This window comes from Dromiciops gliroides, chromosome 5 (assembly GCF_019393635.1).
Source record: "Dromiciops gliroides isolate mDroGli1 chromosome 5, mDroGli1.pri, whole genome shotgun sequence".
Taxonomy (NCBI): domain Eukaryota; kingdom Metazoa; phylum Chordata; class Mammalia; order Microbiotheria; family Microbiotheriidae; genus Dromiciops; species Dromiciops gliroides.
In genome coordinates this window covers 45,805,245-46,093,602 of record NC_057865.1, presented here as the reverse complement: position 1 = coordinate 46,093,602, position 288,358 = coordinate 45,805,245, and the positions used below count along the sequence as shown (strand labels likewise).

The 288,358-nt window shown below is 39.3% G+C and overlaps 15 protein-coding genes and 5 pseudogenes across 17 annotated transcripts in view; 1 reads left to right on the top strand and 19 right to left on the bottom strand.

Moving 5' to 3' along the window:
* The window catches only part of LOC122728701 (RNA-binding region-containing protein 3-like), a 3,674-nt gene extending 180 nt beyond the window's left edge, over positions 1-3,494 (bottom strand). Inside the window, 5 exon segments of the mRNA XM_043967502.1 lie at positions 1-149; positions 152-816; positions 818-1,068; positions 2,892-2,946; positions 3,361-3,494. The exon segment at positions 1-149 is cut by the window's left edge and continues 180 nt beyond it. Coding sequence (XP_043823437.1) covers positions 1-149; positions 152-816; positions 818-1,068; positions 2,892-2,946; positions 3,361-3,494 — 1,254 coding nt within the window.
* Positions 3,495-9,823: 6,329 nt separating this feature from the next.
* LOC122729459 lies at positions 9,824-10,748 on the bottom strand (annotated as a pseudogene).
* Positions 10,749-20,555: 9,807 nt separating this feature from the next.
* LOC122728700 (transcription initiation factor TFIID subunit 11-like) lies at positions 20,556-21,293 on the bottom strand. Its single transcript, XM_043967501.1, has 2 exons — positions 21,277-21,293; positions 20,556-21,165 (listed from the first exon to the last, which is right to left on the bottom strand). The coding sequence occupies exons 1-2, from the start codon at positions 21,291-21,293 to the stop codon at positions 20,556-20,558; spliced, it is 627 nt and encodes a 208-aa protein (XP_043823436.1).
* Positions 21,294-26,804: 5,511 nt separating this feature from the next.
* Positions 26,805-27,473, bottom strand: LOC122728699 (annotated as a pseudogene).
* Positions 27,474-31,400: 3,927 nt separating this feature from the next.
* Positions 31,401-31,925, bottom strand: LOC122729922 (RNA-binding protein 8A-like). Its single transcript, XM_043969064.1, has one exon. It carries the CDS (start codon positions 31,923-31,925, stop codon positions 31,401-31,403), a length of 525 nt encoding a protein of 174 aa, XP_043824999.1.
* Positions 31,926-36,969: 5,044 nt separating this feature from the next.
* LOC122730096 (survival of motor neuron-related-splicing factor 30-like) lies at positions 36,970-37,686 on the bottom strand. The gene has a single exon (XM_043969318.1). It carries the CDS (start codon positions 37,684-37,686, stop codon positions 36,970-36,972), a length of 717 nt encoding a protein of 238 aa, XP_043825253.1.
* A 20,133-nt stretch (positions 37,687-57,819) lies between these two features.
* LOC122728698 (transcription initiation factor TFIID subunit 11-like) lies at positions 57,820-58,458 on the bottom strand. The gene has a single exon (XM_043967500.1). It carries the CDS (start codon positions 58,456-58,458, stop codon positions 57,820-57,822), a length of 639 nt encoding a protein of 212 aa, XP_043823435.1.
* A 5,621-nt stretch (positions 58,459-64,079) lies between these two features.
* LOC122727558 lies at positions 64,080-64,747 on the bottom strand (annotated as a pseudogene).
* Positions 64,748-68,666: 3,919 nt separating this feature from the next.
* LOC122729912 (RNA-binding protein 8A-like) lies at positions 68,667-69,191 on the bottom strand. Its single transcript, XM_043969048.1, has one exon. It carries the CDS (start codon positions 69,189-69,191, stop codon positions 68,667-68,669), a length of 525 nt encoding a protein of 174 aa, XP_043824983.1.
* Positions 69,192-72,166: 2,975 nt separating this feature from the next.
* Positions 72,167-72,867, bottom strand: LOC122729968 (spliceosome-associated protein CWC15 homolog). The gene has a single exon (XM_043969128.1). The coding sequence runs from the start codon at positions 72,848-72,850 to the stop codon at positions 72,167-72,169; it is 684 nt and encodes a 227-aa protein (XP_043825063.1). The 5' UTR covers positions 72,851-72,867.
* A 1,765-nt stretch (positions 72,868-74,632) lies between these two features.
* LOC122729879 lies at positions 74,633-75,677 on the top strand (annotated as a pseudogene).
* Positions 75,678-79,971: 4,294 nt separating this feature from the next.
* On the bottom strand, positions 79,972-81,027 carry LOC122729945 (protein FAM50A-like). Of its 2 annotated transcripts, XM_043969095.1 has the most exons (2): positions 80,614-81,027; positions 79,972-80,535 (listed from the first exon to the last, which is right to left on the bottom strand). In XM_043969095.1, exons 1-2 carry the CDS (start codon positions 81,025-81,027, stop codon positions 79,972-79,974), a joined length of 978 nt encoding a protein of 325 aa, XP_043825030.1. The 2 variants fall into 2 exon arrangements, with proteins under 2 accessions (XP_043825030.1, XP_043825029.1); XM_043969094.1 differs by having other exon boundaries at positions 79,972-81,027.
* Positions 81,028-94,622: 13,595 nt separating this feature from the next.
* Positions 94,623-95,291, bottom strand: LOC122730088 (STING ER exit protein-like). Its single transcript, XM_043969307.1, has one exon. The coding sequence runs from the start codon at positions 95,289-95,291 to the stop codon at positions 94,623-94,625; it is 669 nt and encodes a 222-aa protein (XP_043825242.1).
* A 5,989-nt stretch (positions 95,292-101,280) lies between these two features.
* Positions 101,281-103,364, bottom strand: LOC122729973 (annotated as a pseudogene).
* Positions 103,365-106,047: 2,683 nt separating this feature from the next.
* On the bottom strand, positions 106,048-106,572 carry LOC122729908 (RNA-binding protein 8A-like). Its single transcript, XM_043969044.1, has one exon. The coding sequence runs from the start codon at positions 106,570-106,572 to the stop codon at positions 106,048-106,050; it is 525 nt and encodes a 174-aa protein (XP_043824979.1).
* A 9,224-nt stretch (positions 106,573-115,796) lies between these two features.
* LOC122727465 (SAP30-binding protein-like) lies at positions 115,797-116,723 on the bottom strand. The gene has a single exon (XM_043965013.1). It carries the CDS (start codon positions 116,721-116,723, stop codon positions 115,797-115,799), a length of 927 nt encoding a protein of 308 aa, XP_043820948.1.
* Positions 116,724-123,093: 6,370 nt separating this feature from the next.
* LOC122729946 (protein FAM50A-like) lies at positions 123,094-124,149 on the bottom strand. Of its 2 annotated transcripts, XM_043969098.1 has the most exons (2): positions 123,736-124,149; positions 123,094-123,657 (listed from the first exon to the last, which is right to left on the bottom strand). In XM_043969098.1, exons 1-2 carry the CDS (start codon positions 124,147-124,149, stop codon positions 123,094-123,096), a joined length of 978 nt encoding a protein of 325 aa, XP_043825033.1. The 2 variants fall into 2 exon arrangements, with proteins under 2 accessions (XP_043825033.1, XP_043825032.1); XM_043969097.1 differs by having other exon boundaries at positions 123,094-124,149.
* Positions 124,150-126,100: 1,951 nt separating this feature from the next.
* LOC122730099 (RNA-binding region-containing protein 3-like) lies at positions 126,101-127,618 on the bottom strand. The gene has a single exon (XM_043969321.1). The coding sequence runs from the start codon at positions 127,616-127,618 to the stop codon at positions 126,101-126,103; it is 1,518 nt and encodes a 505-aa protein (XP_043825256.1).
* Positions 127,619-145,898: 18,280 nt separating this feature from the next.
* On the bottom strand, positions 145,899-146,596 carry LOC122729342 (spliceosome-associated protein CWC15 homolog). The gene has a single exon (XM_043968182.1). The coding sequence runs from the start codon at positions 146,577-146,579 to the stop codon at positions 145,899-145,901; it is 681 nt and encodes a 226-aa protein (XP_043824117.1). The 5' UTR covers positions 146,580-146,596.
* Positions 146,597-148,820: 2,224 nt separating this feature from the next.
* On the bottom strand, positions 148,821-287,108 carry LOC122728697 (pre-mRNA-splicing factor CWC22 homolog). The gene is given in 6 exon segments (XM_043967498.1): positions 148,821-149,087; positions 149,089-149,598; positions 149,600-150,047; positions 228,806-228,976; positions 230,863-230,942; positions 286,914-287,108. Coding segments are annotated over 6 exon segments (1,671 nt in total).
* Positions 287,109-288,358: the final 1,250 nt, after the last annotated feature.

The following is a 288,358-nucleotide window of genomic DNA, read 5'->3' as shown; positions in this document are numbered from 1 at the left end:
TTTCATCAGCCGGATGTCAAACATGATTCGTTCTGTTTGTGATGAAAAGTCAACATATCTTCCAAAAACAAACTTAAGATCATTCTCTTCAACTTGCTTTGCTAAGTTCTTTACATAAATCCTACATTTTGGATCTCCTGGTTTATAATTTTGAAAACTGAAAGTGTTTCCATTTCTTCTTTAGAAATCCTGCCTTTTTCCAACTCTTTTCTAGAGACAATTTCTGCTGGTATCTCATCTGAGTCTTCTTGAATCTGCTCTTTGCCATTCAGAATGGGAGCTGGAAAAATCTTTCCAAATCCTTCATTAGCAGATAGGTCACTCTTTTGTTCTCCCTCTAAATCTTTTCCAAACACAGCAGGCATCCCAGAAGATATGTTGAATCCTATTTTTCTATGTGCTACAGGTTGAGGCTGATCAAACACATCTGAAGGCAATAGCACAGGGTATGAATTGCCATGGGAAATAGATACAGGCATATTCAACGTGTCCTTTATCTTTTGCCTTTTACCAACAACTGCAAAGCAATTCCTTCTAAGGAAATTAGCTAACTCCATCAGTTTTGTCATCCTCTCTCGGGCTTCATCATCACTGCTTTCATATTCAGATTCTTCTCCACTAGATCCTTCACCTTCTGGCACAGGAGGCTCTTCAGGTGTCAAAGGAGGTACAGGAGGAGGAGGCACATATGCTGGCAAGTCCTCTTCATACATGGGTGGTCGGGCAGTCATTGGTCCAAAGGGTGGGGGTAAGTTCATTTTCTTCATGAGATGAAGAACCTGCACATAGAACTTAGGCACACTTGCCAAGGCTTGCTATGTTGGCTAGCATTGTGCTGGAAGGTGGTGGATACAGGTATTTGAGGCAGGGATTTAATGGAAAAGTTAGCCCATGATTTGAGATTCCATTTTCTATGGTCAAACAACTTGGTTCCCATTTTTCTTTATCTTCATCCACAGGTTCATCAGACCTTTTATTTTTCTCTGAATACCAAGTCTGGCCGAGGGAGGAAGCTTGGTCTTGTTCTTTTGCAAATTCAACAACTAAAATGTGATTTAAAACCTTTAGCTGATGTCTTTTTTTTTTAAATGTGTTTTATTATTTTCTAGTTACATGTAAAGATAACTTTCAACATTCGTTTTCATAAGATTTTTAGTTCCAAATTTTTTTCCCTCCCTCCCTTCTCCCTCCCCAAGACAGAAAGCAATCTGATATAGGTTATATATGTACAGTCACATTAAACACATTTCTGTACTAGTCATGTTGTGAAAAAAGAATCATAACACAAGGCAAAAACCTCAAAAAAAAAAAACAGCATCCAAAAAGTAGGAACGGTATGGTTCCATATGCATTCAGAATCCACAGTTCTTTTTTCTGGTTATGGAGACCATTTTCCATTGAGTCCTCTGGAGTTGTCTTGGATCATTGCATTGCTTAGAATAGTTAAGTCTATCACAGTTGATCATTGCACAATGTTTCTGTTACTGTGTACAATGCTCTTCTGGTTCTGATCACTTCACTCAGCATCAGTCCACTTAAGTCTTTTATTTTTTACAGTGTACATGCTGATATCTAATAAATGACACTAATATGCTGTGCAGCTAGCATGAGCACATTTCATAAACATAATACATTGCATATAATCAATAGCTTATGACAACATTGTATATATTAAACTAAGGACACAGTATAAAGCACAAGGTATCACATAACAGAATTATGTCCAGTGACCACATACAAAGATCATGTCTGTACCACAGCAATAATGCATTCATAACATTGCATACCAGCATATACTGCAATGATGCTAAATATAACAAAATCATATTGCATAAGAAACACAGAAGTCATAAGCTACTCATAATAGCATTCTCCAATTATGTACAAAGCATCCTGTACTACAGTAATTGGCATCATTGGTTCCATGGACAACCACTTCTCTCATTTCTACTACAGCATGGTATAGGAGCTGGGTCACTGATCTAATAAACCTGGCTCTTTTGTCATAATCTCTTTTTTAATTTTAAAAAATTTATTTATTTAGATTTCCCCCCAAGGTACACGTAAAAAAACCTAATTTTTTTCACATTGATTTTCTAAAACTTTGTGTTCCAAATTTTCTTTTCTCTCTCCTCATCCCTCCCTAAGAAATCAAGCAATTCAATATAAGTTTTACATGTGAAGTCATGTAAAACATCTTCACATTAGTAAGGTTGTGAAAGAAAATGGACAAAATAACTGTAGAAAGAGAAACTTACAAAAAATTATACTTCAATCTGTATTCAGATACCATCAGTTCTTTCTCTGTTGATGGTTTGCATTTTTCATATGTCCTTCTGATAGCAATAGTAATTGTGAAAGAAATGATGAGCAGGATGCTAACTGTATTACCCTCCATCCTATTCCCTCCCCTTGATATTTACTCTATTTTTTATCTTCTTTCACCCTATCTCTAACAATGCTTTAATGGTATTATTTAAAAAACTTAAAGCCTTAAATTCATATGCCAATTTTATTATTCCAAAATAAATTTTTGATTTTCCTAAGTGCATAAATGTCAAAGTCAAACAACAGTATAAATGCAAGGATTTGTCAGAAAAATAGATTTATTCCATTTCACTTGCAGCCTGACATTGTAAATTGTTGTCAATTGACAGTTGTTTTTGAGTTCCTTATTAGGTACTGATTTGAATAAAAATTTCAAAACTGCTATGTTGAAGACATTAGATTAATATGCATATATTCAGGAAACACTACTAGTAATTGCCCTGAACCTTGGAAGAGAAATCCAACAAACCTCAACCTACAGAGTACAAGGTGTACCCTGTATCTTCATTATCACTGCCTCCATGGCTTAAGTCTTCCTGTCTTCAGTTTTTTCCATCACTCACTTGCTCTTCTGTCTCCCCTTCTGGTGGGAACTGTTTCCCTGCTGCCAGGGCCACACTTCCAGAAGCAGAATTGGGATCTGATGAATGGGTTTCTTTCTGGACATTGGATGATCTGAAAAAAGACTCCCGGCCTTTCAGTCTTCTCTCACTCTTGATGTCTCCTCAACCTGATAATCTGTCAAACCATCCCAAGCCTCCACATTTAACTGATGGCTGCCAAACCACCTCCCATTTTGGGATTGTATACAGAAATCAACTTCTAATGGTTCCTTATGACACAGAAGCCACACCATCAAAGAGAAGGACATTCTTTCCTTGGCCAAACTTTTCACATTCTAAAGAGGATCCATTAGTGCCAAATGAGATCAGAGAAGACCTCCAAACAAAGTTCTTAGGATGGAACACATTCCTGATAATGACAACATGCTCCTGTGGCATTTGAGTTGTGCCAGTGTTGTTCTCAGGCTACCAATCCAGTTGTTTCTGTTGCAGAGACATCTTTTTCTTGTAGACTTTGCATTTCTTCTTTTTACTGGTATCATTCACCTTTGAGATGAAATGTTGCCATTTCCACATGCAGTCTATGGCCTTGAATGACAACATTGTCTAGAAGCGGTAATGCTAGATCAACAGATTCTTCAAATAACAGCAAAGCCCATCTCCTTTTAGATTTCCTTGTTTATCTTTATAAAGCTTGATTTCATATTCTTCTGTTTGGGGGTGTGTTTAAAATCTACATGTGTGTTCTAATCTGTCACCCCCAATTTTTGGGGGAAACTGACTACAATCACTGAAATTCACCAAGAGTTTAGGCTTTTAAGGGTTTATTAAAAGATATGAGATAGTAAAGATAGAGATTGAGAACAGATTCCTTATAGCATGGAAATCCTAGCCTTCCTAACAGCCCTTGTGAAGTCCTGCCACCAAGTTGATGTCTCAAACTAAGAGAAAGATCCTGTCCACCAACCTCCACTTCCTACTTCCTGTCCTCCTCCCAGAAATGGGAGGTTCTTCAAGTTGATTGGCTGAGAGTAGTCTCCTGTTCATGTTGCAGTCCATAGCCTCTGAGAACACTCCTTCTCAGGGTTGGCTAAATTTAAATTCAAGATCCAATCACCTTTAAGTGGGTACTTAGTAGTGTTTGAATTGGGTGTGAATGAGGAACTACTAAGTCAATCAAGTCGGACTCCTGGGCAGCTACCAAATTCTAATATTTTAACACATTCCCCCCCCCCCCCCGTTTGTTTCTTGGAGGAAGACCGTGTTTCCTTGATGAAACAGTAAAAAATAACAATATAATACCCTATGCTAACAAACAATATGTAAATAGCAATATAGGAAAAGGAGAAAGGGGAAATTTTGTCCAGAGTGGTGGTCCTTCATGAACTGGCGCTTTGACACTGTCTACAGAGGGAGGGCCTCTGCAGAGAATACATATTACAGATGGTGTATATGATAACAGAAGGGAACCCCAAAACAAATGTTCACTTAAAGTCTTTGAAATCTTGTTTTCTTTTTAGTATTGGGATGTCATCAGGGAAACTGGATTCCGGTCCGGATTCTGGTCATCTCTGGACTCTTACTTCTTTCACTGTTGAACTGCTGGATTTTCCCTAATCCTTAGTATAGCATTGTCAATGATTAAATTAAACGGTGAGAGTTCTTCAAAATATAACTTATTTAAACTTGATATATTTATAGCATATTACATTCTCTCCCCCCCCACTTTTGGAGAATTTATACCCATATAATACAGAGTTGAGGCAGTTATGTAATCTATAACACTTTTTACCACCATGTGTCTGGATCAAGACCAAATTTAGTAGTGTGTCTGTGATGACACCTAGAAATGTTATGGAAAGGTTACCATACCACATCTTGTCATTCTGAGACATCCAGTAATTGTGCTAGGCCCTAGTTGGATGGATTCTGACTATGCCACCAGACCAGAAGAAAAAAAACACAAGTTAATTTAAACCAGGTGCATGTGTTAGTCCAGTTTCTTCCCCTCTCCCTCCAAAAATGGTCTGGCATCATGAAAGCTCTATGTCCAGCAATTGTGGTCCACATAGTCACCATTATAAGCAAACTATGGACTTCTTGAATGTATTTGGCTGTTCTCTCTGCCTTCATCAGGGCATCTTACATGTACCTGTCTCTCCTCCTGTTGTACATATATTCTCTCCAGGGACTACATCAAGCTCATTGTAAGAGCAATCAGTCTCTGAAATGATAAGTTTCCATAATTCATAAATCTCATTAATTTCACCAAAGACAATATGATAGTAAAAATGTGTGTTATGCTGCATAACTGAGGATATACTTGTAATATACACAATAATTCCAAACCATACCCAGAGTATACATAGTCACAATGACATATAAATATAAATGAATGTAAATGGCTGATAATATTAAACATTACACAATATTCTTTTAGCAAGCAAACCACATCATCTTGTACATGAATTCTCTATTATGATAATAACAGATACTTGAGGTGATAACCAATATATCAAAAAGAAATAAAACCTCAATCAGCAAGACTCAATATGTTCATTGATTGCCTTGCAAACCAAGCAATAGAGTTCAATAACCCTTTGGGTTTTTTTTTTGTTTTGTTTTTAAAACATAAGCCCATAAACGCTCATTAAACTCATGGTTCTTTCAAAAAAAATTGTGATAGCCTCAGTTTCTGAGGCCCGATGACCCCCCCCCCCATATCCTTAGTTGTAATGATTGCAATATCCTTAGTCCAGTCAAGGTAATAGATTCTTGAAGTCATAAGAGTTGAATGGTATATACTATAAATGTCTTTGAAATTCATTCAGTTTACAAAATTGAGTTAAAAACAAAGCAAAAGAAACAAAAGTCAAAACCAAAACCAAAAAAGCAAAAGGTTTGCTAAGTGTGCCCCCTCTAGTTTTTTCTTCTTGTGATGTCCACCTACTAATAGGGGAATGGCCCCTTTAGCCTTTGTCAATGTGTTGCTCAATTTCTTTTTCTCTTTTCATTCCCTTTACTTAGTCATAAACATCTGTAATGTTATTGCTTCACGTGAGGAAACCATGTTTCTTCACTTGAAGCACAGGGGGGACTGTAACAATTGGAGTGATGCCACCTGCTGGAGAGTCACTGTAGGAAAGCTTCACCATGAGAAGGCATCTGAGGGAAAGCCATGTGACTTGGGAAGTCAATTCCTTGGCATCAGGAAGTGACGTTTGATGTTTCCAGTTCAGACAAGAGGCTTCTGGGAGGAAGAAGGAAGCATTGGGTCCTTTTTGTTCCTGACCTCACCATGGCAGGTCAGATGATGGGATCTCTTAGAAATAGTTTGATTTTTACCTTTCTCTCTGATCATTAGATCCTAATGCTCTTTAATAAATACTTAAAAGTCTAAGTTCTTGCTAAAGCTTCTAATTTATTGGTGACCACTCATTAAAATTTTAGACAGTATAGCTAGATAGCAATTTTTCAGGGGTCTTTCATGATAATGTCAAATTTGGACATAAGCTGTACAAATTCTTCCTCTGTAATGTTTAGAGGTAAGGCAGTAACATACATTTGTATTTTTGTCCTGCCCAATCTGAAACCATCCTGGTTCAGGCTTCCGCTCTTTTTCCTTTCTGCTTTTTTTCAATATTTTGTGTCTCTTCTCACTTGGTTTCTCTTCAGATTTTACATTCCCATAAGCCTTATCTTTTTTTGGTATTGGAAGAAGAGGGACTATCATCAGAGAACCCATGACTGGCTTGATATGTAGCAAGGAAATCTTCAGTTATCTTGGGAAAGCAAGCCTTCTTGTCCCAGTTCCACTTGTAAGCAGTTCCAGGAAAGGCAGTAAGCTCTCAGAACTCATGACATGGTCACTCCAAAAAACTTCCAAATAATGCCAAAGGACAATTCTTGGAGAAGCAGAACCCACAAAAGTATTGGTTGAGATTATTTTTCGGTCAAAGACAGCTTAGAAGATCAGCAAGAAAGGGCTGCTGTGCTGGGCAGGAGTGGAACCCAACCCCAAGATCATGCTGACACAGATTCAGTCCCAGGCAGGTCTTCCCAGAGAAAGAGACCCACCCCCTCCAGAAGCCTCTGAATCAGCTACAGTGCCAGTGTCATTTGGAACTAAGCTCACGGTCTAGTGAGAGGGCTGAGCAGTTGGCCAAGGGGGAGATTACAGGGGTCTTTGCAGGTGCTGATGTAAAACTTGGGGTTTTCACCCCTGCTGGGAACCAGAAAGTAGCCTTGAGTGGAGGTGGCCCAGGGGGTGAGGGAACAGGCTCATCAGAGCTAACAACCACAGCACACAACATTTTGCTGCCTGGTTAAGTAGCAAGTTGGCCGGGGGTTTAACTACAGACCAGAGCACAGGCCAGGTGAGTGAAGAACCTGCCTTTCCATAAACACCACCTTAAACTCCCTGAAGCTTGAGACAGTACTTCCTGGAAGTAGTGCCCCACTTTAAGAAGGAGCAAAAAGTCAAGTAAAAGGCTGTCAAGATGAACAGACAGAGAAACATGAGGACCATATAAAGTTTCTTTAGTGACAAGGAAGATCGAGACACCCTCAGAAGAGGATAGCAATGTCAGGGTTCCTACATCTGAAGCTTCCAAAAAAAAAATGAATTGGTCTCAGGCCATAGAAGCACTCAAAAAGGACTTTGAAGATAAGGTAGGAGAGGTAGAAGAAAAAATGAAAAGAGAAATGAGAGTAATTAAGGAGGGTCATAAAAAAAGTCAACAGCTTGAAAAGCTAAATTGGCCAAATGGAAAAGGAAGTACAAAAGCTCTCTGAAGAAAGTCATTGCTTAAAAATGAGGATTGAGCAAATAGAAGCTAATGACTTTATGAGAAATTAAGACAGAATAAAGCAAATCCAAATGAATAAAAAAAAATAGAGGGCAACGTGAAATATCTCCTTGGAAAAACAGCTGACCTGGAAAATAGATCCAGGAGAGAGAATTTGAAAATCATTGGACTACCTGAAAACCATGATCAAGGAAAGAGCTTAGACATCATCTTCCAGGAAATTCTCAGGGAAAATTGCCCTAATAGTCTTGAAGTAGAAGGTAAAATAGAAATTGAAATAATCCATCAATCACCTCCTGAAAGAAATCCTAAAATGAAAACTCCCAGGAATATCATAGCCAAGTTCCAGAGCTCCCCAGTCAAGGAGAAAATATTACATTGCCCTTAATAAAACCCAAACAAACTATTTGGGGAAACTCTCTGAGCCAAGATTCTTAGACTGCAGTATGACAGCAGGCAGGGCTTAAGTAATAATCTACAAGAACTAGTTATCCACAATTGCTCAGATAAATTTGTCCTATATACTTTTGGGAAAGACATTCTTTTCTCCTAACTTTCTGGTGCCATGCACGTGCTCTTTCTTATTCTTTGTTGGGGGCTCATCCTGAGCAGAGGAGCTCTGAGTTGATCTTTCTAAAATCCTTCTGCCTGGTGAAAGAGGTTTTTCTGTATATTCTCTGATCAGCAGCTCTTTCTCTTTCTTGCTCCCTTCATTTTCCTCTATCCCTCCCTCAGAATTCCATGGTACTCATTGGAATGTCCTCATCCTGAATGTTTTTGTTTTTGTTTGTTTTTGGGTCTTGGTTTTTGGGTCTTGGTCTTGGTCTTATTGGTGGGGCAATGAGGATTAAGTGACTTGCCTAGGGTCATACAGCTAGTAAGTGTCAAGTGTCTGAGGCCAGATTTGAACTTGGGTCCTCCTGATTCCAGGGCCGATGCTTTATCCGCTGAGCCACCTAGCTGCCCCTCATTCTGAATATTCTTGATCTGGCTTTCTGTAATCTGATTGGGGAATTGTTCATGTTCTTCATATCTATCTTCCTCTGAGAAAGCTCTCTTCTTTCATGACCAGGATTGTGTTTTATATGGTCCACACTATTTTTCATCTTCTGTTGTTTTCTTCTGTCTGTGGTGGTATGCAGCAGTCCGCTAAGAACTCCAAACTGACATAAATAAATAGTATGAATTCCTTGGTAGTCAATTCTCCCCCTCCTGATTGGAGAAATTTCATGTGGAGGTCCACCTTGCTGTCATAATGCTGGGGGGTAGGAAACCTGTAAAGTGATTTTTACAGAATGCAAATTTGCCCTTACTGAGGTGAAGGGAATGTGTTGGCGACAGAGTTTCAGGGTGATTAATCATCAACTTATCAACCTAGCCAATGATTAATAAGTTGAAGTCACTTGTTTCTACTGGTAAACAAAGATCCCCAATGGAGGTTTCTGTTTCAATACCTTTGGAAAAGTGGCGAGGATACGGATGGGTAAAAATCAAGTCTGATTGGTTAATGAAAGAATGAATATTGAGTTAGCTTTTTATATTTTTTTGTAATTTGAAAACATGCAATACTATGTCATAACTACAGTGCAGAACAGAATAAGAGTCTTACACATATACAAAAAGGTATTTGAACTTAGGGAAAAGAAAGAACTGAAATGTTGAGATGGAATAGAGATCTAATCCTATTTCATACATTTATTAATTGTGCAAACCTAGGCAAGTCACTTAACTTCTGTCTGCTTCAGATTTCTCATCAGTAAAGTGAAGATAATAACAGAACCCACCTCCCAGGGTTGTTGAGAATAAAAAGAGATTTGTAAAGTATTCTGAAAACCATAAAGCACCACATAATGCTCTTACGTTTTATTAGTATTATATGCAACTGCTTCATTTTACTAGACTGACAAGCAACAAAGGGTCTTTCTGGATGATAGGGCAGTAGACTATCACTAGGACTAGAAAGAGAATATTTTTCAGGGTGAGGATGCTCTCGGGTAAGACTTAGTCCCATGCATGGTGTACCATATCCAAGGGGGAATTCCACATCTAGGGTTCAGTCTTGGCAAGATCCTGGGGGTAAATGTCCCTCCATAAGAAGTATGTCCAAGCCTGTCCCAGCATCTGTTACTGCTTGGCTTTCTTCACAATAGTGCCTACTGCTGAGATGACTGTGGTCTTGGAGCCAGTAGCACTAGTTGTCACCGTGAAAACAGCTGGCAAGGCAGCTGTTGTGGTAAGGATGGTAGGCTGGGCTATTGTTGTCACTGGCAGAGCAGAATCCCACTTACTCTTTCTCTTCTGAGCATCTGTAGTTGCAGTTCTGACTGTTGTCCTGGCTATGGTGGTCATGGTGACTGGGGCATTAATTGTTGTCTCCTTCTTAAACTCAATTTTTGTTTTCCCCTTTTTGGTTTTTTCCAATTTGTCCATTTCAATCTTCTGTGCATTTGCTAGTGCCTCATAGTAGGAGTCCTCAGACCATCCATGGGGGTCAAACATATCCTTGGGATAATTGGTGCCAATTTCATCAATGGAACAGTACTAGGTAAGCTTCTCATAGATGCTGGGATTTCAAAATCCCTTGTTCCTCTGGATAATGTAGTTCATATCCATCCCTTCTTTTATCTTCAACTCATAGAGTTTCTGTATCTTGTCCTGGAGGTGATTTGAGCATATGCCAGGTGGCTCTGGGGGGATTTTAATCTCATCAGGAGACATATTTCTGACTGTCTCAGAGAAGGAGTCACCCAGCTCTTGGGTATCCTTTTCCAGTTTGGAAAACTGCTTTAGGTCATCAGCCTCAGGTTTTTCAGTCTCTGAATCATCATCTTCTGATTCTGTTTTCCTCCTTCCTTTCTTCCAATCCATTATGATCTCCTTCAAGTCCTAAAAAATCATCATCTCCATAGGCTTCAGACACTAAGCCACCCTTTTTCTCTGCTGCTGTCACAGTCCCAGCCGCTTCCACTCCAGCCTCACTGTCTGATTCAGGCTCTGAATCTTCCCTGTAAACTGCCAATAAGGACAAAATGTTTCTCTTGGCAGCCATCTTCCTTGCTCCCTTCCAGTGAGGCTCTCACAAAGGGAGGCAGCTTTTTCTTTTTCTTTTCTTTTTTTTTTTTTAGAAAAGAAAACTAAACTGTTTATTCACAATGCAAAAGAAACATGTAACGAGGCGGGATAGACGAAATCCCAGTCCCATCCCAGCCCCTTCCCTCCAAGGCAAACTGATCCTCTGGAGAGGATGACATTAGAGCAGTGTTGTCAGCGACTTCTCCAGTCCGGACTCCTGCTCCGTCTTCGGCCACCTCCCCTTTTACCTTTGGGTGGCCCCCGAACAAAACACCAGACTTTGTAGGGCTGGACCTGGGACTTGTTGGTTCCAAGTGTTGACTATATATGCCAGGCAAGGCTAAAACTGCTCATAGCTTAGAACTTTTCTTAAGGTTTTGGGAGAGCTTAGAGTGAAAAGATAAGTGTAGACATTCGCAACCCTATTCTGATTAGAGGGTCTGTGTTCAGAAGTGGAGAACGATTCTACAGCAGGCATGCAGGAATAACTATTCCCTTAAAGTTTTGCATGTCCTCCTGAAAAAAGAGAGCAGTAATGGTACCTCTCATGCCTAGCTTCTCTTTCCCTGAGAATTCCATGGTACTCTTCTTGGGCACCACATTTTTCCCATCCCATCATCAGATGGCCTTGACAATAGCTTGGTGTTGTTTAAAAACACTTTGGGAAAAAATTGCAAATAGCAACATTTAGGTGAATGAGTGAGTTGCCCTCATACTCTGAAGGAAGTCAGCTGTACATGACTGAATAGTTAATCAAGTGATGAGCCCATGTTCTTCTAGGCTCTTTCGAGCATATGTCTGTGGGGCTTGTGTAGCTCTGGCACAGAAAAGTGTGCCTGGCCTCAGTGTCCGGGTTCTGGTTTTCTTTTGCCAACCAGAGCACCCTCCTCATTTTAGCTATAATCTGCTTGGGCAGTGTCGGGATGATGCCTCCAGCCCACTTCCTTGAGACAGCTTCTGCTGAAACTTCCTCCGGTTAGAAGAAATGTGAAAAAAGAAAAGAAAAAAAAAAGAATAAATATGAAGCTAAATGGATAGGATAAACAAGGGGGTGCTAATGGAGGATTTCATTTCAATGAATTAACTGTAAGTAGCTACTAAACTTGTTAAGATGGCTGCATTGATGTTCAGTAGTGGGTCTGTAATGAAATAGCTTTGCTAAAAGCATAGGAAGAAGTGGCCAAGCCTTGAAAGTTCAGTGCAATTGCCTTGTCATCAAGGCTTAGACTAAAGCTAGGGAAGTGTGACCAGGGCAGGACAAGTAAAGTACATTCTATGTCTCCTCATCATATTGAAGATAAACTAAGGTATGGAGAGCAAGATGGGCTATCTAATGTGGAAATCTTTTTTTTGTTCTTTGTATGTTGAAATGTTTGTTAGATTAATTAGCAATTCTGTGCTAGCATTGGAAGTACAAAATAAATTTAATAAGGCAGCCAAGCTATGCTGAAAATATCCTAGAGATGTCTTTTTCTACATACCTTAAAAGTGGGGATAATGACATCTAATCATATTTACTAGTCTTTAGGCAATGCTTTTGTGGTTCCATTTAAAAACTTATCATGTGACTTCTCAACTAGCAAATTGATCTTCCATTACCTTCTGGGTCTTGTAAGTTAGGAGGGATCATTGTGTATGGTGAATGTTGAGCACCAACTTTACCACCCTGAACTATGTAACCTTGGTCAGAATGATTGCTTCACCAACAATGAAGTCATTTTGCCCAAAGGTCAGGGCTTCCCAGATAGTCAATGTATACTCAGGGCAACAAGAATTTAGCATCTGATATGTCCTAGGTGGTTCAGTCATAGACACATTGACAGATAGACTCATTTAGCTGAAATTTCCCTAATGGCATTCAGTGATCAGTGTCCTCTGAGGACAACTCTAGAGACTTCTTCTCAGGATAACTGCTATTCTCTAAGTCACCATGGGCTCTATGATCTTAGCTTAACATTCATCTAAATAAACTAATGTTATTTTCCAATGAAGTCAGCTGCTGGACTCTTTCTTGGGAAAGGGAATAGCATCTTTATACTAAACTTACATGGAGTTTCCATGCAAGAGAAAAGTTCCTCAATTTCAAAGGAGTTCTATTGTTGGTCTCCTTAATGAGCAACTCATAGGAGTTTATGATGGTTTGTGGCCATGAGAAATGGGAAATTCAGACATAAGGTCATAGTTACTTAGACATTTAATGTTTCTAGTAGAATCACATGACTTTAGTAAAACCATGTCCTTATGGTCCAAACAGTCAAGGAGAATATATGCAATTCTCTATCCACTGTGCCACTGAGCTGCCCCCATATACTACTGTTATAAGGATTAAAATACCAGCCCTGGATTCAGTAGGACCTGAGATTAAATATGTCCTCAGACACTTGACACTTACTAGCTGTGTGACCCTGGGCAAGTCGCTTAACCCTCATTGCCCTGCAAAAATTAAAAAAAATTAAAAAAACCAAACAAACCAGTAATATAGAACAAATAAAGGACTGTTTGGGATGGAAGGGAAGTAAAATGATTGGAAACTATATCTGAGAAGAGAAGAATAAAGCCAACTCTATCTATTCTTCTTTGTTTTTCACATCCACAGAATGGATTCCCCATGGCAGGTTTTGTAAAAATCTATCAAAATTGGTGACTTTTTCCATAGTTGGCCTCTTTTCTAGGACTGGATCTTTGAATGACATTAGGAACATCAAGTCTCTGTGAGACTCTTGCCCTGAAGAGCTGATTTCAGTCCTGTTTCCTCTCAAAGGCCTCATCAGTACTCTGGCTTTCTTCCTTTTTTGTTTTTAAACTTGCATCTCCAGTGCTGCTTGCAACCTTGTATTGCTTTGAAGGCTTTCTGATTTCTCCTGGGGTTTTGTTTTATATCAAAGTTAAAGCAAACAGAAAAATCCCTTTGTATTTAGTTTTGGACTGAGCTTTTTCCCTCATTTAGGGAGAGGCCCAGGTCGTTATGTGTTACTACCTGGTAAATAGAGGACTAGGAAGGACCCCTAAGTTGCTGTCATTTATGGCCTGCATAAATGAGAAGACAAAAATTCCCAAGGGTGGTCAACAGATATCTCCGGGTTGTATGTGGGATTCGTATCTTATTGGTTTTCAGATTTTACTTGTGCTCTAAATACCCAGACAGTAGGTAGAAGGTTTTTCCATGGAAGACTGAGACCCCTCCCCACCTTTTTACCCTTTTGTCCCTCAGAATACTATTGAACAAATAGTGGCAAGTCCATGGTGCCCACATACTATACCCATCTACCCAGATGAGATTAAGAATAAGTTTTAGTACCTTAGTAGGATAGTTGTAATGTTAAATTAGCATAACTAGTTCCATTTTGTTTTAAGCCTCCATTTTGCGTTGCAAACATTATAATGGGCTTTTCACTTGCTAAATTATGGCTTCAAAGATTTCCCAGGATATCTGGGAATCATTCCAGTTGTCTATGGATAACTGGTACCCTAGAGGGAACTAATTTCCCCCGTGAAAGGAGCTTTGGTAACCTACGAGGATTTCACTTCTTGAACACTCAACCACTTTAAATATAGAGCTCTTGAAGTCTTGGTGTGGTTGCTGTATCTTCTATTGTAGAAAAGCAAATAAAACTGTTGATTCAGCAGTCTGTGGTCTCTTTGTCATCCAACCTCCATCTAGAAGGAAGAAATATGCAGAAATAACTTTAAAAACAAGCTATGTTATCTCTCATGATCTAGTGGATGTCACAAATGGTTGGAATGCAACAGTCACACAAAACCTGCTATTAATGCATTTAGGGAGAAACGCTGTTATAATATATATATATATATATAATATGTATATATATGTATATGTATATATATATATATATATATATATATATATATAAAACTCTCATATTTTGTTTTTATCAAATGCACCTTTACATGTAATTGTGTTGGAACTTGGGGGAAAGAGGTTTTTGGTCACCCTTACATTCTGGTGGTAAAAAGGAAGGGAGGTGGTGATGATGAGATGATTAAGGGGTGAATAATTTACCCAGGCTTTTAGTACCTTACTCTTTCTTCCTCTGTCTTTAGGCTCCTCATAATGGTGTTTGCTTCTTTTTTCATTTCTCAGATTTATTTGTCTTTTCTGCATAATGAAGGCCTTTGACTATACCACCTCCCTATGGACTCTGAATCTTTGGAATAGATTAGGAAAGAGGCCACCGAGCATACAGAATAGGTCCCAAATGGCCAATTCTTATGACTTCTGGTTTGGTGGATGATAGATAAGTGGAGTCTTCATCCTGTTTTTGGAAGTTCATAGAGCCTGGTTCAGAATAATCAGTTAAGTGATTAACTTTGGAAATGCGTCCTTGGCCCCTGTGGCTCAAGAGGATGATCTGGGTCTATGTTTTCAACTTCCAGGAAGTTGTACTTGGGGTGTATGTATAGGTTCTAGACTTCCCTTCCCTGCTAGACCTTCGATGTAGCCTCCCAATCTCCTTTGGGAATGTCCAAAGGATTTCTCAAGTGGCTTTTCCAAAATGGTTTATACTGACCCTACTCTTGCTAGAAGAAGTTAATGCGGAAACAGATGAGACAAGTCTGGAGCTGCTGCTACTTAGTGACACTCAGTTACTGGGAGCTAAGGAGGAAGGGATCCAGTCTTGGAGTTCTAGGGGTGTTGACAAAGGATGTCCAGTCTTGGAGGTCTAAGGCTGGCTGCTTCAGTAAGATCTAATAAAATTGGGGAGGTGTCTAAAATGGGGAAAAGGTCAGGACAATAGTGGGCATAGGTTTGAGGTGAACACACCTTTATGATGGAGAATAAGAAGGCAGTACTGCAATCTCATGAGCTTAGCTGGAAGAGAGATGGGACAATGTTATGCTAAAGTCAGAAGTAAAAAGTGACCTCAAATGAGTGAGCTGTGCCAACAGTATCCTACTTAAAAGCCAGGTTTTTCCCCATTAAAAAACCACCCTAGGTTTTGTGAGGCCTGTTTCTTTTAGATTGGCACAACTAGTGTTGCTTCTGGATAATGTCAAATCAAGCTCTGCCTAAGACCCCTTCACTTTTCTCCCAGACCTTTTAGTTTCAAAGTATTGTCAGTATTGGCCCACATCTGAAGGGATGCTGTGATTTCTCTTGCTTTCACCATCTCATGAAATCACCCTCCGGATGCACATCCTCCCAATATCTGGAATCTCAACAGACACTTTTCATTTGCAATGACTAGTCTTCTGCATTACCTTAAGAATATGTTCTTAATCCTCAGGGCAGCAGGTTCTACCTGAATACCCCTACTGCTCTCCTTATCACAAAGACCTTGTTGATGTTATGGCTTATCTCTTGTCTAACTTGTTATCTTTAGTGCTGTTTTCAAAAATGGATTTTCCTCTCCTGCTTTCTGACTTTTACTTGTGTAATTTAAAATTCTAAATTTGGGTTCTAATCTGTACCCCCAGTTTTTGGGGAAAACTGGCTAAAATCACTGATAAATGAGTTTAGGTTTTTTTGGGTTTATTAAAAGATATAAGATACTAAAGAGAGAGAGATTGAGAACAGATTTTGTATAGCATGGAAATCCTAGCCTTCCTAATTCTCCTACTTCATGTCCTGCCACCAAGCCACTGTTTCCAACCAAAAGAGAAGCACTCCTCACCAGCATCAACTTCCTCCTTTATGTTCTCTTCCCAGAAATGGGAGGTTCTTCAAGCTGATTGGCTACCCTCATTCAAATTCATTGGTTCACTGGACCCAAAGGTGGGCTCGATGTAAAGTTCAAAGTTTTTAGCTTCTGAGAACAATAGCTTCTTAAGGACCAGCCAGATGTGCTTACAATCTAGTTAACTGGAGGTAAGTTAGTCAGCAGCCAGTCACTCTCACTTTTAATTCAATTAGTTTAGATTAATCTCCAGGTGGGCCTTGGAGTATCTGCTAAATCCCCTTATCTACCACATTCCATTATCTTGACACATCCTGAAGCTTTAATTTTACTTAGAAAATTTTTCTTAAATTTTCACTTGACCAGAATACTGAACATCCAGAAAAAATATAGATCACCTAGAAATGAATGTAAGCTTTATGGCAATCTATAGGACTATGGTATAAACAAGGGCATGTTGATAGGAAGGGGATCAAGAAAGGCCTCTGAAGACTGCTCTTAGGAAACTAAAGCACTGATTTGAAAAGGGGTAGTTTGAGATGACAATGCCTTAAGTTAAAGCCTCAAAGCAATAAGATAGAAAAGACCAGAGCCATATTGCTTTATTGTAGCACAAGATGAAATCTAGCTGCATAACATGGGTAAGAATCCAACTTGTAATGGGCCTGGCATATATCCTGGTATATTTTTCCATTAAGTAAAGCTACTCTATCTTCTTCAAGTAGTCCTGGCTGCTGCCCAAAAAAGTCAGCTATTCCAGGGACAATAATTAAAGGCAAAGTTTCAAATACTGTTGATAGTTTGTTTAACCAAATTCTCTCTTCCCTTGAATTCGTGCCAGCATGACACCTTAGGGTGGACCAAAAACTTTTGAATTATTGTTTGGTCAGACTTTAAAAATGTTTGTATCAATACCTTGGAAAGTTTAGTCTTGGGCTATCCTAAGATAAGATGGTTGGATTCTAGGAACCCACGTACTAAGAAAGTTTTTAGATTCTAGAGATCTGTGTAATGAATTAGCTATGGAATGGGGGAGAAGAGATTTCTTTAGTTTATAGCTGTTTGGGCCAGAAGGAAACTAAGAAGTGATAATGGACTAAAGTGTCAGTGAGAATTGTATTTGGGCTCACTGCAGTCAAAGTTTCTTCTCCTTGTTGACAAGGGCCTCATGAAATCCCCCTCCCCCCCCCAAAAAGGAAAAAGACTGCTTTTGCTGTTCCTACATTTTACAAGATCTACAAAATTCTAAAATCAGTGTTTCTAGAAACACAATAAAATGTGTATTAGGAGAAAATCTTTGTACCATGAGGAAATACTGACAGGATTACAAATCCTCAGGATTAAATGCAAAGTCCACCAACAGTGTGCATTTGACATTAGCTTCCCCCACCCCTTCCCCCAAAACAAGTTCAAATCTACTTCAACTAGATTAGGACACACTTCTGTTTTCTCATAAAATTATCGACTATAGCTTTTCTCTTTTCTTTTTTTTTTTTTTAAGCTGACAACTCCAGTGCTCCCTAGACATTCTGAATATGCCAGGGTTTGTCTTCTCCTGTTTAGATTTGTCTGCCAGGACATCTTTGTTCTGGTTTGTGTCCTGGGTTAATAGATGGGATTGGCTTATGGAAAATGAGACCTCATGAATTTGTTGCATCCTGCTGAAGGCTTGCTAAATAGAGAAATAGTTGAAAGAATGGCTGTAACATGGTGACATACAATTTGACTAGGAGATTCTTCTAGCATCTCACTTCTGGGCAGGCACGGGATCATTTATGTCAGGGTGGACAGGCACAGTGGGTAGAACATCAGGCCTGGAGTAAAATACACCTAAATCCTAATCCAGCCTCCAACACTTAGTAGTTGTGGGACTCTGGGAAAGTCAATTAATCTGTTTCCTTATTTGCAAAATGGAGATGAAAATAGCATCTACTTTATATAGGTGTTGTGAAGATCACATGTTAGCTATTGTTATTATCAGTATTAATTTTGTGTGCACACCTTTTTGGATACCTTGTAGAGGTATAGCTATAAGTAATGCAACCTCTACCAGGTCTTGCTCTCAAGACCAGGGGACAAAGTGCTATTGATATGGAGGAAGGGGTCCCTCCACATGATTATATAGGTTCTGGCCTTCACCTTTAAGAGTGGGTGGGTCTGTCTTTCTACTACTCTCTTTTGATTAGGAACTAAATGGTCATTGTGGTCCTTCAACAGCAACAAGTAAAATCCATGCCACTGAAATGAGAGTGAGAAATGGGGACTATGAGGCAGGTCTATAGTAACTGCTCATGTCAGTTCAATGTGGCCTTGGTGGAATGGAGTGTGGTCACATTTGACCTTTCAAGTTCTACTTGGTTCTTGTCTTATTGACAGTCTGGAGAGAGTGAGAGGAAGAATTCAAGAAACTGAATAGGTTGTGGGAGCAGATCAGGGATGGGTTGGGAAGTCAAGTCAGGAAATTGATAAGCCTATGTGAGGATTTTTGAGGAAGGTGAGTAGTCACCCAGGCCTGCTCAGAAGACAGGTCATCTGGAATTCTTTTTTCACTCCATAGCTCTGGAAAGTATGATGTCTCTCTTGAAAAGGTCAAGATCCATTTTTCTTCATGATGCAAGAGAACTAAGCAGTATGGTTTCAAGCCCATTGGTCAGCAATGCTGGAACATATGTCTTTCCTAGATTGGGTGACCTAGGCAAAGAATTCTGCTGAATGATAACTGTAGTTATGGAAGTACATGCCAGTAGATGGCTAATTATCTTTTCTTCCATTGCTGCCCAGGATTTCTGATTCAATTAAGGCAGAAATGGCTTGGTCATAATTGATATAAATATAAAGACATGAATAAAAACATTAGGTGTTTACTCTGTGCCAAGTATTGTGTTTAGTGTGAGGGATGCCAATAGAAAAATCAAGATAATCTTTGCTGTTAAGAATTCACACTCTAATTGGGGAAGACTTGGCTGTAAAATTGATGCAAAATTGTATTCCATCCATGTTGGCTGCAAGGACTTGGGGACCTTAAGTTATATGAGTAGGTCAGATTCTTTGGGTCTGAAGGACTTAAGTGGAAGGGCAGATGGTATTGCCTGGTGGTCTTCCAGCTTGCCAGAAGAAATAGAATAGAAAATTCCTATATCATCCAAGCTGTGTGAGCAGTCAGGCTTCCTGACTGAGTTCTAAGAAAGCTGGGGCAATAGGAGGAAGTAGAGGTATCAAGAAAGGGTTGTCCTGAGATGGTGTTGGGTCTGCAGACTACAGGGCCAATTTGACATGATTCCTTCTCACTGTCACCATTTTCTCTTGTTCACTTTCACTGAAGGGACTTAAAATGAACTGAGATCAGAGAAGCCAAATTATTCATATATCTTAAGGATTAGGTTCTAAAGGTCAACACATTTCATGTCTTAAATCTCTGAATCTGAGGCTATTTATAGGAGAGCTGCACCAAAGATATTGCATCACGTAGTTTTCATATTTCATAGCAGCCCTTCTTGGAAGAGGATTTCAAGAATGAAAGGCAAATGCCAAACTTACCTTGAGAAGGTTGGACCCCACAACTTCCAGGAAAAAAAGTATGAGTCAGGGACTAAAATTGCCTCAGAGAGGGCACCAAAATGAAATATTAGCTGTAGCAGTGATGGATTTAATTGGTCTATCAAAGTCTTGAGGCAACCCCAGTATTTCCTATGTTTTATTTTTTTTAGATTGCAAAAACACTTTAAGTTAAACATACAACACTGAAATCAACACATCTGTCATAAAAATTACCATATTCCATTGATAAGTTACTCTTGAGATTAATCAAGAAGATTGATCCTTAGATGAATTTTGCCCATTTGAAAGTGGCACTCTTGCTTTGTACAGGGGGTCTATATTATAAGCACAGTTCCCCTTTTCAGTTAGCCAAGTAAGAGTTATCACCTATCACAACCTGAACCAGAAGGTCCTACATGGATAGGAACCATCAAAGTGGCTGCACTGCTCTACCAGGTAACTTTGAGTTTGAAGATTTGGGGGCAGATGTTGAATCATGGATTCCCTAAAGGACTGGGACATCTGAGCAACAGTGCACAGTGCCTCAGTCGGAGGAGATGTGGAAGTCGTTCCTTCCATTTTCAGTAGTACAGCTTAGGAAGCTCCTAGACCTAGTGAAAGATGATCTTTTTATGCTTGGAGTGAGGAATCTGTCCCCTTGACTCTAGCCTTCGAATAGCTTCCCGCAAGTGTTTAGGCTGTAGTGGTGGCAACTCTCCCCATTTCTCACATATGTCCAAAGCTGCTTCTACCACTTCCCCGACGAATACCTTAGAAATGCCTGACATAGCAATGACGACATTCTGAGATACTGAGGTGCCAGAAATAGACTGGATCAGCCGTTTAATAGCAGCTTTAGGGAATGCTGATCGACGGTACATTTCATAACGGTTTAGCTGTTCTGAAAAGGAAGAAACCAGGATTTGCATCTTCTGAATTTCATTTTCAGCTACTTTTTGCATGTACTCTTTGCTCTCTTTATTTTCTATCTTCATCTTCTTGGCTGCAGGAAGAAGTAATGATGAGTCGTCCCTTCCAGTTCCTGTTAAATCTGATGCTTCCTTGAGCTCAGGGTCTTTGGTCATAGCCTCCGTGAAGTCCCCGTCCCTATCCTCCGGGGTCGAGTCGCGGGGATGGAGAGCTCCCGAGACGGGCTCAGGGGTGGCTACAGCAGCAACAAGGACCTCGTCTGACTCGAAGCCCTCTCCCGCCTTCTCCGGACTTGTCCATCATGGCCCCTCGGAAATGGAGGAAATCATGAAGCCCTTCCACCTGTCCAGGAGAAAGCCGCCGGAGCCGAGCCGGCAGAACAAGCAATTATTGTGTACCTACTACTTATCCTGCAGCATGCTAAGCATTTTACAAATCATTTCAGTTCTTAACTACTACACTGGTACGTGAATGTTGTTGTCCTTATTTAGTAGTTGAGGAGACTCGATGGCATCCCTGGTGTAGGTCACCACCTTTTCTGAAACTTAGTCTTTATTTTTATTTTTTTTGGGGGGGAGAGGGGGGGGCAATGAGGGTTAAATGACTTGACCAGAGTCACACAGCTAGTGTCAAGTGTCTGAGGCCAAATTTGAACTTGGGTCCTCCTGAATCCAGGGCTGGTGCTTTGACCACTGTGCCACCTAGTTGCCCCCTGGTGCAGTTCTTAAAGACAACATTGTCATCCCACCCACCTTCTCTTTACTTTGAAGTTGGCCTGAGGCTGAGAGGTACCAGTGAGATTAAGGAGAGGTTTTCCACTGAGGTTATTTTCTATGCAAATTCTATCCTTCAGCCTTCCCCCCCCCCCCTTGTTTCTTTCTGGCTTGTTCTTTCTGCTCTTCCTTTTAAAAGTTTTTTTTTTCTAGTTCTGTCAGTAGAACTGCAGTGTCATCACCCTCACTTTCTTCCTCAAAATTCTCATATTCATCATCTTCATCTGTTAGGCATCATCTTCATCAAGAATGGCTGCAGGAATCTGATCCAATCAAGGTTTCTTAGACACAGAAGATGAAGTTGTGTGCTCTCCAGTTGGACAGTCTGGGTTTTTTTCTTTCTCTTGCAGTAACTCTCTCTCCTACTTTTCACTTGAAATCATGGTTTCTAACTTTTTCAATATTCAGTAATTAGGGTCCCACAGCCCTCCAATGGTTTGCCAGCACCTTTACTTTGCCACCTTCCCACAATACTCCTTTTCAGAACAAGAGACCAAATGGAAGTCTCTGCTTAAATACTTTTGGAAAAGGGAGCAGCTGGTCCCTGATTGGTGAAAATCAACTCTGATTGATTAATGAAAGAATGAATATTATAATGAGGAGCTAGGGGAAGTAACTGATCTTGTTAGCACTCCCAGATCATTGTGCCTCCAACAATTTATACAAAAGAATCTCTTCTCCACCCAGTAAGGTAGACCTAGAGGAGATGGTCTGGGTGGAAACTCTTACCCAAAGATCCTCTCCTTTTTCCTAATGGACTGAAGGAGATTTTTTAAAGTGACTTGACTTTACAGCTTTCACCTTGATTGACTTGACTTTACACCTTACACCAGGATTAACTTTTCTGGGTGAGGGTGTTCCCTGGAAACATCTCCAAACTTTGAGAAATGGTTGAGGGAGAGGACATCATTGAAAAGGGACAACAATTCCTAGAATGATGAAAAATAGAGTTGGAGCTTTTTCTAACACAGGAAGAATTAAAAGAATACTGCAGGGCTTCCCAGAAAGCCAACTATATGATTAGGTTCTTTTCTAACCACAACAGGAAACACACAGAATCTACTATCACATCACATTTTATAATTTGGCATATGGACACATTTTTTTTTTCAGGGCAATTAGGGCTAAGTGTCTTGACCCCCTGGATCACACAGCTAGTAAGTGCCAAGTGTCTGATCCTGGATTTGAACTCAGGTCCTCCTGAATCCAGGGCTGGGGCTTTATCCACTGTGCCAACTAGCTGCCCCAATAGAAACATTTTTATATATTCTTAAGACATTTATTTAGTTCTCTGCTGATATTCCACATTAGCTCATCCATTGTGTGAATTGTCCTAACTTTTCTCCATTCAGAATTTTCATTTTCAGTATGTTACATAAAAATAAGTTTTTCAGATATCAGTATGTATACCAGCAACAAAATTGTATTTTTGTTTTGTTTTTTGAGAACCCCAATGTGGTGAACAAAGAAGCATGTGCTCAGGCATAAAAATTTTAAAAAGTCCCAGTTAGAGAATAAACAATGCTTTGGGGAGAGCCTGGGTGATGAAGTATATAAGCATGATCCTTCAGTATTATAAGTAGTAACTAAAGCAGCTCCCTTGCACTAGAAATAGAGTTCCAGATTTTCTCTTAAAATCAGTAACCAATTTTGTAACTACCCTTCTACTTCAGTTTTAGGGCACAAGAGGAAGATGGACAGTGACAAGGACACTGGATTCAGATGGGAATGGGAGCTGTGTAGAAGGGACTTGACCCCCCCCTGCCCCCCCACACACACTCAGAAGAGACAGCAGCCAACATAACTAAAGACAACATAAATAGGAGGGAGGGAAGGGGCAAGTTCTCTTCCTTGCAGGGGTTTAGCCTAATCTTCCTAGTCAGTTCGTTGGTAGTAATTTCTATTTTTTTGTAAAAACTTTGTTTCAAATAATGAAGTAGGTTATATGTGCTGTAATTTTAGTCAGTTAGCAGGCTGCCCTAAATGATATCAAAGGGGATAACCCTTGGAGGGGAGAGAACAAAGTTTAAGGGGTTAATTAAACATTCACAACCTGAAAAAGATTTAATTTAGTCTATAAGCCAAAATTACACTGTGAATAGGTATGACCTATACAAAGTGAGCTCTTTAGGTATGCCTCTTTGTTCCCTAAGTGACCCAGCTAAGATGTTAATATTGTTCTGCTACAACATAAAAGCTCCTAACTCAAACCCATTGGAAAAAGAGTGAAACATCCACAAAGTGCACTTTAAGAAGAGTTACTTTTTGCTCTTGATAAAACCAGTGAGCAAGTCCTGTAAAAATAATAAAAGGGGGGGGCAGCTGGGAGGCACACTGGATAAAGCACTGGCCCTGGATTCAGGAGGACATGAGTTCAAATCCATCCTCAGACACTTGGCACTAGCTGTGTGACCCTGGGCAAGTCATTTAACTCCCATTGCCCCACAAAAAAAAATAATAAAAGGGAGTATTTTACAGGTAAGCGCATGATTTGGGGTGAAGAGTTTGGATATTGCTGCTCTATTGGTACAACACATGGGTTACCAATACTCTTCTTGTTCCTCTTGTGGACAAATCATTTCAGTTCTTAACAACTACCCTGGTATGTGAGTGTTGTTGTCCTCATTTAATAGTTGAGGAAACTAGATGACTTTCCTGGCATAGGGAACCACCCATGTGGGGAAACTCCCTTTTCAGGTGTAGGTCAGCACCTTTTCTGAAACTGTCTTTCCTTTTTTTTGTGTGTGGGGGGTCAATGAGGGTTAAGTGACTTGTTCAGGGTCACACAGCTTATAAGTGTCACATGTCTGAGGCCTGATTTGAACTCTGGTCCCCCTGAATCCAGGGTCCCTGCTTCATCCACTATGCCACCTAGCTGTCCCCTGCAACTTAGTTTTGGAGTTGCCTTGAGACTTGACTGGGGTCACACAGTATGTGTCGGGGACAAGCTTTGGAGCCAGGCCATCCTGTCTTTGAGGCCAGCTCCCTCTCTACACTGCTTCTCACCGATGGTAAGCATGATATTTATAAAATAAAAACTTGCATATGACACTACCAGAACATTTTGAATTGGAAGAGAACTTGACCAAAGTCACTGTACTTATTGAAGAGTAACTGTTCACCCAAGTCTACAATGCTCTTGGAGTCTTCCCAATGTTATCATTTGCTATATTGATCTTCTGCACCTGGGAAGAATACTCTGCTGTCAGCAAAAAACCCCAAAAACCAAACCAAACAACCCCCACCCCAAACCTAGCAACTATTGATACAGAGGATAGAATGCTCAGCTTGGCATCAGTAAGATCTGTTCAAGTCCCATGTGCATCACAAAAGTTTGTGTGTGACCTCCTAGATAGAAGTGCTAAATTTTGTGCTCACCATGGTTCTGAGAGTAAGCAACTAACCTGCTTCTCTATGGGGATGTTGCAGACTCATTGTCAACAGTGCAAATATGAATTTGCCCAATCAGAAATTGGGTCTGAGAGCTCACCTGCTGGGCAAACTCAATTTTCTTTATTTTTTAGTAAAAATTATTATTTTCCAGATACATGTAAAGATAGTTTTCAACATTTGGGTTTTTTTTATAACATTTTGAGTTCCAAATTTTTTTCCTCTCCCTTCCCCCCTTTCTAAAAGACAGAAAGCAATCTGACATAACTTATACATATTTATGCTTTAGGCATGTTGTGAAAGAAGAATCAGAAGAAAAGGGGAAAACCTCAAAAAAGGAAAAAATCAAAATAGTATGGTTCAGTCTGAACACAGATTCCACAGTTCTTTTTTTTTTTTTTTCTGGATATGGAGATCATTTTCCATCAAGAGTCCTCTGGAATTGTCTTAGATCATTGTATTGCTGAGAAGAGCTAAGTCTGTCACAGTTATCATCACAAAATGTTGTACAATGTTCTCCTACTTCACTTCACTCAGCATCAGTCTACCTAAGTCCAGGTTTTTCTGAAATCTGCCTGCTCGTCATTTCTTTTTCTTTTTTCTTTTTTTTTCTTTTTGAGGCAATTGGAGTTAAGTGACTTGCCCAGGGTCACACAGCCAGTAAGTATTAAGTGTCTGAGGCCGGATTTGAACTCAAGTACTCCCGACTCCAGGGCTATGCTCTATCTACTGTGCCACCTAGCTGCCCCTGCTCATCATTTCTTCTAGCACAATAGCATTCCATTACATTCATATAACAACTTGTTCAGCCATTCCCCAATTGATGGGAATTTCAAGAGAACTGCTACAAATATTTTTCTACATGTGGGTCCCCTTCCCTTTTTTATAATCTATTTGAGGTACAGACCTAGCGGTGGTATTACTGGGTCAAAGGGTATGCTCAACCACATAGCCATTTGGGCATACTTCCAAATTGCTCTCCAGGATGGTTGGATCAGTTCACAACTGCATTAACAATGCATTAGTGTTCCAATTTTTCCTCAGCTTCTTCAACATTTATTATTATGCTTTTTTTGGTCATATTAGCCAATCTGATAGGTGTGAGGTGGTACTCACAGTTGTTTTAATTTGCATTTCTCTAATCAGTAGTGATTTAGAGCATTTTTTTCATATGGCAGTAGATAGCTTTGGTTTCTTCATCTGAACTGCCTATTCATATCCTCAATTTTCTTCTTGAAATGCTCTTTTATAGTAAGCTTTAGTTGCCCTCACTTCAGTACAATGATAGGCAGGGACAAATGTGCTTGGATATTAACACTGTTGAATAGAATTTTTACTCTTAACATAGCAATAGCAAACATAATATATAAGAACAATTTATGTGACATCAAGGGGCAAGATATCTGCCACTCTTCCAGAAAGTTCAGAGGCTTTTACAATCCCAGGACTTTTATGGAAGTACACAGGAGTTTGCTTAGCCCTCCTGAGCTGGTTCCTTTTTTTACTAGGAGCAGCAAAAAGAGTACCCAAATCAACACTATCAACCAATACTTACTTATTAAGAGGGGTTAAACCAATTCCCAGATCTAGGATGCCATCATCAAATAAAGTATCCTTGACCCAAAAATAAAGTTACTTTATATGGCCTATACATTTCCTGCATTTAAAATTCTAAACATGGGAAGAAAATTCTGCCCAAACTATAGACAGAATGACCCTCAAAGATTGAATGAGGCCCTTTTTAATAATTAAGCACACAAAACTGTACTAGTTGATATATTGCTCCCTGAACTTTTTGTGAAATTCTGATCGAAGCGTATCATTTACAAATTCTTTGTTCTTTTTCAACTCCTCTACTCTTTTTGACCAGTTCTTAAAGACAACATTGGCATCCCACCTTTTCTTTACTTTGAAGTTGGCCTGAGGCTAAGAGGGACCAGTGAGCTTAAGGAGAGGGTTTCCACTAAGGATATTTCCCATCGGAATTCTCCCTTCAGCCTTTTGTTCTTGTTACTTCCTGGCTTGTTCTTTCTGCTCTTTCTTTTAATTTTTTTTTCTAATTCTGCCAGTAGAGCCGAAGTGTCATTTTCATTTTCTTCTTCCTCATCCTCATCTGTTAGAGGATCATCTGCTTCAAGGTTGGCTGCAGGAATTTGATCTGAGGTTTCCTAGACAAAGAAGATGAAGTCGTATGCTCTCTAGTTGGATGATCTGTTTTTTTCCCCTCTTGCAGCAACTCTCTCTCTTCTAGTTCTTGCCTGAAATCACAGTTGTCAACTTCTTCAGGAGCATCTTGGGTAGTTTCTCTGTATTTAATCTTTGTGTGAGAAGGTAGATCTCTGCTTGAATATTGCTTGAAAAGCTGACTCAAATCACCTTCCCCTTTCCTCTTCCACCTCTGGCGGGTTCAAATGTCAGCCTGGCTGCTATTCTCATCTTCAATATTCAGGACAGTTAGGGTCCCACAGCCCTCTGATATTATGCCCCCACCTTTATTCAGGCGTCTTCCAACATCTCTCCTCCCTGGACCTGAAGAGTTTGCTCTGCAGACCTTTATGTAAAGCAGGTTTTTTCCATGAAAGTTTGACAATTTTATTCACAAAATATAAGCAAGCGTTATGTTCTTCTCATAAGTGAAAACATTCTCGTCAAATAAGTAACGAGGTGGGGAAAGGATTTTTTTGTGGAGGGGGGCAGGGAGAACTGATTATAAAACAACTTTCACTGAAAACATCTTTAAAATGTATAATACGAACCAGTACTTTATACAAAAGTTATTTATTGAAATAAAATCCAGCAATAAATGTAAAAAAATCCGGTTAGACTGAATATAAGGCATTCCAGAATTCTTTTTGCATTGTTGGAGAGTGTTGTCTTTGTGGGTCATGATTCCTCCTTGACTCTCACAACTGCTTGGAACATCTGCTGTGTTCATCAGATTTCTTTTCTGCCCCATTCCAACCTGGATCTTCCTCATCTTTGGGGTGTGGATTATTTCTGTTCTTTTCTCTTAACTTTGATCTTTCCTCCTCTGTTTCTCACTGTATGTTTAGGTGTTTTTCTCTGTCATTTTCAGAAAAAAAAAGAATTTCTTCTTTCTCCTCCTCTTCTTGGTATCATCATATTTGTTTTCTGGATCTATGTACTTAACATGATCTCTGTCCTTTAAAACCCTGTAACTGATTCATTCTGTAGTAGTATCTCTGTCAGGAGCATGTTCTGATGAGTTCTCCCACCAATTTCTTTGTCCTAAAATTCTGTGTAGACATTTTAAATGTGATGAGTTTTGCTCTATGTACACTGTTATGACTAGTCAAATGTGAGAAATACTACATCAATCATCCTTTTGGTAGTATGCTCATGATAGTCACCAGTTCAGGGTGATGGAGGCAGAATCCTCATCAGCATTAATGTTGGTACCTTACATTTTCTTGGCCATATGTGTAATTAATCTCTTATTCCCTGACTTTTATGGCTTTTTATTAAGTCAAACTCTTGAGGTTTCTAACTTATCCTCACTTTTCTGTCTCACTTCTTTCCTTATACCATCCTGTATTGTCTGGGACTGACAACAGGTGGTGTTACCTCAATGTGCTATATAGAGTGGTCATAGGACAACGGACCATAAAGGTATGAAGACAACTTGGATCATTGGGAGAAATAAGAAGAAAATAATATTCAGAACAAAAACATGCCAAGTTGGAGTTCACACCTTGTAGTGATCCTGGAAATGGATCTCTAGACTTGATAGAGATTTTTAATCTTCAGGAAGAGATTTTCTTACACTGCTCTACATGTCAGTTTAAATGGATATCTTACAGAGCATTATAGTTTTAGTTGTGATTCTCCAGTGTGTTAAAAATTGAGGACTACACAGGACGTAGGTGGAAATGGGGAGTAGGAGGCAAGAAGGTCTCTGACTGAATATAATTAGCATGCAAAAAAGATAAGAATCGAGGAGTTGGTTATAAAGAAACATGTCAGATGGTGGCTGTTTTTGGTTTTCTTAGGATATATACTTTGTCTTTTTTTTTCTGTTTGACCTTTGTGATTTTATTTTCTCACTTATATTTTAAGGATCTTGAGTAGATTTTTAACCTGACCACTGTCTTATGTTTCTAGTGGTTTGGCTTTGCATGTGCAACAAAGGGTGTCTGGGATCCCACTGACATCTGTGGTTGTGACCAAAAAAGTTGTCCAAAAGGAAAAGGTGAAGAGCAGAGTCCCCAACCTGATCTAAGCTTGACTTGTATTTAAAGACACATACTAGATTTCTGAGAATCTGGGTTGGGGGTGGGGAAGCTGAAGGCAAGAGTTCTGCTTTCCCATGGGCAGGACTGGCTATCTTTTACACATGTACAACACTGTTAGGTAGCTCCTATGCGGGAAGTACTTAAAATACTCTTTGGGGTCCTTCATTGGGTCTGAAAGGTCATTCAAAGCTCTTGTAGTCTGCACCCTTCCTTTTTTTTTTTTTTGTGGGCCAATGGGGGTTAAGTGACTTGCCCAGGGTCCACACAGCTAGCAAGTGTCAAGTGTCTGAGGCCGGATCTGAACCCAGGTACTCCTGAATCCAGGGCCGGTGCTCCATCCACTGTGCCATCTATCTGCCCCCTGCACCATTCCTTTTGCATGTTAGGAAACCAAGGCCCAAAAAAGCATTTGAAGGAACTAGATGTCTTCTTAGCGTGCCAGATATGGAGTCAGACCTTAACTGTGTGAACTCAAGTAGGTCAACCTTCCTGTCTTGAGTTTCTCATTTTACTGATTGAAAAAACTGACAGCTAAAGACCCTTCCGGCTCCTGGGCAGTATAATCTTAATGGGTATCCCATACTTTTGTCCTAAAAAAGGTATTCCCAACAACTTCTTAGGAATTTTCTTTTTCGAGTTCCCCACGATAAGAAGGACTCCAAAGGCTGATTGGATCTTGCAGGATGAGATTTTTACAGTAATGAGCTTCCTGAGAGCAGGGAAATGTTCTGAGCTGAGCTCCTTCTTGAAATGGAATTACTCAATTTCAGAACTGGTCCCTAGAACCTCAAAAATGTTCTTTACAGAAAAAAATATTTTAAGTTTCTTATTATTTTAGAACCTTACATTCATATGCTAACATCAATATTCCAAAATTAATTTTTTATTTTCCTAAGATCATCAACATCAAAGTCAAACAGCAGTATACGTGCAAGGATTTGTCAGAAAAATAGATTTAGTCCAGTTCACTTGCACCCTGACATGGTCAACTCACAGCAATTAACAAATTTTGAGTTTTTTATTAGTTAACGAATCGAATGAAAATTTCAAAACTGCTAAGTTGAAGACATTTTATTAATATGCATATATTCAGGGAACACTACTAGTAGTTGATTGCCCTGAAACTTGGAAGAGAAATTCAACAAACCTCAACCTACAGGGTCCATGTAAAGGGTTAAAAGTGCCCCTGTATCTTCATTATCACTACCTCTAAGGCTTGTGTCTGTAGACTGGGGTCCCATCTTCAGTTTTCTCCATCTCACTTGCTCTTCCGTCTGCCCTTTTGGTGGGGACTGGTCCCCTGCTGCCAGGGCCACACTTCCAGAAGCAGAATTGGGATCATGATAATTTGGCCAAGCCCATCCAGGAATCTGCACGTGGTGATAATGTGAGCTACAGCCAGTGGGTGGAGCACCGTGCTCTCATGGGAGGCAGCTGAGCTGGCTGCAGCCTGACTCAGGTCTTCCAATTTTAGCCAAAGATGGGGTCAGAGAAGCCAGGTGGCTCTGGGGGGATTTTAATCTCATCAGGAGACATATTCCTGACTGTCTCAGAGAAGGAGTCAGCCAGCTCTGGGGTATCCCTCTTTTCCAGTTCTGAAACCTGCTTTAGGTCATCAGCCTCATGCTTTTCAGTCTCTGAATCATCATCTTCTGATTCTCTGTTTTCCTCCTCCCCTTCTTCCATCCATCATGATCTCCCTCAAGTCCTGAAAAATCATCATCTCCATAGGCTTCAGACACTAAGCCATCCTTTACCTCTGCTGCTGTCACACTCCCAGCCACTTCCGCTCCAGCCTCACTGTCTGATTCAGGCTCTGAATCTTCCTTGTAAACCGCCAGCAAGGACAAAATGTTTGTTTTAGCAGCCATCTTCCTTGCTCCCTCCCAGTGAGGCTCTCACAAAGGGAGGTAGCTTTTTTTTTCTTTTTTTTTCTTTCCTTCTTTCTTTCTTTCTTTTTATTTTTTTTAGAAAAGAAAACTATCCATGTTTCTTTTGCATTGTGAATAAACAGTTAAGAGACAGGAGATATGAAATCCCAGTCCCATCCCAGCCCCTTCCCTCCAAGGCAAACTGATCCTCTGGAGAGGATGACATTAGAGCAGTGTTGTCAGCGACCTCTCCAGTCCGGACTCCTGCTCCGTCTTCGACCACCTCCCCTTTTACCTTTGGGTGGCCCCCGAACAAAACACCAGTCCACACTTATGGGCTGTCCCATCAAATCCTGGCCATTGAGCCCTTCCATTGCAGCCTGAGCCTCCCTGTATGTTTCATATTCTACTAGTGTATATCCTTTGAGGTACCCTGTGCGCCGGTCCAGGTTGAGATGGAGACTCTTGATTTCCCCATACTCTGCAAGCTTGTCGTGTATGTCTTCTTCTGTGGCCTCCTCATGGACCCCGGTCACAAAGAGAATCCATCCCTCCACAGAGCGCTGCGGCCCGGGGTCATCTCCATCCTGCTCCAGGCTGTCATAGTCCTCTCGCATTCGGGCCCGGGACCCTTCCTTTGAGCCCAAGCCACGACCCTTGTGTTTCTTGGCCTTCTCCTTCAGTTTGTGAATACTCTGGTCCCCATCCTCGTCCATGGTGAAGTCTTCGCCTCCAGCCTCATGAAGGTCCAGTATGTCTGCCATCTTGAACAGCTCACAGGCTCCTCCAGGCACCTTTTTATAATGAGGAACCAGGGGAATATAACTTTGATCAAGTTAGCACTTATACAAAAGAATCTAGTCTCCACCCAGTCCTATTTAAGTCGAACAATGGTGGGGTCATGTAAGAATTCTCACCTAGATTAGATGAGGTCATGTAAGAGTTCTCACCTAGACCAGATGGTCTGGGTGGAGTGATTTTTCTGGGGGTTGGGGGAGGCAGGTCAGAAATCTCATTGAGAGACTTTTTTTGTTTGTTGGGGGGGGGGCGGCAATGAGGGTTAAGTGACTTGCCCAAGATCACACAGCTAGTAAGTGTCAAGTGTATGAGGCCGGATTTGAACTCGGGTCCTCCTGAATCCAGGGCTGGTGCTTTATCTACTGTGCCACCTGGCTGCCCCCTTGACTCTAACTTAACATGAAATCTGGCTGCATAACATGGATAAGAATCCAACTTGGAATGTACTTGGTATATATCCTGGTATATTTTTCGATTAAGTAAAGCTACTCTATCCTCTTCAAGTAGTCCTGGCTGCTGCCCAAGAAATTCAGCTATTCCAGGGACAATTCCTAAAGGAAAAGTTTCAAATACTTTTGATAGTTTATTTAACCATACCCTCTTTTCCTTTGAATTCTTGCCATCCTGACACCTTAGAAGCAATACCTTGGAATGTGAGTTCAGTCTTGGGCTATGCTTTGATAAGATGGCTGGATTCTAGGAACCCTCATACTAAGAAAGTTTTTTAGATTCTGGAGATCTGTGTAACGAATTAGCTTTGGAATGGGGGAAGAAAAGAAATTTCTTTGGTCCATTATCACTTCTTATTTTCCTTCTGGCCCAAACAGCTATAAACCAAAGTGTCACAGTGAGCATCACATTTTGGCTCACTGCAGTCAAGGTTGCTTCACATTGATAAGGGTCTCATGAAATCAAAACAAAAAAAAAAAAAGAGGAAAAAAAGGCTGCTTTTGCTGTTCCTACATTTTACAAAGTCTACAAAATCCTAAAATCAGTGTTGCTAGAATCACAATAAAATGTGTATTAGGAGAAGATCTTTCCATTTAATCCTGAGGATTTGTAATCCTGTCAGTATTTCCTCATGGTACAAAGTCCACCAACATTGTCCATTTGACATTAGCTTCTCCCACAGGACAAGTTCCAATCTACTTTAACTAGATTAGGGCACGCTTCTGTTTTCTCACAATTATCAAAACTATGGCTTCTCGCTCTCTCGCTCTCTCGCTCTCTCGCTCTCTCGCTCTCTCGCTCTCTCGCTCTCTCGCTCTCTCGCTCTCTCGCTCTCTCGCTCTCTCGCTCTCTCGCTCTCTCGCTCTCTCGCTCTCTCGCTCTCTCGCTCTCTCGCTCTCTCGCTCTCTCGCTCTCTCGCTCTCTCGCTCTCTCGCTCTCTCGCTCTCTCGCTCTCTCGCTCTCTCGCTCTCTCGCTCTCTCGCTCTCTCGCTCTCTCGCTCTCTCGCCTCCAGTGCTCCCTAGACATTCTGAATATGCTAGGGTTTGTCTTCTCCTGTTTAGATTTGTCAGCCAGGACATCTTTGTTCTCGTTTGTGTCCTGGGTTAATAGTTGGGATTCGTTTATGGAAAAAGATAGAGACCTCATGAATTTGTTGCTTCCTGGTGATGGCTTGCTAAATGGAGAAATAATTGAAAGAATGGTTGTAACATGGTGACATACAATTTGACCAGGAGATTCTTCTAGCATCTCACTTCTGGGCAGGCACGGGATCATTTATGTCAGGGCAGCTGGGTGGACAGGCACAGAGCATCAGGCCTCTGGCATAAAATACACCTAAATCCAAATCCAACCTCCAACACTTTGAGATTAATTGACTTCCCCAGGGTCACACAACTACTGTTTCCTTATTTGCAAAATGGAGATGACAATAGCATCTACTTCACATGGCTGTTGGGAAAATCATATGTTAGCTATTGTTAATATCAGTATTAATTTTGTGTGCACACCTTTTTGGATACCTTGTAGGGGTATAGCTATAAGTAATGCAACCTCTACCAGGTCCTGCTCTCAAGACCAGGGGACAAAGTGCTATTGATATGGAGGAAGGGGGGTCCCTCCACATGAGTATATAGGTTCTGGCCTTCACCTTTAAGAGTGGGTGGGTTCTCGGGGCAGCTAGGTGGTGCAGTGGATAGAGTACCGGCCCTGGAGTCAGGAGTACCTGGGTTCAAATCCGGCCTCAGACACTTAGCACTTACTAGCTGTGTGACCCTGGGCAGGTCACTTAACCCCAATTGCCTCACTAAAAAATAAACAAATACATAAATAAATAAATTCACTTTAAAAAAATTAAAAAAAAAGAGTGGGTGGGTCTGTCTTTCTACTATTCTTTTTTGATTAGCAACTAAATGGTCATTGTGGGCCTTCAACAGCAACAAGTAAAATCCATGCCACTGAAATGAGAGTGATAAAGGGGAACTATGAGGCAGGTCTGTAGTAACTGCTCATGTCAGTTCAATGTGGCCTTGGTGGAATGAAGTGTGGTCACATTTGACCTTTCAAGTTCTACTTGATTCTTGTCTTACTGACAGTCTGGAGAGAGTGAGGGGAGGAATTCAAGAAATCAAATAGGTTGTGGGATCAGATCATGGAAGGGTTGGGAAGTCAAGTCAGGAAATTGATAAGCCTATGTCAGAATTTTTGAGGAAGGTGAGTAGTCACCCAGGCCTACTCAAAAAACAGGTCATCTGGAATTCTTTTTTCACCCCATAGCTCTGGAAAGTATGATGTCTCTTGAAAAGGTCAAGATCCATTTTTCTTCATGATGCAAGAGAACTAAGCAGTATGGTTTCAAGCCCATTGGTCAGCAATGCTGGAACATATGTCTTTCCTAGATTGGGTGCCCTAGGCTTAATGAAAACTGTGTAGTTATGGAAGTGCTTGCCAATAGATAAGTAATTATATTTTCTTCCATTGCTGCCCAGGATTTCTGATTCAATTAAGGCAGAAATGGTTTGGTCATAATTGATATAAACATAAAGACATGAGTAAAAATATTAGGTGTTTACTCTGTGCCAAGTATTGTGTTTAGTGTGGGGGATACCAATAGAAAAATCAAGATATTCTTTGCTGTTAAGAATCCCCACTCTAATTGGGGAAGACTCTGCTATAAAATGGATAGAAAATTGTATTCCATCCATCTTGGCTGCAAGGGCTTGGGGTTCTTGGGTTATATGAGTAGGTCAGATTCTTTGGGTCTGAAGGACTTAAGTGGAAGGGCAGATGGTAATGCCTGGTGATCTTCCAGCTTGCCAGAAAAAATAGAATAGACAATTCCTATATCATCCAAGCTGCCAACCTTCCTGACTGAGTTCTAAGCAAGCTGGGGCAATAGGAGGAAGTAGAGGTATTAAGAAAGGGTTGTCCTGATGGTGTTGGGTCTGCAGACTACAGGGCCAATTTGGCATGATTCCTTCTCACTGTAACCATTTTCTCTTGTTCATTTTCACTGAGGGGACTTAAAATGAATTGAGATAAGAGAAGCCAAATTATTCATATATCCTAAGGATCAGGTTCTAAAGATCAACACATTTCATGTCTTAAATCTCTGAATCTGAGGCTATTTGATGAAGCTGTAACACATTTATAGGAGAGCTGCCCCAAAGATATTGCATCTCGCAGCTTTCATATTTCATAGTAGCCCTTCTTGGAAGAGGATTTCAAGAGTGAAAGGCAAATTCCAAACTTACCTTGGAAAAAAAAAAAAGTGTGAGTCAGGGACTACAATTGCCTCAGAGAGGGCACCAAAATGAAGTAGCTATAACAGAGATGGATTTAACTGATCAAACAAAGTTTTGAGACAATCCAAGGAATTACAATACTCGGTGAATTAATTTCCTATGTTTTATTTTTTAGATTGAGAAAACACTTTAGTAACAGTTAAACATACAACACTGAAATGAACACATTTGTCATAAAAATTCCATCTTCCATTAATAGGAAGTACCTTTTACTATGCATGTCATTCTAAACTATCAGTTGCATATATTAGCTTGAAAGGAATACAACTCGGGTAATTGTTGATGGTCACTTGCATCAATGAATGCTGACAACCTGATCTAGTTGACAAAAATTACAAACTGAGCTACATGAACATAATATACAAGGAATTTATGATCAGATTAATGCACAAGAAATACAGTAGAATTTAATGGTGAAAACATTGAGTAGCCTTGTTCATTAATTCAGCTTTAGTCTTTACAAAAATAATATCTACATGGTATAGAGGGAAATACATTAGCCTTTTTTGGTCTCATATAAACATTACATATCCAAAGATGTGGCACCACTACCAGAAGTGAATGAAAGTCATGGAGGAGAAAAGTAAACAGGTACAAAACTTATAAAAGGTGTAGTTGGTCTCCAACATGGTTTCTCACACAAGAAATTCACAACAAAAAAATGTAAGAGAACTGAAGTAATTCCAGAGAAGGGTAGGGACTCAAGAAGTTATTGGGGGATGGGAGGGTTGGCACTTCACAACCAACTTTGCCATCCACAAATGGACCTGTATCTAGGCATAATTTGATGGCAACAATTAGGGCATAAACTGAAATTAGAAGTGGGAAAGAACAAATCTACTCAGCAGAATGTGATTTACCACGAAGCTCCAAAGGGGCTGGAATACATGGCAAATTCAAAGCATCTGAAAGTTGCAAGGTATGAGTTGGAAAGGGTACAACTCTTACATATGTGGCAAAGTCTGACATGTTGAAGGTAAACCCTTAATCTAAGTGCTGAATTTATGCAGCATCTGTTTACAAAAGTTGCCTTACAGGATAAATTGGGGGGGGGGAGGGAAGGTAGTGATGAAGAAAGTCAACTGAAAAGCAGTTATCAAATGCAATTTCTTAAAGTCTCATTCTATTGTCTGAAGTCAGATGTGATGACGACGATGGTTTCTTTCTTACTATGTAACAAATAATTACCTTTTTATCCTACTTTTCTAAAAGTAAAGTGGAAAGCCCTGCAGAGATGCAATCCACTAGTTTCTCTGATTACTGAGGCATCCAATACCTGACATTGTATTTCGAGGTATCTTGATACTGGGTCATGGGTTTATCAGCAATTCCACAAGTTCCTACTCCAACTTTGCCAGTTACACTCTCAGGTGAGGCAAAAATGCTCTTTTTTACCTGACCTTTTTTGTTTTTAGAAGAGGCTCTATTGTTGAACTGTTGCCATTTCACCTTCTGGTCCTCTCTTTCCTGTTCAAGTTCTTTTATTCTCTGAGCTTTTTTCAATGCCTTCTTCTTCTTATATTCTCGTTGCTTGGCAATCATTTCTTTTTTTGACATGGGCTTATTTCCACTGTCCTCCTCTGCCTTCCTTTCTTCTTCTAGCAGCTTCAAATTGAGTAGAGGTGTGACTTCAGCATGACCATAACCAACAAATGTGATGGCAGTGGTCCCATTTTCTTCATCTATCTTCTTGATCTCTGCTTCATACCACTCTCCATCTCCACTCCAGACTGCCATACATTTGTCCCCTACTTTCCAGGAGTGAATGGGCTTCCCAGAAGCAAAACTGTCAGAACTTGTAAGGGTTTCTGAAGGTTGGGTTGAAAGAAGATCTTTGGTTACTTCTATAACTTCTTGCAAATCTTTTTTCAATTTTAGCAAGTCTTCATTTTCTCCATCCCCAGATAATGCTGCCTCAACTTGTTGAAGCTGAGCCTTGTAGATATCCAGCTGATTTGCTAGATCTTCAGACATCTTTTATAGGCCAGGTCTGGATCCGGGATGGTGGTGGCAGGAACAGATGAGACACCTAAACCAGACAACGAGGGGGTGGGAGGAGGGCAGCACCAGCTCTCTTCCTCCACAGCAGCAACTGCAATAACTCCCCTATGTTTTATTGAAACACTGTGAGACCACAGGGAGAATACCAGGGGAAAAGAAAGTTGGTTGTATTTACAGTAGATTTTCACCTCCAGATCCTAATCTCCTTTAAGTACAGGGGAGGGTTTAGCCTAATCGTCTATAATCCCTTTCAACTGTTATTGATTAGAGCTCAGGTCTTAGAGCTTAAGTATCTGTGGATCCTTTTTAGCCTCTTCCCTTACTAGGATCTAGTCTATGTACACACCCAGTACATTCTTCAGCCCTCTACTGTTATGCCAGCACCAGTACTCTGCCACCTTCCCACAACTCCCCAAGCCAGAACAAGACCAAGACCCTGAATGGAGTTTTCTGCTTAAATAACTTTGGGAAAAGGGGGAGGTCCCTGAAGAGTGAAAATCAAGTCTGGTTAATCAAAGAATGAATATTGTAATGAGAAGCAGCTTTTTCTAAAGAGGAGCTAGGGGAATGGAACTTTGTTGCTTAGCACTCCCAGATCTCTCTGGCTCCAGCAATTTATACAAAAGAATCTAGTCTCCACCCAGTCAGTCCTATTAAATTGAACAATGAAAGAATTCTCACCTAGATGAGATGAGGTCATGTAAGAGTTCTCACCAAACCAGATGGTCTGGGTGGAGTGATTTTTCTGGGGGTTGGGGGAGGCAGGTCAGAAATGTCATTGAGAGACTTTTTTTTGTTTTTTTGGAGGGGGGCAATGAGGGTTAAGTGACTTGCCCAAGATCACACAACTAGTAAGTGTCAAGCATCTGAGGTAAGATTTGAACTCATGTCCTCCTCAATCCCGGGCTGGTGTTTTATTCACTGTGCCACCTAGCTGCCCTGAGAGATGGGGTTTTGAATGAGAAGGCAACAAGAGGATCTTTGTGGTCCCATATATAAAATTGATTACTTTTCTCATGACCCACTATATACAACAATGTCATATATGAAACAAAACCTTTATACAAGTCATGAAATGTACTAAAATGGAGACATTAAATACTGTACCATGACTATAAACAGAATTATGGGGTAAAGTTAATGGCAAAGTATGCACAATACTGTACACTAAAGTAACATAGATGTGCAGTATGTTTCAGAATTCTTTATGTAAAGTTGACTTTTCATAGTATCAATTTATGTGAAGTGACAGCTGTCTGTATAGGGCTTCTGCCAAGTAGAAGGGGGGAGGAAAGGGTCTTTTATAGATAGAGATAGAGATAGCTTTAGGTGGCTAAGAAAAAGCCCATTAACACCTCCTTGTGGCCAAATGTAGGTAGTTATTGGTCAGTTTCAAATTCTGATAAAGTTGGTCTGGTTATGTCATCTTTCTGATCTGTAAGACTCATTAACACACATCATGAAGGTGGAATAATAACAGGCCACATGCTTTTGGCATGGTTTCTGCAAATTTACCAACCCCACAATGAATCGATAGGATTTTATAATGGTAATGACTTGGCAAAACATAATTCATCAATAGAATATAAATTATTAGAGTAGAATGATAACTTAACTTTGAATGACTTCTTTTGAAGTAAGATAAAACCAGTTTTATTGGTGGGGGAAAAAGGCCTTCACAATGACTTCTGAAGTAGATTTGGAAAAGCTTTGTAGAATGTATGATCCCGAAGGAGAGACTTTTCAAAGGTTTTTAAATTTTATTTTGCTAATAGTATTCTTCTGGAGGCCTGAAAAGGGCGTGGACGAGGTAAATATTATGTCCTTACATGATTTTGCCAAAAGGGAGCCACCTCTGAATATTCTGAGCAGAACCACATTACTTTGGATGACTTTCTTTAGATGCCATAGTGCTTCCCACTAGCCACAGGTGATCAGACTTCGCAATTTATAGATAGGGACAGTCCGTATATATTGTTCCTCCTCTGACTTGGCATCTCTTCTACTTATTAAGTAATTCTGGGGTGTCTTATCAGCTTGTGTGAGTCAAAGCTCCTCATGTTGACGAAGTAGACAGATTATAGAATTCTGATGAGGTGTGGGGGAGACCAATTAGTATGGTTGGTAAGCCAGCACACAAGCAAGTAATAGAATTGTGCTATTGGGAGTATTATGCTAAATTTAGTAAGGATGGTTCCCATAATATCAACAAGCACTGCATTCTGCCATTAGGATCAATCTCTGACCAGATTTGGTGTTCTAGGTCGCCAGAAATACTTGCATGGGACTTCTTGGAGAATCTCATGTAGCAGGGAAGCCACGTCTGGATATACAGTCCATGGTTTTAGGGCATGGAGTTTCATGAATTAGCAAAGAGTTCCTCAACAGCACGGTTGTTGGAAGAAGGATAGCTACAAACCCACACCTGTAGAACTAAAGTTAAAGGAATGCAGTTGGTAGCATCTTCAATGATCAAAATGCATTTTGGGGTATTTGAATTTCAGGAGAATGGGCATAGAAATCTTAGCTCCATAAGAGCAGAAATAGCCTTAATAAATGGGCTATTACTAGCGACATTAGCAAGATTTACAAACACAACTATAATAGACATCATTAGAGCTCCATTTGGAAGTAGAAGTAGTACTTTGTGAAATCTGGTAAAATATGCTTTTGTTAGGCTGGAAAAAGGGGAAATCCCAAGAAGGTAATTGGCCTCACTTCTAAGACAAACACATGTTTTAGTTTTTCTTTGATCTGGTTCATCTATTCTGAGGATAGTTAAGATTTTATGAAGACATTAAAAAAACCCTGGGTTTTTCCTATTGACTCTATTTACAAGAACAAATTTATTCTTCCCTTAAGAATATGATATCTGCAAGAAACTTGTTTCCCAATAGTCTGTCCTGGTTTTGGCTATATTCTCAGGGGACCTTGGCACACCTTATTTTTCTGGGCCTGTTTCTGAATTGATGTTTCTGGTAAGTGCTTACGTAGATGAGGTACTCTCAAGAGATTGTCTCTGAAGTAGGGTCTGTGAAACAATCAGGAAAACAGTATATGATCCTTCATTTTAGCTTTCCTGTTTGCTAGTAATTTTATTTGGAACAATCCCGTTATTTTCCAACTCTTCAGTAATAATGCAAAGTCCAGTTCATAATTTAATCAAGGTCAGATGGCCAAGAATGGTCTTTTTGTTTTTACTTTTCTGGCATTTGTAGTTTGGTCTTTGAGATCATAACCTATAGATATGAAGAAATTTAGTGAGCCAGGGTGTTCAGAACAAGGAAGATGGCATAGGTACCATTCTTTAGCAAATATAACAGGATAATGTTCTCTTTGGTCTGTTTCTGTTCCTACTTAGAGATGTAATGGACCATATAGGTCATCTGTTTGGTTTCATTCATATGTAACCCACATCCCTGGGTTCCTGTAGACCAGGTTCACTGTTTTGGTTGATTGGCCTTCTTTCTGCCACTTGGAGTTGCTCCAGGGAAACCTGGTGTCCTCAGGACACTTGCATTGGGGAGTGGGGAGGGGCATTCTAGATACATTTTGAGGAGAATTGTTGCAAGGTAACTTTATCTTCTCTTCTTATGCTCTCTTCAGCCTATAGTTCATTCTTGCAGAACACACAGACCTTACAGACACAGGAAGGCTTATATGGACTAAACTTTATCCTTTGGTCCCTAACCCCACCTCCCCACCCCCCATGCACTTCCCACTTGGACTGAGTTCAAATCCAGCCTCAGACACTTAACTAGCTGTGTGACCCGATCAAGTCCCTTCATCTCTCTTTGCCTCTGTTTCTCCACTAAATAAATGGGGATAATAACATTACTTACTTCCCAGGGTTGTTGTGAGAATCAAATGAAATAATTGTAAAGTGCTATCACAATGCCTGGCACATAGTGAGCCCTATAGAAATGTTAGTGGTTATTATGAACCTATATAAGCCGTTGTCAAAGGATAACTTTATCTTTGGTCTGTTTCTTGCTATGCTCTTCCTGTAGCTCCTGCTTACAGACCTATTACGAACTCTATAGGTCATTTAATTTAGACTAATAATGTATAACCCACAGCCCTGGGATCATGCAGACCAGGTGTAATTCTTGGGCTGGTTGCCCCTCTGTTCTTCCCCTGGGAGTTGTTTCAGGGAAATATCCTAGTATGCTTATGTTATCACCCTTGTCACCCTAATGAAGGCAAAAACCCCCCATGCTTCTACATGAGAACTCAAGATAAAATATGAATGTGGTTGTCTTGACTCCACAGAAAGTCCAGAAAGTGTGCAAGACTCGGGATCCCATGAACAGAAACAGACAGGCCAGCAGCCCAATAGCTCATCCACTTTTCTCTGCAAAGGAAGTGAATTGGAAGTCTCTATTGGGACAACACTAGTATCCTGGCAAAATCTCCAGGGTCATATAGTATCCTAATACTTCCTCAGAAAGTCTTCCATACTTGGAGAGGGGCTCTGATTAAAAAGTAATTCCTTTCCCTTTGGACATGCACTGTCTTGTAACTCATTCATTGTTTTTGTTCTCCTCCAGTAAGGAAGCTGCCCAAAATCTGGGTCTTGCCAATGTACTACAAGGTGACTAACCAAGCTACATTCTATACTGCAGGCATTTCTGAACCTAGATGGGCATTTCAGCCACAGTTGTTGTGGTTGTTGAGTTGTGTCTGACACTTTTTAACCCCATTTTGGGTTTTCTTGGCAGAGATATTGGAGTGGTTTCTCATTTCCTCCTCCAGTTGCTTAAAAATAAATGAGGAAATGTAGAAATATATTTAATGTGATTGTGCATATACAACCTATATCGGACTGCTTTCCATCTTGGGGAGGAAGGAGGGAAGGGAGGGTGGGAGAAAAATTTGGAACTAAAAATCCCGTGAAAACAAATGTTGAAAATTATCCTTATGTGTAACTGGAAAATAATAAAATACTTAAAAAAAATAAAATTAAAAAAAGAGGAGCTGAGGCAAACAGGGTTAAGTGACTTGCCCAGGGTCACACAGCTAGTAAGTGTCTAAGGCCAGATTTAAACTCAAGAAGGTGAATCTTCCTGATTCCATACCAGGGACACCATCCTCTGCATCACCTAGCTTTCCCTTCAGCTACAACATCCTGATTTTCAGAGGAGACTTCAGAGACTTTGAGATGTTCAGATCTTCATTAAGATTTCAAGCCTAGGGGCAGCTAGGTGGCACAGTAGATAAACCGCAGTCCCTGGATTCAGGAGGACACTTGACACTTACTAGCTGTGTGACTCTGGGCAAGTCACTTAACCCTCATTATCCAGCACCCCGCCCCCCCCAAAAAAAAGATTTCAAGCCTAACTGAATCTAATATATGTATATATTTTTCCTTATTATGCTTCCACAATCCTCTCTTCCCCCATCTCCATGTGTAACCCCACCCCCCTATACAATATGGACGTCATCAAGATATTTATGTATCGTATCACTTGGTGCTTACAATCCTATGAGGTAGGTGATATAACTCTCCTCATTTTGTAAATGCGAAAACAGGTTCAAAGGTTGTGACATCTTCTGTGGCTCAAGCATTAGTGTTAGAATTCAAACCCAGGTTTCTCCTGACTCCAAATATGATGTTCTTTCCACCATTTTTTTCTTTTCAGTTACCTTCATTGGACTGTCCACGATTCATCCCCATGCATGAGTATATCCTGGACTATATGCTAGTTACTCTAATCAGCTTCCATCAGTTGAATTGTCTTTATGTTGAGTCCCAAATCTTTGCAGCCAACTTTAGCATCATGGACCTTAGAGGCTATTTACTCCAATTTCCTCCTTATACATATGAGGAAACAGGGACCTAGAGGTAACCTGGTCAAGGTCACACAAACGTCTTGGATAAATTCGGAACCCAGAACATCTGACTATAAATGACTCTTACATTCTGCAACATTGCTAAAATCATGGTTTCAATGGACTTTCCCCCCATGATGGATTGAGACTTACCTATGAGATGTTTTGTGCACAAATTTTAATCTCTATTTCTAATTTTAATTTCTATCTCCTCCCAGGCTTACTGGAATCACTAACATTTTTAATGTGATGTCAAAAATAAGACCTCCTTTTTTGATGGAATACTAATGTTTCTTCATTTTGTCTTATTGAATCTTTCTGCTTCTAAAGTCTGAAAAAAACAAGAAGCACTGGTTACTGCACAGGTCACTAGGTGAATATAAGATTAACTTCTGTGGTAGTCTTACCTTATGTCCTGGCTTCTCAGTGTCTATAATTTTCTGGTTTTTCCAAATCTGAAGGACAAAAATCCTGACTGCTTCCCACCAACTCTGTAAACATGCAGTCTTTGTGAAATTCTTGGGCAAAATGTGGGAGAATTGCATTTACCCTAAAGATAGTTGTCAGTTTATGGAAGTTCTTAAAGAATAATGATTGGTAATTTTAGGCTACAAATCCTTTAAAGTATAGTGTTCAGTACAATCCTACAAGCATTTATTAAGTACTTATAGTTAGAATCCTATATTGGACCCGGGAGAGAGAGGGATGGGACTGGACACTGGACCTGTGATTTCACTTGTTTCAAGAAACTATTAATATGTTGTTAGTGCCCTAAGGCAACTCTAAGACATAGTTGTAGAAAGTATTAAGAGCATCACAGATTCAAAGGGTATTGGGGCTAACCCCCTAATTTTATAGATGAGGAAACTGAGGCTGAAAGGTTAAGTGATACATCCAGTATCAATACTATCAGTATGTGTTAGAGGTGGGTCTTTGAACCTTGTCTTCTTGGTTTGGAAGCCAGCTCTCTCTCCACTGCATTCCCAATGCCCAAGAAGCACTGAGGAGTAAAGACAAAATGAAACATTTCCTGCCTTCAAGGGACCACCGTCCTACTGGGGAGATAGTGACTTTAAAAAAAAAAGTAAATAGTAAAACACATGGAGATCTTCAAAGGGGAAAAGAGTGCATGCTCATAAGTGCTTGAAGAGCAAAGCAACATGGGAAGACATGCATTCTAGAGAGATGATTTTGACAGTTATGTGGAGGATGGATATGGCCAAGTATGGGTTTCATTTTTGGTAGCTTTGATCCTTGATCTCCAAAGTGCTGCCTTAAGTGGACTATGGCATAACACCAAGAAGGCGATGATCAACCAGTTTGAGGGAAGATGATGAGTTGTATTCCTCTCTTTCAGTGAAAGCTGATCCTGGGCTTGTCTCCAACAAAATTTCTCTGCTCTCTCCTACTGATGGCCTCCAGAGATTATGCAGCATATAGGTCTGCCCAGAAGTCATCCCTGCATAGTTTACCAGTCAACCACAAAAACTGTAAAATTTCCTTCACTAAATATTACCCTCAATGGACAAACACTTTAGCTGGAGAATCAAAGCTTGCTCCCTTTTGCTTTTGATTGGTGGAGGGAATCACTCAGGAAAAGCAGGAATGGATGTATCTGTATCACAGAACTCATTACACTGTCTTTCCATCCCACTACCAAATTTCATAATAGGTTAAAGGCAATGCCATTTTCTGGTTTACTAAATCAGTGTCATCCTCAACTCCTGAAGTCTTGCTCCATATTTTCAACTAGTTACCAACTCTTGTTTTCACCTCTGTCTCCTGTCTGTTCTTTCTCTTCACTTACACGGCTACCACACTAGCTCAGTCCTTGTCTCTTGCCCAGATTATTGTAATGTATTCCAAACTGTTTTTCCTGCTTCCCCAGTATATCCTCCACTTACTTGCCAATGTGCCTTTCCTAAAGGTCGTGTCTACCCATGCCATTCCCCTATGCAGTAAATTCTATTGATTCCCTATTGCCCCAGAATCAAATGTTATTTCATCTTTGTCTCATTTTTCTGATTACTATTTGATCTCAGTGTATACAACCTAGAGATATAACATAATATTGCATTAAGTAAAGGCACACGTTAGGGATGTGTGGTCACATTTTAAAAATCAATTGTGCACTTAAAGCTTGGAGACGGTACAATCACTCCTTTAAATGGTAGAAAATGCTTTTATGAGGCTGTTAATTAGATTGATAGTTTTGGATTGCCTCACAACTTGGTTCCTGTAAAAACGCTGCTTTGAAGAGAAAAAATCTTTCCAAATTCCACAAAACCCCAGAATAACCAAACCACTAAGAATTAATAAATATACTTGCTCAATTTCAAGTAATAAAAGCCAATATTTCAAATCTTGTCTCATACCAGTCACAACCGAAGCACCTTAACAACTTACAAACTTGGGAATAAGAGCTTTTGTCCCCAGGGCAATGATTCCTAAATTATTTCCCAAATTTGCAAAATGTTAAACTTGTCCTTTTCAGACAAGGATCCAGGGTATGTGTGTACAGGTGTGTGTGTGTGTGTGTGTGTGTGTGTGTGTGTGTGTGTGTACATGTGAACGTGCTCATGCATCTATTTTGTAGGAGAAAATAGACAGAATGGCAAACTGTGCCATGTCTTTTTTTTTTTTTTACATATAAGGTATTTTATTTTTTCCGTTACATGTAAAGATAGTTCTCAACTTTTGTTTATACAAGCTATGTCTTTTTCAATGCTAATGAAAGATGATTGAATTATGATGATCATGGAGAAAACTTTGGCTGTAGAACCAGAGAACCTAGATTAAAATACCAGTTCTGCTATTTATTTGGGACTTGGGGAAAGATAATACCTTTCTATGGCTTCCATTATTTTGGAAGCTGAGGTGGCTATGTAAATGAACTATATACCTTTGACCATTATCATCCTATACTCCCAATCCTAGACTGCATATACCATTGAGCTCCTGTCTACAACATTAAAAGCAACTAATTGGCCAAAGGTCTGTACTCCAATGAAGCAAGTGCTCAGGTCGTGCTCAAAGATGACTACAGAATGATAGTGAAACAAATGGTAGCGATCCCATCAACTCTTTTTAGTGTGTGTTTTTTTTTTAATAGCCTGAGCCATGGTCAGCATTGGAAGAATGAAGGATTTAACAAGCCTTAATGAAGATGGGAATGTAAGGAGAAACAATCCTGAAGGGACTTAGTTATGCTTTTTCACTCAGGAGATGAAGGTTGGATGTGGTCTAGAGACCCTGTGGTTAAACATCATTGAAGAATTTCCTGAGTCTATTCATGCACTACTTTCACAAATAATTGAGGTTCCTAGTATGTATGTAATTGAATAGCCACTAGGATTTTGTTTTAGAGGAATCCTTTTTGAAGCCATGTTTTTGAGGGAATTGGGAATAACGCCACAATCTACTATTTCAGGGACTAGGAATTTGGATGTGGTGAGCAGGAAGTATGGCTAGAGACAAACATGTATCCTCCAGAAATCTCTCTTTGTCTAGAAAAGGTATTAATAAAAATGACTAGTATGGACCCCAGGTGGTGAGTAAACATATGAACCCTGCTCTTTTGAATTAGCTGAACTGGAAGCAAGTTTAGGGATTGTATAGACTTGGGTTAGAATTAGGAGGATTATCAGTATTTCTTTTTCCCTGTTCTCTTGGCTTTGATTTTATTAATTTCACCTTTGCTGTTTATTTCATTCCCATTAATAAAACCTGATTTTTTTGTGTGTGGAAAAGAGGCTCTCAGGCTCCTTTCTAATTGGCCTGGGAGAAATATCTAAAAAGGCAGTTCAGAAGGGAGGGAGCTTTGGACCTAGAGGTCCCTCATTATTTCTGGGACCCTAATATTATGGTGAGTCACTCAGTTAACTTTCCATATATTAAATTTAGCCCTCACATCTCCAAAGACTGTCAGTGGCAATATAGTTTATAAATGATAAATAATATATAAATAATAGCATAAATATTCTAAATTACTATTACTATTATAACATCTTATCTGAGAGATTGCAACCAGAGATCTTTCTAACCAAGAGTCTACTCAGAATTATCTTTCTGTTTAGGATAAAAAAGGAAACAATTTATTTAATAATGAAGGCATCTCCATTTCTTCTTACTTATTTCCACTCGTAAGAAAACAATCTCTTCAACCTGACAAACTATCATTTCTTCAATATTTCAAGCGTCTTTCACAGATACAGTAATTATTGTTGTTGGTCCTTCATATTTGGAGAACCATGGCATCAGGGTGATGTCATGACTTGCACTGAAGTGGATTTAAGTAAAGGCAAAACTTGAATTCTGGTCTTCCTGAGTCCAAGTCCAGGACCCTATTCTCTAGGACTCAAACTTGCCAAGGTAGCATTACTCTGAAGATTCTCTCCTCCCTCCAAAAGAAGTCCCAGAGCAAAATAAAATAACAAATTGCCTCAGAATGTTCACAATAGCCCTATGGCACCAAGGAGCAGGGCTCTGAGACTTCTTGTTGATCTGTTTCTAGGTGTTGAGGAGGGATCTCAGGCTTGACTTGCCTTAGAATGGGTTAATCTCTTCCTCTGCTGTTTTGGCTGTTGTATTCTTGGATTATCTGGTCAGACAGTGCAATCCAGGAACTGGGTTCCAGATAGGAAGTTTATGGAAAAAGCAAATCGGTTTCCAACTCTTCAAGAGCATTTTCCCCATCAAACTCCTGCTGAAAATAAGAGGAATTTTGACTTCTTAAGCCCCTTTCCTGCCAGGGACCAGGAGCATAGAGTGGTAGCTACTTGGCAACTATATACAATCATCTCATTGTATAGACTTTGTAGGGCTGGACCTGGGACTTGTTGGTTCCAAGTGTTGACTATATATGCCAGGCAAGGCTAAAACTGCTCATAGCTTAGAACTTTTCTTAAGGTTATGGGAGAGCTTAGAGTGAAAAGATAAGTGTAGACATTCGCAACCCTATTCTGATTAGAGGGTCTGTATTCAGAAGTGGAGAACGATTCTACAGCAGGCATGCAGGAATAACTATTCCCTTAAAGTTTTGCATGTCCTCCTGAAAAAAGAGAGCAGTAATGGTACCTCTCATGCCTAGCTTCTCTTTCCCTGAGAATTCCATGGTACTCTTCTTGGGCACCACATTTTTCCCATCCCATCATCAGATGGCATTGACAATAACTTGGTGTTGTTTAAAAACACTTTGGGAAAAAATTGCAAATAGCAACATTTAGGTGAATGAGTGAGTTGCCCTCATACTCTGAAGGAAGTCAGCTGTACATGACTCTGAATAGTTAATCAAGTGATGAGCCCATGTTCTTCTAGGCTCTTTCGAGCATATGTCTGTGGGGCTTGTGTAGCTCTGGCACAGAAAAGTGTGCCTGGCCTCAGTGTCCGGGTTCTGGTTTTCTTTTGCCAACCAGAGCACCCTCCTCATTTTAGCTATAATCTGCTTGGGCAGTGTCGGGATGATGCCTCCAGCCCACTTCCTTGAGACGGCTTCTGCTGAAACTTCCTCCGGTTAGAAGAAATGTGAAAAAAGAAAAGAAAAAAAAAAGAATAAATATGAAGCTAAATGGATAGGATAAACAAGGGGGTGCTAATGGAGGATTTCATTTCAATGAATTAACTGTAAGTAGCTACTAAACTTGTTAAGATGGCTGCATTGATGTTCAGTAGTGGGTCTGTAATGAAATAGCTTTGCTAAAAGCATAGGAAGAAGTGGCCAAGCCTTGAAAGTTCAGTGCAATTGCCTTGTCATCAAGGCTTAGACTAAAGCTAGGGAAGTGTGACCAGGGCAGGACAAGTAAAGTACATTCTATGTCTCCTCATCATATTGAAGATAAACTAAGGTATGGAGAGCAAGATGGGCTATCTAATGTGGAAATCTTTTTTTTGTTCTTTGTATGTTGAAATGTTTGTTAGATTAATTAGCAATTCTGTGCTAGCATTGGAAGTACAAAATAAATTTAATAAGGCAGCCAAGCTATGCTGAAAATATCCTAGAGATGTCTTTTTCTACATACCTTAAAAGTGGGGATAATGACATCTAATCATATTTACTAGTCTTTAGGCAATGCTTTTGTGGTTCCATTTAAAAACTTATCATGTGACTTCTCAACTAGCAAATTGATCTTCCATTATCTTCTGGGTCTTGTAAGTTAGGAGGGATCATTGTGTATGGTGAATGTTGAGCACCAACTTTACCACCCTGAACTATGTAACCTTGGTCAGAATGATTGCTTCACCAACAATGAAGTCATTTTGCCCAAAGGTCAGGGCTTCCCAGATAGTCAATGTATACTCAGGGCAACAAGAATTTAGCATCTGATATGTCCTAGGTGGTTCAGTCATAGACACATTGACAGGTGAAACTCATTTAGCTGAAATTTCCCTAATGGCATTCAGTGATCAGTGTCCTCTGAGGACAACTCTAGAGACTTCTTCTCAGGATAACTGTTATTCTCTAAGTCACCATGGGCTCTATGATCTTAGCTTAACATTCATCTAAATAAACTAATGTTATTTTCCAATGAAGTCAGCTGCTGGACTCTTTCTTGGGAAAGGGAATAGCATCTTTATACTAAACTTACATGGAGTTTCCATGCAAGAGAAAAGTTCCTCAATTTCAAAGGAGTTCTATTGTTGGTCTCCTTAATGAGCAACTCATAGGAGTTTATGATGGTTTGTGGCCATGAGAAATGGGAAATTCAGACATAAGGTCATAGTTACTTAGACATTTAATGTTTCTAGTAGAATCACATGACTTTAGTAAAACCATGTCCTTATGGTCCAAACAGTCAAGGAGAATATATGCAATTCTCTATCCACTGTGCCACTGAGCTGCCCCCATATACTACTGTTATAAGGATTAAAATACCAGCCCTGGATTCAGTAGGACCTGAGATTAAATATGTCCTCAGACACTTGATACTTACTAGCTGTGTGACCCTGGGCAAGTTGCTTAACCCTCATTGCCCTGCAAAAATAAAAAAAAATGAAAAAAACCAAACAAACCAGTAATATAGAACAAATAAAGGACTGTTTGGGATGGAAGGGAAGTAAAATGATTGGAAACTATATCTGAGAAGAGAAGAATAAAGCCAACTCTATCTATTCTTCTTTGTTTTTCACATCCACAGGATGGATTCCCCATGGCAGGTTTTGTAAAAATCTATCAAAATTGGTGACTTTTTCCATAGTTGGCCTCTTTTCTAGGACTGGATCTTTGAATGCCATTAGGAACGTCAAGTCTCTGTGAGACTCTTGCCCTGAAGAGCTGATTTAAGTCCTGTTTCCTCTCAAAGGCCTCATCAGTACTCTGGCTTTCTTCCTTTTTTGTTTTTAAACTTGCATCTCCAGTGCTGCTTGCAACCTTGTATTGCTTTGAAGGCTTTCTGATTTCTCCTGGGGTTTTGTTTTATATCAAAGTTAAAGCAAACAGAAAAATCCCTTTGTATTTAGTTTTGGACTGAGCTTTTTCCCTCATTTAGGGAGAGGCCCAGGTCGTTATGTGTTACTACCTGGTAAATAGAGGACTAGGAAGGACCCCTAAGTTGCTGTCATTTATGGCCTGCATAAATGAGAAGACAAAAATTCCCAAGGGTGGTCAACAGATATCTCTGGGTTGTATGTGGGATTCGTATCTTATTGGTTTTCAGATTTTACTTGTGCTCTAAATACCCAGACAGTAGGCAGAAGGTTTTTCCATGGAAGACTGAGACCCCTCCCCACCTTTTTACCCTTTTGTCCCTCAGAATACTATTGAACAAATAGTGGCAAGTCCATGGTGCCCACATACTATACCCATCTACCCAGATGAGATTAAGAATAAGTTTTAGTACCTTAGTAGGATAGTTGTAATGTTAAATTAGCATAACTAGTTCCATTTTGTTTTAAGCCTCCATTTTGCGTTGCAAACATTATAATGGGCTTTTCACTTGCTAAATTATGGCTTCAAAGATTTCCCAGGATATCTGGGAATCATTCCAGTTGTCTATGGATAACTGGTACCCTAGAGGGAACTAATTTCCCCCGTGAAAGGAGCTTTGGTAACCTACGAGGATTTCACTTCTTGAACACTCAACCACTTTAAATATAGAGCTCTTGAAGTCTTGGTGTGATTGCTGTATCTTCTATTGTAGAAAAGCAAATAAAACTGTTGATTCAGCAGTCTGTGGTCTCTTTGTCATCCAACCTCCATCTAGAAGGAAGAAATATGCAGAAATAACTTTAAAAACAAGCTATGTTATCTCTCATGATCTAGTGGATGTCACAAATGGTTGGAATGCAACAGTCACACAAAACCTGCTATTAATGCATTTAGGGAGAAACGCTGTTATAATATATATATATATATTATAACTCTCATATTTTGTTTTTATCAAATGCACCTTTACATGTAATTGTGTTGGAACTTGGGGGAAAGAGGTTTTTGGTCACCCTTACATTCTGGTGGTAAAAAGGAAGGGAGGTGGTGATGATGAGATGATTAAGGGGTGAATAATTTACCCAGGCTTTTAGTACTTTACTCTTTCTTCCTCTGTCTTTAGGCTCCTCATAATGGTGTTTGCTTCTTTTTTCATTTCTCAGATTTATTTGTCTTTTCTGCATAATGAAGGCCTTTGACTATACCACCTCCCTATGGACTCTGAATCTTTGGAATAGATTAGGAAAGAGGCCACTGAGCATACAGAATAGGTCCCAAATGGCCAATTCTTATGACTTCTGGTTTGGTGGGTGATAGATAAGTGGAGTCTTCATCCTGTTTTTGGAAGTTCATAGAGCCTGGTTCAGAATAATCAGTTAAGTGATTAACTTTGGAAATGAAATGCGTCCTTGGCCCCTGTGGCTCAAGAGGATGATCTGGGTCTATGTTTTCAACTTCCAGGAAGTTGTACTTGGGGTGTATGTATAGGTTCTAGACTTCCCTTCCCTGCTAGACCTTCGATGTAGCCTCCCAATCTCCTTTGGGAATGTCCAAAGGATTTCTCAAGTGGCTTTTCCAAAATGGTTTATACTGACCCTACTCTTGCTAGAAGAAGTTAATGCGGAAACAGATGAGACAAGTCTGGAGCTGCTGCTACTTAGTGACACTCAGTTACTGGGAGCTAAGGAGGAAGGGATCCAGTCTTGGAGTTCTAGGGGTGTTGACAAAGGATGTCCAGTCTTGGAGGTCTAAGGCTGGCTGCTTCAGTAAGATCTAATAAAATTGGGGAGGTGTCTAAAATGGGGAAAAGGTCAGGACAATAGTGGGCATAGGTTTGAGGTGAACACACCTTTATGATGGAGAATAAGAAGGCAGTACTGCAATCTCATGAGCTTAGCTGGAAGAGAGATGGGACAATGTTATGCTAAAGTCAGAAGTAAAAAGTGACCTCAAATGAGTGAGCTGTGCCAACAGTATCCTACTTAAAAGCCAGGTTTTTCCCCATTAAAAAACCACCCTAGGTTTTGTGAGGCCTGTTTCTTTTAGATTGGCACAACTAGTGTTGCTTCTGGATAATGTCAAATCAAGCTCTGCCTAAGACCCCTTCACTTTTCTCCCAGACCTTTTAGTTTCAAAGTATTGTCAGTATTGGCCCACATCTGAAGGGATGCTGTGATTTCTCTTGCTTTCACCATCTCATGAAATCACCCTCCGGATGCACATCCTCCCAATATCTGGAATCTCAACAGACACTTTTCATTTGCAATGACTAGTCTTCTGCATTACCTTAAGAATATGTTCTTAATCCTCAGGGCAGCAGGTTCTACCTGAATACCCCTACTGCTCTCCTTATCACAAAGACCTTGTTGATGTTATGGCTTATCTCTTGTCTAACTTGTTATCTTTAGTGCTGTTTTCAAAAATGGATTTTCCTCTCCTGCTTTCTGACTTTTACTTGTGTAATTTAAAATTCTAAATTTGGGTTCTAATCTGTACCCCCAGTTTTTGGGGAAAACTGGCTAAAATCACTGATAAATGAGTTTAGGTTTTTTTGGGTTTATTAAAAGATATAAGATACTAAAGAGAGAGAGATTGAGAACAGATTTTGTATAGCATGGAAATCCTAGCCTTCCTAATTCTCCTACTTCATGTCCTGCCACCAAGCCACTGTTTCCAACCAAAAGAGAAGCACTCCTCACCAGCATCAACTTCCTCCTTTATGTTCTCTTCCCAGAAATGGGAGGTTCTTCAAGCTGATTGGCTACCCTCATTCAAATTCATTGGTTCACTGGACCCAAAGGTGGGCTCGATGTAAAGTTCAAAGTTTTTAGCTTCTGAGAACAATAGCTTCTTAAGGACCAGCCAGATGTGCTTACAATCTAGTTAACTGGAGGTAAGTTAGTCAGCAGCCAGTCACTCTCACTTTTAATTCAATTAGTTTAGATTAATCTCCAGGTGGGCCTTGGAGTATCTGCTAAATCCCCTTATCTACCACATTCCATTATCTTGACACATCCTGAAGCTTTAATTTTACTTAGAAAATTTTTCTTAAATTTTCACTTGACCAGAATACTGAACATCCAGAAAAAATATAGATCACCTAGAAATGAATGTAAGCTTTATGGCAATCTATAGGACTATGGTATAAACAAGGGCATGTTGATAGGAAGGGGATCAAGAAAGGCCTCTGAAGACTGCTCTTAGGAAACTAAAGCACTGATTTGAAAACGGGTAGTTTGAGATGACAATGCCTTAAGTTAAAGCCTCAAAGCAATAAGATAGAAAAGACCAGAGCCATATTGCTTTATTGTAGCACAAGATGAAATCTAGCTGCATAACATGGGTAAGAATCCAACTTGTAATGGGCCTGGCATATATCCTGGTATATTTTTCCATTAAGTAAAGCTACTCTATCTTCTTCAAGTAGTCCTGGCTGCTGCCCAAAAAAGTCAGCTATTCCAGGGACAATAATTAAAGGCAAAGTTTCAAATACTGTTGATAGTTTGTTTAACCAAATTCTCTCTTCCCTTGAATTCGTGCCAGCATGACACCTTAGGGTGGACCAAAAACTTTTGAATTATTGTTTGGTCAGACTTTAAAAATGTTTGTATCAATACCTTGGAAAGTTTAGTCTTGGGCTATCCTAAGATAAGATGGTTGGATTCTAGGAACCCACGTACTAAGAAAGTTTTTAGATTCTAGAGATCTGTGTAATGAATTAGCTATGGAATGGGGGAGAAGAGATTTCTTTAGTTTATAGCTGTTTGGGCCAGAAGAAAACTAAGAAGTGATAATGGACTAAAGTGTCAGTGAGAATTGTATTTGGGCTCACTGCAGTCAAAGTTTCTTCTCCTTGTTGACAAGGGCCTCATGAAATCCCCCTCCCCCCCCCAAAAAAGGAAAAAGACTGCTTTTGCTGTTCCTACATTTTACAAGATCTACAAAATTCTAAAATCAGTGTTTCTAGAAACACAATAAAATGTGTATTAGGAGAAAATCTTTGTACCATGAGGAAATACTGACAGGATTACAAATCCTCAGGATTAAATGCAAAGTCCACCAACAGTGTGCATTTGACATTAGCTTCCCCCACCCCTTCCCCCAAAACAAGTTCAAATCTACTTCAACTAGATTAGGACACACTTCTGTTTTCTCATAAAATTATCGACTATAGCTTTTCTCTTTTCTTTTTTTTTTTTTTTAAGCTGACAACTCCAGTGCTCCCTAGACATTCTGAATATGCCAGGGTTTGTCTTCTCCTGTTTAGATTTGTCTGCCAGGACATCTTTGTTCTGGTTTGTGTCCTGGGTTAATAGATGGGATTGGCTTATGGAAAATGAGACCTCATGAATTTGTTGCATCCTGCTGAAGGCTTGCTAAATAGAGAAATAGTTGAAAGAATGGCTGTAACATGGTGACATACAATTTGACTAGGAGATTCTTCTAGCATCTCACTTCTGGGCAGGCACGGGATCATTTATGTCAGGGTGGACAGGCACAGTGGGTAGAACATCAGGCCTGGAGTAAAATACACCTAAATCCTAATCCAGCCTCCAACACTTAGTAGTTGTGGGACTCTGGGAAAGTCAATTAATCTGTTTCCTTATTTGCAAAATGGAGATGAAAATAGCATCTACTTTATATAGGTGCTGTGAAGATCATATGTTAGCTATTGTTATTATCAGTATTAATTTTGTGTGCACACCTTTTTGGATACCTTGTAGAGGTATAGCTATAAGTAATGCAACCTCTACCAGGTCTTGCTCTCAAGACCAGGGGACAAAGTGCTATTGATATGGAGGAAGGGGTCCCTCCACATGATTATATAGGTTCTGGCCTTCACCTTTAAGAGTGGGTGGGTCTGTCTTTCTACTACTCTCTTTTGATTAGGAACTAAATGGTCATTGTGGTCCTTCAACAGCAACAAGTAAAATCCATGCCACTGAAATGAGAGTGAGAAATGGGGACTATGAGGCAGGTCTGTAGTAACTGCTCATGTCAGTTCAATGTGGCCTTGGTGGAATGGAGTGTGGTCACATTTGACCTTTCAAGTTCTACTTGATTCTTGTCTTACTGACAGTCTGGAGAGAGTGAGGGGAGGAATTCAAGAAATCAAATAGGTTGTGGGATCAGATCATGGAAGGGTTGGGAAGTCAAGTCAGGAAATTGATAAGCCTATGTGAGGATTTTTGAGGAAGGTGAGTAGTCACCCAGGCCTGCTCAGAAGACAGGTCATCTGGAATTCTTTTTTCACTCCATAGCTCTGGAAAGTATGATGTCTCTCTTGAAAAGGTCAAGATCCATTTTTCTTCATGATGCAAGAGAACTAAGCAGTATGGTTTCAAGCCCATTGGTCAGCAATGCTGGAACATATGTCTTTCCTAGATTGGGTGACCTAGGCAAAGAATTCTGCTGAATGATAACTGTAGTTATGGAAGTACATGCCAGTTGATGGCTAATTATCTTTTCTTCCATTGCTGCCCAGGATTTCTGATTCAATTAAGGCAGAAATGGCTTGGTCATAATTGATATAAATATAAAGACATGAATAAAAACATTAGGTGTTTACTCTGTGCCAAGTATTGTGTTTAGTGTGAGGGATGCCAATAGAAAAATCAAGATAATCTTTGCTGTTAAGAATTCACACTCTAATTGGGGAAGACTTGGCTGTAAAATTGATGCAAAATTGTATTCCATCCATGTTGGCTGCAAGGACTTGGGGACCTTAAGTTATAGGAGTAGGTCAGATTCTTTGGGTCTGAAGGACTTAAGTGGAAGGGCAGATGGTATTGCCTGGTGGTCTTCCAGCTTGCCAGAAGAAATAGAATAGAAAATTCCTATATCATCCAAGCTGTGTGAGCAGTCAGGCTTCCTGACTGAGTTCTAAGAAAGCTGGGGCAATAGGAGGAAGTAGAGGTATCAAGAAAGGGTTGTCCTGAGATGGTGTTGGGTCTGCAGACTACAGGGCCAATTTGACATGATTCCTTCTCACTGTCACCATTTTCTCTTGTTCACTTTCACTGAAGGGACTTAAAATGAACTGAGATCGGAGAAGCCAAATTATTCATATATCTTAAGGATTAGGTTCTAAAGGTCAACACATTTCATGTCTTAAATCTCTGAATCTGAGGCTATTTATAGGAGAGCTGCACCAAAGATATTGCATCACGTAGTTTTCATATTTCATAGCAGCCCTTCTTGGAAGAGGATTTCAAGAATGAAAGGCAAATGCCAAACTTACCTTGAGAAGGTTGGACCCCACAACTTCCAGGAAAAAAAGTATGAGTCAGGGACTAAAATTGCCTCAGAGAGGGCACCAAAATGAAATATTAGCTGTAGCAGTGATGGATTTAATTGGTCTATCAAAGTCTTGAGGCAACCCCAGTATTTCCTATGTTTTATTTTTTTTTAGATTGCAAAAACACTTCAAGTTAAACATACAACACTGAAATCAACACATCTGTCATAAAATTACCATATTCCATTGATAAGTTACTCTTGAGATTAATCAAGAAGATTGATCCTTAGATGAATTTTGCCCATTTGAAAGTGGCACTCTTGCTTTGTACAGGGGGTCTATATTATAAGCACAGTTCCCCTTTTCAGTTAGCCAAGTAAGAGTTATCACCGATCACAACCTGAACCAGAAGGTCCTACATGGATAGGAACCATCAGAAAGTGGCTGCACTGCTCTACCAGGTAACTTTGAGTTTGAAGATTTGGGGGCAGATGTTGAATCATGGATTCCCTAAAGGACTGGGACATCTGAGCAACAGTGCACAGTGCCTCAGTCGGAGGAGATGTGGAAGTCGTTCCTTCCATTTTCAGTAGTACAGCTTAGGAAGCTCCTAGACCTAGTGAAAGATGATCTTTTTATGCTTGGAGTGAGGAATCTGTCCCCTTGACTCTAGCCTTCGAATAGCTTCCCGCAAGTGTTTAGGCTGTAGTGGTGGCAACTCTCCCCATTTCTCACATATGTCCAAAGCTGCTTCTACCACTTCCCCGACGAATACCTTAGAAATGCCTGACATAGCAATGACGACATTCTGAGATACTGAGGTGCCAGAAATAGACTGGATCAGCCGTTTAATAGCAGCTTTAGGGAATGCTGATCGACGGTACATTTCATAACGGTTTAGCTGTTCTGAAAAGGAAGAAACCAGGATTTGCATCTTCTGAATTTCATTTTCAGCTACTTTTTGCATGTACTCTTTGCTCTCTTTATTTTCTATCTTCATCTTCTTGGCTGCAGGAAGAAGTAATGATGAGTCGTCCCTTCCAGTTCCTGTTAAATCTGATGCTTCCTTGAGCTCAGGGTCTTTGGTCATAGCCTCCGTGAAGTCCCCGTCCCTATCCTCCGGGGTCGAGTCGCGGGGATGGAGAGCTCCCGAGACGGGCTCAGGGGTGGCTGCAGCAGCAACAAGGACCTCGTCTGACTCGAAGCCCTCTCCGGCCTTCTCCAGAGGCGGCCCTTCATCGGACTTGTCCTTCATGGCCCCTCGGAAATGGAGGAAATCATGAAGCCCTTCCACCTGTCCAGGAGAAAGCCGCCGGAGCCGAGCCGGCAGAACAAGCAATTATTGTGTACCTACTACTTATCCTGCAGCATGCTAAGCATTTTACAAATCATTTCAGTTCTTAACTACTACACTGGTACGTGAGTGTTGTTGTCCTTATTTAGTAGTTGAGGAGACTCGATGACATCCCTGGTGTAGGTCACCACCTTTTCTGAAACTTAGTCTTTATTTTTATTTTTTTGGGGGGGGAGAGGGGGGGCAATGAGGGTTAAATGACTTGACCAGAGTCACACAGCTAGTGTCAAGTGTCTGAGGCCAAATTTGAACTTGGGTCCTCCTGAATCCAGGGCTGGTGCTTTGACCACTGTGCCACCTAGTTGCCCCCTGGTGCAGTTCTTAAAGACAACATTGTCACCCACCCACCTTCTCTTTACTTTGAAGTTGGCCTGAGGCTGAGAGGTACCAGTGAGATTAAGGAGAGGTTTTCCACTGAGGTTATTTTCTATGCAAATTCTCTCCTTCAGCCTCCCCCCCCCCTTGTTTCTTTCTGGCTTGTTCTTTCTGCTCTTCCTTTTAAAAGTTTTTTTTTTCCTAGTTCTGTCAGTAGAACTGCAGTGTCATCACCCTCACTTTCTTCCTCAAAATTCTCATATTCATCATCTTCATCTGTTAGGCATCATCTTCATCAAGAATGGCTGCAGGAATCTGATCCAATCAAGGTTTCTTAGACACAGAAGATGAAGTTGTGTGCTCTCCAGTTGGACAGTCTGGGTTTTTTTCTTTCTCTTGCAGTAACTCTCTCTCCTACTTTTCACTTGAAATCATGGTTTCTAACTTTTTCAATATTCAGTAATTAGGGTCCCACAGCCCTCCAATGGTTTGCCAGCACCTTTACTTTGCCACCTTCCCACAATACTCCTTTTCAGAACAAGAGACCAAATGGAAGTCTCTGCTTAAATACTTTTGGAAAAGGGAGCAGCTGGTCCCTGATTGGTGAAAATCAACTCTGATTGATTAATGAAAGAATGAATATTATAATGAGGAGCTAGGGGAAGTAACTGATCTTGTTAGCACTCCCAGATCATTGTGCCTCCAACAATTTATACAAAAGAATCTCTTCTCCACCCAGTAAGGGAAACCTAGAGGAGATGGTCTGGGTGGAAACTCTTACCCAAAGATCCTCTCCTTTTTCCTAATGGACTGAAGGAGATTTTTTAAAGTGACTTGACTTTACACCTTTCACCTTGATTGACTTGACTTTACACCTTACACCAGGATTAACTTTTCTGGGTGAGGGTGTTCCCTGGAAACATCTCCAAACTTTGAGAAATGGTTGAGGGAGAGGACATCATTGAAAAGGGACAACAATTCCTAGAATGATGAAAAATAGAGTTGGAGCTTTTTCTAACACAGGAAGAATTAAAAGAATACTGCAGGGCTTCCCAGAAAGCCAACTATATGATTAGGTTCTCTTCTAACCACAACAGGAAACACACAGAATCTACTATCACATCACATTTTATAATTTGGCATATGGACACATTTTTTTTTCAGGGCAATTAGGGCTAAGTGTCTTGACCCCCTGGATCACACAGCTAGTAAGTGCCAAGTGTCTGATCCTGGATTTGAACTCAGGTCCTCCTGAATCCAGGGCTGGGGCTTTATCCACTGTGCCAACTAGCTGCCCCAATAGAAACATTTTTATATATTCTTAAGACATTTATTTAGTTCTCTGCTGATATTCCACATTAGCTCATCCATTGTGTGAATTGTCCTAACTTTTCTCCATTCAGAATTTTCATTTTCAGTATGTTACATAAAAATAAGTTTTTCAGATTTCAGTATGTATACCAGCAACAAAATTGTATTTTTGTTTTGTTTTTTGAGAACCCCAATGTGGTGAACAAAGAAGCATGTGCTCAGGCATAAAAATTTTAAAAAGTCCCAGTTAGAGAATAAACAATGCTTTGGGGAGAGCCTGGGTGATGAAGTATATAAGCATGATCCTTCAGTATTATAAGTAGTAACTAAAGCAGCTCCCTTGCACTAGAAATAGAGTTCCAGATTTTCTCTTAAAATCAGTAACCAATTTTGTAACTACCCTTCTACTTCAGTTTTAGGGCACAAGAGGAAGATGGACAGTGACAAGGACACTGGATTCAGATGGGAATGGGAGCTGTGTAGAAGGGACTTGACCCCCCCCTGCCCCCCCCCACACACTCAGAAGAGACAGCAGCCAACATAACTAAAGACAACATAAATAGGAGGGAGGGAAGGGGCAAGTTCTCTTCCTTGCAGGGGTTTAGCCTAATCTTCCTAGTCAGTTCGTTGGTAGTAATTTCTATTTTTTTGTAAAAACTTTGTTTCAAATAATGAAGTAGGTTATATGTGCTGTAATTTTAGTCAGTTAGCAGGCTGCCCTAAATGATATCAAAGGGGATAACCCTTGGAGGGGAGAGAACAAAGTTTAAGGGGTTAATTAAACATTCACAACCTGAAAAAGATTTAATTTAGTCTATAAGCCAAAATTACACTGTGAATAGGTATGACCTATACAAAGTGAGCTCTTTAGGTATGCCTCTTTGTTCCCTAAGTGACCCAGCTAAGATGTTAATATTGTTCTGCTACAACATAAAAGCTCCTAACTCAAACCCATTGGAAAAAGAGTGAAACATCTACAAAGTGCACTTTAAGAAGAGTTACTTTTTGCTCTTGATAAAACCAGTGAGCAAGTCCTGTAAAAATAATAAAAGGGGGGGCAGCTGGGAGGCACACTGGATAAAGCACTGGCCCTGGATTCAGGAGGACATGAGTTCAAATCCATCCTCAGACACTTGGCACTAGCTGTGTGACCCTGGGCAAGTCATTTAACTCCCATTGCCCCACAAAAAAAAATAATAAAAGGGAGTATTTTACAGGTAAGCGCATGATTTGGGGTGAAGAGTTTGGATATTGCTGCTCTATTGGTACAACACATGGGTTACCAATACTCTTCTTGTTCCTCTTGTGGACAAATCATTTCAGTTCTTAACAACTACCCTGGTATGTGAGTGTTGTTGTCCTCATTTAATAGTTGAGGAAACTAGATGACTTTCCTGGCATAGGGAACCACCCATGTGGGGAAACTCCCTTTTCAGGTGTAGATCAGCACCTTTTCTGAAACTGTCTTTCCTTTTTTTTGTGTGTGGGGGGTCAATGAGGGTTAAGTGACTTGTTCAGGGTCACACAGCTTATAAGTGTCACATGTCTGAGGCCTGATTTGAACTCTGGTCCCCCTGAATCCAGGGTCCCTGCTTCATCCACTATGCCACCACCTAGCTGTCCCCTGCAACTTAGTTTTGGAGTTGCCTTGAGACTTGACTGGGGTCACACAGTATGTGTCGGGGACAAGCTTTGGAGCCAGGCCATCCTGTCTTTGAGGCCAGCTCCCTCTCTACACTGCTTCTCACTGATGGTAAGCATGATATTTATAAAATAAAAACTTGCATATGACACTACCAGAACATTTTGAATTGGAAGAGAACTTGACCAAAGTCACTGAACTTATTGAAGAGTAACTGTTCACCCAAGTCTACAATGCTCTTGGAGTCTTCCCAATGTTATCATTTGCTATATTGATCTTCTGCACCTGGGAAGAATACTCTGCTGTCAGCAAAAAACCCCAAAAACCAAACCAAACAACCCCCACCCCAAACCTAGCAACTATTGATACAGAGGATAGAATGCTCAGCTTGGCATCAGTAAGATCTGTTCAAGTCCCATGTGCATCACAAAAGTTTGTGTGTGACCTCCTAGATAGAAGTGCTAAATTTTGTGCTCACCATGGTTCTGAGAGTAAGCAACTAACCTGCTTCTCTATGGGGATGTTGCAGACTCATTGTCAACAGTGCAAATATGAATTTGCCCAATCAGAAATTGGGTCTGAGAGCTCACCTGCTGGGCAAACTCAATTTTCTTTTTATTTTTTAGTAAAAATTATTATTTTCCAGATACATGTAAAGATAGTTTTCAACATTTGGTTTTTTTTATAACATTTTGAGTTCCAATTTTTTTTCCTCTCCCTTCCCCCCTTTCTAAAAGACAGAAAGCAATCTGACATAACTTATACATATTTATGCTTTAGGCATGTTGTGAAAGAAGAATCAGAAGAAAAGGGGAAAACCTCAAAAAAGGAAAAAATCAAAATAGTGTGGTTCAGTCTGAATACAGATTCCACAGTTCTTTTTTTTTTTCTGGATATGGAGATCATTTTCCATCAAGAGTCCTTTGGAATTGTCTTAGATCATTGTATTGCTGAGAAGAGCTAAGTCTGTCACAGTTATCATCACAAAATGTTGTACAATGTTCTCCTACTTCACTTCACTCAGCATCAGTCTACCTAAGTCCAGGTTTTTCTGAAATCTGCCTGCTCGTCATTTCTTTTTCTTTTTTCTTTTTTTTCTTTTTGAGGCAATTGGAGTTAAGTGACTTGCCCAGGGTCACACAGCCAGTAAGTATTAAGTGTCTGAGGCCGGATTTGAACTCAAGTACTCCCGACTCCAGGGCTATGCTCTATCTACTGTGCCACCTAGCTGCCCCTGCTCATCATTTCTTATAGCACAATAGCATTCCATTACATTCATATAACAACTTGTTCAGCCATTCCCCAATTGATGGGAATTTCAAGAGAACTGCTATAAATATTTTTCTACATCTGGGTCCCCTTCCCTTTTTTATAATCTGTTTGAGGTACAGACCTAGCGGTGGTATTACTGGGTCAAAGGGTATGCTCAGCCACATAGCCATTTGGGCATACTTCCAAATTGCTCTCCAGGATGGCTGGATCAGTTCACAACTGCATTAACAATGCATTAGTGTTCCAATTTTTCCTCAGCTTCTTCAACATTTATTATTATGCTTTTTTTGGTCATATTAGCCAATCTGATAGGTGTGAGGTGGTACTCACAGTTGTTTTAATTTGCATTTCTCTCATCAGTAGTGATTTAGAGCATTTTTTTCATATGGCAGTAGATAGCTTTGGTTTCTTCATCTGAACTGCCTATTCATATCCTCAATTTTCTTCTTGAAATGCTCTTTTATAGTAAGCTTTAGTTGCCCTCACTTCAGTACAATGATAGGCAGGGACAAATGTGCTTGGATATTAACACTGTTGAATAGAATTTTTACTCTTAACATAGCAATAGCAAACATAATATATAAGAACAATTTATATGACATCAAGGGGCAAGATATCTGCCACTCTTCCAGAAAGTTCAGAGGCTTTTACAATCCCAGGACTTTTATGGAAGTACACAGGAGTTTGCTTAGCCCTCCTGAGCTGGTTCCTTTTTTTTACTAGGAGCAGCAAAAAGAGTACCCAAATCAACACTATCAACCAATACTTACTTATTAAGAGGGGTTAAACCAATTCCCAGATCTAGGATGCCATCATCAAATAAAGTATCGTTGACCCAAAAATAAAGTTACTTTATATGGCCTATACATTTCCTGCATTTAAAATTCTAAACATGGGAAGAAAATTCTGCCCAAACTATAGACAGAATGACCCTCAAAGATTGAATGAGGCCCTTTTTAATAATTAAGCACACAAAACTGTACTACTTGATATATTTCTCCCTGAACTTTTTGTGAAATTCTGATCGAAGCGTATCATTTACAAATTCTTTGTTCTTTTTCAGCTCATCTACTCTTTTTGACCAGTTCTTAAAGACAACATTGGCATCCCACCTTTTCTTTACTTTGAAGTTGGCCTGAGGCTAAGAGGGACCAGTGAGCTTAAGGAGAGGGTTTCCACTAAGGATATTTCCCATCGGAATTCTCCCTTCAGCCTTTTGTTCTTGTTACTTCCTGGCTTGTTCTTTCTGCTCTTTCTTTTAATTTTTTTTCTAATTCTGCCAGTAGAGCCGAAGTGTCATTTTCATTTTCTTCTTCCTCATCCTCATCTGTTAGAGGATCATCTGCTTCAAGGTTGGCTGCAGGAATTTGATCTGAGGTTTCCTAGACAAAGAAGATGAAGTCGTATGCTCTCTAGTTGGATGATCTGTTTTTTTCCCCTCTTGCAGCAACTCTCTCTCTTCTAGTTCTTGCCTGAAATCACAGTTGTCAACTTCTTCAGGAGCATCTTGGGTAGTTTCTCTGTATTTAATCTTTGTGTGAGAAGGTAGATCTCTGCTTGAATATTGCTTGAAAAGCTGACTCAAATCACCTTCCCCTTTCCTCTTCCACCTCTGGCGGGTTCAAATGTCAGCCTGGCTGCTATTCTCATCTTCAATATTCAGGACAGTTAGGGTCCCACAGCCCTCTGATATTATGCCCCCACCTTTATTCAGGCGTCTTCCAACATCTCTCCTCCCTGGACCTGAAGAGTTTGCTCTGCAGACCTTTATGTAAAGCAGGTTTTTTCCATGAAAGTTTGACAATTTTATTCACAAAATATAAGCAAGCGTTATGTTCTTCTCATAAGTGAAAACATTCTCGTCAAATAAGTAACGAAGTGGGGAAAGGATTTTTTTGTGGAGGGGGGCAGGGAGAACTGATTATAAAACAACTTTCACTGAAAACATCTTTAAAATGTATAATACGAACCAGTACTTTATACAAAAGTTATTTATTGAAATAAAATCCAGCAATAAATGTAAAAAAAAATCCGGTTAGACTGAATATAAGGCATTCCAGAATTCTTTTTGCATTGTTGGAGAGTGTTGTCTTTGTGGGTCATGATTCCTCCTTGACTCTCACAACTGCTTGGAACATCTGCTGTGTTCATCAGATTTCTTTTCTGCCCCATTCCAACCTGGATCTTCCTCATCTTTGGGGTGTGGATTATTTCTGTTCTTTTCTCTTAACTTTGATCTTTCCTCCTCTGTTTCTCACTGTATGTTTAGGTGTTTTTCTCTGTCATTTTCAGAAAAAAAAAGAATTTCTTCTTTCTCCTCTCCTCTTCTTGGTATCATCAGATTTGTTTTCTGGATCTATGTACTTAACATGATCTCTGTCCTTTAAAACCCTGTAACTGATTCATTCTATAGTAGTATCTCTGTCAGGAGCATGTTCTGATGAGTTCTCCCACCAATTTCTTTGTCCTAAAATTCTGTGTAGACATTTTAAATGTGATGAGTTTTGCTCTATGTACACTGTTATGACTAGTCAAATGTGAGAAATACTACATCAATCATCCTTTTGGTAGTATGCTCATGATAGTCACCAGTTCAGGGTGATGGAGGCAGAATCCTCATCAGCATTAATGTTGGTACCTTACATTTTCTTGGCCATATGTGTAATTAATCTCTTATTCCCTGACTTTTATGGCTTTTCATTAAGTCAAACTCTTGAGGTTTCTAACTTATCCTCACTTTTCTGTCTCACTTCTTTCCTTATACCATCCTGTATTGTCTGGGACTGACAACAGGTGGTGTTACCTCAATGTGCTATATAGAGTGGTCATAGGACAACGGACCATAAAGGTATGAAGACAACTTGGATCATTGGGAGAAATAAGAAGAAAATAATATTCAGAACAAAAACATGCCAAGTTGGAGTTCACACCTTGTAGTGATCCTGGAAATGGATCTCTAGACTTGATAGAGATTTTTAATCTTCAGGAAGAGATTTTCTTACACTGCTCTACATGTCAGTTTAAATGGATATCTTACAGAGCATTATAGTTTGTTGTGATTCTCCAGTGTGTTAAAAATTGAGGACTACACAGGACGTAGGTGGAAACGGGGAGTAGGAGGCAAGAAGGTCTCTGACTGAATATAATTAGCATGCAAAAAAGATAAGAATGGAGGAGTTGGTTATAAAGAAACATGTCAGATGGTGGCTGTTTTTGGTTTTCTTAGGATATATACTTTGTCTTTTTTTTTTTTCTGTTTGACCTTTGTGATTTTATTTTCTCACTTATATTTTAAGGATCTTGAGTAGATTTTTAACCTGACCACTGTCTTATGTTTCTAGTGGTTTGGCTTCGCATGTGCAACAAAGGGTGTCTGGGATCCCACTGACATCTGTGGTTGTGACCAAAAAAGTTGTCCAAAAGGAAAAGGTGAAGAGCAGAGTCCCCAACCTGATCTAAGCTTGACTTGTATTTAAAGACACATACTAGGTTTCTGAGAATCTGGGTTGGGGGTGGGGAAGCTGAAGGCAAGAGTTCTGCTTTCCCATGGGCAGGACTGGCTATCTTTTACACATGTACAACACTGTTAGGTAGCTCCTATGCGGGAAGTACTTAAAATACTCTTTGGGGTCCTTCATTGGGTCTGAAAGGTCATTCAAAGCTCTTGTAGTCTGCACCCTTCCTTTTTTTTTTTGTGGGCCAATGGGGGTTAAGTGACTTGCCCAGGGTCCACACAGCTAGCAAGTGTCAAGTGTCTGAGGCCGGATCTGAACCCAGGTACTCCTGAATCCAGGGCCGGTGCTCCATCCACTGTGCCATCTATCTGCCCCCTGCACCCTTCCTTTTGCATGTTAGGAAACCAAGGCCCAAAAAAGCATTTGAAGGAACTAGATGTCTTCTTAGCGTGCCAGATATGGAGTCAGACCTTAACTGTGTGAACTCAAGTAGGTCAACCTTCCTGTCTTGAGTTTCTCATTTTACTGATTGAAAAAACTGACAGCTAAAGACCCTTCCGGCTCCTGGGCAGTATAATCTTAATGGGTATCCCATACTTTTGTCCTAAAAAAGGTATTCCCAACAACTTCTTAGGAATTTTCTTTTTTGAGTTCCCCATGATAAGAAGGACTCCAAAGGCTGATTGGATCTTGCAGGATGAGATTTTTACAGTAATGAGCTTCCTGAGAGCAGGGAAATGTTCTGAGCTGAGCTCCTTCTTGAAATGGAATTACTCAATTTCAGAACTGGTCCCTAGAACCTCAAAAATGTTCTTTACAGAAAAAAATATTTTAAGTTTCTTATTATTTTAGAACCTTACATTCATACGCTAACATCAATATTCCAAAATTAATTTTTAATTTTCCTAAGATCATCAACATCAAAGTCAAACAGCAGTATACATGCAAGGATTTGTCAGAAAAATAGATTTAGTCCAGTTCACTTGCACCCTGACATGGTCAACTGACAACAATTAACAAATTTTGAGTTTTTTATTAGTTAACGAATCGAATGAAAATTTCAAAACTGCTAAGTTGAAGACATTTTATTAATATGCATATATTCAGGGAACACTACTAGTAGTTGATTGCCCTGAAACTTGGAAGAGAAATTCAACAAACCTCAACCTACAGGGTCCATGTAAAGGGTTAAAAGTGCCCCTGTATCTTCATTATCACTACCTCTAAGGCTTGTATCTGTAGACTGGGGTCCCATTTTCAGTTTTCTCCATCTCACTTGCTCTTCCGTCTGCCCTTTTGGTGGGGACTGGTCCCCTGCTGCCAGGGCCACACTTCCAGAAGCAGAATTGGGATCATGATAATTTGGCCAAGCCCATCCAGGAATCTGCACGTGGTGATAATGTGAGCTACAGCCAGTGGGTGGAGCACCGTGCTCTCATGGGAGGCAGCTGAGCTGGCTGCAGCCTGACTCAGGTCTTCCAATTTTAGCCAAAGATGGGGTCAGAGAAGCCAGGTGGCTCTGGGGGGATTTTAATCTCATCAGGAGACATATTCCTGACTGTCTCAGAGAAGGAGTCAGCCAGCTCTGGGGTATCCCTCTTTTCCAGTTCTGAAACCTGCTTTAGGTCATCAGCCTCATGCTTTTCAGTCTCTGAATCATCATCTTCTGATTCTCTGTTTTCCTCCTCCCCTTCTTCCATCCATCATGATCTCCCTCAAGTCCTGAAAAATCATCATCTCCATAGGCTTCAGACACTAAGCCATCCTTTACCTCTGCTGCTGTCACACTCCCAGCCACTTCCGCTCCAGCCTCACTGTCTGATTCAGGCTCTGAATCTTCCTTGTAAACCGCCAGCAAGGACAAAATGTTTGTTTTAGCAGCCATCTTCCTTGCTCCCTCCCAGTGAGGCTCTCACAAAGGGAGGTAGCTTTTTTTTTCTTTCCTTCTTTCTTTCTTTCTTTTTATTTTTTTTAGAAAAGAAAACTATCCATGTTTCTTTTGCATTGTGAATAAACAGTTAAGAGACAGGAGATATGAAATCCCAGTCCCATCCCAGCCCCTTCCCTCCAAGGCAAACTGATCCTCTGGAGAGGATGACATTGGAGCAGTGTTGTCAGCGACCTCTCCAGTCCGGACTCCTGCTCCGTCTTCGACCACCTCCCCTTTTACCTTTGGGTGGCCCCCGAACAAAACACCAGTCCACACTTATGGGCTGTCCCATCAAATCCTGGCCATTGAGCCCTTCCATTGCAGCCTGAGCCTCCCTGTATGTTTCATATTCTACTAGTGTATATCCTTTGAGGTACCCTGTGCGCCGGTCCAGGTTGAGATGGAGACTCTTGATTTCCCCATACTCTGCAAGCTTGTCGTGTATGTCTTCTTCTGTGGCCTCCTCATGGACCCCGGTCACAAAGAGAATCCATCCCTCCACAGAGCGCTGCGGCCCGGGGTCATCTCCATCCTGCTCCAGGCTGTCATAGTCCTCTCGCATTCGGGCCCGGGACCCTTCCTTTGAGCCCAAGCCGCGACCCTTGTGTTTCTTGGCCTTCTCCTTCAGTTTGTGAATACTCTGGTCCCCATCCTCGTCCATGGTGAAGTCTTCGCCTCCAGCCTCATGAAGGTCCAGTATGTGTGCCATCTTGAACAGCTCAGGGGCTCCTCCAGGCACCTTTTTATAATGAGGAACCAGGGGAATATAACTTTGATCAAGTTAGCACTTATACAAAAGAATCTAGTCTCCACCCAGTCCTATTTAAGTTGAACAATGGTGGGGTCATGTAAGAATTCTCACCTAGATGAGATGAGGTCATGTAAGAGTTCTCACCTAGACCAGATGGTCTGGGTGGATTGATTTTTCTGGGGGTTGGGGGAGGAAGGTCAGAAATGTCATTGGGAGACATTTTTTGTTTGTTGGTGGGGGGGGGGGGAGCAGGCAATGAGGGTTAAGTGATTTGCCCAGGGTCACACAGCTAGTAAGTGTCAAGCATCTGAGGTAAGATTTGAACTCGGGTCCTCCTGAATCCAGGGCTGGTGCTTTATCCACTGTGCCACCTAGCTGCCCTGAGAGATGGGGTTTTGAATGAGAAGGCAACAAGAGGGTCTTTTTGGTCCCATATATAAAATTGATTATTTTTCTCATGACCCACTATATACAACATTGTCATATACAAAATAAAACCTTTATACAAGTCATGAAATGTACTATAGTAGAGCCATTAAACACTGTACCATGACTATAAACAGAATTATGGGGTAAAGTTAATGATAAAGTATGCACAATACTGTACACTAAAGTAACAAATGTGCAGTATGTTTCAGAATTCTTTATGTAAAGTTGACTTTTTATAGTATGAATTTATATGAAGTGAGAACTGTCTGTAGAGGGCTTCAGCCAAGTAGATCCCAGATCTGGGATGTGTGACATCTAAAATTTAATGTGTGGTCACCTTTTTCCTTTCCTAAGTTTGGGGAAAATTAGCTGGGGTTCTTAATATATTTGTTACTTATAAATTAGAAGCTCTCCCACCAGTTTGGGGGCATTAAGCATTTTTTAAAGCATACAAAGTGTTAGTTAAGTTTCTGACCCAGGTGTTTTTTTTTTGTTTGTTTTTTTTTGTTTTTTTGAAGAAAAGGCCTATCTAGCCTAGAGCTCCAGCCTGGCCTAATTCTTCCTCCATGTCCTCCATAAGCAAAGGAGCCTGTTGAGACAAACTGGGAGTGGAAGATTTCTCTGTGTCTGGAGGATAGGCTGTTCTTACACACTGCTTCAAGCTAATTGGCTATCATCACCCAAATCCATTGGGTCACTGACCTTGAGGGTGATCCCCTGTTGAGGTCAGAGTTCACACCCTCTTGAGAGCCAGGCAGGTATGGTTTTAATTGAATTAACATGAAGTGAGTTAATCAGTGAAGTCAGTCAATCCAATTCCCTGGAGCTGGGGTCTTTGGGCATTCTAAACCCCATTATTTTCTCAGAAACCCCACTGTGCTTTATAAGTATCTTTAATGTTATTACTTCATTTAAGGAAACTGTTTTACAAAGTGTTCCATGATGACTAACAATTGTAAAGAGAATGAAAATAGAGAAAAGAAATTGACCTATGAATTGACAAAAACTAAAGGGGGCAGTCCCCTTTAGAAGGTGAATATTACAAATAGTGCATGCAATGGGAAAAGGGAAACAGACAAAGGTCCGTTTAAGTCTTTGAAAGTCTTATCTCAGATGGTTATTGGGATGTCATCTGTGTATAGCTCTGGATTCTGGCTCTGGATTCTGGGCATGGTCTCAGGTGTGGTTGTAGTGTTTGTCTTTCGTGTGTGTTTGCTGCTGATCAGCTAGAAAATCTCCTCAGCTAGAAAATTTCCTACAAAATTGATCTTAACACAACTTTAAATAGCTTCGCCAATAACCAAATCAAACAATGAGAATTCTCAAAAACATGTCTAAGGAGATTCAGAATCTTTTTATTAGTGGTATTCCGATTATGTATTGCCCAGTTGTTACACATGAAACATGTAATAAAGAGAAAAATTGAAAAATTTTTTAAACTTAGTATTACTGTAACCCCCCCCCCACCCCCCCCCCCCCCCCGTGGAGAATAAATTGAGAAGATGTAACAGAAAAGTTGTCAGATTCATTTTAATTGTAATAACTTCTAACAAAAGTGGATGTCTCAAGTTACTTGCAAGAGAGTCCATAAGTTACACTGCCATACCCTTCTTTAATACAAGGCTAAGACAATTGTGATATTCATTAAGAAAATAATTTTTATCTTTCATCACTTTTTGCCATCCTGTGCCTAATTATCCTCATGCCATTACAAGAAAGTAAAGAATCTAACATAACTGGTAACAGATGCCAAGGCCATATTAAACATTGTGTTTATTGTGACACCTGATATAATTATGGGGTTACCATAAAAGAACAGAGAAGTAAAGGAAATAAGCATTGCCAAACTTTGTGTTTCTGCAGAGACCCAGTGCAATATGTGGAGGGGAAACTGAGTCAGGCTTAATCAGATGCATGGGATCGAGACTTCCATGGCATCAGGCATATAGAAGGGGGAATTGCAGCCATGCATAGAATGAGATGGCATAGCCTGGCCATCCAGGTGCTATGTGGGAGGCGAATTTAAACCAAGAGAATCCAACCTCAGATATTGCCAATGGCTATTCTCTCAGCCTTTCCCAAGGCAGTATAATACCTGGACTTCCTGCATGTCACCATCCTGTGACAGTTCAATGCCTGCTCTTACATGTATTCCCCTCATGAATGGATGGCATCTTGGCTATTCTGATCTGATAACACAGAGTGAAGGCAATTAATGTCTCAAATGGCAAGTTCCCATAATCCAAGGCTCATGTGGACTCAACAACTGAGGATGATGATGGCAGCAAAAAAATGTGAATTGGCTTTATGACTCAAGATATATTTTCTCAGAGATGTCATTATCAAATTAAGTATTATTCACCAAAAAATGCTTTAGAATTTTAAATGCAGGAAATCTATAAACCATATAAGCATGGGAAGAAAATCCTGACCAAACTAAGGCTAGAATGACCCTCAAAGTTTGAATGAGGCCCTTTTTAAATAATTAAGCACAGAAAATGGTACTACTTGATATATTTCTCCATGAACTTTTTGTGAAATTCTGATCGAAGGGTATCATTTACAAATCTTTGGTCCCTTTTCAGCTCCTGGACTCCTTTGGCACAGTTCTTAAAGACAACATCCTCATCCCACCTTCTCTTTACTTTGAAGTTGGCCTGAGGCTGAGAGGGACCAGTGAGCTTAAGGAGAGGGTTTCCACTGAGGATATTTTCCATCCGAATTCTCTCTTCTTCAGCCTTTTGTTCTTGTTCCTTCCTGGCTTGCTCTTCTGCTCTTTGTTTTCTCATTTTTTCAAGTTCTGCCAGTAGAGCTGCTGTGTCATCATCCTCACTTTCTTCCTCAACATCATCTTCATCTGTTAGGGGGTCATCGGCATCAAGGTTGGCTGCAGGAATCTGATCGAGCGGAGGCTTCTTAGACACAGAAGATGAAGTTGTGCGCTCTCTAGTTGGACGATTTCTGTTTTTTTCTCTTGCAGCAATTCTCTCTCTGTCTTCTAGTTCTTGCTTGAAATCACGGTTATGAAGTTCTTCAGGAGCATCCTGAGTAGTTTGTCTGTATTTAATCTTTGTGTGAGAAGGTAGGTCTCTGCTTGAATATTGCTTGGAAAGCTGACTCAAATCACCTTCCCCTTTTCCTCTTCCACCTCTTGCAGGTTCAAGTGTAGGCCTGACTGCTGTTGTCATCTTCAATATTCAGGAGAGTTAGGCTCCAACAGCCCTCTGATGTTTTGCCAGCACCAGTACCCTGCCACCCTTTCCACAACTCTCCAAGCCAGAACAAGACCAAGACCCCTAATGGAGTTCTCTGCTTAAATACCTTTGGGAAAAGGGGGAGGTCCCTGATGGGTGAAAAATCTGTCTGGTTAATCAAAGAATGAATATTATAATGAGAGGTAGCTTTTTCTAAAGAGGAGCTAGGGGAATGGAACGTTGTTCCTTAGCACTCCCAGTTCCTTCTGGCTCCAGCAGTTTATACAAAAGAATCTATTCTTCACCCAGTCCTACTTAAGTAGAACAATGGTGGGGTCCTGTAAGAATTCCACCTAGATGAGATGGTCTGGGCTGAAACTCTTACCCAAAGATCCTTTCCTTCTTCCTAATGGACTTTTAAAAGGTGACTTGAGGGGGCAGCTAGGTGGCACAGTGGATAAAGCACTGGCCTTTGATTCAGGAGGACCTGAGTTCAAATCCAGCCTCAGACACTTGACACTTAACTAGCTGTGTGACCCTGGGCAAGTCACTTAACCCTCATTGCTCTTAAAAAAAAACAAAAAAACCCCCCAAAAAAACCCAAACAAAAGGTGACTTGACTTTACACCTTAGCCTCCTCCTCTCCTCTCCCAATTAACTTAACGTTACACCTTACTCTCTGACTTTTCTGGGTGAGGGGGTTCTCTGGAACCATCTCCAAGCTTTGAGAAATGGTTGAGGGAGAGAACACCATGGAAAAAGTTCCAACTGGATTTTTCATCATTCTAGGAATTCTTGTCCCTTTTCTGAAAACCAAACACTAGAAGAATTAGTACAATACTGCTGGGCTTCCCAGACAGCCATGGACAACAATAGGAAACACAGAATCTCCTATCACATCACATTTTATAATTTGGCATATGGAAACATTTTTAAATACTCTTAAGGCAATTATTTAGTTCTCTGCTGATATTTTACATTAGCTATTTCATTCTGTGAATTGTCCTTACTTTTCTCTATTTGGAATTTCCATTTGCAGTATGTTACATAAAAACAACTTTTTGAGGTATCAATATGTTTACCAGCAACAAGGTCGTCTTTTTAAAAATTTGTTTTGTTTTTTGAGAATCATTTAATGTAATGAACATAACAGCATGTGCTCAGGCATAAAAATTTTTTAAAAGACCCAGTTAGGGAATAAACAGTGCTTTGGGGAGAGCCAGACTGAAAGTACAAAAGCATGATCCCTCAGTATTATGAGTAGTTACCAAAGCAGCTCCCTTGCACTAGAAATAGAGTTCCAGATTTTGTCTTAAAATCAGTAAACAACTTTGTAGCTGCTCTTCAACTTCAGTCTTCGGGCACAAGAGGAATATGGACATGGACAATGACACTGGATTCAGACAAGAATGTAGAAGGGACTTGACCACACACTCTCAGAAGAGACAACAACCAACATAACTAAAGACAACACAAACAGGAGGGAGGGAAGGGGCAAGTTCTCTTGCTTGCAGGGGTTTAGCCTAATCTTCCCAGTCAGTTCTTTGGTAATAATTTCTGTTATCTTTATAAACTATTTCAGTTTTAAATTAAGAAGCAGATGATCTATACGGTAATTTTAGTCAGCTGGCAGGCTGTCCTACGTGACATCCAAGGGGATAACCCTTTGAGGGGAGAGAACAAAGCTAAAATAAGGGGTTAATTAAAAATTCATGTCGTGGAGAAGGCTGAACTAAGGCCGAGGCTGAAGCCGAGGTCGAGTACAGACCTTCTGACATGGCCCAGAGCGGGAATAGTGGAAACCAGTTCGCTGAACCTAGTGAATTTGACAACCCCTTCCAGGACCCAGCAGTCACCCAGCACCGACCCACTCGGGTGGGTGCCACACTTGATGTCTACAACCCCACTGAGAACCGTGAGTCACCACTTTCCTATGAGCCACCTGCCCCACCACCTCCACCAACAACCCAGCCCCACCAGCAGCCTTCCAGAAAACTCAACCCCACAGAATCCAAGAATTATGGCTCCTATAACACTCAGGCTTCAGCTGCAGCAGCCACCGCAGAATTTCCGAAAAGGCAGGAAGAGCTCAATCAAAAGGCCGAGGAGCTAGACAGTCGGGGAGAGGGAGTTGTGGCATGCAGCCTTGGGGGGTTCTGCCACCGGACAGAACAACTGGCCCCCACTGCCCTCATTTTGCCCTGTCCAGCCCTGCTTCTTGCAAGACATCTCCATGGAAATCCCCCAGGAATTTCAGAAGACAGTGTCTACTATGTACTACCTCTGGATGTGCAGTACCTTGGCCCTCCTTCTGAATTTCCTCGCCTACCTGGCCTCTTTCTGTGTGACCCCTCTATCCAGTGGCTCTAGTTTTGGGCTCTCCATCCTCTGGGCCCTACTCTTCACACCTTGCTCCTTTGAATGAACTGTCACTCCTGAAAGCCTTGTACATAGGGCAGTACCAGTAGACAATTTCTTCGTTTTCTTCTTCATTTTCTTCATCCAGGATGTGATATATGTGCTGGTGGCTATTGGCATCCCATCATCAGGATTCAGTGGCTACGTCTCAGCCCCGATGGTGCTGGAGGTCAACACAGTTGTGGCCATCCTCATGCTACTAGTTGCCTTGTTCTTCACTGGCATTTCTGTGCTGGGCATTGTGATGCTGAAGCGGATCCACTCCCTGTACTGCCACACAGGTGCCAGTTTCCAGAAGGCCCAGCAGGAGTTTGCCGCTGGTGTCTTCTCCAACTCTGCAGTCCAAACAGCTGCAGCTAATGCAGCTGCGGGCACTGCCAACAATGCTTTCTGGGCCCCATAATGTTCTCCCTCTCACTCATTCATCCCCCACCCCGGCTGGTGCACCCCAACTTTGGCTCTGGATGAAGCTGGCTCTACTTCCCTTTCATCTCTCCCTAGGATTTATTTTAGAGAGAGATGGGCATTTTTATTCGTTATCTCTCCTTAATCTTTGTGGCAGTGAGAATTGGTCAGCTCAAGAAGGTGAGGGGAACCCAGGGGTCCTGAAACCAGTCCCAACCACTGCCCAACTGCCCCCCCTCCCCGGGCCTCACTGTGCTGCTGTTCCCTCAACCCCCCCCCCCACCCTTGGGAGCCCTTGCTTCCCTCTGCTGTGCCAAGGCTAACGCTTCAGTTATTTAAATAAAGAAAAGTAGAACTTGGAAAAAAAAATTCACAACCTGAAAAAAGTTTTAATTTAGTGTACAAGCCAAAATTACACTGTGAAAAGGTATACCCATACAAAGTGAGCTCTTGAGGTCTGCCTCTTTGTTCCCTAAGTGAACCAACTAGACGTTAATACTGCTCTCCTACAAGATAAAAGTTCCTAACTCAAAATCCATTGGAAAAAGAGTGAAACATCTGCAAAGTGCACTTTAAGAAGAGGTACTTTTTGCTCTTGATAAAACCAGTGAGCAAGTCCTATAAAAGTAATAAAAGGGAGCATTTCAGTTAGGCACATGATTTGGGGTGAAGAATTTGCATTTGCTTGTCTACTGGTACTGGGTTACTAATATTCTTCTGGTATCACAAAGCCTTCATCTGTGGCATACAGGATAGTCACAATCTGCTATAACACTGGATCACTTTCCCTTTCATTTTCCTAATAGATCAATTCTACTTTGGAAATCCAAAGTATAGTCTCTTTCTCCAAGTCTTCAACAATGAGCTGCAATTCGTTGATTTGCTGGATTAATTCTGCTGGCTCATCTTCAATTGCCATACCTGGATTCATTCTGAGTGTGCCAGGGCCTGACTTCTAAGGTGCCATAATTTGGGGAGGGAGAAAGGCAATTAGTGGAAATTAGCATTTTAATGGCAACTACTCATCTCAATACCTAAGGAGCACCATGGTACATAGTGTCCTGGACCTGGAAACAGGAGGAAAATGTTGCCCCAGACACTTCTTAACTGTGTGACCCTGAACAAGTCATTTTACCTTATTTGCCTCAATTTCCTCATTTATAAAATGAGTTGCAGAAGGATATGGCAAACCACTCCAGTATCTCTGCCAAGAAAACACCAAGTGGGGTCACAGAGTTGCAGATGCCACATAGAAGCAGTTTCTATACTTTTTTTTTTGTTGGTGGTACTAGGGTTGAATATGAGGTCTCAGCCTTTCCTGGGTGGGCTCAGTCTTCTCTTTGAAGTCAGAGGACCTGGGTGGAAATTCTGACTGATACCACCTGTGTGACCCTTGGGAAAATCCCCTTAATGGGCCTCAGTTTCCTCATCTATGAAACTAGGGGGCTGAACTTAGGTGGCTTCAAAGAATCTTTGTAGCTCCATTCCATGGTCTGGTGACCTCAGTTCAGTCAGTAGCTTTCTCAACCCTCAGGTGGAGTTGCTCTGGGTATTCAGTGGTGGTAAAATGGGATTGAGCCCCTGTTCCCTAAGTGGCTTCTCTGATGCACAGACCTTGGGAAAACAAAGCCATTCCTCTTAGGCAGAGGGAGAAATGGTTTATGCTTCTAGAATAGGGGTTGACAAGCCATGGCTTTTATGAAAATCCATCCTTAGCTCTCTGGTCATGCAAAAACAGTTGGGCCAGATTTACCCCCATGAATCTGTTTGAAAGCTTCTGTTCTAGGACATAATTCCCTTCATGCTGGGGGTAGTCCAGAGGGTGTGTCCAGCACTTTGTATGGTGCTGTGATTATTCAAGGGCCTTTCTTCATTAGCTTTGTTCAATTGGATAGAGGATGGATATAAAACTCATATAAGCTCTTAGCTATACCATGTACAAGTGAAATTGTCATTTCCTACCTGGATACTCTCCTAGACTCAATCATTGTCTCAATATTCCTGCAAGATCACATCAGTTCTGAAATGAGGTACCTCCTCAGTACCCCTAATGCCTGGGGGTCAATCTGTCTGGAGACAGGAAGGTAGACATTGGAAAGCTCCTCCCTGATTCTGCATTTAAGGAGGTTGACTAGGGCAGCCATCTCATCATTTTGCATCCAGCCACAGAACAATCTCTCATTCCCTCTGCTTCCTACTCCCACCCCCTTTCAGCTACCACTAATCTATTTTCTTTCTCTATGAGACTATGAGCTCTCTGAGGGCAGGGACTACCTTTCTTTCTATCCTCACAGTTTAACATAGTGCTTGGCACAGGAAGCACTTAACTATCTACTGAATTTTCCCTCTTCTCAGCAGATTGTTTTCCTTTTTTTCCCCTTTTTGTTTTCTTTCTTTCTTTCTTTCTTTTTTTGGCGAGGCAATTGGGGTTAAGTGACTTGCCCAGGGTCACACAGCTAGTAAGTGTTAAGTGTCTGAGGCCTTATCTGAACTCAGGTCCTCTTGAATCTAGGGCGGGTGCTCCATCCACCACCTACCTGCCCTGGAGATTGTTTTTTCAGTCCCTGGTAATCTAGGTAGAGATGAAATATTGTATCACTGTTCCAGAGCATTGAGTCTTCAGAATAAATCTCAGATGAGAATTCTAATAATTGTGCTGTAGCCTTCATTACCCATCACGAATGAAACTCTTTCAATGTCAGTTAAACCTCAGATGATCGTAATGGTTGAATTCTTACTGCCACCATGTTCCCACAGGTAAATGTCTACAAATTCCCTCCATGTTTAAGGTGTCCAACACCTTAAACGATAACTAGGAAACCAGCTGTTGTAGGAACCCATTAATATGTGCTCTCAGGGAAGCAGACTGCTTACTGTGTGCCTGTCCAATCCTAGAACTGTTTTGGATTTGCCCCCTCTGGGAGTTTCTAAAGTCCCCAAATCTCATTTGTCTAAGGTCTTGTGCTATATTCCTGTAAAATATGCCCTTGCCTATAGCAGTAGTAGCAAATTAGTGAAGGCTGAATTAGTGAATTAGTGAAGTCTCAGCTACTGGAACCAGATTTCTAGAGATTTCCTTTAGGGGAGCTAAAATACATTGGTTTGTGTGTATTTCCTCAGGGTTCATGGTGTTTAGCACCTGTTCCTTCCTTTGCACCTTTTTATTGATCTTAAGTTTCTCCTGTTGTCCTCTCACTTATCTCTTCCATCTTTCTCTTTTACTTGAGTATGTCTCTCTTGTACTTCCTTCTCTACTTCCTCTCCTCTCTGGCTTCCCTCTCATTCCTTGAGGGCAAAGGCAATGTCTGGTACCTAAGTGTTTTTTCTTTTTTTTTTGTTGTTCTTGCTTTGTGGGGGGCAATGGGGCTTTGTTAAAGGACTTGCCCATGGTCACACAGCCAGTAAGTGCCAAGTGTCTGAGGCTGGATTTGAACTCCTGAATCCAGGGCTGGTGCTTTATCCACTGTGCCATCTAGCTGCCCATCTAGGTGTGTTTTAATCCCATCAGCTCCCTTGGGCTTGTCCCAAACAAGATTTTCTGGAACTGAACTTTCTGTGGAGAGGGAGAAAGGATTGAAACTGATCTCTAGGTTGCCACTAGAAATGCATTCTTATTATTTTTCTCTCACAGGAGGATAGGTTTTAGGCATGTGTTCTCTACAAGCAAGAACAATCCTTGTCCAGGAGATGAGCATTCAACCTTTGCTCTCTATCATACCTGGTGGTGGTGGTGCTTACTCTAGTCTTGACCACAGGATGATAAATCAAAGTAGTTTGCCTTGATCCTTCTTGCTTGGTTTGGGGGGGGGGGTATGTGAGAGCATAAACCAAGAGCAGGTGCACATTCAGGAAGTCCTTGTACTTTGGAACAAGTATTGATGTCATAACTTTCTGGAAGGAAAGGATTCTGGCAATCTTTTTTCTTAAGGGGCTCTAGTTCCCACACAAAAGTTTATTTTATTGTAAATTAAGAAACATGTAAATAACAGAGTAGGGAGTAGAAATCCAGGGACCAATTCTTCCACAGCCCCACCTAGTCTGTGCCAGTCCCAGGGTCTGCTTCCCAGTTGGATGTGTGGACCTAGGGGCCCCAGATACACCTAGAAATGGAAGGATGAAGGCCCGTGATGGGAAAAGGGAAGCAGGGTTAGGAGAAGCAAGGAGGAAGGAAGGGTGTCTAGAGGCTGGTGCTACTCTTGTGTCAGGCCTAACCAAAGAGAGAGTGGATGGGTGAGTAGGTGGGGATGGAGGAGAGGTCAGGTGACAAAATGAGATGTTGTCTTTACAGTGGCTCATCTGATCGTGTACTTGTCCCACTTTTTCTCTGGGTCATAGGGCTCCCAGCGGCTGGCTGGGAAAATATGCTTGTTCTTCTCATACCAACTTCTTAGCACCACCTTTCCTGCGTGTGACTCATCCTTCTCGACTGTGGCATCATTGAGCAGGCGAACATCATCATGCACGTCAAAGTTAAAGAGTGGGCCACTCTTCCCTCTGGCTTTGGTGACGATGAAGTCATAGAAGCTGTGGTGATGAGGTATAATCAGATCCTCCTTGATGTACATCAGCTGCTCCACTCCTGCTGACCTCAGCTCACTGAAGTCTTTCCTCAGGATCTCCAGGGCCTTCTGCAGGAACTGTTGCATTGTGTTCCCCTTCTTCATCTGTACTGTCCTTCTGTGCCCAGAGCCATCCCAGTAGCTGAAGGTGATTTCAATTTCCTCACTCTTGATCTTCTCCTGCTTGGCCTCCCATTCCTGCCGAAGTTCCTCTCTGAGCCTATTTTCCTCTTCCTCTCGTTCACGGTCAGGAAGAAAGCTTGTGTCCACATCCGGGTTCTTGCCTAATTTTCTCTTCTTTGAAGGGACCTCTTCTCCATTTAGACTATCGCCTCTCTGAAGGGAGGAACCGTGTCTGTTCCTGTTGAGGTCTACATTGCCTTCCCCTTCTTGATCTTCCTCATCTTCTTCCTCATCCAAGGTGAAGGAGAGGCTGGAGATCTTTCGCTTCTCTTCCTTCCTGCGTTGCTTTTCTCGAAGTTTCTCTAGCTTCAGCTGCAGTTCTTTGGATTGTTCCTTCTTAGCCAGCTGCTTTTCACGCTCCTTCACCAGCGCTTCCTGCTTGGCCTTCATGTCATTCAGGGTCACAAGACCCACAGTGCTGGACTTGAGCTCGGCCTCTACTGCATCATAATGAGCTGAGAATTTCTTGTCAATGTTTGACTTCATAATGTTCTCCTCAGTGATCCTCTGCTTCATCTGCTCCATCTTCTCCCTCTGCTTTTCCCGCTTCTTCATGAGATGCATGGCACGGCCAGCCTCACTGGCAGCCCCCTTGTACTGAGCCATGGCAGTGGCGGATGGCAGCAGCTGGGCCCTGGGGAGGCCTGTTGAGGTAGAAGTCTGGTCTCCACAGGCTGTAGCTGAGGAAGGAGTCTGATCTCCACAGGCTGTGGCTGTGAAGTAAACTTGGTCTCCAGGGGCGTTGGCCTCTGATGTCACAAGGTGGGCGTGGCCTTCAGCCCAGTCAAGAGAGAGTGAACAGGGAGCAGCAGAGGCACCTGGATTCTTCTGGGCCTCTCCGTTAGGCTTAGTTAGGCTTTGTTACAGTACAGGTGCTGGTTATTTCATTGGTATTTTTAGTATATTAATCTGGTTGCCAACCTGCCTTTAGGAAAGATACAAAGGAAACTGTAGCAAAGAATTTAAACTTCTTTAATAGCTTACAGCCATAGTGTAATCAAGATTCCTTTCTTTGGTACCTACTTTGTATCACTCATAGTGCCTGGCTGCAAACTCTAGCCAAAGCTCAGATAGGAGACCACCACCTCTGCTTTCATGGAGTTTTCCAGAATATAGGGAGAAAAATCCCAGAGGTCCCTGCAAACTTAGCTATATCTTCTTCACCACTTAGCACCTATTTTGTGAGAGAAGATTTACTTTGAGACATTATTGTTTTTATCAAGTTCCAGGCAAATCGAGAGAGAGAGAGAGAGAGAGAGAGAGAGAGAGAGAGAGAGTGTGTGTGTGTGTGTGTGTGTGTGTGTGTATGTGTGTGTGTGTGTGTGTGTGTGTGTGTGTGTGTGTGTGTGTGTGTGTGTGAGTGAGTGAGTGAGTGAGTCCTGGCTCTGTTAAACTGCATTTTTCCTCTTTACCATGTGTAGCTTTGAGTGAGTCACTCACCTCCCTGACTTTCAGTTTCCTCATCTATATGAGGTTTAAAAAGTTTGCCCTTAAGATTCCTTCCAACTCTTAAATCTCTGATTCCAGTGGTTGAACAAGAGTCTGATCTTGTGTAGAAAGAAATTGGCTCTATGGATGTCTGGTTATGGTCATGTGGGTGGGACATAATTCGGTCTCCTGCTATCCTTCCCCTCATGGAGTTGACTGAGGCTTATGCCCTCTCAACTTCTGTGTTGTATGGAGTACTGGAAAGTAAGTATGGCATATGCTTCTACATTGGGAGTTCTTAAACATAATTTTAAATTTTCTTCTATCAAAGATAGGAACACTTTTCAGTGCTGTGTCTTGAATCTACACACTGAAGACATCTTCAGGAGCAGAGGTACACTTAACTGTTTTTAATACTGAGGGATGCATGTTCAAAGCACAAGTAATACTTTCTGAAGCCCTGGGTTTTAGAATCCACTAGATATAGTGGTCTTGGTAAGGTTGGCCTTGCACAGTTGACAGTAAAGAGAGCTCTACTTCAGCATGGAATTTCCAAAAACAAGTGGATTAACTTTCCCAGGGCAATGGTGTCTAGAGAACTGGCCTTATTCAAAGGGTGAGATGGTACCAAGTAGGCAGAAGTAGAAGAGCTCCAGTGCTCTTCTCTACCAAGCCTTTCTTTGATCACTCTTATTACTTGGATTATCTTGTATTTACCGATTTGGATCGCTATCCCTGGGACTTATCTCTCTAGTGTTCAAAGTCTCATGGCAGCAGTGATGGTCGCAACTATTCCTTTAAGGTCTTCATAATGCTTAGAGTAAATGTCTTGGTAAGAAATTTAAGTCATAAATTCTTCCTGGCCACATCACTCCTCCTTATGTGCATCTCTAAGACTGTGAAGTGCTTGTCATGGTTTTCAAGTCTTTGTGTTATTCAGAACACCCTAGTCATGTGACTTGAAAATAGACCTACTTGATATTTGTTGAGGATTCAGGTAAGGGACATAGGAAATGACTCCCAGCTGATGGGTTCTATCACTGGGTCTCTTCTTCCTCTGATCATTATTAGTGGAGCTCCCCTCCCCTTTCTGGATAATTCTTATGGACCTGTAGGTTTGGAAACAAAACAACTACATACTGAAAGGGTCTAAGCTCCCTGGAATTTCAGTACCCATGGAACAGTCTGGTTGTCAGTCTGTCATTCCTTGATCTTGACAAGATACTATCCCATATTATCTTGGGTCACACAATGACTTGATAACATTTTTTTCTCAATAAACATTTGTATTTATAGTTGTGAGTTCCAAATTCTATCAACTTCCACCTTCCTGAGGAGGTGAGCCGACAGATATAGGTCATACATGAGCAATTCTTATAATTTAGTTTTAAAGATCTATTCCTACCCATCATGCATGTCTCTCTACTAAATAATATAATAGTCACTTTTAGTTCTTTGTAGGCAAGGTGTTTCATATCTCAGTGCCATATGGAGATTCCCCCGATATTTCCCTGAATATATGAAAAATCCCAGAGGCTGTATCCTCTTTTCCACCTAGCCCCCTAGTTTGTGAGAGAATACTTCATAAGACATTATCTTTGAGTGTTTTCTATGGTGGATGGATAGGCCAGACTCTTTTGATTGATTGTAATGTCTTCAAGGAAACTGCAATTTTCTGTGTCATAGACCCCTTCTTAGAATAACTCTTAAATGAATAAAATAAAATAAATAGAATTAGAAAGGAAATCAATCACAACGAAATAAAAATATTCCCCCTTCCCCATACGAGGTCAAGAACTTCCAGGTTAAGAATTCTTGTTCCATATTGTGGAAATTTATTTTGATTTGGGAACCCTACCTTTGGGCTGAGATTAGAAAGCCTTAGGCCCTCAAGGTTTTTTTCTGTGTGAAGGGCTGGTGCCCCTCCCCCTCAGCTCCAGCTGAGCAAAATAAAGCCCCATGGGCTATACAAGACTCCAGGTAAGACAGCTGGGGGGAAAAGCCCCAGTTCCCTTCGCCCCCAGTGTATCTATCCAAGAGATCCCGGGCTTGTCTAGGCCGTTCTCTGGTATAGCCTGTGCAGAGGTCCCTGGGCGCACATCAGGGGGCACAGGCCCCTGGAGCCCTGGGTATGGTACGAATGAGACACTCAAGCATCCCATTCCATCCCATCTCCCCCCCCCCCCAGCTAAAGTGCCATCGGATTAGCTTGGTGGGGGGGGGGCGGGCGCAAAAAGCCCTGAGGTTTGAGTGGAGAGAAGGAAGATCTCTCTCTCTCTCTCTCTCTCTCTCTCTCTCTCTCTCTCTCTCTCTCTCTAATATATATATATATATATATATATATATATATATAATCAGGGAGTTAGACAGCAAAGGGGGCAGGCTGACAAGATTAAGGGAATGGAGAGGGACATCGGAGGCTAAAGGACTAGAGCAAGAGGCAGATGTATGGAGCTTGGGAGGGGCCAGAAGATTAAGAGAACTAAAGGACACTGGAGCACTAGGAGAATGGAAGGAGAGGTCAGTGAGAGAAACACAGGGGCAGTACGGAGAGGAAAGTTAGACGCAAGTGAAAGGGGCTTGGAGTTAGAAGAAAGGAGCTGAGCAGTGAAAGTGAAAGTTGGAGTGGAGGAGAAAGTTGGAGAAAGCTGGAGCATACCCTAAGGCAAGAGGCAGCAATGGCCCTTATTCTATTAAAAGCAGACAGGTTGTATAATTTGCATTTCTTTACCCTTATTGTTTACATTTGATTTTTATAAATAAATTCTGCCTTGATTATTTAGTTAAGAGGCTTCTTAATCTTTTGCTTATTTGGGAGCAGTGTGGAGAAATTTTTAAACAGCCCATATTAAATTAATAGCAGTGAGATAGCCAGCTGGTCAAAAGGCCCCAGATTAGCCCCCCCCCCCCAGCCAAATTAGGCCCCAGTAAGTTAAAATATTTTCACATTTGAATGGCGAACATGAAGGTATTTACAACCCGATTATAATTTTTCTAAAGTTATAATTTTTCATATAGATATAATTTTCCATATAATTCCAGTTCTATAATTTTTCAGATTAGATATAGTTAAATTACTTTTTTTCAGGAGGGACTTTTTGCAACAATGCAATGCCTCCATACATATACAGGATTTTTAGCAGAGGCCACTGACCTGAAGGTCCCTATACCTTTAAAATGGAAAACAGACAAACATGTATGTCCCATAAAAAATGACAGACTAGTCCACCTTCACCTTCTAGTACAAGAACAGTTACGGACAAAACATATAGAGGAATCTTTTAGCCCCTGGAACACCCCCATATTTGTTATTCCTAAAAAATCTGGGAAATGCAGGTGACCTACATGACCTCAGGGCTATCAATAAGGTGATGCAACCTATGGGGACATTCCACCTTGGACTAGCCAATCCAAATCTCCTATCCAAGGACAAGCCCTTATTAATAATTGATCTAAAGGATTGCTTTTTTTACAATTCCTCTCCATCCAAGAGATAGAGAGGTTTGCTTTTTCAATGCCCACAGAGAATAACAGTGAGCCTCAACAATGATTCCCATGGACAGCACTCCCTCAAGGAATGATGACTTGTCCTACCATATGACAGTATTTCATCGAAGAGGCTCTCACTAATTGGCTTTACTGTGGGTGCCCCATTCTCATGAGAATGCAATAAAGACTTTTGTCAACCTTAAGCTGCCTCTGAAAGAACTTATTATGATTGTGGGGGGTCTCAGGGCCACCCTGGAGCCCTTGCCTGATCAGCAGGACATCCCACTGAAACTTTCTCAGTGGCTGATCAGTCAGTGGCAAGGGAATTGGTCCCATCTCCAAAGGCCAAAGAGGAGCAGAATTGGTGTCACAAAAGCTGGAAAAATGAAAATGTGGTCTGGACTGAAGGGAGTAGATGAGAAAGTGAGCTCATTGACCACATAAGTTTGTGCACAAATCCCAGATAGGAAAAGTAGCTATGAAGTACTATTATGGGTGATTGGTTAGTTGTAGGTCTTAAGGATTTTAGTTAGTTGTAGGTTCTTTTTTTTTTTTTTTTGGTGAGGCAAATTGGGGTTAAGTGACTTGCCCTGGGTCACACAGCCAGTAAGTGTTAAGTGTCTGAGGCCAGATTTGAACTCAGGTCCTCCTGACTCCAGGGCTGGTGCTCTATCCACTGCGCCACCTAGCTGCCCCTAGTTGTAGGTTCTAAGGGATAAGACCAGTGGGCCAATCTCTACTACAGATTCCTGAGGATAGTCCTATGGGATCTCAGTTACAGAACTGGGATTTAGAACAATATAGAAGTAAAAGTAAAAAGAAAATGATTAAGATTGATGTATGTTTTATGTGCATCCTGTATCAGTTGTGTTTGTCAAATGTTGTACTTGTGTGTCTGGACGGAAAGTTTTGGTTTTTTACCTTTTAACTGTTAAAGCTAATCCCAAGATCTTCTTTCATTCCTATGCTCTGGCCAAGCTGGGGAGGTCAGAATCTGACTGCAGGTTATTTTTACTTTGTGATTTACTCAACGTTTGAATTAGGTACTGGGATATAACTTCTCTGCTATGCATTCATAGCCTGAGATGAACATTGTAAAAATAGGTTGTTTAACCATTTCTTGGTTCACAAAGTGAGAAAAGGTCTATGTGAGTCTAATATAATAATAATAAATGATAAATAATATAATAATGATAATGATAATTCAAGAAGAGAGATAAAGATATTTGAATTCTTATGTGATTTTTTTGGTGAGATAAATAGCAAAAACAAATAAAGGAAGCAGGGGATTGAGAATTTATCCAGCTCAGTAAGGAAGTAGAAAACAAGGTTATAGAAAGCTGGGAATTGTCACCTTGTGATGTTGAGAGAAAGAAAAGGAAAGGAAATATATTAATTTATAAATAATAAGAATGATTAAAGCTAAAATCTGTCCTGAAGCAGAGGAGATTAAACAAGTAATCCAGGCCCTCAATAATAAAAGATCTACTGAATAGGTCCTCAGAAACCCCTTTGGTTGTTTATATTCCCCACTAGAGATTCTCTCACCTGTTTATTGGGACAGTTAACCCCTCACCTAATTTTGATAAAATGGATCTTCTTGAATAATACACAAAAACATACTATTAACACTTATGTATCCCTTATATCTCAAATCATCATAAAAGGTAGAACTATAATGCTCACAGGATATGACCCTCAAAACATACACCTTCCTTATACTTCTTCCCGAATTGAAGATTTATTACAGTTATTTGAAGATCTTCCAGTTGTTTTAGCTGGGTTTATAGGGGAACTCCTTTCTTCAATCCCAGCTGATAATTACAAAATATTCTTTACAGGGATTGGCTAGTTTTAACTGGAACCCATTTCTCTATTTGATTAATATGTTCGTTAATAAGTATCCTGGCTACAGCCTTGGAGTCATGTTGCAGGTCTTCCAGCTGGTGACCCTGTGGTCATTGCTCAGGTACAATAATCATGCTATATTTTGGTAACCCATTCCAATCCATTCCCTACAGATGGGGCCAAGATTTTGTCATAGATTTTAAGATGCAACTATGTTGTATGTCTCCACATTGTCAGTCTGTGGAGTATGTTAGTTCTCATTCAGGTTTGTGGTTCCTTGGTTCTGGGGTACACTCAGGTCAACTCTTAGCATGGGGTTGAATGGCTCCATGCTAAGTGGCTTGTTTGAGCTTGTGTTTGTGGAAGGAGTGCATATGTGGTTAGGTGCTACCCTGAGGAACAGTTGAAACCTTATTCTTGTGGTAGAGTTGAAAGAGCATTAGCTCTATAGTCAAGAGGAGCTGGGTTCAAATGTCACCTCTGACTCTACCTGTGTGAGCTTAGATAATTTGTTGAACTCTCCTGGACCTCAGTTTCCTTATCAATGATGAGGGAGATAGGACTAAGTCCTCTGAGGCCTCTTCCGGGCAAGTAGGGGAACAGAAGATAGGGCACTGGAATTGGAAGGCAGAATTGTAATTCTTCTCTTCCTAACTCCACTAGCTATGTGACCTGGAGTATATGGAGTACTCAGGGAGGACAAAACAACCACTACAATCCTGGGAAAATCACCTACCTCAGTTCCCTCACCTATAAAAAGGGGATCATGGCACCTGTATTACAGGGTTGTGGAAACAGGTTTGTTGGCTTTGCTCTTGAAACCCTCTTCTACCCATCCCCCCTAAGACCCTAGGTCCTAAAAGTGTTTTGCCCCAGAGCCACAGATAACCCTTCCTAGTCCTGACAAAGTGGAGAGCAAGGTGAAGTCGGCAGCCTGATGCATGGATCATCTTGTTGTGATTTTATAGCTGACCAAAGGGTTGTTCACTGGCACTGAGCTGTTGATGGTGAAGGTACAATGGTGGGATTGGTAAATTGGTTTAGCTAAACTGTAAAAATGGGATTAAGTGTTCCCTCCCTATTCCCACTTATAGTGGGAGCTGATCTTATTAGACTGTAGGATGTTTTGAATGTTCACTTTTGTGAGTTCACAGTCTTGTTAACTCTAATTTTGCTTTGTGGTTTCTTGGCCTTAGGATGCAGATGAAAGAATACATCAAGTTCTCCTGGACACAGTGATAACCTTTGTTTCTACAGAGGATTTGTGTCCCACCTGACTGGCTATCTTTATTGCAGGAACAAAGTGGTTAGGTTGCTCCTGTTCTGGAAGTACTTAAAGTACTCTGAGGGGTGGGGTGAGGAGGGGGGGGCAGGGCTTCAATGAGTCTGCAAGGTTATTCAGAGCTCCTGTAGTCTGCACCCTGCCTTTTGCATGCTGAGAAACCAAGGCTCAAAAAGGCATCTGAGGGAACTAGATGTTGTTAGCGTGCCAGACATGGAGTCAGACATGGAGTCAGACCTTAACTGTGTGAACTCAACTCGGTCAACCTCCTGTGTCTTAGTTTTTTCATCAGTAAAATGAGAAACTCAATGACATCTAAAGACCCTTCCAGCTCCTGAGAAGTGTAATCATAATGGGTACCCAATACACTTGTCCTATGAAGGTATTCTCAACAACTTCTTAGGAATTTTCTTTTTTCAGCTCCAGGGGATGAGAGGGACTCCCAAGGTTGATTGCACCTTGCAGGATGAGATTTTTACAGTAATGAACTTCCTGAGGGCATGGTGTAGAAGTCAGGTGCATGCCAGTTGAGCAGGGAAATGTTCTGAGCTGAGTTCCTTCTTGAAATGGAATCACTCAATTTCAGCACTAGTCCCTAGAACCTCAAAACTCTTATTTTCAGAGAACAATACTTTAAAGGTCTTCTTATTTAAAAAAACTTCAGCCTTAAATTCATATACTATTTCAATATTCCAAAATTAATTTTGAATTTTCCTAAGATCATCAACATCAAAGTCAAACTGCAGTATACATGCAAGGATTTGTCAGAAAAATAGATTTAGTCCAGTTCACTTGCACCCTGACATGGTCAATGGACAACAATTAACAAATATTTTTGAGTGTTTTTATTAGGTAATGAATCGAATGAAAATTTCAAAACTGCTAAGTTGAAAACATTTGATTAATATGCACATATTCAGGGAACACTACTAGTAATTAATTGCCCTGAAATTTGGAAGAGAAATCCAACAAACCTCAACCTACAGGGTACATATAAAGGGTTAAAAGTGCCCTGTATCTTCATTATCACTGCCTCTAAGGCTTGTGTCTGTAGACTGGGTCCCATCTTCAGTTTTCTCCATCACTTACTTGCTCTTCAGTCTGCCCTTTTGGTGGGGACTGGTTCCCTGCTGCAAGGTCCATACTTCCAGAAGCAAAATTGGGATCTGATGAATGGGTTTCTTTTTGGACATTAGGATGATCTAGAAAAGACTCCCAGCCCTTCAGTCTTTCTTCTCTCACTCTTGATGTCTCCTCAACCTGATAATCTGTCATACCATCCCAAGTCTCCACGTTTAACTGATGGCTGCCAAACCACCTCTCTTGAGGTCTTGTATATAGAGATCAGCTTCTTCTGGTTCCTTATATGCCACAGAAGCCACACCTTCTGGGTGTCTATCAAAGAGAAGAACCTTCTTTACTTGGCTAGGGAATGAACTGCTTTCTGCTCCCCCACATTTGCTTGACCTTGATCACTTCTAGATTAGGTAATTGGATTCAGCCCTTTCCTCAAGAATGTGGATTCCTGAAAGATAAGGTGGAAATGACAAACTCACCTACTTTGACCTTTGTACACAAACTGAGAAATGTAAGGATTTCTCCTTAAGTTGGTCACCAATGAGATCAACTGAGTATCTCATACCTTCCATTAGGAAAGCCTCATTAGAATCTAGATTCTGGTTGATGTGGGGTCTGAAATTGTCCAATCTGCAAGGAAAACCATGGAGGCAGAGCTCCAAGTCAATAGAACTTTATTAAAGGGTCCATGGCCTCCTATGATGAAGTGGACTCCAGATTTTCCTCATGATCTGAGATGCCCCTGGTCCCTAGCACCTTGTTTTAGAGGGTTTGATGCCAGATTTGCTACCTATATACTCTGGATAGGCAATACAAAATAGAAAATCCCATTGGTTGAAAGACCTTGTTTTTGAGGGCCCAAAATTTTGTTATTAGTAAAAAAAATGATATATCAGTGGCATGGAACGAGAGGGTCATGGGTTGGGAAAAACATGGGACATCTTTGGTCACCTGCTCATGTTGGACAAGAGAGGTCCAGAGGTACAATAATAAGTTGGACTTTCCAAAGCATCAAGGCATCCCACTCATGTGAGGCTGGGGCATGGAATTTGAGTAAAATAGAATGGAGATATCTTTTTGGCAATCTTGTAGTTGTGCAAGTGAATTTTATAACTGGTAAATAAGTAGGGAACATTACACCTTTATAGTGAGCCTCAAACTTTAATGTAACATCAGAACCTATCTTAGATAATTATTTCTGTATTTTTATATTATTTATGTAAATTAACAAACTGATACGGAATTGGAATAGAGTGAAGGTCCTAATGAATCATACCTTGCAGTCAGTAGTTAGAACTAACTTATATGGCCCAGGAGAGATCCATGACCTTGTTGTATCCCTTAATTCTGTTGATGAAGGAAGGGCCTTCTGAAAGGAGAAGCTGCCAGATTCCATTTGGATCTTTATATCATGTTGGCTGAGATGGAAACTAATTTTGAGCAGCAAAAAGAAGACATACTGCTTATTTCACCTTTTTATATCTTAGAAAATGTTTTAAGGTTTATTAAAGAAGTCATTAAGTTGAAATATTTTACTTTGCCCTGTTTTGCACTCCAGAATAAACCATAGCAGAGTTACCAAATCTGCTGACAAAATCCCGTTAAAAAAAACCCTTGAGGTCAGTGATTTAGTGTCACAATATTGGAACCACTTGAGCACATAGGGAGTATTTCAATGGAATAAGCCCTGTGATGAATTGGCTGATCAGCAATCTCATACCTTCTATTGGAATTAGGTGTGGTTTCTTTTATTTTTGCTCTTGATACCAGCCAAATTCTTGGTTAATGTAATTGCCTGCTCCCCTAAACCAGTGTCATTTTAGCATCCTATACAACAAAGGGACCGTGGAGGCAATTCTGGACTTGGGTATGGAGGTTATGATTTTTCCTAATTAGCTGGGAAAAGATTTTTATTTTATTTAAATCATAAAAATATTTTATTTTCCAATTGCATATAAAGATAGTATTCAATATTTGTTTTCATATGATTTTTAGTTCGAAATTTTTCTCCTTTCTTCCCCCTCCCCAAGATAGAAAGCAATCTGATATAGGTTGTATATGTACGATCACATTAAATATATTTCTACATTAGTAATGTTGTGAAAGAAGAATCGAACCACAAGGGAAAAACCTCAAAAAAGGAAAAAAAAAACAACCAAAAAGTTAGAAACAGTATGGTTCAATATGCATTTAGAATCCACATTTCTTTTTTCTGGATGTGGAGAACATTTTCCATCTCGAGTACTTTGGAATTGTCTTGGATCGCTGCACTGTTGCCAGGAGCCAAGTCTATCATAGTTGATCACTACACAATGTTCTTACTGTGTACAATGTTCTCCTCGTTCTGCTCACTTCACTCAGCATTAGTCCACTTAAGTCCAGGTTTTTCTGAACTCTGCCTGCTCATCATTTCTTATAGCACAATAGTATTCAATTACATTCATATATCACAACTTGTTCATCCGTTCCCTAACTGATGGGCATTCCTTCTATTTCTAATTCTTTGCCACCACAAAGAGAGCTGATAGAAAAGGAAAAAGGACCCACAAGTACAAAAATATTTATATGATCTCTTTGAGATACAGACTTAGTAGTGGTATTATTAGGTCAAAGGGTATGTACAGTCCTATAGCCCTTTGGGCATAGTATGAAATTGCTCTCCAGAATGGTTGGATCAGTTCACAACTCCACCAGCAATGCATAAGTGTTCCTATTTTCCACAGCTTTTCCAGCATTTTTTATTTTCCTTTTTTTGTCATATTAGTCAATCTGATAGTTGTGCTGTGGTATGTTAGAGTTGTTTTAATTTGCATTTCTCTAATCAATAGTAATTTAGAGAATTTTTTCATATGGCATTAGATAGATTTGATTTCTTCATCTGAAAATGGTCAAAGGATATGAACAGGCAATTTCTCAATTGGAAAATGACTTACATCCTTATACATTGATTTAGTTGTTTATATATTTTGTAAATGAGGCCTTTATCAGAAACACTGGCTGTAAAAAATGTTTCCCATAACTGGGAAAATATTACAGCCTGGAAGGAAAGCAATGTATCATGCCTTTCTTAGTCATTGATTTGGGCCTGATGGTCCACCTAAGAGTGAGCCAAGAATGTGGAAAGTGCCCTCAAACCTAGAGTACTCTCTGAAAATCCACTTTTTCCAAGCTTTCTGATGGGAACAAGGAGTATTTGGAAAGGTCTAGTAAGAAAAGGTATATATAAACACCCTCTCTTCTTTCTATTCCAAATCAAGGTGGAATAGGAATCCCTTCTCACCCAGCCCACTGAAAACTGTGGGAAGACTTCCTGGTCCAGAAATCTAGCTTTTACAGAAAGTCCCTTGCAGAGTACAGTCCTGGAATGAGACATCAGCTGCTTGGGGAAAAAGGAGGATGGGGACAGACTGCTCTTCTGAAGGTCCATGATACCTAAAAGGAGTAAGGATCCAAGCTTGGGGCTCTAACTCTTCTTAGGTTGACAACATTGCTGTGGAGCTGGGATGCAGTGGGAGAAGACCTCTCTTTGACTAGGGAGGGAACTTTCTCACTGCTTCTCATCACAAGGAAAACAGAAGTATACCTTCCTGCTGCACCATGCTGACTGCAAGAACTCCTGCACTTTCTTGAAATCTGCATGGTGGTCATTTTAGATGACAATTTGGCTCCATTGCAAGTGAATTTCTGCATTTTGGGCATTTGAGATCTTGGTATCTCATTTCTTTCACATTCCCATGAATTAGAAGGGATTTCTGTAAGATCTTACTCAGGAAGTAGATCAGCTGGTAGGTCTTCCAGGTGGAGATATCCACACCACCAGTAGCTCCTACATCCAGCTTCTCAGCAGCCCAAAGTTGGGCCAGCTCCTCAGCAAGCTTTGTAAATGAGTCACCGGAGGAGAGGTCAGGTAGGTAAGGGAGCCATCCTGGTGTGTTCAGCCATCTATCAAATTCAAAGCCTGATAAAGAATTTACTCACTTCTTCAATTCAGTAAAATATTCCAAGTAAATTCCAGAAAACCATCAGCTAAGATGCTTTGGAATTTAAATCCATTGACACATGCCTTGAGGAAGTTGTTAGACTTGTCCTGGTCTCCTACCAGGTGAGTCAAGTAAGAGACAAAGCATAACCCTTTCTCACATGGGGTTTTGTTGTAGATATCATCAGGATCAAGAACTGGCTCGATCTTCACTCAGTTTGTTCAGTGGGTGGTCCTTTCCAGTGCTGTCCATGTGTTGACAGAGCACCACCATGTGGTGACCAGATTTCCAAACCAACTGTGAGAGATCTTATGGATGATAAGATCTGCCAAGGAATGGTCCCCAACCAACAGACAGGGAATCACAAAAGTTAGGCGGGGTTCTCTATGGCCCCAAAGGGAAATGATGGTGGCATGAAGCGAATGTCATATCTTCTCCAAACATAGGATTCAAAAAGTTTTTCTCTTGTTGCCAGAAATTCTTCTATCCCACCATTGTACTCTTATATATGTTCTTGTGTAAAGGCACATACAGACCTCACTTTATGTAAGTGGAGTATTCTTCAGACTTTTATTTTTATTTTTTGTCACAGAACACCAACTGGTTTGTTAAATGATAAATCAACAGTGTAGGAAGAGGAGTTAAACCAGTTCCTAGATCTAGGATGCCATTATCAAAGAAAATATTATTGAGCAAAAACGGTACTTTAGGTTGTTTTTTTTTCCAGTTTTTCCAAAGACTTTTATTTTGTACTACTTTCAAAGGAAGAAAGTAAAAACAATTATGTTCAAAGACAAAGGAATTCAAATGTTGTTCTCTGTTTCTATAATTTCCACAGAGAAATGTAAGTAAAACAAAAAGAAACAAAGAAAGAGAAAAAACACAAAAGAGTCTAGAAAAGAACGAGCAGAGCACGATGTTGGGAATCCTTCTGTAGGTTAGGATTAATGCTGTTAGCCTATGAAAGTATAGGCTGGAAGGCCAGGAGAATTCTTTAGATTGTGGAAAACAGGATCCATTGCTGTTGAGTGCTGTGGTGATGACCAGCACGCCCATGTCAAGGAAGTTTGCCACTGGCTCCAAGCAAGGTTCTCTTGTCATTTGAACCGGTTGTCAATCAAGGTTCCTTTCATTTTGGCTTTCTTGGCTTCAGGACATGGCTGAGCTAGAAGCAATCTCTTGCTCATGCCCTTCCGCTCCAGTCGTTTTTCAATCACTTTGGCATTCTGTGCATATGAGTCAGCAATTTCTCTAGCCTCGATCTCTTCCTCTTCTTCATCCATGGTGGAGATCGTGACAGAGCTGAATTTGCCCATATCCTTCATACACTTAGTCATCATTACCTTCTTAGGAGGCTCTTGTTTTTGACTGTTTATGTTGGTTTTCCCAAAGCCATGCCCAAACTTGACAAGTGCTCCATCCACAATAAAGGTCGCTCGAGCGTTTTTCAGCTGGTGCTGGTAAAAAAGCAGCAAGCCACACTTTCCACACTTCTTCCTGAATTGCTGTTCTATGCCTTCAGGCCTCTGGAGATGGACACTCTCCTCTTCTTCTGTGTTACAGAACTTGTGAGCATGTTTGGCTGCATCGATCACCCGGGCTTGGTCCCAAGGCCTCATGGGTAATTTCTCTAACTGGCAATCCAGGACTAGCACCATCTGGCCACACAGACAGTAGTAGACATGAAGAGGCTTCTCGCCATCATCATACTCCTCCCGGTCTCTAGCGTCTGAGCACACCACCGATCGGGAGACCACCTTTGGCATCACTCTAGTATTACTGCTGCTCAACCTTAGCTCTACACAAATCTTTTGTCCTTTTTCAGTTTATCTACTCCTTTAGTGCAGATTTTTTAAATTTTTGTGGAGCAATGAGGGTTAAGTGACTTACCCAGAGTCACACAGCTAGTGTCAAGTGTCTGAGGCCAAATTTGAACTTGGGTCCTCCTGAATCCAGGGCTGGTGCTTTGACCACTGTGCCACCTAGTTGCCCCCTGGTGCAGTTCTTAAAGACAACATTGTCATCCCACCTTCTCTTTACTTTGAAGTTGGCCTGAGGCTGAGAGGAACCAGTGAAATTGAGAAGAGGTTTTCCACTGAGGTTATTTTCTATGCAAATTCTCTCCTTCAGCCTTTTTCCCCCCTTATTTCTTCCTGGCTTGTTCTTTCTGCTATTTTTAATTTTTTTCTAGTTCTGTCAGTAGAGCTGCAGTGTCATCCTCCTCACTTTCTTCCTCAAAATTCTCATATTCATCATCATCTGTTAGGCATCATCTTCATCAAGAATGGCTGCAGGAATCTGATCCAATCAAGGTTTCTTAGACACAGAAGATGAAGTTGTGTGCTCTCCAGTTGGACAGTCAGTTTTTTTTTTCTTCCTCTTGCAGTAACTCTCTCTCCTGCTTTTCACCTGAAATTGTGGTTTCTAACTTCTTCAATATTCAGTAATTAGGGTCCCACAGCCCTCCAATGGTTTGCCAGCACCTTTACTTTGCCACCTTCCCACAATACTCCTTTTCAGAACAAGAGACCAAATGGAGGTCTCTGTTTAAATACCTTTGGAAAAGAGGGCAGCTGGTCCCTGATAGGTGAAAATCAACTCTGATTGAATAATGAAAGAATGCATATTATAATGAGGAGCTAGGGGAAGTAACTGATCTTGTTAGCACTCCTATATCATTCTGCCTCCAGCAATTTATACAAAAGAATCTCTTCTCCACCCAGTAAGGGAAACCTAGAGGAGATGGTCTGGGTGGAAACTCTTACCCAAAGATCCTTTCCTTCTTCCTAATAGACTGAAGGAGATTTTTTAAAGTGACTTGACTTGACACCTTCCAGGCTGATTGACTTGACTTGACTTGACACCTTCCAGGCTGATTGACTTGACTTGACTTGACTTGACACCTCCCAGGCTGATTGACTTGACTTGACTTGACACCTCCCAGGCTGATTGACTTGACCTGACACTTTACACCATGATTAACTTTTCTGGGTGAGGGTGTACCCTGGAAACATCTCCAAACTTTGAGAAATGGTTGAGGGAGGGAACATCATAGAAAAAGTTCCAACTGGATTTTTCATCATTTTAGGAATTGTTGTCCCTCTTCAAACACTGGAAGAATTAAAAGAATACTGGGGGCTTCCCAGACAGCCAATTATATGATTTTCTAACCACAACAAGAAGCACACAGAATCTATCACATCACATTTTATAATTTGGCAAATGGAAACATTTTTATATACATTCATTTAGTTCTCTGCTGATATTCCACATTAGCTCATCCATTCTATGAATTGTCCTCACTTTTCTCTATTCAGAATTTTCATTTTCAGTATGTTATGTAATAAGTTTTTCAGATATCAGTATGTATACCAGCAACAAAGTTGTATTTTTGTTTTGTTTTTTGAGAACCACTTAATGTGATGAACAGAGAAGCATGTGTTCAGGCATAAAATTTTTTTAAAGTACCAGTTAGAGAATAAACAATGCTCTGGGGAGAGCCTGAGTGACAAGGTATATGTAACGATTAGAATGATGCCACCTGCTCGAGAGCTCCTGTAGGAAAGCTCTGCCATGAGGAGAAGGTGTCTGAGGGCAAGCCATGTGGTCAAGGTCCTTGGCATCAGGAAGTGATGGTTGCCGGTGGGTACTATCTATCAAGGCTACCAGCCAATCAACTTGAGGAGCCTCCCATTTCTGGGAGGAGGACACAAAGTAGGGAGTGGATGCTGGCAGAGGGCTTTTTCCTCTTTTGGTTCCAGACCTCAAAATGGCAGGTCAGATGATGGGTTCTCTTAGAAATAGTTAGATTTTTACCTTTCTTTCTGATCCTAATGCTCTTTAATAAATACTTAAACACTTAAATACTCTTGCTAAAGCTTATAATTTATTGGCGACCACTCATTAGATTTTAGATAGTATAGCTAGAATTTTAGCCCTTACATATATAAGCATGATCCTTCAGTATTATGAGTAGTAACCAAAGCAGCTCCCTTGCACTAGAAATAGAGTTCCAGATTTTCTCTTAAAATCAGTAACCAGCGGCAGTTAGGTGGCACAGTGGATAGAGCACTGGCCCTGGAGTCAGGAGGACCTGAGTTCAAATCTGGCCTCAGACACTTGATACTTACCAGTTCTGTGACCCTGGGCAAGTCACTTAACCCCCATAGCCCTGCAAAAAAAAATCAGTAACCAATTTTGTAACTACCCTTCTACTTCAGTTTTAGGACACAAAAGGAAGATGGACAGGGGCAAGGACACTGGATTCAGATGGGAATGAGAGCTGTGTAGAAGGGACTTGAACACACACACACACACACACACACTCAGAAGAGACAACAACCAACATAATTAAAGACAACATAAATAGAAGGGAGGGACGGGGCAAGTTCTCTTCCTTGCAGGGGTTTAGCCTAATCTTCCTAGTCAGTTCTTTGGTAGTAATTTCTATTTTTTTTTAAACTTTCAGTTTCACATAGTAAAGCGTGTTATATGTGCTGTAATTTTAGACAGTTGGCAGGCTGTCCTAAGTGATATCAAAGGGGATAACCCTTTGAGGGGAGAGAACAAAGCTAAAGTAAGGGGTTAATTAAAAATTCACATCCTGAAAAAAGATTTTAGTCTATAAGCCAAAATTACACTGTGAAAAGGTATACGAAGTGAGCTCTTGAGGTCTGCCTCTTTGTTCCCTAAGTGACCCAGCTAAGATGCTAATATTGCTCTGCTACAACATAAAAGCTCCTAACTCGAGCCCATTGGAAAAAGAGTGAAATATGTGCAAAGTGCACTTTAAGAAGAGGTACTTTTTGCTCTTGATAAAACCAGTGAGAAAGTCCTGTAAAAATAATAAAAGGGAGTATTTTACAATTAAACTCATGATTTGGAGTGAAGAATTTGGATGTTGCTGCTCCATTGGTACAACACATGGGTTACTAATACTCTTCTTGTTCCTCTTGTGGACAAATCCTTTCAGTTCTTAACAACTACCCTGGTATGTGAGTGTTGTTGTCCTCATTTAATAGTTGAGGAAACTAGATGACTTTCCTGGCATAGGGAACCACCCATGTGGGGAAACTCCCTTTTCAGGTGTAGGTCAGCACCTTTTCTGAAACTTAGTCTTTACTTTTTTTGGGGGGGGGGATCAATGAGGGTTAAGTGACTTGTTCAGGGTCACACAGCTTATAAGTGTCACATGTCTGAGGCCTGATTTGAACTCTGGTCCCCCTGAATCCAGAGTCCCTGCTTCATCCACTATGCCACCTAGCTGTCCCCTGCAACTAAGTTTTGGAGTTGCCTTGAGACTTGACTGGGGTCACACAGCCAGTATGTGTCAGGGGCAAGCTTTGGAGCCAGGCCATCCTGTCTTTGAGGCTAGCTCCCTCTCTACACTGCTTCTCACCGATGGTAAGCATGATATTTATAAAATAAAAACTTGCATATGACACTACCAGAACATTTTGAATTGGAAGAGAACTTGACCCAAGTCACTGAACTTATTGAAGAGTAACTGTTCACCCAAGTCTACAATGCTCTTGGAGTCTTCCCAATGTTATCATTTGCTATATTGATCTTCTGCACCTGGGAAGAATACTCTGCTGTCAGCAAAAAACCCCCAAAACCAAACCAAACAACCCCCACCCCAAACCTAGCAACTATTGATACAGAGGATAGAATGCTCAGCTTGGCATCAGTAAGATCTGTTCAAGTCCCATGTGCATCACAAAAGTTTGTGTGTGACCTCCTAGATAGAAGTGCTAAATTTTGTGCTCTCCATGGTTCTGAGAGTAAGCAACTAACCCTTGGCTCTGCTTCTCTATGGGGATGTTGCAGACTCATTGTCAAGGGTGTAAATATGAATTTGCCCAATCAGAAATTGGGTCTGAGAGCTCACCTGCTGGGCAAACTCAATTTTCTTCTTCTTCTTTTTTTTTTTTTAGTAAAAATTATTATTTTCGGGGTGGCTAGGTGGCGCAGTGGATAAAGCACCGGCCCTGGATTCAGGAGTACCTGAGTTCAAATCCGGCCTCAGACACTTAACACTTACTAGCTGTGTGACCCTGGGCAAGTAACTTAACCCCAATTGCCTCACTTAAAAAAATTATTATTTTCCAGATACATGTAAAGATAGTTTTCAAGATTTGGTTTTTTTATAACATTTTGAGTTCCAATTTTTTTTTCCTCTCCTTTCCCCCCTTTCTAAAAGACAGAAAGCAATCTGACATAACTTATACATATTTATGCTTTAGGCATGTTGTGAAAGAAGAATCAGAAGAAAAGGGGAAAACCTCAAAAAAGGGAAAAATCAAAATAGTATGGTTCAGTCTGAATACAGATTCCACAGTTCTTTTTTTTTCTGGATATGGAGATCATTTTCCATCAAGAGTCCTTTGGAATTGTCTTAGATCATTGTATTGCTGAGAAGAGCTAAGTCTGTCACAGTTATCATCACAAAATGTTGTTGATACTGTGTACAATGTTCTCCTACTTCACTTCACTCAGCATCAGTCTACCTAAGTCCAGGTTTTTCTGAAATCTGCCTGCTCGTCATTTCTTTTTCTTTTTTCTTTTTTTTTTCTTTTTGAGGCAATTGGAGTTAAGTGACTTGCCCAGGGTCACACAGCCAGTAAGTATTAAGTGTCTGAGGCCGGATTTGAACTCAAGTACTCCCGACTCCAGGGCTATGCTCTATCTACTGTGCCACCTAGCTGCCCCTGCTCATCATTTCTTATATGAATGTAATGGAAGGCTATTGTGCTATAACAACTTGTTCAGCCATTCCCCAATTGATGGTCATTTCCTTGATTTCCAATTCTTTGCTACTACAAAGAGAACTGCTATAAATATTTTTGTACGTGTGGGTCCCCTTCCCTTTTTTATAATCTGTTTGAGGTACAGACCTAGCGGTGGTATTACTGGGTCAAAGGGTATGCTCAGCCACATAGCCATTTGGGCATACTTCCAAATTGCTCTCCAGGATGGTTGGATCAGTTCACAACTGCATTAACAATGCATTAGTGTTCCAATTTTTCCTCAGCTTCTTCAACATTTATTATTATGCTTTTTTTGGTCATATTAGCCAATCTGATAGGTGTGAGGTGGTACTCAGAGTTGTTTTAATTTGCATTTCTCTCATCAGTAGTGATTTAGAGCATTTTTTCATATGGGAATAGATAGCTTTGGTTTCTTCATCTGAACTGCCTATTCATATCCTCAGTTTTCTTCTCGAAATGCTCTTTTATAGTAAGCTTTAGTTGCCCTCACTTCGGTACAATGATAGGCAGGGACAAATGTGCTTGGATATTAACACTGTTGAATATAATTTTTACCCTTATGTTTTCTATTGCTATGTTAACATATAAGAACAATTTATATGACATCAAGGGGCAAGATATCTGCCACTCTTCCAGAAAGTTCAGAGGCTTTTACAATCCCAGGACTTTTATGGAAGTACATAGGAGTTTGCTTAGCCCTCCTGAGCTGGTTCCTTTTTTTACTAGGAGCAGCAAAAGGAGTACCCAAATCAACACTATCAACCAATACTTACTTATTAAGAGGGGTTAAACCAATTCCTAGATCTAGGATGCCATCATCAAATAAAGTATCATTGACCCCAAAATAAAGTTACTTTAGAATTTTAAATGCAGGAAATGTATAGGCCATATAAGCATGGGAAGAAAATCCTGCCCAAACCACAGACAGAATGACCCTCAAAGATTGAATGAGGCCCTTTTTAATAATTAAGCACACAAAACTATACTACTTAATATATTTCTCCATGAACTTTGTGTGAAATTCTGATCGAAGTGTATCATTTACAAATCCTTTGTCCTTTTTCAACTCATCTACTCTTTTGGCCCAGCTCTTAAAGACAACATTGTCTCAGACCCTAATTAACTTATTTTTCTATTTCCTTAACTACTGTAATTTCCACTTTTTGTAATAATTTTGATTTAAAGGGGGAATTTATTTATTAATTTTTTAAACTAACAACTAGAAATCCTTGCTGTTCCAGTCTGTAGTCCTTAAAGCAGTTATGTTGCTTTTAGGACTAATCAAAAAAAATGAAGTACTCCAAAATTCAAGATGAAATTTTTGTGTGCAGCATGATAGGTGATTTTACTAAGAAACAAAATCCTGCAGCATTTGTGATGAAGACAAGAGTTTTTCTAAATGAAAACATCTTTGTTGTTGCCTGCCTAATGGGTGCATGTGCTTAGACATTTGTATTTCTTCTGACTGAAAACTGGTTTCCTTGGAATTATACATAAATCAAGCAGATTTTCCCCCTCTTTTGTTTGTATGTGGTAGTTTCATTCCTATAAGCAAATGTAAAGAATTAATTGTTATGTGAGGTTTTTATGCCTCGGAGCACACTGGCCTGGGTCTCCGCAAACCACACAGTGCCCCACCCACTGGTTGTAGCCATTGCCATGGCGCTGGCACTTCATATCATCATCACTCACTGATGCCTACATGGGCCTGCCAAAATTATAATGATTGGAAGCCTAGTGAGTGTAGTCAAGTGACTGTCAGAGTGGCCATCCAATTGGCTGGGGGCTGTGTGGAGTGTGTGGGGAGGAAGTAAGTTTTTTTTCTTTCTGGCATTCTGGCTGGAAGCTGGAAGGTGACAGGAGCTCTGCTGTATATTTTCAGCTGATTCCTGGGCAGTGGTATGTTTTTAGGTTGTATAATTTTCCTTTCCTCATTTTATTTCCTTTCCCTTGATCCTACTGATCCTGTTTGTGTGTGTGTGTTTTTTTTAAGTTCGTTCTTGTTAAAATAAATCCTGTTCTGTTTTGAGGGAGGCTGCCGGTTTCCTTCCTTGCCCCAATATTGTGGTGAGTAGCTTAGCTAACACTCCCCAATTAAAAATTGTTCCCCACATTAAGTATGATGGGTATTGGTGCTGAGCATTGCTGTGTAACAGTGCAATTGTAACTAGCATGTAGCTCAAAATATAATTACCTTTTTATATCTTAATAATTTTTTAATTTCTAATTTTAAACCTTTTGCCAAGTTTACCAAGAATTACATAAAAATTTTTTAAAAGGAACTGCTATTTGGTTCTGCTACAGTAGGTCGGTGGAACAGAACATTTACTCTTTGTAAATGAACATTTTCTATCTCTAATAGGACCCTGATACAATACTATTTCAATCTGCTGTATCCCCTTTGGGTGGATTTTATTTTTATGTTCCTCTCAATTGTCTTGTTAAAATGGTTTAGAAGAAAAACTCAGTGAAATAAAATAATTTTTTTTTTAAAAAGACAACATTATCATCCCACCTTCTCTTTACTTTGAAGTTGGCCTGAGTCTAAGAGGGACCAGTGAGTTTAAGGAGAGGGTTTCCACTAAGGATATTTTCCATCAGAATTCTCCCTTAAGCCTTTTGTTCTTGTTCCTTCCTGACTTGTTCTTTCTGCTCTTTCTTTTAAAATTTTTTTCTAGTTCTGCCAGTAGAGCCGAAGTGTTATCTTCATTATCTAACTCATCTTCAACTTCATCGTTTTCATCTGTTGGGGGATCATCTGCATCAAGGTTGGGTGCAGGAATTTTGATCTAACTGAGGGTTCCTAGACAAAGAAGATGAAGTCGTGTGCTCTCTAGTTGGATGATCTGATTTTTTCCTCTTGCAGCAACTCTCTCTCTTCTAGTTCTTGCCTGAAATCACAGTTGTCAACTTCTTCAGGAGCATCCTGAGTAGTTTCTCTGTATTTAATCTTTGTGTGAGAAGGTAGATCTCTGCTTGAACATTGCTTGAAAAGCTGACTCAAATCACCCTCCCCTTTCATCTTCCACCTCTTGCAGGTTCAAATATCAGCTTCGCTGCTATTGTCATCTTCAATGTTCAGGACAGGTTAGGGTCCTACAGCCCTCTGATGTTATGCCACCAACTTTATTCAGGCACTTTCCCACATCTCTTCTCCATAGACCTGAAGAGCATAGAGTTTGCTCTGCAGACCTTTATGTAAAGCAGTTTTTCAATGAAAGTTTGACAATTTTATTCACAAAATATAAGCAAGTGTTATGTTCTTCTCATAAGTGAAAACATTCTCTTCAAATAAGTAACGAAGTGGGGAAAGGATTTTTTGTGGAGGGGGCAGGGAGAACTGATTATAAAACAACTTTCACTGAAAACATCTTTAAAATGTATAATACGAACCAGTACTTTATACAAAAGTTATTTATTGAAATAAAATTCAGCAATAAATGTAAAAAAAAAAATCCGTTTAGACTGAATATAAGGCATTCCAGAATTCTTTTTGCATTGTTGGAGAGTGTTGTCTTTGTGGGTCATGATTCCTCCTTGACTCTTTTTTTTTTTTTTTTGGTAAGGCAATTGGGATTAAGTGACTTGCCCAGGGTCACACAACTAGTAAGTGTTAAGTGTCTGAGGCTGGATTTGAACTCGGGTCCTCCTGAATCCAGGGCCGGTGCTTTATCCACTGCGCCACCTAGCTGCCCCCTCCTTGACTCTTAGAATTGCTTGGAACATCTGCTGTGTTCATCAGATTTCTTTTCTGCCCCATTCCAACTGGGATCTTCCTCATCTTTGGGGTATGGATTATTTCTATGATTTTCTCTTGATTTGATCTCTCCTCCTATGATTCTCACTGTCTTTGTTTAGGTGTTTTTCTTTGTCATTTTCATGAAAAGAAAGAATTTCTTTCTCCTCTCTTCTTCTAGGTATCACCAGATTTGTTTTCTGGAACTATGTACTTATCATGATCTCTGTCTTTTAAAACCCTGTAACTATTTCATCCTGTAGTAGTATCTCTGTCAGGGGCATGTTTTGATGACTTCTCCCACCAATTTGGTGTTCTTTGCCCTAAAATTCTGTATAGACATTTCAAATGTAATCAATCTCGGGACTAGGAGTTACTGCCACTAGAAGACAGCTTTCTCAGTTGTGAAGTGAGGGGACTGAATTAGAGGGCCCAGGAAATCCCTTCTAGATAAGGGAAGTGACTCACCCAAGGTCACACAAGGGCAAAATAATATCCAGAACTTGAATCCAAGCTCTCTTCCTCCAAATACAGCATTCTTCCTACTGAATCCCATGACCTCCCTCTCTTGAAGACAGAGCTCAAAGCTAGTCACCTGAATCAGTGGAAAAGGCTAGAAGAAGTTCAAGGCAGAACAAAGTGGGGGGCAGGTCCCAGCTTGTAATCTTTGATAGAAAGGACACAAACCAAAGTCATGGTCAGCTAAGCCTGAGGGAAATAGTGAGACCTTTTGAAGACAGTTGAATTAGACCAACAGCAGGATAGTTTGGCTTTTATACCATTGTCATTAATAAAACCCAAACAAACTATTAGGGGAAGCTCTCTGAGCCAAGATACTTAGACTGTAGTATGACAGGAGGCAGGGCTAAGTAAGACCCTGCAAGAATCAATTATCTACAATTGCTCAGATCAGTTTGTCCTCTCTGCTTTTGGGAAAGACATTCTTTTCTCCCAATTTTCTGGTGCTATGCTTGTCATCTTTTTTATTCTTCTTTATCAGGGGCTCATCCTGAGCAGAAGAGCTCTGAGTTGGTAATCTTTCTAAACTCGTTCTGCCTGGTAAAGGAGATCCTCTGTACCTTCTCTGATCGGCATCTCTTTCTCTTTTTCTTGCTCCCTTCATTTTCCTCTATCCCTCCCTTGGAATTCCATGGTCCTATCATTGGAATGTCCTCATCCTGAATATTCTTGATTCGACCTGTTATAATCTCTGTCTGGGGGATCGTTCATGTTCCTCATATCTATCTTCTGGAGAAGAACTCCTCTTCTTTCATGACCAGGACTGTGTTTTATATGGGCCACACTATTTTTCATCTTCTGTTGTTTTCTTCTGTCTGTGGTGATATGCAGCGGTCCACTAAGAACTCCAAATTGGCATAAAGAATTCAATAGTATGAATTCCTTGGTTGTCAGTTCTCCCCCTCCTGATTGAAGAAATTTCATGTGGAGGTCCACCTTGCCGCCATAATGCTGGGGGCAGGGTAGGAAACCTGTATAGTGATTTTTACAGAATGCACTGAGGTGAACAGAATGTGTTGGAGACAGAGTTTCAGGGTGATTAATCATCAACTTATCAACCTAGCCAATGATTAATAAATTGAAGTCACTGGTTTCTCTTGGTAAACAAAGATCCAAAATGGAGGTTCCCGTTTCAATACCTTTGGAAAAGTGGGGAGGCCCCTGATGGGTGAAAATCAACTCTGATTGGTTAATGAAAGAATGAATATTGAGGTACCTTTTTCTTTTTTTTATTTGAAAACATGAAATACTATTTCATAACTACAGTGCAGAACAGAATAAGAGGGTTACACATATACAAAAAGGTATTTGAAATTAGGGAAAAGAAAGAACTGAAATGTTGAGATGGAATAGAGTTCTAATCCTACTTCATACATTTATTAATTGTGCAAACCAGGGCAAGTCACTTAACTTCTGTCTGCTTCAGATTTCTCATCCCAGCCACTTTCCTTCAAGGCAAACTGATCCTCTGGAGAGGATGACATTGGAGCAGTGTTGTCAGCGACCTCTCCAGTCCGGACTCCTGCTCCGTCTTCGACCACCTCCCCTTTTACCTTTGGGTGGCCCCCGAACAAAACACCAGTCCACACTTATGGGCTGTCCCATCAAATCCTGGCCATTGAGCCCTTCCATTGCAGCCTGAGCCTCCCTGTATGTTTCATATTCTACTAGTGTATATCCTTTGAGGTACCCTGTGCGCCGGTCCAGGTTGAGATGGAGACTCTTGATTTCCCCATACTCTGCAAGCTTGTCGTGTATGTCTTCTTCTGTGGCCTCCTCATGGACCCCGGTCACAAAGAGAATCCATCCCTCCACAGAGCGCTGCGGCCCGGGGTCATCTCCATCCTGCTCCAGGCTGTCATAGTCCTCTCGCATTCGGGCCCGGGACCCTTCCTTTGAGCCCAAGCCGCGACCCTTGTGTTTCTTGGCCTTCTCCTTCAGTTTGTGAATACTCTGGTCCCCATCCTCGTCCATGGTGAAGTCTTCGCCTCCAGCCTCATGAAGGTCCAGTACGTCTGCCATCTTGAACAGCTCAGGGGCTCCTCCAGGCACCTTTTTATAATGAGGAACCAGGGGAATATAACTTTGATCAAGTTAGCACTTATACAAAAGAATCTAGTCTCCACCCAGTCCTATTTAAGTTGAACAATGGTGGGGTCATGTAAGAATTCTCACCTAGATGAGATGAGGTCATGTAAGAGTTCTCATCTAGACCAGATGGTCTGGGTGGAGTGACTTTCTGGGGGTTGGGAGAGGCAGGTCAGAAATGTCATTGGGAGACATTTTTTGTTTGTTTGGGGTGGGGGGCAATGAAGGTTAAGTGATTTGCCCAGGGTCACACAACTAGTAAGTGTCAAGCATCTGAGGTAAGATTTGAACTCAGGTCCTTCTGAATCCAGGACTGGTGCTTTATCCACTGTGCCACCTAGCTTCTCTGAGAGATGGGGTTTTGAATGAGAAGGCAACAAGAGGGTCTTTTTGGTACCCTATATAAAATTGATTTTTCTCATGACTCACTATATACAGCAATGTCATATACAAAATAGCCTTTACACAGGTCATGAAATGTACTAAAATGGAGATATTAAATACTGTACCATGACTATAATCAGAATTATGGGGAAAAGTTAATGATAAAGTAAGGAAAGAGAGTGAGACTGCACGCCAGTCTCTTCCTTCCTCCTCCCACTAGCCCGCGTCACTTCCTGACGCCAAAGAAAAGACTCCTGGTCTTGCCCTCAATGACCTTCGCTTCATGGGCAGAACTCTTCTACAGTAAGTCTCCAGCAGGTGGCGTTATTCCAATCGTTACAGTTCCCCGCTTTGTTTCCTCAAGAAACGGTACGTTTCCTTGATGAAACAGTCAAAAATAACAGAATATAATAACCTATGCTAACTAACAATATGTGAACAACAATATAGAAAAGGAAGAGAGGAAAGTTTTGTCCAGAGGGGCGATTTTTTTTTTTTTGTCCTCATGAACCGACGCTTTGACATTGGTCTTGCAAAGGGAGGGCCTCTGCAGAGAGTACATGTTACAGATGGTGTATATAATAACAGAAAGAGAAAAAGGAAAAAAACAACAAAAACAAAACTTTTCATTTAAAGTCTCTGAAAGTCTTTTTTCAGATGTCCTCTAGGTGTAGTCGTGGAATGGAAGTCTTTTCAGGGGTTGATGTGTGGATGCTGGTAATAAGCCAGGAAAATTTCCTACAAAATTGAGCTTAACACAACTTTAAAATAGCTTTGTCAATAATCAAATCAAACAATGAAAGTTCTCAAAAACATGTCTAAGGGAATTCAGAATCTTGGTTGTTACACATGAAGCATATAATAAAACAATTGAAACATTCTTTAAAATTATAATATTACTATAGTCCCCCCTTATGGAGGGTAATTGAGAAGACAATTGCTGCAATATTAATTAATAAAAATATCTTTGTTTCATCACTTTTTGCATCATCTGCCTAATTATCCTCATGCCATTATGAGAAATTAGAAAATCTAATATAATTGGTAACAGGTGTCAAGGCCAAATTCAACACTGTATTTATCATGACACCTGAGATAATTATGGGGGTTACCATAAAAGAACAGAGAAATGATGGGATATGAGCATTCCCACACTTGAGCAATATATACTGCCCATGCAGTATGCCAGGTTTAAAATAGGTGGATGGAATATATGTCCATGCCACCGAACATATTGGAGGAAACTGAGTCAGACTTAATCAGATGCATGGGATTGAGATGTCCATGGCATCAGGCATATAGGAGGGAGCATAGAAGCCAGGTGTAGGAGTGAGATGGGTGGGATGAATACTTCCAGCCATCTGTACAATATTGTGGGGAAAAATAAAATAAAATATTAAACCAAGAGAATCCAACCTCAACATTAGTCAAAAGCCGTTCCCTCGGCCATACCTTGACTTCATGCATGTCTCCCCTCATGTGACAGTTCAGTGTCTGCTCTTGCATGTATTCCTCTTGTGATTGATGGCATCTTGGCCAACTGGCATCTGGTAACTCAGAATAAAGGCAATTAATGTCTTAAATGATAAGTTCCCATAATCCAAGTCTCATATGGATTTAAAAATTGAGGATAATAAATGATTGCAAAAAATGTGAATACATCTTGACTCAGAACACAATATATAATTATGCAACAATTTCAAATAATACCCCTTTTTTTAACTTAGTATACAATTACTTTTTTGAAAAATCAGAACATATTTAAATACAAGTTAAAGCACAACACAATCTCAAAGACAACTTTTACAAATGTTCCCCTCTTTTTTTTTTTTGGAATATGCTTATCAAAAATAATACTTCTAGAATCAATTTACACTTGCCATGGCAAACAATTTGCCAGGGAAATGCTTTAAAGAGTTTGATCAAATAATCAGTTGAGAAAAAACAACAAAAACAAACAACTCAGAAAATGGAAGAACAATACTCCTAGAATTAACATTGTATTATGAAATCAAAACCATGTCTCAATTTTTAAAAATTAGATAAATGAATAGAAGAAAATACACATGGAACAATAAAAAACAGTGAAATTCAAACTAAGGAAATCTAAATGAGCATGAACTTAATATTAATAAGAGTATTATAAAACATAAACTTGATCACATGACTATAAAAAGCTTTTACAAATATTCTCCTTGTTTTAAAAACTAAGTATAAAATACAATCTCAAAAGCATGAAAATCTCTATAAAAATAAACCCATACCATTAATTTCAAAATGTAGGTGTAATAGCATAGAAATCCTATGTAACCTCTGAACTGACATTAATACTCTGAGTGAATTCAGAACACTTTTGATTCCGATATCTAAAATCCCCAATACTCATATCAATACCTTGCTTCTTACTTCTACATTTCTGTACAATATATACCCTTCCATGGCAAAAGAAGCAGAGTCTTGAACTATGTTGATGATTGTTATTCTTATTCCCCTTAAGTTTTTCTTCTTTAACCCCTCTATATTGTCTGTCAGTCTTTTCACCATACAAATGCTTTATAAGATTACTAATGAAAGACAAAAGCAGGTTAGCAAAATTATGAACAAAACGAGCATATCTGGAATTTAAAGGGCTTTTTAAGGTTGTCTCAGAAGCACAGCCAGGCTGGGGAAGGGCTGAGCCTGAAGCTGCAAATGTAGTTAGAGAAAGCTGCGCATGAGCATTAGATCTCTGGACTTCCCAGGCAGGGGAAGCAATGGGCTTGGCCATGGGAGGAGTAAAGGGTGGGGTCTGGAGAGGAGGGGAGGGACCAGCACAATTTGAATCAGACTTGATTTTGAACTCGGGCCCTACCCCCACTCCTAGGGGATAAAAAGCTTCTAGAGGTTGGGTCATTGCCTCTAGGCATGCAAAATTAGAGAATCTCTCAGCATTAGAATTTGAAAAAAATACCAGAGTGCAAGGGTTCTCTGAAAAAGCATGGCTGGGAGAGGGGGCAATATTTATATTCCCTTGTGTAAGTACCTTGCTGGCTCCTCCAACAAAAATAAAAAGAAAAATAGAAAATCCACAAAAACAAAGCATTAACATGATCTTATCCCCCATTTGTCTGGTTAAACAGACTAAAATAAAAAATAGGGTAATTAAGGAGTTTAAAAGGTCCATTTGAAATAATTTAAAGGGAAAACACTGGGCAATTCAGCAGTACTTCGGATTTAAAGGGTTAGGGTAGGGGAAATTTCTTACCCAACTGAAAGCTCAGAAGTGAGGTTCAGCTTTCCTCTTCGTGGTCAGCCATCTGTTAAGGGCTAAAATTCTAGCTAGTCTGTCTAAAATATCTAATGAGTGGTCACCAATAAATTATAAGCTTTAGCAAGAGTTAGACTTTTATGCATTTATTAAGGAGAATAAGAATTTGGTAAAGAGAGAGAGAAAGGCCTAGATTCCTATCTATTAAAGGGAGAGCACATTTGTAGCTCCCTTCTCCGCCAGAGTCCAGAGGAAAGAGAGTGAGACTGCGCGCCAGTCTCTTCCTTCCTCCTCCCACTAGCCCACGTCACTTCCTGACGCCAAAGAAAAGACTCCTGGTCTTGCCCTCAAAGACCTTCGCTTCATGGGCAGAACTCTTCTACAGTAAGTCTCCAGCAGGTGGCGTTATACCAAATCGTTACAATAGATAGAGATAGAGATAGAGATAGTTTTAGATGGCTAAGAAAAAGCCAATTAACACCTCCTTGTGGCCAAATGTAGGATAGTTATTGGTCAGTTTCAAGTTCTGATAAAGTTGGATTGGTCACGTCATCTTTTTCATCTGTAAGACTCATTAATACAAGTCATTAAGGTGGAATAATAACAGGCCACATGCTTTTGGCATGGTTTCTGCAAATTCACCAACCCCACAATGAATCAATGTGATTTCATAATGGTAATGAATTGGCAAAACATTATTCATTAAAGAATATAAATTATTAGAGTAGAATTATACATACATATATATATATATATATATATATATATATATATATATATATATTAGAGTAGAATGATAACTTAACTTTGAATGACTTCTTTTGAAGTAAGAGAGAATAAGTTTTATTGGTGGGAGAAAAAGGCCTTCATCCTGTCTTCTGAAATAGATTTTGAAAAGCTTTGTAGAATATATGATACTGAAGGAGAGACTTATTTCAAAGGTTTTAAAATTTTATTTTGCTAATAGAAGTCATCTGGAGGCCTGAAAAGGGCTTGGACAAGGTAAATATTATGTCCTTACGTGATTTTGCCAAAAGGGGGGAGCCACCTCTGAATATTCTGAGCAGAACCACATTACTTTGGATGACTTTCTTTTTGTCATAATGCTTCCCACAAGCCACAGGTGCTCAGACTTAGCAATTTATAGACAGGGACAGTCTATATATATTGTTCCCCTTCTGAGTGGGCATCTCTTCTACTCATTAAGTAATTCTGGGTAGTATTATCAGCTTGTGTGAGTAACAGCCCCTATCTTGATGAACTAGACAGATGATAGAATTCTGATAAGGTGGGGGAGACCAACCAGTATGGTTGGTAAGCCAGATAGGAAGGGGATCAAGAAAGGTCTCCATCTTGAAGACTGCTCTTAGGAAACCAAAGCACTGATCTGAAAACAGGTAGCGTGAGACAACACCTTGGGCTACAATAAAGCAACGTGACTCTGGTCTTTTCTGTCTTGTTGCATTGCCTCAAACTTTTTGTTTTTGGCAAGGCAATGAGGGTTAAGTGACTTGCCCAGTGTCACACAGCTAGTAAGTGTCAAGTGTCTGAGGCCAGATTTGAACTTGAGTCCTCCTGAATCCAAGGCTGGTGCTTTATCCACTGTGCCACCTAGCTGCCCCCTTGACTCTAACTTAACATGAAATCTGGCTGCATAACATGGGTAAGAATCCAACTTGGAATGTGCTTGGTATATATCCTGGTATATTTTTCCATTAAGTAAAAATACTCTATCCTCTTCAAGTAGTCCTGCCTGCTGCCCAAGAAAGTCAGCTATTCCAGGGACAATTCCTAAAGGCAAAGTATCAAATACTTTTGATAGTTTATTTAACCAAACCCTCTCTTCCTTTGAATTCTTGCCATTATGACACCTTAGGGTGTATCAATACCTTGGAATGTGAGTTCATTCTTGGGATGTGCTAAGATAAGATGGTTGAATTCTAGGTACTCTCATACTAAGAAAGTTTTTTAGGTTCTGGAGTTCTGTGTAATGAATTAGCTTTGGAATGGGGGAAAAGAGATTTCTTTGGTTCATTATCGATTTTCCTTCTGGCCCAAACAGCTATAAACCAAAGTGTCACAGTGAGTATTGTATTTGGGCTCACTGCAGTCAAGGTTGCTTCTCCTTGTTGACAAGGGCCTCATGAAATCCAAAAAAAAAAAAAAATTAAAAAGGATGCTTTTCCTGTTCCTACATTTTACAAGATCTACCAAATCCTAAGATCAGTGTTGCTAGAATCACAATAAAATGTGTATTATGGGAAGATCTTTGTACTATGAGGAAATACTGACAGGATTACAAATACTCAGGATTAATATGAAGTCCACCAACAGCGTGCCTTTGACATAAGCTTTTCCCCCACAAGAAGTTCCAATCTACTTCAACTAGATCAGGACACACTTCTATTTTCTCACAAAAGTATCAAGACTGGGGCAGCTACGTGGCACAGTGGATAAAGCCCCGGCCCTGGATTCAGAAGTACCTGAGTTCAAATCTGGCCTCAAACACTTGATACTAGCTGTGTGACCCTGGGCAAGTCACTTAACCCTCATTGCCCTGTGCAAAAAAAAAAAAAAAGTATCAAGACTATGGCTTTTCTCTCTCTCTTTGTTTTAAGCTGACAAGTCCAATGCTCCCTAGACATTCTGAATATTCTGGGGTTTGTCTACTCCTATTTAGATTTGTCTGCCAGGACATCTTTGTTCTGGTTTGTGTCCTGGGTTAATAGTTGGGATTGGTTTATGGAAAATGAGAGACCTCATGAATTTGTTGCATCCTGCTGAAGGCTTGCTAAATAGAGAAATAATTGAAAGAATGGCTGTAACTTGGTGACATACAGTCTAAATAGGAGATTCTTCTAGCATCTCCCTTCTGGGCAGGCACATCATCATTTATGTCAGGCAGCTGGGTGGACAGGCACAGTAGGTAGAGCATCAGGCTCAGAGTAAAATACACCTGAATTCAATTCCAGCCTCCAACACTTAGTAGTTGTGGGACTCTGGGAAAGTTAATTAATCTCTGTTTCCTTATTTGCAAAATGGAGATGAAAATAGCATCTACTTCATATGGGTGTTGTGAAGATCATATGTTAGCTATTGTTATTATCACTATTAATTTTGTGTGCACACCTTTTTGGATACCTTGTAGGGGGTATAGCAATAAGTAATGCAACCTCTACCAGGTCTTGCTCTCGAGACCAGGGAACAAAGTGCTATTGATATGGAAGAAGGGGTCCCTCCACATGAGTATATAGGTTCTGGCCTTCACCTTTAAGAGTGGGTGGGTCTGTCTTTTTACTACTCTCTTTTGATTAGCAACTAAATGATCATTGTGGGCCTTCAACAGCAACAAGTAAAATCCATGTCACTTCAATGTGGCCTTGGTGGAATGAAGCATGGTCACATTTGACCTTTCAAGTTCTACTTGGTTCTTGTCTTACTGACAGTCTGGAGAAAGTGAGAGGAAGAATTCAAGAAATCAAATAGGTTGTGGCATCAGTTAAGGGAAGGGTTGGGAAGTCAAGTCAGGAAATGGATAAGCCTATGTCAGAATTTTTGAGGAAGGTGAGGCCTACTCAGAAGACAGGTCATCTGGAATTCTTTTTTTACCCCATAGCTCTGGAAAGTATGATGTCTCTCTTGAAAAGGTCAAGATCCATTTTTCTTCATGATGCAAGAGAACTAAACAGTATGGTTTCAAGCCCATTGGTCAGCAATGCTGGAACATGTCTTTCCTAGATTGGGTGCCCTAGGCTTAATGAAAACTGTGTAGTTATGGAAGTGCTTGCCAATAGATAACTAATTATCTTTTCTTCCCTTGCTGTCCAGGATTTCTGATTCAATTAAGGCAGAAATGGCTTGATATTGATATTGATATAAATATAAAGACATGAATAAAAACATTAGGTGTTTACTCTGTGCCAAGTATTGTGCTCAGTGTGGGGTATACCAATAGAAAAATCAAGATAATCTTTGCTGTTAAGAACTCACACTCTAATTGGGGAAGACTCATCTGTAAAATGGATGCAAAATTGTATTCCATCCATGTTGCCTGCAAGGGCTTGGCATCTTTAGGTTATTATCAGTAGGTCAGATTCTTTGGGTCTGAAGGACTTAAGTGGAAGGGCAGATGGTATTTCCTGGTGGTCTTCAAGCTTGCCAGAAGAAATAGAATAGACAATTCCTATATCATCCAAGCTGTGTGAGCAGCCAAGCTTCCTGACTGAGTTCTAAGCAAGCTGGACCAACAGGAGGAAGTAGAGGTCAAGAAAGGGTTTTCTTGATGGTGTTGGGTCTGCAGACTACAGGGCCAATTTGACATGATTCCTTCTCACTGTCACCATTTTCTCTTGTTCACGTTCACTGAGGGGACTTTAAATGAATTGAGATCAGAGAAGTCAAATTATTCATATATCTTAAGGATCAGGTTCTAAAGATCAGCACATTTCATGTCTTAAATCTGAATCTGAGGCTATTTGATGAAGCTGCAACACATTTATAGGAGAGCTGCCCCAAAGATATTGCATCTCGCAGCTTTCATATTTCACAATAGCCCTTCTTGGAAGAAGATTTCAAGAGTGAAAGGCAAATTCCAAACTTACCTTGACAAAGTCTGACCCCACAGCTTCCAGAACAAAAGAGTATGAGTCAGGGACTACAATTGCCTCAGAGAAGGCACCAAAATGAAGTAGTCGCTATAACAGTGATGGATTTAATTGATCAAACAAAATCTTGAGGCATCCCAAGGAATTGCAAGACTCAGTGACAATATTTCCTATGTTTTATTTTTTTAGATTGAAAAAACACTAATAAAAGTTAAACATACAACACTGAAATCAATACATCTGTCATAAAAATTACCATCTTCCATTAATAGGAAATACCTTTTACCATTCATGTCATTGTTTTTTCTTTGGTGGGGCAATGGGGGGTTAAGTGTGTTGCCCATGGTCACACAGCTAGTAAGTGTCAAATGTCTGAGGCTGGATTTGAACTCGGGTCCTCCTGAATTCAGGGCCAGTGCTTTATCCACTGTTGCATATATTAGCTTGAACCGAATGCAACTCAGGTAATTGTTGATGGTCACTTGAATCAGTGAATGCTGACAACCTGATCTAGTTGACAAAAATTACAAACTGAGCTACATGAACATAATATAGAGATTAATGTCAAGAAATGGTCATATTAATATACAAGAAATACAGTAGAATTTAATGGTGAACACATTGAGAGTACTCTTTTTCATGAATTCAGCCTTAGTCTTTACAAAAATAATATCTACATTGTATAGAGGGAAATACATTAGCCCTTTTTTGGTCTCATATAAACATTACACATCAAAGATGTGGCACCACTACCACAAAGAGAATATTTTTCAGGGATAGGATGTTCTTAGGAAAGACTTAGTCTTGTGCATGGTGTACCATATCCAAGGGGGAATTCCACAGCTAGGGTTCACAGTCTTGGCAAGGTCCTGGGGGTAAATGTCCCTCCACAAGAAGTATGTCCAAGCCTGTCCCAACATCTGTTACTGCTTGGCTTTCTTCACAATGGTGCCTACTGCTGAGATGACTGTGGTCTTGGAGCCAGTAGCACTAGTTGTCACTGTGAAAACAGCTGGCAAGGCAGCTGTTGTGGTAAGGATGGTAGGCTGGGCTATTGTTGTCACTGGCAGAGCAGAATCCCACTTACTCTTTCTCTTCTGAGCATCTGTAGCTGCAGTTCTGACTGTTGTCCTGGCTGTGGTGGTCATGGTGACTGGGGCATTAATTGTTGTGCCCTTCTTACACTCAATGTTTGTTTTTTCCTTTTTGGCTTTTTCCAATTTGGCCATTTCAATCTTCTGTGCATTTGCTAGTGCCTCATAGTAGGAGTCCTCAGACCATCCATGGGGGTCAAACATATCCTTGGGATAATTGGTGCCAATTTCATCAATGGAACAGTACTGGATGAGCTTCTCATAGATGCTGGGATTTTGAAATCCCTTGTTCCTCTGGATAATGTAGTTCATATCCATCCCTTCTTTTATCTTCAACTCATAGAGTTTCTGTATCTTGTCCTGGAGGTGATTTGAACATATCCCAGGTGGCTCTGGGGGGATTTTAATCTCATCAGGAGACATATTTCTGACTCTCTCAGAGAAGGAGTCAGTCAGCTCTTGGGTATCCCTCTTTTCCAGTTCTGAAAACTCCTTTAGGTCATCAGCCTCAGGCTTTTCAGTCTCTGAATCATCTTCTGATTCTCTATTTTCCTCCTCCCCTTCCTCCAATCCATCATGATCTTCCTCAAGTCCTGAAAAATCATCATTTCCATAGGCTTCAGACACTAAGCCACCCTTTTTCTCTGCTGCTGTCACAGTCCCAACCACTTCCACTCCAGCCTCACTGTCTGATTCAGGCTCTGAATCTTCCCTGTAAACTGCCAACAAGGACAAAATGTTTCTCTTGGCAGCCATCTTCCTTGCTCCCTCCCAGTGAGGCTCTCACAAAGGGAGGCAGATTTTTCTTTTTTCTTTCTTTTTTTTTTTTTTTAAGAAAAGAAAACTAAACTGTTTATTCACAATGCAAAAGAAACATGTAACGAGGCGGGATAGACGAAATCCCAGTCCCATCCCAGCCCCTTTCATCCAAGGCAAACTGATCCTCTGGAAAGGATGACATCTGAGCAGTGCAACTGCAATGACTCCCCTATGTTTTATTGAAACACTATGAGAGCACAGGGAGAATCCCAGGGAAAAAGAAAAGGTAACTAACTCTCTTAGGGGAAGAAAGTTGGTTGTATTTATTGTAGGTTCTCTCCACTTTATCCTAATCTCTTTAAGTACAGGGGAGGGTTTATCCTAATCATCTATAATCCCTTTCAACTGTTGTTAATTAGAGCTCAAGTATCTGTGGATACTTTTTAGCCTCTTCCCTTACTGGGATGTAGTCTATATACATAGCCAGTAGATTCTTCAGCCCTCTGCTGTTATGCCAGCACCAGTACTCTGCCACCTTCTCACAACTCCCCAAGTCAGAACAAGACCAAGACCCTGACCCTGAATGGAGTTCTCTGCTTAAATACCTTTGGGAAAAGGGGGAGGTTCCTGAAGGGTGAAAATCAAGTCTGGTTGATCAAAGAGTGAATATTGTAATGAGAAGCAGCTTTTTCTCAAAAGGAGCTAGAGGAATGGAATTTTGTTGCCTAGCACGCCCAGATCTTTCTGGCTCCAGTAATTTATACAAAAATCTATTCTCCCCCCAGTCCTACTTAAGTAGAAGAATTCCACCTAGAGGAGATGGTCCGGGTAGAAACTCTTACCCAAAGATCCTTTCTGACTTCTAATGGACTGAAGAGGATTTTAAAAGGTGACTTGACTTTACACCTTCCAGGCTGATTGACTTGACTTTACACCTTAAGCCCCCTCCCCTCATTGACTTGACTTTACACCTTACCCTGTGATTGACTTGACTTTACACCTTACCCTGTGATTGACTTGACTTTACACCTTACCCTGTGATTGACTTGACTTTACACCTTACCCTGTGATTGACTTGACTTTACACCTTACCCTGTGATTGACCTGACTTTACACCTTAACCGTCCTTCTCCCCTTTCCCAATTAACTTAACTTTACACCTTACTCTCTGATTGACTTTTCTGGGTGAGGGGGTTCTCTTGGAGATGGTTATCTCCAAGCTTTGAGAAATGGTTGAGGGAGAGGACACCATGGAAAAAGCTCCAACTGGATTTTTCATCATTCTAGGAATTCTTGTCCCTTTTCTGAAAACCAAACAATAGAAGAATTAATACAATACTGCTGGGCTTGCCAGACAGCCACGGACAACAATAGGAAACACAGAATCTCCTATCACATCACATTTTATAATTTGGCATATGGAAACGTTTTTAAATACTCTTAAGGCAATTATTTAGTTCTCTGCTGATATTTTACATTAGCTATTTCATTCTGTGAATTGTCCTTACTTTTCTCTATTTGGAATTTCCATTTTCAGTATGTTACATAAAAACAACTTTTTCAGGTATCAATATGTTTACCAGCAACAAAGTTGCCTTTTAAAAAAATTGTTTTCTTTTTTGAGAGTCATTTAATGTAATGAACATAACAGCATGTGCTTAGGCATAAAATTTTTTTAAAAGACCCAGTTAGGGAATAAACAGTGCTTTGGGGAGAGCCAGACTGAAAGTACAAAAGCATGATCCCTCAGTAATATGAGTAGTTACCAAAGCAGCTCCCTTGCACTAGAAATAGAGTTCCAGATTTTGTCTTAAAATCAGTAAACAACTTTGTAACTGCCCTTCAACTTCAGTCTTCGGGCACAAGAGGAATATGGACATGGACAATGACACTGGATTCAGACAAGAATGTAGAAAGGACTTGACCACATACTCTCAGAAGAGCCAACAACCAACATAACTAAAGACAACACAAACAGGAGGGAGGGAAGGGGCAAGTTCTCTTGCTTGCAGGGGTTTAGCCTAATCTTCCCAGTCAGTTCTTTGGTAATAATTTCTGTTATCTTTATAAACTATTTCAGTTTTAAATTAAGAAGCAGATGATCTATACGGTAATTTTAGTCAGCTGGCAGGCTGTCCTACGTGATATCCAAGGGGATAACCCTTTGAGGGGAGAGAACAAAGCTAAAATAAGGAGTTAATTAAAAATTCACAACCTGAAAAAGTTTTAATTTAGTGTATGAGCCAAAATTACACTGTGAAAAGGTATGACCCATACAAAGTGAGCTCTTGAGGTCTGCCTCTTTGTTCCCTATGTGAACCAGCTAGAAGTTAATACTGCTCTGCAACAAGATAAAAGTTCCTAACTCAAAACCCATTGGAAAAAGAGTGAAACATCTGCAAAGTGCACTTTAAGAAGAGGTACTTCTTGCTCTTGATAAATCCAGTGAGCAAGTCCTATGAAAGTAATAAAAGGGAGCATTTCACAGTTAAGCACATGATTTGGGGTGAAGAATTTACATGCTGTTTCTCTACTGGTACTGGGTTACTAATATTCTTCTGGTATCACAAAGCCTTCATCAGTGGCATACAGGATAGCCACAATCTGCTGTAACACTGGGTCACTTTCCCTTTCATTTTTCTAATAGATCAATTCTACTTTGGAAATCCAAGGTATAGTCTCTTTCTCCTGGTCTTCAACAGTGAGTTTCAATTCATTGATTTGCTTGATTAATTCTGCTGGCTCATCTTCATTTGCCATAACTGGATTCATTCTGATTGTGCCAGGGCCTGTCTTCTAAGGTGCCATAGGTTTTTTTTTTTTGGGGGGGGGGGAGCAATTAGTGGCAATTAGCATTTTAATGACAACTACTCATCTTAATACCTAGGGAGCACCATAGTACATAGTGGCCTGGACCTGGAAACAGGAGGACTCACCTTCCTCAGTTAAGAAGTATCTGGGGCAACATTTTAACTGCGTCACCCTGGGCAAGTTATTTTATCCTATCTGCCTCACTTTCCTCATTTATAAAATGAGTTGCAGAAGGATATGGCAAACCACTCCAGTATCTCTGCCAAGAAAACACCAAGTGGGGTCACAGAGTCGCAGATGCCGCATAGAAGCAGTTTCTATACCTTTTTTTTGTTGGTGGTGCTAGGGTTGAATATGAGGTCTCAGCCTTCCTTGGTGGGCTCAGTCCTCTCTGAAGTCAGAGGACCTGGGTGGAAATTCTGACTGATACTACCTGTGTGACCCTTGGGAAACTCCCCTTGATGGGCCTCAGTTTCCTCATCTATGAAACTAGGGGGCTGAACTTAGGTGGCTTCAAAGAATCTTTGTAGCTCCATTCCATGGTCTGGTGACCTCAGTTCAGTCAGTAGCTTTCTGAACTCTCAGGTGGAGTTGCTCTGGGTATTCAGTGGTAAAATGGGATTGAGCCCCTGTTCCCTAAGTGGCTTCTCTGATGCAGAGACCTTGGGAAAACAAAGCCATTCCTCTTAGGCAGAGAGAGAAATGGTTTATGCTTCTAGAACAGGGGTTGACAAGCCATGGCTTTTATGAAAAATCAGCCTGAGCTCTCTGGTCATGCAAAAACAGTTGGGCCAGATTTACCCCCATGAGCCTGTTTGAAAGCTTCTGTTCTAAGGCATAATTTCCTTCATGCTGGGGGTAGTCCAGAGGGTGTGTCCAGCACTTTGTATGGTGCTGTGATTATTCAAGGGCTTTTTTTCATTAGTTTTGCTCAATTGGTTAGAGGATGGATATAAAACTCATACAAGCTCTTAGCTATACCCTGAACAAGTGCAATTGTCATTTCCTACCTGGATACTCTCCTAGACTTGATCATTGTCTCAATCTTCCTGCAAGATCACATCAGTTCTGAAATGAGGTACCTCCTCAGTACCCCTAATGCCTGGGGGCCAATCTGTCTGGAGACGGTGGGAAGGTAGACATTGGAAAGCTCCTCCCTGATTCTGCATTTAAGGAGGTTGACTAGGGCAGCCATCTCATCATTTTGCATCCAGCCACAGAACAATCTCTCATTCCCTCTGCTTCCTACTCTCACCCCCTTTCAGCTACTACTAATCTATTTTCTTTCTCCATGAGACTATGAGCTCTCTGAGGGCAGGGACTACCTTTCTTTCTATCCTCACAGTTTAACATAGTGCACACAGGAAGCACTTAACTATCTACTGAATTTTCCCTCTTCCCAGATAGCAGATTGTTTTTCTTTTTTTTTTTTCCTTTTTTTGTTTTCTTTCTTTCCTTCTTTCCTTCTTTCTTTCTTTCTTTTTTTTTGGTGAGGCAATTGGGGTTAAGTGACTTGCCCAGGGTCACACAGCTAGTAAGTGTTAAGTGTCTGAGGCTGGATTTGAACTCAGGTCCTCCTGAATCCAGGGCTGGTGCTCTAACCACTGTGCCAGCTAGCTGCCCTGCAGGATTGTTTTTCAGTCTCTTGTAATCTAGATAGAGATGAAATATTGTATCATGGTTCCAGAGCATTGAGTCTTCAGGATTAACCTTGGACTAGAATTCCATTAATTGTTATGTAGCCTTCTGTACCCATCATGAATGAAATGGAGTGTCAGCAGTTATACCTCACCTGATCCTAATGGTTGAACTATTACTGCTACCATGTTCCCACAGGCAAATGTCTACAAATTCCCCACATGTCTATGTCCAACACTTCAAATATTAACTGGGAAACCAGCTATTGTAGGAACCTATTAATAATATGTGCTCTCAGCTAAGTGGGCTGCTTACTGACAGTGTACCTGACCTATCCTAGAACTGTTTTGGTTTTGTTCCCTCTGGGAGCTTCTAAAGTCCCTAAATCTCATTTGTCTAAAGTGTTGTGCTATACTCCTGCAAAATATGCCCTTGCCTATGGCAGTAGTAGCAAATTAGTGAAAGCTGATGGTGAGTCTCAGCCACTTAAACCAGATTTCTAGAGATTTCCTTTAGGGGAGCTAAAATACATTGGATTGTGTGTATTTCCTCAGGGTTCATGGTGTTTAGCACCTGTTCCTTCCTTTGCACCTTTTTATTGAGCTTAAGTTTCTCCTGTTGTCCTCTCACTTATCTCTTCCATCTTTCTCTTTTACTTGCGTATATCTTGTACTTCCTTCTCTACTTCCTCTCCTCTCTGGCTTCCCTCTTATTCTTTGAGGGCAAAGGCAAAATCTGGTACCTAGGTGTGTTTTAATCCCATAGACTCACTGAACTAGACAAAAGAATCCATCTATATTCCTTTTGTTCCCTTGGGCTTGTACCAAACAAGATTTCCTGGAGCTGAACTTTCTGGGGTGAGGGAGAGAAAGGATTGAAACTTATCCCTGGGTCTCCCCTAGAAATACATTATTATTATTTTCTCACACAGTAGGATAGGTTTTAGGCATGTGTTCTCTACAACCAAGAACAATCCTTGTTCAGGGGATAAGCATTCAAGCTTTGCTCTCTATCATGCCTGGGCGTGGTGGTGCTTACTCTATTCTTGACTACAGGACACTAAATCAAAGTAGTTTGTGTTGATCCTTCTTGCTTGGTTTTGGGGGGGGGGCGGTATGTGAGAGCATAAACCAAGAGCAGGTGCACATTCAGGAAGTCCTTGTACTTTGGAACAAGTATTGATGTCATAACTTTCTGGAAGGAAAGGATTCTGGCAATCTTTTTTTTTTTTTAAGGGGATCTAGTTCCCACACAAAAGTTTATTTTATTGTAAATTAAGAAACATGTAAGAAAAAATGAATACTGCCTGGAGGCTAATTCAAATGTTGCATTAAATTAATAAAAACTCATTGAATTGTTAATTAATCCAGAAACCACTGACTCTTTAGATGTTAAGAAAAGCAGCATGGAGCCACAAGAATACTACATAACAAAGAAAAACAATTAATTAAAACCAATAGTCTAACATCTTTAAGCCAGTAAATGTTTTTTTAATGTTCATTGATAAAACTAGATGATATTACATAGAATCTCTGTCTATACATGCAGATTGGGGATAATAACACCAATAAAAGCAACATGAATCAACAACAACAAAGAAACATGTAAATAATAAAGTAGTGAGTACAAATCCAGGGACCAATTCTTCCACAGCCCCACCCAGTCTGTGCCAGTCCCAGGGTCTGCTTCCCAGTTGGATGTGTGGACCTAGGGGCCCCAGATACACCTAGAAATGGAAGGATGAAGGCCCGTGATGGGAAAAGGGAAGCAGGGTTAGGAGAAGCAAGGAGGAAGGAAGGGTGTCTAGAGGCTGGTGCTACTCTTGTGTCAGGCCTAACCAAAGAGAGAGTGGATGGGTGAGTAGGTGGGGATGGAGGAGAGGTCAGGTGACAAAATGAGATGTTGTCTTTACAGTGGCTCATCTGATCGTGTACTTGTCCCACTTTTTCTCTGGGTCATAGGGCTCCCAGCGGCTGGCTGGGAAAATATGCTTGTTCTTCTCATACCAACTTCTTAGCACCACCTTTCCTGCGTGTGACTCATCCTTCTCGACTGTGGCATCATTGAGCAGGCGAACATCATCATGCACGTCAAAGTTAAAGAGTGGGCCACTCTTCCCTCTGGCTTTGGTGACGATGAAGTCATAGAAGCTGTGGTGATGAGGTATAATCAGATCCTCCTTGATGTACATCAGCTGCTCCACTCCTGCTGACCTCAGCTCACTGAAGTCTTTCCTCAGGATCTCCAGGGCCTTCTGCAGGAACTGTTGCATTGTGTTCCCCTTCTTCATCTGTACTGTCCTTCTGTGCCCAGAGCCATCCCAGTAGCTGAAGGTGATTTCAATTTCCTCACTCTTGATCTTCTCCTGCTTGGCCTCCCATTCCTGCCGAAGTTCCTCTCTGAGCCTATTTTCCTCTTCCTCTCGTTCACGGTCAGGAAGAAAGCTTGTGTCCACATCCGGGTTCTTGCCTAATTTTCTCTTCTTTGAAGGGACCTCTTCTCCATTTAGACTATCGCCTCTCTGAAGGGAGGAACCGTGTCTGTTCCTGTTGAGGTCTACATTGCCTTCCCCTTCTTGATCTTCCTCATCTTCTTCCTCATCCAAGGTGAAGGAGAGGCTGGAGATCTTTCGCTTCTCTTCCTTCCTGCGTTGCTTTTCTCGAAGTTTCTCTAGCTTCAGCTGCAGTTCTTTGGATTGTTCCTTCTTAGCCAGCTGCTTTTCACGCTCCTTCACCAGCGCTTCCTGCTTGGCCTTCATGTCATTCAGGGTCACAAGACCCACAGTGCTGGACTTGAGCTCGGCCTCTACTGCATCATAATGAGCTGAGAATTTCTTGTCAATGTTTGACTTCATAATGTTCTCCTCAGTGATCCTCTGCTTCATCTGCTCCATCTTCTCCCTCTGCTTTTCCCGCTTCTTCATGAGATGCATGGCACGGCCAGCCTCACTGGCAGCCCCCTTGTACTGAGCCATGGCAGTGGCGGATGGCAGCAGCTGGGCCCTGGGGAGGCCTGTTGAGGTAGAAGTCTGGTCTCCACAGGCTGTAGCTGAGGAAGGAGTCTGATCTCCACAGGCTGTGGCTGTGAAGTAAACTTGGTCTCCAGGGCGTTGGCTGACAGCCTGTGATGACGTCACTTCGCTGTCTCGTCATCACAATGTGGGCGTGGCGTGAGCGTGGGCGTGGCCTGCTGCCCAGTTAAGGGAGCATGAGCAAGGAGCAGCAGCAGTAGCTGCAGTAATAGAGGCGGCCACAAGGGGGAGCAGTAGCAGCACCTGGATTCTTCTGGGCCCTTCCCTTAGGCTTAATTAGGATTTGACATACTAAAAATACCGCTGAAATAACCAGCACCTGTACTGTAACAATCTGTTTGGGTTTAGGAAGGATACAAGGGAAACTGTAGCAAAGAATTTAGGATTCTTTAATAGCTTACAGGCACAGTGTAATCAAGATTACTTTATTTGGTACCTACTAAGTAGCACTTACAATGCCTGGCTGCAAATTCTGGCCAAAGCTCAGACCACCTCTGCTTTCGTGGAATTTTCCAGAATATAGGGTGAAAAATTCCAGAGGCCTCTGTGAGTTTAGCTATATCTTCTTCACCACTTAGCACCTACTTTGTGAGAGAAGACTTAACTTGAGACGTTATTGTCTTTATCGAGTTCCAAGAAAATGCCAAGAGATAGAGTCCTGACTCTGCTAAACTGCATTATTTCTCTTTCCCATGTGTAGCTTTGAGTCACTCACCTTCCTGACTTTGTTTCCTCATCTGTATGAGCTTTAAAAAGTTTATCCTTAAAATTCCTTCTAATTCTTTTTGTTGTTGTTGTTGTTTTTGTGAGGCAATTGGGGTTAAGTGACTTGCCCAAGGTCACACAGCTAGTAAGTGTTAAGTGTCTGAGGTCGCATTTGAACTCAGGTACTCCTGACTCCAGGGCCGGTGCTCTATCTACTGCCCCACCTAGCCGCCCTCTTCTAACTCTTAAATCTATGATTCCAATGGTTGAGCAAGAGTCTGATATTGAGCAGAAAGAAATTGGCCCTATAGATATTCATGTGGGTGGGATATCAATCTCCTGCTAACCTTGCTCTCATGGAGTTGACTGAGGCTTATGCCCCCTAAAACTCTGTCATATGGAGCACTGGAGAGTAAGTGGGACATATGCTTCCACATTGGGAGTTCTTGACCTGGGTTCATAATTTATAATTTTCTTCTATCAATTAAACATAGGAACACTCTTTTCAGTGTTGTGTCTTGAATCCACACACTGAAGAGTTGAACTGTGCTTAAGAGTTTAACACTGAGGGATAAATGTCCAAAGCATGAATAACAGATATTCTGAAACCCTGGATCTTAGAATTCACCAGATATAGTGGTCTAGGTAAGGTTGACCTTGCACAGTTGACAGTAAAGAGAGCTCTACTTCAGCATGGAATTTCCAAAAAATGAGTGGATTAACTTTCCCAGGGCAATGGTGTCTAGAGAACTGGCCTGATTCAAAGGGTGAGATGGTACCTTATAGGCAGAAGTAGAAGAGCTCCAGTGCTCTTCTCTACCAAGCCTTTCTTTCATCACTCTTATTACTTGGATTGTCTTGTATTTACTGATTTGGATAGCTATCCCTGGGACTTATCTCTCTGGTCTAGGTGCTGAAGAATCTAGTAATGGTTCCCTACCTATGGCCAGTGTAATCTTGTTTTTTTTTAAAGATAGAAAATAATAATTTATTGGAGGGTGTATCAAGTTGTCCAAAATATTTACCGCACATCTTTCAATAAGATTTAAATGTATTTCATTTAATTTAAAAATATATTATAAAAACTATTATGAACAATTCAAGTGTCCAGATGGTCTAATTTCTTCTTCTCAAAGTTGAAGGATGGTTTTGAAAGATAGGGGATTCAAGAGAAACCTTTAGCAATTATCTATCTTTTCCTTTTTCCATCGTTAGGATCTTGTTTTGGTCTAGCAGATCGAGCAAATTGTACCACCATGGGTTTTCCAAAAAGTACATATCCATTAGTTTCTTTTAAAGCTTTAGTTGCAGCCTTTTCATCTGGAAATCCAATGAAAGCTTGGCCTTTCATTCGCCCTTCTTTCATCAGCCGGATGTCAAACATGATTCGTTCTGTTTGTGATGAAAAGTCAACATATCTTCCAAAAATAAACTTAAGATCATTCTCTTCAACTTGCTTTGCTAAGTTCTTTACATAAATCCTACAGTTTGGATCTCCTGGTTCATAATTTTTGAAAACTGAAAGTGTTTCCATTTCTTCTTTAGAAATCCTGCCTTTTTCCAACTCTTTTCTAGAGATAATTTTTGCTGGTATCTCATCTGAGTCTTCTTGAATCTGCTCTTTGTCATTCAAAATGGGAGCTGGAAACATCTTTCCAAATCCTTCATTAGCAGGTAGGTCACTCTTTTGTTCTCCCTCTAAATCTTTTCCAAATACAGCAGGCATCCCAGAAGATATGTTGAATCCTATTTTTCTATGTGCTACAGGTTGAGGCTGATCAAACACATCTGAAGGCAATAGCACAGGGTGTGAATTACCATGGGAAGTAGATGCAGGCATATTTAGCATGTCCTTTATCTTTTGCCTTTTCCTTGGAGGGTGTTGCTTTGCAGTTGCTGGTCTCTGGGGTTGAAAATTAGCTAACTCCATCAATTTTGTCATCCTCTCTCGGGCTTCATCATCACTGCTTTCATATTCAGATTCTTCTCCACTAGATCCTTTACCTTCTTCTGGAAAAGAAGGCTCTTCAGGTGGCAAAGGAGTTTCAGGAGGAAGAGGCACATACGCTGGCAAGTCCTCTTCATACATGGGTGGTAGGGCAGCCATTGGTCCAAAGGGTGGGGGTAAGTTCATTTTATTCATAAGATGAAGCACTTGCACATAGAACTTAGGCACACTTGCCAAGGCACTTGCTATGTTGGCTAGTATTGTGCTGGAAGGTGGTGGATACAGGTATTTGAGGCAGGGATTTAAAGGAAAAGTTAGCCCATGACTTGGTGCGATTCCGTTTTCTATGGTCCAACAACTTGGCTCTCGTTTTTCTTTATCTTCCTTCACAGGTTCATCAGACCGTTTCTCTCTCTCTGAATACCAAGTCTGGCAGAGGGAGGAAGCTTGGTCTTGTTCTTTTGCAAATTCAACAACTAAAGTGTGATTTAAAACCTTTAGTTGATGAAGTCTTGACAGTGCCTTTATCGCTGCTTTTTCACTTGGGAAAGTTGCGAAAGCAGTGTGTTTCAAGCGGCCCTTGTCTGACAGGACCCGAATGGCCTGGGCTCCAAAGTGCTTCAGGAGGTGCTCCTTCTCCTCCACTGTCAGCTCAGCGGGCAAGTGCCGGACCAGAAGGGTCCTGTTGGCCTGGGGCAGGGGTAGCATTGAGGAGCCCTGGCAACTCCTTGGCAGTGGGACCTGCTCCAGCGCCGCCATCTCCCTCCAGGGCGCCCCTACTTTGGCGGAGGGTGGAAATGGAGGGAAATGGACCACCGGAAGTGCCGCTTCAACAAAGAGGACTGGAGAACTGAGGCATCAGGTCGCTAGATCCTCTGGAACTAGCTGCGCATGTGCGATAAAGGTTGTCTGGGGTCCAGCTGTCCAAAAGCAAAAGGTGAAGAGCCGAGTCCCCAGCCCGACCTAAGCTTGATTTGTATTTAAAGACATGTCAAGGTTGCTGAGAATGGCGTGGGGAGTCAGAAAACAAGAGTTCTGTTTTCCCGTTGTCGGGACTGGCTATCTTTATTGCAGTAGCTTAGTGGTTAGGTTGCTCCTGTCCTGGAAGTACTTAAAATACTCTTCAGGGTGGGGGGAGGAGAAAGAGGCAGGGCTTCAATGAGTCTGCAAGGTTATTCAGAGCTCTTGTAGTCTGCACCCTTCCTTTTGCATGTTAGGAAACCAAGGCTCAAAAAAGCATCTGAGGGAAGTAGATGTCTTGTTAGCCTGCCAGATATAGAGTCAGACCTTAACTGTGTGAACTCAAGTCGTTTAACCTCCGTGTCTTAGTTTTTTCATCAATAAAATGAGAAACTCAATGACAGCTAAAGACCCTTTCAGCCCCTGGGAAGTGTAATCTTAATGGGTACCCAATACACTTGTCCTACGAAGATATTTCCGACAACGTCTTAGGAATTTTCTTTTTTGAGTCCCAGGTGATGAGAGGGATTCCCAAGGCTGATTGGATCTTGCAAAGATAGTGAGATTTTTCCAGTAATAAGCTTCCTGAGACTTGGTGAATTCAGGTGCAGCCAGGTGATCAGGGAAATGTTCTGAGCTGAGCTCCTTCTTGAAATGGAATCACTTAATTTCAGCACTGGTCCCTAGACAACTAAGTGGTTTTCTCAGGGTCACACAGTCAATGTGTTGTCCAAAGCAGAAACTGAACCTACTCTCTTCCCCAATATTTCCTCACTGTCTACAATTTATGTTGTGGAAGAACATTTGCAGGGCAAACTTGAAGGGTCAGTTGCTTTCATTGGATTGTATTGGACATGATTTGCTTGGATGTTTAGATATCATAGTTGACAGGGCTAATCCTACCAAGATCAGGACCTACCTTACTTTGAGGCAAACATACCAGCCCTCGACTTCTTTGGCCCCATTCCATGCTCTGGTAATATTCCTAATTCAGAGCATAATACCCTTTCCATCTGTTTCTGGTGCAGAGATTGCAATGTCTTCTCAAAAGAGACCCTCCTCAACATTATCCATGCCTTTTTGGCATGGATAATGAATTATGGCATATGAAATTCCAAGAGACAGATTTCTGAGTCCAAGTAACCAATTAAGTAGGCTAGCAAATAGTCAGTAAATTGAGGTCAGTGTCAATCTTCCTCTTGTGCCCTAAGACTGAAGTTGAAGGGTAGTTACAAAATTGGTTCCTGATTTTAAGAGAAAATCTGGAACTCTATTTCAAGTGCAAGAGAGCTGCTTTGGTAACTACTCATAATGCTGAAGGATCATGCTTATATACTTTATTACTCCAGCTCTCTCTAAAGCATTGTTTATTCCCTAAAAATTTTTTATTCCTGAGCACATGCTGCTCTGTTCATCATATTAAGTGGTTCTCAAAAACCAAAACAAAACAAAATACAACTGTTGCTGGTAAACATACTGATACCTGGAAAAGTTTTTATGTTAAATACTGAAAATGGAAATTCCAAATAGAGAAACGTGTGGACAATTCAGAGAATGAATGAGCTGATGTGAAATATCAGCAAAGAAATAAATAAACGCCTTAAGAATATTTTAAAATGTTTCCATGTGGGAAATTATAAAATGTGATGTGATAGGAGATCCTGTATGCTTCCTATAGTGATTAGAAAAGGGCCTATCCATATACACAGCTATCTGGGAAGCCCAGCAGTGTTCTATTGATTCTTCTACTGTTTAGATTTGAGAAAAGGAACAATTCCTAGAATGATGAAAAATCTGATTGGAGCTTTTTCTATGGTGTCCTCTCCCTCAACCATTTCTCAAAGCTTGGAGATAGTTCTAGGGAAACCCCTCACCCAGAAAAGTCAACCACAGGGTAAGGTGTAAAGTCAAGTAAATCCTGGGGCTGGAAGGAGTGTGTGTGTGTGTGTGTGTGTGTGTGTGTGTGTGTGTGTGTGTGTGTGTGTGTGTGTGTGTGTGTGTGTGTGGTGTAAAGTCAAGTCAGTGGTGGGGGAGGGGAAGGTGTAAAGTCAAGTCAACCATCAGGTAAGGTGTAAAGTCAAGTCAATCAGCCTGGAAGGTGTAAAGTCAAGTCACTTTTAAAAATCTCCTTCAGTCCATTAGGAAGTCAGAAAGGATCTTTGGGTAAGAGTTTCCACCCAGACCATCTCCTCTAGGTGGCGTTCTTACATGACCCTACCATTGCTCTACTGAAGTAGGACTGGATGGAGAATAGATTCTTTTGTATAAATTGCTGGAGCCAGAAGGATCTGGGAGTGCTAAGGTGCTCAAAGCTATGTTCCCCTAGCTCCTCATTATAATATTTATTCTTTCATAAACCAGAGTTGATTTTCACCCATCAGGGACCTCCCCCCTTTTCCAAGGGAATTTAAGCAGAGACTTTCATTTGGGGTCTTGTTCTGGCTCTGGCTCTGGCTCTGGCTCTGGCTAGGAGCGTTGTGGGAATGTGGCAGAGTAAAGGGGCTGGCATAACATGGAAGGACTGTGGGAGCCTAACTCTCCTGAATATTGAAGATGACAACAGCAGCCAGGCCTACATTTGAACCTGCAAGAGGTGGAAGAGGAAAAGGGGAAGGTGATTTGAGTCAGCTTTCCAAGCAATATTCAAGCAGAGACCTACCTTCTCACACCTTAAGTTTTGGGGTGTCAGGGACCTCTTCCTTTATCAGGCTGGTGAAGCCTATGTTCCAGTACCCCATATAAACCCTGCCCCCAGTTCCATCTTTGGTATTTTTCATTCTGTGTCTTCCTTATCCACCCCCCCCCACCCCAACACTAAACACGATGGGAACATTTAGTTATGTAGATGAAGTTTGGTTGGTAATAATAGAGGACAGTGAACTGAGTCATTGTATCTAGAAGAAACGCAAAGCCCAAATTTTTGAGGTTAGTTCCTAGCTAGGGGATACTTTTCATCACCACAGAGCTGGTGCCTTAATCTCTGGCCTTCCACTTATTCCCAGCTAACCAGCAGCCAATGCTAGCTGCTGTAGGTTAGCAACTGCACATCTGCTGCTGCTCTATTATGAGATGGACCACATGCCCATTACTTTAATTAGGCTGGGTATGGCAGCCAAGCACAGCTTGAGCCCATAGGGCAATTAGGAAATAGCGCTGTTCTGGGCTCTATTAATTTCTTCTGTGGCTTCCCCTTCAAGTTTCTGATTGTCTACTTCAATCCCCACTCTTTGAGAAAGTCTGCTCAACTTAACCTGTAACTGCCATACACCCCCCCCAAACACATCCCCCCACCCCCACACTCCAACCCTCTGTACTGGAATTTGGCTTGCCTTTTGGAACAGTAGGTTTCTCACAGTTCCACCAGACATGTTCATCAGGAAGAAACCTTGGAATCTCAGGAAGGGGAGAGTTTAGGGAGTTTTACAAAATAATAAGAAGCCAGAATATACTGTTATATACAGAATAATATACAGAATATATTGTTCCCAGGCAATTTATTGGCCTGGGAACAAAACTAGATGGAGTTCGGTCAGAGCTGTCATCCACCCTCCTCCCCACCCCCAAAAGCAAACCAATCTTGAGGATATTGAAATTCAAACTTTAAATAGTGGTTCAGTACCCTGCTATCAGGTGTATTGGGCATTTTAGCCTTGTATCTATGAATGGATTTCAGAACTCCAAGTGGGGTGCAGAGGGGAGGGACAAGTTACATCTCTTCATTAACTTGTAATGGAAAAACAGCATTTCTTTCATTTATCTAAAAATATTCTCAGAAGGGGCCTATAGGTCCCCCGATAGATGGGGCAATTATAAAGGAAGAGGTCAGGGACGGCTAGGTGGTGCAGTGGATAAAGCACCGACCCTGGATTCAGGAGTACCTGAGTTCAAATCCGGCCTCAGACACTTGACACTTACTAGCTGTGTGACCCTGGGCAAATCACTTAACCTCCATTGCCCCGCAAAAAAAAAAAAAAAGAAAGAAAGAAAAATAAAGGAAGAGGTCCATGACACCCAAAAAGTTAAGGTGCTATGACTATTCCCATTTTACAGATGAAGAAATGGAGAATGACAGTTTAAGTGGTTTGCTCACAGGGTCACACAGCTAATACATTGTCCAAAGCAGAAACTGACCTATTCCAAGTCTGGTGTTTTCTTCCCAACACTCCCCCACTGCCTGCAGTTCAAGTTTGCCCTGCAATTGTTCTTTCAGGACATGAGTCAGTTTCAGTCATTAGATTGCATTGGGCATGATATGCTTGGATGTTGTTTAGATATCATAGTTGACAAGACTAAGCCTATCAAGATCAGGACATGCCTCATCTTGAGGCAAACACACCAGCCCTGGACTTCTCTGGTCCCTTTCCATGCTCTGGTCATCTTCCTAATTCAGTGCATATATTGAGTGAAGGTGCCCAAGTACTACATTCCATGGTATTTTCCACACTCCTATGTGAGATGGGATTTGATATGTATATATATTATCTATCTGAAGCCAAAATGGGCCGACCAGGGGTACACATGGACATCATATATTATGAGGACTAAAAACACTGAGGAGATCCACCTCAGGATGAAATGAAAGGTTTCCTGGTGGCATGTCTTTACTATCTAGAATAGATAGCAAGATAACTCAGAGCAGAAAAAGACTATGGCGCTTGGTTTCAGGGGCTGCTTAAGATCTAGAAGGGGCTGGGTCAGACATAAGGAATAAGGAAAAAAACTACTTTCCATGAAGTTTGCAAGTAGGATTTAGAAGTATTAACTGCTAGAGACAGCAGAAGCAAGTACTTGTGGGAGGCATAGCAGCCTTAGAGTTTACTTTGGTGGTGGTGGGGGGTGGGGTGGGGGGGGAATGAAGAGAAGGAAACCAGTAGTGCTAGGTAAACAATTCTTGAAATGGGAATGGGATCAATCATGATGCCATTCGTTTTTAGAGACTTGATATTCTTGCCACCTTAGAAGCTATGCAAGGTAGTTGCTATTTCTTTTCTTTTCTCTTCGTTCCTTCGTTCCTTCGTTCCTTCGTTCCTTCGTTCCTTCGTTCCTTCGTTCCTTCGTTCCTTCGTTCCTTCGTTCCTTCGTTCCTTCCTTCCTTCGTTCCTTCCTTCCTTCGTTCCTTCCTTCCTTCCTTCCTTCCTTCCTTCCTTCCTTCCTTCCTTCCTTCCTTCCTTCCTTCCTTCCTTCCTTCCTTCCTTTCTTTCTCTTTCGCTATTTCTTTAAACAGTTGCACTTCATGGGATCTGGGTAGCTTTTTGGCAATAGATCAAGTTCCCTCTCAATTGTCTTATGCTCAAGGGAAATTGGCTGGTCATGTCCATATGTTGTAATGAGCTGGCTGTTGTAAAAATATTTTAACTGACTAGGGCTAATTTGAAGGGACTAATGTGACTGGGGTAGTTAATCTCCAGACTTTTGACTGTTTGCCTATCTGACTACTATTTATTTAAGATGGGCTTTTTAAAAGGTTCAACCACACTTGCTCCTCCCAAATTGATAAGCAAAGGATTAAGAAGCCTCTTCCATTTTAACAGCAGAGGGTTTATTTATAAGATACAATATAAAATTAAGAATACAGGGAAAATTAAATGTACAACCTGACTGCTTTCCGGTGTGTCTCTGCCGCACCTGGAACTTTTTTTTCCTCCTCGTGCATACCAACAGACCTTCTTCTAGCGGTCCCCTCACTGAAAAGCCCCCCCCCCCCATCCTCTTTCTCTGGAGTCCTTCTCTTGTCCTAATCTTCCGGTCTCGTCTCTTCTTGTCCCTAGTCCTGCGGTGCTCCCTGCGTCTGTGCTCTTAGCTTTTTTTTCTGACCCCCCTGAAAAGCTCCTTAGCGTCCTCACCTCTGTTGCCAACCCCCTGGCATCTCTAGCGTCCCTTTCTCAATGACCTCTCTGCGTCTCTAGCCTTCTGGTGTTCTTCCTTGCTCTTAGGCTTTTATCTGTGTCAGTCAGCCCCTCTCTTTACACAGCCTCAGTCTCCTTAGCGTCCTTCTAGCAGCCCCCTTTCTGTCCATTTTCTCCAACCTCTTAACCTTCTGGCCTCTCCTTTCCTCCTAGAGTCTTTAGTCTCCGGAGTCCTCCTTAATCTTGTCAGCCCCCCTTTGCTGTCTAACTCCCTGGTATGTATCTGTATCTGTATCATCTGTATCTATATCTATATATCTATATCTATATCTGGGGACGCTCAAGTGTCCTGTGGGTACCACACCCAGGGCTCCAGGGGCTATGCCAGAGGCCAGCCTGGATGAGCCCAGGATCTCTTAGATAGATCCGCTCAGGGTAGAGGGAGCTGGGGATTCCTTCCCCCCCCCCCTCCCGGCCAGCTGTCTGACCTAGTATCTCAGCCCACAGAGCTTTTTTGGCTAAGCAGAGGGAGAGGGGTACCTGCCCCTCCCAAACAGAAAAAAACCTTGAGGGCCCAAGGCTTTCTAATCTCAGCCCATAGGTAGGGTCCTCAAATCAAAATAAATTTCCACACTGTAACAATGCTTTGGCCGTGAGTGATGTCTGTCTTGGTGAAAAAATTGACTGTATGACACCTGAGTGCCTCTGAGAAGAGTCAAAGCCTCGCAGGAATGAGTAACTTTCTATTCCAGGGGCAAAACAGAAGCAAAGAATAAGCTTGGACAATGATACCTGCTCAGCATGATAAAGTAAGCTGAATGTTATCAAATCTCATGAGAACCTTTTTTGTTTTTTTTCAGGGCAATGAGGGTTAAGTGACTTGCCCAGGGTCACACAGCTAGTAAGTGTCAAGTGTCTGAGAACCTATGTTTTACAAAAGGAAAAAGAACAACAGTTGGCCATAATGATCTTTCTTTTTTTGGCTGAGCAGTTAACAAAAGAGCAATAAGAGAAATGATCATGCCCTTGATCCTGGAAAGATCTGTCTGGAGAACTTTATTAAAGATTTGGCATTCATCCCTTTGGCACATGACTCTGTTTTCTCTGAATCCCAAAGTTGGAAGGGACCTCAGAAGTCATAATTCATATCTGAGAAATTCTATGGAATCTTGGACAACTGACCATCTAGCCTCTTGTTGAAGACCCAGTGATGAGCTACTTATTTTCCAAGGTCACTCATTACCCTCTTTCTGGAAGGATGAGGAGGAAATTAAAGCTGTCCCAAAATGTAAAGATCATCTTGTCTGTTTCTTCTATGGATTGTTTCCCAGTTCTGTCCTCTAGGTCTAGGCAAGATGCTTTTATGTAATAATCCTTCAAGTATTATCATTTCCTATCTCCCCCTCCCCTTTCCCTCCTTATTTTGCTCAATCTAGAAAAGAGAAGGCAAACTTTGCTTCAAGAGATCTCTTTCCCCTTCTTCCCCCCATTATACTTTGCCATTCTGCTACTGTGCAAAAGCCCTAGGGCCCAGACCCAACATTGTAGAGCAGAGTTAGGAGGGCAACATATTTCCAAAGGCCAAGAGCCAAAAGTGGGAAGAAGAGAAAACAGGAACATGATTTCATCCTTATCCTACTTATGACCCATTTTGTAAATGGACAGAGATGTTTTGGTACTTAAGGGCCACTGAGTGCTTTTATTTAATGTTTGCTGAAACAATGAATTCAAAAATGACTTCTAATTGACTTTGATGTTCCAGTTGTGTTGAACTTGAATTGAGTTGATGTTCAAGAGTCTAAGCTAAGCTTTGTGCCACTGGATATGTATGGTATAATGGTCTAGTCCAGATTTGGAGCATGAGCTGTGAAATAGTAAGCAAGTGATTTGAGATCCTGAGCTCCAGGTTTTTTTCTCTACAAAATTCTGTTAGTACCTGTTACCTCATATAATTCTTGTGAAGCTTAAATCAGAGGTTGCCTGTAAACTCCCAAAGCACTCTCCCTTAGGATCTATTTCACTTTCTTGGTAATTTTATGGTATCACTGTTCAACTGAATTAGAAGAGTAGGGATGTGCTCTAAACAGTGAGGCCCACTAACAACTCTGCTCTTAGGTTTTTATTTTTTTAGGTCACTTTAAAAGCAGAGGAAAGTGTTCCTAGGTGTCTCAAAAATCACTTGCAAACACAAGTCATTCTTGTAAATGGCTGCAATTGCCTCCAAATGCATAGGGAGTGAATTTTCCAGCATTTGTGACTCAGTCTTATTCAGGTCTCTCTAAATTTGACAGCTCTGTATAGGGAGACAAAATGTAGATCAAAGCAAGCTTGTGAGCATTCTGACAAATGGAAGGAAGCTTCCTTTATTCCATTTCTCTCCAGGGTAATCCAGTGCTACAAGCACACCAAATCAGGGCTTCCCCTTTCATTTTGATGACCCTGACTTAAGATACAAGAAGGTCAGGATCTTGATATAGTACCATCTTGTATAACAGGTAAATTGGGAGCAACTAATCTCATGAAAATCCAGGTTCCTGCTCCCAAATACAAGTTTCATCATCAAACATTTTTTAAAAGGATTTTCTGAGACCCATAAGAGGCAGTATGGGATAGTGATGAAGGTGCAGGAATTCTGCAGAATTTTGGATGCAGTTACAAATGAAAACAGTCAGTTGAACACAGATTTTACTTAATCATTACACATAGTTATCCCTTCCACCTTGTGACTTTCCCCCTTGTTATCATGGTTTTGATGTATGTGTATCAGCATAAGAAATTAAATGGGAATTTGGGGGGAGTTTTGCAGAAGCTGCAGACAACACAGAAAAGTTTAGAAACTCAGAAATGCATAATATATGTATATTTATATATATATAGTCATGTCTAATATCAATATATTTTATCTTAATACAAGAATAATTCAGACTTTTTCTCTGGTACAGAGAAAGGGCCAAAAATTTTTATGCAATTCCCCCCCCCCCCAGATCATGGGGGCACCAAGCCCCTAACCTCTGACGAAGAAGGGATAGTTATCCCTTGTATGGTAAATACTACATGGTAAGTGAATATTGTAAAGTACTATGGTAAAGGTTGTGGGGAAGGGAACAAGTATTTATTATATACCTACTATGTGCCATGCAGCATGCTAAGCACTTTACAAATAATTTCTGTTCTTAACAACTACCCTGGTATGTGAGTGTTGTTGTCCTCATTTAATAGTTGAGGAAACTTGATGACTTCCCTATCATAGGAAACCACCCATGTGAAGAAACTCCCTTTCCTGGTATAGGTCAGCACCTTCTCTGCAACTTAGTCTTGGAGTTGCCTTGAGACTTGGCTAGAGTCACACAGCCAGCATGTGTCAGGGGCAAGCTTTGGAGCCAGGCTATCCTGTCTTTGAGGCCAGCTCCCTCTGCATACTGCTTCACAGATGGTAAACATTATATCTATAAAATAAAAACTTGCATATCACACTAACAAAATATTTTGAATTTGGAGAGAACTTGACCAAAGTCACTGAACAAGAGTAACTGCACCTGAGTGTCCAGTGCTCTTGGAGTCTTACCAACGTTTTCATTTGCTAAACTGATCTTCTTCCCCAGGGAAGAATACTATGCTGTGAACAAAAAACCAAGCCAAACCAAACAAACCCCACCCCAAACCCAACAACTCTTGGTATAGAGGATAGAATGCTCAGCTTGGCATCAGTGAGATCTGTTCAAGTCCCATGTGCATCACAAAAATTTGTGTGTGACCTTCTAGATAGAAGTGCTAAGTGCCAATCTCTCCATGGTTCTGAGAGCAAGCAACTAATCCTTAGCTCTGCCTCTGTATGGGGATGTTGCAGACTCATTGTCAAGGGTGTATATATGAATTTGCCCAATCAGAAATTAGGACTGAGAGCTCACCTGCTGGGCAAACTCAATTTTCTTCTTTTATTTTTTAAAATAAAATTATTTATTATTTTACAGGTACATGTAAAAATAGTTTTCAATATTTGTTTTTTATAACATTTTGAGTTCCAAATTTTTCTCCCTCTCTCCCTTCCCTCCCTTCTCCCCAAGACAGAAAGCAATCTGATATAGGTTTTACATGTACAATCACATTAAATATATTTCTGCATTAGTCATTTTGTGAAAGAAGAATCAGAAGAAAAGGGGAAAACCTCAAAACAATATGGTTCAATCTGAATACAGATTCCTCCGTTCTTTTTTTCTGGATATGGAGATCATTTTCCATCAAGAGTCCTTTGGAACTGTCTTAGATCATTGTATTTCTGGGATAAGTCTATCACAATTGATCATCTCACAATTATGCTGTGTAACGATTGGAATGAGAGTTCTGCCCATGAAGCGAAGGTCTTTGAGGACAAGACCAGGAGTCTTTTCTTTGGCGTCAGGAAGTGACGAAGGCTAGTGGGAGGAGGAAGGAAGAGACTGGCACTCGGTCTCAGGCTCTTTCCTCTGGACTCTGGTGGAGAGTGGAGCTAGAAATGTGCTCTCCCTTTAATAGATAGGAATCTAGGCCTTTCTCTCTCTTTACCAAATTCTTATTTTCCTTAATAAATGCTTAAAAGTCTAACTCGTGCTAAAGCTTATAATTTATTGGCGACCACTCATTAAATGTTTTAGACAGTTTAGCTAGAATTTTAGCCCTTAACAGCTGTCACTGTGTGAAATGTTCTCCTAGTACTGCTCACTTCATTCAGTGTCAGTTCACTTAAGTCTTTGCAGGTTTTTCTGAAATCTGCCTGCTCATCTTTTCTTATAGCACAATAGTATTCTATTAATTCATATATCAAAACTTGTTCAGCCACTCCCCATTTGATGGGCACTCCTTTGATTTCCAAATCTTTGCTACTACAGAGAGCTCCTATAAATAATTTTCTACATGTGGGTCCCCTTTTCATCTTCATGATCTCTTTGGGATACAGACCTAGCAGTGGTGTTACTGGGTCAAAGGGTATGCTCAGCCCCATAGGCCTTTGGACATAGTTCCAAATTGCTCTCCAGAATGGTTGGATCTTTTCACAACTGAACCAACAATGCATTAGTGTTCCAATTTTTCCTCAGCTTCTCTAACATTTATTATTGTTCTTTTTTGTCATATTAGCCAATCTGATATGGGTGTTAGGTGCTACCTCAGAGTTGTTTTAATTTGCATTTCTCTAATCAGTCTTTTTTTATTTAATAAAGTATTTTATTTTTTCCTGTTACATGTAAAAATAGTTCTCAACTTTTGTTTATACAAGCTTTCCAATTTCAGATTTTTCTCCCTCCCCTCCCTCCCCCCTCCCCTAGACAGCAGGTAATCTGATATAGGGGAATGGCTGGACAAATTGTGGTATATGAATGTAATGGAATACTATTGTGCTGTAAGAAACGATGAACAGGAGGAGTTCAGAGAAACCTGGAGGGTCTTGCATGGGCTGATGATGAGTGAGATGAGCAGAACCAGAAGAACATTGTACCACAGTATCTCTTATCAGTCTTACTCATATCTCTCTAAATTTGACAGCTCTGTGTAGGGAGACAAAATGTAGAACAAATCAAGCTTGTGAGCATTCTGATAAATGGAAGGAAGCTTCCTTTGTCCCCTTTCTCTCAAAGGTAAGCCAGAGTTACAAGCATACCAAATCAGGATTTCCCCTTTCATTTTGATGACCCTGACTTAAGACCCAAGAAGGTCAGGATCTTGATAAAGTAGCATTTTGTATAACAAATAAATTAGGAACAGCTGAACTCATGAAAATCCAGGTTCCTGCTCCCAAATACAGGTTTCATCATCATTTTTTCAAAGAGTTTTCTGATTCCCATGAGAGACAGTATGGGAAAGTGCAGAGGTTCTCTAATGGTGTTCCATGAGGTTGCAGAAATTCTGCAGAATTTTGGATGCAGTTGCAAATAAAAACAGTTAGATTAACACATTTCACTTAATCATTACACAGAGTTATCCCTTCCACATTGTGACTTTCCCCATTCATATCGTGATTTTGGATAAGTGTGTCAGCATAAGAAATTAAATGGGAATTTGGGGGGAGTTTTGCAGAAAAAGCAGACAATACAGAAAAAGTTTAGAAACTCAGAATTGCATAAAACATGTGTGTATCAATGTGTAATATCAACATGTTTTATCTTTTGATACCATAATAATTCAGACTTTTTCTCTGGTGCAAAGGAAGGAACACAATTTTTTATGCAATTTATTTTCCAGATCATGGGGGCACCTTGTTCCTAACCTCTGAACATTTTTATTGTACAGACTTCTGAGGCCTGACCCAATGGTCCACTGGTTTCAGGCAATATTCCATATAACCAAATTTCGAGGCAACAGAAATGGATTCCTGTGACTCCTTAGAGAATTGGCTTTGCATACAAAACTTTTCACCTTCCTTCTCTTCTCTGAAGTGTGTGTTACCCTTGGTGAAGATTAAAATGAAGGATTAGGTCTTGGAGGTGAGTCTTGCCAATGTACTACAAGGTGACTAACCAAGCTGCACTCTATACTGCAGGCATTTCTGAACCTAGATGGGCATTTCAGTCACAGTTGTGGTTGTTGAGTTGTGTCTGACACTTTTTAACCCCATTTCAGGTTTTCCTGGCAGAGATACTGGAGTGGTTTGCCATTTTCTTCTTCAACTCATTAAAAAATAGAGGAGGAACTGAGGCAAACAGGGTTAAGTGACTAGGCCAGGGTCCCATGGTTAGTAAGTGTCTGGGGCCAGATTTGAACCCAGGAAGGTTAATCTTCCAGGGATTCCATCCACTGCACCACTTAGCTGCCCTTCAATTACAACACTCTTAAAGTCTCTGTAGTTTCCTCTGGAAATAAGAGATATTCAGATCTTCCTTAAGATTTCAAGCCTCTCTAACTGAATCTAACATTTTTACCATGTTATGCTGCCACGATTCTCATTTCTCTTCCCCCATCTCCATGTCGACCCCCCCCCCATACACAATATGGACATCATCAAGATATTTATGTATTTTATCACTTGGTACTCACAATCACCTATGAGGTAGGCGATTTAACTATCCTCATTTTGTAAATGAGAAAATAGATTTAAAGGTTTTGACATCTTCAGTGGCTCATCCATTAGTGTTAGAATTCAAACCCAGGTTTGAGCATGAATTAAGAGTACGAATGGTCAAATTGGTATGCTGTAGTATAGCTGATGATCAATAGATCTTTGACTTCCATAAATCCTGCTCATGCAGAAGGTGGGAGGCACCAGGCCACTATCTCCTTATGCTTCTTTAAGAGAGAACAAATTTAGTGAGTGATCCAGGCACAAAAGGTAGTTGGATGGGTGGTTTGAGACACTGATATGACTCCATAGAGCTTTGTTCATTGGTGTCTAGGCCTGAGGGCTTACTGGATTGTTTGTTTGTTTTAAGCAGTAGGGGATTCTGGATTTAAACTTGATCGCACAGACTCATTACTGGATACCCTTCAAGAACATCCAGCACTTTATCCCAATGGGCTGAAACCCTCTTGATCCTGATGCTGGTGGATTTTAGAATTTTTCTTGCTCTGGCAGTCTTGATGTGTGTGTGTGTGTATACACACACACACACACACACATATATATATATATATATATTTCAAGTAAACTTATCAATCTATTACTGTTATCATCTTTATATTAAACAGCCATATTGGACCAAATTGCCTCACTTGAAACCAGTACTCTGGACTTCACCAACTGGTCTGCATTGGTCCTTGAGTAGTAATAATGGCAGGTTATAAGAGGACACATCTTGTTCAATGCCCTTCACTTATAATGTCTATCACCCAGATTGGTGTTGTACACCATTTAAAGGAAAACAATCTAGATTTTCATTGTGTGTGAATTGTCATTTATAAAATAAATAAAAATACCCCTTCTATATGCTTGGATGCCAAAGCAGAAGTCCTTTTGGCATGTACTTTTCTTTGTTCAGGTCGATTAATTTCTTCTATTTTATTGACAAGTGACTAACTTCAAAGCTGTCTTCTTCCAGTGCTTAGGAGTATTTATTAAGCCCCAACCCACCTTATTGCTTGAGCTCATTTGATTTTAATTTTTTTCTACTTTGTATGTTTTTTGTCACTTAACAAATATTTATTAAGTGCTTATCATGTAGTAGGTGTTGGGGACACCAGGATGAAGTCTTTGCCCTCAAGGAAATTCATTTGAAAGGCGGAAATATACATATATATTTTCGATGAAAAACAATCTCAGAGGGAAGGAACTAGCTAAAGAGTGGGGGTAGTGCAAAAGGGAGTGGACCAGGGGCAGTGGACCTAGCGGTGGTGCAGTAGATAGAGCACTGGCCCTGGATTCAGGAGGACCTGAGTTCAAATCCTGCCTCAGACACTTGACACTTGTTGAAGCTGAGCCTTGTAGATATCCAGCTGCTTTGCTAGATCTTCAGACCTTCGAACATCTTTTATAGGCCAGGTCTGGAGCTGGGATGGTGGCAGCAAAAGATGGGACACCTAAGCCAGACAACGACGCGGGGGGGGGGGGGGGGGGTGGGGGGGGTGGTGGGGGTGGTGGTGGAGCGCAGCAGCACCGGCTCTCTTTCTCTGTGGCAGCAACTGCAACGACTCCCCTGTGTTTTACTGAAACACTGTGAGGCCACAAGAATACTGGGGGGGGCGGGGAGAGAAAAGGTAACTCTCTTAGGGGGAAGAAAGTTGGTTTTATTTATATTAAGTTCTCACCTCCTTATCCTAATCTCCTTAAGTACAGGGGAGGGTTTAGCCTAATCATCTATAATCCCTTCAGATGTTATTAATTAGAGCTCAGGTTTTAGAGCTCAAGTATCTGTGGATCCTTTTTAGCCTCTTCCCTTACTAGGATCTAGTCTATGGACATACCCAGTACATTCTTCAGCCCTCTGCTGTTATGCCAGCACCAGTACTTTGCCACCTTCCCACAACTCCCCAAGCCAGAACAAGACCAAGACCCTGAATAGAGTTCTCTGCTTAAATGCCTTTGGGAAACGGGGGAGGTCCCTGAAGGGTGAAAATCAAGTCTGGTTAATCAAAGAATGAATATTGTAATGAGAAGCAGCTTTTTCTAAAGAGGCCCAGACCCTTCTGGCTCCAGCAATTTTATTTATTTATTTTTCACTTAAAGCTTTTATTGGCCATATTAATTTCCCCCACAAAAACTTTCAGAATACCTCGAAGTTCTTAGAATGTCAAAGAAGAAAATTAAGAATAAAAGGGGGCAGCTAGGTGGCGCAGTGGATAAAGCACTGGTCCTGGATTCAGGAGGAACTGAGTTCAAATATAGCCTCAGACACCTGACACTTACTGTGTGAACCCTGGGCAAGTCACTTAACCCTCATTGCCTCGCAAAAAATAAACAAACGAATGAATGAATGAATAAAAGGAATAAGTTTAAGGGGAAAAAACAGCAACTTGGCAAACGAGTCTCTGAGCCTTCTGCCCACCTTCAAGCCTCCTTTTTCTCCAGTAAGATTTTGTGCAGCTCGTCCATGTCCTCCGTGGTCTTGACCCGGATGAGCATCGTCACCGGGATGGTGGTGGTCTTCTCGCTGATGGGTGGGTTCAGGACAAAGACGATGGGAACATTGTCCTTGCCGGTTGGGGAGCAGGGCATGTTGGGTGGAACCAGGACATTGAGGAGTATGTTCCCTAAATTGGCGTCTGCTCAAACCGTCTTCTGATTGGCAGCAGGTTTCAAGTGCAGGGTTCCCACGACCTTCTCTTTAAACTCATCTTTTTTTTTTTTTTTGAAAAGAGTTTGCACTTGGAGTAAAAGGCATCCTCTTCCTTGACTTCATTCAGGATTGCTTTGGGTGGCTCCTCGCTCTCTTCCTCTTGGGCACCTTTGCCTTTGCCAGCAGCTGCATCCGGGTGGCCCTCCGGCATTTTGGGGGAGAACCCTTTGAAAGCCCCTCCACTTTCAGATTCCAAGGCCACATTGCTGAGCTTCGCCTTCTTGACAGCTCTGTTCTTTTTTTTTTCTTTTTGTTTATTTATTTATTTAAGTTTTCAAGATTTGTTTAGATAAGATTTCAAATTTCAAATTTTTCTTCCCCCCTCCCCTCCTTCCTCCCTCCCCTAGACAGCAGGTAATCTGATATAGTTCATATATATATATATATATATATATATATATATATATATATATATATATATATATATAATTAAACATATTTCTGCATTAGTCATGTTATACGAGAAGAATCAGAGCAAAAAGGAAAAACCTTAAAAAAAGAAAAACATCACCAAAACCAAAAGAAATAGTATGGTCCAATCGGCGTCCATATTCCACAGTTCCTTTATTTTATTTTATTTTATTTTATTTTATTTTATTTTATTTTATTTTATTTTATTTTATTTTATTTTATTTTATTTTATTTTATTTTATTTTATTTTATTTTATTTTATTTTATTTTATTTTATTTTATTTTTCTGGATTTGGAGAGCCTTTTCCATCATGAGTTCTTTGGGACTTTCTAGTACCATTGGATTGGTGAGAAGAATCTAGTCATCACAGTTGATCAACACACAATGTTGATGATAACTGTGCACAATGTTCTCCTGGTTCTGCTCATCTCACTCATCATCAGCCCATGCAAGTCCCTCTAGGTTACTCTGAACTCCTCCTGCACATCGTTTCTTATGATAGCTCTGATATTCAAGACCTCCTCGCTTGCCACTGAAAACGTGCCCACCTCTTCCACGGCATCCTCTTGATCCCACTTCCTATCTGTCAGCTCCTTCTCCCCATTTCCTTTGGCCATTTTCTCATACCTCCTGGGTGGCTCCCCATGCTCCCCGGGCCTGGCTGTGCAGCATCGCCCCCGGCTTCTTCGTCTCCACCTCTGCCTCCCTCAGCCTTCAGAGGCCGCGCCCCCCCCCCCAACCGGCAGGCGGGAGCCAGGTCGACTGTGGAGGGAGTGTGGGTCGGTGTTCACAGAGCGTGGGCGAGGACCAGGGGTGAAGCGAAGCACCTGACCTTGGCTTCGGCTTTTCTGCTCCAGTAATTTATACAAAAGAATCTATTCTTCACTCGTTCCTACTTAAGTAGAACAATGGTGGGAACATGTAAGAGTTCCACCTAGATGAGACGGTCTGGGTGGAAACTCTTTTTTTTAAAAAGGAATTTTATTTTATTTTTACAGCTTATTAATACAGTATTTATTCGTCTTCCCTCTCTCAATCCCTGAGCACATGGCTTTCCCCAGGGCTGCCTGGTGAGATGAAACGGGAGGTACACACAGGCTGAAAGAGACCTGGAAGGACCAGGTGGAAGAGGAACATTCAGAAACGTTGGGGAGCAGAAAGGGCTCCACCAGGTGTCGAAGAGGATGAGGAAGGCCACCATCAGGCAAAAGAGCCCCGTGGCCTCAGACAGGGCAAAGCCCAGGATGGTATAGTAGAAGATCTGCTGCTTTAGGGAGGGATTCCTGGCATAACCAATGGTGAGACTTCCAAACACAGTCCCAATCCCAGATCCAGAACCGGCCACCCGTACAGTGGCAGCCCCAGCCCCGATGAACTTGGCTGCTGTGTCAATGTCCTTTGAGACGGTTCTTGGCATTGCCAAGCTTTATGGTTCTGCAGAGAGCCAGTGCAATATGTGGAGGGGAAACTGAGTCAGGCTTAATCAGATGCATGGGATTGAGACTTCCATGGCATCAGGCATATAGAAGGGGGAATTGCAGCTATGCATAGAATGAGATGGCATAGCCTGGCCATCCAGGTGCTATGTGGGAGGCGAATTTAAACCAAGAGAATCCAACCTCAGATATTGCCAATGGCTATTCTCTCAGCCTTTCCCAAGGCAGTATAATACCTGGACTTCCTGCATGTCACCATCCTGTGACAGTTCAATGCCTGCTCTTATATGTATTCCCCTCATGAATGGATGGCATCTTGGCTGTTCTGATCTGATAACACAGAGTGAAGGCAATTAATGTCTCAAATGGCAAGTTCCCATAATCCAAGGCTCATATGGACTCAACAACTGAGGATGATGATGGCAGCAAAAAAATGTGAATTAGCTTTATGACTCAAGATATATTTTTTCAGAGATGTCATTATCAAATTAAGTATTATTCACCAAAAAATGCTTTAGAATTTTAAATGCAGGAAATCTATAAACCGTATAAGCATGGGAAGAAAATCCTGACCAAACTAAGGCTAGAATGACCCTCAAACTTTGAATGAGGCCCTTTTTAAATAATTAAGCACAGAAAATTGTACTATTAGATATATTTCTCCATGAACTTTTTGTGAAATTCTGATCGAAGGGTATCATTTACAAATCTTTGGTCCCTTTTCAGCTCCTGGACTCCTTTGGCACAGTTCTTAAAGACAACATCCTCATCCCACCTTCTCTTTACTTTGAAGTTGGCCTGAGGCTGAGAGGGACCAGTGAGCTTAAGGAGAGGGTTTCCACTGAGGATATTTTCCATCCGAATTCTCTCTTCTTCAGCCTTTTGTTCTTGTTCCTTCCTGGCTTGCTCTTCTGCTCTTTGTTTTCTCATTTTTTCAAGTTCTGCCAGTAGAGCTGCTGTGTCATCATCCTCACTTTCTTCCTCAACATCATCTTCATCTGTTAGGGGGTCATCGGCATCAAGGTTGGCTGCAGGAATCTGATCGAGCGGAGGCTTCTTAGACACAGAAGACGAAGTTGTGCGCTCTCTAGTTGGACGATTTCTGTTTTTTTCTCTTGCAGCAATTCTCTCTCTGTCTTCTAGTTCTTGCTTGAAATCACGGTTATGAAGTTCTTCAGGAGCATCCTGAGTAGTTTGTCTGTATTTAATCTTTGTGTGAGAAGGTAGGTCTCTGCTTGAATATTGCTTGGAAAGCTGACTCAAATCACCTTCCCCTTTTCCTCTTCCACCTCTTGCAGGTTCAAGTGTAGGCCTGACTGCTGTTGTCATCTTCAATATTCAGGAGAGTTAGGCTCCAACAGCCCTCTGATGTTTTGCCAGCACCAGTACCCTGCCACCCTTTCCACAACTCTCCAAGCCAGAACAAGACCAAGACCCCTAATGGAGTTCTCTGCTTAAATACCTTTGGGAAAAGGGGGAGGTCCCTGATGGGTGAAAAATCTGTCTGGTTAATCAAAGAATGAATATTATAATGAGAGGTAGCTTTTTCTAAAGAGGAGCTAGGGGAATGGAACGTTGTTCCTTAGCACTCCCAGATCCTTCTGGCTCCAGCAATTTATACAAAAGAATCTGTTCTTCACGCAGTCCTACTTAAGTAGAACAAAGGTGGGGTCATGTAAGAATTCCATCTAGATGAGATGGTCTGGATGGAAACTTGTACCCAAAGGTCTTTTCCTCCTTCGTAATGGACTGAAGGGGATTTTAAAAGGTGACTTGACTTTACACCTTCCCCTCCCCCCATTGACTTGACTTGACTTTACACCTTATACCCCCCCCCCTCCGTCCATTGACTTGACTTTACACCTTACCCTGTGATTGACTTTTCTGGGTGAGGAGGTTCCCTGGAACCATCTCCAAGCTTTGAGAAATAGTTGAGGGAGAGGACACCATAGCAAAAACTCCACCTGGATTTTTATCATTCTAGGAATTATTGTCCCTTTTCTGAAAACCAAACACTAGAAGAATTAATATGATACTGCTGGACTTTCCAAACAGCCATGTATAGGGATAGGCCCTTTTCTGACCACAATAGGAAACACACAGAATCTCCTATCACATAACATTTTATAATTTCACATATGGAAACATTTTTAACTACTCTTTTTTTTATAGTGAGGCAATTGGTGTTAAGTGACTTGCCCAGGGTCACACAGCTAGTAAGTGTTAAGTGTCTGAGGCCGGATTTGAACTCAGGTACTCCTGACTCCAGGGCTGGTGCTCTATCCACTGTGCCACCTAGCTGCCCCTAACTACTCTTAAGGCAATTATTTAGTTCTCTGCTGATATTTCATATTAGCTATTTCATTCTGTGAATTGTCCTCATGTTTCTCTTTGGAATTCCCATTTTCAGTATGTTACCTAAAAACAACTTTTTCAGGTATCAGTATGTTTACCGGCAACAAAGTTGTCTTTTTAAATATTTGTTTTGTTTTGTTTTAGAATCATTTAATGTAATGAACATAACAGCATGTGCTCAGGCATAAAAGTTTTTAAAAGATCTAGTTAGGGGATAAACAGTGCTTTGGGGAGAGCCAGAGTGATAAAGTACAAAAGCAGTTCCTTTGCACTAGAAATAGAGTTTCAGATTTTCTCCTAAAATCAGTAAATAACTTTGTAACTGCCCTTCAACTTCAGCCTTAGGGCACAAGAGGAATATGGACATGGACAAGGACACTGCATTCAGACAGGAGTGAGAGCTGTGTAGAAGGGACTTGACCACAGGCACTCGGAAGAGACAACACCCAACATAACTAAAGACAACACAAACAGGAGGGAGGGAAGGGGCAAGTTCTCTTCCTTACAGGGGTTTAGCCTAATCTTCCTACTTGGTTTTCTGGTGGTAATTTCTGTTATCTATATAAACTATCTCAGTTTCAAGTAAAGAAGTAGATGATTTATACAGTAATTTTAGTCAGTTGGCAGGCTGTCCTAAGTGATATCCAAGGGGATCATGCTTTGAGGGGAGAAAACAAAGCTAAAATAAGGAGTTAATTAAAAATTCACAACCTGAAAAAGCTTTAATTTAGTCTATAAGCCAAAATTATACTGTGAAAAGGTATAACCCATACAAAGTGAGCTCTTGAGTTCTGCCTCTTTGTTCCATAAGTGAACCAGCTAGACATTAATACTGCTCTTCTACAAGATTAAGGTTCGTAACGAAAAACCCAATGGGAAAAGTGAAACATCTGCAGAGTGCACATTAAGAGGAGGTACTTCATGGGGGACAGGCAGCTCGGTGCCACAGTGGATAACGAACAAAGAATACTCGAGCTTTATGTTCTCTTAAGTGAAAACGTTCTCTTCATATAAGTTTATTCAAGGGGCAAAAAGTGTGTGTGTGTGTGTGTGTGTGTGTGTTTTGGTGGGGCGGGGCTCGGGGGCGAGGAGAACTGATTATAAAACACCTTTCACTGAAAACGTTCTTCAAACTATTTAATACAAACCCGTAATTTTTACAAAGGTTCTTTTTTGAAATCACGTTCGGCAATAAATGTAAAACAAACAATCAATTTAGACTGAATGTAAGGCATTTCGGAATTCTTTGCGCCTTGCTGGAGAGTTTTCTCTTCCTTGGTCTTGCTTCCTCCTTGATTCTCTGGACTGCTCAGAATGTCTGCTGTGTTTTTCAGATTGCTTTCCTGCCCCATTCCAATGTCGGTCTTCCCCATCTCTGGGGTGCGGGTACTTTGTCTTCCTTTCTCTTGACTTTGAGCTCTCTTTCCTCCTATGATTCTCACTGTCTTCGTTTCGGTGTTTTCCTCTGTCCTGATCAGAAAAAAGAATTTCTTCTTTCTGCTGTCCTCTTCTTGGTATCACCAGGTCTGTCCTTTAAAAGCCAGTAACTGTTTCTTTCTGCAGTAGTCTCTCTGTCAGGAGCATGTTTTGATGCGTTCCCTCTCCAATTCGAATCTCTTAAATTTCGGTCCGCATTCTTTTTTTTTTCCCCCTTTTCTTCGCTCTGCTTCAATGCCTGTTTCTTGCTGTCTTTTCTTTCCATTTTATTTTCCATGTGTTGTTTTCCCCTGGTTTTCTTTTTCTTAATTGTCGTATCTGTTTTTTTATTTTTCCTTTTCCTTTGTCCCTTTTTCCTTTGATCTTTGCCTGAATCTGAGCTATGGCCACTTGTGGATGAGGAGTCGCTGCCACTCGACGAGTCTGAGCTGCTATCACTACTATTGGAATCCGAGTCTGAGGACTCAGAGTCGGAGGAGGAAGAGGAGGAAGAGGAGGAATCTGATGACTCCACATCCTGCTTCTTTGCTAGGATGACCTTGGGGGCATTCTTCAGACTGTTCTCTTAATTCATCCATCACACCTCCAAGACCTATGGAAGTGAAGAAGTTGATGGCAAACCGAGTGTGTCTTGGGTTACCTGGGGGTAGTAATCCTTCAAAGAATGGCTGCAATGTTTCATCCTTCAGCCTTGCATTAAGTTGAGGTAGTCCCATATATTCACAAAATTCTTGAAAAAATATTTTGACAAAAATTCTACTGGAAGACATAGTATTTTCTTCACTCAGTGTTATGCATTCAAGAAGACTCCATGGAAGTGAATCTGTATAGAAGAGATGAGCGAACATCTTGGCCATATTTCGCAATTGGCTGATTTCCAAGCGATGTATCGTATCATACTGTTCCTTGAAAATACCCTCAAAGGATTCCATGTATTACTTTTTGAGCATGGAGAAATGCCCTTCCAACAAGCCAAAAAAAAAAAAAACCCAGAATGTGATAATCCTTAATAATAGAAGGACAAAAAAGTCCTTATTTATGCTTATTGTTAACTGTTCTTACGATAATAACCTGATCCTAAGTTATGGTTAGTGAAGTTTTGCTTTTCGAGGTAAAACCTTGTGTGACTGTAATCTGATATTATTCTGAGTTTGATTTCGGGTATGATTGTCTGAATTGTCATGAAGTCAACAATTCCTCATTCAAGGGAATTGCCAACTGCTTTCCAAAGAGAATGTAGACTGAGAACTGATATGGATGGATATCTGTCCCTGGGAAAAGTTGAGAGGACAACCTTGCAATAGCAGAAGGTACGATGCTCTTGCCTCAGTTTTTCCATTGTGCTATTTCCTTTTTCACCAGTAAATTTTCCCACTTGATTAATTCTGGACCTGGCTTTGATACCCTATGAATAAATATGGATCACTGTAGCATTATTGGCTGTTAGATATGAGTTTCACCTGGAATCAAACAGAGCTAAGGGAGTTTTTTCCCTGTTGCGGTTTATGTCAGGTCAGTTTGTGCCTTTAAAGGGACAGTCTTAATATTGTTATAACTATGTCTCTCTTTTTCCATTTCATAGTAAATTTCTATAATCAGGGCAGGTGAACTGTAAAAGTTTTATTGTTGCTATACTAAATCTATTAATAGATTCATACTAATACATCTTTGGGTCACTATAATATGATGCAAGCATAAAATCTTTTTTTCATCCTGAATTTGTAGTCAATTCCATATTATTTGGTAGGCTTACCATCCACTTAGTATTGATATAGTAATGGGTAAGATTAGGTCCTTGAAGTAACCCATTCCTTCAAGATTATAGGAGGATAATATCCCCATGAGAGGGGAATAAGATATTTTCTAATTAAATGTAGTAGTGTATTTTGCAAAAACCGCAAGATGAGACTGATCTCTAATGTCACAAAAATTTCTAAGTCTGACAAAGAAAAGAAACAGCAAAGTCTCTAAGCTGTAGAAAATACACTTATTGAGAGAGAATACGTCTCACAGTAGAGTCGGTCAGTCATGGGTGGGACTTGAAAGACCATGAGTTGTACTGGTCTCAGACTTTTATACCCCTATGAGGCTTAAATGTTCATATACCTTATTATTTTAAGTCATAACTCCTCCCATTGCATTTACATAACAAAGTCAAATGGTACAGTTCATGAATTCAATAGATGTTCCTGGGACTCTTATAGATGTTCCTATAGCTGTTAATGGACAGGGAGAAAGAACATTGACTCTATGTACAAAGGTCATGTCCTTTCAGCTGATTGATTGACCATCTAGGACATCAGTTTAAGGAGCAAGCGTCCATGTACATGACAAGGTGTCCTGGTCAGTCATGATCTCTAATGCTGATTGGTTTCTTCAGCTTAGAAGATACTACCTTTAGGGCCACAATGAACACAGTAAAAGGGACTTAGTTATCCAGACCAAGAGCAAGTTCAAAATTCATTAATACCTAAGGACACATTACTGCATTGACTTAAGCCACTAAGGAATATATTAGAGTAATAAAGAATAATTACATAATATCTATGCTCTGTGCTATATTATTATTATTATTATTATTATTATTTGGTGAGGCAATTGGGGTTAAGTGACTTGCCCAGGGTCACACAGCTAGTAAGTGTTAAGTGTCTGAGGCCACATTTGAACTCAGGTCCTCCTGACTCCAGGGCCGGTGCTCTATCCACTGTGCCACCTAGCTGCCCCTATTTTTTTTAATTAATAAAGTATTTTATTTTTTTCAGTTACATGTAAAGATAGTTCTCAACTTTTGTTTATACAAGCTTTCAATTTCAGATTTTTCTCCCTCCCTTCCCTCCCTCCCCCCTCCCCTAGACAGCAGGTAATCTGATATGGGTTATATAAATATGCATATATATATATATATATATATATACATACATATATACACACACACACACACATAATAACATTAATCCTATTTCTTCATTAGTCATAAGAGAAAAAATCAGAGCAATGAGGAAAAACCTCAAAATAGAAAAAAACAGCAGCATCAAAAACAAAAGAAATAGTATGGTTCATTCAGCATCTATACTACCGCAGTTCTTTTTTTTTTTTCTTGGATTTGGAGATCCTCTTCTATCACGAGTTCCCTGGAACTCTTCTGTACCATTGCATTGGTGAGAAGAATATAGTCCATCACAGTAGATCAACACTCAATGTTGATGATACTGTGTAGAATGTTCTTCTGGTTCTACTCATCTCACTCATCATCAGCTCACGCAAGACCGTCCAGGTTTCTCTGAACTCCTCCTGCTCATCATTTCTTACATGTGCTATAGTATTATTAACTTAAGAAATTAAAGAACACTTAAACCAGAGTAAATAACCATCTGTAGTCTATTATACTGATTACTATCACAATTAAATCACTAGTGTGTACGTATGTATATATATTATACACTTGTATATATCCATGTATATTATCACACACATATGAAATTAGCTCCAAAATGTTTCTAATGGAATATATGGACTTTGAATATGTCTTAGTAACAAGTTCTTAAAGTTGGATTAAGGATTTTGCATATAAAATTGCATTAATAATTGTAAAAATATTCTTTTTCTGTTTTGATAATTTTAAGAGACAGAAGGACTTATTTTCCAAGTAAAACCTTCATGGATTCCTTTTAAAGATTCTTCCTTCAGTATGTGGATGTTAGTGTCCAAAACAGGTACAGGGTTTAGATAAGGATAGAAACAACAAATAATGGCATGTAGAAGCTGAAATTTTTTGAAGTTTCAGGTGAGTTATACACTCCTAATTTGTTGTTCTTCTTATACCTTTGTCGTTAATAGTATTAGAACTATAAAGCTCGAGCTGCTTTTGACTGAATGAACTGGTTATCAGAGAGCCAAGCTTGTATTAAGTATTGTTAGCGGCAGATTTTAGCAGAATTATATAGGAATCTCTGAAAGTGGCTTGGAACTAGAACTTCTAGAAGGAGGATCCTTCTGCTCTGACATGAAGCTGAGAGCTATTCTAGAATGTAAATTATGTTTTCGGGAATCAAATAATCACACGGGATCCCACATTCTGGGACTCAAGATGAAAGGTACTGATTTGTGTGTGTGATGGGGGGGCAGTTGGGGTTAAGTGACTTGTGCAGGGTCACACAGCTAGTAAGTGTCAAATGTCTGAGATCGGATTTGAACTCAGGTCCTCGTGATTCCAGGGCCTGTACTCTATCCACTGCACCACCTAGCTGCCCCCTAAAGGTACTGATTCAAAGGGCCATTGGGAGTGCATTACCAGGTTACAATGTTATTTAATATTGATGATCATTATTACTTTAGCTTTTTGTTTCATGGTGTTTATTTGATGAGCTTTCTTTGTTACCTTTGTGACTTGTAAACCTCCTTTCTCAAACTAGTTCATGATGACCCTTCTAAGTAGTTTGACTTAGTTTGCCTATAGAGTCTATTTAACCAAGTCTATCTTCTTGAAGGATGTATGAGATTGTGACTGCTTGTAGTCTTTGTGACTCTCACCTCATCCCTTTGATGCCCCATAAAGTAGATCATCACTCTGTCCAGAAATCCCTAATGAAGAGTTTAAATAATTCGTCCTAGGGGTTGAGAACTACAAGATCAAGTAAAGGAATGTAACATTTAAAAAAGCTTTAGTGACTTCATTTTGCCTTAATCTACTATTTTGTGAAGTTAAGTCTCAAGTCATCTGAGTGTGGAGAAGTCACAAGACTACTACTCCCCTACCTTCCTACCCCTTGACTCAAGGAATAGAACAAAATTATATTTCTCCACTTCATTTAGTGTCTTCTGCTCCTCTCCCTAAATGAGGAACAAAGTGGTACAATCCATACATGTTTTTCACTCCCTCCAAACCCTTTTAACAGTATGACGACCAGGATTCAATATTCTTGGCTACTGAGAGCCTTGGACTTGGTTTATTTTCCACGTTCATGTATTGATAAACAATAGTTAACTAGATGTCAGTACTGTTTCTCTCCCCATCACCCCCACCGCCCCCCCAGTAATATAGGACAAGCTTAATCATTCATGGGTTGTTTTTAATTTTGTCCAAGGACTTTCTTAATGGGATTGAATTCAGTGAATATATTTTTGCTAGACTTTAAATTTATGGCACATTTGATATTTTGTGTTTCTTTTTTTTTTTTTTAACTTTTTTTTTTTTGGTGGGGCAATTGGGGTTAAGTGACTTGCCCAGGGTCACACAGCTAGTAAGTGTTAAGTGACTGAGGCTGGATTTGAACTCAGGTCCTCCTGACTCCAGGGCTGGTGTTCTATCCACTACACCACCTAGCTGCCCCCTGATATTTTGTGTTTCTTGAATCCTAAGGTTAGTGCCAGTTAGAAAATACTTTTCAAAGGGCTTTCCCAGAAGGAGCTTGGACTATTAATGGTTTAGAGTCCTCCACATGTGCCTTATTCAGAAGAAAGTAATTCAATCCCATATTGATTCTTCTCTGCACCATGCAATCAGATTCTTGGATCCGATCTATTAAGTCCTCATATATAAGATTATGTTCTTGATATAGTTTAGCTATCTAAATGGATCAATGCCATCAAAACTCTAGTCCCACTTGGGTCATTCTATTGAAGGAAATGGTAGATCAGGTCTAGGGAGAGATGGAGAAGAATCGAATATAGTATATTCTCAAATTTTTTTGTTTGTTCTGCAGTACGTATTCATCAGGTAAAATTTCCTTAAAGTTTTTTCCAACGTGACATCCCTTTGTGTCTATTTTCTTTCCTTCTCTAAACCAAGTATACCTGATCCTTCCTTGGAGATAGACTGTTTGATGACATTTCCAAAATACATATGCAGACACTTCTATCTCTTTTGTCCATTTAGAGTTTTTGAGGTCCATAGCAAGTAAGCATTAGTTTGGAAATTGGATCTAGATCCAGGTAAAATGACACTTCCTATCAAAACACCCCCCGGGGGGGACAGCTAGGTGGCACAGTGGATAGAGCACCGGCCTTGGAGTCAGGAGGACCTGAGTTCAAATTCGGCCTCAGACACTTAACACTTACTAGCTGTGTGACCCTGGGCAAGTCACTTAAACCCAATTGCCTCACACAAAAAAGAAAGTTCCAATGTTATTTGGGACAGCTAGGTAGTGCAGTGGAAGAGCACTGGCCCTGGATTCACAAGGACCTGAGTTCAAATCTAGCCTCAGACTCTTGGCACTTACTAGCTGTGTGACCCTGGGCAAGTCACTTAACCCCCATTGCCTCAACAACAACAACAACAAACAACAACAAAAAAAACAACCCCAGGTCTCTGACTTCAATGGTTAGTTCCCCTTTCTAGAGCATGAGTTCTGTCCTCGGGGTGACAGGGAGAGAGTAGAAACAAGCAACATACGCCTAATCAACTTTACATGATATTGTAATATTTGGAGGTAACTGTTATGTATCCCTTGAATCTTTTGTTGTTCAGGCTAATCATCACCAGTTGCTTCAACTTACCCTCATATTACTTTTACTCTGGGCCCTTTCCATCTCCTCTCTATACATTCAGGCATATCAATGCCCTTCCTAAAATGAAATATGTAGAACTGAGCCCAATACTTTAGACCTAGTCTAACCAAAAAATGGACAGCAAGGCCAGGCATCATGTCCTTAGCACTGGACACTAGCTATGAAACTAAGTGACACAGTAGAGCAAGCACTAAACTTGACATCAGGAAAGCCTGAATTCAGATCCTGCCTCAGATACTTCTAGTCATTTAACTTTGGACTCCTTATCTCTTGGCGTCCAATTCTTCACCTATAAAATGGGGATAATAATAGTTCCTACCTCACAGTGTTGTTGTGGGCATTAAATGCTATATATGTAAAATGCTTTGCAACCCTCAAGTGCTATATAAATCTTACACTGAATTAAGAAACATCGGAATAATAGCTAAGATGGTAATAGTTCTCTTGGCTCCCAGCTGATTGACTCATTAAAGCTGTCATATTAAAACCCCAAATTTGTTACTATATAATCACATAATCTTTCATTATACTTTCCTCTTTACTCCCCACTCCTTTATAATGAAAATAAGGTTAAGCTATGCCAACTGTAGGCACTGTGACCAAGCCCAGCAGTCTATGCAAGGTTCCATTCCCATGGCTCCCCATTTCTATTAATTTTTTGTGATGTAAAACACAGCTCTATTTGGATCTGGGTCTTCATGCTTTTACCTATTAACACAAATTAGAAAAGACAATATCTATCTTTGTATCAGTTTACCTTTAGGATAAAGTTAACTTTCCAAATGCCTCATCACTTTTTAAACAAAGTAATAAATAGAGGGCTAGTATTCAATAAAAAATTGTTTGCTACTAAGACCAAATAAAATGAAGCCCGCTTTTTCAGGGTTAAGGCAAATGGAAGCCAGCTGCTTTGCTGAGGCTACTGAAAAATTTCCTTCAGGTTCTATTTGGCAATCTTTCTACTTAGAACCTTCTCATAGCTATATCTGAGTTCTGAACTAAAGCTTCTCCAGCACTGACTTCAAGTTCAATGCTTTGGTTCTTACCAAGACATCAGGCACCAGCCACATTCTGAACAACTCTCATTATTAGTATAGTGGAAGAGCACAGGATTAGATAGTATCTCACTCCCTACATTAACACCAGATCACAGCTACACTTTTCCACACAAACCCCTTCCCCACCACAGGGGAAAAATGTCAAGCAATGTTGGACGTGGCTTCATCTGCTAGTCATCCTACATCATTCAAAAACATAAGAGGAAACTGGTGTAGAGTCTTAGAATTTTTCCTGTTAAAATCTCCTCACACAAAAACTGTTTCCCTGCTCTGTTATTTTTCTCCCCTTGCATTTTCCTACATTATACATTTTTTTAAAATCAGTGAAAAACACTATACACATTAAATTAAAATTTTCAGCAAATTTTTGGTAATATTTCAAAAACTTTGAATCAACAAAACAATAGACATGCACATTTGGTCAAAGCATTTTACATCAAATTAGGCTATTGTGTATTAAAAAAAAAAGATGTTGGAGCACCTGGAAGAGGATAAAATGTTTATCAAGAAGGAACACTCAAAAGAAGGACCACTCCCTGTAGCAGCTCTCATATAATAAACAGACTTAACAGTTCTGAGGTTTTATTTAAAACTTCAGAAATGCCATTTCATAAATTAAAACACACTCACACAAGGAAATAACAACATATAAATGAAATTCACTTATTCATTGTGACTGAAATTTTGTGGTCTTTGTGTACAATGTGATAACTGAAGATTTTTCCCTTTATTTTTATTAAAACAATATGATTTTTTAAAAAAGATCATTCTTGTCTTTTTCAATGAAGTTCTATTTAAAGTGATCCTGGGAGAAGTCACTATCCTGTTATTATCCTCTTCTATTTAATGTTCCTGCAGACTCTTTTACCTGTGGGTAAAATAACTGCTTTTTTAAAAAGTTGAATGAAAGCATTAAGATATAAGTCCATCTTCTATAGGTTCAGAGAGAGCTTCTTTGGCATAGTTCCACAAGCAAACAGGATAACAGATGACCTGCTCCAATATGGCTCTGATGATTTTCTGCTAAGTCTCTATGATCAGAAGGCTTCTTACTCCACATAGCTTTGAAATGGAGTTTTGAATGTGGTGACAGCTATAAAAAATGTTCTTAAATTTTATGGATCAGTGTTACATCCAGCAATTGCAAGCAACACTTTTGTTTATGCAAAAATAGAGCTGGTTGAATTTCTAAGGATGTTTCAAGTTTTGGATTTGTTAATACAAGGATTTCTTATCTGCTAGGCAACGTAAATGAATTTTTGTTGCTTATTCTAAAGTAGTATTAACTCATATCTAGAAAGGGGGCATACAGTGTCTCTCTGCTATTACACTTACCAAATCTGGTAGGGTCCATTTTATTGTACAGTTAACAAGTTGCATTGAAACTGCATCAGTGTGGTGTTACTCTAAAAATATTCTTTCCATAGACTTCACAAAGTTTAGTAAGTCTGTTAACACAGTCAGCTTCAGCCTTCTCTATGACATTTTTTTTTTTTTTTTTAGTGAGGCAATTGGGGTTAAGTGACTTGCCCAGGGTCCTACAGCTAGTAAGTGTTAAGTGTCTGAGGCCGGATTTGAACTCAGGTACTCCTGACTCCAGGGCCGGTGCTCTATCCACTGTGCCACCTAGCTGCCCCTCTCTATGACATTCTTATGCTCAGTGTTTCTTGCCAGGAGGGAGACTTGCCATAGTTTGCACAGAGAGCATTCATTCACTCCACTCTCTACTCTAGGTTATCTACTATTAATTGCCTTGCTACTCTGTTCTCCTCCTGTCTTGAAGAATGCTTGCTTCTCCTAGACCCCTATCTGGAAAGCCTCAGATATGCTTCATTTCACTCTCTGCTCTTCAGCTATCTCTTCCTTTCCAACTGTTTACATCTTCCTTCCCCACCCCACTACATGCCCCAGTTCTAGAACCATGAACAAACCAAATCTACTGTTTCCAGATGGAGTGTTCATCTACTCCCTCATAGACCTGTTCTCATCATCCCAGAAACTTTCTTTCTCCATGGCCAAAACTCCCCTTTGTGTATTTTCCCACCCCTTTGGAATATAAGTTCTCTGAAAACAGGAATTGACTGTGCTTTTGTATTTGTGCTTAGAAGTGTGCTTGGGACATAGTAAACACTTATTAAATATAATTTTCAAAGTCATTTAATATGCCCTACAGATTCAACCTCAAAGCCTTCTATCTTTTCTTAACATACAGTAAGAATGTTAGACTTACTGTGCACAAATGACATTCTTTTAAGGTCACACAGCTAGTAAGTGTCAAGTGTCTGGGGCTGGATTTGAACTCGGCTCCTCCTGAATCCAGGGCCTGTGCTTTATCCACTGTACTACCTACTGCCCCCCAAATGACATTTTTATATTATTAGAGAGAGGTCAGGAGCAGTTACATGGGGCAGTGAATAGCATGCTGTGCCTGGAGTCAGGAAAATTCATCTTCTTGAGTTCAAATCTGGCGTCTAACACTTACTAGCTGTGTGACTCTGAGCAAGTCACTTCATACTATTTGCCTCAGTTTCCTCATCTGTAAAATTAGCTGTATAAGGAAATAGTAAGTCACTTCAGGATCTTTGCCAAAGAAACCCCAAATGGGGTCATAAAGATTCAGACATGACTGAACAAAGAGTTTATAAATCCATATAAGTCATTAGTATTCCTATATAGTAAGAGATACTACATTTAAAATTACTTTAGATGGTATAAAATACCTACGCCTGCCAAGACAAACCAAAGAACTATACAGACAAAATTATAAAAAAATTTATATAAATAAAATCAGATTTACATAATTGGAGAAATATTACATTGGCCCTGCCTATCATGACCAATGAACAAATCACAATTTTACCTAAGCTAATCTATCTATTCAATGCCATCCCAATTAAATTACTAAAAAGATTATTTTACTGAATTAGAAAAAAATGAAATTCATTTGGAAGAAAAAAAACCAAGATCAAAAGAACTAATGAAAAGATGCAAAGGAAGGAGATTTAGCAGTACCTGGTCTTAAACTATAATATAAGGTAGTAATTATCAAAATTATCTCATACTGGCTAAGAAAGAGAAACACAGATCAATGGAACAGAGTAGACATACAATTTACAGAAGCAAATATAGCAACCTGGTATTTGACAAATATAAAGACTTAAGATTTTGGGATAAGAATTCATTACTTGATTAAAATTGTGGGGAAAACTGGAAAGCAGTATAACAGAAATTGGGCACAGACTGATATACCATTTACAAGATAAGGTCAAAATGGATGCATGATCTATATGTAAACAGAGTTTGCAAAAACATTTGAAAAACGTGGAACATCTTATCAGACTTAAGGATAGCAAAACAAATTTTTTTGGGGGATGAGGCAATTGGGGTTAAGTGACTTGCCCAGGGTCACTCAACCAGTGTCAAGTGTCTGAGGCCAGATTTGAACTTAGATCCTCCTGACTCCAGGGTCGGTGCTCTCTACTATGCCACCTAGCTTCCCCTGATAGTAAAACAATTTATGAATAAATGAGAGAGAAAGAAAAGAGTGAGGATCCTGCCCTTGCCCATAGTTGGTGAGATCTTGTTCCAACTTTGATGTGCAATGAAATTATCATGACCAGAGTACTTGTTTTAAGTCTTTTGTGCCCGTTCGAGGGTGGTCCATTTTAATGATCAGTCATCTTAACTCACTTATTTTAAGCAGCTGTTATTTCTGATTTGTTCCATTATCTCTTGCCATCCTTGGTATCACAATAGTGTGTCATTTGTTTCACCATTCTCTGTGTCAACTTGATCTTTGTGAGGATTTCAAGTAGTGCTGGCAGTGACCTTATACTAGGCTATATTTCTGAGATTTCATAGGAACAGTTTCATTATGTTCTCTCGGGTTCTATGCTATGATCAAGGGTACCACTATTCTTCTGGGTACTCAGGTTTTGCACTCTGTAGCTTCATTAACACTTCATTCTCATTAACACCACATATTTAATCATTGGTCAGATATTTCTTCAGGGAGGGCCAAAAGTCATGATCTTTTAATAACTTTTTGAAAATTATTTTTCTTTACTTTTGCCATTTACAAGATTTAATCTTATACACATAATGTAAATTCATTTCCTAATGTGTATTATATATATGATCCTCTGGTATTATAAATTAAAAAACAAAAAATGAAGGCGTTATTAAATATTGAAAGCTCAATCTCATATGTTCCCCTCTCTTTGCTCATGTAGATACCATCTTGGACAGGTTCTCATTACCTCTTGCCTAGACAGTTACCAAAGTCATTCTCCCAAAATTTTTATTCATGTTATCTCCCCCATTAGAATATAAATCCTTTGAGGGCATGGATAGTAGTGGTTTTGCCTTTCTGTGCATCTCTGGTAATCAAGGCAGCAAATACATAAATGCTTAATGATTGAATTGGCATTATTTTCATGGGATTATTTTCATGGAAGTTTCAGACAAATAAGGCCTTCATGTCTCATCCCCTGACTGGCATTCCCTTTCTTTTCTATCTTTCCTCAACCTCCAATCCCCACCATTGGATAATGGACTAGTATTTTAGAGGAACACTTATTTAACTAAAAATCTGTTTCAGGGAAGGAAATGGAATTTTAGTAGATCTTATAATAAAAAAAATATTTGTAGTTGATTTCTTTGTAAATTACTCCCAAGGACCTGTGCAAATTCTGAAAGTCTAAAAAAATTCATGATTTCTCACCTTTCACATTCTCCCTCAATTTTCAAAGCTTTCACAAGCATCTCACAGTTGCTTATTTGTTGATAGGCATGGAGAATAGTCGCTGGTGTCTTTAAAATAAATTGTTTCTAACCACCTGCTTCCCCTAAGGAACAACAATTGTCTGAACATCTGTACATTAGAACACAGAGGCTCGTAGCATACCTGTTGTTCAGCCATGATTATTTTAGTACCGACTAATGAAATACCTCCTGGGACCAAGGGCTGGTCATTAATCTGGGCTGTAGTCATATACTATAGTTGATATAAGGAAATGACACCTTATCAGGGTATCGTAGGATATAAGGTTGAAAATTTGTTCAAGGTTGAAGATAAAAGGGCATGTATCTCATGCTTCATCAAGGTACAGACTATAGATACTATTACTGTATTTCTAAAAGCCGTATGGAGTATTGCAGAAAAGGGAGTCTGTGCTGGCAGTTTGAAGTGACAGTTGAAAAACATCTTGCTTTGAGGTGATTTTCCCTACAAAAGAGGCAGTATATGAATTCTGAATTAAGAGAAGTGGAAGAAATTATCTTCTCTCCGATGATGACAAGCAAACAAAGTCAGAAAGGAAATGGAGACTTCTTTCCTGAAATTACTGTTTTTGCCTTTATCTTTCAGAGGATTTTTGAAGAGACATTTAATTTGTATCTTGAGAGAAATTGAACTAGACTATTTCTACATGATAAAAGAAAAGTCATCTGGTATAGTGAGAGTTTGAGGTGACTGTGATCATTTGTATAATGAAAATATAAATTATCTGTCTCATTGATTTTTTCATTTGTTAAAGTGTATCTGTTCAGGGAATCTAATATTTAATTATACTTTTTCTCAAAATAAAAATAATTGGGGAAATTTTAATTTTAATTTTTTCTTTTTTGCAGGACAATGAGGGTTAAGTGACTTGCCCAAGGTCACACAGCTAGTGTGATGTTTAAAAGTGTCAAGTGTCTGAGGCCAGATTTGAAATCAGACCCTCCTGAATCCAGGGCCAGTGCTTTATCCACTGTACCACCTAGCTGCCTATTGAGAAAATTTAAAAAGAAATTATTGAATAATTTTTAAATCTCTCAGTTCTCAATTCCCTATACCAGTTCACTAAATTCTATTAGAAAATATAAAAATGTATACCTGGATTTTCCTAGGACTAAAGAGAATATTAAATAAGATGGAGTCAAATGGAAAGCCAGGGGGTTACCTACAAGTGAGTATAGGAAGCTCCATATGGCCTTGCTATAGAAATAGTAACTGTTTAAAGGATGAATTTGTAACTTTAGAGTATGAAAAAGAAGAAAATACATGTGGAAAGTGGTGGTACCTGAATCATAGCTCCTTCTAGCTAGCCTTCTCTCTTCCATGTTTTTCTATTCAATTGGCTTCTGTTGTTTCCATCTGCCATTTGTAAACTCTCTTAAAATTCAAGGAAATTTGAGTGACATTTTTATAAACTCCCTACTGTGTAGTAAGTTTTGCATAATTTTCATGTCTTAATATTGGAATTGCCAATTCCATGATTTGTACCACTGTCATTACATGCTATACTTATAGAGAGACATGGCCAACTGGTTTAAGTATATTTTCTTTTTTCTTTCTTTCTTCATTTCTTTTTTGTTCCTGTGGGGCAATGATGGCTATGTGACTTGTCCAGGGTCACACAGCTAGTAAGTGTCAGGTGTCTGCGGTCAGATTTGGACTCAGGTCCTCCTGAATCCAGGGCCAGTGCTTTATCCACTGCGCCACCTCGCTGCCCCCTTTAATATATTTTCAAGGCCTTGTTTGTCTATTGAGAGCAGACTGATAAAAATACATAGATTTTTAGGACCTTGTCTTTAATGCTTTGTCATTTGGGCTGGGGCTTGGGTCCAACAGCAACCAGAGACAGATTTCTGAGTAACTATTGTGTTATTGTAGAACTGTTGTGCATTGGTGGGTTGCCTTACCCTAAATTGCTGAAGTAAGGATACATTTTCTGTTTTGTCTTAAAGTTTTCTAAATCCAGGTGAATCATTTTGGTAGGTAAACCTTTTCTACAAAGGTTTGTCTTGTTCTATTATCTTCCTCTGAGCTCCTGATAGTGGCACCTGGAGCTCAGAAAAGCCAAAGGACTGATAGACCCCCTCTGAAATCCGATTTGGTCATCCTTTCAGGTTCATCTTTAGGTCTGATATCATGGTTTTATTTAGGAAGATTCTAGTTTGTCTGTGGCTAGACCTTGCCAGCATCATCTTTGGTATCATGGGAATGCATCTAGGAGTTGGAATGGGTCCTCTTTCGGCAATAGTGGCCAAGTGGGAGAAGAATTTAAATGGGTATGGGGGACAATAATCATAATTGACACACTTTGGTTTAAAAAAAAAACAGTTATGTTGAGTGAGTGAAGAGCCTTCTGGTCCATGTCATGATTTAAGTTACTGGTGGGGCACTGGCTTATGGAAAAAAGACATGAGTGGTGTGCTAGCTGGAGGCTACCTTGGAGTTGTTATCTCTTAGTGAGTTGGAGAAAAGTTATAGCTAAGTCCTACAACCTGGAAGAAAGATAGCATTTCAGATTATCCTGACCCTCTTTCTTTTCTTCTTGGATAGTAGTCCAACTATAGTGAAGGAAGAAGGGTGACTACTCAAAGTGCCTCCCAGAAGGGTCTCAGTATGTGGTATGTTCCCCAAACCTAGATGCAACTCTATGGCAATGCATCATTAGAAACTCCCTAGTGGGAGTAAGGTGTGAGGGAGGTGAAAACCCCTGATTTGGGAAGGAAAGAAATGTGAGATAAGGAAGAGTAGATATGTAGGGAATACAAAGAGGGGGAAGCATGTAATTGATTGAAATCTGTGATGTTTTGGGCAAATATTTTATTAGCCCTGATTAGGTACCCTCTGAGAGCTCATCATTCTTATATTTCAAAGTCATAATCCAGAAATATAAATCTCATCCTCAAACACCATATTATTCATCTGCTTGATTCAGCAGGGCTTGAGCATGCCAAATACTTCATGAAGAGAAGTTGTTAGAGTTGGAAAGCCTTTGACAGGGTTATCTCCTTTAAAGGCTATAAATGGTAACTTTTCTGATGATAACCTCTCTGATGTTCTCAAATGCCATTCCTCAGTTTACTCTAGAACAGTTGCTGAAGTCTCTTAGCTTGTTATGCCAACTTCTGGATATACATGCTTTGGACACAGTTTTACTGGTGATCTCCATTTGGCAAGCTTGTTTCTGGGACTGGTATTTGCCATGACAAGCCCACAGTGGCTGTAGCATTGATGATAGCATGGAGTGAGAGAAGGGAGGTTCAGGATCATCCATTTACTCTGTGTTTTGCCTGCCCCTGCCATGAGAAAAAAGCTTCTTCTGGGTCCTTCATGCTTGAACAACATGCTATTATAATTCTATAATAATAATAGCTAGCATTTACATCATACTTTAAGGTTTGCGAAATGCTTTACATATTATCCCATTTTATCCTCTGAACAAACATGGGATAAATCTATAAAGTAGTGATCGCTTTACAGTTGAGGAAATTGAGGCAGACAGAGGTTAAACGACTTTCCAAGGGTCACACAGCTAGTGTCTTGAGACTAAAGCTTTTAGGTCATGTGATTAGACTCAAGTTTTTTGGGGGACAAAGTTCCCTATCTTTTAGTTCTTCAGTCGAAGAGATGATCCCCATTCACAGATGGCTCAGCTGGAGAGCCTCATAAGTCCACTACACAGAACTATCTCCACCCATTTAAAGACAGCCTCCAAATGATATATCATTACTCACCTTCTCAAAGATGCTCCTTGGGTACTCAAAAACTTATTACACAAGGGAAAGAACTGATTCTGGAGTCAGTTGTCATGGGTTCAAATCCCACCTGTGATGCCTACTTCCTGAGTAACCTTGGATAAGTCACCTGACTACCCTGGACATCAGATTTCTCAACTGTAAGGCATGACCACAATCTTGCCTACCTTGATCTAAATGGATATTGATGAAGTGATCACAATTAGTAATGTCTCAATACCTCAATGAGTTTTCCAAGGTAATTTCATTATAATCCTGGTTAGAATTAAGCCTTGTATAGTGTGAGATATTCATTAGGCTTACTGACTGAAGTCCTTGTGAAAGAAGTGAAGACTAGATACAGCTGCACTTTTGTAATATGGAGACTAGAAAGTAAAAAGTTCTCCAATCATACATGGAGATAGCATCTTAGAGATCTTCTGAACTAGAGGTATTGCAGGCTACATGCAGCCCACAACACTCCCAAATGGGGCCTGGAACAGGCTAAAAGACAATTGGGAAATATTTAAAAAAATAAGTAGGGGCAGCTAGGTGGCACAGTGGATAGAGCACTGGCCTTGAATTCAAGAGGACCTGAGTTCAAATCCTGCCTCAGACACTTGACACTTACTAGCTGTGTGACTCTGGGCAAGTCACTTAATCCCAATTGCCTCACAAATAAATAAATAAAAAAAATAAAATAAAATAAGTAAAAATACAATGAAACATAAATAATGTTGATTTGCAGTTTCCTGACAATATGTAACCAGAGATACTTATGTATAACTTTCCTGCTCCCCACCTTGCCTTTCTGAGTTTGACACCAGTGATCTAGAACACATTTTACAGGTGAGAAATCTGATGTCCAGGGTAGTCAGGTGATTTATCCAAGGTTACTCAGGAAGTAGGCATCACAGGTGGGATTTGAACCCATGACAACTGACTCCAGAATCAGTTCTTGCCCTTGTGTAATAAGTTTTTGAGTACCCAAGGAGCAACTTTGAGAAGGTGAGTAATGATATATCATTTGGAGGCTGTCTTTGAATGGGTAGAGATAGTTCTGTGTAGTGGACTTAGGAGGCTCTGCAGCTAAGCCATCTCTGCATGAGGATCATCTCTAAAATATAACAGAAGGAAGTGGTCATCAAGCCTTTGCTTAAAAACTTCCAGTTAGGAGAATCTACTACCTCCTGAAGCAGGTCCTTTAGCTTTTGACAGCAGTGTTTTTTCTTGATCTGATGCCTACATTTGTTTGCCTCTTGGCAACCTCTAGCCAATGCTCCTAGTTCTACCCATTGGGCCAAGGCTTCCATGAGACAGCCCTTCAAAATACTTGACTGTTATCAAGTTCTTCCTGAGTCTTCTCCAGACTCAATGTATCATTTCTCTGCCATCTTGGCTCCACCCCCCCCCCGCAATGTATCATTTTAACCAATCTTTGTATAACACAGAGTCAAGGCCCTTCACAAATTTCCTTTCTCTCTTTAATATACTCTCCACTGTATTAATGACCTTTCTAAAACATGAGACCTGGAACTGAAAATGGAACTATTACCTAGGTGTAAACACTATGCTATTCACAATATTGTCTAACCCTACATGTGCTTTCTTAGTTGCAATATGACACTGTTGACTCATGGACCCAAGACCACTTATAGCATTATTGATGCCTTTTGTCTTTTATTAAAATCATTATAGTTATTTATCGATATTCTATCTCATGCTCAGAGCTTTCCCACAAAACTAAGATACACAATGAAGCTGAACCAACTAACACAGAAACCATATCTCAGCTTATTCAAAATTCTGATCCTATAGTCCAGCACTGCTCTGTTCTTAAAGTGATGATGTAAAATATTGGATCCAGGTCTTCCTCATGTTTTTACCCATCAGTTATAAAAATAATAAAATAACAATAAAATGTAAATAAATTCAGCAAAAGAGTACTCAGACTTAATGGATAGCAGAGCTGTGGATCACTTTTCTTTGTACAATTACCTTTCAAATACCAAGTCACTTAAAAATTACTAATATAGAGGGTATCCTATCATATGCACTTGTGACATTTCAATTCATGTTTGACAGTAAATCTTTTCCTTTTATCTCTTGCCATTTTGCTACAACTACTATAGTTTTTTGTTTTGTTTTGGTCTAAGGCATTTATGAACATTCTCAAGTTGCTTTTGATAGAAGGAAAAGGCAAAATATTAAAGGCTTTCCCCACCCCAAACCTCTCTTTCTATGATATTTTTGGTTTTTTTTCTTAGAAAAAAAGGCAAAAGGATATGGCACATGGCATTTTGTGATAGACTTTCCAAATTATAAAAAATTCACAGAAGAATATTTGTAAAAAGCCTTATAAACATTTGTCCTCTTAAAGCTTGAAAGTTTAGCATCAGAGATTTTTGTCTTCTTGCTTCCTACCTTACTTTAAAAAAAATATGCAGGGCCGACCCAAGATGGTGGAGAGGAATCAGCAAGCTGCCTGAGCTCTCCTTCTGTTCCCTCAAAAAGAACATTAAATCAAGCCTCTGGATGGATTCTGAAACTACAGAACCTGTAAAGAGACAGAGAGACAGTTTTCCAACCAGAGATAATTTAGAAGACTTCAGGAAAGGTCAGTCTGACTTGGGCAAAAGGGAGGTGCAGCGCAGGGCGGCAGCCTAGCGCCAAGGGGGTCAGGGTAAGTCAGCAGGAAGCTGTGGGCCACAACTGAGCAACTGAGGCCCCTGGATACTGGCTCAAAAATCTGGTGGCCCAGCAGGACAATGGAAAAACCTACCTGTACCAGCCAAGAGGGCAAGTTGCCAGCTGGAGGGCCATGAACAGGATAGGCAGGACTAGGCCCACTGATCCCAGCATGCTCAGACAGGAAGTGCAGGGCAGGGGAACCTCACACACCATAAAGGCCTCAGTGTAAAAAGCTGGTGACACAGCACATATACCCAAGCACAAGAAGCTCAAAACAGGGACCCTGGTGCCTCCTGAGCAGACCTCAAATTAAAAAATAAATAAATAAGCTGAAATAATGAGTAAGATGCAAAAAAGAGCCCTCTCAATTGAGAGTTTCTGCATCAACAGGGAAGAGGCAAACATAAACTCAGATGAGGACAGTACCCTCAAATTGCCTACATGTGAAGCCTCAAGAGGGAAGGTGAATTCATCTCAAGAACAAAAAGCCTTCCTGGAAGAGCTCAAAAAGGATTTTAAAAATTAATTGAGGGGGGCAGCTAGGTGGCGCAGTGGATAAAGCACCGGCCCTGGATTCAGGAGTACCTGAGTTCAAATCCGGCCTCAGACACTTGACACTTACTAGCTGTGTGACCCTGGGCATGTCACTTAACCTCCACTGCCCTGCAAAAAAAAACAAAAACAAAAACAAAAAATTAATTGAGAGAGGTAGAAGAAAAAATGGGGAGAGAAATGACAGCAAAACAAGAAAACTATGAAAAAAGAATAAGCAGCTTGGAAAAGGAAGCACAAAAATTGACTGCAGAAAACAATTCCTTAAAAAATTCATCTGGCGGGGGCAGCTAGATGGTGCAGTGGATAGAGCACCGGCCCTGGAGTCAGGAGTACCTGAGCTCAAATCCGGCCTCGGATACTTAACACTTACTAGCTGTGTGACCCTGGGCAAGTCACTTAACCCCAATTGCCTCACTAAAAAAAAAAAAAAAAAAAAGAAAAAATTCATCTGGCCAAATTGAAAAAAAGGTGCATAATCTCACTGAAGAAAACAATGCCTTAAACAATTCATTCCGCCAAATAGAAGAAAACAATGCCTTAAAAATTAAAATTGGACAGTTGGAAGATAAGGAATCCATGAGGCACCAGGAATCAGTCAAGCAGAATCTAAAGAATGAAAAAAATAGAAGAAAATGTGAAATACCTCATTGGAAAGACAACTGATCTGGAAAACAGATCTAGGAGAGACAATTTGAGAATCATTGTACTGCCTGAAAGCCATGATCAGAAAAAGAATCTAGACACCATATTCCAGGAAATTATTAAGGAGAACTGCACTGATATCATAGAATCAGAGGATAAAATCATCATCGAAAGAATCCACCAATCACCTCCTGAAAGAGATCCCAAAAGGAAAACTCCAAGGAATATTGTAGCCAAATTCCAGAATTATCAGGTGAAGGAGAAAACACTCCAAGCAGCCAGAAAGAAGCAATTTAAATATCATGGAACCAACAGTCAGGATTTCTCAGGACCTGGCAGCTTCAACATTAAAGGAGTGCAAGGCTTGGAATACTATATTCCGGAAGGCAAAGGAGCTTGGATTGCAGTCAAGAATCTATTACCTAGCAAAAATGTGCATTCTCTTTCAGGGGAAAAGATGGACATTCAATGACTTTGGGGACTTTCAATGTTTCCTGATGAAAAGACCAGAACTGAATAGAAAATTTGATCTTAACATACCAAACTCAAGAGAAGTTTAAAAAGGTAAACAGAGGGGAAAAAAAGTTACTCAATTAGGTTAAACTGTTTATATCCCTACACGGGAAGATAATACTCATAACTCTTAAGAATTGTAAATGTATTTGGGCAGAGAGAAAGACTTTATACAGAGGGTATAAATATAAATTGTCTTTGATGTGATGATACAAAGAAAATTAAGGGGTTAAAAAGGGAGTCTATGGGGAGGAGAGGAAAGGGGAGGTGGAATGGGGTGAATTACATCATATGAAGAGGTGAAAAAAAACCCATTACAATAGAGGGAAAGAAAGGAGGGGTGAATATTGTTTCAACCCTACCCTCATCAGATTCAATTCCAGGAAGGAATAACATATACATTCATTGGGAAAAAGAAACTTACTTCCCTAAAGAATGAGCTAAAAGGGAAAGGGAAAGGGGGGATTGATAGAAGGGAAGACAAAAGCAAGGGAGAAAAGGGTAAAGAAAAGAGAGGGGGGTGATAAAAAGGGAGGGCAGATTGGGGGAGGCAGGGGTAAGAAGCAAAACATCAGTGAGGAGGAATAGGGTGACAGAAGGGGGAAAAAGTACAAAGGGGGTAAATAGAATGGAGGGAATTAGATAGTAATAATAACTGTGAATGTGATTGGGATGAACTCTGCTATGAAACAGAAGTGAATTGCAGAGTGGATTAAAAATCAGAATCCTACAATATGCTGTTTACAAGAAACACATTTGAAGCAGAGAGATACACACAGAGTAAAGGTAAAAGGCTGGAGAAGAATATATTATGCTGCAGCTAAAGTAAAAAAAGCAGGGGTAGCAATCCTTATCTCAGACAAAGCACAGACAAAAATAGATCTCATTAAAAGAGATAAGGAAGGATATTACATCTTGCTAAAAGGAACTATAGATAATGAAGTAATATCAATATTAAATATGTATGCGCCAAGTGGTATAGCATCCAAATTCTTAGAGCAGAAGTTAAATGAGTTATAAGAGGAATTAGACAGTAATACTATACTAGTGGGGGATCTAAGTCTCCTCCTCTCAGAATTAGATAAATCTAGCCAAAAAATAAATAAGAAAGAAGTTAAAGAGGTGAATAGATTACTAGAAAAGTTAGACATGATAGATGTCTGGAGAAAACTGAATGGGGATAGAAAGGAATATACCTTTTTCTCAGAAGTACATGGCACATTTGCAAAAACTGACCATGTATTAGGGCACAAAAACATCATAGTCAAATGTAGAAAGGCAGAAATAGTAAATGCATCCTTCTCAGATCATGATGCAATACAAATTACATGTAAGAAAGAGCCATGAAAAAGTAGAATGAAAATCAATTGGAAACTAAATAATTTCATTCTAAAGAATGAATGGGTCAAACAACAAATCATAGAAACAATCAATAACTATATCCAAGAGAATGACAATAATAAGACAACATACCAAAATCTATGGGATGCAGCCAAAGCAGTGCTTAGGGGAAAAATTATAGCTCTAAATGTTTACATGAATAAAAAAGAGAAAGAGGAGATTAATGAAATGGGCATACAACTTAAAAAGCTAGAAAAAGAATAAATTAGAAATCCCCAATTAGATACTAAACTAGAGATCCTGAAAATTAAAGGAGAAATTAATAAGATTGAAAGCAAGAAAACTATAGAATTAATCAATAAAACTAAGAGCTAGTTTTATGAAAAAACAATAAATATATAAAATATTGGTTAAATTGTTTAAAAAATGAAAGAAGAAAAAATGAAAGTATTAAAAATTAAAAGGGTGATGTTACCACCAATGAAGTGGAAATTAAATCAATAATTAGGAATTATTTTGCCCAATTGCATGCCCAAAATCTGATAATCTAAATGAAATGGATGAATATTTACAAAAATACAAGCTGCCCAAGTTAACCGAAGAGGAAATAAAATCCTTAAATAAGCCCATATTAGAAAAAGAAATAGAACAAGCCATTAATGAACTCCCTAAGAAAAAATCCCCAGGGCCAGATGGGTTTACAGGTGAATTTTACCAAACATTTAAAGAACAATTAATTCCAATATTATACAAATTATTTGGAAAAATAGGTGAAGAAGGAGTTCTACCAAATTCGTTTTATGATGCAAATATGGTGGTGATACCAAAACCAGACAGAGCTAAAACAGAGAAAGAAAATTATAGACCAATTTCCCTAATGAATATTGATGCTAAAATCTTAAATAAGATATTAGCAAGGAGATTACAGCAAGTGATCAACAGGATAATACACTATGACCAGGTGGGATTTATACCAGGAATGCAGGGCTGGTTCAACATTAGGAAAACTATTAACATAATCAACCACATCAATAAGAAAACCAACCAAAATCATATGATTATCTCAATAGATGCAGAGAAAGCTTTTGACAAAATACAACACCCATTACTAATAAAAACACTAGAAAGCTTAGGAATAGGGAGAGCTTTCCTTAAAATAATAAGCAGTATCTACCTAAAACCATCAGCAAGCATTATATGCAATGGATATAAGTTAGAGGCTTTCCCAGTAAGATCAGGGGTGAAACAGGGATGTCCATTATCACCCCTATTATTTAATATTGTACTAGAAATGTTAGCTTTGGCAATCAGAGAAGAAAAAGGAATTAAAGGAATTAGAATAGGCAAGGAGGAAACAAAACTATCACTCTTTGCAGATGATATGATGGTACACTTAAAGAATCCTAGAGAATCAAATAAAAAATTACTTGAAACAATTAACAACTTTAGTAAAGTAGCAGGATAAAAAATAAATCCATATAAATTATCAGTGTTTCTATACATGACCAACAAAGTCCAGCAGCAAGAGATAGAGAAATTCCATTTAAAGTAATGGTAGATAATATAAAATACTTGGGAGTCTACTTGCCAAGACAAACCCAGGAACTCTATGAACACAATTACAAAACACTCTTCACACAAATCAAATCAGATCTAAATAATTGGAAAGATATCAATTGCTCATGGATAGGCAGGGCTAATATAGTAAAAATGACAATCCTACCTAAATTAATTTACTTATTCAGTGCCATACCAATCAGACTACCTAAAAATTATTTTATAGAGCTAGAAAAAATAATAACAAAATTCTTCTGGAAAAACAAAAAGCCAAGAATATCAAGGGAAATAATGAAAAAATTTCATGGGAAGGTGGGTTAGCTGTACCAAACTTGGAGCTTTACTATAAAGCATCAGTCATCCAAACTATCTGGTACTGACTAAGAAATAGAGTGGAGGATCAATGGAATAGGCTAGGCACAAGAAATGCAGTAGTAAATGACACTAGCAATGTAGTGTTTGATAAATCCAAAGACTCCAGCTTCTGGGATAGGAACTCAGTATTTGACAAAAACTGCTGGGAAAACTGGAAGATAGTATGGCAGAAATTAGGCATAGACCAACATCTTACACCTTATACTAAAATAAGGTCAAAATGGATACATGATTTAGACATAAGAGGTGATACCATAGGTAAATTAGGAGAGAAAGGAATAGTCTACCTTTCAGATGTTTGGTCATAAACTGTTCTCCTTTCCAAAGAAGAGATAGAGAATATTATAAAATGCAAAATGGATGATTTTGATTACGTTAAATTAAGAAGGTTTTGTACAAACAGAAGCAATGCATCCAAAATTAGAAGGGAGGCAGAAAACTGGGAAACAATTTTTATGTCTAGTACTTCTCATAAAGGTCTCATTTCTAAAATATATAGGGAACTAAATCAAATATATAAGAATCCAAGTCATTCCCCAATTGAGAAATGGTCAAAGGATATGAACAGGCAGTTTTCTGATGAAGAAATCAAAGCTATCTATTCCCATATCAAAAAATGCTCTAAATCACTAATGATTAGAGAGATGCAAATTAAAACAACTCTGAGGTACCACCTGACACCTATCAGATTGGCTAAAATGACAAAAAAGGAAAACAATAAATGTTGGAAAAATTGGAACACTGATGCATTGTTGGTGGAGCTGTGAACTGATCCAACCATTCTGGAGAGTAATTTGGAATTATGCCCAAAGGATGATAAAGCTGTGCATACCCTTTGACCCAGCAATACCACTTTTAGGTCTTTTTCCCAAAGAAATCATGGAAAGGGGAAAGGGACCCACATGTACAAAAATATTTATAGCTGCTCTTTACGTGGTAGCAAGGAATTGGAAGTTGAGGGGATGCCCATCAATTGGGCAATGGCTGGACAAGTTGTGGCATATGAATGCAATAGAATACTATTGTGCTGTAAGAAATGATGAGCAGGAGGAGTTCAGAGAAACCTGGAGGGTCTTGCAAGGGCAGATGATGAGTGAGATGAGCAGAACCAGAAGAATATTGTACACAGTATCATCAACATTGTGTGTTGATCTACTGTGATGGACTAGATTCTTCTCACCAATGCAATGGTACAGAAGAGTTCCAGGGGACTCATGATGGAAGAGGATCTCCAAATCCAGGAAAAAAAGAACTGTGGAGTAGAGATGCTGATTGAACCATACTATTTCTTTTGGTTTTGGTGCTGTTGTTTTTCTATTTCGAGGTTTTTCCTCATTGCTCTGATTTTTCTCTTATAACATGACTAATGCAGAAATATGTTTAATGTTATTATATATATATGTGTATATATATATATGTGTGTGTGTATATATATATATATGTATATATATATATATATATATATATATATATATATGTATGTATATAAACCTATACAGATTACTGGCTGTCTAGGGGAGGGGGGAGGAAGGGGAGGGAGGGAGAAAAATAGGAAATTGGAAAGCTTGTATAAACAAAAGTTGAGAACTATCTGTACATGTAACTGGAAAAAAATAAAATACTTTATTAAAATATGTTAAAAATTCTGTTTCACATTTTAGGACAAAAGTTTAGCAACATAGCAACAATCTTTTAAAAAGCCTTTTATATTGTTTCAGTAGGCACAGTAAACTAGCACACTTGGTCAAACAAGTATTTGACATCCTTACTATAGGATTAGGTTTATTGAAATGCCTAACTCAAAGGGCAAATTGGAATTGAAAGAAGAGGCTTTGGCATGATATAACTTTAAAAGAAAAATGGTCAGTATACTTGCAGCACACCATAATGACTATGTACTCTCCTGGTACAGAACTTTAATTTAGATGGTTGTTAAACTACAGGAATTCCATTTCATACCTTAAAAAATATCAAGACATAAAATGCAATGACACACCAAAACCATAAAAATTCTTTCATGCGCATAATTGGATCTTTGTGGTCTTTTGTGTTTTTTGACTGTTTTCCTCTTTCACGTTGCAGAACTTGATTTTTGCGGGGAAGAATAGACCTGTGATTTCATTGACATATGGAAGTGCCAAGGAAGAAATTCCCTCTACCAATGCAAATCAAAACTGTCTTGCTTCTCAGTTTTAGAGGGCTGCCTGAATGTTATTAGTGTTATAACAAACTGTCTTTTTAAGATCTGAGAGGTCTCTATTCTACTAATAATTCTATATATTGAATGTATGATGAGCCATTGTACAGGTGGAAAGAAATGTTTTTTGAGTTGAATTAGAAATATAGGATGGGAGCTCATCTTCTCTAGGTTCATTGAAAACATCCTTGCTACAGCTTCAGTAGAATGCAAGATAAGATGAATAATTTGTGCCTCATCTTGTTCCTACATGATTTTTTTTTTTTTTTTTAGTGAGGCAATTGGGGTCAAGTGACTTGCCTAAGGTCACACAGCTAGTAAGTGTTAAGTGTCTGAGGCCGGATTTGAACTCAGGTACTCCTGACTCCAGGGCCAGTGCTCTATCCACTGCGCCACCTAGCTGCCCCTGTTCCTACATGATTTTGATCCCATCCAGGAGTCTGTACTTGGATTCTCACAAGCTCAAGAATAATAGTTTTCAATAAATATAGCCACTTAAATACTTGTTTTGGAATCTACATGAAATGAAAAACTTTGGAGATTGTAGAAATCAGCTTAGTTAAAATATTCTAGTTGTAGTATGGTTTATTGACTTAGTTCTCCATGATTTTTAAGATCTTTTGTTCCATGTAGACATCAAATACTGACATTCTCATTATACTTGAGTCTATTTTAAATATTTGCATCAACAAGCCATGAGAGTAGATGTTACTTGGGACTTTGAGGGACATGTTATTATTAATATTTATTCCTGTTCAAATGAAGTATTAATAGATGAAATTAAGTATTTTTATAAACTAGAGAACTAATCGGAAAATATTTATCATGGATGTGAGGATCAAGGTCAAACTGCCACTTCCAAAAGCATAATGGATAAAAATCCAGTCATTTTAGCTTTCACATCTTCTTTCAGATATAGACACATCTTTTAAAAAAAAATTGGGGGGCAGCTAGGTGGTTTAGTGGATAAAGCACCAGCCCTGGATTCAGGAGGACCTGAGTTCAAATTCAGCCTTGGACACTTGACACTTACTAGCTGTGTGACCCTGGGTAAGTCACTTAACCTTCATTGCCCTGAAAAAAAATTTTTAAGTGTTTTATTATTTTCTAGTTACATGTAGAGATAGTTTTCAACATTTGTTTTTATAAGATTTCTAGTTTCAAATTTTTCTCCCTCCCTCCCCTCCCTCCCCCCCTCCCCAAGAGAGCATGTAATCTGATATATGTTATATATGTACAATCACACTAAACATATTTCCTCATTAGCCATGCTGTGAAAGCAGAATCAGAGAAAAAGGGAAAAAACCTCAGAAAAAAGTAGAAATAATGTAGTTCAATCTGCATCTACATTCCACAGTTCTTTGTTTTTGTTTTTGTTTTTGTTTTTTGGATTTGGAGAGCATTTTCCATCATGAGTCCTTTGGAACTATCCTTGACCACTGTATTGCTGAGAAGAGTCAAGTCTATCACAGTTGATCAACACACAATGTTGTTGATACTGTGTACAATGTTCTCCTGGTTTTGCTTGTCTCACTCAGAATCAGTTCATGTGAGTCCTTCCAGATTTCTCTGAAATCCACTTGCTTATCATTTCTTCACGTTGATTTTTTAAAAAACTTTGTGATCTAAATTTTCTTCCTCCCTCCCTCCCCAACCCTTCCTATGGAATCAAGCAATTTAATATGTCAGACATGCAGTTATGCCAAGCATCTTCACATTAGTCAAATTGTGACAGAAAACAGACAGAATGGCTCTAGAAAGAGGAACCAACAAACAAAACTACACTTCAATCTGTATTCAAATACCATCAGTTCTTCCTCTGTTGACGGTTTGCACCTTTCATACATCCTTCTGATGGCATCCTGCTCATAATTTCTTTCATACTTACTATTGCTTTCTATATTACCCTCCATCCTATTCCGTCCCCTTGATATTTACTCCATTTTCTATCTTCTTTCACCCTAACCCTCCTCAAAATTGTTTTGCTTTTTACTGCCCCCTGCCCCAATCTGCCCTTTCTTTCTTCACCTCTCCCCCACTTTTCCCCTTCCCCTCCCACTTTCCCTCAGGGCAAAATATATTACTATACCCATTTGAGTGTTTATCTTATTCCTTCTTTGAGCCAAATCTGATGAAAGTAAAGCTCACTCATACCCCCACTCCTTCCCCATTCCTCCCTCCATTCCATAAGCTTTTTCTTGTTTCTTTTATGTGAACTTTTTTACATCCTTCCACGTCTCCCTTTACCTTTCTTCCAGTGCATCTCTCTTACCCCTTAACTTTATTTTAAAGATGTCATCATAGGGCTGCTAGGAAATGCAGTGGACAAAGCACCAGCCCTGGACCCAGGAGGCCCCCGAGCCCAAATCTAGCCCCAGACATAAGCCACCCCACCCTGCCTGCCCCACAAAAAACAAGGACAAGTGATTTACAGATATTATCTCTTCATATTCAATTCACACCTGTGCCCTCTGTCTAAGTATATTCCTTTCAGCTGTCCTAATCCTGAGGAAGTTCTTATGGGTTGGAAGTATTATCTTCTCATGTCAGAATGTACATAGTTTAACCTTTTAATGTCCTTCATGATTTCTTTTTCCTGTTTACCTTTTTATGCTTCTCCAGGGTCTTGTATTTGAAAGTCAAATTTTCTATTCAGTTCAGGTCTTTTCATCACAAATGCCTGAAAGTCCTCTTTTTTATTGAACTTCCATTTTCCTCCCTGAAACATTATACTCAGTTTTGTTGGATAGGTTATTTTAGGTTGTTGACCTGGTTCCTTTGCCCTCTGGAATATCATATTTCATACCTTCTGGTCCTTTAATGTAGAAGCTGCTAGATCTTGTGTTATCCTGACTGTAGCTCCACAGTATTTGAATTCCTTTTTTCTAGCTGCTTGTAATATTTTCTCCTTGACCTGGGATCTCTGAAATTTGGCTATAATATTCCTGGAAGTGTTCCTTTTGGGATCTCTTTCTGGAGGTGATTGGTGGATTCTTTCAATTTTTATTTTGCCTTCTGCTTCTAGAATAAAAGGGCAATTTTACCTTACAATTTCTTGGAAGTTATGTCTAAGTTCTTATTTTAGTCATGGTTTTCAGGTAGTCCAGTGATTTTCAAATTATCTCTCCTGGATTTATTTTCCAGGTCAGCTGTTTTTCAAGGAGATATTTCACATTGCCCTCTATTTTTTCCATTCAATTGGATTTGCTTTACTGTGTCTTGGTTTCTCATAAAGTCACTAGCTTCCATTTGTTCAATCCTAATACTTAGGCAATTATTTTCTTCAGATAGATTTTTTTTATCTCCTTTTCCATTTGACTTTTCAAGCTGTTGACTTTTTTCTCATGACTCTCCTGCATTGCTCTAATTTCTCTTTCTATTCTTTCCTCCCTCTCTCTAAATCTTCCTTCTATCTCTCCTACTTTCTCTTCAAAGTCCCTTTTCAGAGCTTCCAAGGCCTGAGACCAATTCATACTTTTCTTGGAAGCTTTGGATGTTGTAGCTTTGACTTTGTAAGATGTATCTTCTTCTGAATGTATATTCTGGTCTGCCCCTCCCCCAAAGAAGCTGTCTATTGTCTGCTGTTTTCTTTGCTGACTCATCTCGACTTGGAAGTAGATGTCTGATTGAAATCTGATTCTCTATGGTCAGCAGCTTGGAGTGCCTGTGCCCCTCCCACACTAGGCTATCACTTCAGAACCAGGGTGCTTCACCCCAACTCCAGCAGGGACTACAGCCACTTCACCCTGGCCAACTGCCGAACCCCCTTACCATCCACTAGCCAAGCCTCAGAAAAGGCCCCTGGCACTGAAGACTCAGAGGCACTGTAGGTGCTCTGTTCCTGGCTGAACTCCTCTCTCAGCAGATGATCTCAATTGTCATTTTTTTTTCAGGAAAATAGTCTCACCCTATTCTTATGTGAGTTAGGCTGCTTTGGGGTTTTTATGGCATTATTTGGGTGTGCGTGGATGGGTTTATGGGTAGCTTGTGGGAGTCACAGCCTCTCCTCTACCATCCTTCATATAGTCACATCTACATAGTCTCACAAGTGCATATTGCTTGATAGTCATATGGAGAATGGTATAGTGGGTATATCTATGGCAACCTGTTGCTGACTGCTTGGCTCCAACAGGAATAGCTGCTATGTTAACATTTATATTTTGGTGTGTAGAAGTTCCATACATACTTGTTGTAGGCCCAACACATAATATATGGTACAGAAAAGGAATTCATTTTGTAAAGTACTTGTGACTGGATAACATTAGTGGCTTTCAAGCAAGTCTTGCCTTTTCTGTGTCCCACTTCTCCTTTGGGTGTTTATTCTGTTTCTCTTTTGGCTTCTGTACACCATCTCCAAACTTGTACAACAGAGTTTCTTCAAGAGAAAGTCCTCATGGTGTCTCAATTCATTTTCTATTAAAATGATCAACAATAGCATTGCATGTTCTATTAATTCCATCATCATATCTCATCCTCTTACCACTGAATTACCCAGGATCTTTGTAGATGGAATTTTGCAAAGTAGTTTGAGTATAGTTTAAAGACTATATTCATCCAAGGACAATGGTGAATTATAAACTTACAGATCTGTAGCACTTTGTCCATATTACTTTGCCATCATCAGGACTAAGACTTTGGTATAGAGTTGAGCAGGGATAGTTTTCTGAGCAGCTGCTGGGTTCTCACAGATCTGTTCTTTAGCAGATAACCACCAAACACATTTGTAGACTGCTTTTCCATATGGCTGAATTTTATCAAGTAATGGTGAGTCATATGGGGTGGGGGAAGAATTCTCTCACATGAAGATTTATTTTGCCTAGATGCTCCTTTCCTGAGCTGGTTGTGGTAGTGATAGGAGGGGATAATTAGCCTACTTCTTCTAAAAGGCAATCCTACTGTCTTTTTTGTTGTTGTTTTGAGGGAAAAACATTAGGAGCATCCTTGGTTCTTTATCATCTAAGGTAATTCTAATGTATCTTTGTGCCTTGCATGCTACCAGCTTCAGGCAAACAGACTGACAGTTGATTGCTGCTCTCATACTTGGAAACTTAATGATTTCCCAACTTTGGCTACAAACACCTTGAATTATGAACTGCATCTACTTGTTTCACATAGAACCAAATTATCTTAAATGAGGGGAAGAATTAAGAAAGGCTAATCACAGACCCTCCCATATGGTATCATTCTGTCTTATAGATATATACACTGGGTGACTCCATGAGACCTGGCTGCTATAAAATCATCTAAAAGGTACCAGTTTTAGTTTAATTCAAGGTGGGGCAATAGGTAGAATAAATATATAGGTACAAGCTTATGGTCCCCCCAAACAAGCTATTATCCAGATGAACAAAAGCAGTTTAGGTAATGTGGTCACTATTAATATCCTAAATATTAATTGTCATAAAACTAATGAGACATTGCATTGCAAGAAGTCATGGGAAGAATGGAGACTGATTGTATCAAATTGGATCTTGTTGGTGTTTCTGGTACTATGTAGAGCTTGGGTTTCACTAACAAAATGAAACCTCTCACACCTTTAATTGTGATTAACTCTTGGGTATTTATTTTATGGATTCCTTTAAGTGAAATAAAGTATTTGCATTATCCTTCAAGCCACAAGACTCCTTAGTGATAAATGGAGAGTAAGAATAGAATAAAAGTGGACAGTTATTGGGTTGGTAAACCCAGTGGATGGTCAACTTGGAGGTACTATGGTCAATCTTTTTTTTTTCCATTTTTTAAAAAAAATTTACATATAAGGTATTTTATTTTTTCCGTTACATGTAAAGATAGTTCTCAACTTTTGTTTACACAAGCTTTACAATTTCAGATTTTTCTCCCTCCCTCCCCCCTTCCCTAGACAGCAGGTAATCTGATATAGGTTATATCTATATATCTATATACATATATATATCTATATACACATATCTATACCCATAATAACATTAATCCTATTTCTGCATTAGTCCTGTTATAAGAGAAAAAATCAGAGCAATGATGAAAAACCTCAAAATAGAAAAAAAAACACCAGCACCAAAAACAAAAGAAATAGTATGGTTCATTCAGCATCTATACTCCATAGTTCTTTTTTTTTTTTCTTGGATTTGGAAATCCTCTTCTATCATGAGTTCCCTGGAACTCTTCTGTACCATTGCATTGGTGAGAAGAATATAGTCCATCACAGTAGATCAACACTCAATGTTGATGATACTGTGTACAATGTTCTTCTGGTTCTGCTCATCTCACTCATCATTAGCTCATGTAAGACCCTCCAGGTTTCTCTGAACTCCTCCTGCTCATCATTTCTTACAGCACAATAGTATTCCATTGTATTCATATACCACAACTTGTCCAGCCATTCCCCAATTGATGGGCACCCCCTCAACTTCCAATTCCTTGCTACCACGTAAAGAGCAGCTATAAATATTTTTGTACATGTGGGTCCCTTTCCCCTTTCCATGATTTCTTTGGGAAAAAGACCTAAAAGTGGAATTGCTGGGTCAAAGGGTATGTACAGCTTTATTGTCCTTTGGGCATATTTCCAAATTGCTCTCCAGAATGGTTGGATCAGTTCACAGCTCCACCAACAATGAATTAGTGTTCCAATTTTCCCACAGCTTCTCCAACATTTATTATTTTCCTTTTTTGTCATTTTAGCCAATCTGATAGGTGTCAGGTGGTACCTCAGAGTTGTTTTAATTTGCATCTCTCTAATCATTAGTGATTTAGAGCATTTTTTCATATGGGAATAGATAGCTTTGATTTCTTCATCAGAAAACTGCCTGTTCATATCCTTTGACCATTTCTCAACTGGGGAGTGACTTGGGTTCTTATAAATTTGATTTAGTTCCCTATATATTTTAGAGATGAGGCCTTTATCAGAAGTACTGGCCTCAAAAATTGTTTCCCAGCTTTCTGCCTCCCTTCTAATTTTGGATGCATTGCTTCTGTTTGTACAAAAATTTTTAAATTTAATATAATCAAAATCATCCATTTTGCATTTTATAATATACTCTATCTCTTGTTTGGTCATAAACTGTTTTCCTTTCCAAAGATCTGAAAGGTAGACTATTCCTTTCTCTCCTAATTTACCTATGGTATCACCTCTTATGTTTAAATCGTGTATCCATTTTGACCTTATTTTAGTATAAGGTGTAAGATGTTGGTCTATGCCTAATTTCTGCCATACTATCTTCCAGTTTTCCCAGCAGTTTTTGTCAAATACTGAGTTCCTATCCCAGAAGCTGGAGTCTTTGGGTTTATCAAACACTACATTACTAGTGTCATTTACTACTGCATTTCCTGAGCCTAGCCTATTCCATTGATCTACCACTCTATTTTTTAGCCAGTACCAGATAGTTTTGATGACTGCCACTTTATAGTAAAGCTCCAGGTTTGGTACCACTAATACTATGGTCAATCTTAAAGAAGTATCTCAATGTGACCTTAAACCCAAGTGATTGTCTAATGTGACTTTGACAATCAAAATGGAGCAGAAGAGGCTTTAACACAGTTTTGGCTCTCCTTCCATCAAATGGAGTTCATTCATTTTTTTTTTATTTTTGGTTGGGCAATGAGGGTTAAGTGACTTGCCCAGGGTCACACAGCTAGTAAGTGTCAAGTGTTTGAGGCCGGATTTCAACTCGGGTCTTCCTGAATCCAGGGCCAGTGCTTTATCCACTATGTCACCTAGCTGCCCCTCATTAATTCTTGATATCCCTCTAGCAGATGATACTGATGGCCACTATTCCTTGATATTCTGTCTTTGACAGTCTTTTCTCTTAGTTCACGAACCTGTCTGACCACCCCTTCTTGGATTTCTTTGCTACATCATCCTTTAACTGGGCACAGCTTATGGCTGTTTTGGGATCTAAAGAAGAAGAAGACTTAGTCCCATCTTGGAGCAGCCTTCATAATTAGGACCAATATGATAAACATATTCTTATGAAATCATAATGACCTGATGAAGAAAAATTTTTGGAATGAAAACTTCTTTCTTTTTGTTTTATTCTGGGAATGCTACCAGCTCCTATGGATTCAGTTTACATATAACCACCTTTAGTCTTTCATTACCAAATACATTTTTGATATATTATAGCATCATAAACCCATATTTGAAATAGAACTCATGATTTTGACATAATTTTCTAACAGCTCTCTTCTGAAATTTCCTGTTTGTATCAAAGGCAGCACAATTTTTCTAGACATATAGGTTTAAATCATCCTCAACTCTTCACTCTACTACGCCCTCCCTCCCCACAGAGTTAACCAGTTGCCAACTCTTACTGCTTATTTCTTCATTATTTTTCTTATCATTCTTGGATCTACTTACCAAGCCACCTGACATGATTGGACTATTTCAATAGCCTTCTGATCATCTTTCTTCAAGTATATTCCCTCTTTGGTTCCTCCACAGAGCTGCTAAAATGATATAACTAAAATCCAAACACTAGCATGTCACTCATAATCAGATTCTCCATGTTCTTTATTACCCCTACAATAAAAAACAAACTTCCTTTGGCATTTGAAATCTTTGACAACCTGCCTCTCTGCACTGGATTTTTTGTTGTAAATAATATAATTCTCCATCCCCCATCTCTATCCCTTTGCACATGTTCTCCCCCATGACTAGGGCTTACTACATAATTCCACCTCTTATAAGCCTGAGTTTTGGGGCAGCTAGATGGTGCAGTGAATAGAGCACTGACCCTGGAGTCAGGAGGACCTGAGTTCAAATCCAGCCTCAGACACTTAACCCTTACTAGCTGTGTGACCCTGGGCAAGTCACTTAACCCCAATTGCCTCATCAAAAAACCCAAACCAAATCAAAACAAAAAAGAAGCCTGAGTTTTATCCAAAGTTTATCTCAAACTCTACCTCTGACAAGAGATCTTTCCTGATCTCCTAACTTCTAGAGTCTCCTTCTTTCCCAGGAAAAAAAATCTTCTTGTTTTAAATTTTGTATATATTTTATGTAAACCTGTTTTATATTCACTGTGTCCAAAAGTCTAAAGATGTTTATTTCTTAGCTTTGATAGGTTTAGTTTGAGTTAGTATAGCATTCAGCTTTCAAAGCTTAAAACAACCCCTAGGGGTGGAGCCAAGATGGTGGAGGAAAGGCATTAAGCGCTCAGAGTTCCTGACACAATTACTACAAAAAACTCCAAACACAGCCATAAGATAACTTCTGGAGCAGCAGAACCCACAAAAAAGATAGGCTGAGATGATTTTCCAGCCAAAGACAGATTAGATGTTTGGCAGGATGGGATTGTTGTGTTAGGCTGGGTGTGGAGTCCAAATCTGTAATCATGCTGACAGATCCAGCCCCAGGCAGGCTGCCTTGGAGGAACTTACTCCCAAGCCCCTCAATCAACTGCAGTACCAGTATCTTCTGGAACTAAGATCGTGGTCTGGTGAGAGGGCTGAACAGCTGGACAGGGTGGAAAACACAGGGGTGTCTGCAGAAACTGAGGAGGAATTCATCTGTCCTACCCCAGCAGGGAACCAGGACGAAATCTTGAGCCATGGAGGCTGAGCTGGGGGAGGGTCCCAGGCTCATCAGGAGCTAGCAACCACAGCAAACAAAATTTTGTTTCCTGGTTAATTAGCAAGTTGGCCTGGGGTTATTTACAGACCAGAGCATAGTCCAGGAAGATGAAGAACCTTCCCCTTCTTAAATTGTATCACCTGGGACCCCCTGAAACTTGGGACAGTGTGGCCTGGAAGCAGGGCCCCTTATGAAGAAGGAGTTAAAAGTAAAGAAGACAGGCAAAACGAGCAAGCACAGAATGTTGAGAACCATAGAAAGTTTCTTTAGCAACAAGGAGAGGATAGCAACATCAGGGCTCCTACATCTAAAGCTTCCAAGAAAAATATGAATTGGTCTCAGGCCATAGAGGTGCTCAAAAAGGACTTTGAAGATAAAGCAAGAGAGGTAGAGGAAAAATGGAAAGAGAAATGGGACTGATGCAGGAAAGTCATGAGAAAAAAGTCAACAGCTTGAAAAGCCAAATGAAAAAGAAGATACAAAAACTCTCTGAAGAAAATAATTGCCTGAGAATTAGGATTGAACAAATGGAAGCTAGTGACTTTATGAGAAACCAAGACACAATAAAGCAAATCCAAATGAATAAAAAAAATAGAGGGCAATGTGAAATATCTTCTTGGAAAAACTGCTGACATGGAAAATATATCCAGGAGAGATAATTTGAAAATTATTGGACTATCTGAAAACCATGATCAAAATAAGAACTTACACATCGTCTTCCAAGAGATTATCAAGGTAAATTGCCCTGATATTCTAGAAGCAGAAGGTAAAATAGAAATTGAAAGAATCCACCAATCACCTCCAGAAAGAGATCCCAAAAAGAAAACTTCCAGGAATATTAAAGCCAAATTCCAGAGATCCCAGGTCAAAGAAAAATATTGCAAGCAACCAGAAAGAAATAATTAAAATACTGTGGAGCCATAGTCAAGATAGCACAGGATCTAGCAGCTTCTTCATTAAAGGATTGGAAGGCATGGAATATGATATTCCAGAGGGCAAAGGAACTGAGACAACAACCAAAAATCACCTACCCAGCAAAACTGAGTATAATGTTTCAGAGGGGAAAATGGAACTTCAATGAAAAAAGACGACTTTCAGGCATTAATGATGAAAAGACCTGAACTGAATAGAAAATTTGACTTTCAAATACAAGACCCTAGAGAAGCATAAAAAGGTAAACAGGAAAAAGAAATCATGAGAGATGTTAAAAGCTTAACTCTTTACACTCCTACATGGGAAGATAATATGTCTAAATCATAAGAGCTTTCTGAGTATTAGCACAGAAGATAGGAATAAATTCAGACAGAGGGTACAGGTGGGAATTGATTATGAAGGGATGATACCTGTAAAACATTTGTTTTTTGTTTATGTTTTTTTGGTGGGGTGGTTAGAGTTGGGTGACATGCCCAGGGTCATGCAGTGGGTGAGTGTCTTGTATCTGGGACTACCCCATGAAAACATCTTTAGGGTAAAATTGAGGGGGGACAGGAATGGGCAGGGGAAGGGAAAAGGGTAGAAGTAGAATGGGGTGAAATCTCACATGAAAGAAGCAGGAAAGGGGGTATGGAGTGGGGGGAGAGATGGGGGAGGAATGGGGAAGTGAATGAGTCTTACACTCATCAGAATTAGCTCAAAGACCTTAATCTCTTCAGAATTGGATCAAGGAGGAAATAACATACACACTCAATTGGGTAGAGTAATCTATCCAATCCTGCAGGATAGGAGGAGGGGAAGAGAATAAGGAGAGAACAGTGAAAGAAGGGAGGGCAGAGTGGGGGAGGGGGCAATCAGAATCAAATCACTTTTGAGGAGGGATAGAGTAAAAGAAGAAAGAAAATAGAGTAAATATCATGGGAAGGGAATAGGATGGAGGGAAACAGTTAACAATAGTAATTGTGAAAAATTTTTTGAAGCAGAGGCAAGAGTAATGTAACATGATGATGATAACTGATGATGACGGATGAGCAGGATACTGTCAGAAAGACCTAGAGGGACCTGCATGAGCTGATGCAAAGTGAAATCCACTGTATGCAAAATAACAGTAATATTGTGAGATGTTCTTCTGTGAATCATTCAGTTATTTTTAGCAATGAAATAATCTAAGATAACTCCGAAGGTCTTATGAAAATTGCAATCCATCTATAGAGAGAGAACTGATGGTATTTAAATACAGATTGAAACGTAATTGTTTTTGTTAGTTACTTTATTGGAAACAAACAAAAAAAGATGAACAGGATGCTATCAGAAAAACCTGGAAAGTCCTACATGAACTGATACAGAGTGAAATGTACTGTATACAAAATAACAGCAATAATGTAGGATGATCTGTTCTGAATGACTTGGTAATTTTCAGCAATGCAATGATTCAAGATAACTCTGAAAGACTTAAGAAAATTGCAATCTATGTACAGAGAAAGAACTGATGGTATCTGAAAACAGATTGAAGCATAATTTTTTGATAGTTCCTTAATCTGAAGTTTAGTTTTTGTCTGTTTTCTTTCACAACCTGGCTAATGTGGAGATGTTTTGCATGACTACTCATGTATAACTTATATTGAATTACTTGAGTTCTTGGGGGAGAGGGTGGGGAAGTAGGGAGGGAGGAAGAGAAGTTGGAACACAAAGGTTTTTAAAAATTGATGTCAACATTTGTTTTTACATGTAATTTGGAAGAAAACCAAAATTCTAAATAAGAAGAAAGAATATATATTATGAAATTTGAGGGGCTGAAGGATATGAGTTTGATCATGTCATTTACTTCCAGCCTTGGGCAGTCTAGAAAAAAAGATCTACCCATCCCCAATCTGCTTAACTAGAATACAACGGACTGGAATTCACCTTCAATTAAATTTTCTAGTTGGATGAGGCAACAACTCCACCTAGATAAGATAGTCTAGGTGGGGCAAGTTTTTGGGAAAGCTAAGGGATCTCCCCAATATTTTGTTATTTAAACATTTATTAACACCAGGTGTTTGTAAATTGAGAGAAATTGTTAATCTGTTAAATTTTATGAGGGCAGGAGTATCCTTATTGCCTAGTGTGATAAAATAATGGGATTTAGCAGGTACTCAAAGGGCCACCTGGAGATAAATCTAAACTGATTGAATTAAGTGAGAGTGATTGACTGCTGATTAGCCTACTTCAAGTTAACTAGATTGTAATCACACCTGGCTAGCCCTTAAGAAGGTATTGTTCTCAGAAGCTAGACTTTGAACTTAACTCGAGTGGTTTTGGATGACGCTAACCTATCCAGCTTGAAACAGTGTGTAAGGACCACCCATGCTCCAGACCTATAAAAAGCTTCCACATTCAGTTTTCTGGGGAGTTCATGATTGAAGCAGGCTTGTGGTGTAGGACTTGAGGAAGAACCAGACCAGGTTGGAACTCTAGGCTAGATAGGCCTTTTCTTAACTTTCTGAACTCCATGTGAATACCTGTATGCTTTAATAAATGTTTAATGCCCAAAGACTGGTGCTAAAGCTTCTAATTTAAGGCACTTACACAATTTAGATGTTAAACATCACACTAGTATATTGCCTTGTACATAATAAGCACTTGACAAATAGTAAAGATTGCAGAGGGAGGCAGGATACACTTAGATCCTGAGTGTGGATCCTCAATTATACAGTGGAGATAGCTAAGGCTACATAATGAGTTTAGCATTAGACTTGTGTTCCTGACCTGCAATTGAATCTCAATCCAGTATCAAGGGAATCAAATCAGTCACAGGATGGGGGCAGAAACACAAAAGTCCCCATTTGTTTGTGTCTTATCCAAATTCTGATTCTAAATAATGGTCCTTCTACAACACACAAGCTGCTGTGATGACAGTTCAAATCTTAGCTCTTCTGTGTGATGTTAGGGACCATAACCTCTCTGATCTTACTCAGTCATAAAATTAGGTTGTTGGTTTTTAGGTCTTTTCCACTTAGTTCATCTCTAAATTCTATGATCCTTAGAGATAAGGTGGGGAGGTGAATTTTTTTAAGTATTGACCTCATTTTACAGTATGTCTTATGTCCGAAACCTCACCTGTAAATTAATCCCTACCAATCTGTGGCAGTAAAATGGTTAATTTCACATAAATCCAGTTTTGAGTTATGAAACATAGTCATATGCCATTATATGTCTGACTTGTTAATACAGCTCATATACTAAATTAATTCTTTTAATAGAAATCAATAATGTACAAGCAATAGCTTAATAAATGTCACTAATGTGTGACATGAAGATATGCTATTATCATTGGCTTCTTAGCTCAGTGTGCCCTTTATTATTTTTCCATCCATAAATTCATGAAATGCGTCTTATCACACAACTGAGAATATTAATAGCATAAATTTCATCACGAGTTCTGTTCTCTTGAGCCTGTGTTTTTCTACATAACCAATTTAAAGGAACCATCAATTTCTTTAAAGGTTCTACTGAAATTCTCATTGTCCAGGGTTGATGTATTAACACTTCTGGAGAAATGGAGACTAATGAAACTATTACTTAGTAATGTGGAGCCATTTCTGAAAGGAGGGGCAATCAATGAAGGTTTCATTATCAAATATAGGTCTTTGCCTTGTATACAGTCTACATTTCATAATGTAACAAGGCAATTTAGATTTTGCATGCATGTGTGTGCGTGTGTGCGAGAGATAAGGCCACAGAGCAGTTGTTCTCTAAGAAAAGAATTTGTTAAATATTGGATTTTTTTTTAGTGAATAACGAATTTAACAAATTTTCTAAGTTAGAAAAACTTTATTCTTCTGGCTGAATCTTCCAGGTGTCTTATATTTAAATACCTAGGAATCTTAGGATATTAGCATAATAGTCAGAAAACACCTAGTGTTATCTAGAGCATCTGAATGGGCTGGGTTTAACCTTTATTTTGCATTCCATTGCTACCTCATTCTGGGCTCCTTATCAGTATAGGTCTTTATCTTCTACAAGACAATACCTAAGAGAGCATTGGTAGAGGACAATTTTGATCCAATTTGGACTGAAGGATAGAAGAGAATAATTTTAAGGGTACTATAAGGGCCAAATTTAGTATGGGAAGAGTTAATTGGGCAGCTGGACATAGTATTGTGGTAAGAAAGGAAACAGCCTCTTTTAAAAAATAAAACAGGTTTATTAATGGTAACAAGTTGAAAACACAAGTGAGGTTAATAGAGCTAGGTAATCTAAATCTCTGGAGTAAAATGGCCCAGGCACCCCGAACCTGCCTCAAAAAAACCAAACTCATCACCACCCAAAATCTGTAGTTTTAAGAATTAGCTTGCAGTCTCTTCTGTTTTGGTTCAAAGGTCAAACACCAACAGCTCCTCTAACGTCTACCATCCTTCCCCATTTCTCTCAGAAAAAAACTCTCCTCTTCCTCTGCCTTTAACTATCTCTCCCACAGGAAGGGGCAGTTCTTAGTCATGCTGAGTCTCCAATTGGCTCAGCACACCCAAATGGGCTGTCTCCATTTTAATCTAGCCAGACCCATGTGGGCATGGGGGAGCTATTAGGGAAGGCTTAGTTACTTAATTTGATACTTTGACTCATTAAATGTTCCCTGTGGTCAGAGTTCCTCTTGTTTGTTCAATTATCTCTTAAAATACACACCCATCTTCTCTCTCTCTCTCTCTTTTTTTCTTTTTCTTTTCTTTTTTTTTTTAGTGAGGCAATTGGGGTTAAGTGACTTGCCCAGGGTCACACAGCTAGTAAGTGTTTAGTGTCTGAGTCCAGATTTGAACTCAGGTCCTCCTGACTTCAGGGCCAGTGCTCTATCCACTGCACCACCTAGCTGCCCCTACCCATATTCTCTTAGGCTTTTATGCTTACATTTTTTTTCAGTCTGACTATAATAAAGCAAAGATAGGGTTATGAAAACCCCAAATCACAATTCCTTACAATACTATATCAACAGAACAAGGCAGATTTTGTTCTAAAGTATAGTAGATGTTTCTTTTCTTTTTCTTTTTTTTTTTTTTTAGTGAGGCAATTGGGGTTAATTGACTTGCCCAGGGTCACACAGCTAGTAAGTGTTAAGTGTCTGAGGCTGGATTTGAACTCAGGTACTCCTGACTCCAGGGCCAGTGCTCTATCCACTGCGCCACCTAGCTGCCCTATAATAGATGTTTCTAATGCCTCCTAGTAGTAAGTAGGGGAAATGGGTCATTAAGAAACAAGCCAAAGGAATTGGACCTGTGACTTCACTGGAATTGAGAACATCCAGGTAAGGAAACTCCCTCTACCAATGCAGATAGACACCCTTTTTGCAACCTATAGTCTTAGAATTGCTTAGATAAGAGAGTCAAATAGTCAACCTGCCAGCATCCTGTGGCCTGTAACACTAGCTAGTGCTGTTGTGACCAGATGAAAATGGAGTTCCCATCTGGTTCTAATGTGTTGATACATAATTTAAAAAAAGAAATGGAAGCTTGTGGTTTTCTAAGTTTGTCACTATTGGCCCAGAACCCTGAAAGCTTATATCCTGTGTGCCCACTATCATATATCAGGGCAGCTAGATGGCACAGTGGTTAGAGTGCCCAGTCTGGAATCAGGAAGACTCATCTTCATGAGTTCAAATCCAGCTTCAGATGCTTACTAGCTATATGACTCTGTGCAAGTCACTTGATCCCTCAGTTTCCTCATCTGTAAAAGAGCTGGAAAAGGAAATGGCAAGCCACTCCAGTATTTTGACAAGAAAATCCCATCATGACTGAGGAAAAAACCAAAACACTGAACTACAAATAACATTGACAGTGGGATTTGAAGTCAGTTCCTTTTGACTGCAGACCTGGATCAGTCTCTCTATCCACTCCACTATGTCTCTATAGGAGGGGGGGTATACTTTTTCTAGCATCCACAAGTTTGTGAGTTTGGGGGTACAGGAGAGCAAATAGAAGATAGAACACTATAGACTGCAGCCACATTGACTAGGAGAGCAACAGATTGCTATACTCACTGACATTTTAGGCATGACCATCATTAGAGCTATAACCTGAGTGTTTCCCTGCTGTGGCTGGGGACAGTGAAAGAGGTGTGGGCCCTACTGATGTGGGGCATTGTGTAACTGTAAATCTAAAGCAGATTAGAACTAAGTAGGGGGAAAAAAGGAAAATCAAATGAACTGTGTAACTTCTCTAAGCAGCCTGAGTAAAATGAAAGAGGACCAGGTTGGTTATAATTAGAATTTCCCCAAGTGTGATGAGGGTGAATGGGATGTATAGCTAAACTCTGATGCATTCCTCCTATTTTCTCTGAGTGCTTTCAGAGCTGTACTTGGTTGAGTTTCAGTAAATCTTATAGACATTAAAAAGTAAATAAGTCTCCATTTTCTTTTTCTTTAAATTTCATATATAGCTTAAGAGGAGAGATGAGATATTCTTTCCTTTTTTTTCTTTCTTTTTGTAACTTGAGGTCTGCTCTAAGTGAGCGCTTTTTAACCTAGATCTGTAGTTAGCTTTCAGGAGGTCCATGAACTTGCATAGGGGGAAAATTACCAATGAAACCTATGGTTAGTCAAAGTAAAGATGTAATTCAATCAATGTATATTCATTTAAAAATTTTATTCTAAAAAGGTGTCTATGAAACATGATTAAGAACACCTGTCCTAGGTCATCCTCCCACATCTACATACAATTTAGGGGGTGGGAAAGAATAGGTTACTTATGTGTAATCAGAGCATGACTGGCTGAGAAGCAAGGGATGATCTAGCCATTGGGAAATCCTTTGCATATGCCCTCAGTTACCAGTGGTCTGAAGGTACTGCCACCTTGTGGCAAATAAATATTAAGATTTCTAGTTGGTTAATTTTGTGAAAACTGGCTATTTTCTTTATACTTCAGAAAGCAGGAGAATGAGTCATATGGCAATGGGTATAGCTATGGCAGCATGACTACATTTATGCCTATTATCCCACCTGTCACAAAAGTAATAGTTTGACTTTGTTCCCCATTTCTGTAGAAAGGACAAACTATGAAGGAAAGAAATTGCTGCATGAAGTCCTTTAGGAAGGGGCTGGACATACTAGTATTCTTGAAGCCTGTTTCCCTAGGGTAATAACAAAGGCACCCCACCAGCCCCCACATATACCCTTTTCCCCTAAAAAGACAAAATATATTATACCTTCATAGAATAGGACCTTGACTTAAAAATCAGAAAACTCTTGGTGTTCACAGTGATAATTCAGGATCCCGCTAGCAAAAACAGAAAGAGGCAGATGTTTAGATACTGTCAATATGTACATGCTTGAATTGACTGTTTGGTGGTCATGCTGACCTAGCCTCATTTTGCAGAAATTTTTCTACACTCTATCAGATGGAATGGCATTATGGTCCTAGGGACAGGCTGAATGACTTGTCACTGGCATTCTGACAACCAGAGAAAGAGTTTTTCTGGCTGTTGAAATCCATGAGGCAGATACATCCCCCCCCCCCCTGCCACCCCGGGGCAAGGAGAGTTAAGTGACTTGCCCAAGGTTACACAGCTAGCAAGTGTCAAGTGTCTGAGGCCAGATTTGAACTCAGGTCCTCCTGAATCCAGGGCTGGTGCTTTATCTGCTGCACCACTTAGCTGCTCCCAGGGCAGATACACTTTTGAAAATGCAATTCCATTCTTTGTAGGCTTTTCTACTTCCACAATGGTGATGGCAAAATAGCAAAATGGGGAGCAAACTATCCTACAGCTCTTAAACTACAAATCAGTTTAACTCTTGACATTTAATGTGTGGTTTTTACCAATATGGATGTGGGTCAGTTCTTCCAGTATTATAGCCATTCATTCATTTCCTTCAAAGTGAAAACAGGAGTTCTTGGGTCCCTCAGAAAAGCAAACAGAAGGATTAGTAAGATTCCATCACATCTGACTCTTTGTGATCCCATTTGTGGTTTTCTTGGCAAAGATACTGGAGTGCTTTACCATTTCCTGCTCCAGCTCTTTTTCCAGATGAGGAAACTGAGGCAAACAGGGTTAAGTGACTTGCCCAGCTAATTGAGGCCAGACTTGAACTCATGAAGATGAGTCTTCCTGACTCCAGGATTGGCACTTTGTCTACTGCACCACTTAACTGCTCTATTGGCAAAATAGGTTTCATTGTATTCCCAAAGGCAAACATTTTTCATTTGGTGATATGTGCATTTATGAATCATGAGTACTACAAGGCAAGGAAAGGAGTACTAATGAAGATTTTGTTATTGTTCATAAGCCAAAGAAGAGAAAATCTGGAGAAAAGCAATCTATGAAGAATGTGCCAAGATCCTTGCAACTAAGGCAGTGTACTTAAAAAAAAAAGGGGGTTGAATTATTTTATTCAATAGCTAAATCTCTGATCTGTGAGAGAGTATATGTGATATTTTATGGTCAATACACAGGCTTTCATCATGAAAGCAAGCACAGAAAGGTTAGCAAAAAATATTGTGGAAAACTTGGTTTGTATCAAGAAATGTCTAAACATTTGGCTTCTTTCTACTTTGCAATCTCATGCCCTTTTGTGTGAGTGCTTTATTCTCAAAGAGTCTCACAGAATTGAACTTGGCCAGAATTGAACTAGTCACAATTTTATTTTTTTTCTGTCAAAATGTGGTCAGGTATATGTATCAACCATATTTTTTGAATTTTATTTTGTTTTTAATTTATATAATAAAACAAGTATTTCTATAACACAGTGCAATAAAAAATTGATTGAACACAAAAATGAAGATCTCTTATGTACAACTTGCTATTCCTTTGAAATACATAATAAAGTTATCATGTAAATTTTTTCCTCCCTTCTCCACCCTGCCTAGAAATGGCTACCACAAATAGTTTTGTGTGTGTGTGTGTGTGTGTGTATGTATGTATGTATGTAAAGTTATTCTATTCATACTTCTATTTATCAATTCCTTCTCTGGATGTAGATAGCATGTCTCTTCACATTTCCTTTATAGTTAATTTGGGTATTTATAACAGTCAAAATGACTTATTTGAGGGGCAGCTAGGTGGCGCAGTGGATAGAGCACTGGCCCTGGAGTCAGGAGTACCTGAGTTCAAATCCGGCCTCAGACACTTAACACTTACTAGCTGTGTGACCCTGGGCAAGTCACTTAACCCCAATTGCCTCATTAAAAAATAAAAAAAAAAAAGACTTATTTGCTCAAAGTCATTCTTTTTTTTTTTTTTGGTTGTTGTTGTTGTTTTTTTGAGGCAATTGGGGTTGCGTGACTTGCCCAGGGTTACACAGCTAGTAAGTGTCAAGTGTCTGAGGCCAGGTTTGAACTCAGGTCCTCCTGACTCTAGGACCAATGATCTATCCACTGTGCCACTAGCTGCCCCTCAAAGTCATTCTTGAAAGAATATTGCTGTTATTGTATACAATGTTCTTTTGAATCTGCTCATTTCAGAACTATCTATTTCTGTGCAATTGTCTATACTGATGATCTTGGGTCAAAAACCAGTATAAATACCAGAAGGTACTACAAAGTTATAATAACCTTCCATGTGTATTTCCATTGTTTAGAATAGATTGATTGGTTAGAGTTAATGTCTTTAAACATTTTTCTTTGGAAAAAATAGGAATTACAAAAAACCCCCCAAAAAACAAAAAACAAAACACCACAAAACTCTGTTCATTGAACTGCTTTGGGAGCTCTCTATCCTGAGATACTAGAGGGGGCCCTGCAGATCCAGCATACTAAGCATCAATGATCTAGTACAGTCTAACCATGATGGGGGTGGGGAGGGGGCAGGGGATAGTCAGCACAGGAACCCCATGGAACCAAACTTGACCTATTACACCACCCAAAAGACGAGCTGGAGGAGGAGTGTGACCTTGGAACAAAGCCCCAATTAAGGAACTAAAGCTAGAGAGATAACTAAAACAAAGATATTAATTGATATCAAAGTTACTGCAAATCTAGGGCTCTCCAAAAGGAGAACTGTGAGCCAAGGCTCAAAGCAAAAAAAGGACAAGTTCCTTAAATATATATATATATATATATTAAAAAACTCTTAAGGATAGAATTGGAAGGAGAATAGTTGGGAAGAGAATTAGTAAACATTGCACAAGTAACCAACTCCCTGGAAACTGGAATAGACCAGAGATCAATGACTCCATGTTAGCAAGAGATATTTCAACTTATTTAGAATTTTATTTTTCCCAAATTGCATGTAAATACAAATTTTGACATCAATTTTTTAGAGCTTTGTGTTCCAAATTATCTTCCTCCTTAAAGAACTCGAGCAATTCAATGTAAGCTATACATAGCGAGAAATATTTCAACAAAATAAAAGGCTTTTAAAAATAAAAGAAAACATAATCACTTATATAAAACACAAGTGACCTAGAAAACAGGTCAAAGAGATTTCTTAAATAATATTTTATTTTATTCCCAGCTGCATGTAAAAATATTTTTAATATTAATTTTTCAAAATTTAAGTTTCAAAGTCTCTCCCTCCCTGCCTTTCCCCCTCCCTGAGACAGTAAGCAATTTGATATAGGTATACATGCGTAATCATGCAAAACATATTTCCATGTTAGTCATGTTGTGAAAGAAAACAGATATGCCCCCAAATAAACTAAAGAAAGTGAAAATAGTATGATTCAATCTACATTCAAATTGCATCAATTCTTTCTCTGGAGGTGGATAGTAGTTTACATCATGAGTTCTTTGGAATTGTCTTGGTAGTGCATTGGTGTCCCAAAGTTGAATCCAAAGAGTTTCTATTTTATTCCAAATCTCTCTGCTTTGGTGGACCCAAGGTGATAGTGGCTACCTGCAAGAATTGGCTTATTAAAGGCTGAAGATGATGATATTAAGCCTGGGCCTTGAAGTACTTACTACAAGGACTGTAGGCCAGTAAGGGAAAGTATATGAAAGTTTATATTCACTAGAGGGTCAACTCCATATATAAAGGAGTATCTGATATCTACACCAGAGTTGAAATTATGTAATGAATATTTCATATATAACATCAAAATTATGTTTTGGTAAATGTTGAATTAAATGCGTTGCAGGCAGTCTTCATATTTAACCAGCTATGTCATATGTTTTTATATGTGGGCATATGTATCTTAAGATACTCTATGTAACTAATTTGGATGCTCTACTGTAATTGCATATAACCTACATGTTGAGGCTTAAAGATGAATAGCTAATATCTATATAGCCCTTACAGTTTGCCAAGCACTGGGCTAAGCACTTTACAATTTTTATCTCATTGGGTCTTCATAATAATCCTGGGAAGGAGGTACCATTATTATCCTCATTTTACAGATGAAAAAACTGAGGCAACCAGAAGTGATGTGACTTACCCAGAGTCACACAGCCAATAAGTTTGTGAGGTTGTATTTGAACTCAGGTCTTCCTGACTCCAGACTTGGTGCTCTATCCACTCTACTCCCTGACATCACAAAATGTCAGAACTTCAGGATTTGACAAGACTTTCAAGGCTATTTAGAGCAACCCAAACAGGAACAAAAATTTCCTGTAGTATGGACACAAACAAAAGCCAAGTCTTTGTCAGTTAGTCAATAAATATTTCTTAAGCACAGACTATGTTCCAGGTATACTGTTAAGTGATGAAAAGACAAATACAAAAAAAGGCAATCCCTGTTCTCAAGGAACTTACGATGTAATAAAGGAAAGACAACATACAAAGGGAGATAAAAATGGACAGGGATAAGGAGAGAAGCAGCTTGACGCAGGGGCATAGTGGAAAAATCAGAGACATCCCAAAGTAGTGTAGCCTGGTGACAAGTGGGGAGCAGCCAAGAGCTTCCTTAAATGGAAGTCCTGGGGCTCATGGCTCTGATCCATGAGGTGGAGTCTTAAGGCTGATGGCATTTTGCGGGGTGATGGAGTTTTCCCAACAGTGAACTTCCTGGGGCATGGTGGAAAACTCAGAGATTCCCAAAGTAATTCAGCCAGGTAAGAAATGAAGTTTGAAAACCAGCATTGCTGGAGGGCTCCATTACTTCTTTTTTTTTTTTTAGTGAGGCAATTGGGGTTAAGTGACTTGCCATGGGTCACACAGCTAGTAAGTGTCAGGTGTCTAAGGCCGGATTTGAACTCAGGTACTCCTGACTCCAGGGCCAGTGCTGTATCGACTGCGCCATCTAGCTGCCCCCCTCCATTACTTCTTGAAAGGAGTTTTTATTTTCCTCTCATTCTTCCCCAACATAGTGGACAAGATGCTTAATTTCCCACATGTTGTTGTTTTTGTTGTTTGTCCTTTTTTGAAGAGGACCATGACATCGGGGTGATGTCATGACTTGCACTGAATTGGATCTGGGTCCAGTGGCAAGACAGATATCAGGAGACTGGAGATGGCCCCAGATGTTTAAGACAATTGGGGTTAAGTGACTTGCCCAGGGTCACATAGCTAGTAAGTATCTAAGGTGAGATTTTAACTCAGGTCCTCTTGACTCCAGGGCTTCCATTCCTTCTTGGAGAGCTCTTATCATTAAGAAGTTTGTTCTTGCATCAAACCTAAGCCTGCCTCTTTGAAATGTCTACTCTCTGGAGCCAATCTGAAGAAGCCTGTCCAAGACTGCTCTCTCTGATGGAGATGCGGGACCTTCTGTGGAATTTGCAAGAAATTGTCTCAAATCCTGCCCAAGACATCCAGTAGCTATGACCCTGGGCCTCAGTTTCCTCATCTGTAAATGAGGATAATACCTCACAGGGTTTTTGTGAAGATCAAATCACATAATGTGTATAAAGGACTTGGCAAACATTAAATCACTATATAAATGTAAGTTATTACTCTAGTTTATGTTAGACCTTCTAATACTTGATAAACATTCTGTTTATCTTATTTTTCTTCTGGTGTTAAATGCTATTGAATTTGTTGTGTCTTCATGTTCTGTGAATTCAGAATAGAATAGTATGTAGACTTGAATCTTATTTGCATATTTTATGCTTATTCCTAAATCTTGTACTGCTAATGATGTATATATATATATATATATATATATATATTACTATGTTCCAGACACTATTCTAAGCACTTTTATTTTTACAAACATCATCTGTCTTTTCTGATCCTCACAACAACCCCAGGAGGTACTATTATTTATAAGTATATTACAGTTGAGGTGAGGAGAAGATAAATGACTTGCCCAGGTTCCCACTGCTAGTAACTGAGAACAGACTTAAAATTCAGTCTTCTTAACTCCAGACCCAGTGTTCTATGTATTGTGCCCCAGCTGCCTGTTATATATATATAATTAATTGTGCTTATGAAGATGGATAATGAAGATGGCTAATGGATCAAATTTTGAAAATTACACCACACTTTGAAGGATTTCACTCTGCTTCTTGATCTAAAAGACTCTAAAAATTCCAAGATTTTCTTCCTGATTATAATTAACAGTCAATCATAGAATGCCCAGATCCCAGATGAATTACAATTTCAAGTAGCCTAAGGAGCAATGGAAAGACAGAGTTGGGAATAAGTAGGCACTAGCTTATTACCAATGATGATTTGTATAGCAAAAGTGGCATAATATTAACCTAGGGCCCTATATGACTAGGAAATATCAGGCTTTTTCCATGGTAAAAATAAATGTTTTCAAATGGACAATCCAAGAATTGCATGTGAACAAGATGGATTATCTATGAAAGATTTAATCGAACAATATGGGCCAAAATTACATTGAAGGAATCAGTGTTGCAGGGTTGTTGAACCTATACAAAAAGGAAGCAATGTCCGTGCTGACAAGACAACTGAAGTTGTCAGAGTAGTTGGTCCAATACCAAATGCCTGGCTATTTGAGGCTGAACACATTTAACTCACCAATAAATGCCAGAAAACTGGAATAATTTTAAATTCTGGCTTTTCCTTCACCAGAGAAAACTACTCAATGCCTATATTTTGTCCCCCTTTTCAGTAGAGGAATCTTTAACTTTAACTTTTGAGTTCTAAGTCTTTAACTTAAGAGTTAAATCTTTAACTCTTTAACTTTAATTTTCGGAAAATATAAACCAGAATGTATGCAGTAGTGCATCTCCAACCCTTCCTTCCGCTCATTTATCCATATAATGGCTCTAATTTTGCATTTGGAATTATATCCAGAACATAGCAAAATATAATGCATTTATTAATAATATTAATATTAATATGCTAATATATTATACTAATATTACTGTGTTTACTGTAAGACATAATATTGAGGTAATTATTCTGGATCTCTATGTATCACCTTGCCCATCAGTTAAATAGTCAGGAGAATCTGTGGTGAATGTGATGCTTATCCTTGGAATAAAAATATTTTCCAAATTCAAATCATTCTTATTTAGCATCTTAATAAGTGAAGTAATGGCTATACAATAAAGAAATTGAATATAGCTCTTAAATTGCTTTCAATTTAAAAACAAATTGATTCACCCAATTTAATTAAAATGAAAGTTGTTAAAATTCAATTTAAAAATTCTCCATGGAGCCTTATTTTTAGTGGTTTGTTTATTATATTGTTTGTTGTTTATAAAGTCTTACAGGTGGGAGGGCTTGATTATTTTTTGTTTATTGGAGGTAGGTCATGAAATGTGTTAGAGAAAAGGCTAAAGTTCAGATTTTCCCATAATCAGACTTGGCACCTCCTCACCAAAACCAATTTTTGTGTATGTACTCTGGATTTCATCTCTCTCCATTTCTTCCAGCAGATGGTCTTTACAATCACCCTCCACTTTCCAAACTTCAATTTCTTGCTATATCCTGGCTCCTTTCCTGCCACCTAAAAGGAATGCCAGGTCTCCTCCATCCTTAAAAAAACCTCATTTGACCCTATCATCCCCTAAGGCTCTCCTATATGTCTACCTCCTTTCATAGCAAAACTGTCTACTCTAGTTGCTCACACTTCATTTCACTCACTAACCCTTAGGAATATATCCTCATCAGTCAACTGAAACAACTTGCTCCAAAGATATCAACAAGCTCTCAGATTTTGGTGGGTTTTCTTCAATATTTAACTTCTTTGACTATTCTTTAGCATTTGACATGCTCAACCACTCTTTTCTCTTTAGCCCTCTCAGTTTTTGTAACATTGTTTTCTTTGTTCTGTTGACTAATTGACCATTCCTTCTAGGTATCCTTTGCTGAATCATCATTCATATTTTGCCTCTGAGGGTGAACCCAAAGTTTCTGTCCCAGGCCAAGTTGTCTCTAACTATATTTTCTCACTTGATGATCTGCCATGGGTTTAAACATCTCTTCTATGTAGATGACTTCTAGATCTAAATATTCAGTTCAGTCTCTTCTGAAGGATAATCCTGCAATCCTAACATTTCCAATAGCATGTCCCTGTGGCATCTCAAACTCAACATCTCCAGGCCTGGGCTCACTTTCCTCTTCCCACAACCCTTATGCCCTAAACCTATTTTCTTCTAACTTCCTTATTTTTGTTGAGGGCATGCATCTCTGTCCCTCTGGTTACCTCCATTTTGTGACCCTTGAGTCTTCTTTGACTCTTCTTCCTAACTATTCCTCACCCTATATCTCTAATCAGGTGCCTTTTCTTATTAGTTATGTCCCTCATGACATAACTAAGTTTTCTCAGCCAATACAAACACTCTTCCATTTCAACATCACTGGATTGACTCAATAGAGATAAATTGATCAAGGTCTTTTTGCACTTATTTAAAATTATTGTCCTTGATTTATTTAATCAAGATACTTTCCACCTGGTTAGCATTTTAGGGCATAACATTTTGTCACTTTTAGTGGGGTGGGATAATTTGGTTTACTCAATTGACCCCTTGATATATAGACATTTCTTCCTTCATTGTAGATTGCAGCCCATCTGTGCAGGTATATCTCTGAGCCTGGAAAATAACATTGGTATGATGAAAAAGATTATTTTGATAAAGTTAGACCAAGTCAGAGTATGCTTTATAGACTGGTGATCATTTCTCCTATCAAAATAAATTTTAACGTTCAAATATTATACATAGAAAAAACTTGTAGACAACTCTACAACTATTGATAAAATATCCATTTTATAAAAGTTTTTAGCCATCATTACTGCATTTATGACTTAGATCCATCAGAGTTCTATCCTTTGAGAACAAAGGATAGCTACAATAGGATATTTTACCTTGTGAAATTTTGCTATTTAATATACTCAAGAACTCTTAAATGTGATAGATAAGTTCAGTGAGCTGTAGCCCCCGAGACTCAGATTGATGTTTCTCCAGGGATTGCCAGGAATGGAATATTTCCAATTGGTTTCAGTGCCAGCAAAGCTTACATTATTTGGTACAGACATTATGGAGTATTCTGGATATAGTGCATTGGTTATTTAAAGATCAAAAAAACATGGTGTCTGGTATGGCAAGTTGATATAATTAGGAATGTTTTACTTCCCCCAATCAGTGAAAGACCGAACATTGGTGTACCCATTGAGTCTGGACAAGACTTATCTGCTTGTTTCTGGGGAGGGACTTGATACAGATAAGCCCTCTGAAGAGTGATACTGATCCATAGCAAGAGTAGCTGATTCCTGGTTTTGTGGTATTTATAAAAGCAGCAGCAGTAGCTGTCCCTAATAGCTCTATTTTCCACGAGGTGAGCAGCATCAACAACCTAGCTTTGAGATGAACACACATGATCAGGATATTTTGCAAGTCTCAACCCCTATTTACAATACTATGAACTAAGGCACTGGGGAGGAAGGATCATAAAGAACTCCATTGTAACTGCAGGGGGAGAGAATTTTTATCTTGAAGTTTGTGGATGTGAAATGATGCTTAGAAAATTTAACTATTCTCATTGATGCATTTTCCTTGACCTAATTAAATTGTGCAGCTTGACTATATGTTGATATTTGTGTTTGAAGTAGTAGTTGACTCCATCAGGAGGAGTTCCTAGTGAAATGGAGGTGAAGTCAATAATTGACAAGCAACCCTAAGGTAACAGGAAAAAACTATAGTGCTGAGTAATTGATGGACCTCCTGTTGGATAACCCTTTCATGTTTCTTGTATGTAGGAATCTATCACATTCGGGAATAATGTTATAGATGTATAGTTCAAAACAGAATCCCAAAAGTTTATTAGAAGCAACTTGTCTCTAAGCTGTTTAATCTGAATCACTTAAAATAGGTCTGAATTTCAAAACAGCCAACATGGAAAATTAACTTCTTCTGCTTCTCCCCATTACAAATCCTGCTGTATCAGACAGTGAGTATTTACTGCTTCCTGCATTTAGTTTAGAAAATATTACCCCTCTAAAAAACCCATACTAATGTGGTTGTATTTTATTTTCTCTATCTGGAACATGGAAGGTATCAGCACCCATGGATTTCACAGCTAGAAACTCACTTAGCATTATGAAGCTATCGCCTTATCTCATTGACAGAACACTAAAGTTTCTGAGAAAAGTCACCTGTTCTCTGGTTCCCACATGATATCCTTTTCTACTCCTTCCAGTTCTCAAGCTTTAAATCTGTGAGGTTATTAGTTGAAGAACTGAAGCTGATCATAATGCATGTAGGAGAATGATCTCAAAGAAAATAAGATACTGAAGCATTAAAAAAATATACCTTTGAGTTTCCAACAGTAAATCAGCAGACATTGCATCTGGCACGTGGGAAAGCTCCCAACTGTGAAATTTGAATTTATATTTAGCTCTTTGCAGAACAGAGGAACAAAGCTTCAAGAAAGAGGCAAAAGTCATCTGTTTGGGGGAAAAAGATTTCTTCCTTAGACTTCTTTGTTGCAGTCTTTAGTTGTGTTGGGGATTTAAAAAAAGGCACATTCTATTTCAAAAATGGTATTTTCTCACAACTTTGAGAGAAATTAGAAAAAAAGGTATTTTCTCACAACTTTGAGAGATTTAAGAATTCCAATTACTACAATGACTACTCCAGAAGACTTATGATAAAGCATGTTTCCCACCTGTAGGCAGAGAGATGAGGGAACTACAAGTAGATATTGTGGTACACTTTTGGACATGGCTGGTGTATGAATGCTTTGCTTGTCTATATCAACTTGTCAAAAAGGAGGTCTTTGTTTTGGAAAGGGAAGGTAGCAGGTAGTAATGGTGAGGCCAAAATGAAAGGAAATTATCAATGGAATTTTTATAAAGCGCAGAAGAGAGAAGTTCAGAAGTCAACAGATGAGTGCCTACCATGTGCCAGATACTGGGCTAGGTCTTGGGGATATAAATACAAAGAATGAGACAATCTCTATTCTAATGGGAGAGATGGATACATAAAAAATAGATACAGCAGAAATATAAAGCTATCAAATGCAAATATATACAAAGTAGTTAAATACAACATATTTTTAGAGGAAAATTTAAACAGCATGCAATAATAGATTCATGTTTTCATATATGATCCTTTTGGTTGCAGACTTGGTCCTTTCATCATTCATTCATGACTATGAGAATCTCTTGCTGTGCATTTTCCAGAATTCCATCCCTTACTATCATGTCAAAGGTACCATATTGTCCCAAGTCTTTCTTTCTCTATTTCCCTATATCAGACAGCTATACAAAATGGAAACTAAAGCCATAGGTATAGGAAATTCAGGAGAACTTCTGTTTGATAAACCCTTAACATTTCTCTTTCACTTGGCAAGATGGAGTCTTGATTGCTAGACAACATTGTTTTAGGAGAGTGGGGAGGGTACATGTCTGTATGTATATAGTTATAGAGAAGAAGATATTAGAGAATAGTTTCAAATTTCAGATTAGGATGTTTCATGGAAAACTTGAACTGGAGTTGTTGGAACTATGAAATTAGCTTCTAGTCTGAATCATCCTGTCTTTCCATATTTCCTTAGACTTAGTCATATTAAGTTAGCTTATAGGACTGATTTCATGCTAGAAAAAATGCGTGAAAATGGTTGTCCTTTTAAATCAAATGGGTTCATGAACGTGCTCTTAAGATTTTTCCTCACTATTCCTGATGATGTTGCCTCTCCCAAACTATTTTAGAGTAACTGTCCAGGTATATACTGTACAAGGCCATATTCTTAATCCTCTGTAGGTCTCCTCTTTTATAATTTGACTGCGAGGCTTACCTTTTTTTTGGGGGGGGGGGGGTGAATCAATATTGGATGTAGAGAGGAAAAGAATTTGCTTCTTTGAGGGGAATTTTGGCCTATCACCATTTTCTCTTCACTACTGAACCAGGCTGCCTTTTGTATTCACCCAATAGCCTCTGTAGATGCATTAATAGGATCCCATCTCAAATGGTCCCTCATTGCTGCCGGACAGTCTTTTTTCTCTTCTTGCCCAGATTGAGGAATAGGGACAGAAGGAGAAGCCTCTGGGTAAGGGGGGAAAGTTTATTACTCTGAGATCTTGAGAATTTTTTAATAGAAAAAACCCTTCCCTTCTTTCTGCTTCCCTTGCCATGCTTACTTTGACTTGCTCCCCTGTTCCCTCTGGATGAAGGCCCAAGATGGAATGGAGAAGGTATAGTGAAGTTGGCCTAAAGCTAGGTTTCATACTTCAGTGGTCTTGGTAAATGAACCTGTCTCAGCTCTTTCACTGCAGGGAAGGAAGAGGAAATGCATTCAGAGTTGTAATTGAGTTTGATTCAGGAGATAGATCTGTTCTAAACAAAATGCATATCTGGCAGTCTTCCACATGCCAAATGCCCAAGGAACATTCCCTACACTAGTTAGACCCTGGGCTTCACTCTAGGACATTGAGAATACTAAAACTCAACTTGCTGTACTAGATCTCAAAGCCTCCTGTGAGCATTGATTGCAAAAATCATATTCCTCTGTCATGTGCCCTTCCCTTCTAGGGACAGCTAGGTGGCACAGTGGATAGAGCACTGGCCCTGAAGTCAAGAGGACCTGAGTTCTAATCTCACTTCAGACACTTAGTAGCTGTGTGACCCTGGGCAAGTCACTTAACTCCAATTGCTTTAAACATTCGGGGCCATCTCCAGTCATCCTGATGTGTATCTTGCCACTGGACCCAGATGGCTCTAAAAGAGAGCTTGAGGCTGGTGACTGCACAGCCCTGCCTCATATAAATAGAATTCATTGCAAATCATGACATCACCCTGATATTATGGTCCTCTTTGGAACGAAGGACAAACAACAAAACAACAAGAAGCCCTTCCCTGATTCCTCCTCCTCATCGAGCCCATTTGAAAGCTCCACCAAGCAGTCCTTACATTATTGTTGTTGTTCCTGTGTAGCAGGGGGTGGTTTGGGGGAGAAAAGCCTTTCTGCTTTTGACTTCTGAAATGAGCTAGCTTTGTGTTCAGTTGTATCAAGAGCTACTCCCTCATTTTGTTCGTCAATTTTTTCAAAAGCATATGAATCTTTTTCTTCCCATGAGTACTGTTCCTGACTTGTAGCCAGCCAAATTCTGCCTCTGTTGAGTGTATGTAAAAGGCTCATTCTTCCCCAAATTTCTTCTATCTGTGTTCCCCTTTTATTTATCAAACAGCCATGTAAATGTTCACTATTCTCTCCCACCTTTTTATTTGTTTCCCTCCCACACATACCTGCAAGTCTGTCTTTGGTACAGGGAGGATTTTAAGATGAGCAGTGACATAGCACTTTTTCCCCTCCTTTTTGGCTGTTTAGCTCTGAAGCAGGCAGCTGAGAAATGTCTACCAGATGATGTCATTATTGGGCTTGAGGGGAAAAAAGACTGCAAATGAAGCAATAAACTTGATTCTGAGTTCTCTTGGTAGAACTGTTACAATTAACCACATCAGCAGTCTGCAGAGAAGAGAAGGGAGAGGGACCTACATGTCTAGTTTCTTAATGGACATTGAGTTCTTTTCACCAACTGTGTTTAAAAAAAAAGAAAAGAAAAATTCTCAGCAAAACCATTTTACCAGATTGCTGAGCTAAGTAGATCTTCTGCTTGTAGATTGAAAAATACCAGGTGAAAGAGGAAAATCTTTCATGGGGGAAAATCAGTGGTTAATTTCTGACTTGAACTCCATGGTTTACAAGTGTGGTATATTTCTACCTTAAACTTGAGGCAGGCATGTCCAGGGATTTTGATGTGTATCAAATTTTATAGTATATTGTCCCAGAGAGTCAGATGAGAGGAGGAGGGTGGTGTGGAGAATTAAAAAGCAATGTCTTGGGGCAGCTAGATGGCACAGTGGATAGAGCACCGGCCCTGGAATCAGGAGTACCTGAGTTCAAATCCGGCCTCAGACACTTAACACTTAACTAGCTGTGTGACCCGGGGCAAGTCACTTAACCCCAATTGCCTCACTAAAAAAAAAAAAAAAACAAACAAAAAAAACAATGTCTTAGGACTCCACTACCCAGGTCCAGTACTGCTGCAATCTATCCAACCATTCACAGGTTCATCCATTTATTTATTTTTGTTTGTTTGTTTTGACTCATTTCTTATGGAGCCTTAATCACTGAATAGGCCTGGCCTCAGGCAAACTGAGACCTGGGAAAGACCTTACCTTAAAAAGGCCAGTTTCCCACTGTATTGGGGCCATGTCCAGTGGTCCTGATGCATATCTTGCCACTGGACCCATTTAACTCTAAAGGAGTGAGGCTGGTGACTTTGCACAGCCCTCCCTCACTTCAATCGGATTCAGTGCAAGCCATAACATCACCTTCCAATGTTATGGTCCTCTCGGAGAATGAAGGACAAACAACAACAACTGCTAGCAAGCCATTCTGTCTCTCCTGAAATAAGATATTCACATGTTCATTATTGGTTCTCCAAAGTTTGCAAAATATTTTACATACATTATTTCACTTGATCCTTATAGAAACCCTGTGAAGGTAGGTACCATAGTTAATATTGTCTCATTTTACAGATGAGGAAAGTAAGGCATAGAGGTTGAATGACTTAACCATGTTACTCTGGCATATATTACGCATGTGACTCTGGGCATAAGTGTTTACTGTAAGTGTCTGAGTTGGGGTCTAAAATCCTCTTTTTTGCAGGGCAATGAGGGTTAAATGACTTACCCAGGGTCACACAGCTAGTAAGTGTCAAGTGTCTGAGGCTGGATTTGAATTCAGGTCTTCCTGCATCCAGGACTGGTGCTTTATCCATTGCATCACCTAACTGCCCCCTCTAAACCTTGTGTTGTGGTGCTATGCTGGTGAGGTGAACTTGTTACTCTTTTTCATTTATTACACTTACTCTCTTCCGTTTTTGAGTGGCCATGAATGTCTCTCTAGTTACTCCTGAAGCAACTGGAAGGTGAGTTCCTTCCAATCAAGCTTCAACAAAAATGGAAAATGGTGGAGGCTATGTCTCAGTTCCATCTCAGTCATTGCTTCTCATTCATGGTCCACAGGGGTTACTAACCATTTTTTCATGGACCTCTTTTGCAGTCTGGTGAAGAAGCCATGGACCCATCTTCAGAAAAATGTTTTAAATACATAAGCCTATATTATAAAGGAAACTAATTATATTGAAATAGTTATCATTAAAGAAAAAAACACCTAGTTCACAGATCCCAGGTTAATAATTCCTGCAGCTGGATCTTGGTATATGTATAATGTTCCTCCCTTCTAGAATTTTTTTAAGGAATCATGTTTTATCCTATAGCTTTGAGCCCCAAACCTATACATTGTTGGCAATATACCCACAGTTTTGAATCTTTAACCCCTTTCTGGCACTCTACAGTTGGACCTTCTCTTCTTCATTGAAGTAGGTACACATAGATTAGAAATGAAGTAGTTAATAGTTCTGGTAGGTCATACCCAACTTTAAAGGCTTCCATAATTAGCTAGGTGACAAAAGTGTCTGCCATCTAAGGACAAGCCCTGCCGAGTTCTTAAAAGTTCATATAGTATGGCTATATGATAATGAAATACTCAGCTGTGGAAATTCACAAAGATCATCTATTAAGGTAGATAGAAGTTTACATGTTATGTCCTCTTCGGTAGAATACAAACTACTTGTGGGCATTTACTATGTTTCATTTTGTCTTTGAACAATGCATTACATGTGTTATATACTTAATTACTACTTGTTAGGTTGTGAACTGCATCTGTGGCAGGGGCATGAGTGCTGATATGAATGTGCTTCAATGCTATAAGAATCCATAATTAGAACAGAGAAGAAACAGAGAGACCTGTGCTATTTCCCTTATCTGCAGAACTATGAGCTGAGCTGTTACTCTAGCCTCCTAGTAGGGATGTATTATCATAGTGGCTGGCCTACAATAAGTGCTCAACAAATGCTTACTAAATGACTGTATCCTACTATTATTACATCTAAAAGTACATCTTATTTATTACTCAGAAAAAAATCATGTCTGAATTTTTGAGACAGTTGTTGAGTAGACTGAATTTAGTGACACTTCTACAAATGGACATTTTCTAAAATTACACATTGATGGTTCAAATTATGTTGTCTTCTTGTTCTTGCTGCCTCCCATGCCTGGAATCCTCTCCTTCTTCCCATCTGTCTCTTAGAGCAAGAAGCACCTTCTATAGGAGACTTTTCTTGACCCCTACTCTCAGCTGTGAGTCATACCTCCTTATGTATATGTATATGTGTGTGTATACATGTGTATATGCATGTATGTATTGTTTCGCCCTTTGGAATATAAAGTCCTCAAGAGTAGAAACTATCTTTTTTTTTTTTGGTCTTTGGATCCCCAGTGAGTTAGGTAATAAGAACTCATGTTAATATAGCCCTTTAGAATTTTTTTTTTTTTGGCTGGGCAATGGGGGTTAAGTGACTTGCCCAGGGTCACACAGCTAGTAAGTGTCTAGTGTCCGAGTCTGGATTTGAACTCAGGTACTCCTGAATCCAGGGCCGGTGCTTTATCCACTGCACCACCTAGCTGCCACCTAGCTGCCCCCTAGCCCTTTAGAATTTTAAAGGACCTTATCTACCGTATCGCCTTTGATCCTCCCTCCGCCCCCATCGCTTCCTCTGCCCAACTTTGAAGCAGGGAATGATATTATCTCCATTTTTACTGATGAATAATCTGAAGTTTGGAGAGCAAAAGAAAGTGACTTACCCAGCCAGTAAGTGACCGAGGAAGGACGTGAAATCAGAACTTTCTACCCTGAAGTGTAGTGCTACAACACACCTTTGTGTCAGCACTATTGTGTCAGCTCCTAACAAGAGCTGTTCAGATCTAACAAAATAAAGTGCATTGAATATGAAATACATGACTCCAAGCTTGTCCTTCTTTAGTAGTGGTGCAGAGGTATATACTAAGTACATTCATTGTCTGCCAAGTCATGCCCAGTAAGCCCTGGTAGAGAGAGTGGGCCCAGTGGTAGAGGTTCATTCTATCAGGTCAGAGAATCTCCTGAGGGGAAAGGTTGTCTGTATGAGTGCTTTTTTTAAAAAAGCAATCAGGGTAAGTGAATTGCCCAGGGTCACACACAGGTATTCTGTCTGAGGTCAGATTTGAACTCATGTCCTTCTGACTCCAGGCCCCATATGCTATCCACTCTGCCACCTAGTTCCACTGTATGTTCTCTTCTGAGAGATCTTTCCCCTTCAGGTGGCTGGCAATTCACCAGTCTATACCTTTACCTCAGATCATTCAGCTAGAGAGTCAGGAGAGTTTCTCATCTTTATTGCCAGCTGCACCATGGAAGTCAGTTCTCAAGTTATCATAACCATCCTGCCTTGAATATTTGTATTCCCATTTTGTAGATGAGCAAACAGAGGTTCAGAGAGGGTTCATCATTACAGATCTGGGATATCAGGTCTTTTGATGTCAACTTCCCTGAACTTTCCACTATGTTATGTTGTTTCTCAAGTCTTTATAATTTATATCTACCACTTACCTGCTGAGTATTTATTATGAGGGAGTCTATGAAACAAGGGTTTAATTCTGTAGCTGTAGGATTTTTTTAAATGCCATCTCACTTAGCAAATAAAGTCCTCTGAGCAATTATGGTTTCCTTTTGAACTCCAGCCAGCAGCTGGTGGGAGCTCAGCCAGTTTCAGTTCCTTAAGAAGTCAGACCACCAGGAAGAGATTAAGGTTGAAACCACAAATGTGGATTCCTATTCCTTATAAAATTGCCCAGAGAAAATACCGGTGATACTTTTTCCAGGCATTTGCACTGAAATCTCTTTCTTCCAACTTATAAATGAAGCAAAGTGATTCCAATATGGAAGCCACTCACACATTTTTTAAATGAGAGGTCTTCATTCTAGCAGCATTTTTGAATCAAAGCCTGACAACTTTGGAATTGAAAATCAGTTTTCAGTTGCTTGAAAAAGACTGAGCAATCACTAGGACACCCTGGATCGTCCCAGGAATGGGATGATACAAAACTGACTCAGTGTGGTTTGATTTGGGGAGACCAAAAGGTGCCTATGCTCAGTGGCTATGTGGCTCCCCAAGCCTCAGCCCATAGATGGGTGTTGGAGAGCCCCTGGAGCTATCCCCCAGCAGTGTGAATTCCTAGCCTGATGAGTCTTTACTTACCTCTCCATTGCCTATATAAGTGTCCAAATCTGTCATCAAGGATTGATGGTAAGGCAGATCAAGAGAATGGGTCAGGACAGGCAGGCAATCTCTGTGGAGAGGGGTTATAGGGTTACCATCAATCCCATTGAGAGTATAGCCATCGTGTATTCTTTCCCCTAACTTAGCTATCACAAGTTCCTTCAACAAGCTATTCCCTTACAACAAGATCTACTTCACCATCCTGGTAACCTGACTCTGGACCAGGGAAAGATGTCAATGTGCACTGAAACTGAAGGAATTATGTCTGATTCAGAGGAAATGAGTCTAATGGAGAAAAATTTCAGTAATAACAATCATGGCAAAAAGGAATACTGATGAAAAGAAGAAAAGTCCTACTGAGGTCATTTGTTCTACAAAACGAAAAAGAAAAAGAAAAAAAGAAAAAAGAAAACAAAAGGTGATTCTAGGGTATGGGCAGTTCTCTTTCCTTTTTCTTCTCACCCCAGTCACTATGGTCTGTTATCTTTCATCTGAGTTTTAGGCTATGAGATACAAAGGATGCCTCAGCTCTATGCATGGCTCTAGTGAAACAGGATTGTATATTTTTCTGATAATGGAGAAATAACTGTAAAGGAAGAAAGTTTTGGCTTAATGAGATTTCAGGTAGACATATGTGGGCAAGCTTTCCTTGCCCTGACCTTTCAGTTGGTCATTTGTTAAGCAACTGTGTGCCAAGCATTATGCTAAGTGCTGGGTATACAAAAAAGGCATAAAACAGTCTCTGATCTCAGGAAACTCACAATATAAAGAAGAGGCAACATGAAAGATCTGTGTTCAAACAAGCTATAGACAAGAGAAATTGGAAATAATCAACAGAAGGAAAGAATCAGCCTTAAGAAGGATCAGGAAGGGTTTCCTGTAGAAGGGAGAAATTTTTAGCTAGGACTTGAAGGAAGCCAGTAGGCAGAGAGGAGGAAGGAAAACATCTACTGGCATGGAAGTGCCCGTAAAAATGACTGGATCCAGGAGAAGGAGTGTCTTGTTTGATGAACAGCCAGGAGCAAAGATCCCAGGAAAATATGGGGATGCTGGTTAAAGGGGGCTGAGGAAGATAGGTGCTCTGGGGCATGTGATATTATGGGAGAGGAAAAGACTTTTGGAGACTGCTCCTGGCCTTCGCTACTGACGCTAGACTTTACTAGGTTACAGTGGGCTCCTTGTCCTGGAACCATACTCCATCCCTGTCCTTTTCTCCCTAGAAGTCTACTCTGCCTCTTTGACCTCTTTCTCTCATTGTTAAGTTCCTCCCAGAACCTTCATTTCACATCTGGATGGATGCCAACAGCTTTCTGGTTGGTCTCTCTGCCTCAAGTCTTTCCTCACTCTAGTCCACCCTCCATTTATCTATCAAAGTCATCTTCCTAAAGCACAGGTCAGATAATGTCATCCGCCATTCCCCTCCCTCTATTGAATAAATGCCAGTGATTCCCCGTTACCTCTAGGATCAATTATAAAGCCGACTGGTTGGGTTTCAATGCCTTTTGTAACCTGGCAAACAAGGCAGGATAGCTTCTCCTTGAGTTTTTAGGTACTTCTTCCATTGCCATCTGCTTGGGACTTGGGTCCTTCTGTTTAGTCTTTGGTGGTTCTCACTAATTTGGTGTTTGAGCTCTTAAGGAAAGTACTCCTCGTTCTTTAGAGGGGATACGAACTTGCTTCTTTTAAAGTTAATATTTTAAAATTTGCTAAATGTATTTCAATAGAATGTTTCCCTTTATAATGCTGTGCATCTTATTTGATGATTTTAAAAATATTCTTCAGAGATGAGATCCATAGGTTCCACCAGATTGCCAAAGGGGTCTGGGACATAAAAAGGCCTGGTCTAGATTCTCATCAGTCAGTCAGCCAACTAGGATTTATTAAGCACCTACTATGTGCTGGATACTGTGTTCAGCACCAAGAATAAAAAGAAAGGCAAAAGACAGTCTGTGTTCTCAAGGAGCTCACAGTCTAGTTTCAGTGAACATGGAAATCACATGCAGGTCACTGTTGCTTATCTATGGGACAGTTCATTGACATTCATAGTAACAGCAACATACATGCCCAGTCTCTCTCTCTCTCTCTCTCTCTCTCGGTCTCCTTCCCTCCCTCCCAATCTCTGTCTCTGTCTCTGTGTCTTTCTCTGTCTTCATCTCTGTCTGTCTATCTCTGTCATTCTCTCATTCACTCCCCCTCACTCTCATACACACAAAGGCAACCTCTGGCTTGATTTTTGTTTTCTTTCCTTTTCATCTAGCACTTGACTTCCAGGATACTTCATTGCTGCTTTATTGTACCTCATACTTTAATCACTCACTATTAGCACAGGCCTGGTACACAGCAGGCATTTAATAAATGTTTATTGATCTATTGCTAATAGGGATTTCATCTGAAAGTACATGCACCCTGTAGTGTCCTTCCACCTTCCTATTCAAACAAACAAACAAAAACACATATATTTTCTCCCTTCTACTTCCTCACCCCTTAGGGAATAAAACAAAGGAAAAACATATTCTTTGTTTTATATATATATATATATATATATATATATATATATATATATATAATATATATATATATTTGAGCAAAACAAATTCTCTCAATGGCTAGATACACCAACACACACACATGCCTCATTCTGCACCCTAATCCATTTGTTGCTTCTTTGTCATGAACAGTTTTTTTCATCATACTTCCTCTGGAGTAACAAATGATCATTATATTGATCATAGTTCTTACAGATTTCAAAGTATTTTTTACAGTGTTGTTATTACATGAATTATTCTCCTGGTTCATTTTACTCTTCATAAGCTTATATGTCTTCAACACTGTTCATTTTTAATAATATTGAGATTATAGTATAAATTTTTCTTCTGGTTCTGCTTACTTCATTCTGTATCAGTTCATATGTCTTTCCATGACTTTTTGGAATCATCTATTTCCTTGTTTTTTAAAGCATAACAGTATTCCATTTCCCTAATTGATAAACGGTCAAAGGATATGAACAGGCAGTTTCCAGACAAATAAATCAAAGTTATCTGTAATCATATGGAAAAATGCTCTAAAACACTATTGATCAGAGAAATTAAAATGAAAACAACTCTGAGGTATCACCGCACACCTATAGGAATGGTGACTCTAACAAAACAGAAAATATTGGATGTTGGAGAGGATGTGGGAAAGTTGGGATGCTAATCCACTGTTGGCTGAATTGTGAAAAGATCCAACCATTCTGGTGAGCAATTTGGAACTATGCCCAAAGGGCTATTGAAGTGTGCATACCCTTTGATCCAGCAATACCACTGCTAGGTTTATATCCTAAAGACATTCCCCAAAAGAGAAAAGGACCAATTTGTACAAAAATATTTATAGCAGCTATTTTTGTGGTGGCTAAGAATTGGAAATCAAAGGAATGTCCATCAACTGGGGAATGGCTAAATAAGATGTTGTATATGATGGTGATAGAATATTATTATGCGATAAGAAATGACAAGCAGGATGACTTCAGAAAGGCCTCAAAAGACATGTATGAGGGGCAGCTAGGTGGCACAGTGGATAAAGCACTGGCCCTGGATTCAGGAGTACCTGAGTTCAAATCCGGCCTCAGACACTTGACACCTACTAGCTGTGTGACCCTGGGCAAGTCACTTAACCCCCATTGCCCCACACACAAAAAAAAGACATGTATGAAATGATGTATGGTGAAGTGAGCTGAACCAAGAGAACATTGTGCACAGAGACAGCAATATTGTTTGATGAAGAACTGTGAATGACTTGATTATTCTCAACAATACAATGATCCAAGACAATCCCAAAGGACTATTGATGGAACAGACTATCCACCTCCAAAGAAATAATCAATATTGATGGAACAGACTGAAGCATGCTATTTTTCATTTTCTTTCATTTTTTCTTTTAATAAAGTTTTCTTGTATAAAATGACAATTATAGTAAGACTTTGTATCATCACACCTATATAACCCATATATGATTGCTTGCTGCCTCAGGGAGGGGATAGGGGAGGTAAGGAAGGAGGGATAAAAATTGTAACCCAAAACTATAAAAGTGTTTATTACATTAAAAATAATAGTATTCTATTGCATTTATGTAACCCAATTTATTCAGCTATTCCTCAATTAATGGACATCTCCTTAGTTTCATTTTTTTGCTACCATAAGAAAAGTTGCTATTTGTACATATATACTCCCTTAAGTATAGACTCAGCACTGTTATAGTTTGTTCAAAAGATAGGCATTGGTTAGTAACTTTTTATGAATAATTCCAAATTGCTCTCCAGAATGGTTGTACTCATTCATGGTCCAACAATGGTGGATGAATATGCCTGTTTTTCTAGTCTCTCTAACATTTATTATTTACCTTTTTTTGGTCATCTTTGCTACTCTGATGTGAGGTGAAATCTGAGAATTACTTTAATTTGACTGGAAATCCATTTGCAATTGAACAGAACTTGAGATGGGGCTGGAAAAGCTTTGGTTCAGTTCCTACATTAAACTTGTGGAGGCATCATTCTTGAGTTCCTGAGCTCCAAAGCTACAATTTCAGTGAAGTGAGTCATTGGCTTGGAGTTTCCTTTTTATTTCTACCTCTTATTGATCCTCCTGAAAATCTCCCCCTCACCCCCAATTCCAAAGCCAGACTTGAACGATGCCCACTCTGGAGAACTCTGCAGCCTATCACGCCTTTGTCAGACTTGGGAGAGGTTCAACATGATGTCAAAAAGATGCAAAATCCCTGGTTCTGGATTCTTGGCAAGCTAGATCCCATCCCAGGGTGGAGGAGAGAATACTCATTGAGACTGGAGACATTCCAAAATGTTCTAATTCAGGTGTGGAAGAGCAGTGGAAAGGTTCTTTGTAACCCTTATAGATAATTTATAAGATACCAGAAACAATTTCCTATGTTTCCCCATGGAAACTGTTATTGACCCTAAGCATCCTGATTTGGAGTATTAGTCTGTGAGGGGAGGGGTCTCTTTTTTTATCTGCAGAGGGTCCCTTGTATCATCCAGGAAGATTTTCTAAGAAAGTAAATTTACTTGGCATTTACCAATCAGGTCATCTTTCATCCATGAATGGGAATTACTGACAAATTGGTGTTATTTATCCAAAGTGTCTTATGCAGTTGTATACCCCTTACTCTCCCAAGTTCTATTACTTCTATGGTTTCCATGGTTCTAGATTATCCTGTCTGTCCTCCTTATCATTTTGACTGCCTCTGTTGTTGTATCATCTTGGCAGAGTGGATAGAGCCCTGGGCTTTGAGGAAGGATTCAAACTCAGGTTTTGCCAGAGTTATTATTGTACATCTTTGGGCAAATCCCTTACCCTGTCTGAGCCTCATTTTCCTCTTCTGTAAAATGAAGGGGTTTTGGTTCAGTTGCCTCAAAGGTCCCCTTCAGTTTTAAGTCTATGATCCCAATGATGGTCCTGATCCCAAATATGGGCATTTCCTAATTTGATTTTTTGGCTCTCTATTTTCTCTCTCTCCAAGACTTTATCTGCTCTTCTGACTTCCATAGTTATCTTTATATAAGTATTCAAAATTTTCCTGCCCTTTTCCCTCTTCCTCCAATCCTAGTTCCTCATTTTCTTCTGTGTACTGGACAGTTTCTACCGGATGCTTATGCATGTCCTATAAATCAATCAAACCCAACTCTTCACCACCTAAACCTTTTACTTCCTCAAACCATATTCTTCTAATCAACTTCCCTATTTCTGTGCCACAATTCTCCTAGTCCTTTTGGTTCAAAATCTCAGTCACCTTTAACTGATAGAGAGGGAAGGAAGGAGTCAGTTACCAAGTCATGATTATTCTGATTATAGAATTATTCTACAAAAGAAAGAATACATGGCTCTGGAGTCCAAGGACTTTGATTCAAATCCTGCCTCTGATACTAATTACCTATGTAACCACAGACAATTCACTTAACTTTCACAGGCCTCAGTTTCCTCAACTGTAAAATAGGTGGATTCAACTAGATGGTATCTGAGGTCCCTTCCAATTCAAAGTCTATGATGTTATGCTCTAGCCCAATCTCTCAGTAAATACAAGAATGCTTTCCACAGAATCTCTGACAGAGAATCACCAGGTCACAGCTAACTGAGAGTTTGTTATTTTGTCAGACAGCCTATTCCATTGTCAGACAGCTATAATTATTAGAAAATTCTTTATGCTAAGCCAAAACATGATTTCATTTAACTTTCAAACAGTGGTTGTAGGTCTGCCCTCTGGAACACCCTATAAAAGTTTCCTTCTTGCTTGACACTCTTCAAATATGTCTTTCTTCCCCCTCTTCTAAATTTTCAGACACCATCTGTTTAATAATCAAGGCTAGAACTTTTCTATTGATTGATGCCAAGTTTACCGGTCGGAAAGTTTCTTGTCTCCATGGAAAATGATGAGACAATTGGGACATAATCCCATCTCTAATATATTAAAATCTAGTGTTTTCTATATTTTTAGAGGTTACTGGAAGTTGTTCTGTAGCAATATTTTTTCTTAAGGTTAATATTTTATTTTCCCCAATCACATGTTAAAATGATTTTTAAACATTTTTTAAAGTTTTGAGTTCCAAATTCTCTCTCTCCTCCTTTCCCTTCCTACCCAACTTCCTGAGACAGTAAGCAATCAAATATAGGTTATACATTTACAATCATGTAAAACATTTACACATTGGTCATTTTTGTACAAGAAGACTTGAATAAAAGGGAAAGAAAGTGAAAAATAGCATGCTTCAGTCTGTTTTCACATAGTATCAGTTCTTTCACTGTAGGTATACAGTATGTTTAATCATTAGTCCTTTGAGGTTGTTTTCGATTATTGTATTGCTGATAATAGCCAAGTCATTCACAGTTCTTCATTGTAACAATACTGCTGTAACTGTGTACCTTATTCTCCTGATTCTGCCCACTTCACTTTGCATCAGTTCATCTGACTCGTTCAAGACTTTTATGATATCTTTCTTGTCATTTCTTATAGCACAATAGTTTTGCATCCTAATCTCATGTCACACAGCTTATTTAGTATATTGCCTTCCCCAGTTGATGGGCCTCCCTTCAATTTCCAATTCTTAGTCACCACAAAAAGAGCTGCTATAAAAATTATTGGGGCAGCTAGATGGCGCAGTGGATAAAGCACCGGCCCTGGATTCAGGAGTACCTGAGTTCAAATCCAGCCTCAGACACTTAACACTTACTAGCTGTGTGACCCTGAGCAAGTCGCTTAACCCCAATTGCCTCACCCAAAAAAAAATTATTGTACAAAATAGGCCTTTCATTCTCTTCCCTCCAACTTTAAAAAATATTTTTGGGATATATATACCTAGAAGTGACATTGCAAGAAGCATTTATTAAGCACCTGTACTTACAAGGCAGTATGATGGGGGCTGTGGGGTCCAAAACCAGAAAACAGTTCCTGCCTAAAAGTGTTTTCTTTGCCATGTGTGTTGGATTAGATGGCTACTCAGGTCCCTCCCTTCCATCCAACTTGCAATTCAGTGACTCTCTGAGGGCTCCCATCTGCCATTTGCAAGTTCTTTAAGTAACCTGGAATGTGATTTTGCTAGATCTGAAGACCTGAACTTAGCTAGGGGGCAAAGTTATGTTTTGAAGCTCATTAACAGGGCCTATTGATGGTTTAAATTAGAAAAAAGAAATAATTAGAAGCTATTCTGGACAGAGAAGATGAAATCCAAATAGAATTTGGACAGTTCTTCTTTCTATGGTCTATTAAGATTTCAGCCAATCTTTGGCCCTCTATTTACTTTGTTCTCTATGGTCCAGACAAGCTAAGACCTGGGGGTCCAGGGGAAAGTTTTTTTTAATGTTAGTATTTCAAACTAACTTTGGTGTATTCTGAGCATTAGCCTTCCTGATACCATTTTGAAAGGGTTTTTGTCACTCTTTTATGTTCAGCTTTGGTTTTAGGTCCTTCCTATCTTTGATCCAGTCTTTACAAATCTGAGCTCACCATAAAGGTCCCTGAAGAGCAATGTTGGAATCATTTTGAAATTTCAATAAATATTCCTTTACAAAGCTTTTTTTAGGTTCATCATCTCTGCTGTTTCATTCTAGCAACTACCATGCAGGTTCAGGAAGATTCTTATCTCATACCTGGTCTGCTGTAATAGTTTTCAAACTTAAATGATCTGCTTCTTCCAATATATTGTGCATGCTGTCTTGGGGATTTGGGATGATGGTAGAAGTGGGGGTGAGTGGGAAGGACTAGGTATGTTATTTCAATGGGATAGTGAACTAGAGAGGAAATTCTCTCTGCCAATGAGGAACAGCCTCATCTCTGCAACTTGCATTTTCCTGTGGTCACCGAGAGGTTGAGTGATTTGCCCAGGATTAGTCAGTTAGGTGCCAGCTATGAGAATTGAACTCACACCTCCTGCCTCCAAATCACTCCAGTTTCACCCAGCCTCAATCCAGACTTGTTATTTAACCATTTAGCGTCCTGATCTTAACCTCCTTACTGTCCCTTAAAGATATTTTATATTTTCCTGCATTTCTCAAGCTTACCTGGAATATCTTCTCCCTTCCTGGAACACCTAGTCTTATCTGTTTCACTTAACCCAATCCTACCCATTATTCAAGACTCTAGGCCAATTCATCCTTGTTCATGAAATATAACCTCTCTTAATGAACCTAGTTCACAGTAGTCTGTCTTCTGAATCATATATTATTTATCATTAATTACTAATTATTTATATAGACAATAATAACAAGTGTTATTGTTGAGTATTTTTTCAGTTGTATCTGACTCTTTGTAACCCAGTTTGGGGCTTTCTTGGCAAAGATACTGAAGTGTTTTGCCACTATTCTCCAGTTCATTTGGCAGATGAGGAACTAAGGTAAAGAGGGTTAAATGACTTGTCCAGGGTCACACAGCTAGTGAGTGTCTGAGGCCAGAATTGAATTCAGGAAGAGGAACCTTCCTGACTGCAGGGCAAGCACTCCAACCACTGTGCTACCTAGCTACCCAAATAATAAAAAAATACTGATAATATATTGCTTTTATGTACTACTTTAGAGTGTTTAAACTTTTTTCACAAATGACCATAAATTCAGAAGAAGAGACCATAGAGTCATTGAACCCAGACCCCTCATTTTACTGATGAAACTAAGACAATGAGAGCTAAAGTTGCTTGCTCAGGATTGCATAGCCAGCAAGTGTCTAAAACTGGATTGGAATAAGTTTTCTTGACTCTACATTCAGAGTTCTATCCACTTTACCATACTGCCTCACACCTTAGATCCTCATCAAGGGAAGAACAAGCTATCTATAGTCATATGGGGAAAGGGGCAAAATCACTAATAATTAGAAAATGCAAATTAAAGCATTTCTGAGGCATTACCTCATACTCATTAAACTGGCAAAGATGACTAAAAATGATCAGTGTTGGATATGCTATGGGAAATGGGTACATTGATAAACTATGAATATAGTTATGAATGAATTGAACCATCCTGGGAAGAAATTTGGAATCGTATCCCCCCAAATTACTAAATTGTACATTACTTTTACCCTAGCTGTAGCACTTCTAAGCCTATACCCAAAAGAGATAAAAGAAAAAGAAAAAGGTCCTATATGCACAAGAATATTTATAATAGCTCTTCTTGTGATGACAAAAACTGGAAGTTCTACTATTTAGGAATGTCTGATCAAATCACAGTAGGTGATTGTGACAGAATGATGTTGTGTTATTAAGAAATGAGGGAGGGGGCAGCTAGGTGGCGCAGTGGAAAAAGCACTGGCTCTGGATTCAGGAGGACCTGACTTCAAAATCTGGCCTCAGATACTTGACACTAGCTGTGTGACTCTGGACACGTCACTTAACCCTCATTGCACCCCCCCCCAAAAAAGAAATGAGGGAAAAGATTTCAGAGATATATAAAGACTTGAATGAAGTGAACAGAAGACCAATTTATACTGCAACATACAAATTTTACATTAGCAATAGCATTGTAAAAAATAACTTTTGGAAAGTATAAGAACTCAGATCAATGCAGTTTCTGCATATGATTTCAGAGGACTGATGAAGCATGTTACTCAACCACTGACAAAGAGGTGATGGACTCAGGATGCAGAATGAGACTTTTTTTGACAAGGCCAGTGAAGAAATTTGTCTTGAGTATGTATATTTGTTACCAGGCTTTTTTTCTTTTCTCTTATTTTTTTTCTCAATGGGATAGGAGAGAAAGAAAATAGATGTGTTAATTTAAAAAAAAATCCAGTAACCTACATTATATAACCCACAAGAAGTGAAATATGAGATATCATTTAGAATATGCTTGATGGGAAAGATGGGCCATCCATATGGAAGAAAGAGCCAGAGATGTCAGTCAAATCTCTTGGGTATTGCACTGGGCCAGCTAGGTGGCACAGATGTTAGTGCAGGCTTAAAGTTGGGAAGACCTAACTTCAAATCTGGCCTCAGACATTTACTAGCTGTGTGACCCTGACAAAGTCACTGCACCCTGTTTGCCTCAGTTTCCTTATCTGTAAAATGAGTTGGAGAAGGAAATGGCAAATCACTCCAGTATCTCTGCTAAGGAAACACCAAGTTCAGTCACAGAGTCAGACATGACTGAATAATAATAACACTACACTGGTTGTGTATTAATTTTGAAGATCTAGAAGAAGCCTTGAGCCTGTTGTTTAGATCCTCATTGGATCATTTATGAGAGAGGATGGATAAGAAGGCATGGATAGGTTTTTCTGAGGGAAGGAATGTCCCCATCAATGATATCTCCATTTTCCTGAAGGATTACGGTCTAAGGCTGCAAGTGTTCTTCAGATTCCTGTACACAATGTTATGCCCTGAAATAAATTCTGATTATTTTTATAGAAATAAAATGCTTTCCCTTTCCAAAATCACTAAAAGGACTATATCAAAGACTTCACTGGCCAACATACTGAATTTGCTCCAAAACACCACCATGGATTGCTAGTAAACAGCTCTTTGTTGTTGTTCAGTCATTTCAGTTGCGTCTGACTCTGTCACCGTTTAGGGTTTTCTTGACAGAGATGCTGGAGGCATTTTCCATTTCCTTTTCCAGTTCATTTTACAGGTGAGGGAACAGACAAACAGGAGCCCAGGGTCACACGGCTAGGAAGTGTCTGAGACTGGATTTAAACTCGGGTTTTCCTGACTCCAGGCCTGGTGCTCTCTCCACTGTGCTACCTCATTGAACTGTCATGAGACTGTTTCAACAAAGACTTAGGCAAAGCATTGTACACTGATATTTGGAAAGGACTTTACAGTCACCCAGCTCAAACCACAATTGCTTTAGAGAAAACTTGGAACAAGAATGATCAAGGAATTTTGTCAAGGTCATTGAGGTAGCAAATGGCAGAACCCAGGATTTCCATATTGGTTCTCTGGTCCAGCATTGTTGCTGTTTTGGCAGGCTGCCTCTTTGGCTAACCAAGTATCACCCATCTCATTTTGCAGAATTAGTCTTTTATTCAGATGAACACTGGGCGAGGGTCTCAGATCTGTTCCTTGTGTGCCCTTAGGCAATCTTCTGTGGCTCAGTTTCTCCACATATAAAATTGATAGAATAGTATCTCTTCCCTAAAGAAAAATGAGAATAACATTAGAGAATAATTATGAAAATGGAATATTACATATTAAAAAGCACTAACACTTTTTGTGAAGATTGACTATAATTTTCAAAGTAATAATGCTGTAAGTGAAAAGCTAATAAGACTTAGAAGTGCAAAATTCAGTCTCACACTATATATGAAAGGTGACTATAATTTTTAAAATAATGAGACCGTAATGAAAAGCTAATAAGAGCACAAAATCAGTCTCATGCTGTATGTGAATTGTGACTATCATTTAACAACACCCTTTTAAATCAAGCCTAGAGGCATTTCAGTGGCTCAATGCATAGAATACTGGACTTGGGGACAGGATTTGAAATACAGGTCTTCCTGACTCTGATACTTACTAGCTATGTGACCCCGAGCAAGTTGCCTAACCTCTGTCCACCTCAGTTTTCTCATCTGGAAAATAGGGATAATAATAGCGTCCACCTCTCAGGGCTGTTTATAAGGATAAGATGGGTAAAGCACTTGCACACTCTAAGGCATTATATAAATGCATTATTATTGTTATCATCATCGAAGGTCACCTTCAGAGCTAGGTGTTCACGTTTTTGACATAGCAGTACCATCTATGTCTTTAGGTTCTCTGATTTTCCTCTTCAGTATGTGTTATTCCTCTTATGCCAGGTTATTTCCTTTGGTTCGAGGCCTATACATTTGTGGCTGATAACTACTTAATTGATTTATATGAGTTAGGGTTCTCCTCCCACATTTTTTCCTTCATCATTAATCTCTCTAATCTTGCTACTTGAGTTAAGTTAATTGAATTCAAATAATTGACTGAAAGAAAAAAAATGTCAAATTCAATAAAATATGTACTACCTAGATGCTGAATTCAGTCTCCTAAGGACACATTCAGGTATTTTCCTCTCTGACAGGATGGCTAGACAATTCAGAAAAAGGGCTTGAAACTCTTCTACCTTTGTGGGAATTTAAATACCATCAAAGCAACTCATTGCTCTTGGACAATAATTATGCATTGATTAAAAATGGTTATAAAATTTTATATAACAGGGACAATGGGGAACTCTTGAGTTGCAGTGTTAATTTCAGCAAGGTAATCAAGACAGTGAAATGGTTAGAAGACTGGATGTGAAGTCAGGAAGACCTGGGTTCAAATCTTTCCTCAGACACTTAATAGCTGTGTGATCTTGGATGACTCATCTAACTTCTCTTAGTTGCAGTTTCATTATCTGTAAAATGCGGATATAATAGTACTTATTTCCCATTGTTTGAAGATTATATAAGATATATGAAAAATTCTTTGCAAAACTTAAAGTGCTATATAAATGCTAGCTATTATTATAAGCTCTTTTTATAACTTAGGTTGGTTATGTTCAACAAAGTTTAGATATGAATTCTTTCTTAAACTTGCTGTAAAGTTGTTCTCATAGGACTATGACATAGAATTGGAAGGAACCTTAGTCATCATATAGTCCAAGCTTCTCATTTCATAAATGCATAATTTTAGGACAAAAATTGGTCCATTCACACAGGCGGCAGTGAGGATTTCATATTTAGGATGGATGTGGACTGACTTTTCTTCTCGCTAGGATTTCTTTCTCTAAATTGCCTTGCACACTGAAATTGCACTCTCATTCTAGAAGATTGCAGCCAACACAATGTGACAATTAACTATCAGTGTTCTAGCAGTAAGCCTGGTGGGGTGGCTACTCTCCTACTACTGTACACTGTAGGTCTTGAGCACCCACCAGTGTTTCCATTGAACAATTCAACTAATATGAATCCAATTAACTCGTTCAGAAACATTTATGAAGCACTAATAAGGAAATACAGTAATAATAACATGCTAACATTCTAGCCATAAATTGGTAAATAAAATGTTCCCATAAATGTAGTGTCCTTGCGGAAGAGTGCATCTAAACTTACTGGTCTATACAAGGGAGGCACATGTGTAAGGACCTCGTGTGTCCAGGAAAACTCAACTCTGGACTATAATCCACAAAGGCCTTTGGTTTCCTCTGGAAAAGCCTGTATGACAATTTGTTCATTCACAAGGCAGCTCATCCTTCGTCAGCTTCACTTGAATCAGCCCTCTTCTGGGCCTCTCCATTCTCCTCCTAGGCTGGACTACTACTGCTTCAGGTGCACTGATGAGGCTGCTCTTCTTCCTGGTTGCTGATGTATTCTTTCAGCAAAAAGAGAAAGCATAAGCCTGGTATAAGAAGATACAGGTGAGCTCCCTTGGCTAAGCTCAGATGAATTTCTACTTATTAAGCTTTAGGTGGCAGTAAAGGGAAAGGTTAAAAATCCTCTCCAGTTAGCACCTCTAAACAGTAAGTGTCAGGACCAGTGCTAAGGTTTCTCCGGAGCTCTGCTCTATGAGCTGCCATACTGCTCCAAAGTGAGGTATCATTGGTGAGATGTCTCATTTGAATCTTATACTGATAAATCAAAATCCATATTTCTGCCAGGTAAACCACAATTTGGTATTATACACTTGTCTCATTGTCACCAAGCAGTTCTAGTGGTAAAGGTTTCCCAATTATTAACTTTGAAGTCCTCATATCAGTCATATGCAAATTAGATGCTAGGCAACAGGAAACTCTAGCAATAGTTTTTCCCCAAGTAAGTACCGTTTTTCTGCCTTTTCAGCCTATCTCTCACAACTGTCCTTGGTTGTTTTTCCTTCTTTCACTTAACAAAATTTTCGATTCCTGAAAAGGGCACCCCTTATACATAAATTCAAAGAATCTTAGAGTCTATCTAGTTAAATCTATATCAAAGCAGGGATAGAGAATTACTTCTACAACATTTTTTTTTTACAAGTGGTTCTCTAGCATCTCCTTGAACACCTCCAGTGAGGTATCTTAAGGGACACCATCACACTTTTGGAAAACTCTAATTACTGGGAAGTTTTTATCTTTACATCAAGTTTAGATCAGCCTCCTCAAAACTTCCAGCTGTTAATGCTAGTTCTGTTTTATGGGCTAAGCAGAACAATTCTAGTATCTCTTATATGGGACCACCCCACCAATATTTGAAGACCTATTTAATGCCCTGTCATCTCCCTCAAATTTTCTCTTCCTCCAGGTGAAATGTCTCAAATTCATTCACTTGTCTCATATGAAAGGGCCACCCCTACAGATGTGGTAGGAGCAGGGCAGAGTAGAGCTGGATCATCATTTATTGTCTTCTATACATTGTGCCTCTCTTAAAGCTGTGTAACCCTAAATGTGCTTCTTTAAAAACCTTTGCCATGCTTTGGTACTTTTCTCCATTAAGCTTGTAATGCACTAAAACTTTATGATGTTTTTCACATAGGCTATATAACCATGCTTTCTCCTTCCTAAACTTGTGAAGATTTTTCTGCTTGTTTTTATGTCAAGCACAAGACTACATTTGTTGTTGTTGTTCAGTCCTGTCATTTACAGATATGTCCACCCCAATCCAGTGTGCCTTCCCTTGTAATGACAAAAAAAAACCAGCTGAGTAAAACCAAAGACACAGTGGCTGTGTCTGAGAGAGTATAAACTCTTTTATATCCATAGACCACCACCACTATGAGGAAAGGAAGCCATTACTGAGCCTCTTAATTGCCATCTTCACTAGCCTTTTTAGGATTTACCCTCTTTAATTTATCTGCAGTATTTGACACTGTTGACAACTCCCTCCTTCCTTTTATACTGACTTTTCTTTTGGCCTTTGTAACATCATGTTTCCCCTTTCACTTCTTTGCTCTGTTTTGCTCATTCCTCTCCTTCTTTCATATCCCTTTATATGGGTATCTTTCAAAGAAATTCTTATCCTCAGCCCTCATATCTTCTTTCTACATATCTTCTCCCCTCAGTATCCATTCCCATCACTTCAGTAATTATCTTCTGTTTGGGTGACTCCTGAATCTATCTGTCTGTCTATACATTTTTTTGGTTTTGACTTCTTCTCTGAGCTATAGACTCACATTTCTAGCTGCCTATGAAACATCTTCACCTGTGTGTCTGGTTTCTATTTTTGCCAGAAACTCTGAGAGTCTCCCCGCCCCCCCCCCCACCCCGATTGATTCTTTGTCTAGGTAAACTAGGTTATCTTTTGTCTCCATTCCTACATAGCTTTTAATTACTGAATGGGTGTTGCCTCAGACAAACTAAGACCTGGGAAAGACTAGCTTAAAAAGACCAACATATCTGGAGCCATTGCCAGTCACCCTGACCTATGTCTAGCTACTGGAGTCCTATGACTATGGAGGAGAGAGTGAAGCTGATCACTGTACAACACTGCCTCACTCAAATCCAATTGTTTTGCAAGTCAAAACTTCACTCTCCTGATGTCATTGGGCCTCTCTGAGAGTGAAGAACAAACAACAACCTGTATGTCTAGTTGATACTTCTCATTTAACATATTACACACTGAATTTATCTTCTCAAAACTTTCCTCCCAACTTCTCAATTCCTGTTGATGGTACCACTATCATTATCACCTAGGCTTATTAAAACCTCATCATCAACATGACTCCCTAAACCTACACTCAACCAGTTACCTTGAGAGATACTACTGAGGCAAAATTATTCTTCCTTCCATTCATAATACCACCTCCCTTGTTCAGTCCCTTACTATTTTTTGTTTGATCTAGTGGAATAATAGTCTTCTATCATGTTTTTCTGCTTCTATTCTTATCTTCCTCCCCACTCAGACCATCCTTCATGCAACTGTTACTATAATCTTCCTAGTGAACAAGTCCAACCATGTTATTTTTCCTGTTTAAAACAACAACATACTTTCAGTCACTTTCTAATCTTTATAGGGTATATACAAATTCCTTATCCTAGCATTAGCCCTTACCCAACTCAGACTCCCAACTATTTTTTCCCGTTTTATTTCCTTATCTCTTCCCCATTCTAACTTCTATGTTCCTGTCAGCTTGGACTTTTTTCAATCTCCCACTCATGGCTTTTATACACACCATTCCCCTTCTTGATACCAGGAGCTTGGGACATGGTGGGGTTGATGGGGGTAAAGGAAAGGTCAGTTGTTCCTCACTATGAAAGACCCTCACCCTATTTTCTGGAATGTGGAGGTAGCTTCAAGGGAAATCAAGTGTCAACAAATTCATGTGGGTATCTAAGAATAGTCTAGGGGCTGTTAAATATTGATTGGTCATTTGGAAGGCCAGCCTGGAAGCTCTTCTATCAGTAGCATTGGTGATGAATCAGTGATGGTGGGAAGAGCCATTCAAATGGCATTAGATTGTGTGAGCAAGGGAGAAGCTAGATGACACAGGGGATAAAGCACTAGCCCTGGATTCAGGAGGACCTGAGTTCAAATCTTGACTCAGACACTTGACACTAGCTGTGTGACCCTGGGCAAATCACTTAACCCTCATTGCCCTGCAAAAAAAGAAAGATTATGTGAGCAAAATGCACTCACTTTCAGAAGATGCTGGACTGACTGAATTGTAAGGATACTTGGAAAAGCATTTGGGACTTAGAGTGAGAGTGGTAGAGGTAGCTAGCTTAGTGTGATCAGGAATATAGTTGAAAATTTCATTAGCTGGGACTGATTGGAGGAGCTCGGTGATCAAAGGAGAGGGCAGCTCTGGGCCAGATTGTCTTTTCCCCATCCCCATCCCCATTCCCACTTACTATCCCTACAGATAGTCTATGTGGGAGCAAAGAGAAAAACTGTAAGATCAGATAATGGCCAGGAGAATTTCCTTCTGAAACAGAACCTAGAAGGGGAGTACCTCGAGAAGGGTTCTGGGTGACCTGGAGCATTTGGCAATGCAACACCTAGAAGTGGTTTCCTTCTCCATTTTCACTCCTCAGTTAAAATGCAGTCAGCTCCATGCAGCCCTCCCTAATTTTTCCCACTACAACCTAAAGTAAAATCTCTTCTTTGCTGAACTTTCCAGTGGATGTGTCATATACTAATGTTTATTATAGCAGTTGCAGTAGTTCAAAAGAAACATAAGGTGCTCCTATGCACTATTTGTGCATGACCTATGGTAGAGCCTTTCAGCTATTGATCTGATCAGTCACAGTTAGACACACTGTACCTTAATCCCAACACAATGAAGTCATTTTGGTCTTTTTCTAGTACAAAGGACAACCACCATTACACATTTTTAAAATCTCACCAACCATTATATATTTTTATTTTAATCAGAAAACATTTATTGAGTGAAGATTATATGCTAGGTATTTCTAGGTTTTGCTGGACAAAGATAAGAGCAAAACAGTCCCTGCCCTCAAGGAGCTTACATTCAACAGGTAGAAACAGACCTGTACATAGGGAGATATATCAAAAAATTACAAGGCAGATAAATACCTTACCCCTTCTTCTCCAACTAGATCAAGACTAGTGTCATCTGTCATTTTCCTTGTACTGGCTTCAACATCTTCCCCATGTTGCTGTAGGACTGTCTCCATCTCAGCCCAACACTGAAGATCTAAGGATATATTTATCATGTTTAGTGAATCTAAGGGGTTGGTAGCCAAGCTGGAAAGTGAAGGAGCTGACTGTCACATTGATCTCATTTATCTAATAGTATACAGTTCGTCCTTTAAATACTTGGCAATATGAACCCCTGTTGTGAATTCTGGGCTATCAGAACCAGCAGTAGCTGTCAGATTATTTTTCATAAACTATAGAGCTATAGTCCTGTATGTAGGAAAGGATATGGAATCCATGGACGTTCATTTCCTTCCACAGCCTTTTGTCTTTGATGTAATATATTTTGTTTAGTTGGAGAATTGGCATGAGATTATGACAATTTTTTGTTAAATTTTCTCTTTTTTCTTAGTTTTTAATTTAATTTTCAAGAGAATCCTCATTGCACACCACACTGCATGTGTCCTGAAAATTATTTTTATCAGCTAAAGAGAAAACAGACAAAAATTGGAAGGCTAATTATTGCCTTGAACAAACACAAACAGGAGGATGCATCTAATAGACAGAATTAACTCAACAATTAGCTAAAAATGCCAGTCTTGAATATAAAACAGATCCTAGAAGAGTGGGAATGAAGTGGCCTATTGAAAGGTATACATAAGATTGTTTACATGACTTGTCCTTCCCAGGGTACCTTTTTGGGTGGATGAATGGTCCTTGTTCTAATACTGCCCTTGCTAACAATTGGCTTTGTGCCAATGCATGAAGAATTATTGCTTGAGTACATTTCAATAAGATTTTAGAAATCATAGATATGCTTTTTGCCAGTTAGAATAGCAAATTTATCATAAAAATTTTATCCTTTTTTATCCTAAATAGCAGTTTCAATTTGGTATTTGAGAAGTCCTGACATAGTACTAAGATTCCTTTAAAAGGAAAATGGTTATCATTCCCCAATTGATAAATGATCAAAGGATATAAAGAGGCAGTTTTTGGAAAAAGAAATCAAAACCATGGTCATATGAAAAAATGCTCTAAATTGCTATTGATCATAGAATTGCACTTTAAAGCAACTCTGAGGTACCAACTTATACCCATCAGAGTGACTAATATGACAAAAAAAGAAAATGTTGGATGTTGGAGGGAATATGGGAAAATTGGAACAGTAATGCATTGTTGGTGGAGTTATAAACTGATCCAGCCATTCTGGAGAGCATTTTGGAAGTATGCTTTTGGAAGGACTATAAAACTGTGCATATCCTTTGATCCAGCAATACCACTAAGTATATAACAGCCACAGTCATAGTTAAAAATAGCCAAAAAAGAGAAAAGGATCTATTTGTACAAAAATATTTATAGCAGCTCTTTTTTTGCCGTGACTAAGAAATGGAAATTAAAAGGATGCTCATCAATTGGGGAATGGCTAGACAAGCTGTGGTATGTGATTGTAATGTAATATTATTGTGCTATAAGAAATGACAAGCAGGATGATTTCAGAAAAAAAAAAACCTGGAAGGACTTACATGAACTGATGCATAGTGAAGCGAACAGAACCAGGAGAACATTGTACACAATAACAGTAATATTATTTAATGAAGACCTGTGAATGACTTAACTATTCTCAGAAATCAGTGATCCAAGCCAATCTCAAGGGACTGAGGATGAAGGATACTATCTGCCTCCAGAGAAATAACTGATATTGATTGAGTACAGATGGAAACATGCTATTTTTCAATGTATTTTTCTTTTATTTGAATCTTCTTGAACAAAATGACCAATATGGAAATGTTTTACATAATTGCATATGCATAACCTGTATCTGATTGCTTACCATCCCAGGGAGGGGGGAGGGAACAGAAGGAGGGATAAAATTTGGACCTCAAAACTTTAAATAAAAATGTTTAAAAAAGGAAGAAGGTCCTTAAATGTTAAAATGATTACATAACATAATATTTTGAAACTCAAGAACTTGGGGAGGTGAAGGAAAAACTCACATCTTGATAGTGGCTTTTGAAGGTCTGTTGCTAAATCTTGGAGAAATGATAATGACTTCTTGAGTCCTTAATTTCCTAATCTGTAAATTGAGGGGATTGGACAAGATGGTTTAAACAGTCTCCTTCTTCTCTAGATCTGTAATCCACTGATCAGGTAGCATTAGCCATTATGGCTAATATATGTTTATAAACTGAATGGTTCATTCATCCAGGTCTTCACCCTCAGACTGCTTTCTACTACTTGACTGATATATCTCTGTCCCTCCAATCCTTCCTCTTCGATGTGTTCTAGTGGTCCTACCCCCTAAGTGTAATATCAGTTTCCTTGATGGAGTATCAGTTGTCATATTTCTGAACACCCTCTAATCTTGGGTATTCACCAAGGATCTGTCCTAGGACCTCTTTTCATATACTCCATCTCCCTCCTATGTACCCTGTACCTGAAATGCATGCCTTACTGCCTCACTCTCTTAGGTGACTTTGTTTCCTTCAATAATCTGCTCATGCATCAGCCTCTACATAAAGTTTTTCCTGGTATTCCTCTCCCCAGCAGTTGCTAGGGCCATCCTCCTCTTACAACATCTAATTTTAATTTATTTTTATGTAGTTATTTATATACATGACTCCCTCAATGGACTGTAAGCTCCTTGAGGGCAAGAGCTATTATATTTTATGAAAACTATATTCTCATAACACAATGTCTGGCATAATGTAGGTGCTTAATAAATACATGTCAACTACTTAATTGATCTCTATGACCTCATCATCTCTTATAGTTTTAGTTATCAATGCAGAAGACTGTCAAATCTGCATACAGCCAGACTGAGGTTCAAATGAGTTCAAATAATGTGAAATTTGATTTAGTGTAAATTTTCAAATGATACTAAGTTATATTTAAGGTGAGCCAAAATTCAATTAGTGCAATCCATGCAAGCTAATGGAGGATTTTGCAGTGACAATCTGCTCTTGCGTATCATTGCATGTAGATGTGATATACCATTGTATACCATATTTGTATTTAACAAAACCAACAGTTATGTTAATTCTTTAACAAGAGAGTTCATACCAAAATGGGTAGCGCTAAAAAGAAAAGGCTAGCCATTTCTTTAGGACAAAAATTTGACATAATTGAGTGCCATGAATGCTATAGTCATTTCAAATCACATCAGGATTCCTGCATTTATGATGTGGGATATTATAAAGATATTAAACTTTTTCCATTTGTGACACCTTTTTGCTCAAGAAATTTTTATGTGACCCCTGGTATGTAGTTATATATAATAGATATGGAAATCAAATATTTACTGATAATAACTTCTAAAGAAATTTATTTTAAAACAATTCTTTGGTATGTATACAACTGTACTCCTTATTAAAGATTAAAGAAATTTTGCATACTAATGTGATGGATGTGCTCATTTATTTATTTATTTTCTTATTTGTTTTTGCATAAAGAATTAAATCTTAAGGAATATTTGGTATTATAGGACATATAGCATCTTCAATCTTTTTCAGAGCTGAATGATATTTTGATTTTATAATTGTCAATGCTGAGAATGCCGCTTCATATAAATACATAGTACAAAAAGACAGAAGTATGTTTGGTACCAGTTCAGGAATGGTTGGAAATTGTCTTAATCCCAAGCCAAAATTCATTTAACAATCTTTTAGGAAACTTAAGTTTTAAAACTGTGTCACTCAAAAACTCAGAAAATTTTTCTTGAACTTATAAATGCAGATTTCTGATATTTTCTATTTCAATTGAGTATGATTTATGAACCTTAGTTTTTTAGAATCCAAATTTGAAGGGAAATATTTCTTTTTAAGTTTTTTGTGATTCTAAATTTATTTTTTATTTAGAATATACTTGTTCCCAAATTATATATAAAAACAATTTTAATGTTAATTTTTAGAACTTTGTGTTCCAAATTCTCTTCCTCCCTCCCTCCCTCCCCTCCTTAAAAAGACAAGCAGTTCAATATAAGTTATGCATGTGTAGTCATGCAAAACATTTCCATATTAGTCAGGTTGTGAAAGAAAACAGACAAAAAAACCTTAAGAAAAAGGAAGTTTAAAAATATGTTTCAATCTGTATTCAGATACCATCAGTTCTTTCTCTGGAGATGGACTGCATTTTTCATAAGTCCTTCAGAGTTGTCTTGGATCATTATATTGCTGAGAATAGCCAAGTCATTCACAGCTGATCATCTTGCCATATTGCTGTTACTTTGTATACGGTACATTTCACTTTGCATCAGCTCATGTAAGTCTTTCCAGGTGTTTCTGATAGCATCTTGCTCATCATTGCTTATAGCACAATAGTGTTTCATCATAATCTCATCCCATAATTTGTTTAGCCATTCCCCAATTAATGGGCATCTCCTCAATTTTGAATACCACTTTTGGTTTTTAACTCTTTTTGGATACAGACCTAATAGTGTTATCACTAGGTCAAAGAGTTTTATAGCCCTTTGGCCATAGTTCCAAATTGCTCTACAGAATGTTTGAATCAGTTTACAACTTCACCAAGAGTGCATTAATGTCTCATTTCCCCCATATCCCCTACAACATTTGTTATTTCCCTCTGTTGACCTATTATCTAATCCAATATGTATGAGGTAGTACTCCAGAATTGTTTTAACCTGCATCTCTCCATTCAATAGTTAGAGCATTTTTTTTCATATGGCTTTAGGTAGTTTTGATTATTTCATCTGAAAACCATATCTTTTGTTCATCTATCAATGTTTCTCAATGGAATGTCTCTCATTTTAACAAATTTGACTCAGTTCTCTATGTGCTTGAGAAATGAGGCCTGTCAGACAAACTTGCTTCAAATTTTTTTCACATTTACTATTATTAACTGTATTTTCTCCATCTTATTTCCTCCCCATGACATTTACTCTATTTTTATCTTCTTTTACCCTGTCCTTCCTCAAAAGTGTTTTGCATCTGACTTCCCCCTCCCCCAATCTTCTCTCCCTTCAATCACCCCCCATCTTCTTTCCCTCCTACTTTCCTGCAGGGTAAGATAGATTACCATACCGTAGTGAGTGTGTATGTTATGCCCTCCTTGAGCCCATTCTGAAGAGAGTAAGGTTCATTCACTCTCCAACAACTTCCCCATCTTCCCCATCCACTGTATAAGCTTTTTCTTGTTTCTTTTATGTGAGATACTTTACCCCATTCCACCTCTCTCTTTCTCTTTCTCCCAGTGCATTCCTCTCACCCCTTAATTTTTAAAAAAAGATATCATCCTTTCATATTCAACTTACACTTGTGTTCTCTGTCTAATTATACTCCATCCGGCTGCTCTAATAATGAGAACGTTCTTATGGGTTACAAGTATTGTCTTCCCATGTAGGAATTTAAACAGATTAACCTTTTAATATATCTTATAATTTCTTTTTCCTGATTACCTTTTTAATGCTTCTCTAGGGTCTTGTATCTGAAAGTCAAAATTTCTATTCAGCTCATGTCTTTTCATTAAGAATTCCTTAAAGTCCTCTCTTTCATTGAATTCCCATTTCCCCCCTGAAGGATTATACTCAGTTTTGCTGGGTAAGTGATTATTCTTGGCTATAATCCCAGTTCCTTTGCCCTCTGGAATATCATATTCCAAGCCCTCCTAGATTGTGGCTCCACAATACTTGAATTGTTTCTGACTGCTTGCAATTTTTTCTATTTGACCTGGGAGCTCTGGAATTTGGCTATAATATTCCTGGGAGTTTTCATTTTAGGATTTCTTTCAGGAGGTGATTGGTAGATACTTTCAATTTCTATTTTACCTCCTGGGTCTAGAACATCAGGGCGATTTTCCATGACAATCTCTTGGAAGATGATGTCTAAGCTCTTTATTTGATCATGGCTTTCAGGTAATCCAGTAATTTTCAAATTCTCTCTCCTGGATCTATTTTCCAAGTCGGTTGTTTTTCTAATGAGATATTTCACAGTGCCTTCTATTTTTTTCATTCTTTTAGTTTTGTTTTATTCTGTCTTGATTTCTCATAAAGTCATTAGCTTCCTTTTGCTCAATCTTAATTTTTAAGGAGTTATTTTCTTCAGAGAGCTTTTGTACCTCCTTTTCCATTTGACCAATTTGGCTCTTCAAGGTATTCTTTTCCTCATTGGCTTTTTGTACCTCTTTTACCATTTGTCCCAGTCTGTTTTTTAAGGTATATTCTTCAGTATATTTTTGTGTCTCCTTTACCAAACTATTGACATTTTTCATGACTTTTTTGTATCACTCTCATTTCTCTTTCCATTTTTCCTCTACCTCTCTTACTTTATTTTCACAGTCCTTTTTCATCCCTTCTATGGTCTGAGACCAATTCATATTTTTCTTGGAAACTTTTGATGTAGGAAATTTTACTTCTTCCTTGTCACCATAGAAACTTTCTAGGGTCAGCATTTTTTTCTGTTTGCTCATTTCCCAAGCCTATTTTTTGACTTTTAACTCTTTGTTAAAGTGGGTCACTGATTCCAGGGTGGAGGATTCACTTTCCCAAACTTAAGGGGTTGGTGCAGCTGTTTTCAGAGATAATTCTCAAAATTTTAAAGTCCATAATTCTTCCAAGGTGTTACAATTCAAGGAGAGGTATGTTTACTACTCTCCTGACCTGTGTTCTGGTCTGCAAGCAACCACAGGCTTGCTTTTCTGCCCTGGAGCTATGAACAGTCCTGCTCCACTGTGGCTGCAAGCTCTTGTATACTTGTATTCCTCCCCTGCCTGGGACCACCTCCCAAGACTGTGACCTGGGTCCAAGTATGAGCAAAACAACTGAGTCCTGCCCCAGTGCTAGCAAAGAGACCCCTGTAATCTCCTTCTGGCCAATTGTCCAACCCCTTACTGTCTGTGGGCTGAGTTCCAGAAGCAGTTGCTGCTGATCCAAAGGCTCTGGAGGCCTGGTTCTCTGGGACTAGGGCTGGGACTCTGCTGGTGTGACCTGTGCTGGGCTGTGTTCCACTCTCAAGTTGGTACAATAAACCTTTCCTGCTGACCTTCTAAATTGTGTTTGGTTGGGAAATTATTTCACCCTTTCCTTTTGTGGGTTCTGCTGCTCCAGGAATTGTCTTATGGCATTATTTGGACCTCAGGAAAGTCACTGCCTTTCCTCTACCATCTTAGTTCCCTGAGGGAAGTATTTCTGAAACTGCATCTCCAGGCACTTCAGATGATCAATTCTAACTCTTACGATTAAAACTTTGGGAAGATTATTTTCAAGTTTTCAATTATAAAATCATCTGTAGCTGTAAACATTTCTAAAAAAACATTTTCCAACCTATTTTGCCATATGTTAACTTTTTTAGTAAAACTTTCAATATAAATGTTACATTTTTTCCTTGAAGTGACATGTTTAAATCATTGAGTTTTTCAAAAAATATCCAACAAATCACAGTTTTGAAAGCTTTCTCATAATTTTTAAAATGACAAAATAGGATTTCTGCTCAGTCAAAAATATATCAACTTCATCTTTTAATTTCAATAATCTGTTTAAACTTTGCCCCTTGAGAGCCACCTTACCTCTGCATTATAGTAATAAGCTTTTTAAATTGGAGTTCATGTCTTTGCAAAGGTTTGAAAACAAATGACTGTTAAGAGCATGGCTTTTAATGACTTTAATGATTTTGATAGTATTGTGAGGCACAATATCTAACTCTGGTGATATTTTTTTGGCTCCAAGTACCTCCTAATGGACCATGCAGTGAGTAAAAGTGATATGTTCATTGCCACCAGCCTTAACTTTTGCTACAAATCCAACATTCTCACCCATCATTGATCCAGCACCATCTGTACAGATTCCAATATGCAATTTTTTCCACTGTAAACATTCATTTGTGGAAAATTCATCAACTTTAAGATATACATACATATATATAAAGTAACAAAGCAACGACTGTTCCATATTAGAAATATCAGTTGTTTCATCTAAGTGAATCACAAACTAACTTTGGGCTGCCCTTAAGACTGGTAATAAGTTGTTGGAATTGGTCATTATTAATTTTGGAAATTCCTTTCAAAACAGTATCTTTCAATCAAATAATTTTATGAATTTCATTCCCATACTTTTTCCCATGGACTATTTCTGAAATTTCAACAGCAGCAGGTAACACAAGATCTGCTATCACATAAGGCTTTTTAGTTTTTGCAATTAAATGAGTTTCATAAGATGCAAGACAGCAACAAATTTCTCAAAGCATTGTTTTTCTTTATTTGAAGAGTTTAAAAGTCATTCAGAATATTCTTTTTGTTTATTGCAGTATGCTGCATGCTGGTATTAAGGTATCATTTTAGTTTGACTGGTTGCATGCTCTCCACAGCCAAACTTCTTTACAAACTAAGCAAAGAGGTTTTTCCATATCACCATCATTATTAGAAGTAAATCCAGGGGCAGCTAGGTGGTGCACTGGATAAAGCACTGGCCCTGGATTCAGACGGACCTGAGTTCAAGTCTGGCCTCAAGACACTTGATACTTACTAGCTGTGTGATCCTGGGCAAGTCACTTAACCCTCATTGCCCTGAAAACAAAAGAAGTAAATCCATATTGTGAAAATGATTTGACACATTTTCTTTTTCTTGTCAATTTAGGTGTACTACAACCTGGTAGCAAAGACTCTGCTGCATTTTCATCAATATTTTTATCTCTTCTTTCTAAATTGAGCCACTTATCCATAACCAAAAAGTATTTTTGTCCTAAAATACAAATAAATATTGCTAATAATTTCTCAAATAAATACTAGCTTTAGTTTATGAAATTACATCTGTTTGTGCTTGATTTAAAAATTGGTGTTCACACTTACATACACAAACATCAGTTAAGGTTAAGGAAATGTTATTAAAGGGTTTTTGTCTTTATTTGCTGCAATTAAACACTTATGTTTTTGTAAAAGAAGGTGATAACCGCAATTTTAAAAAATCAAACATTCTACCACAATCCAATCCAAAGCTATGCTAATTTGATACTTACATGCTGAAGAATGACAGTAGGAAAATATTAAGTCTTTATTTTCCATAATTATACCATTAGGTTTCTGTAAGAGCATAAAACTTTGTACAGTAAAATCACTGCAATTCATAACATACAATAGTTTTGAATCTGGGCTGAAAGTGTTTCTGGCAGCATTTGTTGTTGTTGCATGGTGTGACAGCACGCACAGTGCAAAGTATGCATGTTGTGTGTTCAGAACCAAGGCTGCAGTGAAGTTGCGCAATGCAACACGGGCAAGAGCTGCCAGAAACACCTTGTATTCATTACGCATTTGATTTTGATTTAAAATTTGATTGTTTGGGCATTCAGAAACTTTTTACTGTTTCCAAACTGTTCACAACTCCCACATTCAGTTACACGACCCCATATGGGTTGATGACCCAAAGTTTACATGAGCCTTTTGTAGTTTGCAAATAGCTATAAGGAATAGAGGTATTAAAATGAGAAGAAGCATTTCTATCTGTATGGATTAAATGTTGTAAGCAAAAACACATACCTTTTAGCAGAAGAGCCATTCAGAAAAATGCTTCAAGTTTATTTAACATAGTGAATGAAAATGGTAATGGACAGTGAAGTAATTTTTACTGTAAGTGTTTGTTGGTTAAATCACTTTACAAATTGGATTTAATCATACAGTGTTAAAATTACCAGAGAAGCAGCCAGTGCAGATGAGGGTGCAACAGCTAAAGAGCCTGATGTTTTGAAGAAAATGATCAAAGAACATGGATACAGATCAACAAATGTTTAATATGGACGAAACATACTTATTCTGGCAAAGGATGCCTTCAAGAACTTACTTATATAACTAAGCAAGAAAAAAATACATGCCTCAAATTGGATTTAAAGTATCTAAGGATCATCTAATGCTATTATTGGAAGATAATGCAAAAGAGTATTTTAAATTAAAACCAGTGCTTTTTTTATAGGTCTGAAATCCTCATGTTCTGAGAGGCTACATCTGTTGATCATTTCCAGTTATTTGGTTATCCTAAATAAGAATACATGGGTGACTAAAATGTTTTGAAGACTAATTTTTAAGTTATTTTAGCCCTGCTATTGAAATATTGCAAAGACAATATTGCATTTAAAGCATATCTTCTATTTTGGCTTATCTTTATTTATAATCTCCAGACTTAAAATTTTGTTTTCTCTGCTTAATCTTTTGCTTTGTAATAAATTAAAATCATAAATACATTTTCTTTCCCTTCACTATTATATTATTTAATAAACAGAGAAAAAACTTATTTTAAAATATTGCATTGTACATTTACATTGAGCTAGAAATAGTTAGACATTGAAGATGATAAGGTCATCCACTGATCTGAGCCATTGCCAGCCATCCTGACTTTTGTCTTGCCACTGGACTTCAATGACGCTGGAAGAGAGAAGGTGAGGCTAACAGATTTGTGCAACTCTGCCTAATTTAAACCCAATTTAGGCCCAGATCAAGATATCACCTTGTGATATAATTGGTCCTCTTCAAAAACAAAGAGCAAACAACAATAACAATTGTATTTTATATATAATTACAACTTCCAATAGTGAGAATTCAAACAATGTGACCATTTCCTGAATGGATTGTCTACATTAATTGGGACATAGCTATATATACAATTCTAACTCTCTTTGGAGATGAAAACAAAAATGAAATATATTGGATGGTGGAGGGGATGTGGGAAAGCTGGAAGAGTAATCCACTGTTGGTGATGTTGTGAAAAGATCCAACCATTCTGGGGAGCAATGTGGAACTATGCCCAAAGGGCTATAAAATTGTCTATACCCATTGATCCAGCAATACCAATGCTAGTTTTATATACCAAAGACATCCCCAAAAAGAGAAAAAATAACTATTTGTACAAAAATATTTATAGTAGTTCTTTTTGTGGTGGCTAAGAATGCCCATCAATTTGGGGATGGCTAAACAAACCGTGGAATATGATGGTGATGGAATATTATTGTGCTATAAGAAATGACAATCAGTGGGCAGCTAGGTGGCACAGTCAATAAAGCACCAGCCTTGGATTCAGGAGGACCTGAGTTCAAATTCGGCCTCAGACACTTGACACTAGCTTTGTGTCCCTGGGAAAGTCACTTAACTCTCATTGCCCTGTGAAAGAGGGAAAGAAAGAAGGAAAGCAAGAAATGGCAAGCTGGACAATTTCAGAAATTCCAGGAAAGACTTGCATGAACTGATGTATAGTGAAATGAGCAGAACCAAGAGAACATTGTGCACATAGACAACAATATTGTTTGATGAAGAACTATGAAAAACTTAACTATTCTCAACAATACAATTATCCAAAACAATCCCAATACTATCCACCTACAAAGAAAGAACTGATATTGATGGAACACAGACTGAAGAATGCTATTTTTCACTTTAATTTTTTCTTTTATTGAGGTTTTCTTGTACAAAATGACTAATATGGTAATGCTTTACATAATTGTACATGTAAAACCTATATCTTGCTTACTGCCTCAGGGAGGGGGGGAGGGAGGGAAGGAGGAATAAAAATTGGAACCCAAAACTATAAATAAAAATGTTTACTACTTAAAAATGAAGTGGTTCAAATGTATTTCTTGTTTTTTGTTTGTTTTTTGCAAGGCAATGGGGGTTAAGTGACTTGCCCAGGGTCACACAACTAGTAATTGTCAAGTGACTAAGGCCAGATTTGAACTCAGGTGTTCCTGAATCCAGGGCCGGTGCTTTATCCACTGAGCCACCTAGCTGCCCCAAATGTATTTCTTGTAAACCACATATTGTGGGATTTTGGTTTTTGATCCATTCTACTATCCCTTCTGTTTGATGGGTAAGTTCATCCCATTCACATTTATAGTTATGATGACTTTTTATTTCTCTCCATGCTATTTTTCACCTATTTATTCCCCTCACCCTTACCTGCCACCCTTTTCCTCCTCACAAGTGTTTTACTTATCATTACTGCCTTCCCCAATATCCCCTCCCTTGTATCAGACCCATCTTCCCCTTCTGTTATACCCTTCCCTTTTTAAACTTCCTTAAAGGGTAAGATAGATTTCTATATTCAACTGAGTGTGTTTGTTATTCCCTCTTTGAGCCATCTTTGATGAGAGTAAGATTTAATTTTTACTCATTCCCCTCACCTTCCCCTCCATTATTATAGTTCTTTCATGACTTTGTGTGTGTGTGTGTGTGAGGGGTGACAATTCACCCCCATTCAATTTCTCCCTTCCTTCTTCCATGCAATTTCTTTCTTACCCCTTTATTTTGTTTTTTTGGGGAGTGTTATCCCATCAATATAACCTTATAACCACATCCTCTGTCTACATATACTACTTCTAATTGCTCCAATAATAGTTATTAAGACTTACAAATATTATCTTATCATATATAAATATAAACAGTTTAACAACCATATTGAATTTTTTACAGTTTTCCTTTCTTGTTTCCTTTTTATCTTTTTATGTTTCCCTTGAGTCTTGTATTTGGAGGTCAAATTTTTTATTCAACTCTGGCCTTTTAATCAGAAATGCTTGAAAGTCTTCTATTTCATTAAATGTTTATTTTTTTCTAGGAACAATACAGAGAAAATTACCATGGCACCTTACACAATGTTCCATATTTTTTAGTCTCTTTGATTTCATTAAAATGTTAATTTAAAAAAATGTTTATTTTTTCCCCTGAAAGAATATATTCAATTTTGCTGGATAGGTGATTCTTGGTGGAAAACCTAACTCCTATGCCTTCCAGTATATTATATTCCAAGTCCTGTGATTCTTTAATGTGGAAGCTGCCAAATCCTGTATAATTCTGACTGTAGCTCCGTGGTATTTGAATTGTTTCTTTTTGGAAGCTTGCAATACTTTTTCTTTGATCTGTGAGTTTTGAATTTTGGCTATGATGTTCTGGGGAGTTTTCATTTTAGGATCTTTTTCAGGTGGTGATCAGTGGAATCTTTCAATTTCTATTTTGCCCTCTGTTTCTAATATATCAGGGCAATTTTGTTTGATAATTTCTTTTTTTAATAATTTCTTGAAATATATTGTCCAGGCTTTTTTTTTTCTTTTTTGATCATGGCTTCCTGGAAGTCCAATAATTCTTTATTATCTCTCCTGGATCTATTTTCTAGGTCAGTTGTTTTTTCCAGTGGGAAATTAGCATTTTCTTCTATTTTTTTTTACTTTTTTGATTTTGTTTTATTGTATTTTGTTGTCTCATAGAGTCATTAAATTCCATTTGTTTAATTCTAATTTTTAAGGAATTATTTTCTTCAGTGACCTTTTGTAATTCCTTTTCCATTAGGCTAAATCTGTTTTTAGGGAGTTATTTTCCTCAGTAAATTTTTGTATTTCTTTTTCATGGTTCTCTTGCATTACTTTTATTTATTTCCCAATTTTTCTTCTGCTTCTCCTGGAGGAGTAATTTTGTTTACAATCTGCCCAAGTGTGGGGGTCCTGCTTCTAGGTTGCTATTGTAACCAAATTCCTTTGCTAGCAGGCCCTGGAAGGGTAATTTTGTTGCAATCTGCTGAAGGTTGGAGTCCCTTGCTGTTGGTTTGCTCCAGAAAGTGTCTCTCTGCTGGGAGGTCACATGGACATGAACTTGCTGTTGACCAGTCTTGGGCAGGGCTTCACTGCTGGTCAGCAGTGGGGTCAAAGCCTCCCTGGTGGTCTCTGTTGGTTGTGGGCTACCTGGTGAGGGTCCCTGCTATGCTGCCCAGACTACTCACCTGCCTATGGAGCTGCTGGTTTGCTGGTGGGTAGAGCCTCACTGGTGGATTGGCCCCAGTCTCAGAGCCCTGCTTCAAGCCCCCTTGCTGTGATCCTAGAAGCAGCAGCTGCTGCAGCTGCTCCTGAACCTAACTTCCCTCCCACCCAGGGAAGAAAGACCTTTCCTGCCGGGCTGGTAGGCTGCTTCCCTGCTCCTGGAATGATTCAGAGGCAGTTTTATATTGGTTTGGAGGGGAAGTTTGGGAGAGCTCCAGAGGACTGCTTCCTCACATAGCCATCGTGGCACAGGAAGTCCAAGCACCTCCTTTCAATGGGTAAATTGTAACTAAATCTACTCGTAAATAACTTATTAAAGTGCTGAAATTGTACCAACACATTGCTGACTTTAGATTGTTAATGATGTAAAGTTCTGTGATGTAAAGGTGCCAAGCCTTGAGCAGAGGACAGTGATGCCCTCAGGGACTGGTGAAATGCAAATGACTTTCTTGCATGTAATGTCACACACATACAAGCAGGGCATATTTCAAAGATTATGATCATAAGGGACTCCTTGCCAGCTCCTAAGTCCAGTTTCCCCCTGAGGGCAGAGTTGTTCTAGCTGAAATCTCTCTCTGTCACTCTTTCTTCTTCTCCATAGGAAGTACTTGCTCCATCTGCTCTGCCCATATCTGTCCCCTTGTCTTTCTTCTTTCTTGTCCATTCTGTATCCTGTCTCGTCTCCTGTTCTTCTAGACATTTTTTATGTGAAGAGGGGGATCTGTAGATATAATTTCACCCTTGGAAAATCAGAACATGCTTCCCCTTCTGTTGGGGGATACACCTTTCAAAATGTCTCAGATCTAATTTTCAGGTTTTTTTTATTGTTGCTCAGGACCCAGTTTCTTTCCTTTTTTGGCACAATAGAGGTGTCTCCTCCCTCTCTTTATGTCTCTCCATGGTTCTTAATTAAGAAATTTTAGGGTCAGAAATTGAATCACAACATGAAGTGCCAAAGGACAGTTAGAGGGGGAGTTTCTCTCTCTTTCGGCTAGTAGCCTCGACTAAGCAAACACAGGAAAAGTATATGCATAGTTACCCCCCTCCCACCTTATAAGCAGGCTAAGTGCCACTTATAAGCATGAAGTTAACAATATAATAAAGGAGGGTTGTTTTTTCTTTTAAATAAAAAGGTGATTGCAAAATAGAAATTCTTTTTAATTTGCTTTATTGTGTCTTGGTTTCTCATAAAGTCACTGGCTTCCATTTGTTCAATCCTAATTCTTAGGCAATTATTTTCATCAGAGAGCTTTTGTACCTCCTTTTCCATTTGACTTTTCAAGCTATTGACTTTTTTCTCATGTCTTTCCTGCATCACCCTCATTTTTCTTTCCAATTTTTCCTTTACCCCTCTAATTTTATCTTCAAAGTCCTTTTTGAGCACCTCTATGGCCTGAGACCAATTTGTATTTTTCTTGGAAGCTTTAGATATAGGGTCCCTGATGTTGACATCTTCCTTTGAGGGTGCCCCTTGGTCTTCCTTGTTACTGAAGAAACTTTCTATGGTTCTCACCTTTCTCTGTAGGCTCATCTTGCCTTTCTTTTACTAGACTTTCCACTTCTTAAAGTGGGGCACTGTTTCCAGGCTGCAGTGTCCCAAGCTTAAGAAGTCCCAGGTGGTATGATTTAAGGAGAATCAGGTTCTTCCCTCGTCTGGCCTGTTTCCTGGTCTTAGATGACCCCAGACCAACTTGCCAATCAACCAGCTTTGTGTGTTGTGGTTGTTAGCTCCTCCCCCACCTTGGCCACTTCTACTCGAGCCTACCACATGGTTCTCATTAGGGGTATAAAATCCAAGTTCTGCCTTAGCACCAGCATAGACCCCTGTAGTCTCTCCCCTGCCCAGGGCTCAGCCCACTCACCAGACTGTGAGCTTAGTTCCAGATGACACTGGTGCTTCAGCTGATTCAGAGGCTCTGGGGGTTTCCTTCTCTGGTGAGGACTTCTTGAGATTGGAACTGTGTCAGGGTGACTGTGGGCTTGGGCTCCACTCCTGTCTCAGCACAGCAGCTCCCTCCTTCTGACCTTCCAAGCCGTTCTTGGTTAGAAAATGATTTCAGCACATTCTTCTGTGAGTTTTGCTGCTCTGGGCATTTTCCTATGACCTTATTTGGATGTTTTTTGGAGTGATCGTGTCATGAGTTCGGGAGCTCACTGCCTTTCCATAGTAGAAAATTTTAAAGGAGCAATCATTATTCATAAAGATATATGTAAAGCCAAAAAAAAGAGGCTTTGTCCTAAATATGAGGGTTCTTTTGAGGTGGAGAGGGGAGATATTCCCCATGAATCTAATCTTGATATAATGTCACTGCCACTTGAAAGAGGCAGAAAGATAAAATTTTCCTCTTTGTCTCCCTCTCCTCCCTCCCTCTCCCCCTCTCTTCCTCTCCTTCCTTCTTTCTCCTCCTCTCCACCCCCCCCTCCATTACCTCCCCACTTCTCTCCTTCTAGTCATTTCTCAGGGCTCCATAGCAGAAGCAGGATTTGACCCCTGATATCTGCTGGGGAAACATTAAAGGCATTGTATACTCCCCACTGCAATTTAGGGATGAACATCATTACATTACCTGCTTCATGGTCTTCTGCCAGCTTATACCATAAAATGGGTTGAGAGAGCTTGGGAACACTGCCAGAGTAGGCAACAGGATATCCCCTATTCTATTGTTACTGCTTATATAACTGCCCTTATAGGGGTTAGGGGTAAGGTAGCCTTGGAGTTGAGGGTGGAAAAAGAAGGCAGTGAATTGGTTCCTGCCTTCAGTGGACACTAATGCCTTTCTTATTCAGGGTTCAACAAGCAAACCTTTATTAAGTTCCTTCTATGTATTAGGCATTGTGTTAACAGCTACAGATACAAAGAAATGTCAAAACAGTCCCTGGTCTACCTTTCACAAGCTAATTGGATAAGATAGTATGTACAAACAAGATATATACAGGATAAATTGGAGATCACCATGGAGAGAAGGCACTAGCATTGAGGATGGGGAAGTCTAGCAGGAAGGAGTACAGCTTAGTTCCCCAACTACACTTCTTTCACAAAAATCTAGAAAATATACGAGATTCTGATTAAAATTAAAATTGGGAAATGAAAGAAAAAATCACAGTGAGTCATTTTTTCAAGCTTAGCACAGCTTAAGGAGGCAACACATTGGGAAATGGATCAGTCTGACCAAGAATGTACCCCACAGAAGCAGCTAGTTGGCACAGTGGATAAAGCACCAGCCCTGGAGTCAGAAGGACCTGAGTTCAAATTGGGCATCAGACGCTTGACACTTACTAGCTGTGTGACCCTGGGCAAGTCACTTAACCCCCATTGCTCCACAAAACAAACAAAAAAGAATGTACCCCATAGAGCATCCCAGCACCCAAAGGCTGAAAGAGAGCTGAGACTGGACACTAAGGCAGAAATTACTGGGGCAAGAAGAGATCCTTGAACTAGTACAGAGTCCAGGAACAGATGCTATCTAGCAGTGCTGTCATCCACTACTTAGTTTCAGGTTACAGAACCAGAGTGGACTGAGTAGATGACCTGCACCTAGAAGTGACATAAGGTATTCTGGTCCCTAGCTGAGTGACAAGCAAGTTCTGAAACAAACAGTAATTGTGTAGCTTCAATCTCATGAACAGTGCAGAGACTCAGTTCTAGTTTCCAGCCAACATATATTCCTCAAGAAAAAAAATGCATTTCATATTCTCCAGTTACTCTAATGAGGATAAAGTGCAAATATGGCAACAATCTTCAACCGGATATACCCCAAACAGCTCTAGATCCATATGCAAGGTTGCTTTAAAAATAAATTTCCAGACACCTGGGGTTTCACTATACAAGGATTTTGAAAAGTGAGGATTGGTAGGGGCTATAGTACAATTTCTTTCAGCTCCAATCCAGTGTCTCTCCAGTCCTGGGAGGTTTTAAGCCCCTGCTAATTTGTATGCTCAGTAAGCTTCTTTCAAAAATCTTGGCCAAAGTTACTTCCTAGAAAGCTCACCATGCAATGAATTATGTTTAATTTAAATACTCATTTTTGTTTCTAAGTGAAAACTTCGATTTTATTTTAGCAGACATATAATAGACTTCCTTTTAGCAGCAAAGAAGAGGGTTGAAGAAGGATGAGGTTGATCTGTTTTGAAAAGACCAATTATTTTTATCAACAATAGCTCTTGAAGAATAAAAGTACAAAATACAGTAATATACATGCATATATAATTTATTTTTTCTTTTTCTTCTTTTGAATAGTTTCACCAAATTATGCCTCAATCATAAGAGAAGGTAATGAAGTTATTATTGTAGCTGACCCAATTTTAGTTCACAAATGATCTCTGTCTCTCTCAGTAAAACAGATGTGTCATCAGCTGTAGTGACTCTAGTTTCCATGTTGTAACAACTTGTCTACCTGTAGACATACATTTCGTTGCTAAGAAATTTACAAATGAAAACAAAGAAAAAAATTGTCAGCAGCCTGCAGCATTTAACTCATGTCAGCTGTTCTTGTCAGAAGGTTAATACAGTCCCTTAATTATTTCATTCTAAATATTATAGCATTTGGCAGGTTAGAGTTTACTAATGTAGCAGAACAAAACTTGTAGCACATTTTTTTTCAGCAACCCTCCTATGCCCTTTGAAAACCAAAAGGAAATGATGGTTTGAAACCAACAGCTGGGAAATGTTTGGACTGGGATGTTTGACTGGAGTAATCACATGCAGGTGTGCAGTAGTAGTAGTCCCAGTGCAGGAGAAAGGAATTTATAGCTAAGTTGCTGGTAAAGGGTGTGAACACTAGAAGGATCAGGAACATTAATTGATGCAAAAATTGTATTATAATTTTAATTTGAAATGATTGATTTTTACTTTGCCTTATGGATAATAACAATGTATATAGCTTGGTCCTTTGAGGTATTCTTAAATTCAGGTCCTTCCATTAATGATAATAGTGGTAAGCAGTAGTATGGTGGATAGAGAGATGATTTGGGGGTCAGGAAGGCCTGTGTTTAAGTTTTGTCTCTTATCTTTCCCCTACTCATATACACATAGCTGAAGGGCCCTGATCCAAAGCTTTGTTCTGCTATCATTAGGGCAGAACTTCCAAAGGGATTCAGAGCCCAGTTAAAAACCATAGATTCCAAGTGCACATTTGCAAACACATTTACTGGCAAATAATTTTACTGTATAAATAATAGAGCCATCAAAACTTTACACTATTCTTTTTTTTAAGTGAGGCAATTGTGGTTAAGTGACTTGCCCAGGGTCACACAGCTAGTAAGGATGTGTTAAGTGTCTGAGGCCAAATTTGAACTCAGGTCCTCCTGACTCCAGGGCCGGTGTTCTATCCACTGTGCCACCTAGCTGCCCCTACACTATTCTTGTTAGTATTTTGAGTGATACTGTCCATTTTTACTTTTAACATAATTTTAATGAATGATAAAACAAAAACACATAATGTGAAAAATTGTTATTTAGACCAGCTGTCTCCAAAGTGGGGGCTATTGCCTAAACTAAAGGGGTATGCAGTCATTCTATCAGAGACTAGGAAAAAGGATAGCATCTCACACTGTCCAGAATACCTAATTGTGCACTTTTCTCTAAGAGAGTCAGCTAACAAACACTGATTAATTGTTTACTATTCATCAGTCACTATGCTAAGTGCTAAGTAAAAAGGTAAAACCACAGTCCTTGCTTGCCCTCATATTCTAATGGGGAAACAACATTAATTTAATCACACATACTACATATACATATACATACACATATACTTACATATTTGTGTGTGCATATGTATACACAAATGCACATGGAAGGTGATCTCAGAGGAAAGTCATTGGGGAGGTAGGAGGCCAAGAAAGGCCTTTTATAGAAGATTCAAGATGTCTTGAAGGAACTCAGGAGATAGTGTGAAAGGAGAGTATTACAAACTTGAGGACTAGCTAGTAAAAAGGCATAGAGTCTGGAGAAAAGGAGGAGATGAGTGTTTTGTACAAGAACATAAAGGCCACCGAGACTATAAAGCACATGTAGGGAAATCAAGTGTAAGAAAACTATAATGGTAGAAAAGAGCTAAGTTCTGAAGGACTTTAAATCCCAAAGAAAGCATTTGACACCTGATCTTGTCCAATTATATCCTCCCCTATACCCACTATATCTGAACATTTTCCTCACTCTTCCCCTCCCACTGCTGGTCTCTTGATGATGGACCCTTGGGGGACCAGACCAAGGCACTTTCAGCAATGGCCCAGGCCAAATTCTTATGCCTTACATACTGATTTCCTTCCTTGCAGGCTATCTCATGACTGCCTCAAGCTATTGGCTATAGAGCAGTGGTTGGTAAGATCTCACCACTTTTTTCCCATGAAAAAAAATTGGAGTAGGCATAGGCTGAGTAAGCATGCAAGTTACTATCTGTATTCAGATCTTATTACATTCTCCTTCCCCCCAACCGCCCCCCCAACACTTCTCTTCCTTGCTTCCCTCCCATCTTTCCAGTTTTCCAGGTTCCTAATCTCCTTGTAATTCTTGACTTGTTAACTCTTTGACTGACCAAGTGAAGCTGCTCGCCAAAGTTACTCAAAACTGACGGGTTTTCTTAGTCCTAATCCCTCCTGACCTCTTTGTAACATTTGACCCTGTTGACCATCTTTTCTCTACTTACTATCTTGTTTTGGATTGCTGAAAATAATTGTGTAACCTATAAAATGTTCATGTCCACATACTTAAGAGTCTTGGAAATGGAATTTTCTAATTTGTTTAAAGATCTTCCAAATGAAGTTTCATTTAGGTTTTTGAACTCATTTTTAAAAATAGAAAAATGAATCAACTTCTAATTAATTTGCAAAGAGAAACTGATTTACCAGTGAAGATGAAAATTTATTAGCCACATTTTTACATAAATTCTGGATGGGACTGAAAAATAAGTATCACGATTTTGCACAGCCAGCAATGCTTTTCCTTCGTTAGGATTTGCATGGGATGGAGGGAAATAGTTATGATTGACTATAATGGCAAAACATATGGTACCTACTTTGCTGGGCTATTGTGAAGAAAATTCTTTGTCAAGTTTAAGGTACTATATAAAAGCTATGATGAACAGGATGCTATCAGAAAAATCTGGAAAGACCTACATAAATTGAAGCAGTGAAATGTACTGTATACAAAACAACAGCAGTAATGTAAGATGGTCTGCTGGGAAGCACATGGTTATTTTCAGCAATGCAATGATCCAATATAACTCTGAAAGACTTATGGAAATTGCAATCCACCTACAAAGAAAAAACTGATGGTATCTGAAAACAGATTTAAGCATAATTTTTTGACAGTTCCCTAATCTGAAGTTTTGTTTTTTAACTGTTTTCTCTCACAACCTAGCTAATGTGGAGATGTTTTCCATGACTACTCATGTATGTTGAACTGCTTGAGTTCTTGGGGGTGGGGGGTGGGAAGAGAGGGAAGAAGAGAAGTTGGAACACAAAGTTTTTTAAAAAATTATGCTAGAATTTGTTTTTACATGTAATTTGGAAAATAAAATTCTAAACAGGGAAAAAAAGAAAATTTATTAGCCACATTTTTTACATAAATTATGGATAGGACTGAAAAATAATTATCATGATTTTGCACAGCCAGCAATGCTCTTCTTTCATTAGGATTTACATTTCCTTGTGAGCTATATTTTCCATCTATGTCAGTCGTTAAGATTAAAAATGCCACAAAATATTGCACTATTATTTTCAAAAATTAATAAAGCAAAACCAATCATGTTGCTTTGTGGTATTGTATCACTATTAGTAACATCTTATTGAGAGCAAAGAGATTTCTTTGTACTGTTAAAAATTAAATATTTTGTCTTTATCTTATCCTTTAAATTTTTTATTTTGCTGTATATATTTTATAATATGCATATTAATACAGTAATATATTACATAATTTTACAAATGAGTAAGCATACACATTTGGGCATGTGTGCTTCAGTATTTTTATTGATAGAGGTTCATGGTAAAAAGAAATTAGGAAATCACTCATTTAAACAGTAGCAACAGCATTTCAGGCATGGCCAAGGGCATGTAAAACTGGAAATATGATCATCTAAGTGATGCAGGAGCAATTATAACATTAATAACAGTAACAACTCACATTTCTTTCACACTTTTTTTTGGTGGGGCAATGACGGTTAAGTGAGTTGCCCAAGGTCACACAGCTAGTAATTGTCAAGTGTCTGAGACTGGATTTGAACTCAAGTCCTCCTGAATCCCTGGCCAGTGCTTTATCCACTGTGATACCTACTTGCCCCCTTCTTTCACACTTCTACATCTACAAGGTGTTTTCCTTGTGGCAATCCTGTCGATGGACGTAGTGCAAGTATTATTATCCTTACTTGTCAGATAACAAAATTGAGGCAGTTAATGCTTGTAACTTTTTTTGAATACTCAGAAGTCTGAACATCTTTTTAAAGCCAAATATTTATTGTACACCTACTAAAATTATTAGCTGATACATTTGAATAATGAGGAATATGCATACATTTTCAGGATGGATAGGTGTGTATAGGTAATGCAATAATATTGAATTTGAGAGAGAAAACATACACACAGATACACACACACACACATATAAAGATAGATCTAGAAATATACACTTGAGAGTCTTATCTAACTAGATACCATATGCATATCTGTCAACCCCTGGAGGGCAGGAGTTATATTGACTGATTTTCTACTAGTTCTATTATACAAAAATAAATGATACACTAGACTGTGTGAGTCAACCATTATGCTGTTTGTTACAATATAGGATCTTAGCTCTAGCGCTGGAAGGGACCGGCTATTCCTTCAGCCAGAGTTAGTGAAAGCATGAAAACATCAAATGTGAAAAGTCCATCCTTCACTTACCATTGAAGGCTGAAGCTAAGTGTCTGTGTAGCAAAAGTATTCGTCTGGTAACTGGCTAATGTCAGGCAATTTGCTAAACTCTTTATCTTCAGTGTTGATATTAACATAATGGTTTGTTTATTTAACTGATGGCTGGCATGCTTATTAGGGGCTCTTGTCAGGCTCAACAAATATCATATTGATGTTTAGTGAGTCTATCATCTAAATATGATTCTTTCAGCTGGAAAAGTCTGTGATTAACATATTTGCCAGTGTTATAGACATTACTCATGTAATAGAGACTTCTTGAGTGGAAAGTATTGACTTAACTTGTCTCTAGAACCCTGGACAGCTCTGTTGGTGGAAAGTCTTCTACTTCCAGGTCGTTAAAATTAGTGAGTAGTGGTGTGGGAAAGGACTCTTGCTAAAGGTGAGATTTGAGATGAATCTTGAAGGAAACCAGGGAATCTGGGAGGTAGAGATGAGGAAAAAAACATCCTAGGTATGTAGAACAACCAATGAAAAAGCACTGAATCAAGATATAGTATCTCATGTGAGGTATATGGTGCAGACCGGTAGAGTATGTGGATTATAAAGTTGTTAGAAGATTGAAAACATACTAAGGAGCCAGTTTGTGAAGGGCTTTAAAAGTCAAACACTGTTATTGGGGGCAGCTATATGGTGTAGTGGATAAAGCACCAGCCCTGGATTCAGGAGGACCTGAATTCAAATCTGGCCTCAAACATGTGACACTAGGTGTTTGACCCTGGGCAAGTCACTTAAGCCTCATTGTCCCATGGAAAAAGTCAGACAGAGGATTTTATATTTTATTCTGGAGGTGATAGGAATTCACTATAGTTTATTGAGTTGGAGGGTGACATTTTCAGACCATGCTTTAGAAAGGTTATTTTGGCAGCTGAGTGGAGGATGGAGTATACTAGGGAGAGACCAGTTAGAGAGACCAACCAGAAAGTTATTGAAATACTCTAAGTGTAAAGTGTTACCATGGTTGGGTCAGTGTCAGGGGGAAATAGAGGGTATATATATATATATATATATATATATATATATATATATATATATATATATATATATATATATATATATATATATATATATGATGTTTTGAAGGTAGAATCAATGGGACTTGGTAGCATATTGGAAATGTGGCATGACTATAAGTGAGGATACTTAAGTTTGACACTTAAGTTGTGTTCCTAAATGACTAGAAGGATGTGGTGCCCTCAAAAATAGTAAAATTGGAAAGAGAGGATAGTTTGGGATGAAAAAGAGTAAGTTCAGTTTTAGACATGTTGAGTTTGAGATTTTTATAGTACATCCAGTATTAGGTGTTAAATAGGTAGTTGGAGATTCAAGACTTGATTTCAGGAGAGATATTAGAACTAGATAAATAGATTTGAGAATCATCTGCATAGAACTTAAAATTGAACCAATGAGATTTGATGAGATCACCAAGTGGGATAGTATAAAGGGAGAAAAAAGGAAAGACAGTCTTGATTAGTCACTAGGTGATAAATTACTTAGCCAAAGTGACCTATAAAATGGAAAAAAATAAAATAGTTCTAAGTCCTCTGGAGCCTCCTTTTGCTTCTGCAGTTATATTAGGAGAATATAATAAGATGGGGCAGTGAGTGTTATGAATCTATTTTTATTGATTAATTTAGCTATCTGGGTAAAGAAATAACAGCAAGAAAATCAACATGGTAGTATACTACTAAAGAACTAGGTGACAACTGTATAGATATTATTGCTATAAATGAAACAAGGAGGCACATGAAAGTTTTAGATAGCTATAAGGAAAAAGAGATTATATTTTCTCTCTTTTAAAAAATATTTTATTAATGGATTTTTAAATATATAATTCAATTTTAATGATAGTTTGATCAGAGGTAAAATTAAATACAAATTAGAAGGAAGAATAAAAATGAGACAATGCTTCATGGAATAACAAGACCTCTTATTCTGTTTAAATTAGTGACCTTGATAAATGAGGTATGGGTAAAAAATAAAGACCCTTTTTATATCATATAACTTCTTTCAGAAATCATGGTAATCAATCACCACAACAAGAAGGCCAAGAGACCCAAGTATTGTTTTGCCTAACAAACCCTTGATCTTTTTTTGCCAAAGATGCAAAAGTCAAATATAACATTGGTTAAAATCCAAGCTAATTTGCAAAATGTTACAGGACAATTATAAAGCATCATGAGTAATATCACCTTCTAAAGTCTAGAAAAAAACAATGAAAGGAAAAAATAAACCTACATGAATATTGATCCAAGACCCAAATAAGTGCAATGATCCTGAGAGTACTTTTGAATGAAATTGGAAAGATAACAAGGATTTGTCAGATAAGAGTATATTTACTTTTATCATTGGTGATCCTGGAACAATCAGATATTGAAATTTACTAGTATAATAATTAATAGAAATGACACTTAAGAGGATCAAGTCAAGAATAGCATCTGCTGGGGGAAGCTAGGTGGCGCAGTGGATAGAACACGGCCCCTGGAGTCAGGAGTACCTGAGTTCAAATACAGCCTCAGACATTTAACACTTACTAGCTGTGTGACCCTCGGCAAGTCACTTAACCCCAATTGCCTCACTTAAAAAAAAAAAAGAATAGCATCTGCACCTAACCAAATACATGCCAAATGCAATATGCCAAGGGTAATACAATTTTAAAGCATTTATTTTCAAGATAATTCAAAGACAGTAGGATATAAAAATAATGGAAAAAACATTGTTGATATTACTTCAAAAATTGACCAAGAAGATAGCATGACTGCTCTTTCTAAAAAGATAGATAGATGATAGATAAGAAATAAAAGAGGGAGAATTTATTAACAATTTACTATGTTCTAGACATTGTGCTAAATGTTGAGAATACAAATAAATGCAAAAAAGACAGTTCCTTCAAGGAGCTTACATTCCAGTGGGAGAAAACAACACATAAAAGGGAGAATAAAAAGTAGGAAGAAAGGTATCCATACTGGGCTGTCAGGTTTGAAGGGAGCATGACAGGTGTAGGTGCTTCCTCAAATGGAAGATTCAGAGAGGAACTTGCCAATTGAAGGAGAAGACTATAGAGTGGAGGCAATGCCAGACCACTGGCTAGAGGTGAGAAAGTCATCTTGGGAGTAATGATGTGGGCCAGGTTTCAAGTTTGAATATGAATATTTTATCTACATCACATATTTATGATAATGATCTATGCACAAACCAAGTGTATCCTTGATGAAAACATGAGAAAGCAGCAGATAATTTTCTATAGAAGATTACATTTCACATATTGACCAGTAGGCACCAAGAATACAAGATTATTCTGTATTTATTGTTAATTTTAAAAACCAATGATACCATCTCAATTGGTATAGGAAGATGTAGCCTGAGATGTTGTCTCTAGTAAAATCTCTTGATGGAGATATTCCATTGACATATCAGTACATCTTGAACAGATATTGCAAAGGGTCAGTGAGTTCAGACCAGAATGAAAGAGATGAGAAAAGCAGAATGTACCACATGTGGGAAACTGCATCAAAGTCAGTAACTACATTTGTACTACCTGCTGTCCTGGTAATGCTATGTGACTTAAAATCCTGTAACCCCTTGATCTCAGAAGTTTGAATATTTCTAATAACCAAAAGAGAAATAGAAAGCAACATGGTGGATATTAAGTAGTCTATATAATATTTACAATGATGACAATGTAAAAATGAGTGGGAAAGCTGTTATTAAGAAAATAAATGCCTAGGAAGACAAGGTATACTGATTTTATGGAGAAAATGAGGTTAGACAGGTCACATGGTTCATTGGGATTCACAAATAACCAGAGTAAGTCCTCCAGCCCATTGGGTAGACTCAATAGAAAGTCTATAGAAAGATGTCTTCGAGAGTCACAGAAGATTAAAAAGCATGGGTGGGCTTCATGCTACCCTATACATACATCCCGATACCCAATCAATCACTTACTATATACTAGATACTGTGTTTAATGCAAGGGATCTAAAGAAAAAAGAAAAAAAAACAGTTCCTGCCCATATGAAAACATTATTAGAAAAGAAAATCTGTATAAATAGGTATGTGCAAGATGCAAACATCATAAAATTATAGATCCATTGTAGAATACTTAGGCGGAGTAAACTCCCACTAATTAGAAATAATGGAGTAGAAAGTAAGTTGGATGGGGTATATTTGTAAATTAATTTTGAAATAGTGCAATGTCTTAATAATGCAATATATTATTTATAAAATAAAATAATCCATGGACACCTCCCCAATAAAACCACAAAGTAGTGACTCAATAGGAAAGTAAAGAGATTGCGAGGCACAAAGTCAGGAAGACTTGAGTTGAAATCTAACCTCAGACATTTATTAGCTATGTGACCTTGGGCAAATTACAACTCTAGTTTGCTTCAATTTCCTCATAGGTCAAATGGGGATAAAAATAGCACCTACTTCCCAGAGTTGTTGTGAGAACCAAGTGAGATAATTAAAAGACACTTAGCACAGTGCCTAGCACGTATTACATGCTATATAAGTATTAGCTATTATTACTATTATTGTTGTTATAAAATTTCCCCCTATTATTTCTAGCCTCCCTTCCTTGAACTAGCCTACTACTGCAATCACAAAAATGCCATGTTATGAAATGGCCAGCTCCCTGCTCCTATGTATACTCTCCTTTATTCTTTTTTTTTCTGTTTAGAATTTTATTTTCTAAATTACATGTAAAAACAAATTTTGACATAAAGTTTTTGAAACTTTGTCTTCCAACTTATCTTTCTCCCTCCCTTCCCACCCTCCACCCCCAACAACTCAAGCAATTCAATATAAGTTATACATGAGTAGTCATGGAAAACAACTCCACATTAGTTAGGTTGTAAGAAAAAAACAGCTAAAAAACAAAACTTCAGATTAAGGAACTGTCAAATAAAAAAATGTATTTCCATCTGTTTTCAGATACCATCAGTTCTTTCTCTGTAGATGGATTGCAATTTTCATAAGTCCTTCAGGGATATATTAGATCATTGCCTTGCTGAAAATAATCACGTGCTTCCCAGCAGATCACCTTACACTATTGCTATTATGTTCTATACAGTACATTTCACTCTGCTTTGGTTCATGTAGGTCTTTCCAGGCTTTTCTGATAGCATCCTGTTCATCATAACTTTTAAATAGTACCTTAAACTTGACAAAGAATTTTTCTTCACAATAGCCCAGCAAAGTAGGTACCATACGTTTTTCCATTATAGTCAATCACTATTTCCATCCATCCTATTCCCTTCCCATGATATTTACACTATTTTCTATCTGCTTTTACCCTATTCCTCCTCAAAGGTGTTTTACTTCTGACTGTCCCCTCTCCCACTCTGCCCTCCCCTTCTTTCATCCTTCCCTCCTTATCCTTTTCCCCTCCTACTTTCCTGTAGGGTTAAATAGATTACTCCTCCCAATTGGGTGTGAATGTTATTCCCTCCTTGAGCCCACTCTGATGAGATTAAGGTCTTTGAGCTAATTCTGTGTTCTACATTTTTCTTCCTCCCTCCCTCCTCAAACCCTCCTTATGAAATCAAGCAATTCAATATGTCATACTTGTGCAGTTATGAAGAAATCTTCACCTTCCTTGAAAGTGTTTTGCTTTTTACTGCTAATCTTCCCTTTCCTCCTTCCCTTCTTCCCCCCCATTTGCCTCCCTCCCCTCCCACTTTCCCTCAGAGCAGAAATATATTACTATACCCACTTGAGTATATATGTTATTTCCTCTTTGAGCCAATTATGATGAGATGATAGTAAGGTTCACTCACAACCCCCCCACACTCCTTCCCCCTCTTCCCCTCCCCTCCATAAGCTTTTTTCTTGTTTTCTTCATGTGAACTACCTCTCCCAAGTCCACCTCTTCCCTTCCCCCTTCCCCAGTCTGTTCCTCCTACCCCTCAACCCTATTTTAAAGATGTGATCATGGGTTAGCTGGGTGGCACAGTGGACAAAGCACCAGCCCTGGACCCAGGAGGTCCTGAGCTTGAATCTTGCCCCAGACATAAGAAACCCCACCCTGTTTGCCCCACAAAGAAGAAGGAAAAATGAAAAACAAAACAAAAATGAATGCTTTACAGCTATCATCCCTTCATATTCAGTTTAGACCTGTATCCTCTGTGTATTCCTTACTGTGAATGTTCTTATGAGTTTGAAATATCTTCCCATGTAGGAATATAAACAGTTTAATCTTTTAATATCCCTCATGAATTCTTTTTCCTGTTTGCCTTTTTATGATTCTCCAGGACTTGTATTTGAAAGTCAAATTTTCTATTCAATTCAGGTCTTTTCATCACAAATGCCTCAAAGTCCTCTTTTTCATTGAAATCCCATTTTTTCCTCTGAAAGATTATCATCAGTTTTGCTGGGTATGTGATTTTTGGCTGTAGTCCCAGTTCCTTTGCCCTCTGCAATATCATACCCCATGCCCTCCAGTCCTTTAATGTAAGTGCTGCTAGATCTTGTGTTATCCTTATTGTAGCTCCACAGTATTTGAATTCCTTTTTTCTAGCTGCTTGCAATATTTTCTCCTTGACCTGGGAGTTCTGGAATTTGGCTATAATATTCCTGGAGGTTTTCCTTTTGGGATCTCATTCAGGAGGTGGCTGGTGGATTCTTTCAATTTCTATTTTACCTTTCTTCTCCTAGAATAACAGGGAAATTTTCCCCGTCAATCTCTTGGAATATGTTATCTAAACTATTATTTTGGTCTTGGTTTTCAGGTAGTCCAATGATTTTTCAAATTTTCTCTCCTGGATCTATTTTCCAGGTTAGTTGTTTTTCCAAGAAGATATTTCACATTGCCCTCTATTTTTTTAATTCATTTGGATTTGCTTTACTGTGTCTTGGTTTCTCATAAATTCACTAGATTCCTTTTGTTCAATCCTAGTTCTTAGGCAATAATTTTCTTCAGAGAGCTTTTTTATCTCTTTTTCCATTTGGCTTTTCAACTGTTGACTTTTTTCTCATGACTCTCCTGCATTGCTCTCATTTCTTTTTTTGTTCTTTCCTCCACCTCTCTAAATCTTCCTTCTATTCTACTTTCCCTTCAAAGTACCTTTTGAGTACCTCTATGGCCTGAGAGCAATTAATATTTTTCTTGGAAGCTTTGGATGTAGGGGCCCTGAGATTGCTATCCTCTTCTGAGGGTGCACCTTGATCTTCCTTGTCACTAAAGACACTTTCTATTGTTCTCAACTTTCTTTGTTTGCTCATCTTGCCATTTTTTACTTGACTTTTAACTCCCTTTTACAGTGGGGTTCTACTTCCAAGCTATACTGTTCCAAGCTTCAGAGGGTCTCAGGTGTTTTGGTTTGAGGGAGGGCAGGTTTTTCTCTCACCTGGCCTGTTCCATGGTCCAAAGATAACCTTAAGCCAAATTGCTAGTTAACCAGCCAGCAGAGTGCTGTCGTGGTTCTTAGTTTCAACAAGCCTTAACCCCCTCCCACCTGGGTCTCCTGCTGCTCAGGATTTCTTCCTGGTTTCCTGCTGGGGTAGGAAGCCGAATTCTTTCTTAGGTCTCAAAGACACCCCTGCACTTCCCGCCCCCACCCCCAACCCCAGTCAGCTATTCAGCCCTGTCACCTGACTGTAAGCTTAGTTCCAGAAAACACTGGTGCTGCAACTGATTTGGAGGCTCGGAGGTAAGTTCCTCTTGCACAGCATGTCTGGGGTCTGTGTTGGCATGATCATGGGGTTGGACTCTTCTTGCAGCCCAGTATGGCCCCCTTTAATCTGGAAAATAATCTCAGCCTGTCTTTTTGTGGGGTTTGCCGCTTGAGGGCTTGTTTTATTGCTGCTTTGGGGGTCTATATTCTCCTTTAGCTAAGTGTTTTTACTTGCCCCCACCTTATGTTGTTCCATGTACAGAATGTCTTTCTTCAGGGCACTGAATACCCTTAGGAAGCCCAGATTTTGTATAGTCCAGATAGGCATTGGTAGTTTTTAACTTCACACACATTGCTTATTTCCCCAATTGTGATGTATGCTATTTAATACAAAATATTAAGGTGAACCAACACTTACGCTCATAGTCTATTTTATAATAATAATAATAATAGCTAGCATTTATGTAGTGTTGGATTTTTGTTGTTGTTGTTGTTTTGTTGGGGGGGGGTTGTGTTTTTATTTTTTGTGGGGCAATGAGGGTTAAGTGATTTGCCCAGGGTCACACAGCTAGTAAGTGTCAAGTGTCTGAGGCTGAATTTGAACTCAGATCTCCTGAATCAAGGGCTGGTGCTTTAATTTTTCTTTTTTTGGGGGGGGGGGCAGGGCAATGAGGGTTAAGTGACTTGTCCAGGGTCACACAGTTAGTAAGTGTCAAATGTCTGAGGCTGGATTTGAACTCAAGTCCTCTTGAATCCAGGATCAGTGCTTTATCCACTGTGCCACCTAGCTGCCCTATATAGTATTTTAAATTTTGCAAAGCACTTACCTGAGGCACAGAGATGTTAAATGACTTGTCCAGAGTCACAAATGTAGAAAGTGTTGGAGGCTGGATTTGAATTCAAGTCTTCCTGGACTCCAGGTCCAGTGCTCTATTCACTATGCCACCTTGTGGCATAAATATGTACTGCATCTATTTTTATATAGGTTGCATCCCTCTCCACAGATACTTAATTCTTTTTGTTTTGTTTTGTTTTGTTTCTGTTTTTGTTTTTAGTGAGGCAATTGGGGTTAAGTGACTTGCCCAGGGTCACACAGCTAGTAAGTGTTAAGTGTCTGAGGCCGGATTTTAACTCAGGTACTCCTGAATCCAGGACCGGTGCTCTATCCATTGCGCCACCTAGCTGCCCCGATGCTTAATTCTTTATGCTTATATACCAAAAGCAATCCAGTCTACTTTATTCCTCCAACTCAATTCTTGGTAAAATGATCATTCTGTACTCTGTGGATTTATATCATTTTAATTTCAATGTTTACTCTCTAAGAATTATGCAAATTTAAATACAGAATCTGAATTAGTGAGATCCAGATAATACATTTTTTACTATATTTCATTAAATCATCCATTTTTTGTAAACCTAATGGGATTAGTTTACTTTCATGAGTAGCCTTGTTTTGAGAATGTCATTCCTAGTGTTCCAAAAACATTTTCTATATTGGAATTCTCAGTGCTTGATGGTAGATATCTTGAAATACTGCTTAGGGAAAAGATAATTGAATTCACACACTGAAGGATGATGACCCTTGTGATTCTATATAAGGGATTTTTCTATCTGGAAGGCATCCCAAACTTCATACAAGAGAGAGCATGATAATAATGGTACCACAGGCTGCTCAGAAACCCATTTTTGAGACTTAGCACTGCCACTTCATAAGCCATGTTGTTGCTGTTGTTGTTGTTTGTCCCTTATTCTCAAAAAGGACCATGACATTGGGGTGATGGCTTGACTTGCAATTAAATTTAAGTGAGGGAGGACTGTGCAAAGTCACCAGCCTCACTCTCCTCCAGAGCCATCAGGGTCCAGTGAGAAGATATAGATCAAGATGCCTGGAGATGGCCCCAGAGGCAGTGGGATGCCATGGCCTTTTTAAGCTAAGGTCCTTCCCAGGTCTCAGTTTGTCTGAGGCTTCACCCATTCAATAATTAAAGGCTAGCTAAGAATGGAGCTGGGAGGGGAAGACCCTTAGACTACCTGTGTAAGCTGTGGGACATTAGGCAAGTTGCATATTGTAAATGAGGAAGTTGACGCTTAGGGAGATTAATACCTACTCTTCTACCTCCCAGATTTCTGGGAAGGGAAAATTAGATAATTTCTGTGGAAGTTCTTTGTTTATTGTAAAGTACTATTAAAAATATAAGAGGGGGCAGCTAGATGGTGCAGTGGTTAAAGTGCTGGCCCTGGATTCAGGAGTACCTGAGTTCAAGTCTGGCCTCAGACACCTGCTAGCTGTGTGACCCTGGGCAAGTCACTTAACCCCCATTGCCCTGCAAATATATATATATATATATATATATATATGAGGATATTTTATTAGCCTAATTTACTCATTTTAAAGATTAGGGAACTAAACCCCCAGGAGAGTAAATGACTTTAACCAAGGTGGATAAGTTGCAAAACTTGTTACTACAAGGTGTAATTAATTCAGATCACATACTCTTATCGTCTTTGCTTTATCATCATAAATAAACCTAAGGTCATGTAATCCTCTTCCTGAAACCTATGTTACTGCTATTCATACTATTTATAGAATGAGTTCAACATTATAAATCCACATCAACCCTTTCTTAATTGATTGATGGACATATCCCATCCAGCTAATAACAGCAGTTCCTCATTGGCCAGGGATCAGAGAGATGGGAGATCACCACTTCCATCTCCTGATTTTCTACAGTTATAAAAAAGCTTTCCTGATATTAAAAGTAAGGAAATGTGATTTAAAGCAAGAGTTGCCAGATATTATAAACTCATCATTTATAACAGCAGGTATCAGAGGAAGAGCAATATATTAAGAATCAAATCATAACACCCAATATTTACATAGCACCTGAAAGCTTGCAAAATGAATTACAAATTACAAATATCTCATTTTATTTTTACAAACACCCTGGTGGGGGGTGTAGCTTATATTATCACTCCACATTTCACATCTTAGATAATTGGAGAAGATCCAGGTTATTTGACTTGCCCAACGTCCAACAGCTTGTAAGTATCTCAGGCTAGATTTGAACTCAGATCTTTCTCATTGCAGATCTGGTACTCTATCCACTGCACCACCTGCCTGCCTCTAACAATCTTGGTGCAAATTCTGGTCCAGGCACTTGATGTGTGATCACGAACAAGTTATTTAATTTCTCTAGGCCTTAAATGCCTCATCTGTAAAATGAGAGGTTCAAATTAAATGCTCTCTAAGGTCCCTTCCAACCCCAAACCAAAGGTTTGATGAGTTATGTATGATTGTGGGATCATGATTTAGCTGGTGGGAAGCCTGATGAAATGGTGCCCTCAGGTGTTAGGGGACTTGACTTTGACTCTGACTCTTAGCTACTAGCATATGTGACTTTGAGCAAGTTTGAGAATTCAAGGATTTTACAAGGGAAATAACTTGTGGCCAGGTAAGAAAAACAGAGTATTTGCAAAGTAATTGCAAAATAATTTCAAGAGAATGGAAGACTGATAATTACAGAGGCATTTGGGAAATGTCTCATGTAGGACATGGCATCTTAGCTGTCCAGTGAAGGAGGTATGGTAAAAAGTTTTAACAGTCGGTTAGATAATGGAGAGACGCCAGTTTTTTTTTTAGGACCACTCTTTTGGGGAGGAGACCAACAGCATGAGCTACGCATACCAGTCCGCCTCCGACGCACGCCAGATTGCCTGATGAGCACTCGACTTCTGGGGTGCGAGCTTAAAAGGAAAGGAGAGAACAGAAGTGGGACCTTTTTTCCTGCTCCGCTGGTCTCCTGGCTGAGCTGCACAGACAGACGCGGACTGGAGTTTGACTTGGCCCGGCTCTCGGTTAACAGCATGCCCTTGACTCAGTCTCTCTCCCCAAAGGTGGCCTTCAGCTTTTGGTGAGTTTTATACAGAATATAGACTAAGCCTAGACTTAAGATGATTTGTATTGTATTTCTACTTTCCTATCCTTCTAATCAACATCACCTTGTGACTACCATACAATAAAATCTCTATCTAGAAAACCAGAAGCTTCTTCCATTTACTAGTCTGGGAGATAAATTAAGGGAAAGGTTAAGTAGGGGAGATTTATGATCTAATATCCAATTTTAATCTCACAGAGGCTAGGAAGTCTACAATGTAGATGTGGGGAAAAAAAGATTTTCCTTTTAAAACTGGATTATGGGTTCATTTAAATGTTAGAGAAAGCCACACTTAGATGTACTCAGCCCAAAGCTGAGAATGACTTGCAGGCAGGGATGTCACACATTTGATTTCCCTCCTTGACAATCCAAGGCCAGCACTGGCCATATAGTAGCAATCTAGCAGGTTTCTCCAAAGTTCAGATGCCTTGAAATGAGCACAAAGCTACAATCAAAACTATGTTTGGTTCTCAGCCAAGATCACAGTCAGTGTGCACTCCAGATGATAGGGAACCAGTAACACTGCTGGATTCAGAGCTGGATTTGGTTTAGTCTCCACAGGCAATCTTTCTCTACTACTGGAGCTATTTGCAGTTAGATATGCTGCTTTGCGTTTTCCCTAGGAAATGTTATTTTGAGGGGGCCTTCTGATTTGCTGATGAGCTTGCTAACCTCTGGAGAGGTTGGTAGCTGGGAAGGCTTTTACACACAGGCCCTTGGGCAGAAGTGATTTAGCAATGCAATCACTTAAATACTTGTGGGACAATACTCAAAATATTGCCACCAAGAAAAAGAAAAGAGAAAAGGGGGAAAAAGTAGCAGAGTTAGATAGACTCAAATTGAAAGGAATTTTTTTCTCTAATAAATGCATCTAGGTCCCATTTAGTGCAAATAATAAATCTCATGAAGTGGGCTGGAAATATGCAATGGTCTACTTTCCAGGATTCATTATTTTCACTAATCAGGAGATTAGCTATAAATAGAAAAAAAACCCCATAGTATACACAAGAATCAAATGAAGACATCTTCATGCAGGTATCGCCGTAATAGAGAAGCATGAATAGAATGAATTAAATAAATGCTCTCTGTGAAATGGGGGCTCCATTAGCTAATATTTAAGAAATTGGAGAACTATCATGTTACAGTAGAAATTATACTGGACTACAATAAAAACTGCTCTGTTGAGTCAGAATCAGATTGTGAAAAGTCTGTAAATTTACACAAACCCACATGTAAGGGGTATGTGTTTTGCCAATGTAGGTTGAATTGTTCACATGGTTCTGTCTAGATGTGACTTGTGGGGAGGTAAGAATAGATATCTCTAGAGTTTCCCCTCCTCTCTCTTCCTCTCTCCTCTCTCCTCTCTACTTAAGGGAAACATTGATTCCTGCCAGAAAGGGAATCAGTAGGTTAGGGCCAGATGCTGGGCACTCTACTCCCCTCAGAGAGAGAGTACCAGCCTAGGATATTATATCTATATGATAAGTTCAATATGGTTAATCTAGTAGAAATGGTATTTAGGTTTAAAGTACAGTCCTGATCATTATCCCTTAATGGAGGACTACCCCAAACTTTATATCCAAAGCTTGACTCCTTTCCCACCAAATGTCCAGTTTACAATAAACACATGTGGTGAACAGTAAATAAGCCTATTTATCCAAGTTGGTAGCAAAACAAAAATCAGAATAATGGTCCTCTGGAGGGAGTTACCCATGGGAGGAGGGCCCCAAACTTTCTGGTCTGATTCCACATTACTTCTCATTATACACACTACATTCCAATCAAACTAAGCTACTTGTTGTTCTCTGACACAACATTTTATCTGCTACCTCTGTGCCTTTTTTTGTGGGGCAATGGGGGTTAAGTGACTTGCCCAGTATCACGCAGCTAGTAAGTGTCAAGTGTCTGAGGTCGGATTTGAACTTAGGTTCTCCTGAATCCAGGGCTGATGCTTTATCCACTGTGCCACCTAGTGACCCCATGCCTTTTATTTTATTTTATTTTTTTGCGGGGCAATTGGGGTTAAGTGACTTGCCCAGGGTCACACAGCTAGTAAGTGTCAAGTGTCTGAGGCCGGATTTGAACTCAGGTACTCCTGAATCCAGGGCCGGTGCTTTATCCACTGCGCCACCTAGCCGCCCCCATGCCTTTTATTTTTTAAAGTAAATTTAAAATAAATAGCTTTAGCTTTTATATCCCCTAAACTTTCCTGTACCCTTCCTTCCCCCCCTCTGCCAGAGATTTATCCCATGTAACAAAGAATTTTTTAAAAAGAGGAATAATAGAATAAGCATAAAAATTGATCAATAGTTTGAAAAAATCTGACAATAAATGCAGCGTACCATGTATTAGTCATTCCATGATTTAGGGACATCTACTTGATTTCCAGCTCTTTATTATCATAAACATCCTGCTATAAATATTTTTCATATATAAGGCCTCTCTTTTTGTTAATGATGTGCCAGGTATATGCCTGGCCATCAAACCTGTGTGTAAAAGTATAGATATTTTAGTTACTTTATGTACATAATTCCAAGTAGCTTTCCAAAATGATTGTTCCAAGTCACAACTCCAAGTCCAACAATGGTGTGTCTTTATTTTCACAACCCCTCTAAAATTGACAATTGCCCTTTTTGTCATCTTTGCCTATTTGCAGGGTGTGATATGAAACCCCATGGTTGTTTTGACATGTATTTCTCTTATTATTAGTGATCTCAAATATTCTTCTATGTGGTTGTGAATACTCTATAATTCTTTTAAAAACTGTTCAGATATGACCATTTATCCACTGAAGAATGCCTGGTGAAGGTACATAAATACATACATATGTGTCTATATGTATATGTCCAGTAGACATCTTAACCTTTGTATGTACAAAGGGGAACTTTTAATCTTTTCCCCAAACCCTCCCCTCTCATACCTTCCCTATGAATGTAGAGGGCAATACTGTTATCCTAGTCCCTCAGGCTCACAATGTAGGAGTCATCTTGGATTCGTCACTATTTTTCACCTCTTTTATCCAATCTGCTGCCAAAACCTGTTGATTTCTCCTTTGTGACTTGAATATGCCCTCTTTCTTCTGACACTTCCCCCACTCTAGTGTAGGTCCTCAACATCTCATACCTTGATTACAACAATAGCCTCCTGGTGGATCAGTCTGGCTCAGGTCTCAATCCAATCTATTTTCCACTCTGCCAAAAAAGTGACTGTCCTAAAACATAGGTCTGATCATGTCACACATATCCACTTCTCAAAAAACTCCAATGGCCTCCTATAGCCACCAGGAACAAATACAAAATGCTCTGTTTGGCATTCAAAGCCCTTAATAACCTAGCCCCCACTTATTTTGTTTTGTTTGTTTGTTTGTTTATGGTGGGGCAATGAGGGTTAAGTGACTTGCCCAGGGTCACACAGCTAGTAAGTGTCAAGTGATTTGAACTCAGGTCCTCCTGCATCCAGGGCTTCTTCTTTATCCACTGCACCACCTAGCTGCCTCCTAGCCCCTATTTATTTTTCAGTCCTCTCACACCTTACTCCCCCACACATACTCTTCAATACAGTGACTCTGGCTTTCTGGCTTTTCCATGAACAAGACGTTCCATCTCTCAACACCATACATTTTCTCTGGCTGTCCCCCATTTCTAGAATGCTCTCCCTTGTCTGCTCTAACATTCTTAATTTCCTTTAATTTTCTATTAAAGTCCCACTTTCTATAGGAGACACTTTCTAACCTCTTTTAGTTCTGCTGCTTTCCCTCTTTTAATTATTTCCTATTTATCTTGTACATAGTTTACTTTGTAAATATTTGTTTGCATGTTGTCTCTCCCATTACACTGAGTTCCTTGAGAGCAGGGACTGCCTTTTGCTTTTTTTCCCCCCTAGAACTTAGCACAGTGTCTGGTAACTACTAGACACTTAATAAGTGTTTGTTGATAGATTGATTATAGAAATTTTATGCAAAATTTTTTTCTCATTCAACTGCTTCTTTTCTTTTCCTAAGTGCATCGGCTTTGTCTTTACAAAAGTATTTTTGGGGGTTCATGTAATCAAAGCTATTTGTTTTATCTTTTCTAATTGTATGCATGTGTTGTATGGTTGAGAATATACTGCACAGAGTTGTGATAGGTATATTATTTGCTTCTCTTATAATTTTTATGGTGTGTTATATTTTGTGAAATGTTGGCTGAAGTCTAATTTCTTCTAGACTTATTTCCAGTGTTCCTTCCCCCAGTTCTTACCAAATATGGACTGCTTTATCATGTTTGGGGTTTATCAAACATTAGATTATTGAGTTCCATTATTTCTAATTCTCTTTGAGTTAGTCTTTTCTATTTACATACTTCTATTTTTTAAACAAAATGCCAAAAAAATTGGTGAATGCTACATTATAATACAGAATTAAGGTCTGGAAATGCTATGAATTTCTTCCTACCATTTTCCATTATTTCCCTTGATATTTTATATCTTATGTTCCTCTATATTAATTTTTTTATTACTCTATTGAGGTTGGAAAAATATCCCTTTGGTAGTCTAAGTGCTATGGCATTAAAATTGTAATTAACTTTGCTAGGTAATACAGTCATTTTGTATTATAATGGCATGCCTGACCATGGACACTGAATATTCCTCTAGCCTCTTAAGTTTTTCTTTATTTCTTTAAAGAGTACTTTTGTAATTTAGCCTATTCAGCTATGGTTTGATTTTTGGTAGATTGACTTCCAAAGATTTTATGCATTGTGATGTTATTTCAAATGGGATTTGTCTTCCTATTACTACTTCTTAGCTTTTGTTATTATTTTATAAAGATGATGTTGATTTTTGCAGGTTTATTCTGTAGTTTGTGACTTGAAGCGATCACCTCAATTAGTTTATTTTCTTATACCCTAGAATTTAATACTTAAATCATTGTCATAAGCAAATCAGGTTAATTTTATCTCCTCTTTGCCTATCTTTACACTTTTAATTTCTTTCTCTTATCTTTTTGCTAGCATTTTGACAAATAAATTAAAAAGTGGAGAGAATGGACATCCTTACTTCTGTATTTATTGAGAAAGCTTCTAATGTATTCCCTTTGCATAAGATACTTAATTTTAGATTCTTTTTATATTTCAAAATTCCTCAATGCCTATACTTTGTCATTTTCCGCCTTAACATAAATGAGTATTTTATCTTGTCAAGGGCTTTGGGGGCATTTATTGAGGAAATTATGTGGTTTGGGAGTTTTAAAATTATGATTAATTATACAGATTTTACCTAATTTTGAACCATTCTTGATACAACTTCATCATAATAAATGCTTTCTTGAATAAATTGTTGTGGTTCATTTGAAAGGAATTTATTTAAAATGAAAAAAATAAATATCCCCTATGGTGTTGGTCTATAATTCTCCTTTGCTTTGTCCTTCCCTGGTTTTAGGGTTATGACTACATTTTTTTTCACAAAAAGAATTAAGTAGTCTGATTTCACCAAATTGACTCTCATCAGTACAGATAATGGTCTCCGAATGGATCATAGGGAGGTGATTAAAAAGAGTTTTCTATCATGCATGTGAATATAGGTATTTGAATAAAGAATACAGACATATGACTTCTCAAGGAAATCATGGGAACTGGATGGAGGGAAATTACTTTCTGTTCATATAATAGAATCAGAATCCCTTCCTTCCAAATTGATTACTGGCAGAATTTCCCATATAGACAGGCACTGTCTCACTCTTGGTGTGGGGAGTAGTTGAGATGCTAACTGGAGGGATGTGATTAGTACTATGTGGTATAATTTGACTGAAATTAGTAGGACTCAGCTGGTTCTTATTTAATGTTTGATCTTGAACCTGATTCCTGTATCTTTTTATATGGCTAATTGTGACTAGCTTCTTGGCTTTATTCCCATCCTTCTTCTCTCCTAGGATGAACATTTCTTTCCCTAGAGTTCAGTAGAGGACTAGCTCATTTTTCTTATGCTCTCTCTGTCTCTGTCAATCTCTCTCTCCCCCCTTCTTCTTTCTCTCTCTCTTACTGCCTCTCACCCTCTTTTTTCTGTATCTTTCCTCCTCTTCCCCTGCCTTTTCCCATCTCTTTCTTGGAAATGGGAATAGTCTAATCCCCAGTCTGAGTACATTAAATCTAGAACAAATATTCACTATAATCTGTAGTAATCATCTTTCTTAAAATAATTATGTAATTTACATTTTTATAATCATTGTTGAAAATTATTATCTAGAAGCAGCATAGCATAGTGGTGAGTGCTCTTAAAATTGGAATTACTTGGGTTCAAGTCCTTCCATACATGCTGGATATATGACCCCTGGGTAAATCAATTAACAATCATTTTTCTGGAAAACTATAAAATTTTTAATTGCAAAGATGTAGAAGATTTGCTATTATTAGGAAAACGTATAGGGATTGGACCTATATATTTTTTCTTTTTTGTTTTTTTGTGAGGTGATTGGGGTTAAGTAACTTGCCCAGGGTCACACAGCTAGTAAGTGTTAAGTGTCTGAGATCAGATTTGAACTCAGGTCCTTCTGAATCCAGGGCCGGTGCTGTATCCACTGTGCCACCTAGATGCCCCAGACCTATAATTTCAATGGTACAAGGAGATATTTAGATGAGGAAACTCCCTTTACCAATGCAGGTTGGTAACTTCTTTATAACATAGTTTTGGAGAGAGGATTTGCCCAGGGCCTCAGAGCCAGCATGTCAGATACTGGACATGAATTCTTATGTTTCTGGCTCTCAGGATGGGTTTTTCATTGTATAGAAGTGATTTGTAATAGATTTGTATGTTTGCTGTTAAATTGGTAGATCATTTGTATTATACTAAGTTTCTGTGTTTGTTACTAAACCAAGGATTTCCAGGGGACAGGTAGGTGGCACAGTGGATAAAGCACTGGCCCTGGATTCAGGAGGACCTGAGTTCAAATCTGGCCTCAGATACTTAACACTTATTAGCTGTGTGACCCTGGACAAGTCACTTAACCCTCATTGCCCCGCAAAAAAACCAAAACAAACAAAAAAGCCTCAAGGATTTCCTAACTAGTCCATGTGCTTATTTCCCACCAAATATCCCCTCTCTAGAGTAAAACTATCTCCGTTTATATAATTTATCTGCCAAACCTACTAGAGCCAAAGGATAATGATCTCAAGAGTTTTTCCCAAAACATTTGGGGGGGATTCACATTGTCTCAATCATAGCTTCAATTGAGGATTGCACCCTTATTCTACCAAGCTTGTTAACACTTCCAAAGTGATGGAACACTAGGCACCATAGACTTTTCATTCCTAGAACTGTGACCATAGATCTTTGTTTATTGCAAATCTATTTTAGAATGTCACTTGAGGATTAGACATTCCACATCGCAATTCTCCTTTCTTTCTTTTAAACTATGGTCCATATATCCCATTTTTTTGGGGGGGGGAGGTGTCATTCAAAGAAGAATTACAATCTTTTAAATAGATAATAACACTCGTGAATTGCATTCATTAATAGCTCAATAAAACAGTTATGTTAATAACAATGCATTCATTAATGGAATCTAAAGAAGTCCCATTTTAGAGGAGTATCTTTAGAAAAGAGGTACTTTAAAATACATGAGATCATTCAAGATGTTATTTTGGGCAGGATAACCTTCCCATCTCATTCCATTTTTAGTGTTACAACTAAGAGGGAACCCAGAGGAGCCATACAGAATAGTTGAGTGATATCACAAGTAATTAAACCATCATTCCAGTGTATCAAGCTGTGGAACACATCTGGAGTAATTAAGGAGAAGGAAGGTAGCTGGCATTGCTCCTGGATATAAGGTTGGCCACAGTCCTTTTATCTTTGAATTGACTTCTCATTAGATAGAACTGACTCAAAATGACTTTCAGAGTTTAGGGAAAGATATGGATACTGTATATGGTTTCCCTGGGGATTCTTTTTGTGATATATCTGGGTACCTTGGCCTCCTCTCCCCAACAAAGACAACTTACTTATAATAATAATGCATGGTATCTATCCTAGAAAGGGGTAGTTGGGGCTCAATTCAATGGAAATATGACCACATGAAGACAAGATACTTGAGCTAGAGTCCAGGCTCTACTATTCTTTACTCTGTTAAGAATCTGAGACTGTTCCATCTCTCTGAGCACAAGAATTGGAAGCCCTGGGCATTGCAAATGTATACCAGGGTCAATCTATGATGAGTATGAGTGGTCTCCTCACTGGATTGTCTGGCTACCATCTTGTTTTCCACTAAACCTAGTTATGATACATGGGCTTCTACCAAGCTATGTTCTCTGGATCCTAGACATCCATGACCCTTTGCCACCAGAACATGAACTCTGCCTCTGGGACCCTGGGTTCTGTTAGGTGAGCTTTTTCTTATCTAGAACCAAGCCTTCCCATTACTTCCCAGCTATTTCCAAACTGTATCACCACATTCAGGCTACCCCTCCCCCTTCAAAGTCCCCTTTATATGTGTCTTCTGCCATTAAAGTGTAACTTGCTTAAAGGCAGGATGATCTTGCTTGCTTGTTTTTCCTCCACTTTTAAAACTTTTGAACTTAAAAGATCATTTAAAATGATCATTTTCATATGCAGGAGAATAGAAAGGGCTGTATAAATCTCTATTACATACATCTTGGTTTTCTTTTTTAACTATATAATATATTTAACATGCTACTTTCAAAGCAGTCCTTTTGCTTGTTCTTGTAGTCCCAGTTGTTAGCACAGTACTTAGCATATAGTAAATACTTAATAGATGCTTTGAAATTTTGACTTGGGAAATCACATTATTAAATGTGATCAGGGGCAGTGAGGTGGTACAATGGATAAAACACTGGCTCTGGATTCAGGAGGACCTGAGTTAAAATCTGACCTCAGACACTTACTGGCTGTGTGACCCTGGGCAAGTCACTTAACCCTCATTGCCCTGCAAAAAAAGATATATATATATATATACACACACACACACATATACATACATGTATGTATGTATGTATGTATGTGTATATATATATATATATATATATATATATATATATATATATATATGGGTAGAAGGGAATGCAGCTCAGAACATCTCATTAAGGGGCAGCTAGGTGGTGCAGTAGATAGCTCACCAGGCCTGGAGTCAGGAGGACCTGAGTTCAAATCCAGCCTCAGACACTTAACACTTACTAGCTGTGTGACCCTGGGCAAGTCATTTAACCCCAATTGCCTCGCTCCCCCCCAAAATATGATCCTATGTAATGTGTGCTTAACATATTAGTTTGGTTCCTTGTTACAAGGTAGAAATCTAACTCTAAACACATTTTTTCTCTTTCCCTCTTTTTCTGTCTTATTTATCTCTGTTGCTCTGGCTATGTCTGTCTCTCACACTATTTTTCTGAGCTTCTATCTTTGACTCTGTCTCTGTTTCTCTCTGTGTCTCTCTGTCTCTTTTACTTTCCTTCTCTTTCCTGCCCAAAAAGCTTTAACTATAGTACTTGTGTTCATCATCAACATGTTTCTATATCAAAAGACCTTGAGACAAGCTGTGTTTGAAGAAGGGTAGGTGTCTCTGAAATTCACTTCTCAATCAACAGAAGCCAGTATTTTGTGGCTTTGAAGGCAGATTTCCAAATCTGTCTATTAAGATGGTAGTTCTTCAGCTCATGTGGGAGGATTGGCAAATGTTCTAAGTCAACAGAGAAAGTAGATATTTAAATGTTCTTTACTTATTTCATTTGTACCAGAAGTTGTGAGAATTCTGTTAAGAAATAGAAATAAAATCCAGTAAGTATATCAAGTCTTTCACCCATTCCCATGACCTAAATATGGGAATGAATTTTGCCTGGTTTGGAGAAGACAGAATGTGGAGGATCTTTTGAATTCCAAAGTTTTAAGCTATCATATCAATAGTAACTGAACTAATAGGAAAACATTTGCTGAATCACAGGACTAAGGGAACCTAGAATTTTTAAATGTTAGTCTTCAAGTAGTGTATTTAAAGTTAACTTCCACTTACACATTGTATATTAATCTCCCTATAGTATACTCAAATGTAATACTTACACTTCAACTCCTACCTACAACAATTGTCTATTTTAGGAGTACAATTTTGGGAAGTTTTCACCCTGTGGTAGCATAAATACAATTTTGCTTAACATTCAGGACTAGCTTCCCTGACCCACATTTTATAGCAAGGAACCCCAAAGGACACAACCAACTTCTTTTGCTGCATTGGGCTTTTGTTGTATCAAGTGCTGCTCAGCATCTGTGGACTATTATCTGGGCTTGGCAAATCTTTTTTTGTAAATATAGACCAATTTTGTTGTAAAAAGGACTTGATGTAATGTCAAGTTAACTTGAAGTTCTGTTTTGGATGCAGTTTGGGAAACAATACCACAGAGAAGGAAAATAGAATCCAGAAACTACCCTGTTTTAATGCAGGGGAACTATCCAGGGTGCTGAGATAGATTTCAGTAGTAAACTTTAGTGGTCTATGGCCATCTTGTAATGAAGTATTACTTTGGTAGCCTTAAAGAAACCCTCATAGAAGGGATGAAGAAATTTCCTCCATTATATTATCCTTCTCTTCCTTACATTCTCACATGCACTGGGGAATGAGGGGCAGGAGTATAGTCAGATGAAATCAGGCAAGATATGACCTTAATTTAGCAGGTTTTTTTCAGCAGCACAGTTTCAGTAATGAAACACCATATGTACTGCATTCTCACTTATCCACGTTCTGCTGTGTAGCCTCCAAGTCCTAAGCTAGAAGAAGAAATTGATCATATGGAAAAAAGAATGAACAACAAAGATGTTGCTGCTGCTGGTGTTTGTGTGTGTGTGTGTGTGTGTGTGTGTGTGTGTGTGAACAAACTTTATGAAAACCACTAACAGAGGAAAAAAGATTTATAAAGGTAAAACCAGGAAACAAAATAATGTTTCATCAATGGAAATGAGCTGCATAACTGATTAAATTTAAAATTTATGTACACACATTTTGCAGACAGTATATATGCCATAGCATTTGGTTATTAAAATGTCTGCATACTAATGTTAGAGGTATATCAGAGAGAAATAAATAGTCAGAATGTCCTGCATTCTAATAGAGAAAAATCTGAGAAAATAGGCTAATGCAGCATGATATCTTGGTAGAAGGAAATAGTTTTGATTCACACATCACAGAGTTTCAGGATCATTGGTACAGAAGACAGCTGGTCCAAAGTTTTCTTGCTTGTTGAAGATCTTATCTAGCTCCTTTTGTCCAATTTCCTAGGCATACACATTTGACTTTTCAATTATTAAGCCAGGGGGAGATAGAGAAGATGGAAACATAATATCACTTTCTTTTTCTGTTAAAGCTCTACTCCCCAAATCCTTATTCTGATGTATGACAATGAAGTCACCCTAAATTGTCAAAGACTATGCTGGAGGAGCACAAACTATGACAAGTCTTATGAAACAATATGAAGACTTTGGGTACACAATGGAAAACAACCAAAGTAGCTGACTCTAGCAAAAACTCCCCAGCAGGTTTGGGTTTTAGGTGATTCTGATTTTTTATAATTTGATAGATTCCATTATGGGAAGTCTCTCCACAAGCAAATCTCTACTCCTCCTCACTTTATGAGTTGCTATAGCTAAAAATTTAAATTATATTTGCAACTTGAGTGAGATTTAAAGGTTTCTATCCTTTTATGCAACAAAATCAAAATAAGTTCATGTTCTGAGATCCTGTCAACTTTGATGTATTTCTGATCTCATCAATGTGAGTACTACCATTCAATGATGCAAGCTGCAACTTATCATTGCCCTCTTACCCTGTGTGAATTTTGTCCATTTTCTCCTTTGAGATTCTTTTTTTTACTTAATTTTTTGTTTGTTTGTTTTGCGGGACAATGGGGGTTAAGTGACTTGCCCAGGGTCACACAGCTAGTAAGTATCAAGTGTCTGAGGCCGGATTTGAACTCAGGTCCTCCTGAATCCAGGGCCAGTGTTTTACCCACTGTGCCACCTAGCTGCCCCTCTTTGAGATTCTTAATATGGGAAATGCCCAATCTGTTGGAGGACCATTTCTAATTCTTTTAGCTTTGTATGGATACCAAATAAGAATGTACCATCCATTAGTCATCTCTTGCCCTGGCCCCTCTTTTTTTCCAGTCATTCATCTCTCTGATGGCCTCTTTCACACCATATACTTTGATAATTCTTTGTTGAGAATGTGTTTCAGCCTACCCATGCTCCTCTCCATTGCCCTTTGGGTGATCCTCAAATTTATTTCTTCAAATACCTTGCAGCCATACATCACCTGAAGAATGTTGTCATTAAAATGCTGGTTCTTTGTTTTAGGGAAAACCTTTCAAAAACTACCAAAATTAAACCTGAATTCATCTTACAACAGTCCATAAGGATTCCATTGTAGCAGTCATTGAGTGATAGACTGTAATTCCCAGGAAAGTGTGTATTTTTGATATACAAGAGAGAAATCAAACCCTTGGATTTTTAACTTTTTTCTATCCTAATGAAAATAATTAGAAGATTTAAATGAAAGATATGTTTTATTTTATTTTTAAATGCTTGCTTTCAAAATATCCCATCACTGCAGAAACTAAAGTGGGTTGCAGGAGAAAGAAACAATCATTAGCCCCACATTTCAGCTTCTTAGGACTGTTCATATAGTGACCTGATTTGTGTATACCATTGAGGGAGTAATTAGCAGGTATATCAAAAGTGGGCAATGGATGTAGAAGCACATTCTTTGGTATGAACACCTGTGGGGCACATAGAAATGGGGCCCAGCATGTTTTTTTCTTGGTTACAGTAGTATTCTTTTAATCAGATTCTGGTAAGTAATAATCACCCATGGCAGGCATAATATGAAATTGCTTAATTAGTCCTGTGAAATGGTACATGGCAGGTATTATTAACTTGCATTTGTGTTGGCTTGACAAAATGTCTCCTAAAAGACTTAAACATAAACTCCCAGGCAACAACTGAAACTTGCAGCCACAGAGGCCTATTTTACACAAATTGTAAATGGTGGGGTATGTTAAAACCTTCAGCCCAAATAAAAATGTCTTCCTCCTCACCCCATCTCCCATCACCCAAATGTCAAATAGCCTTAACTTTCTGCCAATGAGCTATGGCAACAGCCTGCATGTCAGAGATTTCATTATTTTTTCAAGGTCTGCTCTAGAGTATTTATTTACTAGTGTACAATATAAAGAGTGGACTTAAATAATTAAATTTAAGTGGCATTCTCTGAAACAAGTGAACAAAATAGTCATGATGATCTGACGACTAGGGAGTTGGAGAGTCAATCTGAGTAGTTTCCTTGGGATTTATGTTTAGGAGGTACTTTTTTCCATGTAATTCTCAGCATAGAATGAGTCACAGTGGGGATTAGAGAGGTTCAAATATTTTTTTTTAACTTTTGCATGAATTTGCTTCCAAAAGTGAGATGCAACTAAATGATTAATTACCATGCTATTAATTGATCATTAACTTGGTGCTATGTTGATGGAGGGAAAAGGCATTTGAATTTAATTTATCCCTGGATTTGTTAAGATTCAGGTTCTGGTTAACATGGAGAAAATACACCTGTTTAACCACCAAATTATGACACCGTTTATGTACCCATTTAACGGGTTAAACATGATGCTACATCTTTAGATTAATGGTGAGGTATGAATATGAAGTAACTCTAGCAATGTCCAATTCTTGAAAAAGCAACAAAAGGGTTTTTTTTTTTAGAAGTTAATAGTACAGAATCTCAAATGATTATTTTAGCTCAACTCCTCAATGATCCAAGACTTTGTTGATGTGGATACTTTATTGAGGCAGATCTCAGTCTCTCTATAACTTGGAAATTGATCTTTGAGAGTTGTTGTTGCTGAAAAATGGATCACCCTGTGTCCAATCTGGTTATGAATTTTTTGAAACTTAGCTAGATTGATTTTCAGATGAAAGATAGACAACGTGTCACCAGATTTGCATGATAAGCCCTTCTAGAGTGAAATCCCTCCAGCAGGATTTATCAAAGCTGAATGTCCATTGGCATAGCCTTCAAGGACCCAAGTCACCTTCATGCCATAGTGAGAAATCAAAGGAATACTTTGGAGACCCTAGATTAATACTCTTTATACTTAAAGAATGTGAAGCATTCTTCACCTGGGTAGAATGGTGGATAGAGTGTGGGACTTTAAGGCACAATTCAAACTTGAGTCTTTATAATTCTTATTTTTGTCACCTGTGTCACCCTGGGCAAGTCATTTAACCTCTCAAATCCTCAGTTCCCACATCTGTAAAATGGAGGATAATAGTTTCTACCCCCAAGTGTTGTTCTAAGGATTACATGACTGAATATATAAATACAAATTTTAAAGTGCTATACAAGTAGGTCCCAATCAGTATGAATAAGGAATCTCATGAAATGGTTGAAATTTTAAAAAAATAATACTCCATATTTCCATTGGACTAGAAAGAATGACTATATTTTATAGAAATATAATTTCGAATAGTGTGAACTCTAATCCATATAGTCATTTCATGGGCTACATTATTTGCACTAATCAGGAACTATCTCTAAATACAAGCTATTATCATGTCATATTGTCAGTATTGATAATCTTTTTGAGTCAAACTTTTAAAAAAATTACTTTATTTTTAATTTATGGAATTAAATGCATTTCTATAACATAGCATAATAAAAAGATGATTGTACTTGAAGCTGCAAATCTACCAAACACAACTTGCTATTTCCTCCAAGTATACAACAAAGAGCTCACTTGGAATCTAGTCACTTCCCATTTTAACTAGTTATTTTTGCTAATATGGTTGTTTCTATGTTGCTAGGAGTAGGGTTTCTATATTTCTAGGCTACAGGGGCTATTCCCATCACCTAAATTACAGTGCCTGGGAAAAAAGTTCTTTTCACTCCATCCTACTTACAGCTTCCATCTTCAACCTATTACCAGTCTGCTGGTGAGGCTCTCTGAATTTAGCTATTCAGTCATAGGACATTTGACACACAGTTTATCAGTGGGCTTGTACTCTTTCTTTATGTGACATTCTATCTGTGCTATTCATGGGTGGAATGTTCTTGGTCTCCTGAGCATCCTCTCTAGCTCAGTCTTCTACACAGGACTTTGCCCAGGTTCTACAGTCCCCCAGTCTTTAGAGCTCTTCTGCTGCTTTGTGCTGCGACCACTCATTGCTTTATATTTATTTGTGCACATGTTGAATTCTACCACCACCCCATCCCCACCAGTAGAATGTAATCTTGGGAACAGGAGCTATTGTTTTGGTCTTGTATACCCACACTTATTACAGTGTTTTATGCCTAGCAAGCACTTATTTTAATATTTGTTTTCCTGAATTGAAGTGGTAGAAACTTTCAGAGCTTGCATTTAGCTGGCATAGCCTGTGGGGATCCAGGGTTACCCCCATATCATTGTTAGGCATCAGAGAATGACTTTCATTGTCTTGACAGTGCTTGTTTACTCCCCTAATAACTTACCAGAAATCAGTTCCATGTCATCACCCCTGTCCTTGAGATAATATTCTCTAGCAGAGAGCTTAAAGCAAGTAACTGCATTTCACTGGCAATATAAGTAATTCTGACTATAGCTCTGTTGGATCATGCTCAATTTTAGTCAATCTTCTGTGATTTCCTATGGTTTTTTAAAGGAATAAAACAGTTTTCTCCTTCATTTCATTGCCCAAGGACCTCCCAAATGAGGAGTATATTTATTAACTAAGTGATATTTCTTTATGCTTATATAATTGACTAAATGGAAGTCCCATGAACAAGGTTCTATCCTTGCAGAGGGGCAAGTTAGCCATGATTCCAGTGCTCTGGTCTTTAAGACATTTTTACTTTTCTCACTTTTCCCCCCAAGATATCTCTCCAAGGTGAGGTTAGCTATGCAAATGGCCAGAGTCCTAGATTTAGAAAGAAATGAGTTTGGTCTTACCACCTTTAGACTTCCAGTGGGGTCAGTTTTAGTTTAATTAGAATTCTATGTTTACTTAGACTTTTCCTTTTTATCACTGTTGTGATTGAGTCATTTTTTTTTCACTCTTTGTGAACACATTTGGGATTTTCTTGGCAAAGGTACAGAAGTGGTTTGCCATTTCCTTCTCCAGCTCATTTTACAGATGAAGAAACTGAGGCAAACAGGGTTAAATGACTTACCCAGGGATACACAGCTGGTAAGTGTCTGAGGCTGGATTTGAACTAAGGTCCTCCTGAATCCAGGGCTGGTGCCCCCATAATAGCACTACTTTAAGTGGGGTTGTGAGGCTCAAACCTCTTCAGAAGAATTTTGCAAACCTTAAACTATTATTTAAATCCTACCTATTACTGTTATTGCTGCTGTTGTTATTCTTGTTGTTCTATCACCCCAGTCAAGACCTTAAGCTTCTCAAGATGAAGCACCCTCATACTTCTTCTATTCCCTACAGCAACTGCAGCACAGAATGTGGAGTCGGAGGGCCCAAGGTTCAATATTAGTTCTGCAGCTTACTAGCAATGGGACTTTAAACAAGCCATCATGTCCCTGGGCCTCAGTTTCTCCATCTGTAAAATGCAGCAGTTGGCCTTGAATAGTCTCTAAGTTTCACTTCCATTCTAAAGTTTATGATAAAAATTACTATGACAATGACAATAGTTGGCATTTATACATACAATGTTTTAAGTTTTTCAAAGCTCTTTAAAAACATGATCTCAGGGAGCAGCTAGGTGGCACAGTGGATAAGGCACTGGCCCTGGATTCAGGAGGACCTGAGTTCAAATCCAGCCTCAGACACTTGACACTTACTAGCTGTGTGACCCTGGGCAAGTCACTTAACCCTCATTGCCCCACGAAAACAACAACAACAACAACAACAACAACAACAGCAACAAAACACAAAAAGAAAAGATCTCATTTTATCCGCACAATAACCCTGGAAGGTGTATATTATTATGATCCTTGTTTTATAGATGAGGAGACTGAGACAGAGAATTTTTTGCTTTTTTTGTTTGTTTGCTTGCTTTGAGACAGAGGTTAAGTAGCTTGCACAAGGTCATATATCTATTAAGTGTCAGAGTTCAGATTTGAATTCAAGTTTTCCTGACTCTGGGTCCCATCCAATATACCACCTAACTGGAATTGTGGGACACATGGTATGTATTCAGGAAATGACTGATGACACATGGCACATAGGCCTGACTTTGGATAGTTATTCAAGACAATGCAATGCTTTTTCTAATGGAACACAAAAAATCATGTTTACTTGATTTAAAGAAAGATGGGTGTTTAAGGAAAATGAGGGAGTTAGAATTTATTTCTCTCCTTGCATAATTTTTTAGCCTTTTCCAACCCTCACATCCCTAAGCCTTGGACATTTCGGACCTCTAAAACCTATATGCTTCTTTTTTACCCAAGAATTGGGCGATTTCCATTAGCACAGAAAAAGATGGCACAAAATTCGTTGGATAGTTAAGAATCTGGACTGTGGGAGTGGTAACATCCACCAAAACTGACTGTGTCTTTTCTTAAAACCACTTAAAGCACTGTTCTAGTTCTAGAGCCTATCTCACCCACCATTCTTCCTAGGATTTCAGAGTCATATTGAGAAAAAAATAGTATTGAAATTCCAACCAAATGGGAGTGAAGTAGATTTATACTCTTTTATAGAAATGCATTTATCTGTAGCATAAAAATAAACAAAACATCTCTTTTTTTCTCTTTCATTTTCCATAACCTCACTTCCCTTGACCACAACTGCAATTCAAGTTGACATGGATCTTCACAATCTTTAGTGTTCTCTTTAGGATTGTGTGCTGGCACACAGTAGTTATTTATGATTTTGCTGAATGAATAAATAAATGTATCATTTACCTCCTAGCTATGTGACTGTGGGCAAATTAGAGGATTGTAGATTTTGAATCTGAAGGGAACTTACAGGTCCTGTAGTCCATCTATATATTTATAGATGAGTGAATGAAGGCCTGGAGAAAGAAAATGGCTTATCTGCAACCACACAGGTAGAAGGGAACAAAGGCAGGTCTGGAATGCAGCCATTCTTACTCCAAGACCAGTGCTACTTCTGTTAAACTATAGCTGACTAGGGGCAGCTAGGTGGCACAGTGGATAGAGCATTGACCCTGAAGTTGGAAGAACCTGAGTTCAAATCTCACCTCAGACACTTACTAGCTATGTGACCAGGGCAAGTCACTTAACTACAATTGCATTAAACATCTGGGACATCACCAGTTGTCCTGATCTGTATCTTGCCATTGGATGGCTCTGGAGGAGAGAGTGAGGTTGGTGACCTTGAACAGCCCTCCCTCACTTAATTCCAATTCAATGCAAGTCATGACATCACCCCAATGTCATGGTCCTCTTCAAGAATGAAGGACAAACAACAACCACAAAAAATAGCTGGCCAACATCTCACTATTTAGTCAGTGGGGCCAACAGTTCATGGGAAGCGTCTATTTGGCATAAGCCCTTCCCACAGAGTTGTGATTTTCTCTTACCATGATATCTTTGTGAAGATGCCTTTATAGACTCCCCTGTACAATGTAGATGGTAATGCATGCATTACCTACCTCACTGGCTTTTTGGGTAGGGAGGAAGAAAGCAAACTATCACTATTATACTCTTGTAGACAATAACTCCGCTTGTAAAATGCTATCAATAAGCCAGGATAAAATACGACAGTAAAAATCTCAAAGCCGACCATAAGCAATCAAAAGGAATGCACAGTGATTTAAACACCTATACTGCTTGCGAATAGTGTTTTATATTTATGAGCCTTGTGGCTTCTTCCATCCACAAGAAAACCCACCTTCTAATCTTTAGGCTGAATGTTAGGCTATTTTTGCTGGATACAAACCCTTCCCCTGAAGATCAGAGATTCCTGAAATCATTTTGAAAAATCTCTTATAGATTAGGATGGATTCTAGAAAAGACTGGTCTCATGTAACTCTTCAGCAAGCCAATGTATTTCTATGAAACTGTATTTTGGGGAAATTCAAAAATGTCTTATTTACAATGATAGTGGCAGAGGAATCTATAATCTCTCCTTTCCATAAACCCAGATAGTTTAGCATGTAGAGTTCAGAACATATACCTCAGCCATGTCGTGCCCTTGATCTGTTTCTGGTTATTTGAGCTGTTTCACAAAAGTAAAAGCTACACCAAGCAAAAATCCTTAGTGAAAGAGTCTATCTCACTGGGTGGTTATGAGGATGAAATGAGGCCATAATTTTATTATTATGTTCATTTTATAGATGAGGAAACAGATTCAAAAAGGTTAGCAACTTACCTGAGGCCACACAGCTAACAGGATGTGAATTCAGATCAGTTTTTATTCCAGATCCGGCCTTATTTCACATATTAATAAGTCACAAACTGAGACAATACAAATAGAAAGAAATATATTGGAGAATTACTACTCATTTTGTAAATCTTCCTCCCTTCTGGCCTCTCTCAGTAGGCTTAATGACCAGTACACATAGATAATCACTACCCTCAATGATCCCCAGCTTCTGCTTTGGTAAAATTTAAGTGAAAAATTCAATGAGAAACTGAAAATAGGGGCAGCTAGGTGACTCAGTGGATAAAGCACTAGTCCTGGATTCAGAAGGACCTGAATTCAAACCTGGCCTCAGACACTTGACACTTACTAGCTGTGTGACCCTGGGCAAGTCACTTAACCCTCATTACCCCGCAAAAAACAAAAACTATTCGGAAACTGAATATATACTAAAACTCATTTCCTGTTGGGTTTTTATAGGATCTTGCTACCCATGGGTGCTGGCATCTACATTATATATTGATGACAGCCAACCATGTACATTCTTTTGAGTCCTAATCCTATTGTATGTGTCTTCATTTCAAAAGGGAAGCTGGGTGGTGCAGTGATAAAGCACTGGGCTTGGAATCAGAAAGACTCATTTTCCTGAGTTCAAATCCAGTCTTAAACACTACCTGTGTAACCCTGGGGAAGTCACTTGACCTGTTTGCCTAAGTTCTTCATCTGTAAAGTGATCTGGAGAAGGAAATTGCAAACAACTCTAGTATCTTTGCCAAGAAAACCCCAGATATGGTCATGAAGAGTTGGACGTGACTGAAATGACTCAACAACAACAACAAATTAACTTAAATAATAGGAAGTCAATGAGTTCAGGTGACCACCTGGAAAGGATACTTATAGGACAATTCTTGAAGAAGTTACAATGTTGGATTAAGTAATAATAGCTAATATACTAATATGACTTTAAAGTCTTCAAGGCACTTAATATTCTCATTTGATTCTCACAATAACCCTGGGAGTTACGTGCTACAATTGTCCTATTTGACCAATGGGGTAACTTTGCCAGGGCCACACAACTAGCAAGTATCTTGAGACCAGATTTGAATTTGGATCTTCCTGTTGCAGGTCCAATGCTCCATCCAGTGTATCAATTAGCTGTCTCTAATTCTGGTTTGAAGATGGTGCCTGTTTTGAATATTTTAGTGGAATGCTTCCTATATGTTAATGTTACAAAAGCATTGTAAGGTTTCCAAAGCTCTTCATTCATCTTATTGTTGTTGAGTCATTGTTAGTCATGTCTGATTCTTCATGATCCCATTTGGGGTTTCTTGGCAAAGATACTGGAGTGGTTTGCCATTTCCTTCTCTAGCTCATTTTATAGTTGAGGAAACTGAGGCAAATAGGGTTAAATAACTTGTCCAGAGTCACATAGCTAGTAAGTGTCTGAAGCCAGATTGAAACATAGATCTTCCTGATTCCAGGCCCAACACTCTATGTACCATGTTACCAAGCTGCTGTTCTTTCTTCATACGAACTCTATAAGGTAGGGATCATTATGCCTATTTATGATAAGAAACAGGTAGAGCAATTCAATTTCAAATAGCTATTGAGGGGAAAATGAAGAATAATATACTACTCCATGATTTTGTTTTTATTGTCAATTTGCAATGGTTTTCTCTAACCAAAATTAGGGGTTCCCCTATAGAGATGAAAAGATTAAGTAGAATGTGGGCTCTTAACTTGAAGTACACAAGCATTTTTGAAAATTTTCTAAAAATTATAGTTCAATATAATTAGGTATCTTTATAATCTCATGTATTTTATTTAACGATTTAAAAGTATTCTTTTAAAGAAGGAGCCATAGACTTCATCAGACTTCCATAGGGGTCCATGACACAGGTTAAGAACTAAAATAGAAATATGCAATGCTAAGAAAGGAAGGATTTGACCAGAGTACTGGGGACTAACTACTATTACACTTGAAAGTCAACTTTACCACAAATAAATAGTGAAGACCATCTCCACATTCCTGACCAAATTGAGAGCTGACAGAGTATGTTTTTATCAATATCAACATCTGTAAGCTCAGCTGTGCTGAAATCCCTGGTAGGCAACAAAAGTGGGTTGTGATTTCCATAAAATATCAGGCAAAGTTCACTCAGCTTTTGTCCATCATCAAGCATTTATTAAGGGCTTACTCTGGGCTCGTCACTCCACCAATACCTAATTTGAATGAAACCAGATTTAAATGAAAATAACACAATTTGACAGAAGACCAAAGTGAAGGAACATGACAGTTATTGTTAATTGTTTTTATGTTCTCCTAAAGGACATTGACAGAATTTTTTAATAGAGGTTATAGTTGTCTGCATTAAGGTTAGGAGTCAGATATAGAAGAAAAAATAATTACAGTAATCCCCCCTTCCCCTTGCAAAAAAAGGGGCTCAATATGAAGTGGCTAGATATTGTTACATTTTATTAATTATTTTAATTTTTTAACCACACTACAATAACCCTCTTGCCCATGTTACTCAAGAGAAAGAACAAATAATTCATCTATACTATTTAATGCAGTGACAATGATCAACAGAGTTTCTGAAAGTCTGCACTGGTGGGTCAATATCTCTCTACTAAGAGGAGGGTCATGTGTTTCAATAGTCATTCTAAAGAAACAATTGTTATTGAATTTGATACAATTTCCGTTATATTTTAGTTATGTTTTGTTTGTTTGTTTGTTTTGCAGGATGATGAGGGTTAAGTGACTTGCCCAGGGTTACACAGCTGGTAAGGTCAAGTGTTTGAGACTGAATTTAAATTCAGGTCCTCCTGAATTCAGGGCTGGTGATTTACCTACTGCACCACCTAGCTGCCCCACTGTGATATCTTAATTTATATGATTGTATCATGCATATTCAAGTGGCTAGGTAGTGCAATGGATAGAGCACCAACCCTGGAGTCAGGAAGACCTGAGTTCAAATCTGGATTCAGACACTTACTAGCTTTGTGACCCTGGGCAACTCATTTAACCATGTTTGCCTCAGTTTCTTATCTGTAAAATAATCTGGAGAGGGAAATGGCAAACCAACTCCAGTATCTTTGCCAAGAAGATCCTAAAACTGGGTCAAGAAGAGTCAGACATGACTTAAAATGACTAAAGCATATCATGTATATTGGGCAGGTAGGTGATGTAGTGGATAGAGTGCTGGGCCTAGAGTCAGGAAAACCAGAGTTTAAATCCAGCCTCGGATACTTACTAGCTGTGTGACCCTGGGAAAATCACTTACCCCTAATTACCTCAGTGTTCTTATCAGTAAAATAAGTTGGAGAAGGAAATGGCAACCCCCCACCTCCCCCCCCCCTTATCTTTGGACAAGAAAACCCCAGATGGGGTTATGAAGGGTTGAACATGACTGAAAAACAACTGGACAACAAAAATCATGCATATTGTTTTCATTCAGCATTTTTCACTCCACAACAAGTTGTTCAAGTCTTCCTATGTTTCTCTGAATAACATAGGGATGTAAGACATGATAAATATGGGGGCAGCTAGGTGGCACAGTGGATAAGGCACCGGTCCTGGATTCAAGAGGACCTGAGTTCAAATCCGGCCTCAGATACTTGACACTTACAAACTAAGGGACCCTGGGAAATTCACATAACCCTCATTGCCCCGCAAAAACAAACGATAAACATGAGGAATGCAATTACACTCCTATCGATATGTTCTGCAATTCCTTGTAGTGAGAGATTTTAATACATCACACTTCAAACTGATTTAGCAGTAATTGATGGGATATTAATCACTGCAAGAAGCAATGTCAGTAATTAAAGCAAAAGCTCCAGCATTGAAGACAATATGAAAATGCATCAGGTGGCTTCCCAAAATATGAGAGAATGGTAGTTATTTCTATTCAGTCCATTCAAGCACAGGCTGGAACCTGAAATGTGGCACTACCTAAATTCCAAGGAGAACTCTTTTCTGAGAAGTTTGGCAGTAAAACTGGCCCAGGAAATAAAGAAAGATTAAGGTGTGGGGGGGGAGGGGTATGCCTTTCTTTATTTCCCTCTCCCCATTATGATGCATTGATTTAAAACCCTTTTCTTCTTCAAGAAGAGCACCATGTTGCTGTTATTGATACCTATAATTTTTGGTTTTCCTTTTGGAAAGAACCTTGAGAAGGGTTAAAGCATTAGGAGCAAAAGATCCTAATTTGAACAGAAAGCAGATTTTAGTCAAGCTCTGAAACGAAAGTAGATTTCTCTTTGTTTTTTCTCAGACACTTTCATGACATATTGTTGACTGTTGCTGATAGTTCAGAAAACAAACAAAACAATCTCAGAGACAGGGAAAGCAATGATTTACTTTGCATGTTACTTGATCTTTTCCCCAGGGCCCCTCCTCATTTAGCCAAGATTTTTTGTTTGTTTGTTTTCTTTTGTTTTGTTTTTTGACCTTGCTGTGGCCACTCAAGGATTCCATCGCACTGCTACAAAGCATGGAAGCTTTCTCCTGGTCTGTTTCTGACATAGTCTGTCTGGCTGTCTTTAGGCAGCCTGATGATTAGAGCCCCAATGCTGGACTCACCATATTGGTACAGGACTTAGTGGACACCCAGATTGGTTTTAAATCTATGCCGCTCAGAAATCCCAAGCTCAAGAGATCCACCGACATTAGCCTTTCCAGAAGCAGGGATTCTAGCATCTGCTCTGTCCAGAGTTCTTTGCTTTTGTATTCATAATTCTTTATAGTGCTAACACCTTTCAGATAGTCATAGAACATGATGTTCTCTCATGTTGTGACATATGGAATAGTGAAAAGAGCCCTGTACCTAGAGTCAGGAATGGCCTGGGTTCAAATCTTACCTTGGAAAATTGCTAGCAATGTGAGTGATCAAAGTCAAGTCACTCAATTTCTCTGAGCAGCTTCTTCATCTACTAAAGGGGCATACTTATGCCTGGGATTAGATTAGTTCAACATCTTATTGAAATGTCAATGAACCAGAGCACTGAAAGAGACTAGAAAATCAAAAATAGTCCCTGCCCTTGTGTCAAGGAGCAAAGTGTCATAACTATGATAGCATGAAAAGAGGGGCATAGCTGGGTAATCGGAATGTCGAATTTGCCCCTCATTTAACGAGTCACACTTCTTGATTGCTGACAGAAGAGTCTCTCAAATATTAGATTTCAGTGGGGTTTTTTGTCTCTCTCCTTAGGTCTTTTAGTGGAATATTATTTTTCTGAAATAATAGTAATTGTAAGAAAACAAAATGATTTTGGGGAAAAGACTTCAGGAGCATATCAGTTCTTTCATAGAATGCATTAGATTAGAATGGCAACATTTGAGAAAAAATTAAAAAAGAATAGAGATTGGACAAGTTGTGGGGGCAGTCTTCTCAGTGGGACTGTGAGGGTGATGAGTGTCAGAAGTAAAAGATGGTCAACTGACAAATTCTGTGGTGGCAGTAATAGGAAAACCTGAGTTCAAATCTGGTCTCAGATACAGACTAGTTGTGTGACCCTGGGTAAGTCACTTAACCTCTGTTTGCCTCAGTTTCCTCATCTGTAAAATAAAGATAATAGGAGTGATCAACTCCCAGGGTTGTTATGAGGATTTAATGTGATAATAATGGTAATGTGCTTAGGAAAATGCCTGTCACTAAGTAAGTGCTATATAAATGTTTTTTTTTTAATGTTTTTGTTTTTAGCAGGGCAATGAGGATTAAGTGACTTGCCCAGGGTCACACAGCTAGTAAGTGTCAAGTGTCTGAGGTCAGATTTGAATTCAGGTCCTCCTGAATCCAGGGCTGGTGCTTTATCTACTGCACCACCTAGATGCCCCCCATGTGCTATATAAATGTTAACTGTTATTATTTGTTGTTGTTCACTCATTCAGTGGCGTTCAACTCTCCACGTCCCCATTCCATTCCTGTCCACGGAGTTTTCTCGGCAAAGGTGCTGTAGTAGTTTGCCATTTCCTTCTCTAGTGGATTAGGGCAAACAAAAATTAAGTGACTTGCCCAGTGTCACACA

What these genes read in the sequence shown, in the direction of transcription:
- LOC122729922 (XM_043969064.1), bottom strand. Translation starts at nt 31,925, where the DNA reads ATGGCAGACATACTGGACCTTCATGAGGCTGGAGGCGAAGACTTCACC.
- LOC122730096 (XM_043969318.1), bottom strand. Translation starts at nt 37,686, where the DNA reads ATGTCTGAAGATCTAGCAAATCAGCTGGATATCTACAAGGCTCAGCTT.
- LOC122728698 (XM_043967500.1), bottom strand. Translation starts at nt 58,458, where the DNA reads ATGAAGGACAAGTCCGATGAAGGGCCGCCTCTGGAGAAGGCCGGAGAG.
- LOC122729912 (XM_043969048.1), bottom strand. Translation starts at nt 69,191, where the DNA reads ATGGCACACATACTGGACCTTCATGAGGCTGGAGGCGAAGACTTCACC.
- LOC122729968 (XM_043969128.1), bottom strand. Translation starts at nt 72,850, where the DNA reads ATGACAACAGCAGTCAGGCCTACACTTGAACCTGCAAGAGGTGGAAGA.
- LOC122729945 (XM_043969094.1), bottom strand. Translation starts at nt 81,027, where the DNA reads ATGGCTCAGTACAAGGGGGCTGCCAGTGAGGCTGGCCGTGCCATGCAT.
- LOC122730088 (XM_043969307.1), bottom strand. Translation starts at nt 95,291, where the DNA reads ATGCCAAAGGTGGTCTCCCGATCGGTGGTGTGCTCAGACGCTAGAGAC.
- LOC122729908 (XM_043969044.1), bottom strand. Translation starts at nt 106,572, where the DNA reads ATGGCAGACGTACTGGACCTTCATGAGGCTGGAGGCGAAGACTTCACC.
- LOC122727465 (XM_043965013.1), bottom strand. Translation starts at nt 116,723, where the DNA reads ATGGCTGCCAAGAGAAACATTTTGTCCTTGTTGGCAGTTTACAGGGAA.
- LOC122729946 (XM_043969097.1), bottom strand. Translation starts at nt 124,149, where the DNA reads ATGGCTCAGTACAAGGGGGCTGCCAGTGAGGCTGGCCGTGCCATGCAT.
- LOC122730099 (XM_043969321.1), bottom strand. Translation starts at nt 127,618, where the DNA reads ATGGCGGCGCTGGAGCAGGTCCCACTGCCAAGGAGTTGCCAGGGCTCC.
- LOC122729342 (XM_043968182.1), bottom strand. Translation starts at nt 146,579, where the DNA reads ATGACAACAGCAGTCAGGCCTACACTTGAACCTGCAAGAGGTGGAAGA.